The sequence below is a fragment of the Geotrypetes seraphini genome, chromosome 1 (genome assembly GCF_902459505.1).
Source record: "Geotrypetes seraphini chromosome 1, aGeoSer1.1, whole genome shotgun sequence".
NCBI lineage: Eukaryota > Metazoa > Chordata > Amphibia > Gymnophiona > Dermophiidae > Geotrypetes > Geotrypetes seraphini.
Window position 1 is genome coordinate 336,225,793 of NC_047084.1, and position 227,371 is coordinate 336,453,163.

At 44.1% G+C, this 227,371-nt stretch overlaps 3 protein-coding genes across 4 annotated transcripts; 2 read left to right on the forward strand and 1 right to left on the reverse strand.

Moving 5' to 3' along the window:
• Window positions 1-22,665: 22,665 nt before the first annotated feature.
• LOC117367053 (E3 ISG15--protein ligase HERC5-like) lies at window positions 22,666-217,218 on the reverse strand. Of its 2 annotated transcripts, XM_033959279.1 has the most exons (24): window positions 216,820-217,218; window positions 214,585-214,714; window positions 191,723-191,799; window positions 190,949-191,170; window positions 188,412-188,503; window positions 185,929-186,059; window positions 183,612-183,736; window positions 179,647-179,738; window positions 170,794-170,885; window positions 169,249-169,308; window positions 163,666-163,771; window positions 157,480-157,669; window positions 156,168-156,331; window positions 140,367-140,486; window positions 135,759-135,851; window positions 135,550-135,657; window positions 98,335-98,478; window positions 77,510-77,676; window positions 50,175-50,241; window positions 44,652-44,728; window positions 41,180-41,363; window positions 30,985-31,084; window positions 29,805-29,923; window positions 23,625-23,767 (listed from the first exon to the last, which is right to left on the reverse strand). In XM_033959279.1, the coding sequence occupies exons 1-24, from the start codon at window positions 217,058-217,060 to the stop codon at window positions 23,759-23,761; spliced, it is 2,910 nt and encodes a 969-aa protein (XP_033815170.1). In that variant the 5' UTR covers window positions 217,061-217,218; the 3' UTR covers window positions 23,625-23,758. The 2 variants fall into 2 exon arrangements, with proteins under 2 accessions (XP_033815162.1, XP_033815170.1); XM_033959271.1 differs by lacking the exon at window positions 29,805-29,923 and having other exon boundaries at window positions 22,666-23,767; window positions 216,820-217,216.
• PYURF (PIGY upstream reading frame) lies at window positions 105,442-118,008 on the forward strand. The gene is made up of 2 exons (XM_033959302.1): window positions 105,442-105,651; window positions 117,738-118,008. The coding sequence occupies exons 1-2, from the start codon at window positions 105,482-105,484 to the stop codon at window positions 117,883-117,885; spliced, it is 318 nt and encodes a 105-aa protein (XP_033815193.1). The 5' UTR covers window positions 105,442-105,481; the 3' UTR covers window positions 117,886-118,008.
• Window positions 117,839-118,248, forward strand: PIGY (phosphatidylinositol glycan anchor biosynthesis class Y). Its single transcript, XM_033959315.1, has one exon. The coding sequence runs from the start codon at window positions 117,911-117,913 to the stop codon at window positions 118,130-118,132; it is 222 nt and encodes a 73-aa protein (XP_033815206.1). The 5' UTR covers window positions 117,839-117,910; the 3' UTR covers window positions 118,133-118,248.
• Window positions 217,219-227,371: the final 10,153 nt, after the last annotated feature.

Below are 227,371 nucleotides of genomic sequence, written 5' to 3' on the forward strand. Positions count from 1 at the left end.
CCTACTGAGAACAAGCCAGCATGGATTCTGCAAGGGAAGATCATGCCTAACGAACCTTCTGTACTTCTTTGAGGGAATAAGCAGTCGGGTGGACAATGGGGAGCCCATAGACATCATTTACCTCGATTTTCAAAAGGCTTTCGACAAGGTGCCACATGAAAGGCTACTTAAGAAGCTGTGGAGCCACGGGGTGGGAGGGGATGTGCACAGATGGATCAAGCACTGGTTGTCAGGTAGACTGCAGAGGGTCGGAGTAAAGGGTCAATATTCTGACTGGCGGGGAGTCACGAGCGGTGTGCCACAGGGATCGGTGCTGGGGCCGTTACTCTTTAATATATTCATCAATGACCTGGAAAGGGAGGTAAAGTGTGAGGTTATAAAATTCGCAGACGATACCAAACTGTGCGGCAGGACCAGGGAGGAGTGTGAGGACCTGCAAAGGGACCTGGACAAGCTGGAAGACTGGGCAAACAAATGGCAAATGCGCTTCAACGTGGACAAATGCAAGGTCATGCATATAGGGAAAAAGAACCCGCTGTTCAGCTATAAATTGGGGGGGGGGGGGTATTTTTGGGAGACAGCAGACTCGAGAGAGACTTGGGTGTGCTGGTGGATGCATCACTGAAGCCATCTGCACAGTGCGCGGCAGCCTCGAAAAAAGCCAACAGGATGCTGGGCATCATAAAGAAGGGCATAACAACCAGAACACAGGAAGTCATCATGCCACTGTATCGAGCGATGGTGCGCCCACATCTGGAATACTGCGTTCAGTATTGGTCGCCGCACCTCAAGAAGGACATGGCGGTACTTGAAAGAGTCCAAAGGAGAGCAACGAGAATGGTAAGAGGGCTGGAACACTGCCCATACGCCGAGAGGCTGGATAGGCTGGGGCTCTTCTCTCTGGAGAAAAGGAGGCTCAGGGGAGATATGATAGAAACCTTCAAGATCATGAGGGGCATAGAGAGGGTGGATAGGGACAGATTCTTCAGACTGAAGGGGACAGCTAATACGAGGGGACATTCTGAGAAACTGAAGGGAGATAGGTTCAAAACAAACGCAAGGAAGTTTTTTTTCACCCAGAGGGTCGTGGACACTTGGAATGCATTACCGGAGGAAGTGATCAGGCAGAGTACGGTCCAGGGATTCAAACAGGGATTGGACGGATTCCTGAGGGATAAAGGGATCATGGGATACTGAAGGAGGAGCTGGGATGTAACACAAGTATAGAAAGTTAACCAGGTAATGAGTAAAAACCAACCAGGTCGTGCATGTGAAAGACCGGAGGGCTAGGGCTTCGATAGGAAGGCAGGACTTAAATGGGAAGCCAAGGTGGCAAGGGAGCCCCTTCTGATGATTCTGACAGGTCGTGACCTGTTTGGGCCGCCGCGGGAGCGGACTGCTGGGCAGGATGGACCTGTGGTCTGACCCGGCGGAGGCACTGCTTATGTTCTTATGTTCTTATATTACACTATAAAAGCATCTCTTGTGTTCAACTTCTCTCCCTTTCTGTTCCTTCCCTCCCTAAATCCCATTGTCCATTTCTCTCCCTCCTGGTTTTGTTTTGTTTTTTAAATGTATTTATTGAATTTTCCAATAATAGAAAACAAAACACAATGCAAAATACATGTAATAAAAACAAAGCAATTGCATAAGCAAATACAACCCCCCCAAGCCTCAGACATAGGAGAAAGTGTTTCCCAAACTGGGATTACTTCAAGAGAGAAGTACATTACTCTCTTGCCTCCAGTGGCATACCAAGGAGGGGATGTGTAGGGGGGGGGGAGATCCGCCCTGGGTGCAGCCTTAGGGGGGTGCACAGCCAGACCAGTCCCTATCGCGCTCCCACCCTCCCAGCGAGAGCAGCAAACCTCCCTCCAGTAGCGTCGGCTGCTTCGCGGCTTTCTCCTCCCTCTGCAGCATCACTGATGATGTCATCAGTGACGCTTCACCGGCAGGAGAAAGTCGCGAAGCAGCCGACGCTACTGAAAGGAGGTTTGCTGCTCTCGCTGGGAGGGTCGTAAAGGTTCACTGGGTGGGGGGGGAGAGATAGGAGGGTCAGCAGGGGTTTGGCTGGGGAGGGGGGGGAGAAGCGGTCTGCCTCGGTGCTCCATTACCTCCTTCGGGCAGCAGCAGCTTTTACAATTCCCTGCTGTTGCCGGCTTTAGGCCTTCCTCTCTGCTGGGTCCTGCCTACTTCCTGTTTTAATGAAGACAGGACCCTGACAGAGAGGAAGGCCTGAAGCAGGCAACAGCAGTGAATTGTAAATGCTGCTGCTGCTGCTCGATGAAGTTCAGGACATCAGGCTTTGGGTGACAAAAGGAGGAAAGGGAGCAGAGGTGGAGAGAATTGGGGAGAGTGTGGCTGTACCCAACTAGAGGGAATGAAAGGAGACGCCAGGGCATGGAGGGAAGGAGGAAGGTATGCCAGATCAAGGGAAAGGAAGGAGGAGATGTCAGAACATGGAGGGGGAGGGAGAGATGGAAGAAAAGGAAAGGAGAGAGATACCGGGAATCAGGGAAGGGATGATGCCAGACCGTGAGATGGGAAGGAAAGAAAGGAGAAGAGAGAGATGCCAGAGCATAGGGGAGGGGGTGGTGACAGAGAGAGAAAAACGGAGAGGTGACAGAGTTGAAATCAATCATGTACAAAGGAGAGTAGGGGCACGGGATAGTTTATGGAAGGAGCATAGAAAGAGGGAAGATACCATATGGAAGAGAGAGAGGGTGCACACTGGATAGAAAGAGCACAGAGGGCAGTGAATGGAAGGGGCGAGATCGAGGGTGAACAGTAGATGGAAGGGGTAGAGAGAGGGAAACAGACACTGAATGGAAGTGTGGGGAGAGGACAGACAGCTGCTGAATGGAAGTGTGAGGGAAAGAGGGAGCAGATGCTGGAAGGAAGTGGGGAGGAGAAAGAAAAAAAGGGTACATGCAGGATTGAGGGAAGAGGATAGAGTTAGTTACTGGAAGGGGTGAGGAAAAGAGGTGGCAAGCTATAGGTAGACACAGTGAAAGAGGGAAATTGAGGACTGAATAGTAAAAAAGAATTTAGACAGAGGCAGAAAATAAATTGAGAAGGAAGACCAGGGAAGAACAGGAGGAAGGGAGCGGAGAGAGAGATGCCAGAGCAGGGAGGAAGGAGAGGAGACAGATACCAGACCAATGGGGGTGAAAGGAGAGATGAAAGGGGGAGGCATACTGTTTCTGGAAGGGGCATAGAAGGAGAGAAGATGCCACATAGGGGCAGAGAGATGGCAGACAGTGGATGGAAGGAAGAGAGTAACAAGAAGACGAGGAAAGCAGAAACCAGAGAAGACAAAGGTAGAACAAAAATTTTCTATTTATTGTCACTGTTTCTGTGGTATTGCATTGTATGCAGAGTCCAGCTTCTTGCTGGTTCAATTTAACCTTTATGTATTTCTATTTTATCCCCCCTTTTACAAAACTGTGGAGCGTTTTTTAGCACCAGCTGTGGTGGTAGCAACTCTGATGCTCAGAATTCTATGAACATCAGAGCTGTTACCACCGTGGCTAAAATCCACACTAGAGTTTTGTAAAAGGGGAGGGGTAAGTTTGTGATGACATTCCATACTAGGCGAAGGTGTTTTCTGTGTGTTCGAAAGACATGGTTTTTTGTTAGGATTGATTACAGGATTGATCTGTACTAGTCTGGCTTGTTTAGTTTTACAGTGGGTGTATTGATGTTGTACTTCTCACTTCAGTATGTAAGATGCTGCCTTTTCCTGTGTGACGTGTGGCTTGTTACTAAAAATCATGTTTTTCGTACAGATGGGGAGGGGGGTGTTCCAAAAAATGATGGGCCCCGGGTGTCACACAAGCCAGGTACGCCACTGCTTGCCTCCTTATAACATCGCCAGGTATTACCCCACCTCCCTACCCAATATAGATAAATTAAGTCAATATTTAATTATGTTTTTTTAAACTACATTACATTTTTATGAATAAATATTTATGAACACTATGCCTCCTTTTTTATTGATTAAATCCTTAAAAACTTACAAATTACTATTTTGGTACGGGGTACATACTATTTAAAATGGATCAGCATACCATTTTTGAAACTCAGAACAAACTCATGCCTGACCATATATATTCATCTGATAATATTCAATCAAAATTAACTCATCAAAAATTCTTTTTCAATTTCATTCCAATTCTTTTACTCCTATGTTTGGTTGCAGCTTCATTGTTTTTCATCAATTCATATACCTTATATAATCCTCTATTTACAAAAAAATATTAATAGTGCTATTAATACTTAAAGTGCATAATATAAAGTGCTCTATGAAAGTGCTTCCGTATTATAAATACAATAAAATGAACTAAATACTTCAAACTTATAATAATCCCCCTTGCAGTTCAAAAAGACCATATATTTTGAGGCAATCTTGAATTCATTAAACCAATGGCTTTCCAATCAATGTTTCATACACTTCTTCAGTAATTCATTGAAAAAGTTTGTTTGCAAAATATAAGTTCATTTGCAAAAAGTAAGTTTATTTAAAAATTAAATAACGAGTTCATTTGAAAGATAAATTCGAATAGCCCACAGTCAAATCAGCATCATTGCTTCTAACTGTTATCTGACCAGGCCTTAGTTTCGCGGGGCAAACTTAAAACACCCGCTGCTTCAGGGAAATGGCTTGAACAACACTTATTATATCTTCATCGCCGCATTGGCCCCGAGCAAACAAAAACCACTTTATATTATGCACTTTAAGTATTAATAGCACTATTAATATTTTGTTGTAAATAGAGAATTATATAAGGTATATGAATTGATGAAAAGCAATGGAATGAATGGAATGAAATTGTAACCATAGGAGGAAATGAATTAAAATGAAATTGAAAAATAATTTTTGATGAGTTAATTTTGATTGAATATTATCAGATGAATATATATGGTCAGGCATGAGTTGGTTCTGAGTTTCAAAAATGGTATGCTGATCCATTTTAAATAGTATGTACCCCATACCAAAATAGTAATTTGTAGTTTAAATTTAATAAGTTTTTAAGGATTTAATCAATAAAAAAGGAGGCGTGGAGGGGCATAATCAAAAAAAACATCTTTGGCCTAAGGCCTTAAACATTGAAAGTAGAAGCAGGGAAAATGTCCATTATGGACATTTTTTTTGATAATGGCCTGCCTCTACGTTCAGCTGTTTAAACGCCCAGACCACCACTACGTCTAAACTTATACCCTATAATCAACGAAAAAAAGCCTAAGCCCCAAACGTCCAAAACAAGAGCTTTTAGGCGAAGGAGCCAGTCCTTCGCCTAAAAGCTGGATTCTGTAACCAGTGTCTCAAAAACAACACCGGTTACAGAATCCACCCCCCCTCCTCGACATCGGGGCAAGAGGGAGTCCAAGCCCGGGTTGGGACCATGTGCCTAAGGCCCTGCCCACAGGAGGAGCCTAAGGCTCTCCGACCGGCCAACGTTGACAAGGTATGGAGGATGGGATTGGGGGTCTTGGGGTTGGCGAGGGGGGGGGGGGGCGATTCAAGGGCAGGAGAGCCTGGGATTCCTCCTGCCCATATTTTAGTAGGGGTGGGCTCCCTCCTGCCCGATCTTGTAGGATGTGGGGGTCACGTGGCCAGGAGGGCTTGGGCTCCCTCCTGGCCCCATCGGACTCGGGGGGGGGGGGGGATTGGAGATTGCGGGGCAGGAGGGCTTGGGCTCCCTCTTGCCCCGATAGTGTGTGTATGTGTGGGGTGATGTATCGCGGCAGGAGAGATTGGCCATCTCCCCTGCCGCGATGCGATCACTCCTCTACCCGAACTGCCACAACCCGCGGTAAGAGAGATTGGCCATCTCTTCTGCCACGGGTCGCAGCAGTTCGGGTAGAGGGGTGATCGCATCGTGGTAGGGAAGATGAGGCATCTCTCCTGCCGCGATGGTTGCTGTGGGGGTGGGTGGGTAGGTTGCCGGGCTGCTGAACTGATCGCGCCAGCCACGATCAGCTCAGCAGTCCCTTATAGGCACTTATACCTGTTTTGACTTGGTCTAAGTCAAAACATATAAATGCCAACTAGGTAACCTGCCTAAAGTTTTGGTTATACCTGCTGCACGCCTAGGTGTAGGTCAGCCCACCTCCCGCCCGCCCTTTCCCGTCCTCTAAAAACACCTCTTTTCTCTCTGTGCGTTTAGAGGCAGGGGAAAGGCCTAAGCTGGTTTTAGATACGTCTAAAACCAATTTGATTATGGGTACTTGGACGATCAGGCTTTTTGATCGTCCAAATAGCCATTTAGGCTACTTTTTATTTATTTATTTTTTTTTATTATATTTTTATTATTTTCAACTTAAATTTCAAGTATTACACTTGTACAGAAAGCAAGAATAGAATGGATATCAAATACAATAGTAATATAATTCCTAAGTTAACAAATATATTATTTATGCTCAAGTCCACAAATTAAGATCCAAGAATTAAAGAAACTTGGCGAATAAAAAAAAAAAAAGAACAGTAATAATAACAGAAAACTGAGAGCTATAGCATTGAGATAAGGGTCACAATATCTAAATTATAGGGCTCAAAGATTGTTAACATTCAGACGAGACATAGCCACGAAGTTGGTCAGTTGTGATGGTTCAAAAAACACATATTTAAACGTACGATAATATACAATACACTTACACGGATGTCTCAAATAAAAAGTTGCCCCCAAAGATAAAACCCCAGGTTTCAAAAGAAGAAATTCACGGCGGTGCCTTTGTGTCTCCCGTGCCAGATCTGGGAACATTAATATTTTATAACCAAGAAAGCTTTTTTGTCTATTTTTAAAGTAAAGTTTTAACAACCATGTTTTGTCAATTGGCAAAGCTAAAGTGATAATCATAGTGGCTGGTGATGCTAAATCCTTCTCAGATGTTTCTAAAACCTGTGAAATATTTAAAGGTTCTTGATCTGAAGATTTTACTTTTGGTTGTTGATTTTGTTCTTTATCAGGCAAATAATAAACCCTTGAAAATGGTGGTAATGAATCCTCGGATTTCTCTAAATTTTCCATTAGATATCTCTTAAGCATATCTCTAGGTGTTACTAACTCGAGTCTTGGAAAATTAATTAACCTTAAATTATTGCTACGTGAGTTATTCTCAAGCATTTCAATCTTCTTCCTTAGGTTAATATTGTCTTTAACTAAGATCTCTTGAATTTGTTTCGATGATTCAATTTCTTTTTCTATTTTTTGAATTGATGAATTAGAAGTATTTGTTTCTTCTCTTAAGTTCTTCAGTTCCTTATCATGTTCCTTAATTTTCTCTTCAATTTGTTGAAATGTAGGAGTAATATTTTTAACAAAACCAGCCATTAAGTCCCAAATAGAGTCTAAAGTCACTACTGCAGGTTTAATCAGTACAATTGGAGTTTGTGTAAGTGTAAATTGCTCACCGTCCTGAAGTCCTTCGAGGGGAGTCTTCTGTCCTTCCCCCTCAGATTGAGATGGTGTTCCCCCAGACATCTCCATGGGGGCCCTGGAAAGATGGGCCCCAACCTCCAAGCTCTCCAGTAAATCCTTCCTTGCCTCAGGAGAGGAGAAAACCAGTGAATCCGGGGTTTCCCCGCCCCTGGGAGAGCTGGTCGTCTGGGGCTGCGGGGGCGGTGCCCTAACGTCAGGGCTCAGCGTGGTATCGTGCCCAGGAGTATCCACAACGGGTTCGCCTCCCTGTGTCCTCTGCGGGCCGCCATCCGACGTCGCTGTGGCCTCTTGCATGCGCCTCAGGAGTTCTTATATGTTTCCGAGACCCGGGGCTCCAGGACGCCGCGAGGCAGAAGCGGCACTCCGGCCCCGTCTCTTCGGCATCGCGGTAAGTGAAAACCGCTAGGAAAAATTCAAACGAATGCAATCCTGGGACACGCAGCTCAGCACGTCCTGCTCTCAGATCGCCATCTTGGATCTCTTAGGCCACTTTTTAGACCTATTTTTCTTTTGATTAGGAGCCCCATAGTGTTCAAAAAAAAAAAAAAAAAAAAGGAGGCATAGTGTTCATAAATATTTATTCATAAAAATGTAATGTAATGTAGTTTTAAAAAAGATAATTAAACATTGACTTAATTTATTTATATTGGTAGGGAGGTGGGGTAATAGCTGGTGATGTTATAAGGAGGCAAGAGAGTAATGTACTTCTCTCTTGAAGTAATCCCAGTTTGGGAAACACTTTCTCCTATGTCTGAGGCTTGTCCCCATTATAATTTAACCAGCTTAAGGTGATTAAAAGCTAAAAGTTCAATTAATAGATTCAATAGTTTAAGTAATAAATTCAATGAAAAGTTGGAATTCAGAAGCAGCATCCATTTTTGATATTTTGCAAATGGTTTTCAATATTTGTATATTTTGTGAATAGAATACCATTTGAAGTTTGTTTCATTAAACAGTGTGTCATCATCCCCACACTGGCCTTCACCCAGTCTTGCTCTCGCACACATGTACTCTCCTTGGCATTCACACAGTCTCTCTCTCACAATCACCTCAGTCTTCCACTCTCTCTCATGTACCCTGCACCCAGTCTTTCTCTCTAGCTCTCTCATAGCCCCCTAACCTGTCTTCACCCAGACTATTTCACTTTCTCTCAAGTACCTCCCCAGCCTTCATCCAGTTTCTCCCACCCTCCCCCTGTCTTCTTTTTATTTGGCTTTAGCTGAAGAAAAAATAAAACCTGTGTGATTCCTGCTGCCCCACCTTGACTTGGCTCTCTGCAATCTTGAGCTCTGTGGTGACAGAAATTTGGGTTGGGCTCATGGTTTCAAGAATTGCCAAACTTTCAAGGGCCAGAAAAAAGCACTTGACAGGCCAGGTTCGGGCCTGCAGACCATAGGTTGGACAAGCATGCTGCACAGCATCAACCCTTCTCACAACTGTATCAGCATGGGAAGTTACCGCCTCTTTCTCAGTTGAACTAAGAACATAAGAGTTGCCATACTGGGAAAGACCAAACATCCATCAAACCCAGGATCCTGTTTCTAACAGTGATCAACCCAGGTCACAAGCACCTGGCAAGATCCCAAGTAGTAAATGCTGCTTATCCTAGGAATAAGCAGTGGCTTTTCCCAAGTTTGTCTTAATGGCTTATGCACTTTTCTTTTAGGAAATTATCAAAACCTTGTTAACTGCTTTCATCACATTCTCTGCAACAAATTCCAGTTTAATGTTGAATGAAGAAATATTTTCTCCAGTTTATTTTTAAATCTACTACTTAGTAGTTTCATTGCATTCTCCCTAGTTCTAGTATTTTTGGAACAAGTAAACAAGATATTCCACTCCACTCGATACCTTATTGCATTTTGATCTCGGAGCAGTTTGACTTTCTGGAGGGTGCTCTAAAAATTGCTAGAGCTATGTCAGGCTTGTATCCCCTGGCACAGGAATGGCAGCAGCTTTTGGATCAGCCCAGGGTGGATTCTTTGGTAGCGCAGGTGACTAAGCGCACCTCTCTCCCCAGTGAGGGTGGTGTAGTGTTAAAGGATATGCAGAACCACCGTGCTGATGTGGTCCTCAAGAAACTTTGACGCAGCTGCTTTAGACATTAAAGCTGCTTTAGCGACGTCTTTCGTCACATGTGCCTGTTCTCTCTCGACTGTGCACACTGGAGAGTGAGGCAGTGGACCCCTGTCCTCAACTTCTTTTGGCTGGGACAGATTATATGGCTGATGCATTATATGACCTTATATGAGTTTTGGCAAATGTATCAGCATACTCCATCTCTACTCACAGAAGGCTTTGGATCAGACAGTGTGCTGGTGATTCCACTTCCAAGGCTACTTTGGCTAGTCTGCCTTTTAAGGGGCAGTTATTGTTTGACAAAGGTCTGGATGACCTTATGGATTCTGTGATGGACCGTTGCCCTAAGATTCTGCCTAATAGCAGACCTGAACCTCCAGGGGTTCTGGTTGTTCTAATTTTTGTGGCTTCCTGCAATCCTATCCATATGCAGATGCCACATCGCAGAGATTATCACAGGGCTCCAGATGACTGTATACTGGCTACAGACCCAGCCTTCCACCTCCTGTTCTGTGCCCCCTGCCAAAAAGACATGATGCCAAGCTGAGGGATGCCCCTCCTCAGATAGGGGGTTGTCTTTCAGCATTTCTTCCCACCTGGATGCAGATTACATCCGACCACTTGGACATTATTCGGTCAGGCTACAAGTTGAATTTGCCCGGCCTTTGACAGATTGGTTTGTGGACTCGTACATGTCGCCAGAACAAAGTGCTCAAAAGTTCAAGCCACCATTCCAGTGCTTGCTGGATATTGAAGCTATAGAGTCAGTGCCACCCGAACACTCAGGCAGATTTTCTATATATTTTATCATGCCAAAGAAAGGCTGAAAAGATTGGAGGCCTATTCTGGATCTTCAGCACGTGAATGTGGCTCTCAAGGTTCCATGCTTTTGAATGGAGACTGTATGTTCGGTCATCGCAGCATTGGCTCCGGGAGAGTTTCTTGCCTCTCTGGATCTCATGGAGGTGTGGTATTTGCACATTCCCATTTTTACAGCCCACTGCAAATTTTTGCAGTTTCCTTATGGTTTTTTAATTATTGTTTTTTTTTTAATTTAGTTCGATACAAATGTTTCATCTTAACTGTTTTTTTGCAGATGTTTATAACAATGTTTCTTATGTATGCTATTTTATTGTCAATATATTCTGAATGTACATTATTGTTTTATTCATTTTGCTATGTTTCATTCAAACTATAGTTGTCCCCTGAGGAAGGCAACTTTGTTTGCTGAAACCTGGATCCTGGTTGAGACTTTCCTAGGATTCCACTGTTTGGGACTTCAAATGGTCTTTTTAAAGATCTAGGACTTTGTTGCTATTATTGTTGCCTAAATAAATGTAACTGTTGGTTGGTTGAGACATCTCTCTTGCCTCTTTGTTCTTGTCATTTTATCGAGGCTAGCCCCCTTCTTTCTGTTCTGTAACAGCATTACCAATTATCGGCTCTGCCTTTTGAGCTGGCGACAGCACCTCAGACCTTCATGTAGAGATGGGACACAACAAACACACACAGGCTAAGAGTCAGGCGGAGGTGCTGCCGTGGCACGCTCTGAGCTCCTTTTATTATGCTTCTATGCTAATGACATCATAGTAACTCCCTCGATTACATGTCTAATGCTTGGTGGATACAAAGGTACATGCTTTTACATCGTGATCACCCTCCAACTCAGCACTTAGACAATACCTATGTTTTTGCACGTACTCAGTGCCTGTCAGCTGATGTCCTTTCCAAATAAGGACTGCTTGATTAAGATAAGGGTTAATTTGTGACAGGTAAGGGGGAGAGAGGGAAAGATTCACCATTCTTTCACAGGGGCTGAGAAATCAGTGTGCTGACCTCGTCCTGTTTCAGAATGGCGTCCCTTCACCAAGGTGATGGCTGTTGTGGCAACTTACCTCCAGATTCAATCTTATTTAGACGACTGGCTGATCAGAGCTACCCTGTTGGCCATTTAAATCCACTCTCTGTTTTCTGTCTTTCAACCAGATCTTAATCCATAATAGGACATTACTTCCTATCCCATGACTTTTCTGATTTCTGCATAAGTCTTTCATGAGGTAATTTATCAAATGCCTTTTGAAAATCCAAATATACAATATCAACTGGTTCACCTTTATCCACATATTCATTCATCCCCTTCAAAGAAATGCAGTAGATTGTTAAGACAGGATTTCCCTTGACTGGCTTTCTCTCATTAATCAATGCTTATGTATATGTTTTGTCATTTTGTTCTTTATAATAGTCTCTTCCATTTTGCCTGGCACTGACATCAGATTCACCTGTCTAATTTTCCAGATCCCTTTTTATAAATTGGCACCACGTTGGCCACCCTTCAGTCTTCCGATACTACCCATCATAGATTAATTTATTTTTCTATTTATGGTGGGAGAAAGGGGAGTTAGAGAGAAATATTATTGAACACCTTGGAATAGACAGATGGTGGGGGGGGAGTTAAATGTGGGCTAAGGTTAAGAATTGCACAGGTTCCATTTTATGCTGTGAGACCTACCCCTTCTTTTACTAACGCCATAATGCGAGTTTTTGCACCGGCAGCAGCAGCGGTAACTGCTCCAACGCTCATAAAATTCCAATGGGCATTAGAGCAGTTACCGCCGCTGCCAGCGCTAAAATCTGCGCCACGCATTAGTAAAGGAGGGAGCTAGTTACTAATTACCAGTGTTAATAACAATCCATCAACAGTAGTCCCATGTTGATAACTAACTTCTCTCTAAATCAGATCTGAACTAATGTAGAAAATTAGAGAAGCATCTATCTACTATATTTACATAAAAAGTATAGCAACCCAGAGTTAGCAAAAATAGTGATTTATTTCATATTAATTTTAGCAGCATTGTTTATGTAGAAATGATAAACAATTACAGTTTTTGTCAAGAATTCCGATTCACATGGAAACAAAATAGTTTACAGATGGCAAAACATTTATCGTTTTTAAACAGACATAGCAGAGGCTGAGTGGAAATTAATAAAACATTTTCAGAATAAAAAAAAACAAAACATCTTTAGAACTTCCCAGTCAAATACCAATGTAAATACTTCTTTATGTAAAGTGCACGTCAACTGATGCTACAAATTTGTTAAAAAAAACAAACAAAACCAGTCTCTTCACATAGGCAGGGTTATTTTCTAAAGCACTTTCATGGGTAAAACAGTACTTCCCCTGCTGCCTTGGGCTTTTATAGACCTCACTCAAAATGCAGTTCTATAAGTGGACACCCAGATTCTAGTGCCAATGAGTTAGGACAGTGTTCCCGCTAAGCTGCGCTGGCGTGCGCTGGCGCACAAAATGTTACATCGCAGCGCACAAGTTTCACGTCACAGCGCACACTCGAGCGGAGGTGAGAGGAAGCGGCGGCGGTCTGCCCTGATCGCCTAAGATGCAGCAGCGGCGGCTCCTTTCATGATCCCCGTAAATTACGGGGATGCCGCCGCTGCTGCATCTTAGGCGATCAGGGCAGACCGCCGCCGCTTCCTCTCACCTCCGCTCGAGTGTGCGCTGTGACGTGAAACTTGTGCGCTGCGATGTAACATTTTGTGCGCCAGCGCACGCCAGCGCAGCTTAGCGGGAACACAACCACCGTAGATCTGTCTAAATGTGACAAGAATATGCACAACGCGAGGCTCACCTATATCATATTTGTGCTCCTACCATGTGACACCCCCCCCCCCTCCTTGCATTTATGTGCTTATGACACTTGTTTACATCATTAGAGAATAGTGTTTAAGTGCTCTCTGGGCACTTTTCATGGCTAAGTGTTCTTGTATGTCTGATAGCTTCTGCTGCAAGGCTATTAAAACATATTCCCTCCCCTTTGGGCTACCTGCCCGGGAGCTTCCTGTCATGCTCAGTTAGTAGAAAAGCCAGGTAGATCTATGACAACAGAAAACAGAAGAAAAGAGAGGGCACGGGAACTCCCGCTACCAGTCAATTCTGTTCAAGAAATTACTACATCAAACACAAGAATGCAAACATTATAAAACTGCAAAACATAGGCAATTTTATGGAACGCAGACACAGCCTGAAGATCAGAAGGGGCACCCTTCCGGGAACCCCACCAAACCTTAAACCTTACAAAGGGAAATACGCATGTAATTCTTAGTGAGGCTGGTCAAAGACAGAAATCCAACTTACCAGTTACTGAAGAGGCGACCTGCGAATCGGACAAAACAGATGGGCGGGAGTTCAGCCTCAAGAGGAGATTTACAAGAAGTAAGATTAGCAGAGGTAAGAAACCTAATCTTTCATTCTTGTATAATCCCTCTGGAGGCTGAACTTGAGGGATGTATCAAAGCAGTCTCACTAATTTGAAGCTGCGCACGCCTATGTGCGCTCCTATAAAGAACCACATTTGATACGCAACCAAACAGAGTGTATGGGCAGGGGCATTCCCATCAATTGGGTGCACTGTTACAAAATACTGCCATTTACGCACCTAAGCTGGGCATCAGAATTATACGTTTTCAACTGGCATATGTCTGGTGCCCAAAACTATGTGCGACAATCAGCGCTACACACTATTTATTCTCTGTACTTTGGAAACTTCGCACCATAAAAAAATACTTCAATGACACTTCTTTCCGCCTTCTTGTACAATCCTCCATCCTCAGCATTCTAGATTACTGCAACATTATATACCTTAACGCCACGAAGAAAACAACCAGGAGACTAAAAATAATCCAAAATACCACCGTGCGCCTCATCTTTGGCCTAAAGAAATGGGAACACGTCACCCCTTTCTACCACCAACTTCACTGGCTGCCATTCGAGTCTAGAGTCCTTTTTAAATTCGCATGCTTCTGCTACAAGGCTGTAAATGGTTCTTCACCAAGCTACATCAACCCCCACTTCAACCTCTATCGCACCAACAAGAAATCCCGTCGTATTCAGCTGTTCGCCTTCCCTTCACTCAAACTTTGTCACCTCAAAAGATTCCTGGACAAAACTTTCGCCTTCCAAGCAGCTAAGCTGAACCCATGGCTAGCCCAAATGATACTCGAGGCCCCCACTTACCTCGGCTTTAGAAAACTACTTAAAACCTACCTATTCAGCAAACAAGACCCGAATTGTCCCCTCCCCCCCTGACAATAACTCCCCGCCTCCCCACTTCGCCTCCCTCATGAGGCCTCCCTTTTTCCCTGCTTTCCACATCCTCTTTCTAGTTTGTTTAAAGCTGTAATTTCTGATAAATAATTGTAAATCTGCCGTCTAGGCAGATCCTAATCTAATTGATGTAAACCGCCTAGAACTCGCTGGGTATGGCGGTATATAAGAATAAAAAAAATTATTATTATTATTATATTTAATGAAGAGCATGCAGCCTTTACTGAATAGTGCTTAGTGCCAGTTTTTTCTGGTGCTTAACTTTGGGAATAATTTACTGAATTTGGCCCGTAGTGTGTAAATACAAGGGGGTATTCACATAGATAAGGCTCCTGGAATGCACATAATTTATGGAATACTAAAAGTTATGTGCGTCTCTGCCACATTTATGTGCCTGAAATTACACCACATCTAGGGCTGATTAACTGTCGGCTTGTATATGTACAGTGCATCGTTCTATAATGAAATCCAGGTGCCCCACAATCATAGAATAGGCTCCCACCATATGTTCTTGGGGTAGCTAAATAGAGGCAATATTTTTTTTTTTTTAATAAAAAAGAAGAAAATCTTATGTGGTAATCTTTTGCCCTCAAGCAATATTGGGGTAAAACATCAATAAAGAATGTATGTGCTTGATATTTAAAACAATAATGCTATCAGAAGACCATAATTCTACCTCCCAAAAAACCAAACCTAACTTCTGGTACAGAGGATCACTCAAGTAGCATTCAGCGCTACCATTTCTCATCACATACACAGCATTTTTTTTTTTGTGGTGTCAAACACATCTGATTGACTGAGTGTCCAAAGAATGGGATCAGGGGCATGTGCCAGATGTGGTATATTTTAATTTCAACAAAACTTTTTGACACAGTTCCTCACAGGAGGCTTGTGAATAAATTAAACAGGAAGAAGTTAGGACCCAAAGTGGTAAACTGGATTAGAACTGGTTGACTGACATGATAAAGGGGTTGTGGCCAAAGGAATTCACTCAGAGGAAAAAAAAGGTGGATACTGAAGACCCTCAAGGATGGGTTTGTGGCCAAATCTATTTAATATGTTTGTGAGTGACATTGCTGAAAGGTAAGAAAGAAAAATTTGCCTTTTTGCAGACATGAAGATCTGCAACAAAGCTGACACCCTAGAGTGAGTGGACAACATGAGATGTTATCTAAAAAAGATTAGAAGAATGCATTAAATTATATTTGCCAAAATTTAGACCAAAGAAGTGTAGAGTGAGGCACATGGGTATAGAAACCCAAAAGAGTTATATTTGCTAGGGAATGAGAGGCTGATGAGCGTACCAGGAGAAGGACCTTGGGATAATTGATTTGTTGCTTTAAGATCCTCCAACACTGAAGCTAGGATGGTAGGCTGCATAGAGAGAGGCATACCTGGTAGAAGAAAAGCTGTTTAAATGCCCCTGTAAAAGTCATTCCCCCCTTTCTCTCCCCCCTTCTACACATAAGTTCATGTAATCCTTTTTCTTCTTCTCTGCCCACTATTTTAAGTTCTTGTAAACCGTGTCAAGCTCCATACTCATGGAGATGATGCGGTATATAAACTTAAGGTTTAGATTAGATTAGATTAGCCCCCATTTGGAGTATTGTGTTCAGTTTTGGAGGCTGTATCTTGCTAAGGATATCAAGACTTGAGGCAGTTCTGAAGGTGGCAACAAAAATGATATGGAGCTTGTGTCAGAAGACGTATGAGAAGAGACATTAAGACCTGAATATGTATACCCTAGAGCAGGGGTTCTCAACCCAGTCCATGGGACACACCTAGCCAGTTGGGTTTTCAGGATACCCACAGTAAGTATGCATGAAATAGATTTGCACACCCTTCAACCATGATATGCATATTCATTGTGGGTATCCTGATAACCTGATTAGTTTGCTGTGTTCTGTAGAATGGGTTGAGAACCTTCAGAGGTGGAGAAATAGGCAGATTTCTACAGTCTGGGTTCCATAAATGGCAGAGACAGATCAGGATCAAGGCTGGAGTAGGCTTCAATGGCAACTCCTGTAGTTGGGAAGTAGGACTGGTGCCAGACTTTTATGATCTGTAGCCCAGAATTGATAGAGGTGCAGGTCATTATTTTCTGACATTTATGAGTACTATGCTATTCCTTATGCAGACTGAGGGTGAAACATAACCACCCATGATGGGTATTGCTTTGGTATATCCTATCCGTTCTGTGCTGGTCTGGAGGGATGCTAAAGAAAGAGAAATTAGGTTTTTACCTGTTAATTTTCTTTTTTTAGTCCCTCCAGACCGGCACAGAACCCGCTTTCTCGGTTTATTCGGTGATTTTTGCAAATAATGCATTTTTTTCTGGTGGTATTGTTTGGTTTTGTTTGTTGGGGAGTATAATAAGAGCAGCAGCATTTGGTTCATCTGTTTTAGCTGGCAAACTGTGGGGACATTTTTGGAGGTTCTTGTTTCTAATCAGTATCCAACAGTATTACCAGGTCCGATTTGTTCAGCTTAGTTAGTTTCTGCATGGCTATTCGACAGACTGATTGTAGATGTGACTGCACAGCCCACTTGTACTATTGTCAAACGTCATTATGTCTCAGTCTCCACCTACTGGCAGAAGAGCGCCTGAACGTTCACCTGGAAGAGGTGAACAAAAGAAAGAAGACCAAAACCATCCATTCTATCCCACCTGGACCCAAACCCAACTGCCAATCCTGACCACCTCCCCCCCCCACACACACACACACACTCTCTAGGCACACTTCATCTTTCCAAAATCAATTTTCAGCCAAGCAGCCATCGGCAGCCCTATTGAAGGGATGCCTCCTTCTAACAACTTCCTGTTTTGAGAAGGGGGTGGACTGGGTCACAGAAAAGGCCCAGTGCAGGCTGCCTTTCAATAGGGCTGCCACTGGCTGCAGGTTTTGGAAAAGTAAAGACTACCAGTGCAGTTGAATCCAGGAAGGAGAGATGCCAGACTGTGCTGGGAGAAGCGGGGGAGAAAGGCAGAAGTCAGGAAGAAGGTCTGCATGTGAATAATAATTAACACATTAATAGCAAATAATGCGCAACCCCCAACTAGAATCTAATTTTAAAAAAATGGGTGTTCCCATCAGGCATGTTAAGGTCAATGGTAAGAGGATTTAGCTTATGCCTTTTTCAAGGTGAGTCACAATCAGGTACAGTAATTTTCCTTGCTCCAAAGGACTTAAAATCTAAATTTGAATCTGAGACAATAGAAGGTTAAGTGATTTGCCTAAGATCAGAAGGAGCCTCAGTGAAATTTGTACCCTGGCTTAAAAAACTGCCTACCAGGTTCCGGGGGGGGGGGGGGGGGTTGATGGGGCCGCAAACAGGGCAGTTGCCCTGGGCCCCATAGCTACAAGGGGCCCAACAGCCTGGAGAGGTCAGCTTCCTTCCATTGCTGCTCTTTCTCCTGCTGCCACCGCAGCAGCATACAAACAAATCTAACCCATGCCACGGTCCTAACGCTGTGTGTGCTGCTGCCGGCTTCCCTCTTCCCTTCACAAATAGGAAGTTACGTCATGAGGAGGAGGAAATTAGTTGTCCACCCGGTCGTGAAGCAGATGACAAAAAGCTTTCAGAGCGATGAAAATCGCTCGAAACTCCAAAAGATTGATGTGACAAAGACGGTCGGCACGGGACCAAAGACCATGGGTGCGCAGACCGTCCAGATGAGCCCCCCAAGCATAGGTCAATGAGTCCATCATGAGGACCTTCTGCGGAGGAGGAGCATGGAACAGAAAACCTCTGGAAAGATTGGAATAGAGCATCCACCAAAGGAGAGACTTCTTCAACAAAGGAGACACGACAATGCATCGAGAGAGAGGATCCCGAACCTAGTTCCACTGGGATGCCAGAGTCCATTGAGGAATACGAAGGTGAAGTCTGGCAAAAGGAGTCATGTGAACCATGGAGGCCATATGACCTAGGAGGATCATCATGAGCCGAGCGGCGCCGAGTGCAGACAGGTCACCATGCGGCACAACCGGATAAGGGCTTCTTGATGAGGCCAAGGCAAAAAGAAGCGGAGGCGCACCATGTCCAGGACCGCCCCGATGAACTCGAGAGAGGTGGGACTTGGGAAAGTTCACCTCGAAGCCGAGACTCTGAAGGAGCAAGTCTGTTCCGCCGCTCGCAGGACTTCGTTGCGAGAGGACGCTTTGATTAACCAGTCGTCGAGGTAGAGAAACACCTTCAGGCCACGGAGGCGCAGGGCCGCAGCTACCACAACCAGACACTTCGTGAAGACCCTCGGAGAGGCCACCAGGCCGAAGGGAAGAACACGATACTGAAGATGGAGATCCCCCACCCGGAATCTCAAATACCAACAAGAGGCCGGATGCATCGGAATATGCGTGTATGCCTCCTTGAGGTCCAGTGAGCACAGCCAGTCCCCCTCGTCCAAGAGGGGATACAACGTGGGAAGGGTGAGCATTCTGAATCGTTCCCGTACTAGAAACTTGTTCAGAGCACGGAGATCCAGAATCAGACGCAGATCCCCCGCCTTCTTGGGCACCAGAAAGTACCGGGAATAAAGTTCCACTGTTCCTTGGGAACCTCCTCGACTGCCCTCTGGCGAGGAAGGGCCTGAGTTTCCTGCAGAAGGAGAGGAAGCTGAGACTGAGCAGAAGGAAACTCTCTTGGAGGAAGGTCTGGGGGTACGCGACTGAGGTGGAGGGAGTTCCCCTCATTGATGATAGACAGTACCCAGCTGTCGGTGGTAATATTTGCCCATTGGGCAAAGAAATGATGGAGACGACCCCTGATGGGAAATGGGGAAGGCTCCATGAGGAAGGGAGCCTGAAGGCTCATACTGGAATTGTCAAAAGGACAGCCCAGATTTGGCCGGGGCCGGTGGCTGAGTTTTAGGTTGACGTTGTTGCTGCTGTGGAGGCCGTTTCGAAGGAGGCCTAGAGAAAGCAGGAGTGGATTTCTGTGGATACCTCCGGAGAGGAATTTTATATTGGCGAGCCGGAGGGGCCTTAAGTTTAAGTTTCACTAGAGACGCAAAGGACTGCTTGTGGTCTGAGAGGCGCATCGTGGCTGCCTCGATGGAATCATCAAAGAGCTCATGACCACATATGGGAGATTGGCAAGACGATCCTGTAGATTCGGATCCATATCCACAAGGCAGAGCCAAACGAGGCGACGCATAGCGATCGCAAAGGCTGTGACTCTCGAGGACAATTCAAAGGCGTTGTAAGAGGCCTGAAACATATACAGGCGGAGCTGGGAGAGGGTCTCCACAAGAAGACGAAACTCCTGGTGCCGAGGTTCTGGCAGGGCCTCCCGGAACGAGCGGAGAGCATCAATACAGAACCGAAGGTAGGACATGAAGAAGAAACAGTAATTAAGGTCACGGTTCACCATCGAATTCTGATAAAGACTGCAACCAAATCTGTCCATCGTACGGCCCTCCCTGCCAGGGGGGATGGCAGCATAGACCCTCGAAGGGTTAGACTTTTTCAAAGAAGACTCAACCACAAAGGATTGGTGGGAAAGCTGAGCACCCTCAAACCCTTAACGGGAGTAGTCCGGTAACGGGACTCCGACTTGGAGGGAATAGCTGTGACAGCATAAGGTGTCTCCAGGTTCCGGAGAAACGTCTGCCGAAGAGCTGGATGCAATGGAAGGCGAAGTGCCTCATGATGCAAATTGTCAACTCCCAGTTCTGTCAGGTATTCCTGCATAAAGCGGGAGTCAGACTGAAGATCTAAGTTCAGAGCTCTGCCCATGTCAGAGATGAAACGAGAAAAGGAGGAGGCCCGAGAAGAGGATTCATCCTCCAGAGGAGACTCCGACTGAGATCGGGGCGCAGACAAGAAAGAGGGAGAAACCTCCCTGGAATAGTAAGCCGGAGCCTCAGAGTCCCGTGAATGTGAGAGGTTCGACTAAGGCGTGTAGGGAGCGTCGAAGAACGGCCCCGTGCCAAATGGACCGGGGAAGACCCCGGAGTCTGAGGAATTTGTTGAGAGAGCTTTGGAGAAGACAAGGTATAGGAAAAATCCCCAACAGGCTTCGAAGCAGGCCAGCTTCTCGAAGGGGAACGAACACTAGAGTCCAATTCGAGGACAAGTGTGTGTGTAGATGGTCTCGAGGTCGGAGACCTGCCCCCACAGGGCGGGGAAGACCAGGGCTTTTTAAAAGAGGCAAGCTTCGCCCCAGTAGTGGGGGAAACACGACCCCCCAGCTGGGACCCCTGAAAGGTCCTCGGCGCCTCAGGGGAGGAAAAATCGCTCGAGGGAACCTGATGAGTCTTGTGGGTGATGCCTCGAGAAACGAGGGGACGCTCAGGCTGGTCAGACTGCAACTGGGTCGAGACCGAGGCCACAGGCATCGAGGTCGGGACGAGTTGGCTTACCACTGAGGAAAGCTGCGTGGTAATAATAGCCTTTTTTTTCCTTCTCTTCCTATATTTTAAGTTCTTGTAAACCATGCCGAGCTCCACATCCGTGGAGATGATGCGTTATATAAACTTAAGGTTTAGTTTAGTTTAAGCATGTCCTCGAACATAGGCACCGAGACCAAAGGAAGGTGGGTCGAGGGTGCAGCAGTGCACTCCTTCGGGGGCGACCTAGAGGATGAATATTCCCTATGTGAGGAGGCACGCTTAGAATGATGTCTCGAAGACGCTGATGATGTGGTGCTGACATGAGACTCAGAGGAAGGCTTCTTTGCCGGCACACCTGAGGAGGAAAGAGGAGACTTACTCGAGGCCGGAGTAGCAGAAGGGGCAGAGGCCGGAGCCTTTGAGGCCGACGGGGACTTCGAGGCCGAAGCACCCAACGAGGTAGCTGAGGCCGAGGACTTCAAGGCCGAGGTGCCCAACGAGGGTGCCGAGACCGAGCTTGAGGCCTGCCCCGCAGGATCCATAGGGCCAAAGAGTTGAAGAATCTTGACTACCCGTCGACAAAGAGCCTGCAGTTGAAAGAGTCGCACAACGGGGACACGACTCAGGGCAGTGTTCTGCACCCAGGCACTAAACACACCAACGATGGGGATCGGTGATAGAGATAACTCGGTTACACTGAGTGCAGTTTTTAAATCCAGAACGAAGCCGGGACATAAGAAAAAAACACGGCCAGGCAGCCAGGTAAGGACTGGGAACCCGGTCAAAAATATACGAACTGAAAAATAAAAAAAGACGAGAGTACAGCGACCTAAAGAAAATAATAAAGAAAGCCGTGGTGCAAGAGGGACAACGAGATTGCGCAGCAAGAGAGCAGTGCTTCTGGCTCCGTGGAAAACATTGAACTGAGGTCACACTGAGGAGACGCATGCCCTAAGCAGGGCGGGAGGGGCACGCGCGGGCCAATCGCAAGCCTGAAGGTCTTCGAGCTTGTGAAAACGTCCACTAGGGGGCTCCATTGGTGACGTCACCCACATGTAGAGAATATGCTGCCTGCTTGTCCTGGGATAATGAATGGCAAGTTAGATAGGGACAAAAATAGAGAAGATGTTGTATTGTGGTGACGTAAGAGAGATAAAGGAGATCCTTGATGGCTGTAGTGGAGAAGGGGGAAGGGAGAAAAGATTCTGGATTGAAGGAGGGGAGGGGCAAAATTGAATGGAAGTGGAGAGAGAGAGAGAGAGAGGGAAAGAGAGAAGGGAAGGGGAAATGCTGGTTGGTTAGAAGGAAGGGAGAGAGGGAGGAGACTCTGGATGGAATAAGAGGAGAGAGAAAAGATGGAAGGAGGAGAGGACATAGTAAATGAAAATATGAGGAAGGGGAATGGGAGAGCCAGGGTGAGGGAAAATAATGGAGATCTTTAGGTAGATGTAGTAAAAAGAAGGAAATTGAAGACTGGGTAGCAATAATGAAATCTGGACAGAGAGGCAGGAAAATAAATAGAAGAAATAGAAAGGAAAAGATCAATGCTGGAGGTGGATGTAATGGAGGAAGTGAAAAAAATGGCAAATGGACAGGAAACCCTGGCAAGACAGAGCTAAGAGAAGACAGAGGAAAGCAGAAACCAGAGACTGGAATCAACAATATTAGAAAAATCAAATGACCAGACTACATAAGTATAAAACATTTTATTTTAAATTTAGGATAAAGTAGTGTCATAGCTGTGTTATTCCACTCTAAAGGTTAATAGATAAAAATATAACATATGTAGAAAAAAATTAGAGGGAACCCTTAAGAAGCCAGACACTGTACACAATGCAAAACCACAGAAAAAAACCCAGTTACTTGTGTCCTCTTTTCAGTGGAAAATATAAAAATAGCAATAGAAGGCAGGAGGACAAGGAGAGGGGATCAGGGGGCTCTCTTCTTAAATTTCTGCCCTGGGCCCCAATGTCTAAAACCAGTCTTGACTAGGTTCATGAATACAAAACTACCCGAGGACAAAGCTTCCAAAATTTCTCTATATAACATTAAAGTCATAAATTGTATGAAAACGTGATAGATTAATACTGCAACTTGGTATGTATTAATAACAATTGAATATGTTAACTTAAAAATCATTTATAATTTCAACCTATACAGAAACCATAAAAAATAAATGTCCATAGAGCTTTGCACCTCATTATCAAAATGAAATATAACAACAGCCCCAGGAAATGGAGAATCCTTGAAAACAGTGAAGCCGTTTCAAAGATGAGGGACAAGTTTAAACTACTACAAAAAGGTTTCGACATAATTTTAAAATAAAGTTTGAATTATTTTTATGCAGCTGAGGACTGAAAAATCAAATATATAATTTTAAAGCCTTCAGTCATCTCATATTGCTTCCTCCTTCTCTCTGACAATCTTGTTGTTCTCAGTGACCTACTTACAGTCTTCTCTAATGTCACCAAATTCCTTTTTGGCAAAGACTCATTTAAAGGAAACAGAGACTGGTACCTAAGCCACAAGAGTTTGTAGCTGCTGGTGCATTTAAAAGATAAAAGCAGAGTGCACAGCTTCATGCCAGACCAAATTTTTCACAGGAATTTATAGCACGCAGGAACCTCTCCTTCAGAGTCTGGATATTGCTGTATCTGGGGAGCATCAGGATGCGGGAACAAGTATTGGCCACAGGATAGTATAGATCTGGCTCTTCTGTCTGTAAGTCACAAATAGTGATGACAAAATTTTCCATCCCTCCCACTGGTATTCTGTCACTTCCTGTCAAAAACACTAAAAACAATATATGGTGTAAATAATAATAATAATAACTTTATTTTTGTATACCGCCATACCCCGAAGAGTTCTAGGCGGTTCACATTAGTTAGACAGAGATTACAAGTGGTTACATATCAAATTGAACATAGACAAGGTGTGCGCTGAGAAAACCTCTAAGATAATACATTCTACCATAGTATGACAGAATGAGCATATTAGAAAACAACTTTTATAAGTGTTTCTTACCAACAGGTTCCCAAAAATCAGTTGAATAATTCAGGGCTAGTCAATGGACCCTAACATAGGTCAAGAAATTAACACTGAGGTTGTCAGTACAGCGGTACTGACAAAAATCATCCAGAGCAAGAATCTCAAACTGACATTCAAAGGCTACAAACCAGTCAGGCTTTCAGGATACCCCTCATGAATATTCACAATATAGATTTGCATACCATGGAGATACAATACATCCTCAACACAATGGACACTAGCATAACAGGTATTACTTCTAATAATAGTTCTCCCCCCCTCCCCGTGTCAGGATCAAAGAACCCCTAAATGTCATCTTAAAAGCAAAATTTAGATTCCTCCAATAATAGTCCACCCCCCTCCTAGAATTTGCAATAACTGCCACTGCTTTCCTTTACTGTAATGACCAGATCTCTCTTCTTATATTTTCTCAAGATCTGATGCTGGGTTAGTGTAGGACCCTAAGTATGCACAGATACTCAAGGCTTTAAGCATGGGCAGAAGGTCCCACACTGTCCCAGCGCCACATCTTGAGAAAAGGTAAGAAAGATCCAGTCATTGCGGAGGGGGAGGGGAAGGGGGTGGAGAAGAGCAAAGCTAGTTACTGAAGGGGGCAGGGTGGAGGAGAGAAATGGTCATCTCAGGGAGTTGGAATGGAGGAAAAAAAAATGGCGCTTTCTTTAATAGCTCACCCTAGACTTCAGAAAGCCCAGTGTTTCTAATAATAGCCCAGGCAATTAGTAGAAAGAATATGTTAAGCATATTGGAAACATTCAGTGAGTTTCCCCTTCCTCCTATCCCTCCCAAATAAAAAAATCTCTTGAAGGCTCCCCAAAGAGCAACCATCCTATTCCCAGGCCTACTTTAACAATGCCTTACAGGTCTAGGGTAGGTCATGCAGAAGAGATTTCCATTTGCTCCTGCCCATGCCCGCTCCAGCTTCAAGACAACAGTTGCAACTTCTAGCAGTAGGGTCAGAACCCTAGCAACAGTACTAAAAGACCATCATTAGAAGTCATAGCTGCTAAACCTCGAGTGGCTTTTCGTTCATTGTTAGGGTCTTGGTCCTATGGGGGGATGGGAGTTACAGATATGCAGAAATATAATTACGCCTGCCTTCTTCAGTATTTGGGAGACTGGGTTTTGGAGCAGGGGGTGTATACATGTTTTGATTATGAATTGGCCTTCTATCGTCCGTAGAACTTATCTTCTCTACTCCATGTTTCGAGGGCGGTGCTCCCTGTCTCTTTGCGTTCCAGTTTTTTATTAGATTCCCTTAGGGATACTTGGAAATATTTGTTCCTTTTGTTGGGTAGGCAGCCTGGGACTTTGGACCAATTATCGATTCAGGGGAATCTTCAGTTTGCCCCAGGATGGGATAGTTCCTCCTTTCAGCGGTGGCAGTGGGCTGGTGTAACCTTGTTGGAACATGTACTTCAGCCAGATAGTTCTTTAGTGCCCTGACGGGAGTTACAGCAAAAGGAGGGTATCTTGGCCAGAGATCACTTTGCGCATTTACAGTTACAGCATTATGTACATTCTCTGGTGGAGGAGGGTCTTTGCTGCGGCCTAGGGGGTAAGCTTCAGGGTTTTTTTGCCCAGTTTCTGGATACGGGCCTTACAGTCACGCTATTGCATAGAGCTCTTTATCAGCTTTCTCCTGTTAGATCTTGGGATTCTATGTGCCACCTTGGCACCTGAGTTGGGGCTCTACTCTCGGGATTTGGACATTGGTAGATATATCCACCGTATTCCTACTCTTTCGAACTCCACTGAATTATGAGAGTGTCAGTTTCGAGTTATTACCCAAGCTTATTTTATGCGGGTTCAATTATTTAGGGCAGATTGCGTGGATTCTCCCCAATGTGAAAAATACACTTTGGCGTTGCCCGGTGGTTAAGGCTTTTTGGCGGCAGGTGGTCTGTTATTTGGAATCGCTGTTGGGTCGTTCGATACCGGTATCTCCTGCGGGGTTTCTTCTTGATAAATTTTAGGCTTTTCGTTTGACAGCCAAATCGGGGCAGTTATTTGTTCGTAAAGCAGGTCTCTTGGTTAAGAAGACCATTTTGAGGGAGTAGACCTCGGCTCACCCGCCATCTTATTGGGCGTGGCGTAATTGCTTACATGCCCTTATGATTTTTTTTTTATATATAATTATTGATTTTCCAAACTTCAATAGTGCACTACACAAATATATCACATAAGTCAATATAAGCACAATTAACTTACAAATATACATAACCATTTTCTCCCCCCTACCCCCCATGATTATTTAATAAAACACAAAAGCGTAGATTTCCCCAATAACCTTACCCTATTCAAATTAGTCATATCCTTCCATCCTCCCACCCATCCCAAGTATAAATATTCAGAGATCAAATTATGACAGAAATAACCCCCTCCCCCTTCCCTGGATGTATATGAAAATAAACAAAAACTGACTCGCAATCAAGGACCTACTATAGAGAGGTAATATAAGATGTCAACGAGCCCCAAAACAATTTAAATATATTACCATGCCCCAAACTATTGGCATTCATCCTTTCATATCTATAGCTAGAGCAAAAATTTTCCCACCAGAAATGAAAATTTAAACGGTCGTAATTCTTCCAATTTTGGGTAATCATCTGCATGGCTATCCCGATCATGATAAAGAAAAGACAGCATTTATATTGATCCATAGGGGGATTAACATGTAAAAATGTTCCATACGTCAGTGGAATTGATGATTCCAATATATTGTTAATCTTACCCCAATCTTACTCCAAAAGTTAAGTATCAAAGGACAATAGAACAACAGATGATCCAGCGTCCCAATGTCTAGATGACAGTGCCAATCTCCAAGTCCAAATGTGTGGCCATCGAGACGCAGAAATATACTGCTTTATCTCAATGCTTCAAGTGTCTCTGAGACTAGATTTTGGTTTTTTATTCAAAAATTCAGATATTACTTTATACCACCTAGCAGCCTGATGTCCTAAAAAATCCATCTGGAAGGAAAAGACCTGCAAACTATAATGATTTTAAAAATTTTGCCACTCAGGGAACCCCTTCTGAATGGCTTGCTTCAACTGCAACCACTTATAATTTTGAGAGTTAGCAATACCAAATATTTGTTGCAGTCGTGAAAACTCAAGCATTTTTCCATTTGACATATCATCTAATGTACGTATACCTGCCTGCATCCATTGCTTCCAGAAGATCCCAGACTTGCCAATTTGAATCTTGGAGTTTAGCCATATAGATTGATAAGTTGATCTCTCTACTGAAATATCTGTTAATTTGTTAATAAATTTCAAAGTTTTCCAGGGTTCAAATAAAATACTATTGTCCTTTACATAACTGGGTAATCTGATACTCAATATATGAAATAGTCATAATGGGGACATCAATTGCCACTCTAATATAACCAATCAGGGAGAGTTTCCATGAGCTCAGGAAGGAACCAATACATACCCTGACGCAGTATATAGACTTTTATGATACCTATAAAAATTGGGAAAATTTACCCCACCTGATGCAATTGGTTTTTGTAAAGATACTAAAGCAATTCGAACAGTTTTACCCAGCCAAATAAATTTAGTAAGAATACTATTTAATTTCTTATAAAAGGACCCCTGAAAATAAACTGGCAACATACCCATTTGGTAACAAACTACAGGCAAGATCATCATTTTAACCATCTGGTCTCTCCCCCACCAAGACAGATGTAAGGGGTTCCATTGCTCGCACATTTCTGAGACCTTTAGCAATAAGGATCTTTCATTTACTTTCATCGTTTCTTCCTACGTTTTCTGAAACCAAATGGCTAAATATTTTATACCCTCTTCCTTCCAAAGAAAAGGGAATGTGTCAAATAATCCTTTTGGACAGTGTACATTTAGTGGAAGAACTTCTGATTTACTCGTTTATTTTATATCCAGAAAATTTTCCAAATCTATCAATCAAATCTAGTAAATGTGGAATGGTAGATTCAGGATTCCTCAAATGAAGCAAAATATCATCTGCATATGCAGAGACCTTATATTCCTGACCTGCATAAGGAACACCCTGTATCTCTTCTGCCTGTTGAATAACCTATAACAAGGATTCTAGTACAATATTAAAAAGCAAAGGAGATAATGGACATCCTTGTCTAACTCCCCTCTCCAGACGAAAGCATTCTGGAAAAAGTATTATTAATATATAGTCTAGCAAAAGGGGAACTATACAAGGTTTGAATCGTTGGTATGAATCCAGATCCAATACCAAACCAATCCATTACTTGATACATGAATGTCCACTCCACACGATCAAAGGTCTTCTCTGCATCTAAAGATACAGAGAAGGCCGGATCTTCCATGGCTTTTGTTAAATTTAACATGTGAAAAGTCAACCTGGTGTTGTTTGAAGAATGTCTCTGAGCCACAAACTCCGTTTAGTGCTAAGGGAGAGCCTTGGCCAAGCGCAACGCCAATAACTTAGCCAACAATTTCCCATCTACATTAATCAAAGAAATAGGCCTGTAATTTGAAACCAACATGGTATCTTTATTTGGCTTTGGCAAAACAATAGTTAGAGATTCTGCCATAGTACCTGAGATGCAACCGTTAGTCAGTTGAGCCTGATATAAATTTAAAAGATGAGGCAAAATGGTAATTTGAATTTGAAATGATTTATAAAACTATATAGTGAAACCATCACCACCTGGAGCAGATCCAGCTCTAAGGGACTTCAACGCTGCTTGTAATTTTTTTAGTCATATAGGTGCCTCAAGACTTCCTTTTATATGCTCGGGAATTTTTGGTCCCTTGATCAACTTTAAAAACTCTAAACCTTCAAGTTCTTTATTTGAATAAGTCTCAGAAGAGTATAAAGCTTTATAAAAGTTAAGAAATTGTTTTAAAATGTTTCCAATTTGAGAATGAGTTTCACCTTTCATCTTTAATCGCAACAATTTTTACTTTTCTTATGATTCTTGAGAAAGGTAAGGTGCAGGGTTCCTTTCGCCAATCTAAGTTTTTCCATTAAACTTGGTGCTTCTATATTGATTCTTTGTTTCACTGGGCTTGTAAGCTTGATACTTTACACTTTGAAGATCTAACTTCCCCATGTTTGGGGGGGAGGTGTTCTTCTTGGTGAGCTGGGAGGATTTCCTAGACGGTTGGGTTGCTTCCCCCCTGAGCTAACATAAACCCCCTTTTTTTTCTCTCTATCTATTCTCTTTTTCTTCTCTGTTCTTTTCTTCTTCTTCCAAGTCTTCTAGGGTTTGGGGCTGGGTGGTCAGATGAGGTTTTAATTTTTTTTTTTTTTAGCTGCAGTTTGCTTGTTCAGTTGACAGCAGGAGGATCCTAAGTGGTTGTGCCTTTGTTCCTTTTTCTTTTCAGGCCTATCAGACACAAAGACCTTGGGATATTGGTTGGTTCCTTTCCGCTGATACTATTTGGGGTTGCTGGGGAGAAGGGGGGGGTTTCATGTACTTTTGAAGATGATACCAATTTTCTGTGTTCACAGCATTGTCCAATTTCTTTGTTTACTTGTTGCTTGTTATTTCTGGTTATATTCATTTTCATCAATAAAAAAGATTTACACTAAAAGTCACAGCTGCTGTTTTGAAGCTGGAGCTAGCACAGGCAGGAGCAAGTGGGGATCTCTTCTGCATGTCCTACCCTAGACCAGCACAGCATCATTAAGGTAGGTCCAAGGGGGCCTACAGCAGTTGTGGGGCATTTTCAGGACAGGATAGATGCTGCTTGTGAGTTCTTCCAGAAGGGCCTTCACAAGGAGCAACAAATACCACTACTCTTATTGTATTTTCACTTACCCGCTGAGGCGGGGTAGGGGGAGCTCCAAGGGGCTTTCGTCTCTGGCTCCAAGCACCCCGATGGGCATGACCCACTCCAGGGACAGTGGCAGGTGGAGAGTCTGACCAAAGTAGTACACCTGTCAAACCATAATGCAGATGTACTAAGGCAAGCTCAGGGAGGACAGAAACCTCCCCTGGAGCAGAAGGGCAAAAGCTCGCTTGATCTTGATTTTCAGTATGAATACAAACCGTGAAAGCAGGGCCGCACGATCCTTCTGACTTTTTGGGTTTTAAGCAGAAGGTGTCAGACATTGCTTCCTCTCATATAGTCCATTGCTCTGAGAATACACTGTAGTGGACACCCCACTGCTGCCCTGTAGCAGCAGCACAGAATTAAAGTAAAAACCCAGTGCAGGGCCTGTACAAGTTAGAGGGCGTGGCCCCACAGAGCAGAGTGCTAGGACAGGCAGGCCCCATGCTGGATTTTTACTTTGAACTATTAATATGGGATAGTAGTAAGAAAAGCAAAGGCAGGCCCAGAAGGAGGCATAGTAGCACCACTCTGATGCCTACCAAAATTTGGTGCCAGGTGCAATTGCCTATGTCTAAATCTGGCTCTGGAGCCATCCCCTCCCATCTAAAATATTTTTTCACTCAGAGAATAGTTAAACGCTGGAACACATTGCCAGAGGTTGCGGTAAGAGCGGATAGCGTAGCTGGTTTTAAGAAAGGTCTGGACAATTTCCTGGAGGAAAAGTTCATAGTCTGTTATTGAGAAAGACATGGGGGAAGCCACTGCTTGCCCTGGATCAGTAGCATGGAATGTTACTACTCTTTGGATTTTGGCCAGGTACTAGGAACCTGGATTGGCCACTGTGAGAACGGGCTACTGGGCTTGATGGCTGACCCAGTAAAGCCATTCTTATGTTTTTAACCTCCCATCTCAGCCAGTGCCATCTCAGCTTTCTCTAAAACCTGGCACACCTACACAGTCTGACCAGTACATGCCACCACTGCATGGTGGTCGAGTTCCCTCTCCCTGGGGGATAAAAATGCCATCCCTGCAGTATCCTCAGCTGACCAAGGGAATGGAAGCTGGGATAGGAAATGAAACTTGCTGGACGTTTACAGCACTGCCTCTGAGTCATCAAACTGATCCTAATGGCGCTTTATAAATAATAACAGGAAACATTATTACCAAGAAATGTCTTCTTCTTTTCTTCTGGGAGTTGATGGAACACTGTCCAAAAGTTCTTGATCACTTCATCTGTTTGTTCATAGTTCATGTATTGCACTTTCTATTAGGAAACAGGCATAAGTCACTTTTTAAATGTACAGATATTTTATACTGTGCCATAAACAACTGTCTACTGAGCATTCGAAGGAAACTTTCTTAAAGGGCATTTAGGTGAAGAGGCCAAGTAGGGCCTATTTTAGAAAGACACAGCACAAAAGTTGCCAAAACCATGGCTACAATGCACCTCCAGCTTGGGAGGTAATTTTATGAGAAGCAAATAAGCATGAGAAACCTTTATGAAATTACTCTTTAAATAGAAAATAGAAATGACTAGAAATAAGTATTTGTCCCAGTGTAGGCTCTGTAATGCCCTGAGCCAACTTTTGTTTTGTGGTACCCCCAACCAACTGCATTAGCCCTTTAGACAACAGACAAGAAGAGCATTTTTGTTCTTGCTGCTATGCTCTCCTTCCTGCAAAACAGCCAGCACTGCCTCAGATTTAAATCTGAGAACAGGAAGTACCTGTTGCTGCATTTAATAATAATAATAATAATAATAATAGTTTATTTTTATATACCGCCATACCCATGTGAGTTCAAGGCGGTTTACATTGAGTTACATTAGGATCTGCATAGACAGGCAGATTTACAATTATTTGTCAGAATTACAGAGTTGTTATTAGAATTACAGATTTGTTATTAGAATTACAGATTTGTTATTAGAATTACAGAGTAACATAGTTTCAATTATTTATCAGCTTAATTTGAACTAGACAGAGGATGCGGAAAGAGGGGAAGAAAAAGGGGCAGGCCTCATGAGGGGGCCAGATTGGGGAGGGGGGGAGGTATTGTCAGGGGGGGGGGAACCTTTCGGGTCTTGTTTGTGGAATAGGTAAGTTTTAAGTGATTTTCTGAACCCGAGGTAATTGGGGGCCTCTAGTATCATTTGTGCTAGCCATGGGTTCAGCTTGGCTGCTTGGAAGGCGAAAGTTCTGTCAAGGAATCTTTTGAAGAGACAATGTTTGGGTGAGGGGAAGGCGATTTAAACCTGAAGCGATGCCAATGGCTGTGTGAAAAAAAGAACCCAGCAGCAAGAACAACACACATTCTTGCCAATGTGAATGTGTTCATGCCTTTGGCTAGCTACTGGATTAAACTAAGAAGTATCCCTGGCAAGAAGCCACGTTTTGTTCTACCATGCTGGCATTTTAATATTAGTAAAACTGGATGCACCAGTTTTATCTCCAATGTACAAGGCCTGAATGGAATTTTGGGAATAGCTTATTTTATGTTCACATGTACCGTATTTTCACGCATATAACGCGTGCGTTATACACAATTTTTACAAACCGTGCATAACCTTGCACGTAATACGCGTGAGCGCGTTGTACAAAATTTTTTTTACATAGTTCCCCCCCCCCCCGATTCACCCCCCCTCAGGACCGCTCGCACCCCCACCCCGAAGGACTGCTCGCACGCACCCGCACCCCTACCCCGAAGAACCGCTCGCACGCACTCCCACCCGCACCCCCATCCTGAAGGACCGCTCGCACCCCCACAGCCTCCCGACCCCCCACCCCCCATCATGTAGAAGCTCCTACCGGTGTCCTGCTGCTTCCTCTTGGCGGTCCCGGCCCTTCTGTGAGCCCTGCGCCTGCGCTGCTTTCCTCTTCCGGCGGTCCCGCCCTTTCTCTGACGTCAAGCCCTCTTGCCCCGCCGACTCCCCAACACGATCGGGGCAAGAGGGAGCTCAAGCCCTCTTGCCCCAGCCAACCGCGGCACCCCCGACACGATCAGGGCAAGAGGGAGCTCAAGCCCTCTTGCCCCCCCGACTCGATCGGGGCAAAAGGGAGCCCAAGCCCTCTTGCCCCGCCGACTCCCCAACTCCCCGACAATATCGGGCCAGGAGGGAGCCCAAACCCTCCTGGCCACGGCGACCCCCTACCCCCACCCCGCACTACATTACAAGCAGGAGGGATCCCAGGCCCTCCTGCCCTTGACGCAAACCCCCCTCCCCCCAACGACCCCCCCCCAAGAACCTCCGACCGCCCCCCCCCAGCCGACCCGCGACCCCCTGGCCGACCCCCCACCCCCCTTCCCCGTACCTTTGTGTAGTTGGCCGGACAGACGGTAGCCAAACCCGCCTGTCTGGCAGGCAGCCAACGACGGAATGAGGCCGGATTGGCCCATCCGTCCCAAAGCTCCGCCTACTGGTGGGGCATAAAGCACCTGGGCCAATCAGAATAGGCCCAGGAGCCTTAGGTCAACTACACAAAGGTATGGGGAAGGGGGGTGGGGGTGTCGTGGGGGTCGGCCAGGGGGGGGCGGTCGGAGGTTCTTGGTGGGGGGACGGTCGTTGGGGGAGGGGGGTTTGCGTCGAGGGCATGAGGGCCTGGGATCCCTCCTGCCCGTAATGTAGTGCGGGGTGGGGGTAGGGGGTCGCCATGGCCAGGAGGGTTTGGGCTCCCTCCTGGCCCGAACAACTAGCGGGAAGGGGGGGGGGTTGCCAGGGCCAGGAGGACTTGGGCTCCCTCCTGGCCCGAACAACTGGGGGGGGGAGGGGTCGCCAGGGCCAGGAGCACTTGGGCTCCCTCCTGGCCCGATATTGTCGGGGAGTTGGGGAGTCGGGGGGGCAAGAGGGCTTGAGCTCCCTCTTGCCCCGATCGTGTCGGGGGTGCCTCGGTTGGCTGGGGCAAGAAGGCTTGAGCTCCCTCTTGCCCCGATCGTGTCGGGGAGTCGGCGGGGCAAGAGGGCTTGACGTCAGAGAAAGGGTGGGTCCGCCGGAAGAGGAAGCAGCGCAGGCGCAGGGCTCACATAAGGGCCGGGACCGCCAAGAGGAAGCAGCAGGACACCGGTAGGAGCTTCTACATGATTGGGAGGGGGTCGGGAGGCTGTGGGGGTGCGAGCGGTCCTTCAGGGTGGGGGTGCGGGTGCGTGCGAGCGGTCCTTCGGGGTGGGGGTGCGAGCGGTCCTGCAGGGGGGGGGGTGAATCGGATGGCGGGGGGGGGGCATCAGGCTTTCAGGGTGGGGACAGGACTTCAAGGGGGAGAGGAGAGTTGGGGCGGCGACGGGAGAGTCGGGTAGCATGTTCGGTATACGGGTGTGCGCGGTATACAAAATTTTTTTTAACATATATTTCGGTTTCCCGCGCGCTATACCCGTGAGCGCGTTTTACATGGGTGCGCGTTATCTACGTGAAAATACGGTAAATAAATCCAAAGCCCCAAATATCTTCAGGAAGCAGCAGGAAAACAGCAGCTGCAGCACATAGAGAAGCACGTTCAGGGTGTTAGATGGGGGGAAGGGGTTCTCTCAAAATTCCCCTCTTTGAAAACCCTGGAAGGCTGGAGGAAAACTCCCAGTGCTGCTTCACTGGAAGGAGTCTTCCTTTTATCACAGAACTAGAGGAACACCACACCTAAGCAATTCTAACCCTGTCACAAAGGCTGAACAAGAGTCTGCAGGATCATACTACGATGGCTGCATAACAGTGCTAGTTATAATAAACCATTTTTAAATATTCAAATTAGCTCTCACGAGTGAAGTAAGAGACCCTACACAGTACGCTTGACTTGATGAAATACCATATGCTACAATAGGAATGGGACAACTATGGTCTGTGGGCCACACGTGGCCTACCAGATCATTTTTCCTGGTGTGCTCACCTAAGTAAATTTGTACTCTCTCTAGCCTGCCAATCTTGTATCTCTGTAGCCACCATGGCATAGTAATTGTCTGAGGACCACAATGTCCGTCCCTGATGATGTACTGAAAATTGCGCATCAAAAATGTCTATTTCAGGCCTTTTATGAGAAAGTTGCCAAGGCAGTATTGAGTTACCGAGTCGACAGGTACTAGCTTTAAGTTGCTTGGGCTGGAAGGAGATAGTGGTGTTCAGCTACAACGGCCCAGAAGAAAGCACTGTTTTTGCCCACATGGGCCATGGCAGGAAAATAATGCTTTTGGCTGATCAGGCAGAAATTCTGTGACTATCAGCAGAAGAGGGTCCTAGCTGGATAAAGGGAGGGTAAGAGAAACTGGACAAAAAGAGATGCTTCAAGAGTGACTATTGGGGATTTGGGGGGGGGGAGGTTGTTGAGAGAGAGTGAGAATGACTGCTGGGTACGAGGAGAGGTGAAGGAAATTTATATGAATGTGCCAATTTACAAATGGAGGGGATAGTTATTAAAGTGTGTTATGGCTATAAAGCATGTTGTTTTTTCCTTAACACGTTAAAGGCAATAACTCATTACTGTAATACTGTATATGTTAATTTAAGGAACTACTACTATTATTTTTATAGGATTACAAGATGTATGCAGCACTGTACAGTGTCACAAAGAAGACAGTTCCTGCTCGAAAGAACTTACAATCTAAACAGACAAGACAGACAAACAGGATGTCATGAATACAGTTAAGGGGAACGGTTAATTTGCTGACTGGGTTGATGGGCAGTAGGGAGTAGGGATATGGTTCGAAGGTTATATCAAAAAGGTGGGTTTTCATTCTGCTTTTAAACAAGGGAAGAGGCATGGCAGACAAACTCAGGTAATTTATTCCAGACATAGGGGGCAGCTAGATGAAAGGAATGAAGTCTGGAATTGGCAGTGGAAAAGCATACAGCTAAGAGAAGCTTATCTGAGGAACGGAGTTCTCTGGAAAGTGTATAAGAAGAGAGAAGAAAGGAGAGATACTGAGGGGTAGCAGAATTAACACACTTGTAGGTCAGCAATAGGAGCTTGAAGGTATGCTTAGGTGGATAGGAAGCCAGTGAAGTGATTTAAGGAGAGGGGTGACAGTGTAGCGAGGCTGGTATAAGATGAGTTGTGCAGCAGAGTTCTGCACTGATTGCAAGGGGGAGAGGCACCATGAGGTACATATTAATGAGATCCAAAGCATGCAAATGCATTTAACACACCTCATTACTATGTAAACTGAATAACATTGGGTTTGCCATCTTGCCTTTAGGAAAGAAAAACAAGGAACATGAGTACAGGATGTTGGGAGTGAAGTTAGCAAAATGCGAACAGGAAAGGGACTTAGAGGTACTGATTGACAGTACCTTAAAACCTTCGGCACAATGTGCGGCGGCGGCGAAGAAAGCGAGCAGGATGTTGGGCATAATTAAAAAGGGGATTACGAGTAGATTGGAAAATGTCATAATGCCACTTTATAGAACAATGGTCAGACCGCACTTGGAGTACTGTGTCCAATACTGGTCTCCATACCTTATAAAGGATATAACTCTGCTGGAGAGAGTGCAGAGGCGAGCCACGAAACTTATCAAAGGAATGGAACATTTGACCTACAAAGATAGACTCAGGAGGCTGGGACTGTTTACCCTTGAGAAGAGAAGACTGAGAGGGGATTTGATAGAGACCTTTAAAATATTAAAAGGATTTGATAAAATAGACCAGGAGGCACCATTGCTGAAATATTCAGTGGTGACACGGACAAGAGGTCATAGCCTGAAACTGAGTGGCAGCAGGTTTAGGACAAACGTCAGGAAATTCTGTTTCACACAGCGCGTGGTGGGTGCTTGGAATGCTCTCCCGGAGGAGGTTGTGGAGGAGACTACTGTACTGGGATTCAAGAGAAAGTTGGATACACACCTTCTTGCATATCATATAGAGGGATACGGTAAATCCGGGTCTCCAAAAAGGAGTACCTAAATGGGCCACCGCGTGTGCGGATCACCGGACAGGATGGACCTCGGTCTGATCCGGTGAGGGCGTTTCTTATGTTCTTATCTCTTTGAAAGGTTGAATAAATATGTGGATAAAGGTGAGCCGATTGATATTGTGCATCTGGATTTTCAAAAGACATTTGACAAAGTACCTTATGAAAGACTCCTAAGGAAATTAGAAAGTTATTCTGATGTGAATTAAAACTTGGTTAAAGACAGAAAACAGATTGTAGGGTGAAATGGTCAGTATTTTCAATAGAGAAGGGGTAGATAGTTGGATCTCCCTCTGATGTCACTTCCTAGGCATGGGACCCGGAAGTGACATCTGAGGGAGAGCAGACACTGGCGCAAGCAGCAGATTGGAGTTGCTGCTTGAGCCAGTAAAAAGATAGAGGTACAGGGGTGGTGGGGGGAAAGGAGTGAAGTCACGTGCGTGGTTCTGCTGCACAGGAGGAGGGGGAGGGAGGGATAGAAAAATGCTGCAGAGGGAAGGCACAAGGGGATGGGTGAGAGGGGAGGAAAGATGCTGCACATGTGGGGGAGAGAAAGAAAAGAGGAAGAATTGGGGTGAAGGAGAGGAAGGGAGAGATGATAATGTACATGAAAAAAATAAGCCCTACCCTGAAAATAAGACCTAGTGCGGTTTTTGGACCCAAAATTAATATAAGACACTGTCTTATTTTGGGGGCAACATGGAAGTAGGAGGTGGCACTTCAATATTGTGCTTTCAGTCACTAGAGACAGACAGATTCCCTGGCGTCCTGCAAAGCACGTCTGTCCCTCACTATTGAAAATGTGATAGTGAAACAGCACCCCTTGCTGGCAGGACTGTGGGTGGAAGACTTTTGCTCAGCTTAGAGAGAACAGTAATACCACCTGAAAATTGGTGTAAATCCGACCTCGACCCATGGTATTCAGTAATACTGCATACATCTTTAGTGAGCACCCCTAACTCACCCTTTTCAGTTGTGTGCTATAAGATTTTTGAACAAATCTTTATAGAATAGCGCTTGGCAAGATGTGTGTGCAAATCCAAATTGTTGCCAATTAACACCAATAATTGATTGTTAGCACCCAATTACTTGCACTAATTAGCTTGACAGCCAGTTAAGTTACGTGCGCATCTCAGGATACCATGCAATTTTGCACATGGAAATATGCACGCTATTTATAGAATTTGGAGGATACTGTGGAAGTGACTATCCTGCAACACTGAGATACCTCAGGCTAGTCACTTTTATGGGAAATTAAGGTGTGGTAGAAGCTTGACTTTACTGCTCCTTAATATATACTGTACCTCGTAAGTCTTTTTAATGTTGTTGTTTTTTTAAACCCTAGTAACAACGGGGTCTATAAGAAAGGAAGACCTTGGGTGAGATTTCTGGAATAAGGGAGGGAGGGGGATCAACTGGGTTTTCTTTCTAAGGAATGGAGAGGGGGGGCTTGGTTGTTATTATTGGGTGGAAAAATTTGATGATATATTCACTTTGTATTGTTGTTAGTATTTTTGAAGCTTGTGCCATTTATCTTGGTAAAATCATTTCCATCACTGTTTGTGATCTTTTAACATCAATTAAAAAAAAAAATTTTACACCTAAAACCCTAGTAACAAATTAAAAAAAACATACATGTCCAGGGTGGGTGGGAAGATACTTTTAATTTGAGTGTAATTTTTGGATATGTAGAAAGGGGGGATGATATATGTATTTGACATAGAATATAATTTTGATTGAATTTAAGTGCTGTTAAAATGTAAAATGTCTGTATAATATGTTGCACTTATTTTTGGCTTTAAAATGAATAAAGATTAAAAAAAAGAATCCTACATTTCTCCTTTCCCTTCTACAACTTTTTTAAAAAATTTGCACAAAACCTGTCTTGAGTCTGTTTGTTTTATGGAAGAACATTTTTTGTTGTCGTCTGGATTTATTTTTTTAACTTTTTATATGGAAAAACCTATTTTTAATATATGCAGTTTTCTTTTTTTCAGACCAGTGTTTTCTCCTTGTACAGGGGTACTTTCTCTCACTCTTTGATCTCCAACAGGTACACCCAAGAGGCTCTTCCTCTCTCACTACCTGCTAGTCAACTGAATCACTGAAAAGACCCTGGTCCCCAGTTCATGTCCTATGCAAAAAAAGTGTTCCCACCCCTGCACTAAAGCTTGTTTTTTTTTCCAGGTTCACATATGCACCATTTTTTCTTTTGCTATTGCTTCTTTTAATAAAACCTAATGGGTCACTCCATTTCCATGTGAAGTAACATTCATAATATAGGATGTGTATCATAGGATTTTAAAGCACTTTACAGATGTCTTGAAACAAGAACAAGATTTCCTAATCTTATCAAGTTTATGAGATATGCACAACTACACGAGAAATCTGCATTAGAGAATGACACGGTGACAAAATTCATCACCGTCCCCGCGGATAACTGCGGGAAATAATCCCATGTCATTTTCTAGTGTCTATTTCAACCTCATTCCTTCTACACCAGCATTCTTCAAAGCAAAGCTTGTGGCTCAGTGGTTGTGGCCATTCATACTCTGATTCTTCCCTCTCTCCTTAAAGAATGACATGAAGATGGTTTCCCACGGTTATCCATGGGGATGGGAACGATGATGAATTATGTCATCGTGTCATTCTCTAATCTTCATAAACTGGAGGCCCAGCATATACAAATTGATTGCATGCATATTCATTATAATTATCCTGAAACACAAAAGACTGAGGTCCTCAGAACAAGTTTGGGGAACCTTAGTCAAAAGCCTTACAATGCATCAAGGACATGATTGAAATGTAATACAGTTTACAACATATTGACCTGATAACCTTTCATAACAAAATTGTTTGGGGTGGGGAGGGCCGCTGACTGCCACCAGGGTTATACCCAGAAATTCAATGCCAGGCCATGTCCGTGCTCTGACACTGAATTTCCAGGTCTACAGATTTGCTAAAGCATATCTGGTTAAGTGCAATATTCACCACATAAAAGATAGGAATGACTATGCAGTTAAGTGCTGGATGTTAGGTGCCATCGACTTGTGTTCGAATCCTAGCGACTTGATATCATTAAGTTTTCGTGGCAGAACACAGATGAAGATTGCCGGTTTTTTTTTCTGCACAGTATAAATTTGATGTTGGCGCCGTGTCACATCAAACGCGATCCTCCGCCTCCAAGACTGCCCATCTGCTGCTGCCCAGATGGGTGGTACATCGTTAGTCTGACATCTCCGCTGAAATCTGTCTGCCTTGGGAGGCCCTGCTGGTAGTGAAATTACTGACGGCATAGCTTTCAGCTTCACAGATGCACGCAAGCCCCATTGGCACGACAAGCCCATGTACCAAGACTGAAAATAGGTAATTAACCAGTCAAGTGCTTACTCTACCCCCAGAATGCCCTCAAAATAGCCGGTTTTGAGTTAGGCGCTAACTGGACATTTTCAGTGGCACTAGCCAGTTAAGTGCCACTGAAAATAAGCGCTTAGCTCCAAACAAACAATTTAACCAGCCAGAAACTATTTCTGGCTGGTTAAATCATTTTGAATATTGACCCTTAAGTGGTTTACAAAATTAAACCATTGAAAACAAAGTCACACTATTAATGACAGTTTGCTGGTAGAAGGAACCAGAGACAATTGGAAAAAAATAATAATAGTAAAGTAAACAAAATAAATAAATAAAATTATTGATTATCAGCTATTTAGGAGGGTGTGACGTGAGATGACTCAACATAATAGTAACAACCAACTGAACCATAGTCAAAGAGAGTTAAGTGGCCAAGAATGGCTGCTGACTGGTTAACTCACTTGTATGCAGCTACCTGGTCATTTTCATTGGCACTTAATGTAACTAGTTGGTGCCAAAGTGGAAGCCGGCTACGTTGGGAGCCTTCCAGGGGCGGGGTCCAGTTAGCTCCCACCATTCAGAGCTAACTGGCCTTGTTTAACGCATACATAGGACCACAGAAATAACTGTCCTATCTTTGTGTGCTAGTCCATGATGGATTAAGTCTGAATATTGTCTTAACAGGCATGTGCTAGCTGGCCTTTAAACAATGGAAATTCAATGCTGAAGCCTGCAAAGAACCTGGAATTGAATTTCCAGTTTTAGTGCCAGCAGGAGACACCCCCCCCCCTGTCTGTGTTGGCTGAATATTGACCAGTATATATCTATCTATGCTGCCCAACCTGAAAATTTTAAATAAATAAAATAATACAGATTCTCTATATTATTTTTTAATAGAGAATAAGTATTCTTGAGAAAAGCAATGAAGTACCCTATTACAATTATAGGCTGATCTGTCCTAACTAGCTTAAGCTATTGGCCCCTATACTATGAAACATCACTAGTATTAATCCGCCTCTTATTCCTGAACATCTGGAAATTTCACAGTCTTTTGATTCTTGGCTTAGGAACTAGCGTTAAGAAGAGAGGATTAAAGAAACCGTTGAATGCCACCCGATCATACCTTTTCCAGTGTTTCCCAGTCATACACTGAACTTCCACAGATAACTGCCTTGAGTTCCTCAGGATGAAATGTTCTCCATATATTGCTCTGGCACCCTCTTGAGAACCCTCTGAAAAAATCCTTAAACTGGTTCTTCACTGATAAGTTGAACATATAATTCACATATGCATCCACATACTGTTTTCTGCAGAAATACAAAATCAAACATTTCCAATGGCTTAAATAGTAAAGAAAGAGTGAGCACCTTTCCGCAGAAAGGGAGTTCTACAACAGTCCACCACATGAAATTCAGGCGCAAAACTCAGCAGTAACATAAGCAATGTTTCTTCTTGAAGAAGGTGGTGGATGCATGGATCAGCCTATGCAGTGGAGTAGAAAATGACAGAAGGGGGTGGCATCGCACAGAGTAACAGATTTATTACAGCATGAGTTCTCAAGAACAAGTCTACTTGTTCCTCACAAAACGCAATTCACACAGGGCTCGGACGTGTCGTCATAGTACAATTACATTGCATTAGTGATTTTTATTCTGCCGTTACCTTGCGGTTCAAGGCGGATTACACAATGGCAAGGAAAGGATAACATGCAAATATTTCTCCAGTTTGCTGCTGGATTCTGTATAGATTGCCCGAAGCTGGGCGTGGTTCACAGATCCACATGCAAACTAATTAGCCAATTAGGCAATAACCATCAGTTATTGGTATTAAAAAAGCACATAATTGGAAGTGATTAGAAGTTATGTAGGTATCTCCCCTAGATCCTATTTTACTTTATAAGTACTGAAGAATGAGGATATGGAATTCCCTTCATTATAATGTCATTGTGGTGTGTTGCCCTGTTGAACCGTTGTGAATGTTTATTCTGTTAACTGCTTAGTTATAGGCAGACAAGAAATTTTAGAAATAAAAAGAAAAATAAATAATAACATGTGCGCCCAAATTTCATAGAGAAAAACTCCAAAGTGTGCATGATCATGGGGATTCCCAGAATTTAGGCACAGGGTCATAGACTACCTGCATTTTGTGATATGATGCCTATGCCTGCTAGCAGTGTCCCTGAAGCAGAGTATGCAGTTGAGTCTGACACAATCAGTACACCACAGGTTAAACCACATTTCAGGAATCTAAGGTTGAACCAGTCAAAACCTCTAGAGGGAGCAAGGGCCCACATCTTCCTGTATTCCAGAGCACATACCACACTAAAGGTTTTCCCTTCAGTCACCAGGGAGGGGAATGGTAGAACTCCTAAAGCTACTCCTGCACCTGGAGGTTTGAGGTGTGGCTGTACCTTTTTAAATAGGAAGGCAGAGCTGCTAGAGAAGAGGAATGCCAGACACTAGATGGCAGTGCGCAGCCAGTGGCCATAAATCTGGAGGAGGCTGGACAAGTGCTAACAGAGCCAGATAGCCAGGTCATCCGTCTATGGAAGAGAAGCCATACAAAGAACTGCCAAGCCAGGAGCAACAGATGGAGGTGTGCTGCAATTTAAAGGCAAGTGAGAAATAATGCCTTACTTTGAAGCTGCAAACTTTGACTTGTTGGTTTTTTTTTTTTTTTTTGAGGAATTGAAAAGACTTTCTTTTCTGGTGGAAATCCTAGCAAAAGACGTTTGCAAGCCTTTTTTGGAGGAACTGTGAAAGTTTGTTTTACTGTTTGTTTTTCCCTACTGGAGTTGGGGTTGGGTTATCCGAGTCCAAGAGAGTAGGGAGCTCTATGCTTACATGTGGTGGGTAATGAGAGTTTATTATTGATTGATATTCCAACACACAGAGCACACACTCCTGCCAGCATAAGATACACTGGGTCAGGCAGTGTAGTACGACACAAGCCCAGAGTGGAAATTTTAAAGAACTGTTTGCTTTACTTGTGCTGATAAACTGACAGTGAAAAGATTAGAGGCTTAGTAAAGCCTGGACTGTTTGATGAAAACTTACCTATTTGGAAAGGTGATTGAATTTGTGTTTTTGTTTCCTGCATTTTGCTATGGACTGAAGCCATGCAGGTTACTGAACGAACTATTAAAACCTATAGACTCTTGCTGTTTTGTCTGTGTTTGCTGAAGGACCAGTTATTTTTGGTGAGCATTCTGACACCTATGGCTTTCTTTTTGACTTTTATTTTCATGAACTTTTCATAGCTGCAAGAAAGCTGAGTATTTTTATTTTGAAACCAATAAAAGTGTGGTCCTTACCAAACTGAACAAAGACTCTTGGTGTTGGGTGTTTTGAAAGCATAGCTCAATCTCCCAGAAATCCTGTGTGGTCCAGGAGCGGCCCATAGGGAAAAATCCTGTCACAGGATCTCAGGAACCACTGCCCTGAAAGTACTTGTGACAATTTGCAGGCCTAGCTACCATTAGTAGGGAACAAGCATTTATATCAAGATTAAGCACAAAGGCCCCGATTCTAAAAATGATGCCTACTGATAAGCACCTAACTTAATTTTAAAAATTGGTTATTTGGTGTCTACACGGAGGTACCTACTGATGCTTACCCAAAAAGTAGGCGTGGTTAGGGACAGAATTTGGGCATGGATTGAGTTAGGTGCTGGAATGTTAGGCCAAAAAAACCCTGGCCTAATATACTGGTGTCTAATTTAATTTAGGTATGATTCTATAAATGACACCTAATTTTGAATATAGAATAAAAGAGCATAAGACACTCTTACTACCCAGTAGTCAAACAACAAAATTGAGTGTCACATTTAGGCCCTCTTTTACTAAGGTGCGCTAACCTATTAGTGCGCGCTACTCGAATTAGCGTGGCTAAATGCTAACGCATGCATGTTAGTCTATAGATTAGAGTTTAGCGTGCGCTAATCGGTTAGCGCACCTTAATAAAAGAGGGGGTTAATGTCATGAGTACCAGAGCCAAAAATTTTATCAATATTTATTAAATGGACCTAAAAATCCATAGGCTATTGTTCCCAAAAGTACCAAGACTTAAAGGGAGACTTACAGATTATAACTGGTCCGTTGCGGATAAGCAATGATAAAATTTTTGGCTCTGGTACTCATGACATTAAGTGTGACACTCAATTTTGTTGTTTGACTACCTAATTTTGAATTACATGCAGTAGGCGCTGTTTTTATAGGCAGCGTTTATAGAAATCAGGACCAAAATGTTTGTTAAGCTTGTGCTCTGTGAAGGCTGTTCCATGCTGAGCATCCTTTACAGAATACGAGCTTAGGGTGGATCATCCTAGTACCTAAACTAGTGTACCAATGGCTGAATTCCCCACAAAGTGCCCTGGCTTTCAGTGTATTTGGCTCTGCAAATTGCCTGCCAGTCCCAGTGCTTTAACTGCCTTTCCAGCATGAGACCTTCTAAGCTTTTTTTCTCTCCAAGAACTGACATGGATTTTTGGTGGTAGACTCAGCTAAGACATGTACCTGGAAACTGAGTGTTCTTACTGCATATTGAGTATGAGGGAAACAGAGGGAAGAGAAACACACTGCCGCTTAAATAACTTGCCTGTTATACTTCAAAACTGGAATGTTTGACCCATTTTCCACAAGATCCACAACAGATTCTTCCTGATCAGTTATTACCTAAAAATATTCAAAGACAAAATAATTTCCTCTCAGAAACACAGCATATTTTATATTGTGGGAAGACCTTATTCTAGTGCAAAAGGCATATGAGTCTTGACCAGTGGGTTATGCACCCCTACTTACGAATTGTGTAGAAGGCATCATCTATATTTTTCTGCTTCACCTCCTCTGACACTGCTCTGTGATCCTCAGTTTCTTCTTCAACATGTGAGTTGAAGGTATCATATTGATCTGAACTGTATTTAGGTTTAATATTTTCAGGGGGGGTTGTCCACTTTCAGGGGCTTTTTGGTGCTTTAGAGGTACCCAGGTCTCCTGGGTCAGCTCTGCATTGGTGGAGACACAGACCTTTGGTGTAAGAGGTCTGTAGCTGGGAGGGCCACCCTGGTTCAAGGCACCTACCTAGCCAGCCTGCACTAACACATTTGTGGCTCGGGAACAGTTTCCTTTGTAACAGAGCTTGCTCCCGGTTGTTACCAGACCTTGAGCATAGGTTGTTTGGCGTCTGTGTCGGTCTATGTGTCTTTAACTGGTGCCGGCTGCTTCCCCCAATGAAGAGGTGGGAGGAGCTGTGGGAGCCAGGGTTTTCAGGTTTCAACACAGTCTGGGTGGCAGCCAAAAGATACAAGCATTTATGTAGGCAGCGGGGGTGGGTGGGGGTTGTCATACTTGGCTAAAACAGTAAGTCTCCACCATTTCCAGCCTTTCTGTGAGCTGAAGCAGGCACAGCACTAGCAACACAGTGAGTACTGCCCATTAGATGGGTGTCATTAAATTGAAGTTTTGGGGGGTTTTGGTTCTCTACCTCCAAAAAACCCTTAACCAAATTTTTTGAGCTACTGCTGCTTTAATTTGGGCCATTTTGTGCTGCCCTCGTGCAGCTGTGGTGGCTATCTTGGATTTCCAATCTTGTTTTTAAAAGCCTCTATTTGCCTTGGAAACACCTTGATTTTGCTCAAAATCAATAAATATGGACCTGTCGGGCAGTTTTACCCTTGATTCATGCCAGATTTGTGCTGGATGGACAACTGAGGAGCATCCTTGTTCCATGTGGTGCAAAGCACATGGAGGGGGTGGGGGCGGATTTGCTGAACTTAGCCTCCTCTGGTTCTTCTAGGGTGGTAGAGTCGCAGGTGAATTGGGTTTTGGGCAAAGCTCCTTCCCTAGAGCCCTCAGATAGCAACTTGGCATAGTCTGTGAAGTTTTGGGGCCCATGATGGGATATGGGGAGTCTCTGGAATTTAATGCAGGTTCTCCTGTTCTGGGTTTTACTCCTGATTTCAGTTTTATCCCTGATCTCATCCAACTTATGCTTGAAGCATATATGGACTATCAGGGCTCCTCCATCCCCTCTGGGGTTCTGCTGGCTGTCCCGTACAGGAGTTTTCCCTTGCAGAGTGTGGCTACTCCCCGATGGCTCAAACTCACAAGCCAGATGCCCATCCCCTCGTTTTTGGAGGATGCAGGTTTCTAGGTGGAGGCTCAGATTCAGTAGTGTCTGATACCACTGGACCAGGGGGAGGACCCTGCGGTGTGCTGGAGATCATCACTGAGTCTTTGTGGGTTTTGAAGCTGGACCCCGCAGACCTCCAATGCTCAGCATTCAGTTATGAGTAGTGCCAAGCCCCAGACAATTTTCCTTTGCATCCAGATATCATCATGATGCTTATGGAACACTGGGAGGCTCTCGAAAGGCCCCTGCAGGTTGCCAAGACCATGACAAACCTATATCCGATGGCTTTGGATTTTCAGGAGCTGTTTATACTGCCTAAGGTGGATTCCTTAGTTGGGCAGGTTATCAATTATTATTATTAATTATTATTATCAAGTGCACCTCTCTGCCTAGTAAAGGAGGGGTAGTTCTGAAGGATGCGCAGAACTGCAGGGTGGATTTGGTCCTCAAACAGCAGTTTGAGGCATTGGCGTTGGGGCTGAAGGCAGTGGCAGTGGTTTCCTTTGTAACATGTGCCTGCCGTACTATCTTGTGTCAGACTCTGACTACAGAGGATAATACCTACCCCCACCAGTTGCTAGTTTTGGAGATGGATTATGTGGCCCTGGGGATCCATACTTTCATGAAATTCTACAGGGTGGACATGGCATCATGAAAGGACACCGATTTTGGGTCCTTGATACTAGCAGCAGGCTCATCTGTCCCGCCGTAGGATTGGTACAAGACTCATATGCCTTTTGCATTAGAAGGGAAGATTATAATCTAACCTTGATAATCTTCTTTCTAGTAGAAAGGCATATGAGTCTTGATGGCCTGCCCTGTCAGATTTGCTTTTCACCTGCTTACTGTCTCAAACATGTATTTTCCTAATGCTTGACTTTTGGCTGTCAAAGGATTTGAAGAATGATGAATACCCGGAAGGTCTCTGCAGTGTTCAAAGTTGAGCCTCCTCGAAAGAAGGAGTAATATAAATAAATTGATTTATTTATTTAATTTTCTATACCATTCTCCCATGAGAGTTCAGAATGGTTTACATGAGTTTATTCAGGTACTCAAGAATTTTTCCCTGTCTATCCTAGTGGGCTCACAATCTATCTAATGTACCTGGGGCAATAGGGGGATTAAGTGACTTGCCCAGGATCACAAGGAGCAGTGTGGGTTTGAACCCACAATGGAAAAACCAACAGAAACTGCAGGCAATGTACAAGATGTAGGCAGCATTTATTGTACCAAATTAAAATGCAGTAATATAAAAACCTTTTTACCAACCAAGGGTTTGAACCCACAACCCCAGGGTGCTGAGGCTGTAGCTTTAACCACTGTGCCACCCACTCCCCTAGAAGATCCCTTCCATAGAAAAACAAGAGTATAAACAAATAGGAGAGTACAAAAGTCACATCAGTATTAGTGCCAGTGGTACTCAGGTGGGTTGCTGCTTGGATTCCACCCTGTTTTCTATTCCTATTTGCCATGTTTTTCTATAATTATGTTTCATTTAAGGCCAGAGCAGACTTGGGCTGGTTGGAGAGTTCCCCGTACCCCTCCTCTTACATTCTCTTTTTATAGCGATTCCCAATTACTTTGGTACAAACTGAGGAGTGTCAGAGGAGGTGGAGCTGAAAAATGTAGATGATGCCTTTTACACAACTTGTGAATGGGGTGAATAACTCACTTGTCAAGACTCATGCCTTTTTACAAGAAAGAAGATTGTTGAGGTAAGAACCTAATCTTCCCTTATCCCCTACACCAGTAAGAAAACCATTGTGATCAAAGGGCTTAATATTTTATAACCTACTTTTCCAGGGCTCTTCTTCCATTCAAAAGACAGTGACCAATTATAATTTGTTTTTTTCTTGATTTTATTCTATTTCATAATAGGTAACAATTGGTTATATGCCAAAAACATAGCAAGATAAAAATACAATATTCAATGTAAAATATAAACAAATCATCTTCATAAATTAGAAAATAAAATACAAAATCCCACACTGTGTTATAATGGGTAGGAATGGTGCTTAGATGGGAACTCAGGCCAGTCCTATTGCCTGTGTCCCATAGATGGCAAGACAGAGCAGTGGCACTGCCATGGGTGGGCCCAGGCCCATCCACTGTGAGCTCAAATACAATCTGGCAGCATATCTATGAGGTGGGGATTCCAAAGCAAGGCTATTCCACAGGGAAGGGGCTACATTAGAGAACACTCTAATGGGAGTAAGTGGCAGGTACATATTCTTAACTGTAGGCAAACTAAACGAATGTCCCGACGATGTAAAAGCAGGGAAGAGAAATACTTCACAGCCTGCTCAGTTAAGTATGAGGGAGCTAACCCCTTCATACAAGACTGAACCTTGGAACTTGATGTCACTGAATGTAACTTAGGCTGGTAATGACACAGCAGGTAGGTGGCCTCTGTGAAAAGTGATAGCAGTTGCTTTCTCTGGAGGACAGATTTCTAATCTCAGAAATCATCACCACAGTTTATAGTCCCAAAACTGTCCTAAAGGTAGGGTTCACTGAGGAGACTGCCTTGAGGCCTGCACTTTGGGAATTACCATGCAAAAAAGTTTGACAATGTTTCACCACTTCTCAAAAAATCTCATTGGCTTTCAGTATCACATAGAATAATTTACAAAATGTGTTTGTTATCACTTAAGGCTCAGCTCTATAAGGCTCCAGCTTTCAATAGGATTCTAATTCCCTATGCTTTCACTAAAATACTTGGGTCTAATGACCAACATTTGCTAACTGTTCCATCACTTAAAATTATTAATGCACGAAGACAATACATTTTTTCAGTCGTGGCCCCCCAATTGTGGAACTCCATGCCAATCTACTTAAGGGAAGAAAGAAATATTGATAGATTTAAGAGTCAGTTGAAATGCTTTCTTTTTAAAGATGCTTTTTGACTGCTAGACATTGTAAAAACAAAAAACAAAACCCAAAAACCCCTCCTTTTGTAATTTTCCTTGATTATCTCATTTGCCTCCAATTATTGTATTTCTATCCCACTTCCCGTACTGGTCCTGTCTGTCTTGAAAGTCATGTATTTGCTATACAAACTTTTGTTTCCCTGTATACCAGTGGTCTCAAACTCAAACCCTACGCAGGGCCACATTTTGGATTTGTAGGTACTTGGAGGGCCTCAGAAAAAATAGTTAATGTCTTATTAAAGAAATACAATTTTGCATGAGGTAAAACGCTTTATAGTTTATAAATCTTTCCTTTTGGCTAAGTCTTAATAATAATATTGTCATTTATAGCTAAAGAGACATGATCAAGAAACTTTTATTTTACTTTTGTGATTATGATAAGACATACTGAGGACCTCAAAATAGTACCTGGCGGGCCGCATGTGGCCCCCGGGCCGCGTGTTTGAGACCACTGCTGTATACTGTTATAAACTGTTTTTAGAATTGTGCATCGCCTTGAATATATGATTAGGTGATCAATCAAATTTTAAATAAACTTGAAACTCTGACATTGCATCAGCAATGCCTCCTTCTGGCATTAATTCTCCCTTTACCACTGTTCTCTGCAGTCTGGTGCACACCTCTCCCTCCCTCCTACCAGCAGCAGCTCCTCCTCCGCCAGTTTTGGTAAGGAATCTAATGGCATGGTACACAGCATGCAGTAGTCTGATGGCCTGTTAGGTCTACTACACAGCATGTAAGTGCAGACTTTAGGTGGAACAGGAGACAATTGAAATGGGAGAGGAAGCACTGCTCTCCTGCTTGCAGGTGAAGCAGAGGACTGCCTCTGCGGGTAGGAAAGAAGAAAAAAATACAGAAGTGTATGTGGGAGGGGGGACAGTGAAGGGAAAATGTCCAACATCTCTCCTCTCCCGCAGGATTGGCTCTTTCAGAACAAGCAGAATCTCCGATATGGAGCTGGGGTGATATGAAGGCTTCACTTTTCAATTCTGACAATTTTTCATTTTAAAAAAAGGTGTCTAAAAATTACGAGAAACTGTATCTGAAAACAAGTTCTTACATTGAAATAGAGATTCCATTCCTCGATATCGGCATCATCTTCTTCATTAAGGAGAAGCTGGAGATTCCTAATATGCACACACAACAAAAAAAAAAAGCAGAAAATCTATTTACCAAACAGCTTTATATAAATAACATCTGGGTCATGCAGAACAGGCTATTTTATTTTAGTTCCTCTCTCCATCTGCCCAACCATTGGAGTGTTGGTCCTCAGGCAGGAGGCCACAAATCACAACTCCTTGTGTGTGTGTACCCTGCTCCATTACACCAGATATCGCTACTAAAGGGCGAGAGACTCCCTTATCTTCCCTGGATGCTGTGACTGCAGTCTCCAAAGCACCCTAGTCCTAGCTGTTCTTAAAAGCAGAAGCCTGTCCTGGGAATAGAAATCAGGTCCTCTGCAGAGTCACCATGCCAACCATTAATATTTTAAAAAAATATGTAAGTACTGTATTTTTATTTCCAAGTCAATGACTCACTTTCTGCCAGAATATGTTTCTAAGCCCTGAATTCTGTGAATTGAGCTCTTCAGTCAGTCAGTATTCTAGAGTGCACCAATAGCTTTGTCAATGAAAACTGTGGCTTAATAAAGACAATACCCTAAATAAAGGCTAACTGTAGAAAGAAAGGAACAGCTTGCTCACTCTCAGAGACGAAGACTATTTATCTCAAGTGCCCAAAGTCTACAACCAGAGCATATCGTAGTTGTTCAACTTATAACTGGGCTTATCATTGATGTTTGTCTTATTTTCTCTGTGAGCTGTGATTTAAATTATCTTATCTTGTTTAACTGTGAACTATCATTTAAAATATGACTCAATCACACAATGGTGCTGCTACTGTTTGCTGAATGTTACTTAGCTCGGGTTAAGTATTATGCCCGGCTTTCATCGTCTCTGAGAGTGAGCAAGCTGTTCCTTTCTTTCTACAGTTGGCCTTTATTTAGGGTTTTGAGTATTTATACTATTTATTGAATTATAGACTGTTAATAAAGACAATCCCTTACACTGAGTCAACTCGATTATTGTAACATCGCCTACTTGGCACTCCCCCAGAAGAATAAGCGGCAATTGCAACTGGTACAAAATGCAGCGGTTAGACTTCTTTGTGGACTGAAGAAGTTTGATCACGTAACATCTTCCTACCGACTTCTACATTGGCTGCCGATGGAGGAACGTGTGAAATTCAAGTTTGGTTGTTTTTGCTTCAAGGTACTTTATGGCTTAACTCCTAAATATATAACAGACCTTTTCTCTTTCACAGCCAACAGACACAAGCGAAGCTCTCACCCGAACTTTGTTCCCCCACCGGTTAGAGGTTGTAAATTTAAAAGTCATCATCAATATATTTTCTCACATCAAGCAGCACTATGGGGTAAAGATCTAGAACAATTACTCATGCCTACTACCTATAGGGAATTCAGGAAACGCCTAAAAACACATCTGTTCCTGAAATACTTAGGAAACCAACCTATACAATCTTAGTTCTCAACCAACAATCTCTTGAACTATCGATCACTAAGTCTGTACTTTGTTTATTCCATTCAATCTGTAACATTTCTAATCATTGTAAACTGCATAGAACTTCACGGTCCTGCGGTATATAAATTGTTATTATTATTAATGCAAAGTCCTGACATTTTCAATAGAAAATGTAACAAATTTGGCAGAATTAAAACTATTGTGAGACAGTATATGTCCCATCTCTTCTACAGCACTTAGGAGAGGGCTAAGCATCCTTCTGTGGCCAGTTGAAATGTTGGTGAATTATGTATTGATCTACAAAAAAATTTTGGATTAGAGAAAAGTTATTATGGTACATATATACAGAATATTGGAGAATCTGTAGGCTAAGGACAGAGCAACTGAAGGAACAGAGTCCAAGGACAGGGCTTGCTTGAAGAAATGGGATTTTAGTTCTAATTAGAAATTTAACAAGGATCCCTCTAGGCTAGTGTGTCGCAAACTTTTTAAGCTGCTGGCACACTAATCTCAGGGCTGCGGCTGGAGGTCACCCAGAAATGCGCAGACATCAATGCGATGACATCACGCACATGTGCGACATCATTACATCAACATCCGCGCATGCACTGATATCCTACAGCCGCGGCCCTCAGTCTCCTATTAACGCTGTGGGGAGAGTGTGGCACAGTGGTTAAAACTACAGCCTCAGCACCCGGGAGTTGTGGGTTCAAACCCACGCTGCTCCTTGTGACCCTGAGCAAGTCACTTAATCCCCCCCATTGCACCAGGTACATTAGACAGATTGTGAGCCCGCCGGGACGGACAGGGAAAAATGCTTGAGTACCTGAATAAACTCATGTAAACCGTTCTGAGCTCTCCCGGGAGAACGGTATAGGAAATTGAATGAATAAATCAATAAGGAGAGGTGAGAAGGAGCACAGGTGCCGGGGAGGAGAGAGGCGCAGGTGCCTGTTGACTGACTACAGGACGGGCTTCTTGCCATCAGTCAAATTAATTCACAATGCAAAGAAATTTGACCATGTTACCCCTTTATTAATCAAATCACATTGGCTTCCCATAACTCATCGAATTACCTTTAAAATTTTATTTTTGGTTTACAAAACGTTGAGCTTCAACGAACCCCAATATATTGCAAAAATGATTGTCCCATACAAATCCTCTCGTTCTTTAAGATCCTCTTCATTACAATTGCTCTCAATCCCTTCGCTAAGAATCATAGGCACAAGACGAAATGATATGTTTTCTGTGAAAGCCCCTACATTGTGGAACTCCCTACCTAATTATATTAAAAACGAAACAGACCTCGTCACATTTAAGAAAATTTTAAAAACATATCTATTTCAAGACGCATTCGATTTATAAAACATAACATTTTAGGTTCTCACATTCTTCTTATATAAACTTAACCCATTACTACCCAATGTGCTTTCCTTTTGATGTCAATTTCTAACATAAAACAAAATTGTAACTTTTCCCCTTCCTTCCCACCCCTTCCTGTTAGTCCAACATTGTCTGTCTTTTAATTGACTTTTGTAAACTAAATGTATTACCACATTCTGATGGTTTTTATACTGTACATCGCTTAGATATTGTTATAAGCGATTCATCAAATAAAGATTAAACTTGAAACTTGAGGTATATCCTGTAAGCAGTAAGCCGGCGTCTCTCCTCCTCAGCGGCATCTCGGAGTACACTAATGTACTTTATTTCAGTTAAAGGTACTAACAAGGAGATGGTCTGAAAAGGAAAGGTGGCCTGTTTGGAAACTGGATTCTGATCATCATACATGACTTAAAATGGAGAAACTAAAGCAGAATATAGTAAATAGGTACTGTGGTGCAAGATTATGGACATGCCTGAAAGTGAAAACAATATGCTTAACTATTAATCAAATCTTAATTCGGAGACAAACAGAGAAATGGTGAAACAAGAGTGAGAGAGCCAGAACAGAGTACTTGCAATGAAATTGGGGAGAAGCATCGAAATATGGATGAGATGAAAACCAACAAAGAGGCAGTTACATAACATAACACCAGATTTCTAGACCACATGACCATAAGTTTGATTTACCAATAAAGAAATTACAGATGTCACAATGATATCTATTCAGTCAGGTGTTTAGAAAAGAGAAATGTTTTCAACTGATTTCTAAAATGTTCATAAGAGCAAGATATAAACAATATCAATCTAAATTCTTTGTAATGAATGGCTGCTGGGTATGAAAATGTATGATCAAGAAATTTCTTACTTTTACAACCCTGCACCGACGGAAAGACGAAAAGGACATGTGATCTCCTACTATTCTTATTAGCGGCTACAAGAAATCTATTGGCTAAATAAAGTGGAGCTGTGTTACACATGCAGAATTTCCCTGACATAACCCAGTGGCTCTTTCAGTCCTCAGACTTAGTTCAAAGAGTTGTAAACCTAGGGTCTATTCTTTTTTTTTTTTTTTTTTTTTTAAAGTCTTAGTATCTTTATTGCGATCATAAATGTAAGATAAGATTACAATGCAAATGTAATAATGCAAAAATGTAAACATAGAACAATAAACTTATGACAATGCAGATGAGCCAGATGTGCAGCTAACATGAGATGATAGCTTTGACTTTAGAAGAATGTTTAAATTTTGTTTATTTAATTGGTTTTCTAACCCGTTCTCCTCGAAGAACTCAGAACAGGTTACAGGTTGACATAATATACAGTTAACAGGATACAGGCTCTTTCTTGTCGAGAGCCCTTCCTGCGGATCTCAGATATCAGGATTTCCTTGCGCACTGTCCCCTCCTTTCTGCCGAAGGTAGTTTTGGCTTTCCATGTTAATTAGTAGGTGTGTTTACCTGTTTTTCAGCCTTCTGGCTCAAAGATGCAGGATCGCATCTTGAGATAATTAGATCTGCACAGGGATATTTTGTGCAATCTGGAGGTTACTAATGAGTTTTATCTCTCTGATCATCTGTTTGTGCTGACTTGTTCTTCTAAGCGAGGCGCTTCCACTTCCAAGGCCACTATTTTCAGATGGATCCGAAAGGCCATTTTGTCAGCCTACATTCTTTCTGGGAAACAGTCTCACATCTCTGGAAAGTTTCAAGTTTATTTACAATTTGATATACCGACCAAACAAATCTGGACGGTTTACAATTCCTAAAATTAGAGTTTAAAAAAATGCAATAATAGAAATAAAGGCGCATTCTACCAGAAGTGTGGCTTCTTCGTGGGCCAAAGCTAGAGTGGTCTCTTCAGAACAGATCTGCAGGACAGTGATGTGTTCCACTTTGTACATGTTTGCTAAATTTAACCGAGTGGATGTGGCGGCAAGATAGGACTCTTGTCTTTGGGTGCTCGGTCTTGAGGGCCAGTGCAGTCAGCCCACGCTAGCTCGACTGCTTTTGTATATCCTACTTGTCTAGAATGTTTCACTTATTGCACTGGAAAAAGCAATTACCTTGATAATATCTTTTCCAGTAGATAGGTGAGACATTCTAGATTCCTGCCCTGTCCTTCCTGTGCCTGCCTATTGTCTCATTTTGTTTATGCTTCTCCAAGTTGTTCTTGGATGCCAGTTAGCCCTTCGGGGTTTTGAAGAATTCTGTATATATGTTTATGTGCATGGAGGGGTCTTTCCTGAGCTCCTTTGAAGCCTTTGGAAGCTGCTTTGGAATTGATGTAGTCATGTTCCTTCGTTGAGCATAACAGTTGATTTTTGGGAATGTTCCCATTGGGATCCCTACTTCATGTACTTTCCTTGGAGCTCTTTGTGCTTGGGCACTAACCACAGGTGGTGCTAGAGCTCCCAGTGGAGAAGAGTCAGATAAAATCCGGAGTAGATGCCTTCTGCATTTAGCACGCAGCCATTGGGAGATACAATCATTAAATGACTACCGTCTGGTAGACAAGTGGGCTAAGACAATTTTCTAGGAACTATTCTTAATACTGTAGAATCTCAAGTTATCCGGCAGCACTCATGGGGATTGGTGGATGCTGGATAACTGTAGTTTCTGGTTATTTGAGAATTAATGTAAAAATAGTTGTTTCCCTTCCCACCTCACTCTATCATCCCCCCACCCCTATAGCACCTTCTTCCCTTCTTTCTTGGTCACTTTCTCTTCCCCCTTCTCCTGCCATTCCCTCCTTCCCTTACTAGAAGCAGTGGAGCTGATCCTGACAACCCCCTCCCTCCCTCACCAGACACTGTAGTGGCAGCCAGTGAGCAGAGGAGGTGCCAGTAAACAGGCAGATTCTAGGCAGCCCCGGCAGGGCCTTTCCTCTGCTGCGTCGAAGTGACGCAGCAGAGGAAAGGCCCTGCTGGGGCTGGCCAGATGCTGTCTGTTTACTGGCACTTCCTCTGTTCGCTGGCTGCCACTACAACGTCTGGTGAGGGAGGGAGGGGGTTGTCAGGATCAGCACTGCTGCTTTGGAAACGGAGGGAAGGAGCTGTCAGGACTGGCTCTTCTGCTTTGGGAACGGAGGGAGAGTGGGGGGGGGGGTGTTGTCAGGACTGGCTACCTGCTGCTTCAGAAACAGAGGGAGGGAGATTTGTGGCTGCTGTTGATGCCTCTGGGGCTGGAGGGTGGGGAGGTTATTGGGTCAGAAGCCCCAGTTTGGACATTGTTTTAGGAGCGTAGGAAACTTTTTTTTTTTCTTGCAAGACAATTTTTTGGCTGGTTGGTTGAGTGTATATAGATATTTAGAATGTGACTCCAGGTATGTTTGCACAGTAAGAAAAGGTCAGGGCAGCCACTGTCCTTAAGAAATTTAAGTAGCTGGGTGGCTGATGAACAATGAGGAACACAAAGTAATTTTACCTCCCTGGTGTGAAAGTAGCTGATCTCATGCATCAAATTGTAAATTTGTTTTTTTGAGCACTGTTTATTTTGCTCACTTTGTATCTGTGACTTAACTTTGCTCAATAAAAATCATTTAAACATATAATACTGGGCAGACATAAATCACTTGTTACTCTCAAAACATACAAAAACAAGGGGGTGGGGGACACACTGAAGCTACTAAGTAGAGAATGAGACGGGGACCGTTTACCGCGGGTCACTGCAGTAAATCCACAGGAATGGAGACATTTGCAACTGGTTTACCGCAGGAATGAGGACAAGACCTTTCACCGCCCCAAGGGAATGGTGACAATATCTTTCACTGTCCCTTGGGAGCGATGAAAAGTCTTGCTCCTATGGTAAAAAAAAAATTGCGCCCGTGTCAGACTCGGCATCTTCTCCCCAGCTCCTCGTGCCTATTTTACCTTCAGGAGCCAGCCATGCCACGATGAAGACAGACGGAATCCAAAACCAAAGACTGAGACCAATGTGAGTTGAAGAATAAAATAACCAGACAACAAAAATAAAAAAATAAAAAATTATTTTATATTTTGTGATTAGAATATTTCAGATTTGAAATATGTATCCTGCTAGAGCTGGTATTAGACATAACTGGGGACCGCAAAGTCCAGGCTGTGCTTCTTTAGCTTCAAGCTGGCTTAGGACTCACTCTCTCTGACCAGGGGGCAATTGCCCTAGTTGCTCTCCCCCAACACTATTCCTGCCATGTGTGACTGAAGTATTCTGTTAGCTTGATTTTTCCGTGTAGCATTCTGTAGTAATTTGGTTTGTTCAGTTTTCACAATAGTGAAGGGGGATATTTATGAAAGGGAGGGGAGATGGGTTTTGTTGAACCTTGCTCTGTTTTATTTGTGTTTATAAAATGACAATTGTCAGAGGAGAAGCTTCCGCCCACACACACACGACTGCAGGGCAGCACAGGCAGGCTTCGCCGACATCAGTTTCTTTTCTAAAGTGCCGTGATGGTAAGGGGGAGGGAGATAGATTTGGACGGAGGGAGGGAAGGAAGGGGCTGCGCGCGATCGGTGACCGCAGGCCTTCCCTTCCTTAAGTTTTTTTACACCGCGAAGGTAAGGGGGAGGGAGGGAGATTCTCGGGCCGCTAAAGGGCGGTGAGGTGGCGAGAGGGAAGGGTGGATGCTGCTGAGACGGGACGGTGGGGATGGGGGGTTCGGGGATGGGGCAGTGACGGAGACAGTTTTTTTCCCATGTCATTCTCTGCTACTAAGTAGTAAATTTAAAACAAATCAGAGAAAATATTTTGCTCAATAGGGTTTAAAAAAAGAGATGGACAATTTCCTAAATAGAAAAGTCCACAAGCCAAATCCATTGTTTATATCTGCAATAAACAGCATAAAATCTGTTTTACTCTTTTGGGATCTTGCCAGGTACTTGTAACCTAGATTGGCCACTGTTGAAAACAATACTGGGCCTGATGGACCTTCAATCAATCCCAGTATGGTGATGTTTATGTTCTTATGGGTGTCATGGTACACTTTGGTATTTATCAAGTTTTCAAGTTTCAAGTTTATTAAAATATTTGTTTGACAGCTTAATCTAATTTCTAAGCGGTTAACATAATAAAATTTCATAAAAACAAGTTAAACAGTTACATTGAGACGTATATTAAAACAAAGAAAACAAGTGACTTGCACAGACATACGGCAACAAAGGGATGGATGGGGGAAGAACTACAATTGATATAGGATAGGGGATATAGGAAATGGCTAAAACAATAGGTTAGGTAAAAAATTATTAATAAAAATTAAGATTTAATTATAAACTTGGCCCTTAAAAGGGCATTTTAACCAAAAGCGTCTCGGAATAAAAATGTTTTTAATCCTGTTTTAAATTGTTTTATATCTGATTTGGTACGAAGATATATAGGCAATAAATTCCAGAGAGGAGCAGTAACAGCAAAATTGTTGGTGCGTAAAGTATTAAATGATTTTAAAGAAGGTATAACTAAAAGATTTTGAGAAGTTGAGCGGAGGGATTTTGACGTAACATACGGGATTAAAAGGCTATTAATAAAATCAGGTTGGTTATTCAGTCTGGTTGTAAATGTTAAAAGTGAAATTTTATAGTTAATCCTATGTTCGATTGGCAACCAATAGGCGTTGATTAAGAGAGGGGAGATGTGATCATATTTCTTTGCCCCGCTAATGATCTTAATAGTGGTATTTTGGACGATCTGTAGTCGTCTGATCTCCTTTTTTGTAATGGGACATGTGGGAGGAAGGATTTGGAAGCACAACGTAGGAATTTAGTTAGAAAAATGAAATCCAAACCTCCAGAACAGCATTTTCAGAAATGCTCCAAGTTCAACACACAGGAACTCAGAGGCAGGCAGAGCTCCAAAATCTCATTAGACGGATGAACTAGTGCAGAGGAGAGGGTTTCAGATTTGTTAGGAACTGATCAACTTTTGAGGGAAGAGAGAGATTATTCCAAAAAGTTACGCTCCACTTTAGCCAAATAAAATTGAGATCACAGGAGACTGGCATTTGAGGCAAATCAATTGGATTACCCATGGGGATTGGTGAGAAATGACTCGGAAGCAATAAGAAAATTTTTATTAAAGATTTATAAGTAACTGTCTGGTCTCTCCCTTCCAAATTAGATAAAACATCTTTAGATATCCCTTGCTTCAATTCCCTTACCACCAATCGAAACTTTGAACTTAAAAAAAAATAAAAATAAAAATCAGAAAACATATTAAAGGTAGGGGGTGTCAAGGGTCATGGATCTAATATACTGCCTTTCTGTGGGTACAACCAAAGCGGCTTACATTGTGATAAGCAGACTATGCCTGCTAGGAGTGTCCCTAGTACAGATCCTAGTGCAAATCCAGACTCTGCCCATTATCTGTCTTATTCCCCATTTTCTGCCTCTCAGACCAAATTTCCTTCTAGGGCCTGTAGAGGGAGTAAGAGAGCAGGAGTGCTAGGTTCCCAACCCCCTCTGGATCACAAGGTGAATCACTGGAAATCCTGTCCACCTGAGGGTTGGGGGTGGGGCTGCAAGCTGCTCTCCCTGAAGACTAGGCTCCTAGAAAATCAGAACAGAGAGGAACAGCAGCAGGGAAGGTCACAAGGCTCAGGGCTGAGAGCTCCTAATAGCAGTCAAGCTCCAGAGGACATGGAGTTTACAGAGGCTGGAGGAGAATCACCTTCCAGTCTGAATGAGGAACCATTGGCCATGGAGATGGAAACAAGTCCTGAAGCCAGTGTTGGGCTGATGCCTGTAAATATTCCTATGGAGGTTTGCCTCACAAAAGCAAGTATTTGAATGTTGCTGAAGTTTATGGCAAGTTTGTTTTGGACTTTTATTTTGAAGTTTTGTTTTTCCTTTTTTTGAAAGCTTAATTGTGCTTTCCCTTTTTGGAATTAAGCATACTTGAGGTGCTAAGACAGTGGGGTTAGCCCCGTGTTACGTGGTGGGATAGTGGGCCTAATTTCTGGCGATTCAAGACCACACGGTGCACACTTTCTTTCCAGCCTTCAGTCACTGAAGAAGCCAGTATTTTTACACTATCTTGTAGTTTGGTTTTGGTGGAAAAGTTTTCCTTTCCTTTGGTAATGAACTCCACCTGGACTATGATTTAAATGAGAGTTTTGTTTGAGTTGGACTCTTTTTGGTTTCTCAACCAGAGACTGTTTTTTTTGTATTTTGTGCTTTCCTGGTATGAGAGACTTGCTATTTCAAACCTGACAAGCAAGTTACTGTGTTTTTTTGGTTTTGAACAATTAAAAGCAATTCTTTATTTATCATTGAACTTATTGTTTGGATGGTGTCCCTTTCACTAAGTACTAAAGAACTTATCCTTGTGAGGCACGCAGCGACTCACAAGAGTTTAATTGTGGCCAGTATTCCCAGGCCCTCTGCCTGGAGCGTGCCGGCTACATACGTGGTATCAGTTTTGGGATTTATTTTTACTGCCTTCATGAGAGACAGTATTTGTTGTTTCAATTTTGGAGCCCTTTGATGGACTGTGCTGTGAAGAGTGAAGCAGCAAGTTAAAGACCTCTGAGGAGATTGTAGCAGCTGAAATCTGTGGAAGTGGAACCAGGACCGGAACCGAGGGAGCCCAGCTGTGTACCTGAAGGCCGTGCCTGTTATCAACCCAAACGCTCAGACTCGTCAGTCTGTCCGGTAAGGGTACCTTGGGGACAGCTGATTGAGGATTCTGGGTTGGTAGCGTGGGCGGGAGCAGGGACACTCTCTCAAGTGTGGGGGGAAAAAAAAAAAAATCCGCACTTGGGTTTCCTTGTCTGTGTTTGCTTCACAGGTAGCACCATGGATCTACAGCAGCTGTTTACCTTGTTGGCGTCGGAACGTCAGAAACAGACCGAGGACTTGAAGGTCGTGCTCCAAGCGAACCAGGATCTCTGGCGGGCGAGCCAGGCGGAGTCTGGTCGGAAACATGAGGAGCTGGTGAACGCCATGGGCGAACAGACCAGGACATTCACTCAAGTCCTGCAAGGAACTATAACCAGTGGTACAGGAGCAGGAGGATTGCCAACAACCGGGGCTACGGTAGGACCAAACTTTCTAAACTCCATGCAGCTGTGTAAGATGGGACCTACCGATGCACCCGATGATTTTCTAATGGCCTTTGAAAGGATGGCAGTCGCGGCCGGCTGGCCGGAGCAACAATGGGCCATGAGGCTAATACCGTGTCTTACTGGAGCAGCACTGGCGGCGTATCAGTCTCTCAGCCCTGAGCTTGCTAACAACTATAGAGCCATTAAGAACCACATCTTGGACTACCTGGGTTACACAAGGGAACATTATAGACAGGAGTTCAGGAGTGCCCAGTTAGGGGATAAAGAAAGGCCCAAAGCTTTGTTGTACAGGCTGAGGAAGTTAGTGGAGCGATGGCTACAACCCTGTCTTTCAGATCCTCCAGCCATGCTTACTAAAATCTTGTTGGAGCAATTTTTAGAGGCTCTGCCAAAAAGCCTCAAGGCATGGATCCAGAGACAGGGAAGTCGCCCATTAGGGCAAGTTATCGAGTTGGCTGAGACATACATTGACTAACACTTCCTCAGGGTCTGGAGGGGGCACACAAGGGGGTACTTCCATCCGTAGGGGGCCCATGACTCAAGCGGGAGGAGGATATCCTAAGCTCCAGGGAAATAGTCAGGAGACCTCAAAGAAAGCCCAGGAGGTAGGAGGCCCCAGTAAAAAACCTATGACCTGTTTCAGGTGTGGCAAGCCTGGACATCTCCAAAAACAGTGTAGGGTGAAACTGGCACTGACTACTTCTCGGGGGGGGGGGGGGGAGACAAGACCTTTCCTAAACCCTATCAGGTATTTGTTTATATAAAGTGCTATAAAGTAAAGGCCTTGTTAGATACGGGAGCAGAACAGTCAGTGATGTCCCGACTGTGTTGGGATAGAATTAAGCAAACTGGCTCCTTTATTAGACACCCCACAAAGGTCTCTATTGTTTGTGTCCATGGGGGCAAGAACTCTTATCCACAATATAAGATTCCAGTGAGGTTCAAGGGAGATGTAAGATCCCTGAATGTGGCAGTGATTCCCAATGTCCCGGCTCTCCTGGTCTTGGGACGGGATTGGGCAGGCCTCGAGGAGGGCATTCAGGGGGAAGGATCCCTTAGACCTCAGGGTAAGGAAGGAAGAGTGGGGCAGGTGCTTATGGCAAAGGAAGGATCGCAGCGGAGGCCCTGGAGAAATAGGCCTAACAGTTACTTTCCTCAGCGAGGAGGAAAGACCTATTCTCGTTGGAGGCCTACGATCCGGTGGGCTCCTCTGTCCGAACATGCTTGTGCTCCTACTCAGGCTTATGATAAGGCAGCAGGTTGTGACATCTATGCGGCCAAGGAGGTAGTGGTGCTGGGTGGGGAAAGAATCTTAGTTCCCACCGACATACAGGTATCTCCTCCGCCAGGGTCTTATCTTAGGGTGGCTCCGCGCTCAGGTCTAGCTTTAAAGCATTCGCTAGACGTAGGTGCTGGGGTGATTGACCCGGATTACAGGGGCAATGTTTCTGTTCTACTAATAAATGGTGCCGATACAGAATTCCACGTTAAAGAAGGGAATTGCATAGCACAGTTGATCTGTGAACGTATTTGGCATCCTAAATTGGAAAAATGGAAACATTTGCTACCGACACGTAGAGGAGGAAAAGGTTTCGGTTCCTCTGATGAGCCTGGTGTCAGAGACATGGGTTTGGTAGATCCTGAGAGCTCTCAATCTGATCTAGATTCCCGGATGAGTATGGAAAGAGCAGTCGAACAACAATTTGGGAAACTGCAGCGGGAATTAGATCAGGGTCAGGAGGAGCAGAAGCGGCTATGGCAGCAAGCATTTCAGGAGGTTGAAGGGAGTCTGAGTGACAAGTTACGAAAGGCTCTTTTATACCAAGACCGGTTATTAAGGTCTACCCTGGAAGAGAACTTCCAGCGTTGCCAAGAGGATCTGCAATCTCTAAAAGAAAACACTCAGGGATTGAAAGAGCAGATTGGGCATATGGAAGGCCAGGTAGCAGAACATCAGGATTCTACACCAGTTGTACATGACATTGCCTGTGCTGTAGGCCAGGTATGTGAGGAGGTTAAAAAGGTACAGTTACAGGTTAAGCAGATAGGCAATGAGGAGCTTAAAAAAATTTGTGATCTTGTTTCAGGCTTTGGATCTAGGGTGGGTTCCTTAGAAGAAGGTTTCCTACTTCTTATGGATCCAGAAGCGGTGGCTCAGGCCCACGAGTTACAACAGCGGGGTTTCGATCCCTCAGTGCCCAGTTCTTACTCAGGAAAGAAGGGCAACCGTAATAGAAATTAGTAAACCAATGCAGATGTTTATCCAGGGTTGGGGAAAAAGATTTGGGTAGAACCAGGTCCACCCCTAGCAGACAGTTAAGGGGGGAGGTATGTGATAAGCAGACTATGCCTGCTAGGAGTGTCCCTAGTACAGATCCCAGTGCAAATCCAGACACTGCCCATAATCTGTCTTATTCCCCATTTTCTGCCTCTCAGACCGAATTTCCTTCTAGGGCCTCTAGAGGGAGTAAGAGAGCAGGAGTGCTAGGTTCCCATCCCCCTCTGGATCACAAGGTGAATCACCGGAAATCCTGTCCACCTGAGGGTTGGGGGCGGGGCTGCAAGCTGCTCTCCCTGAAGACTAGGCTCCTAGAAAAATCAGAACAGAGAGGAACAGCAGCAGGGAAGGTCACAAGGCTCAGGGCTGAGAGCTCCTGATAGCAGTCAAGCTCCAGAGGACATGGTGTTTACAGAGGCTGGAAGAGAATCACCTTCCAGTCTGAGTGAGGAACCATTGGCCATGGAGATGGAAACAAGTCCTGAAGCCAGTGTTGGGCTGATGCCTGTAAATATTCCTATGGAGGTTTGCCTCACAAAAGCAAGTATTTGAATGTTGCTGAAGTTTATGGCAAGTTTGTTTTGGACTTTTATTTTGAAGTTTTGTTTTTCCTTTTTTTGAAAGCTTAATTGTGCTTTCCCTTTTTGGAATTAAGCATACTTGAGGTGCTAAGACAGTGGGGTTAGCCCCGTGTTACGTGGTGGGATAGTGGGCCTAATTTCTGGCGATTCAAGGCCACACGGTGCACACTGTCTTTCCAGCCTTCAGTCACTGAAGAAGCCAGTATTTTTACACTGTCTTGTAGTTTGGTTTTGGTGGAAAAGTTTTCCTTTCCTTTGGTAATGAACTCCTCCTGGACTATGATTTAAATGAGAGTTTTGTTTGAGTTGGACTCTTTTTGGTTTCTCAACCAGAGACTGTTTTTTTTTTGTATTTTGTGCTTTCCTGGTACGAGAGCCTTGCTATTTCAATCCTGACAAGCAAGTTACTGTGTTTTTTTGGTTTTGAACAATTAAAAGCAATTCTTTATTTATCATTGAACTTATTGTTTGGATGGTGTCCCTTTCACTAAGTACTAAAAGAACTTATCCGTGTGAGGCACGCAGCGACTCACAAGAGTTTAATTGTGGCCAGTATTCCCAGGCCCTCTGCCTGGAGCATGCCGGCTACAACATATATTATATGGAGATACATTTTCTATCCCTAATGGACCCACAATCTAAGTCTTGTACCTGGGGCAATGGAGGGTTAGGTGACTTGCCCAGTACATGTATATAGATATTAGCCATTAAAGGATAATCGTTAATACTTTGCTTCTTTTCCTTACCTAAAAACTGAACTGTATTACGTCGGAGGGTCCACCCCCTCCGACGTAACTTACTTCTTCTGGAGCAGAGTCAGCAGACCTTCCAACATACGGCTGTTGAGTCCGCTCTAGAGCTCCGGAGTGGGGTGGACTGGCAGCCGGAAGCAACAATCATCGTGGGTCCTTGCTGCATGAAGGAAGAGAAAGGAGCAGGATTGCTGGAATGGAAGAGTGGTGGAGGGAAAGAAAGGGGGCAGGGTGGTATGGAAGGGTGGTGCTGATAGAATTGATGTACAGAGAAAGGGGAGAGACATAAGGGGGAAGGATATTGGAGAGAGAGAAAGGGGGCAGATGCTGATTGAAGAGGGGTAGATGGCGAAAGAAAGGGCAGACATTGGATGGTAGTGGGGAGCCTATGCTGGATGGAAGTGCAGATGGGAGAGATAAGGGAGCAAATGCAGGAAGGAAATGGGAGGAGAGAAAGAGGGGAGCAGACACTGGATGGAAGTGGACAGAGAGAGGAGAAGTTACTAGATGGAAGGGTTGGAGAAAGAGGGTACATGATGTCAGAGAGAAGGCTTCCACAGTTCCTCTGGTCTATTAAGAGCTTCATTTATTTTAGTTTTAAAATGCTCATTCCTAACAATATCACATATCCCCAGGTATTCCTGTATGTGAAGTCTATATGAATCAATCATTTGCATATTTTGATTTCCTGCACTCTCTTTCTGCCTAGCTAAATGGAATTCCTTAGTAATCTTGTTCCTCCAAATTACAGAGAACATCTCCATTACTTTTGACGACTTTTCAAGAAGGAATTACATCAAAAGATTCTAAAATACAAATATTCCAAACTCAACCTATATTATCAGTGATAACAATCATCCTTTTTCAACCAAGGTGATCAAACCTCCCAAAGTATAGACAGCTCACACAGGTTTGTGCAGTTATTTGTTGTATGGAACTAATTTGAGAATTGTTACTATTCCCCTTAAACAAAAAGTAATTGCAAATTATCTGTCCACATAAGCTCCACTAGGGCTCTTCAACTTGGAGAAGAGACAGCTCAGGGGTGATATGATAGAGGTCTATAAAATACCGAGTGGAGTGGAAAGGCTAGATATGAAATGTTTGTTCACTCTTTTCCAAAATATTAGGGAGCATGAAATGAAGCTACTAAGTAGTAGATTTAAAACAAACCAGAGAAAATTTTTCTTCATACAACGTGTAATAAAAAACTCTGGAATTTGTTGCCGGAGAATGAAGTGAAATCAGTTAACTTAGCAGGATTTTAAAAAGGCTTGGCTAATTTCCTAACAGACGTCCATAGGCCATTATTGAGATGGCTTGGGGAAATCCACTGCTCATTCCTAGGATAAGAAGCATAAAATCTGTTTTACTACTTGGGATCTAGCTAGGTACGTGGGCCACTGTTGGAACAGGATACTGGGCTTGATGGACTTTCGGTCTGTCCCAGTATGGGAAAATGTTCTTAAATAATACAACCATTTAAAACTTGGAGCTCCTTTTACTAAGCTGCAATAGAGTTTTTAGAGCGCGCTAAATCCGCGCTACATGGCTAGAACTAACGCCAGCTCAATACTGGCGGTAAGGTCTAGCGCTCGCTAAAACCGCTATTGCAGTTTAGTAAAAGGAGCCCTTAATGCACAGATATTAAATCTAGTACATGTCCTACTTATGTTGTCTTACCAGTTGTACAAAGGTCACATGCCAAACCATATCAAACAGTAAATGGCTATTATAAAAACAAAATCGAATCTGGTTCAAAAGGGCAAATTAAAATCTCCTAACACATATAATGATTCTAATTTCACAGGTAAAACTGAAATAAAACCAAACAATGAGCTATCAGAGACCAATACCAAATAAAAAAAGATATCATCCTATTGGTCACAAATAAAATATATCAGCTCTTAAACTATGTGATAAATAGTAGTAGTAATAGTTCTGTCTGAATCTTAATAAAATGTAATCTCTCAGAATAAATAAAAGGAATGCCTCCTTCCTTTTAAACTTCCTGAATGACATTCCCAAGCACTTTTTGGTGGACAACATTACTTAATCACCAAATTAATCTGCAACAACCAAGATTCAGAAACGCTTAAAACATCTCATTCATGTTCTATAATCTCATCGACAATAGAATCTGCATTGTTATGAACAGACCTAGTGTTAATCAAACCTACCTTTAACAAATTATTAAGCCCATGTTTCTTATTTATTAAAGATGTAGTGACGCCATTCTGAAGCAGGATAATGTTCAGCACACTGACATTTCTAGCTCCTGTGAAAGAATGCTGAATCATTCCCTCTCCCCCTTCCTTGTCACTAATTAACCCTTATCTTAATTAAGTAGTCCTTATATGGAAAGATACTTCAGCAAACAGGCATTGACTACGTGCTGAATTGAGGGTGATCACGATGTAAAAGCATGTAACTTTGTATCCACCAATCATTAGATATGTAATCAAGGGAGGTACTTTGATGTCATTAGCATAGAAGCATAATAAAAGGGCTCGGAGCTAGCCTCAGGCAACACCTCCTCCTGATCCATATCCTGTGTATGCTGTGTTTCATCCCTACAAGTGGCGCCTCAAACAGGGACCCTCGCCCTGCTTGCTCCGTCTGACAATAAGACTTGGTGCACCTCATCCTACGGGATTCTATCGAGTAAGTATCGATTTACAGCATGCTCATGTGAAAGAATTGAAGTATATTCTGAGACATACAGATAAAGAGGTATCTGATTTGCAGTTACAATGTTTAGTACAAGAAATAGAAGAGCACTGCCCCTGGTATCCAGAAGAGGGATCCCTAAAATTAGAAGATTGGATAAGAGTTGGGAACATTTTGTATGCTGAGCCTAGGGCGTCGGCAGCCATATTAATGGTATGGCAGAAGTGTAAACGTGCCTTGGAGAAGGGAGGAACTGAGGCCTCATCCAAGGTGTCAACGGTCTTGTTAACCGTTCCCCCCCTTCCCCCGACTTTTCCAGTCAGACCATATATCCAAAAATCATACCTCCTGCAGTTACCTCCAGCTCCTTTAAGTGCTAAAAGAGAAGAAACATTAGTGCACCCTTTAAGTGCGTTTCAAGCAATGATAAAAAAGGCCAGAGAGGAAGGACAATTGGAAGCAGAGGATATGAAAGATTTAATTCAAGCCTACCCAGTTACATATGCCCGAGATCCTAATGGTCCAGGACAGATAGGTACTTATCAACCGTTATCCTTTGCAATGTTGTGAGAAATTCGTAAATTCATTTCAGAGACAGGTCTACGAAGTAATTTCATAGCCGGGTTATTTGAAACCCTGGCTGGGGCACATACTTTAATACCACAAGATTGGAAAGACATTATGCACATGGTATTGACTACTGGTCAATATGTTATGTGGGATAGTGAATATCAAAGGGAAGCTCAACGGTCTGGAGGGCTTTATATACCAGATCAGTTATATGGAACCGGAAATTTTTCCACTATTCCCCAACAAAGTGTACTTCCAACAGAAACACTGATGATAGGAAGTCAGTGTGCATTCTGAGCATATCATAAAGTACCAGCATTAGGAAAAACCAGTTAAAAGTTATGCGAGCATCGAACAGGGAGCCACCGAGCCTTATATAGATTTTATAAATAAGTTATAGGAAGCAATACAAAGACAAGTAGATAATGAGGCTCAAAGTGATTTAATAATGAAATTAGCCAAAGACAATTCTAATTTAGATTGTCATAAAGCATTACAAGGTTTAGGAAACAGGGCCGATATTACACTAGCAGATATGCTGCGAGCCCGTGCTGATATTAGCACTCAAACATCAAATGAGCCTTTTGGCAGCTGCAGTAACATAATCCCGATAAAATGGGAGGTTTTGGTAATAGATCTTAAAGATTGTTTTTTTACCATTCCTCTACATCCGGATGATAAAGAAAAATTTGCGTTTACTGTGCCTGTTCTTAATCATAGTCAACCAACTCAGAGGTATCAGTGGACAGTATTGCCACAAGGATCTAACGCAGCTGGAAAAGTGGGCCGAAAAATGGCAAATGAGCTTCAACGTAGGGAAATGCAAGGTCATGCATGTGGGGAAAAAGAACCCGATGTTCACTTACAAAATGGGGGGAACACCACTAGGGGTCAGTAACCTGGAGAGAGACCTGGGAGTGATGGTAGACGCAACACTGAAGGCATCGGCGCAGTGCGCCACGGCCTCAAGGAAAGCTAACAGAATGTTGGGTATCATTAAGAAGGGTATCACGACCAGGACGAGGGAAGTCATCATGCCGCTGTATCGTGCAATGGTGCGGCCGCATCTGGAGTACTGTGTCCAGTACTGGTCGCCGCACCTCAAAAAGGACATGGCGGTACTAGAGGGAGTACAGAGAAGAGCGACTAAACTGATAAAGGGAATGGAAAATCTCCCATATACCGACAGATTAAAGCAGCTAGGACTTTTCTCCCTGGAAAAGCGGAGACTTAGAGGGGACATGATAGAAACCTTCAAGATCCTGAAAGGCATAGAAAAAGTAGACAGGGACAGATTTTTCAAATTAAGGGGCACCACAAGTACAAGGGGGCACTCAGAGAAACTGAAAGGGGACAGGTTTAGAACAAACGCTAGGAAGTTCTTCTTCACTCAGAGGGTGGTGGATACATGGAACGCGCTTCCAGAGGCTGTGGTAGACAGGAACACATTAAATGGTTTCAAAGAAGGTTTGGATAGATTCCTAGAAGAAAAAGGGATTGAAGGGTATAGATAGATATAGACCACTGCTCAGGCAATGGGCTTGATTGGCCACCGCGGGAGCGGACCGCTGAGCAGGATGGACCTCTGGTCTGCCTCAGCGGAGGCAACTTCTTATGTTCTTAAGGGATGTTAAACAGTCCCACTCTGTGTCAGATGTTTCTCAAACATATACGTTTCTCAAGCTTTAATATACCATTATATGGATGACATCTTAATAGCAGCACCAAAAATAAAAACAGAATGGATTTCTGAGTTGACCACACATTTAAAACATTATGGAATGTGCATTGCACCTGAAAAAATTCAGAAGCAGTATCCTTATATCTATTTGGGTCACAAATTACTACAATCGTATGCAGCTCCTACCATTATTACTTTAAAACTTCATTCTACAATCACATATGTTGAACTTCAACAAATCCTGGGCACTCTTAATTGAGTATGCCCCTATTATCCCAGGACAAGCAGGCAGCATATTCTTAACGTATGGGTGACGTCACCGACGGAGCCCCGGTACGGACACTTAACTAGAAAGTTCTAGTTGACCGTACCGCGCATGCGCAGGTGCCTTCCCGCTCGACGGAGGAGAGCGTGGTCCCCAGTTTCTTCGTTTCCGCGGAGCGAAGACGCATGTGCTTTCAACAGCTGTTGAAATTTTCTACTTTGCCTTCCCGCTCGCGTAATTTTCTTCCTTTTTTGCTTTTTTCCCTTCGGGTTTCTTTTTCGTCTAAAAAAAAAAAAAAAATTCTTTGTCTTTTCCTTTATTTTTCTGGCCGGCCCCGGCGGGGCCTGTTGCCAACATACAGGTCTCCGGGTTTGATTTTGCGGAGGCCGTGTTTCCATTCATGCCCCCTCAGCCGGGTTTTAAGAAGTGCCAGCGGTGTGCACGCCCGATCTCTCTCACTGACCCGCACAATTGGTGCTTACAGTGCCTGGGTCCAGAGCATCGGGCTGACACCTGCACCCGCTGTGCTACTCTTAAAAAACGTACGTTAAAGAATAGGCAGATCCAGCAGAACATCCTTTTTGGCACCGGATCTGCCATGGAGTCAGCCACACCATCGACGGCGCCGCTAAAGTCGGCACCGACTACCTCCACACCGCCTGATCCTTCCTCGGGGTCGATGGCGTCAGGTAAGCCGGCTAAGAAGCTTTCCACTTCCCTTGAGCGCCCTCCTGCCACGGCGGCGACACCGGTCCTCCCGGCATCCAGCCGACCCCGTAAACGCTCCGCCCCGATTTCGGTGAGTGCCTCGTCATCGGCCTCCTCATCGCCGGGGCGTAGAGCAGCACCTATGGTACCGAAAAAGAAAAAAGCGGTACTGGTGCCTCCTCTAGACGACCGCATTGCGGCCATACTCCAAACTCAATTACAGGAGCAGCAACAGCTACAGCACCTGTTGCCAACAATATTGGCCCCGCTCCTTCCGGTACCGGACCGGCCCGAGCCTCGCACCATACCACCGGAGTCGACTCCATCGGTACCATTAAACACGTCCATGCCGGTGCTCGCGGCGGAACCCATCAACCCTCTCGTGCAACTACACTCTGATGCCGATCCTCTCCGACATCGGGACCGTTGCCAAGCCGACCGAGACCGGCACCGCTCCTCTTCCCCCGGTACCGTCTCCATGCGTTCTGGAAAATCTCTCTCTAAGACTCGCCACGCAGAACCATCCACACCACCGTCCCGTCCTATACACACCGACGTCAGGGACCCGGACCTCTGGGAAGAATCCCAACCCGGTACCGACGATGAGGCTTCTTCAACCGACGAGGAGCCCTCCACAATCGATACTGGTTCCAAGCCTGAATAATCCTCGTTCACCAAATTTCTTCGGGAAATGTCGGCGGCTCTCTCTATCCCATTAGAATCTGACTCTAAGAAGTCACAGGCTTTCCTAGATGCCCTAGACTTCGAGCAACCCCCTAAAGAATTCCTAAAGTTACCTGTCCACGACATCTTACGGGAAACTTTCTACAAGAATTGGGAGAACCCTCTCTCGGTACCGGGGGCCCCTAAAAAACTGGATAGTCTCTACAGGGTCATCCCTATCCCGGGGTTTGACAAACCCCAACTACCCCATGAATCTCTTCTTGTCGAATCCACCTTGAAGAAAACCCAGGGATCCAGTATTTATGCTTCTACCCCTCCTGGCAGAGAGGGCAAAACGATGGATAAATTTGGCAAGCGCCTTTATCAAAATTCAATGCTTGCAAACAGAGCCAATAATTACACCTTTCACTTCTCCTTCTACATGAAGCATCTGGTTCAACAACTCTCTTCATTACAAAAGTATCTTCCTGAACGTAAGGTCCCTCTTTTCCAACAACACATTTCCAGTCTGCTCCAACTCCGCAAATTCATGGTGCGCTCTATTTATGATTCTTTCAAGTTCACCTCTCGAGCTTCGGCCATGGCGGTTGCCATGAGACGTCTGGCCTGGCTGAGAGTTTCCGACCTCGACGTTAACCACCAAGACCGCCTGGCTAACGCACCTTGTCTTGGTGATGAACTTTTCGGAGAGTCCCTAGACTCCACCACCCAGAAACTCTCTGCTCACGAGACCAGGTGGGATACTCTCATCAAACCAAAGAAGAAGACTCCGCCTGCTCGCCCCTATAGACAGCAGTCTTCATACCAACGCAGATTCTCAGCCAGACCTCTTCATCCACCTCCGCAACAACCTCGCCGACCTCGTCAGCAACAGCAAACTCAGGCTCGCTCCCAATCTCATCAACTTGCCAAGCCTCTCCCTCAGTCAAAACCTTCTCAGCCCTTTTGACTCCTTTCTCCAGGGCATAGCCAGTCTCTCACCAGCGTTACCTCTTCCTCAACCTATCGGAGGACACCTGCAACTTTTTCTCAGCCGTTGGGAGGTCATCACGTCAGACCAGTGGGTCCTTACCATCGTTCGCCATGGCTACTCTCTCAACTTCCAGACTCTTCCACCAGACAATCCTCCCGTAGAGTCTACTTCTCACTCCTCTCAAACCCTCCTCCTTCTCAAGGAGGTTCAATCCCTCCTTCTTCTCAATGCCATCGAAGAAGTCCCCCAAGACCAAAGGGGTCAGGGATTCTACTCCCGCTACTTCCTGGTTCCCAAGAAGACAGGAGACCTACGTCCCATCCTCGATCTCAGGGACCTCAACAAGTGTCTGGTCAAGGAAAAGTTCAGAATACTCTCCCTGGCCACGCTTTACCCTCTTCTCTCTCAACACGACTGGCTATGTTCCCTAGACCTCAAGGAGGCCTACACTCACATTCCAATCAATCAGACTACACGTCGCTACCTCCGGTTTCAGATACAGCACCATCACTACCAGTACAAAGTGCTACCCTTTGGCCTCGCATCATCGCCCAGGGTGTTCACCAAGTGCCTTATTGTGGTGGCGGCCTTCCTCAGGTCTCACAACCTCCAGGTGTTCCCCTACTTGGACGATTGGTTGGTGAAATCACCTACGTCTCTGCTTGTGCTACAAGCCACTCAACACACCATCTCTTTCCTCCATCTTCTGGGGTTCGAGATCAACTACCCCAAGTCGCATCTGCTTCCCACACAGCGACTTCAGTTCATTGGAGCAGTTCGACACCACTCTGATGAGGGCGTTTCTCCCCTCCGACCGTCAACAGACCCTGCTCCATCTTTGCCGCCAGGTGCTCCTTCATCACTCCATACCTGCTCGGCAGATGATGGTCCTCCTGGGCCACATGGCTTCCACGGTCCATGTGCTCTCTCTGGCACGACTCCACCTCAGAACACCTCAGTGGGCTCTAGCCAACCAATGGTCTCAGACCACGGACCTTCTTTCTCATCCCATCTGTGTGACATCGTCTCTTCAGCGATCTCTTCAATGGTGGTTGAACTCCTCCAATCTTTCCAGGGGTCTGCTTTTTCATCTACCCCCTCAGTCCATGGTCCTCACCACGGATGCCTCACCCTGCGCATGGGGAGCCCACCTGGGAGAACTTCGCACACAGGGTCTCTGGACCCCTCAGGAACGTCAACATCATATCAACTTCCTGGAACTCAGGGCCATGTTCTATGCACTCAAAGCTTTCCAATACCTTCTCTACCCTCAGGTTCTTCTCCTGTGCACAGACAACCAAGTCGCCATGTATTACATAAACAAGCAAGGCGGCACCGGTTCTCCCCTCCTCTGTCAGGAGGCCATCCGCATCTGGACCTGGGCCACGGCCCGCAATCTCTTCCTCAAGGCTGTCTACATCCAGGGCGAACAGAACTCCCTGGCCGACAATCTCAGCCGCATCCTTCAACCTCACGAGTGGACTCTGGATCCGACCACACTCCGCTTCATCTTCGATCGGTGGGGCACTCCTCAGGTGGACCTCTTTGCAGCTCCTCACAACCATCAACTGCCCCTTTTCTGTTCCAGACTCTACTCTCCTCATCGTCTGGCCCCGGATGCGTTCCTGCTCAACTGGACGGGTCGGTTTCTCTATGCCTTCCCTCCACTTCCTCTGATGTTGCGGACGTTGTTCAAACTCCGCAGAGACAATGCCACCATGATTCTCATCGCTCCTCGGTGGCCTCGCCAACACTGGTTCTCTCTCCTGCTCCAGCTCAGCTCCATGGAGCCCATTCCTCTTCCTGTGTTTCCTACTCTACTTACGCAGCAGCATCAGTCTCTACTACATCCCAATCTGTCCTCGCTCCACCTGACAGCTTGGTTTCTCTCGGGCTGACCTCTCCACAGAATCTGTCTCAGCCTGTCCGTCGCATTTTGGATGCCTCCAGGAAACCGGCCACCCTCCAATGTTACCATCAGAAGTGGACCAGGTTCTCCTCTTGGTATCTACTGCATCACCACGATCCCACCTCATTGGCGGTGGAAACTGTACTGGACTATTTGCTCTCTCTGTCCGACGCTGGCCTCAAGTCTACCTCCATCAGAGTCCACCTCAGTGCCATCACTGCGTTCCATGAGCCTATCTTCGGAAAACCTCTTACGGCTCATCCCCTGGTTTCCCGGTTCATGAGAGACCTCTTCAATGTCAAACCACCTCTGAAGCCTCCTCCAGTCGTCTGGGACCTGAATGTGGTTTTGTCAGCCCTCATGAAACCTCCGTTTGAGCCTCTTGCCACTACTTCACTCAAATTTCTGACATGGAAGGTGCTTTTCCTCATTGCCATCACCTCTGCCAGGAGGGTTAGTGAGCTGCATGCACTGGTTGCCGACCCACCTTTCACTGTTTTTCACCATGACAAGGTGGTTCTGCGTACCCATCCTAAGTTCCTTCCCAAGGTGGTCTCAGACTTTCACCTCAACCAGTCCATTGTTTTGCCTGTCTTTTTTCCCAAACCCCACTCTCATCCTGGGGAACAGGCGCTGCATACGCTGGACTGTAAGCGTGCCCTTGCTTACTATCTTGATCGCACCAGGGCTCACCGCTCATCCCCTCAGCTCTTTCTATCTTTCGACCCTAACCGTTTAGGTCGCCCTGTCTCTAAACGGACGCTTTCTAACTGGCTTGCTGCCTGCATTGCCTTCTGTTATGCTCGGGCCGGTCTCTCACTGGAAGGTGCTGTCACGGCCCACAGACTCAGAGCTATGGCTGCTTCCATGGCTTTCCTCCGTTCCACGCCCATTGAGGAAATCTGCAAGGCTGCCACTTGGTCCTCAGTTCACACGTTCACTACTCACTACTGTCTGGATGCCTTCTTCAGACGGGATGGACTCTTCGGTCAATCTGTGTTACAAAATTTATTTTCCTAATGGCCAACCATCCCTCCTCCCCCTCTGTTAGCTTGGAGGTCACCCATATGTTAAGAATATGCTGCCTGCTTGTCCTGGGATAAAGCACAGTTACTTACCGTAACAGGTGTTATCCAGGGACAGCAGGCAGATATTCTTAGGACCCGCCCTCCTCCCCAGGTTGGCTTCTTAGCTGGCTTATCTTAACTGGGGACCACGCTCTCCTCCGTCGAGCGGGAAGGCACCCGCGCATGCGCGGTGCGGTCAACTAGAACTTTCTAGTTAAAAGTGTCCTTACCGGGGCTCCGTCGGTGACGTCACCCATACGTTAAGAATATCTGCCTGCTGTCCCTGGATAACACCTGTTACGGTAAGTAACTGTGCTTTTTAATATACCTACTGATCTTCTCAGCCCCTTATTTCATCTTTTGACTAAAGGCAACGCCTCCTCCCGACCCATATTCTGTGTGTGCTGTTTCATCCCTACCAGTGGCTTACCAAGGGGGGGGGTGTCCGCCCTGGGTGCACGGCTTGGGGGGGTGCACAGCCGGCCAGGTCCAGGTCTTCCTGCCCTTCCTTTCCCCTGGCCACGCCGCTACGATCCTACCTCCCCCCACCGACAAGAAGTTTTTCCGACATCAATTCTGACGTCGGAGAAGACATTCCGGGCCAGCCAGGCAGTGATTAGCTGGCCCGGAACGTCCTCTCCGACGTCAGAATTGACGTCGGAAAGACTTCTTGTCGGCGGGGGTGGGGTGGGGGATGTAGGATCGTAGCGGCGCGGGGTGGGGGAAAGGAAAGGGAGAGGTGCTTTTTTTTCCGCGGCAGGGAGGGCAGGATGTAGGCAGACAAGCTGGCTGGCTTTAGCGTGGCAGGGAGGGAGGGAGATAGGTAGACAGGCAGGCTGGCTTTGGGGTGGCCAAAATCTGGAAGGTAGTGGGGGGGACATAAGGAGGCACTGTGGGCACCATGGACACGGGACGGAGGCACTGAGGGCACCATGGACACGGGACGGAGGCACTATGGACATGGGAAGAAGGCACTGGGGGCACTATGAATACGGGACAAAAGGCACTGGGGGCACTAAGGACACAGGACGGAGGCATTAAGGACATGGGAGGGAAGGAAGGAGGGAGGGAATAGAAAAGGGACAATTATTGGGCCCGAGTGCAGAAAGAAAGAAATGAAAGAAAGGATACACAGTCAATTAATAGATGTCACCTTTTGATGAAAAAAATAAATGGTCATGTTACCTCTGACTTACTTTCGCTGCAGCAGAGTCGGCAGCCGTGCTGAGGTGCAGGAAGGTCCTGTGCTGATTCGTCTGCCAGCTCTGCTCCAGAAGAAGTAAGTTACATCGGAGGGGGTGGACCCGGCAGACACAGTCATTGCAGGACTTTGCCACAACTCCCTGCGTCTGCCGGGTCCACCCCCTCCGACGTAACTTACTTCTTCTGGAGCAGAGTCAGCAGACCTTCCAACATATGGCTGTTGAGTCCGCTCTAGAGCTCCGGAGTGGGGTGGACTGGCAGCCGGAAGCTACAATCATCGTGGGTCCTTGCTGCATGAAGGAAGAGAAAGGAGCAGGATTGCTGGAATGGAAGAGTGGTGGAGGGAAAGAAAGGGGGCAGGGTGGTATGGAAGGGTGGTGCTGATAGAATTGATGTACAGAGAAAGGGGAGAGACATAAGGGGGAAGGATATTGGAGAGAGAGAAAGGGGGGCAGATGCTGATTGAAGAGGGGTAGATGGCGAAAGAAAGGGCAGACATTGGATGGTAGTAGGGAGCCTATGCTGGATGGAAGTGCAGATGGGAGAGATAAGGGAGCAAATGCAGGAAGGAAATGGGAGGAGAGAAAGAGGGGAGCAGACACTGGATTGGAGTGGACAGAGAGAGGAGAAGTTACTAGATGGAAGGGTTGGAGAAAGAGGGTACATGATGTCAGAGAGAAGGCTTCCGGTTCAGGCGCAGGGCGCATGTAGGAGTCTTTTCCCACAGCTTTGTGCACCGACGCACTCAGAGAGCCAGCCCAAAGACGCCACGTTGATCGCACCATGGACCGACAGCTGAAGAACACTGTCTTGGGTCCGATGGACGTGCTGGCCCTGTAGACCAGAAGAAAATTTCTGCGGACTGGCACCATTCATGGACCGGCGGTTGAAGAACACTGATGTAAAAAGGTCTAATTGATGACCTCTTTCATATGATTTTTTTTTTCCACAGCTGGTAAATAAAAGCCAAGAGACCGCAAATTAAAATCAGAGACACCTGTATCCTGGCAATTTTCTAAATTAATATTCAAGTCTCAGTAGAATGCAATGTTTAAATAAAATATGCTTTAAGAAAAACACAGGTCCATTACTGGTACCTTCCTACTGTTGGGGACAATTCTTTTAGGTCTTCCAGTGTCGGTGGCACGTTGAGAAGTTTTTTATAGAGAGCCAGTGGGAAGTGGAAGTCAGCCATGCAGTTATTAAACATAGCCATGCCCATGAGAATCCCAATTATGAAAAAGTTGTTGCTACCTGCTGACACCTACAAAAAAAATTGAAACAGGATTTGTGAATTTCAGTCCTCTGTTACCGTGTTCCAATAATGTAAACAAATATACCCCAATATTCAGCTATACTTTGCCGACCAGGAATGGTTCCAAACTGCTAAATAACACTTAAGTAAACTATCCATCAATATTCAGCAGGAGATAGCTAGCTGTGTTGTCCAGTGACTGGTTTTGTTGAGTGACACAGCTAATCACTGCCAATATTTTATTTTTAATAATGTAATTAACAACTCTCCCTTCCCCCTTTACCCTCAAGTTCACGTTCGTACTTGTAATTTGTCTATTTAATGTTCACATTTCCCCTCCCCTTATAATAAACTTAATTTTAACCTTTTATTTTTAGCATTGTAAACCGGATAGATGTCCTTCGATGGTTGGTATATTAAAATTAATGAACTTGAACTAAATCCACAATGGCAAACTTTAAACTGGTTAGCCCCGGGTCAGTATCGCTGCAGCCCCTCAAGAGGTAGCTGGGCTGCTTCCCATAAGCTTTGTTATTTTCAAAACTTACATAAGTGTAACAATAAAATACAACATTTTCTTCAATACCACACTTAATACTCTATTAATATCTATTTTAGAATTAATTCCCTCCTCCCTCCTAAAAAATCAGAATGTTCAACATATAAAATTTATATACTGACCCTCAAACTAATATATCCAAATTTATTATCCTATCAGACCCCCAACCTCCCCCTCCCGGATGTGCATGTTTATAGGGGAAAACAATGATTAGATGTTACAATATTTTGCTAATGGCTCCCAAGTCTCCTGAAGTTTTTTAAAATTCCCTTTCTGAATGGATAATGTTCTTTCCATTTTATAGATATGACACAATGAATTCCACCAAAAACTATAGTTAAGCCTCTTCCAATTCTTCCAATTGCTCGTAATTTGTTGTATGGCGACTCCTGTCATTATTAATAAAAGCCTGTTGTTCTTAGCTCTCATTGATACACCAAATAGCACAGTATCGTAGGATAATGCCACAGGATTTTCCAATAAACAATTTATTTGGTCCCATATTGATTTCCAAAAAGCTAAAATAAGTAGACAATAGAACAATAAATGATCTAAAGTCCCTACTTCAAGATGACAATGGCAACATTTATTTGACTTAGAGCTATCTAACTTTCGTAACCGAACAGGGGTCCATAATGCTGTATGTAACAGAAAAAAACAAGTTTGTCTCATAGATGCTGACATTGTACATCTCAACCTCCAAATCCAGATTTGTGGCCATTGAGATGCAGAAATTTGGTGCTTAATCTCAATACTCCAAATGTCCCTAAGCCCAGTTTTTGGTTTCTTATTTATAAATCCAGCTAACAATTTATACCATTGTGCGGCCTGGTGTCCCAGGAAGTCTACCTGAAAACATAAGAATTCTAAACTATATTGATTATTTAAATTTTTCCATTCAGGGAACCCCACCTGAATGGCCTGCTTCAGTTGCAACCATCTAAAACTTTGTGATTTATTAAATCCAAAATTATGTTGCAACTGTAAAAAGCCAAGCAGCTTACCATTAGATATAACATCCTCTAAAGTACGTATTCCTGCTATCATCTAATGCTCAAAAAACAGCAAGGGAATATATTTATCCAAGGTGATACTTATAAATCACTGTTGTACTAATCACCTTTGTTTTACTTCAAGCACTAATTTCAACACAAAGCTGATGTGGTTAAGTGAACACTTAGACCCACAGCTGAGGTCCGGTGAAACAAGTTCACAGGGCAGCTGTTAAGGAGACCATCATAGTTGTTCATAGTCTCCTCCACCAAACAAAGACTAAATAACAAAAAATAAAACTTAAATGGAAATAAAATCATAAATTTCACAACAACTTAACTTTGAATGGTGTAGATGGTACACATAACTGCTCCGGGCTCCTCCGTTTATTCACAATACCGACCCCCCAACCTAGGTTTCACCCACTGGCTTCTTCAGGAGGGGTACTACAATTACAAGATGACTCAAATCAACACTGCACCACACAGCTTACTAACTAACACTACATTTTGAAATACTCAATGTACACACTCTCTCTGCAACTTACCGGCACAAACACTCCATACTGCTCACACACGCACTGCTGACAAGAGGAACTTCCCAGCAGGCCACGCTTTAAATACACTCCCCTTTTGCTACCTATTACATCATCACTCCTGACATCATGAATGATTATAATTGAAACCATTCAATATCATTGTTTAATCCTGCAGGGGCCAGGGTATGCCATTGGAATATAAACTTATGCTCCAAATAAAGAAGATGTTGAGTAATGTTTCCAGATTCTTTATAAGCACTCATAAGAACAGTGTATTGTAATTCCTCAATAGAGTGCTGTTGCTCAATCCAATGGCTCACACCAGGGGGGCAGTTACACATTTGCATCTTATATTGCTCAAGTGTTCGGCAATGCGGATTTTAATAGCACGCCGGGTATGTCCTATATAATATAGCCTATAAGGGCAAATAATGCAATATATTACTGCAGATGACAAACAATTGGTGCCTGTTCTTAAATAGAATTTCTTGCCCGATCACGATGTTTCAAAATCTGACCTAAATTCCGGCCCCTGGTATGGGCAAATAAAGGGCTGTCGTTCAAGCTCTCATGTACCTGCAGCACTGGCCAGTGTTTCAAAATGGGGGAAAATTTTTAAGGTTGCGGAGGATCTGCTCTGACGAGTGGGATTTTCAGCAGCAGGCCACGCTTTTATACACAAAGTTTATGGAGAGAGGTTATCCTCCCCGGGTAGTTAAACGGGCATGGAAGAGAGCCCGTAACTGTCATCGGGAGTGGCTATTTCATCCCCAACAAAGGGAGAATAGTGGGGCCGTGGTATGTGTATTGCCTTATTCCAATCGAAGTCAACAAATTAGAAAAATCATTTTGAAACACTGGCCAGTGCTGCAGGTACATGAGAGCTTGAACGACAGCCCTTTATTTGCCCATACCAGGGGCCGGAATTTAGGTCAGATTTTGAAACATCGTGACCCTGTCCAACAGAATAGAGAGGATCCTCACGTACGTTGTCATCAGTGTGTGTATTGCTCTCATGTCCTCAACACTGACCAAGTGGTAATTCCTCAAACAGGGGGCAAGAAATTCTATTTAAGAACAGGCACCAATTGTTTGTCATCTGCAGTAATATATTGCATTATTTGCCCTTGTAGGCTATATTATATAGGACATACCCGGCGTGCTATTAAAATCCGCATTGCCGAACACTTGAGCAATATAAGATGCAAACGTGTAACTGCCCCCCTGGTGAGCCATTGGATTGAGCAACAGCACTCTATTGAGGAATTACAATACACTGTTCTTATGTGTGCTTATAAAGAATCTGGAAACATTACTCAACATCTTCTTTATTTGGAGCATAAGTTTATATTCCAATGGCATACCCTGGCCCCTGCAGGTTTAAACAATGATATTGAATGGTTTCAATTATAATCATTCATGATGTCAGGAGTGATGATGTAATAGGTAGCAAAAGGGGAGTGTATTTAAAGCGTGGCCTGCTGGGAAGTTCCTCTTGTCAGCAGTGCGTGTGTGAGCAGTATGGAGTGTTTGTGCCGGTAAGTTGCAGAGAGTGTGTGTACATTGAGTATTTCAAAATGTAGTGTTTATTTAGTTAGTAAGCTGTGTGGTGCAGTGTTGATTTGAGTCATCTTGTAATTGTAGTACCCCTCCTGAAGAAGCCAGCGGGTGAAACCTAGGTTGGGGGGTCGGTATTGTGAATAAACGGAGGAGCCCGGAGCAGTTATGTGTACCATCTACACCAGTGTTTTTCAACCGCTGTTCCGCGGCACACTAGTGTGCCGCGAGATGTTGCCTGGTGTGCCGTACGGTCAGGGCCGCCATCAGGGCAGTACCACCAGTCCTGCATTCAGGGGCCCGGAGCTGACAGGGGGCCCGGGCTCCCCCAGGGTCCTAGGCCACAGTCTAGGGAGAGGGGCGATCCGCCCCACGTGGACAGGAGAGAGCTGGACGGGGGACCCGCGGAGTTCAATACATCTCGAGCCGCGAGGCTCGTCTTCTGTTCCTGCCTGCCCTGCAGCTAACATATAGCTGATCACAAGCGTTCCCCGATGTCAGCGCTGACGTCGGAGGGAAGGCTTAAGCAAAGCCTGCCCTCCGACGTCAGCGCTGATGTCGGAGAATACTTTCATTCGGCTATTTGTGCGCGGCAGGGCAGGCAGGAAGCAGAAGACAAGCCTCACGGCTTGAGCTTCGTTTTGCTGAGAAAGTTGCAAAGATGGGCTGGGAGGCAAACACGGAACACAAAAGGGGGGAGGGAGTGCATTTTTGGACACAGAAGGCATGGACTTGGGAGAGAGGAAGGGAGGGAAAGAGATGCTGAGGTGGGGGAGGGAATGCGTTTTTGGACACAGAAGAAATGGACTTGGGAGAGAGGAAGGGAGGGAAAGAGATGCTGAGGTGGGGGAGGGAATGCGTTTTTGGACACAGAAGAAATGGACTTGGGAGAGAGGAAGGGAGGGAAAGAGATGCTGAGGTGGGGGAGGGAATGAGTGTTTGGACACAGAAGGCATGGACTTTGGAGAGAGGAAGGGAGGGAAAGAGATGGTTGTGTACACGGGGAATAGAAGAAAGGAGAATTTTTGGTCATAGGGAGGGAGTGAGGTATAGATAGTGGCATACCAGGGTGGGAGGGGGGCGGTCTGCCCCACCCCGGGTTTACGTCCCAAGGGGTGCACAGCTGGCCACCCTCCAGTGTTGTCCCTAGGCCGGCAAACTGCGGCTCTTTAGCCACTTGAGTGCCACCGCCGCCATCGGGAACAGGCCGGCGCCAAGTTCTCCCTGCTTTTCCCTGTGGGGCCGGCCAACTCTCGCCACTCGCGTCAATTTTGACGTCGGAGAGGACGTTCTGGGCCAGCCAATCGCTGTCTGGCTGGCCTAGAACGTCCTCTCCGACGTTAGAATTGACGACGGGTGGCGAGAGTTGGTCGGCCCCGCGGGGAAGAGAAGCAGGGAGAACTTGGCGCCGGCCTGTTCCCGATGGCGGCGGTGGCACTCAAGTGAATTACTTTATATATAGTCAATATAGGCACAGAGTTAAATTTTTTAACATTTTCTAATGGTGGTGTGCCTCGTGATTTTTTTCATGAAACAAGTGTGCCTTTGCCCAAAAAAGGTTGAAAAACACTGATCTACACCATTCAAAGTTAAGTTGTTGTGAAATTTATGATTTTATTTCCATTTAAGTTTTATTTTTTGTTATTTAGTCTTTGTTTGGTGGAGGAGACTGTGAACAACTATGATGGTCTCCTTAACAGCTGCCCCGTGAACTTGTTTCACTGGACCTCAGCTGTGGGTCTGAGTGTTCACTTAACCACATCAGCTTTGTGTTGAAATTAGTGCTTGAAGTAAAACAAAGGTGATTATCATCTAATGCTTCCAGATGACCTTAAATCCGCCAATTTGAATCTTGGAGTTTAGTCATATGGTTTGATTTGTTGATTTGTGAATTGGAATAGGTGTTAAATTATTAACATATTGTACTGTTTTCCATGTATCTACTAGTATTCTGTTTTCTTTATATAATCTAGGCATTTTGATACTGAGAACATGGCATAATCACAGAGGAAAAATGAGTCGCCATTCCAACCATAACCAATCTGGGATATTTTCAATGGGCTCTGGGAGGATCCAGTACATACCTTGGCGCAAAATATAGGCTTGATGATACCTATAAAAATTGGGAAAAAATTTACCCCTCCCTCCGTAATTGGTTTTTGTAAAGATACTAAGGCAACTCTAGGAGTTTTACCCAGCCGAATAAATTTTGTGAGAATACTATGAGAATACTATTTAACTTTTTATAAAAGGACACCTGAAAAAAAAACTGGTAACATTCCCATTTGATAACAAACCACAGGCAATATCATCATTTTAATAATTTGAACTCTCCCCCACCAGGAAAGATGTAAAGGATTCCATTGCCCACACATTTCTGTTACCTTCTGTAATAAAAATTTTTCATTCACTTTCATTGTTTCATCCAGTGTGTTCTTTATCCAAATGCCTAAATATTTTATTCCATCCTCTTTCCATAGAAAGGAGAATTTTTCAAATAATCCTTTTGTGCAATGAACATTAATAGAAAGAACTTCTGATTTGCTCCAATTTATTTTGTATGCTAAAATTTTTCCAAAATTTCTCTATTACATCAAGTAAGCATGGAATGGTTGTTTCAGAATTCCTCAAATGAAGCAGTATATCATCTGCATAAGCAGAGACCTTATATCCTCGATCTGAATAAGGAATACTCTGTATCTCCTTCACCTGCTGAATAGCTAATAACAAGGGTTCTAATACAATATCAAAAAGCAAAGTAGACAGGGGACATCCCTGTCTATCTCCCCTCCGCAAACTAAAACTTTCAGAGAGATTATTATTAATATACCATCTAGCTGAAGGGGAACTATACAAGGACTGAATCATTTGTATGAATCCTGAATCTATTCCAAACCAATCCATTGCTTGATACATATACTCACATATACATATACTCACTCAGCAAATACGACCACATTACCAATGCATACCTAGAATCCCACTGGCTACCAATAAAAGCAAGAACACAATTCAAACTCTACTGTCTCATTTTCAAAGTAACCCATGGCACGGCACCCAGTTACCTAAATAACCGTTTTCACTACTACCACCCACCAAGAAAAAGGAGAACACAGAACCTCTTCACCTATCCACCACTCAACGGTACCTGTCGTAAGAAACTCTATGACAACCTCCTGGGGACACAGGCAGCCAAAATAGACTCTGACATCTCTAAATTACTGACCAAAACAACAGACATAAAAGAGTTCCGCAAAGAAATAAAAACACTACTGTTCAAAAAATATCTCCCATCACTCTAACCACCGCCCAACGAGTTCCCATTCAACGACTTCGGAATCACTCATCCATATTATCTCTTTGTCTGTGATCAAGAATGTACAGAAACTCTTCTACATTACACCCGACTTAACTGATCGAGTTGACATGTATTACCTCTGCAAAATGCATTATCTTCTGCTATATGTATTATCTTCTGTCATAAGTAATATCTTCTGTGAAATTGTAATATCATAACTCTTCACTGTTCCTGTAACTTACTCCTATCCTGAAATGTAATTCTACTGGAATGTCCCAGATATTTTCTATATTGTAATCCGCCTAGAACCGCAAGGCACAGGCGGAATAGAAATCCGTAATGTAATGTAATGTAATACATGAAGGTCCCCCACCCTATCAAAAGCTTTTCCTTCATCTAAAAATACAGAGAAGGGGATCTTTCATGACTTTTGTTAAATTTAACATATGAAAAGCCAATCTGGTGTTGTTGGAGGAATGTCTCTGAGCAACAAATCCTGTTTGATGCATACCAATAATAAAAGGGAGAGCCTTAACCAAGTGCAAGGCCAATGTCTTAGCTAGAAGTTTACCATCTACATTGATTAAAGAAATAGGCCTGTAATTTGAAACCAATGTGGGATCTTTATTTGGCTTCGGCAAGACTATAGTAACAGATTCTGCCATAGTACTTGTAATACAACCATTATTTAGTTGGAACTGATATAAATTTAATAAATGAATTAAAAGGGTATTTTGAAATGTTTTATAAAACTCTACCGTGAAACCATCTCCACCTGGAGCGGATCCCAGCTCTAAGGGACTTCAACGCTGATTGCAATTCTTTTAATGATATAGGTGCCTCTAAGCTTCTTTTTATATGATCTGGAATTTTTGGACCACTAATTAATTTTTAAAACTCTGAACCATCTTTTTCTTTATCTAAATAAGGCTTGGAAGAATACAAAGCTTTATAAAAACTTAAGAATTGCTTTAAAATAAGTCCAATTTGAGAATGGGAATCACCCTTTTCATCTTTTATTGCAATAATTTTTGTCCTTCTTTTCTTTAAGATAATTTGCCAATAATCTTCCCGTCTTATTCAAGCTTCCATAATACATGGTCTGTTGAGAAAACAAATCTTTCCTTGCAAATTGTGAAGAAATCTCATTATATTTACATTTTATTTGTAAAAGAGCCTGTAGAGTAGTTTGTTCCCATTTTTCAACCAATTTTGACTCTAAAATCTTAATTTCCTGTTCCAAATTATAAAATCATATTTTTAAGCTGTTTCCTAGCATATACTGAATATGATATAATTTGATCTCTCATAGTGGCCTTAAACGCATCCCATAAAGTTACCACTGAGATTTCTTGTGACTCGTTAATTTGGAAAAATTCATTCATTTTTAATTGGAATTCTTCAAGAAAATTTGAATCCTCTAACAATGCATTATCGAATCTCCATAATGATCTACCATTTTCCTGTTCAGCAAGATTAAATTCAATTAACACTCCTCCATGATCAGACAAAATAATTGGATCTATGGAGGCTTGTGTTACTTGCTGTGTTAACTGACTTGAAACGAAAATATAATCTATTCTTGAAAAGGATTTGTGGACCTGAGAACAAAAAGAAAATTCCCATTCATTAAAATGAAGTATCCGCCATATATCTTTTAAATCACAAGATTGTACCAAATTATCTAAACCTAATGACTTCATAATACCATGACTCGCATTGGCTTCCAATAGAAGCAAGAGTGAACTTCAAATTCTACTGCTTACTTTACAAGGCTATCAACGGAGAAAGCCCAACTTACTGGAATAACAGACTAAATCAATCCTCCTCAATCAGACACAGAAGAACCCATTCACTATTCTATTGCCCACCATCCAAAAATGTCAAACGAAAAAAACTCTATGACAACTTAATAGCCTCCAAAGCAGCTAAGTTGGACAAACAACTCACCTCTATTTGTTATCTTCATCCACAGATTACAAAACCTTCAAGAAAGAAATTAAAACCATACTCTTCAAAAAACACGTTAAACCTATCCAGCACAACAATCCTAACCCAACATTCTATAAACCCTTAGTACCCTCTAATTTTTTTCTAATTACCAAACATTATCTAAAACCCATAATTATCCCTTAAAATTTTATCTCATCATTTATTCTATTACTTCAAAGTTGAAATGTAATTCTTGTTTTTAGTTTGGATGTAATCCGCCTTGAACCGCAAGGTAATGGCGGAATAGAAATCACTAATGTAATGTAATAATTTTGCTAGGTTTTTTGTCCATCAATGGATCCATAACAGCGTTAAAATCCCCCGCCACTACTAAATTAGAAGTGGCCAGTGGTAGTATCAACTGTTGCAGAGTTTTAAAAAATTTACTTTGCTTTGAATTTGGGGCATATACATTAAGTAGCGCCAACATAGTATTTCCCAGGCTCATTTCTACATGTACCCATCTTCCTAAAGGATCTGAATCTATTATTTTAAAAGTAGCTGAGCATTTTTTATTCACCAAAATGGCTACTCCTGCCTTTTTCCCTATTGCCGGGGCAAAAAAAAGCAATGCTTTACCCAACCATCTTCCAGTTTCTTAGCTTCTATGGCCGCCGAGTGTGTCTCCTGAATATAGTATATATCTACATTTTGTTGTTTCAGAAAGGTAAGTATTTTCTTTTTCTTTATTGGATGGTTGAGGCCATTAACATTCATCAAAAAATTTTCAACTTCATTATAATATTGTAATAAAAAGGGACTGTAAGAGATACCACAAACCATCAAATATTCTTTTTTTTTTTTTTAATTTATTTATCAAATTTTTACATGTTATAAATCAAGTATCCACTTGTACAGAAAGTTGAAGAAAAGCAAGAAAATAATACTCAAAGGTAAAATACATAATCAAATAAAATAAAATAAATATTTAGCTTAAATTCAGCTCAAGTCCTCAACATTAGATCCAAGAAGGATAATGCGGACATATTAACAAATGCTAACAACTGCTAACAACTATCAATTCAAATATTAGGAAAACAAGATCCCCTGGCTAAGAAAGGATATCATTATTCAAATGCACTTCACTTTGATTTTGATTTTCCTTCATCCAGCCGAGTTCCTGCCAAAAAGGCTGTCAACTGGAATGGTTCAAAGAATACATATTTCTTCATATGGTATTGTATTACACATTTACAAGGGTGTCGAAGGAAAAAAGTCCCACCAAGAGATGTAACCCCTGGCTTCATCAAAAGAAACTCTCGCCTTCTCCTCTGGGTTTCCCATGCCAAGTCTGGAAACATTAATATTTTTTGTCCAATAAATTCTTTCATTTTATTTCTAAAGAACAATCTAAGCAACCAGTTTTTATCTGGAGCAAGAGCCACAGTAAGAAGCAATGTTGCCGGAGATACTAGCTCTCTATCCGAAAGTTCCAAGATTGCTGAAACATTAAGTAGTTGATTATTCTCCTGTTGTTTAGATGGTGATTTAATAGCTTTCATTGGTAGGTAATATACTTGAGTAAGTGGTGGTAATGTATCCTCTTGGATACCCAAAATCTCCAACATATAACGTTTCAACATATCCCTAGGTGTCACCGAGGCTATCCTAGGAAAGTTAATCAGTCGGAGATTATTATTACGAGAAAAATTCTCCAAAGATTCCAGTTTTCTACGCATATTTGTATTATCTTTTATTATTGCTTCATTAAGCTGTTTTGATACTTTTAACTCCTGTTGTATATTCTCAATAGAATTCTTAGATTCACCAATTTCAACTTTTATGTTTTTTATCTCAGTTTCTTGAAGAGTAATTTTATTTTCCAGCTGCAAAAGCTGGGGCTTGACAGACTTGGCGAGGTCAGCCACTAAATCCCAAATTGAATCCAGTGTTACTTCTCTGGGTTTTTCAATAACATATGAAGGATTAAAAGTTTGAATAGTCTCACCAGTTTTCAGCTGTTCCTGGCAATCCTTCTGCTGGCCTGAAGTAATCCCTGATGTTTCCAAGTCCTCGGTGTTTCTTGGACTCACCTGAAAACTCAGGGAGTCCATCTCCACTCTCCCCTCTCTGTTCTCTCTGGCCTCCGAGGGTAGATGCCTGCCTTCTCCTGGCAGCTCCTCCACTCGTGGGGAGCTGGTAACCTGAGGAGGTGGGGGAGGTGCCCTAGCGTCGGGGCTCAACGTTGTCTCTAGCCCCAAGGAGATCACCTCATTTCCGCCCCTCTGAGGCGTCTCCAGCGGGGGTGCCGACACTGCCAGGATATCCTGCATCCGACGCAGGAGTTCTTCTATGTTGCCGAACGAGGGGACCGCCGAACGCCGCGAGGCTCCAGCGGCGCTGCGACCTCTCCTCTTCGGCATTCTAGGTAGGTAAATCTGTTCAGCAGAAAATTTTCAGAAAGTCTCCTCCAGCGTGCTGGTCAGTGTCCGGGACCGTCGGCCATCTTGGATCGTCCCCAAATATTCTATATAGATCATATTTCCCATGCATCTCAATATCTTTCATTACATCCGTGAAATTGTTTTCCCCTAGCACATCCAAACCCATATTTAAGAAAAACCCTTCCCTCTCCTTCCCCCCAAATAAAATGACTGCCTTGGAACACACATCAGATTAGCAATCACAATACCCCTCCCCCAGGCAACTTATATCTTTTCCTTCCCCTATCAGGATTCTGAATTAATAAGTTTGTAAATTAATATCTTAATATGATTTCCTCATTATTAATTCATATTACATTAAAATCTTTACTATTCATTTTTAAGAAACTTTTCAGAAAAATCTTAACCATATTTCTTCATATTAAATATATTGTTAAAAACCATTTAATACGCACTAAATTTATGTAAATATATAAAATACATCAAAAAATAAGTTTATAGAATATTCTTTTTCCCATTAATTGTCCCCTTTTCACTCTATCTATATCCTCCCATGCTCACCCACCCATTTAAAATAATTTCAACTCAACATATCCCCAAATTTATAATTTATCATTTAACTTTCATCAAGGATATTTGTTTAAATAATACATATTAAGTTCAATCTAACTTAAATTAGAAAATAGGTCCTAACTCCATATTGTGAGCCTGCCGGTGCCGGGTTTTGCAAATGGCTACCGACCAGGACTCAGAAAACACCGAACTTGTCGTGCCTTCAAAGGAAGTTGAAGGTCCTGCTGGTTCTTACAAATATAATAAAAAAAAACAAATGTCAGGAACAATAAAGCTTTTCCAAAAGAACTGGTGTCCAACTTTATTGCTTATCACAGTTCTCCAAATAGCAAAAGTATCACAGTTCAAGTTTTGAACTCAAAAATCAAATATAAACAGAAAATTGGGACTTGTAAAAAATCCAGCCCACACCTTTCTTGCAGGTAAGTTCAAATGGTTCTAGTGTAGCCTTGCCCTGTCAGTCCCACGGTCACAAGGGCAAACTAAGGCTACAGGAATTACCCAGCCTTTACACTGGTCATTCGCCGTGTTTTAAACACTCTCAGAACGTGCTGCCTAGGCCTGGTTTTTAGCAGGCCTACCCCAGCCAACTTAACAGGTAGTTGGTGGGGGAGGGGAATAGCTGAATCCACTTTATTTAAAGATTGCCAAAGAATTGGCACCACAATCCCACCCTGAGGATCTTATGTGGATTCTCCCCACGCTACTACCCCTTTCACACAGTCATTCACAAAGTCCTCTCAAAATAGAAAAAGGCAAGTGTCAAAATGTTCAAAATAAGCACTTTCTTCTCTGTCTCAGGCAATAAGGCACACCTGCAGCCGTGAGCCTAGCACTGCTCATGCTGTCTGCACTTGCCTTGTGCTTCCAGGCAGCCCCAAAAGGAAAAAACCAGAAATTCAAAAGCAAACAAACAGCAAGGAAATCCAACTTAGCTTTGATCCATGTGTATTTCCTCTGGTTCCAGGGCGGTATCCATAAGCTCTATGGTGTCCTGGCTGGCTGGCTGGTTTGCCTCAGGGACAGTGGTTACATCTGCTATTTCAATGTCCTGATTCTGTGATGATTCAGGAGCCCAGTCCCTCGAGCCTCCTTCCTGGGCTGACCCAGGGCAGACTGAATTGTTTCTCCTGAGCTGAGCCTCTAAAGCTCTGAGCTGGACATGCCCTAATTGGGCCCAGCAGTGGTGCCTTAGCTGAGCTGTGAGCTTGCCTCTTAGGCTGTTCTTTTTTGTAAGGCACCTCCTGCTGCTCCAGGCTATTCTCACCCTCATCTTCCCCTCCCCAGGATTCTGTAACCTGGTGGTTCAATGGTAACTCAGACCCTATCTGTTTGTCTGAGCTTAGCCTGTCACACTGATTGGCCCTTTTCCAGATAAGGGCTGGATTTGGAGGAGATTTGCCTGGCACAAGCTTAGCCTTAAGGCTAGGGTTGTGACAATATTCAATAAATAAAAATTATCTTCCATATAAAATTACATATCAATCTATATATTTTCTTCTTTGAATTTCATCACATTTTCTTTTTTTTCCTTTTCTTTAATTCTCTCTATTTAATGAGCAATACATCTAAAGTAAATTCATCTTTATAACTATGGATGAATTAAAAACGCATATGACCATTATTGTTAACACTATGTTCTCAATCAAACCTTAACCACTAACTAAAAATTAGTCCATGTATTGTATAGCATTCAATTCATAACATTGACCTTGAATCAATTCATATTTTCCTGTATACATTAAAATCCTTCTCAATATAATCATCTTCATAAAAAACTTTAGAAACCTAAGAGAAAGTTCCCTTCTCCAGTAAACAATTAATATTTCCTAAATTTAGAAGATAAGAAATTTTCTCTAACATCTTATATAGTAAAAATTTTATTAATCTTCTCCATAAACTACATGCTGTCAGTATTTAATTTCCTTGACGATTTTAACTAAGTCATACTGTCACATCAATTCTGGACTTCCTTTTATGTTATGGCCATTCCAAAATGAAGAAACCTTGTCTCTCTTCTTTTAGCAATTTAACCGTTATAATGTCAAATTCAATATTTGTTGAGTTCAATATGCTGATGCATCCTGGAAGAATGGGCACATTTTGTACACAGGGTGTAGACTCCAACAGATCTTTCCTGTCATCCTGAAATCCAATTATTTCCTTTTTTTCTTTATCATTAGGCATTTTGTCTGATGCATTTAAGATATCCTTTTCCTACTAAAGTTGATAATTTCAGAACATGAATATCTTTTCATTAAGGAACGGACTAGAGAGTTTGCTGGTTAGATCTCTCTTTTTTCCTCTTTCCATATTCAGATTGTTAAATATTATTGTTTTCATCCATTTTCTTTTTCCGTCCTTTTGTTAGATGTTGGGTTTTTTTTTTTCTTTTTCCTTCTTTAAAGTCCATCCTCTTCTTTAAGTTAACTTGTCCAAAAACCACATAAATATCGTAAAGTCTAGGTTGTTAAATTAAATCCATTTAAATAGACACTGGCTCAGAATTTGACAAGAAGTCCTTTAACTTTTCCGGATCTTCAAAATATAAGGACTTGTTTCCACTTGTCACTCTCACTTTTGCAGGGTAGTACAAGCCATATGTGAACCCCTTTTCTTTCATTTGAGACCTTAACATGAGGAACTGTTTTCGTGTGTTCGCCGTTTTTTAGCGAAATCTGGCACGAACAGCAACTTGGATCCCTTATAATTTAAGTTTCTTTCAGCTTTTGCCAAGTTTAATATCTCTAAGGCCTGATGGAATCAATAGCTTGAAGATCAAAGGCCTTGGTCTCACTTGGCTTGCTGACCGTTTTAATGGAATCCTGTGTATTCGTTCTATTTCTAGGGGATGTTTTGAATTTAACTGCAATAATTTTGGCAAAAGGTTTTCTAAAAATTGGATAGCATTTCCCCCTTCCAAACCTTCAGCTAATCCAATATTTTCACATTCTTTCTTCTTCCTCTATTTTCGTAGTCCTCAAGTTGTTTCTTCAATTCCTTAACAGTTAGACTGTCATTTTTACATCGCATCTCGTTGAGTTCCATCTGCTCCATTTTGTTTTCTAAGATCGTCATTCTCTGATTAGCTATTTCCTTTTGCTGGTTTAAATTCGTATTTCTTCCTTCACTTCAATTATACTGTTTGCGTTGTCTTGAAGCATTTGTTTTATGCACCGCAATTCAGCCATTATTTCATTTTTGTCTAACACGTCCGTTACTTCTCCCGGAAGAGGCACTTTCGACAGCGATATCTGATCATGTTTTACACGCTTCACCGTCCCTCCTGCCGCGAAAACCATTTCAATCTTAGCTTGCCGCGTATTAGCCATGATACTCAAATTGTTTCTGGAACTTCGGGGAAGAAAAAGCTGAAAGATACTATTTAAATTTCCTGTCTGTTGCCCGGGTTAGAGGAGCACCGAAATTACACCTCCATCTTGTGCGCCGCCAAGCCACTCCCCCCTATTTATTAAATTTTCAAGTAAACACTTGTACAGAAAATAAATATGTGGAGGGGCATAATCAAAAGGTATGTCTAAGTCCGTTTTGGGCCTAAGTAGTGAGTCGCCCAATGTCGGACATGGAAAAAGTGCATTTTCAAAAAATATGTCCAAAATTTTTTCCCCCCACGAAAATCATCTAACTGTACATTCAGCCGTCTGATCGTCTAGACCGCTAAGTCATCCATCTTTATATCCCATTTTGGTCCAAAAATTTGTTCAAGTCAAAAACGCCTAGAAAAAGACCTTTTGGATGTGGGCAGGATCAGGAAAGTGATGAACTGGACATCCAAACATTGCACCAGAGTAGTGGGGTACCTTAAAGGGCACTGCTGTGAACTTCAGAAAAAGGGTGCTACATACACATCTCGCCACAACTTAATAGGTCATGGTGAGTCCCCCAAAACACCTCCCAGAACCTACTAGACCCACCTGTCTACCACCCCAATAGCCCTTATGGCTGCAGGAGCCACTTATATGGCAGTACATAAGGGTTTTGGGGGGTGTACATGTTTTATCATGCATTCAGAGGTTAGAGTGGCTTATGGGCCTGGGTCCTCCTCTCCATGGTTCACTAGCCCACCCCCCAGACCACTTAAGCCATCTCTGTGCAGCTCTAATAGGCTTTCCTATACCAGGCTGCCAGGTGCTGATGTTCTGGAGGCAGATATGTGACATTTTTATTACGAATTATATGGCGGTTGGGGGGGGGTAGTGATCACTGGGGGAATATGTAGAGGTCTGTACTTTGTTCCTGCAGTGGTTATCTGGTCACTTTGGATACCTTCTTGTGACTTAGACCTGCAATCAGTTCTCGTGGGACTCTTTGAGAACTAGCAGCATTTATATGTTACACTGGCTAAAATAAATGAGCACTGACATTTTCTATAATTTGTCTAAAATGGATGAGCACTGACATGTTCTATAATTTGTCTAAAATGGATGAGCACTGACATGTTCTATAATTTGTCTAAAATGGATATTTAAGGCTGCCTGCATTCAGCACATAAAGATATATTTCTCCTGTATTTTAAAACAGTCTCTGTCAGCAGATTCTGTTCTAAAATATGGCAAACTGGGACATTTTGACTGATTTCTACATCCTTGCTATTTTGCTAATTCTCTGTTTTCATAATTTAACTGTTGTGTAAATCACTCTCTCTTTTATACTAAGCTGTGGTAGAGGGTTCTACTGTGACCCAGGGTACTGAATGCTCCAATGCTGCTCTAATGCTCATAGGAGTTCAGATGATCGGGGATTTCTCTGCCACGATCAGCTGACGGGAAGCCGTTCTGACAGGGTAGGACAATTGGTAGATGTAGGACAATCGGGTATGACAATTGATAAGAAGATCCTACCAACTGTCATATCCTATGAATTGTATTCCTACCCACTGTCGTCCTACTAACTGTCTTCCTACGAGAACTTGAGGCCTGGCTTTGCCTAGATCCTGTAAATCTGTCTTGATCCTCGATAGGATTTCTGAGATGAGGCTCCTCCTGAGAACTGTCAAAAGCACCTAGAACTATGAAAATTAGACCGCTTAGAACCTCTAGAGCAGGGGTGTCCAATGTCGGTCCTCGAGGGCCACAGTCCAGTCGGGTTTTCAGGATTTCCCCAATGAATATGCATTGAAAGCAGTGCATGCAAATAGATCTCATGCATATTCATTGGGGAAATCCTGAAAACCCGACTGGACTGCGGCCCTCGAGGACCGACATTGGACACCCCTGCTCTAGAGGTTTTTGGCTGGTGATCTGCAGCACTGGACATCAGATCATCCAGACCATTTCTGAACAACATCTGTCCTTTAAAAGGGAGTCTACTGAGAGAGTAGCCTTGGAGGTGGAATCTGCCGCCCACTGCCTGATCTAGAGCATTCTGCAGGCTGAAATGGAATAAGAAGACTTTGCTCATGACTCTGATGATGTCGCAGAGAGCATAGACTACATAATCCATCCCTGCTAGCATAAGTTGGGGCAAAGGCTCATACTCTGCCAGGAAGAGCCTACGCATTTTGGCAGGATGAGGATGAGCCACACAAGAGGCTGCTGCAACTGCTTTGATCCCAAAGGCCAAAGCTTTGAACTGCCTTTTCAATACCACATCCACTCTGTGATCCTACATATCCTTTAATACTATGCATCCCTTACTTGGCAGGGACATGTGCTTGGTTACCTGAGCAACCAAGGAATCCACCTTATGTTGAGCCACTCCTGTGCCATAGGATACAGCCTAGTCATTGCCTTGGCTACCTTTAAAGAGCCCTCGGGAGCATCCCGTGCTCCGTAACTAAAACACTCATGATGCCAGGGAAAAGACGTGGGCTGCGTTCTCGCTCTGCTCAAGATAGAACACTGAGTGGAAGGGACCTGCTGGAAGTCTAATGTAACTCCAGCAGGGAGTCAATAATAAGCTCTAATAGCACAGAAGGCTTGAACAGCTGGCATTCTGTGTGGGATCTTTCCCTTGGTCAAGGCCACCAATGCTTCCTACGTACTTCCTACTGAAGTGCCACTTGTTCTGCATTATGAAGTACATTAGCTGAATTGGGGGAGGTGGCAGAGCTACTTTCATAATGTGACTAATGTTGCAAGCTTCTGTAAAGAAAGACTGATGTTTAGATAATATCATCGCTATGTTTTCTTTTTATGATTGTGCAGAGTTTTTAAAATATTATTATGATGCTTGTAATGTTGGTTATTAATTTTCTTGTGTATGTTATGTTATACTCCGCTTTGTAAAAAGCAGATTATAAATAAACAAACAAATTTGCTCCTGTTTGCAACCTTATATCTCCCAGCAGGGAAGACTCGCTCTGTTAGAGCAAGGGTAAACAGACTAATCTCTCATCCTCTGAGTTCCTGTCAGAAAGGTCCACAGGATCCTGGTCAGCCACTGCCTATGACCCTGATTCGCCCTGGGAGAATAAGCCCCCTTGCGTGACCTGTGGCTCACTGCTAGACCTCACATGAGGCTAGCCAAATAAGTTCTCCACTCAAATTAACAACTTCAGGAGAAAAGACATACTAGGCATCACTGTGTCCCCTTTAGGTAATTCTCCCTTATGTCTCTCGGGCTCCTCAGCTTCCACGCTCTTACGCTTAGGTACGACACTGTTCCAGGTTTCCAGGAGGGATTTTCTCTCAGTAGACAGGCACCCCCTAGAAGTTCCTCAGCCCTAGAGAACAAAAGGAAGGCTAATCCCAACACTCCTGCCTCCCCTTCACATGCTGCGTGGAATGAGGGTGCTCTTCCGGCATCCATCCAGCTCAAAACTGGCATGAAATAGGGGTAAAAGAGCCTGAGGTCTTCATCCTTGCCAGTTCTGAGGTGATTTGAAGGAACTGAAGAACTTTGGGGAAAAAATTTAAAAAATCAGGAAATCCAAGATGACGACCGCAGCAGCATTTTAGCATCAAAAAAGGCTCAAAAATGCCTTAACTAAAAGTAAAAAAAAACAACAGAAAACAGGATTTTAGAGGTGGTGACCCTAGAGGATGTGGCAGAAATCTTCAAAAATAGATTTTTCAGACCCCCCCCCCTTGATTTTACTCAATATTTGGATCTTTGGGCTACCTGTTGGATCGAAGTCAGACTGATTTCTTAACTCCTGCAAAACCATGCACGCGAAGGGGGGCAAAATCGCAGCTGGCACCCTGAAGAGCCCCATTGAGCCTCCGGCAGATGCCTAACAGTTTGTACTCAAGCCCCTGAAATTCAGTAGGCAAACTAAGCTACTAGGGATATGGACCCTGAGCTCCACAAAGTTTTCTGCAGGCTGCCTAAACAGGTCCCCAAGGGATTAACCTGCTGGCTCTGTAGACACAAATCTGCTTCTTCTCCATGCAGGCAGAGCTTACCTCTACAAAAGATACTGAAAATAATAAAGAAATATATAGAGCAGATAAGAAAGACACTTTCAGGCTTGCATGCACAAGGACAAACTGAAGGGGGCAAGAGAGCCCTCTGGAGTGTGTGGCGCGGTGGATGAAGCTACAGCCTCAGCACCCTGAGGTTGTGGGTTCAAATCCCGCGCTGTTCCTTGTGACCCTGGGCAAGTCACTTAATCCTCCATAGCCCCAGGTACGTTAGATAGATTGTGAGCCCGCCGGGACAGATAGGGAAAATGCTTGAGTACCTGATTGTAAAACCGCTTAGATAACCTTGATAGGCGGTATATAAAATCCTAATAAACTTGAAACTTGGAGGAGGAGGAGGAGCTGAAAACCTGGAATGGATTCCTTCTGTACTCCTTGCGAGCATGAGGAGAATACCCTACTGTCCAGAATGACATACCTATTGCACTAGTGTTTATGGGCAGCAAAGGCTTCCTAAGGCTTTTAAAAGATGATAAAAACCAGCAGTTTAAGTGAGAAATTCTGAAGAAATCCTCTCTTCTATACCTTCAATACCACCTCTGAGCTAGCAGTAGGTTTCCAGCATTAAGGGCAGCATTTATATGTGCACTGTTCTCTAAGCATTGGAAGGGATTACCAAATGATCTAATTAACATCCAACTGAGTACATTTACAATTTGCAGTCATTTTGATGTGCACATTGTTTCCCATACTAGAGCCCATGAATATTCTGTGCACACCAACATGTGCACTCTTGTCCAGTGCTAATCGCCTCTAATGCTGGTATGTTAGGTTTTGAGCATCAGGGGCCGCAGTCAGCAGCTTCTTATCCAGGTGGAGGCAAGGCCTAGTGGTCAGAACTGCTGCCTCAGCACCCTGAGGTTGTGCATTTTGATTCCAGCCTGCTCCTTGTGACTCTGTGGCCCCTAACCCTGTCCTAGAGGACTACCAGACCAATCAGGTTTTCAGGCTAGCCCCAAAGAATATGCACGAGAGAGATTTGCATATAATGGAGTTGACAGGCATGCAAATCTGCTTCATGTATATTCATTAGGGCTAGCCTGAAAACCCGAGTGGCCTGGTGGTTCTCCAGGACAGGGTTATGGACCACTGACTTAATCCCTCCATAGCCTCAGGTATCTCAGCTAGGATTGTGAGCCTGCTGGGACAGATCGGAAAAATACTTAAGAGTACCTGATTATTATTCAGTATTTTGTAAACTTATTTTGGTGAATCTTCATGAAAAAGGCGGTTAATAAATCCCAATAATTAACTGCTTGGTTGATGCTAATACTTGAAGGCAGTCTGATACATCTATATGCAATGAAAGCATCACTGAAATTTCCATACAAAGTCACAAATGGAATTATTATAGAAAAGAAAGGCAATCCTAATGTTTTAGTACTTACATGGCTTGGGAACCAAACCCGGCCTGAGTCCACAAACTGCCTGAATATATTTGCCTTTGGATGACAGAGCTCTCTTGTAAGGACCGTGAAGAATTCTCTGGATAGTCCCCGTTGATCGATTCCTGCCTCTCCCACAAATATCACCTGCAAAGACCAAACTGTTAAGCATCGCTGGTTCAGTGGCAAAGCTGAAGTGTGGTTAGGCATACATCTGACCACTATCACTTGTAGACACAATGACCAAGCCTCCTGAAATAAAAAGGTAATTATCGCATGCAACTAATAAAACTATTAGTAGCAGTTTACTATACAGTTACAGCAACAACTTATTTGGGGAGAGTGAGAGATCATTCATTTAAGAAAGTGACAGCAAAAACAACTGCCCTTTGGTTTGGAAAACCCTATTCTGCTTTCATTCCACATTAAAAAAAAAAAAAATCCTATGCTTCCAGAGGACGTGATTGGGCAGAGTACGATACTGGGCTTCAAGAAAGGATTAGACAAATTCCTACTGGAAAAGAAGATAGAGGGGTATAGATAGAAGATTACTGCACAGGTCCTGGACCTGCTGGGCCACCGCGTGAGCGGACTGCTGGGCACGATGGACCTCGGGTCTGACCCAGCAGAGGCATTTCTTATGTTCTTATGCTGTCAAGGCACTAATGAAATGTCCTGCATGAAACTCTGGAAATGCCATAGCAAGATGGGCCACAACAAGATAGTGAAGAGACCCAGTGGCCACAGTGGTCTTGATAGGATGTAATACTCTTATTGGTCAATGTACCGAACTTTCCAGTAATGGTGGATATGTGCAATGCAACTGATGGTTTGATGTTCTTTACTGGTATAGAAACACATCTCTCCTCTGAACTGGGTCTCCCACTTCCCCATTTTTTGGTTGTCCCCAAAATGTTTTGCATCGCTCCAGATGAAATAATCAACACATTAATAACATCTAAGAAAATCAGTGTCCCTATAATAAACTAAGGTAAACACACAGGTGGTCAGTGATTCAGCTGTTTGGGGAGGCTAAAGTGGCTGGGGCTATGATCAAGGTATTGGACAGAATGGAAAAGAATAGAGCAAGTTAAAATCCTTGGTGTGGGAGAAGGGCAACACCCATGTGAGCAGTAAAAAGATAGTGGAGCACTTTTAAACACTGTAAAGCAGTCCTTCACTGTGTGGCTCTGATACAGCTGTATCTGCTGTCTCCCCAGTACCTCTGTAATATGCACACTGGAATACACTCCAGGAATTATGTGCCTAAAAATCGAAAAAGAAAATGGTGCACCAAAATATCATCAACCCAATAAACAAAATAATATTTCCAGTACACTTCCCCCTCCGTATTCACGGTCCACGTTTTTTTTGATCGAAGGCCCTGCCCCCAAATTTACATCACAGGAAATCACTGATCCCAGCGTTTCATAGAGAAAAATTGATCCTCACAGCTGCACTTTCTTCACTGGAACAGGTCAGGTTATTTGTGGTTTTGTGTCTTTTTTTTTTTTTTTTAACAGAAAAACCATGAATAACATTTGAAAAGTTATTCGCGGTTTTTCTATTTTCACTGCCTTGCTGTTCCCCTATCATCGCGGAAGGGGACGTATACTCTGGAAATATATACTAGTACTTTAACACAGATTTGTAAGCCAGATTTCCGGAGACAAGAAAATTCCTTTAGTATTGTATCTTAATATAACTCAATAAGCTACAATTGAAAAAGGCACAATCTACGAGAATCCAACGCAAAATCCAGTACCATGCATATAGTGAAGTAATATCTTTCCGATCATATTTATTAATTTTTCAAGAAAATACAATCGAGTACAATAATACAGCACAGAAGCCAAGCTGTTTTATACAACAAAACCAACCATGCAAAAAAAATTACCAAGGTCAACAATTTAATTAAAATTCCATCCCCACCTCTTTCCCCTCCACCCCAACCCACGAATGTGAGAAAAAAAGGACTACAGAAAATTTAAATCGGGGGAAACCAAGCAAGACACGTACAGTGAAGTAATATAAAAACCTTGCAAAATCACTCAGGACCTAAAAGAGCAATTCTATCATGCCATAACACTAACTTCCAGGGGTCACATAAGGTCCTTCCTAGAAAACACCAACCCTGTGAACAAAGGAGCAGGCAGAAGAACACCAATATACCTATTAGAAAACTAAGCAAGTTGGATTAGTACAGATCAAGTTCTACAAAGCCAATCAGCACTAACAGAATACTTCTTTGAAGCTGCTTTCAGTTCCAAACTCCAATCCACCTGCTAAACAACAATATCTGTCTCATCATTTCCTCTGTAATTCTTCCACCTGAGCACTGTGTATAGATAGGAAGCAGGGTTGGTGTGCTGATGCATCCCTGGGTGAGCTTGGATAGCGAGGTGAAAAGTTAGTCCTTTGTTGGGGGTAGGTAGAACCACGTGTTGCAGATGGAGGAAGGACAGCGACTGTCTCTCTAGACAGAGTTCCCACAAGGCTAAGGGAAGGGAAGAGCCAATAGAAGAAAAATCTAGCCCCAGGTAGCCCCAGGAAGTAAGTGAACAAGAAGCGAGACAAAATTCAAGTTCAGGTGAGAGGAAAAAAAAGGGGGTGGTCTTAGGACATTGTCTTGCAAACTTCTGGAAGCCACGGCACACTAAACCCTGTGCCACGGCTGGAGGGCATCTGGAAATGCACAGATGATGCAATTACATCATGCACATGCGTGACATCATGTCAAAATCTGCGTATGCACAAAGGCCCTCCAAAAGATACCATGAGCCGCCAGTGTGTGTGTGTGTGTGTGGGGGGGGGGGGGTGGAGGAAGGGTGTGCTGCAAGAGAAGAGGCAAATTAAGGAGGTAGTGCCAGAACAGGCTGACTGCCTACAGAATGTACCTCTTACCATGAGAGACATGGCCTGTAGGCAGTCAGCCGGTGCCTCTCCTCCTTACCGGCATTTCGTGGCACACCCAGATTCTCGCCACGGCACAGAGTTTGTAATACACTGTCTTAGGGGAATACCAATGGCGGAGAAGGGCTTGAGGAGTTGCCGTACAGAGAGAGATTGGAAAAACTGGGCCTCTTCTCCCTTTTAAAGAGGAGACTGAGAGGGGACATGATTGAAACATTCAAGATACTGAAGGGAATAGACATAGTAGATAAAGACAGATTGTTCACCCTCTCCAAGGTAGGGAGAACGAGAGGACACTCCCTAAAGCTGAAAGGGGATAGATTCCGTACAAACGTAAGGAAGTTCTTCACCCAGAGAGTGGTAGACAACTGGAACGCTCTTCCGGAGTCTGTTATAGGGGAAAACACCCTCCAGGGATTCAAGACAAAGTTGGACAAGTTCCTGCTAAACTGGAACGTACACAGGTGAGGCTGGACTTATTTAGAGCAATGGTCTATAACCTAAGGGCCGCTGCGTGAGTGGACTGCTGGGCAAGATGGACCACTGGTCTGACCCAGCAGCGGCAATTGTTATGTTCTTATGAGTGACTGCAGCACGTGTAAGACTACGTTGCCCACAATGCCTAGGTCACATATCCATTTGGAATTAAATTTTAATTCTTTTAAGAGTCTTTTGAAAACATATTTGTTTAATCTAGCATTTGGACAAGATATCCTACAGAATGATCATATTTACTGAAGTACCAGGAGACACTTAGGGATTGGCTTAGAAAAAAACAGTAACACATTGATTATTTAGATAGATCTGTTTCTATATATTGATGGAGTTCTTTTCTATGCTATATTATATTGTAAACTGCTATGAACAGTTGTATGCTACGGCGGTATATCAAATTTTGATAAACAAACATATCCTGGCAAGTAACTGCTAAAGCAATGAAGTTCTGTGAAATTATGTACATAAAGCATATCTTGGAGCTCTGTGACAAATCAGGGTAAGGTTGCCGGGAGCATAACAGATACCACAAAAAATGTGGAGAGCTGGATTATTTGTATCAAGTAAGTGCTGGCACTGTGATATATATCCAGGAACTTTAATTCATATGATTTATGAATGTCCTCAGATACATTCCTTTTGGTCTTCAATTTGGAAAGAAAGCCAAAAAATCTTTGAAAAAGGACTTAAAATTATTTTCATCTTTTGATTCCTGAAAATAGATAAAGCCTTCTTTGAGGAACAGTGCTGCCCAAATTGATTCGAAGTCTGAGAAAATCAGACTCACCGATTCAGCGACCCCCCCACCCTGGTGACAAACCTTCGATGCCTCCTAAAACAGCAGCAGGGGCGCTCTGAATTGCCTGCTTTGCAGCCTTCCCTGCCACTTTATGAGGCCTCAGTGTTATGTCAGTCTCACGGTGGCGGTAGTGGGGGGGGGGGATTGGTGGTGTGCTGCTGCACCTGGGAATGGGAGGAGATAGAAAGCTGCTGCACAAGGGGATAGGTGGGAGGGGAGGAAATATGCTGCACATGGAGGGCAAAAGGAGAGGAAAAATTGGGGTGGAGGAGAAGGGAGAGATGAAACAAAGAGAAAGGGGTGAGAAGGTGGTGCAAGGGAGGGAGACAAGCATGGAGAAGAGAGAGGGAGAAATGTTGTACAAAAGGTGGAGAGGCAGGGAGAGATGGTGAATGGGGAGAAAGAAATGTTGCACATGATAATGGAGGGGATGAAAGGAGAGATGCTGTATGGAGGGAATTAACCCAGAGCACAAGGCAGGGGGGGGAGAGAGAGAAAGATAGTAGGCAGTGGGAAAGAAACATGTTGGACATGGCAGTGGGCGGTAGAAAAAAAAATGTATTTTCTATTTTGTGAATACAATATATCAGATTTGAAATGTGTATCCTGTCAGAGCTGGTATTAAGACAATGAGTGTGAGCTAGGACCCAACAGACACCCCCTTTTACAAAAGCGTAGCATTGTTTTTAGTGCCAGCTGCAGCAGTAACATCTCCGATGCTCATAGGATTCTATGAGCTTCGGAGCTGTTACTGCTGCAGCTGGTGCTAAAAACCACGTTACGCTTTTGTAAAAGGGGTCGGGGGAGAGAAGTATTTTTTATTTTATTTATACTTAAGTACTGGCATGGAGTTGGAGAGGGCAAAGGGGGGGGGGTGAGGTGGGTGGAAAGACTATAAAATAAATCTGCCAGGACGTTTGAAGAAAAATGCCCAATGGGTTGGAAAATCAAATAAAAAAAAAAAAAAAAAAAAAAGATTCATTAGGCTGAATCGAATTATTTTTCCCTGAATCGGGCAGCACTATTGAGGAACAGAAACATCTCTTTATTTATTGCTATGGCCATAAAATATGTGCTAATTGGAAATCAGCTTATTATCCAATCAATTTTGGTGGAACACTATCAAATTTATTAATATGAAAAATATCTTCTTGGCAGTATTTTCCCTCTAACATTAAAAATCAGATGGTGGTCAGGCTTAGAAAGTTACCAAGCTAAATAGCTGCCCACAAAACTTAATCATATTTTATAACAATATTTTTGCCTTTGTGACCCTCTTGTTTGTTGTTATTTTTATTGTTGCAATTCTAAAAAATACATCAACAAATTTGAAAAGACAACTGATAATAATTCTGCAATTCCTTTTACTTCAGTACTTTCCATTCATTTGTGTAACTCCTTTCTTTGCCTAAAGTTGTCATGCTTTTGTTATAGCTGCTCCAGTATCTGTCTGCCCCATTTTCCATAAATGTATAAAATTAAAACCTTATACAGTATATCTTCCTCTTTCATATTTAACTCCCCTTAAAAACAAAAGGAAGAAATGCAGGCAATTCCATGGGCTCCAATCTTCCTCATGACCTTTGTTCCCTTTTCATATTTCCTGGTCTGCATTTGATTTTCTTTTTTCTTTCTTTGTCTCTTGGTGGTACATGTGAAGGCATCCTGGGCTTCACTCTTCCTCTGTGTCCTTCCATTCCTTTTGATGAAGTTCTACCCATCTAGAAATTTACCAACTCCACTCTCTCACACTTTATTTTAATGAACAGAAAAAAAAAAAAAAAAATCAACGGTAAATGCAAAGTGCAGACCAATTTCTAGCTCCCCCTCACAACAAAGAAATTCTACTTTTGCAGTTGCTCAATTTCCTGGTAGCAAAAGATTTTTAAAGGAGCCATGCACACCCCATGGAGTGTGGGTCTGTTCTCTGTCACAAGGGTACGTTTGCTTTAAGAGATCTGTCAGTGCCTGGTTGGAGGCTGAGCCAAAGCTTCTCCAGCATTTTACCACTTCGTAGCTGTCAAGACCGGTGTCTCCAGCCAGGTAAAATAATTCTTTTCGGCTCATCTATTCATATTTTCGAGGAGTCCCCACCCACCTCCCAATTGCATCTTTCCGAAAGAGACTAGACTGCTGCTACCGCCGACTGGTCGGGTGCCACTAATACCATTACGGCAGACGAGCAAGAACGAATCCGCCCTAGGTCTCAAAGAGAGAGAGAGAGAGAGAGAGAGAGAGAGAGAGAGAGAGTCTCCGAGATCAGCTGACCTACTCCTGCCTGCAAAAAGTCAGCGCCTAATTGGGCGAGGACCCCTGTGCAGCAGCGGATTTCTCTCCGGCTTGCCCAGTTTAGGGGGGGGGGAGAGGAGAATGCGAAGCCCCAGCTCCCTGCTGTAATCGAGTGCAAGCCACCCTCTCGCCTGCCCCCCCTCCCCCACTCCTGTTTTACAAGTTGTGAAATGAAGCACTGAATTGAAAAGCCCAAGAGATAACTTTATAGACATACTGGTCATCCTTATTTATTGTGCGGTTGTTGTTTTTTTTTTTTTTTTTGGGGGGGGGGGGTTAAATTGTGATTCTTTATGAACTGAAGGTAAGGCTAGCGCAAGTTGACAGGAAATGCTCTATTAGTGTTTTCATCTTAAGAAAACTTAAGCACAGTCTACTTTGAACTTAATAGCCCAAGATAAAAAAAATATATGAGAAAATCCCAGTTAACTTTAGTGCTCAAATGACATATTGACATTTACTAGAGGTAGATAAAATAACGATCTGTGGGGGGTTTTAAAATATATATATATATAACATAAAAAAGGAAGGAGAGGCTGAGGATAAAGCGGAGCTCGCCCGCAGACTGGGAACCACAGTGACAGGCAGGGGGAGGTGGAGGGCTGCCGAAGTGCTTGCACCGGGGACGAGAGGGCATCCGGGGCGTGTTGCACTATGCTGGGGCTCGCTGCCTGCAGGATAGGAGCCGCTGCCACGCGGGGTTTGCTGCACACCGCGCCCCGCAGAGCCGCCGCTGATCCCCCAGACCCTGCCAACAGCAAGAAACGCTTTAATCCCGAGCTGCTGCAATTTCTTGTCTGCCCGCTCTCCCACAAACCTCTCAGGTACTTTACTTTTCCTAAGCCATTTCTGGCGTGTCACTTTTTTTTTTTTTTTTTTGGGGGGGGGGGGAGCGTCGCCATTGCTCTCCTGTATCTGAGAGTTCGGGGGGGGGGGGGGAAGAAGAGCGCTGCTCCAAGCATAGCCTCAGCCCCTTACTACTACTGTACTACATATTTATATAGCGTTGCTAGACATACTCAGCCTTCCCTTCCCGGTAATGAAAGGAGCACCTCATGTCCCTCTGAGGCGCGAGAGGGTGAAGCTGCAACAGGCTCAGGCTACTCTTGTTCAGGATTTTTTTTCCAGTCTGTCCAGTTGTTGGGGCCCTACTGGTAGGAGTTGCGGCTGGAGGTTGGGACTCCCTCCTACAATAACAAGCCTGCCCCTTTCTCTCTCTTCCTGAAAATGTAGAACTGGAGGGAAGTGACTAGTGGGAAAAACTGAATTCCAACTCTGGGTTATAGGAATTGCTTTCACAATCTATATAATAAAATGCTAAGCACGCATGCGCACTCTTACCCCGCTGTTCCCTGATCTGTCAGGCTGTGGTCAGCAGAGTGCGCATGCGTGCTAAGGTGCATGAAAGGCGGTGTGGAGTGGCAGCTGCCATGAGGAGGGCTTCACGGAGCGGTGCTGGCGGCAGCTGCCGGGAGGAGAGCTTCGAGGCGAGGCGGCTTTCAGCGCCTGCAGGCCATGGCGGCTGAGGGCAGACGTGAGAGGAGGTAAGGGGTGCTGCTGGACAGGGGAAGAGGTGCCAACGACAGGAGGTGGGCAGAAAAAGGAAGGGAGGCGTACTGCTGGACAGGGGGAGCAGGGATGGACAGAGGAGGGAAGAAAAAGGAAGGGAGGCGTACTGCTGGACAGGAAGAGCAGGAAAGAGGTGCTGCTGGATAGGGGAAGAGGTGCTGCTGGACGGGGGGGAGGAAGGGAGGCCTACTGCTGGACAGGGGGAGCAGGAAAGAGGTGATGATGGACAGGGGGGAGGTAAAACAAAGGGAGAAGGGCTGCTGCTGGATAAGGGGAGCAGTGAAGGGGTGGTGGTGGACACAGGGGAGGTAAAAGGAAGGGAGAATGGTCAGGGGGAGCAGGCAAGGGGTGGTGGTGGACAGCCAAGGAAAAAGAAAGACAAACACAGAAAGCGGCTAAGGAGAGAGAGAGAAAGAAATAAAGACAGACACACACATATATTCTACCACCCGTTAATGTAACGGGCTATAAGACTAGTCTAGAAATAAATGGCCCAGTAGACTCTAACCCCATTCAACAATATTGGGTGCCCTAGCCTTTTGCAAGCCCACTCCCAAAACTGTAATAATTAAACTCAACATTAATGAGCATACCCATTCATAGTGTAGCTAGGAATGAATGGTCCCCAGGTGGAAAAAACTGAGATGTGCTAATCTAATCTAATCTAATCCTTAGGTTTGTATACCGCATCATCTCCACGTTCATAGAGCTCTAAGCGGTTTACAGTAGAAGAAATAGGAAGGAACTACAAACAGGTTAGAGGTAGAAGTGTGAAGAAAATTTAGAGGACTTGGGATGCCAAGATGAAAGAGTTTCCTTGATTCCTAATTTGGAGGGAGAGTTACATTTTTTGAGAAAAGCCAGGTTTTCAGATGCTTGCGGAAAACTTGGAGAGAGCTCAAGTTCCGAAGAGGGGAGGTAAGGTTGTTCCAGAGCTCAGTGATTTTGAAGTGGAGGGAGGTCCCTAGCTTTCCTTTGTGGGAAATGCCTTTTAGCGAGGGAAAGGATAGTTTTAATTTGTGGGAGGATCTTGTGGTATTAGGGTTTGAGGAATTCCAAGAAAGAGGGATAAAGGGAGGGAGGATACCATGTAGGATTTTGAAAGCTAAACAGGCGCTGCCCCCAAGGGGAGAGTGGTGCAGTAGTTAAAGCTACAGCCTCAGCCCCCTGCTGCTCTTTGTGACCCTGGGCAAGTCAGTGAGGCCCCAATTCACTAAACTTCACAACTGGATCGTTGCTGGGTGATTCTTGGCTGAGCAACAAATTCACAAACGATTTTACAAACAAATGATCTGATTGGAAGCAAGCCCTATAACGATCCCATGGATCGCTGTAAGAGCGATCAAAACGCATGCGCAGAGTATCCTTATTGGTTATTGATGCAATTTACACATGTGCTTGTTCTTCGCCCTTTACTACGTAGTTAGTGGGCAGGGTTTATTCCCGCACATCATTGGCGGATGTCGAATGCACCGCCCACAAAGAATTGTCGTAAAAATGCAATATAAACAACACCAGAAGAGAGAGATCCGTTCTCTTCGGAGGTTTTGGTGCAAGCTGTTGAAGCTGTGGCCAGAGCTGGTGGAGGAGTTCTTCAAAGTTGTGCGGCTTCTTGGGCTGTGAAGTACGAAGCAAACAGTGCCACCCCGTGACGTCATAGACACGCGACAAGCGAGCTCAAAAGACAGAGGGAGGGGTGGCTGCAGTTTTCTTTTGCTGGCCCTACTAGTTGGACATTTTTAAAAAGGAATGATTTGTGACCGACATAGTGAATTATATTTTTGTGTAGCCAGACTATTGACATTTATCGAACAGAACATGCTTTAAACCAGTGTTTTTCAACCTTTTTACACCTATGGACTGGCAGAAATAAAATAATTATTCTGTGGACCGGCATCGGTCCGTGGACCGGCGGTTGAAGAACACTGGGCTAAGTCATGGGCCAGACCCCGCCCATCTCTACCTAATCTCCACCCCAGACCCCGCCCCCATAATAGTACTAATTGCACCTTGCACGTCCCCCATGCCTCATCTGGAAGCCTTCCCTCTGACATTGCAACTTCAGAGAGAAGGCTTCTGGTTCAGACGCAGGATGCCCGTAGGAGCCACTGCCCGTGGCTTTGTGCACTGAATCAGTTAGGAAGAGAGAGCTGGCTCAAAGATAACGCCGCATTGATCGCACCGTGGACCGGCAGGAAATTTCTGTGGACCGGTGGTTGAAGAACACTGCTTTAAACCCACGGGCTAAAACCCGGGCTCGCAATGCGCATTTTACAGAATATAAAACAGGAATAAATTCTTACGCGTATGTAAAGTTATTTTACAGTTTTATTTTTAATGGTTGTTTTAGATGGGGTTGTAACCTCGATACTGAAATTTTAGGGTAGAAGAGTCGGCAGTCGCTTCTTTTCGGATCGGCAAACCCAATCGGTGTTTCTTATGCCGTTTCCCCTCATTTGCATGGGTGGATCGGATCAGGTAGGAGATTCATCAGACAGCAGTTTAATCAATCAGGTCGGGGAACTCGTTTTGCTACTATCGACACAGGATCGGTAAGTTTAGTGAATTTAGGCCTTAATCCCCTCATTGCCCCAGGTACATTAGACAGATTGTGACAGATTGTGCCAGGACAGACAGGGACTGAATAAATTCATGTAAACCGTTCTGAGCTTCCTTGGGAGAACGGTATAGAAATTTGAATGAATAAATAAAACATCATTGTTCCTAAGATAGTGGAGGGTGGGAGAGAGAATTGTCACATTTACTAAAGGTGACATATTACAACTAATAAATTCAGGGGGAAAAAATGGGTGCCTTAGCATTTAGTGTGTGCTAAATTGGTTAGCGCACCTTAAGAAATACTGGGGGTCCGTTTACTAAGGCTCTTTTTGCTGGTTGCTTGAGGAGTTCTGGTTAACAGAGTCTACTGTAACAGGTTTTAGAAGTGCACTAAGAAATACCCACTGAACCTAACAACTGCTTGTCTTGTCTTATATAGACCTAAGCATTACACTCTGCTTGTTACATATAATCTAGATAGAATAACACAATGTAGGCACCATATAAATGTAGAAGTTCAAGATATTTGGCTGTTTTATAAGTGATCCTTCATTATTTGGGGTCTACAGTATAATATGTAATACTGAAAAGAGAGGATCTAAACCTTCACTGTTTAAAATTTGCTATTCTATATAACATTTATAGACAGATTCTAGGCGGATAACAATATTTAAAAAAAGATAATCAAAGTTCTTAGCAAATTTACAATAAATCAATTAAAATGAGTTTAAAAAAAATTTCTAGAGATATAATATGAAGAAATTTTCCTTAATTCAGTAAGAAGATCATTCCAATGTTTGGTTCCTACATATTCAAAAGATTTACTCAAAGACTTCAAAACAAATATTTACTTGTTGAATAACTGAGCTTCAAAGAATGCTGGAAACAAGAAGCAATCCTATTCACTGGAAAAGCACAGTTACTTACCGTAACAGGTGTTATCCAGGGACAGCAGGCAGATATTCTTAACGTATGGGTGACGTCACTGACGGAGCCCCGGTATGGACACTTTTAACTAGAAAATTCTAGTTGACCGCACCGCGCATGCGCGGGTGCCTTCCCGCTCGACGGAGGAGAGCGTGGTCCCCAGTTAAGATAAGCCAGCTAAGAAGCCAACCCGGGGAGGAGGGTGGGTCCTAAGAATATCTGCCTGCTGTCCCTGGATAACACCTGTTACGGTAAGTAACTGTGCTTTATCCCAGGACAAGCAGGCAGCATATTCTTAACGTATGGGTGACCTCCAAGCTAACAGAGGGGGAGGAGGGATGGTTGGCCATTAGGAAAATAAATTTTGTAACACAGATTGGCCGAAGAGTCCATCCCGTCTGGAGAAGGCATCCAGACAGTAGTAAGTAGTGAACGTGTGAACTGAGGACCAAGTGGCAGCCTTGCAGATTTCCTCAATGGGCGTGGAACGGAGGAAAGCCACGGAAGCAGCCATAGCTCTGACTCTGTGGGCCGTGACAGCACCTTCCAGTGAGAGACCGACCCGAGCATAACAGAAGGCAATGCAGGCAGCAAGCCAGTTAGAAAGCGTCCGTTTAGAGACAGGGCGACCTAAACGGTTAGGGTCGAAAGATAGAAAGAGCTGAGGGGATGAGCGGTGAGCCCTGGTGCGATCAAGATAGTAAGCAAGGGCACGCTTACAGTCCAGCGTATGCAGCGCCTGTTCCCCAGGATGAGAGTGGGGTTTGGGAAAAAAGACAGGCAAAACAATAGACTGGTTGAGGTGAAAATCCGAGACCACCTTGAGAAGGAACTTAGAATGGGTACGCAGAACCACCTTATCATGGTGAAAAACAGTGAAAGGTCGGTCGGCAACCAGTGTATGCAGCTCACTAACCCTCCTGGCAGAGGTGATGGCAATGAGGAAAAGCACCTTCCATGTCAGGAATTTGAGTGAAGTAGTGGCAAGAGGCTCAAACAGAGGTTTCATGAGGGTTGACAAAACCACATTCAGGTCCCAGATGACTGGAGGAGGCTTCAGAGGTGGTTTGACATTGAAGGGGCCTCTCATGAACTGGGAAACCAGGGGATGAGCCGTAAGAGGTTTTCCGAGGATAGGCTCATGGAACGCGGTGATGGCACTGAGGTGGACTCTGATGGAGGTAGACTTGAGGCCAGCGTCGGACAGAGAGAGCAAATAGTCCAGTACAGTTTCCACCGCCAATGAGGTGGGATCGTGGTGATGCAGTAGGCACCAAGAGGAGAACCTGGTCCACTTCTGATTGTAACATTGGAGGGTGGCCGGTTTCCTGGAAGCATCCAAAATGCGATGGACAGGCTGAGACAAATTCTGTGGAGAGGTCAGCCCGAGAGAAACCAAGCTGTCAGGTGGAGCGAGGACAGATTGGGATGTAGTAGAGACTGATGCTGCTGCATAAGTAGAGTAGGAAACACAGGAAGAGGAATGGGCTCCCTGGAGCAGGAGAGAGAACCAGTGTTGGCGAGGCCACCGAGGAGCGATGAGAATCATGGTGGCATTGTCTCTGCGGAGTTTGAACAACGTCCGCAACATCAGAGGAAGTGGAGGGAAGGCATAGAGAAACCGACCCGTCCAGTTGAGCAGGAACGCATCCGGGGCCAGACGATGAGGAGAGTAGAGTCTGGAACAGAAAAGGGGCAGTTGATGGTTGTGAGGAGCTGCAAAGAGGTCCACCTGAGGACTGCCCCAGGGGGTTGCTCGAAGTCTAGGGCATCTAAGAAAGCCTGTGACTTCTTAGAGTCAGATTCTAATGGGATAGAGAGAGCCGCTGACATTTCCCGAAGAAATTTGGTGAACGAGGATTGTTCAGGCTTGGAACCGGTATCGATTGTGGAAGGCTCCTTGTCAGTTGAAGAAGCCTCATCGTCGGTACCGGGTTGAGATTCTTCCCAGAGGTCCGGGTCCCTGACGTCGGTGTGTATAGGACGGGACGGTGGTGTGGATGGTTCTGCGTGGTGAGTCTTAGAGAGAGATTTGCCAGAACGCATGGAGACGGTACCGGGGGAAGAGGAGCAGTGCCGGTCTCGGTCGGCTTGGCGACGGTCCCGATGTCGGAGAGGATTGGCATCAGAGTGCAGTTGCACGAAAGGGTTGATGGGTTCCGCCGCGAGCACCGGCATGGACGTGTTTAATGGTACCGATGGAGTCGACTCCGGTGGTATGGTGCGAGGCTCGGGCCGGTCCGGTACCGGAAGGAGCGGGGCCAATATTGTTGGCAACAGGTGCTGTAGTTGTTGCTGTAGCTGCTCCTGTAATTGAGTTTGGAGTATGGCCGCAATGCGGTCGTCCAGAGGAGGCACCGGTACCGCATTTTTCTTTTTCGGTACCATAGGTGCTGCTCTACGCCCCGGCGATGAGGAGGCCGATGACGAGGCACTCACCGAAATCGGGGCGGAGCGTTTATGGGGTCAGCTGGATGCCGGGAGGACCGGTGTCGCCGCCGTGGCAGGAGGGCGCTCAAGGGAAGTGGAAGGCTTCTTAGCCAGCTTACCTGACGCCATCGACCCCGAGGAAGGATCAGGCGGTGTGGAGGTAGTCGGTGCCGACTTTAGCGGCGCCGTCGATGGTGTGGCCGACTCCATGGCAGATCCGGTGCCAAAAAGGATGTTCTGCTGGATCTGCCTATTCTTTAACGTACGTTTTTTAAGAGTAGCACAGCGGGTGCAGGTGTCAGCCCGATGCTCTGGACCCAGGCACTGTAAGCACCAATTGTGCGGGTCAGTGAGAGAGATCGGGCGTGCACACCGCTGGCACTTCTTAAAACCCGGCTGAGGGGGCATGAATGGAAACACGGCCTCCGCAAAATCAAACCCGGAGGCCTGTATGATGGCAACAGGCCCCGCCGGGGCCGGCCAGAAAAATAAAGGAAAAGACAAATTAAATAATTTTTTTTTTTTTTAGACAAAAAAGAAACCCGAAGGGAAAAAAGCAAAAAAGGAAGAAAATTACATGAGCGGGAAGGCAAAGTAGAAAATTTCAACAGCCGTTGAAAGCACATGCGTCTTCTTCGCTCCGCGGAAACGAAGAAACTGGGGACCACGCTCTCCTCCGTCGAGCGGGAAGGCACCCGCGCATGCGCGGTGCGGTCAACTAGAACTTTCTAGTTAAAAGTGTCCGTACCGGGGCTCCGTCGGTGACGTCACCCATACGTTAAGAATATGCTGCCTGCTTGTCCTGGGATAAGGATAAATATGTTAATAAACCTTCAGGTCCCATACCATATAACATTTTATATTTCAGTATAGCCACTTTAAATTTTAGTATCTTCTCAACCATCAACCAATGCAATTGACTTAAAAATGAGAGTCACCCAATCATATTTCTTAGCTTTGAACATCAGACACGCCCCTGTGTTCTGAAGCAAATGAACCCTATATTTCAACTTCAATGTAATACCACAGAACAATGAATTACAATATAACTGGGGTAAAATAATTGTCCTAACTATTGTTTGAAAAATATTAGAAAGGACAGAATGTATTGTACCTAGTTGACATAATTAAAAACAAAAAACACACCACTTACTCAGTTCATTAACTTTGTTCTCAAAAGTCAAACCACAATCCAGTATATTACCCACAACACTAGATTTCTCCTTAACTATAAGTATCTCACCAGTAAACAATACTATTTTTTTACCATAAAACCTTCTGGATTACCAAAACAAACCAATTTGGTTTTCTGTTTATTCAATCTTAAAAAATTAATAATGTCCAATCATCAACTAATGTTATTGTATTCTGAATAAAGCTAGAAAGTTTTGAGGAGGCTTTTAAAGCAGGATTCAAAAATATCATCCGCATGAGATAAGACAAATATTCCTAAACTAATCAGCCTGGAACCCCACAATCTGCCACCCAAAAATCAGAATTTGAATTAGCTCCTTTTACACAATATCTTCTTTTAGTCAAAAAACCCAACTCAACACCTTACCATCCACTTCCATAGCACTCAATCTATTCAACATTACATTATGATCTATTGAATCAAACACTGCAGATATATCAAATTGAAGCAGAAATGTTCATTTACCAAAACTCAAGTTTTCTAATTTAAGAGACCAAAATTAACAATATGGTTTCTATGCTGGGGTGTATGTAAACAACTTTTGGAAAAGTATATAATCAGAAAATTGTTGATATACCACAAATTCTAACAGTTTGGCCTGCCGTGGAATACCAGTCACTGGGTAATAGAATTCAACTTTACTTAAATCAATATTTGATGCTTTTGGTATTGGTGTAAGTATAATATCAGTAAGCTGGACAGGGTTAAAACACTTTATTAACAAACCCCCTCTTTTACAAAGCCTCACTAGTGGCTGCTGCTGTGGTAAGTGCCTGGAAGCCCATAAGGGATTTAAAGGGCTTCGGGGCTTTTGCCGCGTGGCTTTGTAAAAGGGGGGAAAAGTTAATCAACCAATATAAAATCTCAAATGGAATTGATGGCAGTAAAACTGCAGGATAAATATTTAAAACACACAATTTATATGATAATCACAACAAAACCTTTAAAACTTGTTCTAAGTCTCTGGAAAACACATCCCAATACAAATCTCCCCAAATTCCTTTTTCCATGATTAAAAAATTTTAATCTGGTACTTCATATGGAACCACATTTTAAAAGACAATTGAATATTTCCCACTTTAGATTGAAAAAACAAAACGGGCCAACTTATCCGCTGAAGGTATATAGATTCTTTTGTCATTGATTTAACAGGGTCAAGACTAGTCAACTCAGTAAAAATTTGGAACATGGTTTTAATTTCATTATTTGACAGATTTAGGGCTCCTTTTATGAAGCTGCAATAGGGAATTAATGCGCGGAAAAGCACGCTACACTGCTGCGTGTGCTAGACGCTAACGCCAGCATTGAGCTGGCGTTAGTTCTAGCCGCATAGCGTGCGGTAATATCCTGCGTGCGCTAAAAATGCTAGCGCACCTTAGTAAAAGGAGCCCTTAATTCTATCATCGTTGATCCTGCTTTACCGTATATCAAGTTGAGTTAGATGAATCTGAAGTGTATTTAGAAAAATGTGGGTGCCAGGGCATTTTTTTTGCTTCATCTAGTTTGACAAAATTTTTTCTTTTACTATTGTAAGATACTCTATTTAAGGAATGTGTATAGCTTTCAAATTTTCGCTTTCTCTTCAAGTCTTTTCCCTTTCGGCTTTTTATCTTTACAAGAACACTGTCGTTTTTCCTGGGCCTAAATTTGGATGGAAAATTTCTGTGCAACTAAACCTTAATTCTTGGTGCCTACAACAAGGGCATGAAATTATATGGAGAAAGGTTTAGAGAAGGTAGAAAGGGACAGATTCTTCAGCCTACTGGGAACCACAAGAACAAGAGGGCACTCAGAGAAATTGAAAGGGACAGGTTTAGAGCCAATGCTAGGAAATTCTTTTTCACTCAGAGGGTGGTGGACACCTGGAATGCGCTTCCAGAGGTTGTGATAGGACAGAGTACCCTACCGGGCTTCAAGGAAGGATTGGATAAATACCTGAAGGACACGGGGATTGAGAGATACAGATAGAGGTAGAGATAGGTTATGAAAGGGCTTAGGAAGAAGGATAAGGGGGATTAAAGGGTTTAGACAACGATCACCTTACAGGTCATGGACCTGATGGGCCGCCGCAGGAGCGGACTGCTGGCACGATGGACCTCTGGTCTGATCCAGCGGAGACAACTTCTTATGTTCATCCTAAAGTTACTTTATCAAAAGGGATATAAAACAGGGTTCCCCAACTTTTTTTTAAGCTCCAGGTACACCAACAGCATGAACATAAAAACCTAAGGAAATCACTAAAGCTCCTTAAGATAGTAGAATATTAGGAGGGTTAAATGTGATCATTTTTGCTCAGAAAGCAACTCATGTATGTTAAGAGCCACTGCTGCATCTAATAAATAAACGGAATGCCCTTGGTATAGGCCCCGAAATGGAGGACTGGATCAGAATCCAACTCTGGGTTACAGAAATTGCTTTCACAATCTAGAAATAAATGACCCAGCAGACTCTTGACAGGATACCCCAGCCTTTTGCATGCCCACTCCCCAAAACTAATAATTAAACAACATTCATAAGCATCCCTACTCATTCAATAGTGTAGTCAGGACTGAATGGTCCCCAGGTGGAAAAATCGAGATGTACTCCCCCATGGTGCAGTGATATAAAGCTACAACCTCAGCACTTTGAGCCTTTGGGTTCAAATCCACACTGCTCCTTGTGACCCTGGGCAAGTCACTTAAGCCCCTCATTGCCCCAGGTACATTAGATAGATTGTGAGCCCACTAGGACAGATAGGGAAAAAAGCTTGAGTACCTGAATAAATTAATGTAAACCGTTCTGAGCTCCCTTGGGAGAACGGTCTAGAAATTTGAATGAATGAAAAGAACTGGTTGAGTGGAAGGCAACAGAGGATAATGGTCAATGTGCCAAGGTTCAGTTCTTGGGCCTCTTCTTTTTAACATTGATGCAAGTGATATTGCTGGACAATCTAATCTAATCTTTAATTTTTTATACCAATTCATCCCAACAGGAGGGCTCGACTCGGTTAACAAAATATTAATAAAATTATACAGGAGATTAGAACAGAAACTATGGGCTCCTTTTACTAAGGTGCGCTAGCGTTTTTAGCGCACGCAGCTAGAACTAACGCCAGCTCAATGCTGGCATTAGCGTCTAGCGCACAGGGCATTGTAGCACGCGCTATTCCGTGCGTTAAACCCCTAACACAGCTTAGTAAAAGGAGCCCTATATCTTTTAGGCCAGAATTTTATCTTTTATGATTGATTATTTGAAAATGAAGGATCATTAGTAAGTTTCTGAAATAAATATGTCTTCAGTACTTTATGAAAAGTGGGTAGATGAGAGAGAACTCTAATTATAGAAGGAAGGTCATTCCAAACTTTTATGAATAAAATTTAAGAAAATGATGTGCAAGACCGGAGGGCTAGGACTTCGATAGGAAGGCAGGACTTAAATGGGAAACCAAGGTGGCAAGGGAGCCCCTTCTGATGATTCAGACAAGTCTTGACCTGTTTGGGCCGCCGCGGGAGCGGACTGCTGGGCAGGATGGACCTGTGGTCTGACCCGGCAGAGGCACTGCTTATGTTCTTATGTTCTTATGATCGACAAAAATTGGCCATAAGTTTTTATTCCTTTAACAATGGGAAAGCCAAGTTTATATTTCTGAGAGCTCCTAGAATTAGAGATTTCTTGTGAATTAAATGAGACAGGAACCAAAGGAGAAAAAATACCATATAGGATTTTGATAATTACAGTTGCACATTAAAATTGGATCCTCCAGTAAACGGGAAGCCAATGTGGCTTTCTTCCCTGCCCTACTCCCATGTCATGCTTTTTAGTTTTTACCTTGCTCTGTCTACTTCTGTTTTGGGTATCTTAAGAAAATTTCCATTAAAAAAAAGAAAGAAAGCAAAGCAAGAAAACCCACCTTTTGTGGTTGTAGGCACTGTCTAAGACAGTAGATCCCCAGCCTGTCCTGGAGGCTCCCCAGCCAGTCAAATAGTCAGGCTATCCAGAATGAATGTTCATGAGAGAAATTTGCATAAAATGGAAGCAGTGCATGCAAATCTCTCTCATGAACATTCATTTTGGATATCCTGAAAACCTAACTGGTTTGGAAACCACTGGTCTAGGAGAATCATTTCTCAGAACTGGCACCAACACCCAAACCACTGAATTTATTCATTTGCTGTAGCCAGCTGTCAATAGCTGTTCTGTTTTACCCCTTCTGAGAATACACTCTTAAACTGCTCTCTATTTCTGGGTTAGGTATGAAGAGTCCACCAATGAGCTAATTAACGAAGAGCTGGGAATAGCGTACCCCATCATTGACGGGATGCCTAACATGATACCGCAGGATGCACGAATGATCCAGAAAGAGAAGAAGCAAGAGGAGTCAGAGGAGAACCAGCATTAAGTGGAGCGTCACCTAGGGGAAGGTGATGGGCACGTTTCTGTCTCTACCTACATTAACTGTGCTTGTCCCATTGCTGTCATTGACGGGTTTATTCTATTCGGCATCCATGGATGAAGATTTCCCCCATGGCTGCACCAGCACAGCAAGCTTGTGCTTCTATAGCCTCCTCCTCCCCGTCACCATCCCCGTTTATGTCTTTTTCCACCTATGGACCTGGATGGGGATTAAACTCTTCAGGCATAATTAGCCTCTTCCTCACCCTATGAGTTATTTTGCAGTGCTCATGAAAAGCGTTTATCAGGATCTATCATGTTAAAAGAAAAATAAAGTGTAAAATTGGAAAGGTGCATTGTGACTTTCTAACTTTAGTTGAATGCACAGTGTTTTTTCAATGCATGAAGTTAAAAGCAACTATCATGAAAGCAAAGCATGAAGTTAAAAGAAACTATTTTGCAGTTTCCCTATGTGTGCTGGGTGCTAGGCTGGCTGTTTAGCCTGGGCGTTGGCACTCTTGTGTTGTGATTTGGGGCAAAGACATGGGGACAAATTTTTCCCCGTTGCCGCGGGAACTATTTTCCCATCCTGTCCCCGTGAGTTCTTTTCCTGCCCCTGCCCCATTCCTGCAAGCTCTGTCCTCAGCTGCACAAGCCTCAAATACTTTAAAATCATAAGTGTTTGAGGTTCGTGTGGTTAAGGCAGAGCTTGCAGGAATGGGACAGAACAGGGAAATTGAGTTCCTGTGGGGACGGGGAAAAAAATTTGTCCCTGTATCGTTCTCTAGTTTGGGGTTCAGAGTTTAAATTTGCCCAAATCCTGTGGCTGTTGAGGGAGTGCTGGTGTTGCTATGGCAACAGTCTCTACTTACCAAAACAGCAATGCAGAGGATATTTGTAATGTGCTGGTGCCTCATTGCTCCAGGAAGAATTCCTCATCATTAAGGTAATCCCTGGGGTTAGCTGTGTAATGAAGGGGGGGTGGGGGAAGAAGGCCAAAAAAGTTAAAGATTTTTACATTTTTTGGCCTGCCTCCCCACCCCACTTCATCACACAGCTAGCCCCAGGGATTACCTAAATGATGAGGGATTCTTCCTGGAGCCACATATGTACACACACAAACATTGTATGCTTCTTGGGATTTTTTTTTTTGTTTCAGGTAACACTGGTCCCTGTTAACAGGTTTTTGGGCTTGATTCACTAATCTGCCCGAATCGCAACAATCCATTTCAGATTTGGGCAGGTCCGACTGATTCACAAATCAGTCATTCAATGGGGGTGATCAGAGGAACACCCTCATTTGCAAGCAGAGATTGCAAATGTGCAATACCTGCTCATGTGCAGACCCTGACAGTGACAGGAGAAGCAGCCTCCTGTCACTGCTGTCAGGGCTTGTAATTTTTTTTTTTTTTTTAAGTAAATCGGGCAGATATTTTGCGTGTTTTACACACGCAAAATATCGGCTTGGTTAAATAAAAATAAAATCCCCCTTCCCTTAACTGCTTCCTCCCTCCCCAAACCCCTACAAAATGCCCCCCTCCAAATGCGGCCCTGCCGATGCCCCACAAAAGGTAGGAGGAGTGCCAGCTCCCTCCTGCCATGTGAAACCCCATCCTGATCTGGCCGGCCCACCTCCCTCCCTCCCTGTAGCTCTACCTAGGTCCGGCCCACCCGCTCCACCCTACTTTTAAGAATTGTTGGGAGCAGGAGAGGTTCTCATTCCCTCCTGCTCCAGGCCTCCTCCGAAGCCGGCAAGATGACTGGGCAAGGCCCACCCCCTCCCCGTACCTTAATATTGTTAGGAGCAGGAGGGGTGCTTAGTCCCTCCTGCTCCACACCTCCTCCGTCGACGAGTGCGCAGGGAGGGGCCTAAGGCCCTGATTGGCCGCACTCGTCGGCGGAGGAGGCGTGGAGCAGGAGGGACTGAGCACCCCTCCTACGCCCAACAATATTAAGGTACGGGGAGAGGGTGGGCCTTGCCCCATCATCCTGATGGTCTCGAAGGAGGCCTGGAGAAGGAGGGAATGAGCACCCCTCCTGCTCCTAATGATTCTTAAAGGTAGGGGGGAGCAGGTGGGCCCGGCCCAGTAGGCCTAGGTAGAGCTGCAGGCAGGGAGGAGGGAGGTGGGCCGGGATGGGGTTTCACATGGTAGGAGGGAGTTGGCATCCCTCCTGCCTTTTGTGGGGCATCGGCACGGGGGAGGGGGGAAATGGGTCTAGGCCGTGACTTAAAAAAAAAAAAAAAAAAACAACTTGTGTAGGCAAGGGAGCCCGTGATTTTAACCTGCGGGTTAAAACCACGGGCTCGCAGTGTGAGGAAGGGCAGGAGAGATTCGGAGTAGCAGGCAGGAGAAATCCAGGGACGAGCAGGGTGGCGATTCGGGGCAGAGCAGGCAGGAGAGATCGGGGAAGAACATCAGGGTGGCAGGCAGGAGAGAGTCAGGGCAGCAGAGAGCAGGGCTGTGAGCTGGGCTTCTATGGAGCAGGATAGTAGGAAAGACATTTGCGACTGGTCCCCAGTAGTCACTTTTTCCGAGCCCAGTTGGATTTGAAAAAATGGTTAGTGAATCGAGTCCCTGCCTATTTTGCATGCAGTTCCCCTCATTTACATGCGCGGATTGGAAGAGGGTCGCTACACAGGTTAGTGAATCGTGTTGGGGAGAAATTGAGTCGCAAACCGATAGGTACACTAGCTTTCACCAGATGGATCTGAATGCAGACTCTCTTTTATGTGATTTAAGTTTGTTCTTAATATGTGGCTCTTTAATCAAGCTTATTTGCCTATCTCCTAAAGATACAGGTTCTTTTCTTTCTGTTGTTTCTTGATTTGTTGACTAAGCTCATTTACATACTATTGTCTTCAAGAGAAATCTGTTGTGCTATACATTCCTTCCTATTGTTTCAAGGTTGTCTTGTTTGGCCAATTGTGACTCATATGTACACCACCGTGATTATTAGGATAACATGGATTCAGATTTTACTAAAGACATAAAACAGATGTTAGATTTCATTGTAATAAAGTTGAGCTCAAGCATTATAATAAGTGACCGCTGCTAGGACAATCTTTGAATGTGTACAGTAATAGGGAGTTTGTAAAATTCTTCTCTGTAAATTGATATTTTACACAACGAATGAATTGCGTTTCTGTGCTAGTTTATTTTCAACAACTCCTATTTTTTCTCCCTTCTGAAAACTCGGGAAGCCCCTGCACTGCTGCAAAGTTATAGGTGCCTTTTTTTTTCTTAGTTTCATGGTTAACCACTGGGGAAAAGCTTTTGACAGAGGGGTTTGTTTTCAAACTTCATTCCAGAAGTAAGAGATGTGGCCATGCACTTGCTTTGTAGATGGATGCAAGGTGAAAGGGCTTCCATGGCCCATCTGAGCAATAGTAAATAAATGGGAAAGACATGTGAAGCATGGCTCATGTAACTGTGTAGCCACAGAACAGGGTAGTCACCCCCAGAAAGGAATACAGTACAGAAAAACAATGGAGATGTTCAACCAACTGGTGCTCTTAATAATTTAACAACTTGACGGCAGCCATTCAGGGAGCGGCGCGGGCCCAGGCTGGAGCACGTAAAGCTCACTCCTGCCTTGTGCACCGCTGGCCTCGAGATAATGAGGTAGCCATCCAGCGAGAGAGGGGCAAGAACGTGGAAAGCTCGCTCCAGCCGATACACTACCAGGCTTTAAGGGTGGATTTAAAAAGATACTCGGGGGGGGGGGAGGGGAGGGAAGTGCGTCTTATGGAAGAAAAATTCAGTAACTATATGTGTCATGTTAAAAATAAAATGAAGGCTTCTAATATAACACACTAAAAACATCTAAAAACCTATATTATATTAATAAACATATAACTATACTATATATATATATATATATATATATATATATATATATATATATATACACACACACATACAAACATACACACCATAAACATATATAGTGCAATCCCACACTAAAGAATACATTTACTGTTTATGATATACCTCACAATATCCCTCACATGATAATACCTGAGAAAATGGGATAGGTAGCAATGTTCAGTTGTGGATTAGGAATTGGTTATCGGATAGAAAACAGAGGGTTGGATTAAATGGTCATTTTTCTCAATGGAGGAGAGTAAACAGTGGAGTGCCGTAGGGATCTGTACTGGGACCAGTGCTATTTAACTTATTTATAGATGATCTGGAAAATGGAACGACGAGTGAGGTGATTAAATTTGCAGATGACAAACTGTTCAAAGTTGTTAAAACACATGCGGATTTGAAAAATTGCAGGCGGACCTTAGGAAATTGGAAGACTGGGCATCCAAATGGCAGATGAAATTTAATGTGGATAAATGCAAAGTGATGCACATTGGGAAGAATAACCTGAATCACAGTTACCGGATGCTAGGGTCCACCTTGGGGATTAGCGTGCAAGAAAAGGATCTGGGTGTCATCGTAGACAATATGATGAAATCTTCCGCCCAAAATGTGGCGGCGGCCAAAAAGCACAGTTACTTACCGTAACAGGTGTTATCCAGGGACAGCAGGCAGATATTCTTAACGTATGGGTGACGTCACCGACGGAGCCCCGGTACGGACCTTTTTAACTAGAAAGTTCTAGTTGGCCGCACCGCGCATGCGCGAGTGCCTTCCCGCCCGACGGAGGAGTGCGTGGTCTCCAGTTAAGATAAGCCAGCTAAGAAGCCAACCGGGGAGGTGGGTGGGTCGTAAGAATATCTGCCTGCTGTCCCTGGATAACACCTGTTACGGTAAGTAACTGTGCTTTATCCCAGGACAAGCAGGCAGCATATTCTTAACGTATGGGTGACCTCCAAGCTAACAGAGAGGGAGGAGGGATGGTTGGCCATTAGGAAAATAAATTCTGTAACACAGATTGACCAAAGTGTCCATCCCGTCTGGAGAAGGTATCCAGACAATAGTGAGTAGTGAATGTGTGAACTGAAGACCAAGTGGCCGCCTTGCAGATTTCCTCAATAGGCGTGGAACGGAGGAAAGCCACAGAAGCAGCCATAGCTCTGACCCTATGGGCCGTGACAGCTCCTTCCAGTGATAGGCCGGCCCGAGCATAACAGAACGCAATACAGGCAGCAAGCCAATTGGACAGCGTTCGTTTAGAGACAGGATGACCCAAACGGTTAGGATCGAAGGTCAGAAAAAGCTGAGGAGAGGAGCGGTGAGCCCTGGTACGGTCAAGGTAGTAAGCAAGGGCACGCTTACAATCCAGCGTGTGTAGCGCCTGTTCCCCAGGATGAGAATGGGGTTTTGGGAAGAAGACAGGCAGCACAATGGACTGGTTGAGGTGAAAGGCTGAAACCACCTTGGGGAGGAATTTAGGATGGGTGCGCATAACCACCTTGTCATGGTGAAAAACGGTGAACGGTGGATCGGCGACCAGTGCATGCAGCTCACTGACCCTCCTGGCAGAGGTGATGGCAATGAGGAAAAGCACCTTCCATGTGAGAAGTTTGAGCGAAGTAGTAGCAAGAGGCTCAAAGGGAGGTTTCATGAGGGCTGACAAAACCACATTGAGGTCCCAGACGACCGGAGGAGGCTGTAGAGGTGGTTTGATATTGAAGAGGCCTCTCATGAACCTGGAAACCAGAGGATGAGCCGTGAGAGGTTTTCCGAGGATAGGCTCATGAAAAGCAGTGATGGCACTGAGGTGGACTCTGATTGAGGTGGACTTGAGGCCAGCATTAGATAGAGAGAGCAAATAGTCCAGTACGGTCTCCACCGCCAATGAGGTGGGATTGTGATGATGCAGGAGGCACCAAGAGGAAAACCGGGTCCACTTCTGTTGGTAACATTGGAGTGTGGTAGGTTTCCTGGAGGCATCCAAATTGCGACGGACAGGCTGAGACAGGTTCTCTGGAGAGGTCAGCCCGAGAGAAACCAAGCTGTCAGGTGGAGGGAAGACAGATTGGGATGCAGTAGAGACTGATGCTGCTGAGTAAGCAGAGTAGGAAATACAGGAAGAGGAATGGGCTCCCTGGAGCTGAGCTGGAGCAGGAGGGAGAACCAGTGCTGTCTGGGCCACCGAGGGGCGATGAGAATCATGGTGGCCCTGTCCTTGCGAAGTTTGAACAAGGTCCGCAACATCAGAGGAAGTGGAGGGAAGGCATAGAGGAACCGATCCGTCCAGTCGAGCAGGAATGCATCCGGGGCCAGACGATGTGGAGAGAAGAGTCTGGAACAGAACTGGGGCAGCTGATGGTTGTGAGGAGCTGCAAACAGGTCCACCTGCGGGGTGCCCCAGCGAGCAAAGATGGAGAGGAGTGTGGGAGGATCCAGAGTCCACTCGTGAGGTTGAAGGATGCGGCTGAGATTGTCGGCCAGGGAGTTCTGTTCGCCCTGGATATAGACAGCTTTGAGGTAAAGATTGTGGGCCGTGGCCCAGGTCCAGATCCGGAGAGCCTCCTGACAAAGGGGGCGAGATCCGGTGCCACCCTGCTTGTTGATGTAGTACATGGCGACTTGATTGTCCGTGCACAGGAGAAGAACCTGGGGGTAGAGGAGATGCTGGAAAGCTTTGAGAGCATAAAACATGGCTCTGAGCTCCAGGAAGTTGATGTGATGTTGACGCTCCTGAGGGGTCCAGAGTCCCTGGGTGCGGAGATCGCCCAAGTGAGCCCCCCATGCATAGGGGGAAGCATCCGTGGTTATGACCATGGAATGGGGGGGTAGATGCAAGAGAAGTCCCCTGGAAAGATTTGAGGAGTTCAACCACCATTGAAGAGATTGCTGAAGAGACGATGTCACAGAGATGGGATGAGAAAGAAGATTCGTGGTCTGTGATCATTGGTTGGCAAGGGTCCATTGAGGTATCCTGAGGTGGAGTCACGCCAGAGGAATCACATGGACTGTCGAGGCCATGTGGCCCAGAAGGACCATCATCTGCCGAGCAGGGATGGATGGATGGAGGAGCACCTGTCGACAAAGGTGAAGAAGGGTGCAGAGCCGGTCGGCTGGAAGGAACGCCCTCATTTGATTGGTATCGAGAACTGCTCCGATGAACTGAAGGCGTTGTGTGGGAAGCAGATGCGACTTGGGATAATTGATCTCGAATCCCAAGAGATGGAGGAAAGAGATGGTGTGATGAGTGGCTTGGAGCACAAGTGGAGATGTAGTCGCCTTCACCAACCAATCGTCCAAGTAGGGGAACACCTGTAGGTGGTGTGACCTGAGAAAAGCCGCTACCACAATCAGGCATTTGGTGAACACCCTGGGTGATGATGCGAGACCAAAAGGCAGCACCTTGTACTGATAGTGGTGATTCTGTATCTGGAATCGAAGGTAGCGACGTGAAGCCTGATGGATTGGAATGTGAGTGTAGGCCTCCTTGAGGTCCAGGGAACATAGCCAGTCGTGTTGAGATAGAAGAGGGTAAAGTGTGGCAAGGGAGAGCATTTTGAACTTTTCCTTGACCAGACACTTGTTGAGGTTCCTGAGGTCTAGGATGGGACGAAGATCTCCCGTCTTCTTGGGTACCAGGAAGTAGCGGGAGTAAAATCCCTGACCTCTTTGGTCTGGAGGAACTTCTTCGATGGCATTGAGGAGGAGGAGGGATTGGACCTCCCGGAGGAGGAGTGGAGTTTGGGAGGAGTGAGAAGCAGACTCTACGGGAGGATGGTCTACAGGAAGAGTCTGGAACCTTAGTGAGTATCCGTGACGGATGATGTTGAGAACCCACAGGTCTGATGTGATGGCCTCCCAGCGTTGTAGAAAGATGGTGAGGCGGCCTCCGATAGGTTGAGGAAGAGGCATCGACGGTTGGAGACTGGCTATGCCCTGGAGAAAGGAGTCAAAAGGGCTGCGGGGGTTTAGTCTGAGGGAGAGGCTTGGTCACCTGGTGAGACTGAGATCGAGCCTGAGTGTGCTGTTGTTGGCGAGGCCGACGAGATTGCTGTTGAGGAGGATTAAGCGGCCTAGCAGAAAAACGACGTTGGTAAGAGGACTGAGGTCTGTATGGTCGTGCAGGTGGAGTCTTCTTTTTAGGCTTAATGAGGGTGTCCCATCTTGTCTCATGAGCCGAAAGTTTTTGTGTTGTGGTATCCAGAGACTCCCCAAAAAGTTCATCACCAAGGCAGGGCGCGTTGGCGAGGCGGTCTTGGTGATTCACATCAAGATCAGACACCCTCAGCCAGGCAAGGCTTCGCATGGCTACTGCCAGTGCAGAAGCTCGGGAAGTGAGCTCGAAGGAATCATAAATCGAGCGCACCATGAACTTTCTGAGCTGAAGGAGGGTGGAAATTTGCTGTTGAAATAGTGGGACCTTGCGTTCAGGTATATATTTTTGTAAAGCAGAAAGTTGTTGTACCAGGTGTTTCATATAAAACGAAAAATGAAAGGTGTAGTTGTTGGCTCTGTTAGCCAGCATGGCATTCTGGTACAGGCGCTTTCCAAATTTGTCCATTGTTTTTCCCTCTCTGCCAGGAGGGGTGGAGGCATAAACACTGGAGCCTTGAGATTTTTTGAGAGTGGATTCTACGAGGAGGCTCTCATGGGGCAATTGGGGTTTATCAAATCCCGGAATAGGGATGACCCGGTATAAACTGTCCAGTTTCTTAGGGGCACCTGGAACAGTAAGGGGATTCTCCAAATTTTTATAAAAAGTTTCCCGTAGGATATCATGTACGGGCAGTTTAAGAAATTCCTTGGGAGGTTGGTCGAAGTCCAAGGCTTCTAAAAAGGCCTGGGACTTCTTGGAGTCGGACTCAAGTGGTATGGAGAGAGCCGCAGACATCTCCCGAAGGAATTTAGTGAAGGAGGATTGCTCGGGCTTGGAGGTGGATTCAGCCATGGAGGGTTCCTCATCTGTAGAAGAGGCATCCTCCTCGGTACCGAGTGGGGATTGCTCCCATAAGTCTGGGTCCCTGATGGCCGGCTCAGTATGGAGGGTTTTAGAAAGGGACTTGCCAGATCGCATGGATACGGTGCCGGGAGATGAAGACCGGCGTCGATCCCTGTCCTGGGAGGAGTGGTGCCGATCCCGGTCCTGAGACGACCGGTGTCGATCTTGGGGCTGGGAGGGGTCCTCTGCAGCGCAAGTCTGAAGTGCAGGCTGGGCAGATAAGACCGGCATGGAAGTGTCCATCGGTACCGAGGGGGTGGACACCGGTGGAGTGGTGCGAGGCTCGGGCCGGACCGGTACCGGAAGGAGCGGTGCCAGCAGGGTCGGAAGGAGCTGTTGGAGTTGCTGTTGAAGCTGCTCCTGGAGTTTGTCCTGGAGGATGGCCGAGATGCGGTCCTCCAATGGGGGCACCGGTACCGCTTTAGTTTTCTTCGGTACCACAGGTGCTGCTCGACGCTCCGGCGATGAGGAGGCCGATGACGAGGCACTCACCGAGATCGGAGCGGAGCGTTTACGGGGTCGGCGGGACGCCGGAAGGACCGGGGTCACTGCGGTAACTGGAGGGCGCTCAAGGGAAGTGGGAGGCTTCTTAGCCGGCTTACCTTGCGATGTCGACCCCGAAGGAAGATCAGGCGTCGTCGATGTGGTCGGTGCCGATTTAGGCGGTGCCGTCGATGTCGGGGCCTGATCCATGGTAGAACCGGTACCGAAAAGAATATTTTGTTGTATTTGCCGGTTCTTGAGAGTGCGTTTCTTATGGGTAGCACAGCAGGTGCAGGTGTCAGCCCGATGCTCTGGACCCAAACACTGAAGGCACCAGTTGTGTGGGTCAGTTAGAGAGATCGGGCGTGCACACCGCTGGCACTTCTTGAAGCCCGGTTGAGGGGGCATGAAGGGAAACACGGCCTCCGCGAAATCAAACCCGGAGGCTTGGATGATTACAACAGGCCCCGCCGGGGCCGGCTGCAAAAACAAAGAAAAAAGACACGAGGTTTTTTTTTTTTTTTTTTTAAGAAATTTAGTCGAAAGACAAGAAAAATTAAAACAAAAAGGAATCAAAAATCGCGAGCGGGAAGGCAAAAATAGAGTTTTCAACGGCCGTTGAAAGCACATGCGTCTTCTTCGCTCCGCGGAAACGAAGAAACTGGAGACCACGCACTCCTCCGTCGGGCGGGAAGGCACTCGCGCATGCGCGGTGCGGCCAACTAGAACTTTCTAGTTAAAAAGGTCCGTACCGGGGCTCCGTCGGTGACGTCACCCATACGTTAAGAATATGCTGCCTGCTTGTCCTGGGATAAAAAGCAAATAGGATGCTAGGAATTATTAAAAAAGGGATGGTTAACAAAACTAAGACTATTATAATGCCCTTGTATTGCTCTATGGTGCGACCTCATCTGGAGTATTGCATTCAATTCTGGTCTCCTTATCTCAAGAAAGATATAGTGGCACTAGAAAAGGTTCAAAAAGAGCGACCAAGATGGTAAAGGGATTGGAATTCCTCTCATATGAGGAAACACAAATGGTTAGGGCTCTTCAGCTTGGAAAAGAGACGGCTGAGGGGAGATATGATTGAAGTCTACAAAATCCTGAGAGGAGTAGAATGAGAACAAGTGTATTGATTTTTCACTCTATCAAAAATTACAAAGACTAGGGAACACTCAATGAAGTTACAGGGAAATACTTTTAAAACCAATTGGAGGAAATTTTTTTTCACTCGGAGAATAGTTAAGCTCTGGAACACGTTGCCAAAGGATGTGGTAAGAGTGGATAGCGTAGCTGGTTTTAAGAAAGGTTTGGACAAGTTTCTGGAGGAAAAGTCCATAGTCTGTTATTGAAAGAGACATGGGGGAAGCCACTGCTTGCCCTGTATCAGTAGCATGGAATATTGCTACACCTTGGATTGGCCACCCTGAGAACGGGCTACTGGGCTGGATGGACTATTGGTCTGATCCAGTAAGGCTATTCTTATTGTTCTAATACAAAATGTAATATCTCCAGCTAGAAAAAGAGTAGACAGAGAAACAGCAGGAAATAGAACAACCGTTAGTTCTAAAATTTTGGTGAATAACCTCATTTAAACCTCTCATCTAATTAAAAATATATATCAATAACATACCTTAAACAATTTCTAGCCAATGTTAGTTTTATACAGTGTCTCTGGATCATATCATAATAAAACAAAAAACAACTGCAAAAACTAAGTGCTCCTTTTACAAAGGTCCGCTAGCGGTTTTATCGCGCGCTAAAATGCCCCGCACGCTGGCCGCTACCGCCTCCTTTTAAGCAGGCAGTAGTTGTTCAGCTAGTGCGCGCTATAGTGTGTGCTAATCATGTGCGTGCACTAAAAACGCTAGTGCACCTTCGTAAAAGGAGCCCTAAATAGATCGCAAATGTCACACCTGGCAACCAGGTCAGCATGAACACTATGGCATTATTTCAATCTATAATTGTATTACCAATTGAGATCCAGCATATACATTATAGCAGTCAACACAATATTAAATTATTTATCTTAGAAAAATATCAAATTAATTAAAACTGCACATGGGCCATCCTATAAATGTAAAGTCATTTTACCACATATACTCCGGAAGTAACATAGTTAACCAAAGAAGCATTAACTAAAAAATAGCAGCATTAAGTCACTCTTCTAAAACAACGGTTCTAGGCCAGCGACAAATGCTTACCGCATATACCCACCTTTTACAAAACTGCGGAAGCAGTTTTTAGCACAGACTGGTGGCGCTGAAAGCAGGAACTCTACGAGTGTTGGTAGCAGAGGTCTGCACGGGAATCGCAGGAATCCCGCGGGGGTCCCATGGGAATCCCCCCTAACCCACGGGACTCCCACGGAGACCCCCCTCTGGCCCACGGGACTCCCAAAGGGACCCCCACGGGGATGGAAGGCTTTGGAAGCAGGGTTCATCCATATAATATAATGGACACGTCAGCCTTAGTAAAAGAGGGGGTTTATAAGTTAATTACCTGAACAGAAAACAAAAAAAGGGTTCCACCAAAGAGATTCCACAAGGAAAACAGCAGCGCAAACACAAAAGAAAACTGCGGAATTGATGATCCTGCCAGAAGTAATTGCTGCTTTTTATGGGGACAGGTGGGGATGGAGGTAATGCCTTGCGGGGATGGGTGGGGACGGAGAGGATACGGGCGGGGATGGGTGGGATTTCTGTCCCCGTCAACTCTAGTCGGTAGCAGCACAAAGCATTCAGGACGCTGGCCTGCGCTTAAATCCACTTTCACGGTCTTGTAAAAAAGGGGGGGGAATAATAAAACAATATAAATAAGGTATATCAGATGTGTGATGCCAACACAAATAGGTGCCTATGTTAAAAAAAATTACCAATGAAATATCATTAAAAAGCGAACACTCATGCTATATTGTATGAATGTGAAAAAAACCACCACTGATGTAATGCATCATAAAGCTTATCATACACAAGTTATGACTACAATCACAATAAAACATGTAAAAAGGTGCCAAGATCGCCATAAGCTTAATCCTCATGCACTGAAATTTAAAAAAAAAACATACCTGTTGTATATCTTGATTAAAAACGTCACTGCTCACAGTGGTATTCTACCAAGCAAAAAGCTCATCCATACAATACTTGCTGCTTACGAGACCATATTGATATTAACAATGTGACTGTGTACACGCTGCTTCAAAACATACTCAAAATGGGTTTTTATCAAATTCAAATAGATGATGATAATAAAACATATAGAAAGGCGCTATTACTACCATAAGCTTAATTATCGTACACTGACAGTTATAAACATACCCGTTTATCATTAAAAAAAAACTAAACATTCGCAGCTGGTATTCTACCAAACAAACCTCATCTTGGTATTAAAACATCTTACATCATATGGTCATCCAACATGAATGTGCCAACGCTGCTATAATACGCATTCAAGAGAAGCTTTGTCAAATTCATGGATAAATGAAATGATGACATAACAGCATATTGGACTCAGTTAACATAAGAACATAAGAAATGCCTCCACCGAATCAGACCATTGGTCCATCCAGTTCGGTGACCCGCACACGCGGAGGCCAATCCAGGTGTTCCCTGTTTACATCCTAGGTGTTCCCTGATGAAGACCCTGTTTTCCCGTATCCCTCAAATAAAACTCACATACTTCTCAAAATTGCACTAAAGGTATATAAAACATGAAAAAAATAAATAAAAATGCATACAAATAAGGGAGTCCATGATATTAAAGAATGTGACTTATAAAATATACTTGAAATAGGACACTAGTGTTAAGTGAATAGCAATTAAAATAAATTAATAAAAATGTGTAAACAGTATAAGTATATTTTACAAGCTCAGCCACACAATATAGGTATGTGCGACACACAAATGGAAGAAATAAAATAAAAATAAATATTATGGATAATAGTGTGTGAACAAAATTAATTTTTATATAAAAATATATATGTAAAAATTAATTTTTATATGAAACTATATATGTAAAACAAATATATATATATATAAGTTTCATATAAAAGTTTCATATAAAAATTAATTTACATATATATTTTTATATAAAAGTTAATTTATAATTTAAGTTATTTTTATTTTATTTCTTCCATTTGTGTGTCGCACATACCTATATTGTGTGGCTGAGCTTGTAAAATATACTTATACTGTTTACACATTTTTATTAATTTATTTTAATTGCTGTTCACTTAACACTAGTGTCCTATTTCACGTATATTTTATAAGTCAAGTATATTTTATATATATAGCTGTTCCATTCACCAACCCAGATGCTAACTCGACACATATAAACTGTACCACATATGGAGTATAATCTTTTACATATACAGTGGAACCTTGGTTTGCGAGCATAATTCATTCCAGAAGCATGCTCATAAACCAAAGTGCTCGTACATTAAAGCGAGATTCCCCATAGAAAGTAAGGGAAGCTCGTTTGATTTGTTCCACAGACCCCCCATGCGGCCACAGGCACTGCTAGCTTCCACCCCACCACATCACAATCCAAAAAGAACCCCTGACCCCCGAGGCCACTGGTGTGCTTCCACCCCACTCCCGGGAAATGGCATTCCCCCCCCCCCCCCCCCCGAGAACTGGCATCGCCCGCCCAAACCCTTACCACAATCTGGCACCGGCATGCAGTACCAACCCACAGGACGTGCCAGTGCCAGAAGATCCTGTATCTTGCCGCTGATCTCTGCTGGGCTTTGAGCATCTGTGCATGCTCAAGGCCTTCTGGCTCCTGCTCTCTCCGAGCCTTGAGCATTCACAGATGCTCAGGCCCAGCCCAGCAGAGATCAGTGGCTAGAGGCAGGATCTTCCGGCATCGGCAGGTCCTGTGGGTTGGTGCTGCGTGCAGGTGCCAGATCGTGGTAAGGATTTGGGTTGGTGGGTGATGCCGGTTGTCAGGGATGGGGGCTCGCAAATCGAGTCAACACTTGGTTTACGAGGCATGATTTGCTCAAAGGTTTTGCTTGTCTTTCAAAATACTCGCAAACCGCGTTACTCGCAAACCAAGGTTTGACTGTACTTGAAACACATGATTGCTTCCGAGGGGTATCACCAGTCATTGCATATTCAAGATCAAAGAATCTTAGAGATATTGGTACCCTCCACCTTACCAGAGACCAGAAGCAAAGATGTGTTTACTGGACATATATTTTGCAGTTCATGCATGGTTTGCAAAAATAGTATGTCTGTCAAGTTATAAATATCCAGCAACACAAAGGAATATTGTGTTACGTGATTATACTGACTGCAACACAAGTTCTGTTATTTATGCCATTATTTGCCCATGTGGAAAGTGGTATATAGGGAAGATCAAGAGAATGGTGAAAACCAGGATAATAGAACACAGAAGTTGTGCTAGTAGAAACGTTCAATCAGCTCTAATAGTTGATCATTGGCATAAATTTAACCACACTATATTGAAGAGACCCAATTTTTTGTTCTCAAAGTGATAAAGGTCAGATGGAGGGGAGGAGACATTGAAGATATCTTACTCGGGGGGGGGGGGAAGCAACAATTTATACTTGATTTTAATACTGTGACACCCTTTCTGAAAAGTTCTGCGGGAAAATACTGATGCAGTCTATTTACAGAACCTGCTCCAACAAGCATGAATACAGTGGGAAGGAATGTGGCAGGGTCAAAAGTCTCCTGCGAGTGTATGGCTGCAAGACCTACATAATGTCTTGACCATAAAGCACTCCAAATTGGTACACACAACCACAAATGGCATGCAGTTGGGATACAACAAACTGTTATGGCTCTACAAAAGTTGTTTAACAGTAGACCACTTATCTGAAAAGGTCAGTTCATGGCTCCAACACAGTCTGTGTTTCGCTACGCTACATCAGGAAGCCGGAAGGATGAGCTTTTTATATTGATTTTATTTGCAGTGTGCAGTGCCCGAGTCCTTTGGTCTACACACTTTTTCAACATCAAGTGTGTAGACCTTCCGGCTTCCTGATGTAGCGTAGCGAAACACAGACTGTGTTGGAGCCGTGAACTGACCTTTTCAGATAAGTGGTCTACTGTTAAACAACTTTTGTAGAGCTATAACATTTGCCACTCCAGTAGAAGCAAGTATTCTTGCTCCATGCAATGTGTCATGATTAAAATTCAAGCACCTTTCCAGCGACATTGTACCGCTGTTGTGGCACCTTGCTGAAGAGCTTATAAGCACATTTAAATATTTAAAAGCCTTTAAATGTTATATAGTTATATGTTAAATAGTAGATAAACTTGCCCAGTATTGATGAGAGGGTTTGTTTTGTGTTTTGTTCTATACATCCATCTTTAGCATTAAATTTTAACATTCAACTATCTTCCATTTTTCTGCTTTCTTCTCAAAATCTAGCTACTTTTCCATGTCTTCCCTTCCCATCTATCCATGTGTACCATCTCCTCCTTCTTTCTTCTCCCCTATTCCCTTCTATCCATAAGAAGCATTTCGTCTTATCTCTTCCCTGCCGCACCCATTGCTGTGCACCTTCTCCTCCCTCTGTTTTCCCTTCATCCCTGTGCACTCTCTCATTCCTCTCCCATGGTCGGACAACTCTGTCTTCCCCCTTCCCCCCTCATATGGTCTGGCATCTTTCTCCTCTCCTTCCCATAGCCTGGAATCTCTCTCTTCTCTCCCATGGTCTGGCATCTCTCTCTCCTTCCCTCCCTCCCTCTTTCCGAGGTCTAACATCTCTCTCCTCCTCTCTGCAGTCTGGCATCTCTCTCCCCCCTCCTTCCAGGAAGGCTCATTCTATTAGAGGCATTTCCTCTTCTTGGGCATAATCATCTGCAAACTCTTTGAAGGCGATTAGTAGGGCTGCTAAACGGTCCAAGTTTTTTACAGGATCAATCTGGCAGCCAAACAGGATGCTACTTTTTGGTTCCTCCGCTTTGGCAGCAGGCTCATCAGTCCCACCTTGACTAAGGGACTGCTCTGATACGTCCCACTTGTCCAGGAACAGAGTGAGATTGTACAAGGATGAAAAAAATAGGTTCTTATCTCTGCTAATCTTCTTTCTTGTAAATCCACGCTCTATTCCTGGAACCTGCCCTGGGAGTTGCTGATTCGATTGTCTGCCTTGATCAGTACAGGTAAGCTGAATTTCAGGTTTCCTATCCAGCTTTTCCAAGAATTCCATCCAAATATGTTTTGCACTTTACCTTGGGGGTCCCTAGTTGTAGTGCCCCCTCCTGTTAGTGCAGGCTGTGTCTCTCTATGGCACAGTTTTTCAGGTTTGTACTGTTTTATAACCTGTTCGTTTCCATTGCTTACGATTATTGTGATATTTCATGTTATGAGCTGATTAAACTGATTTTGCGGGTAGTTTCCCTGTGCCCTTCCCTTTTGTCTGTGTCCTTTATAGGTGACTATCTGCTTTTCTACAAAATGAATGTCTGTAGGCAGTCCTGAGGTAAGAGAGGAGGGTCTAAAAAGTTGTGTAAATGCGGCTTCCTATAAGCTGTCTAGTGACTGGAGATGCATAATCACTTGTCCAGGAATAGAGCGGGATTGTACAAGAACAATGGTTTAAGACAGGATTTCCCAAACCTGTCTTGGGGATAACACATTCTGCCAGGTTTTCAGGCCGCGTCGGGACCCTGATAAGTACTTTTGATTATCAACCAAATGAATATAGAGTTTCCAGTGTTAACCTGAATGCAAAAACTTTATTTGTTTTGAAAGTTTTAACTGCACATTGCAGCTGATTAAGAGACTCACACAGTTATTGAACATTTATGAAGCAATGATTGGAAGATAAACTCTTTCCCTAAGAGGGGGTTACCTCTCCCTCTTCAGAGTTTTATTTCTCTGAGCTAAATTTTTGCACAGCGGGTCCTCCTCCTGGGTAGTGTTAATTTACAGAGTCAGTTTGTCTTTTTTCACAGTCTAGAGGTTTTCAGGATAGCCATATTGAATATGCAGGAGATCAAATTTGCATATGTTGGAGACTAGAAGTGTGTGCATATTCTGGTCTCCATCCTCAACCATCCTGGTCAATTACTTTCCATCCACACCCCATCCCTGACATATTTGTACCGTCCCCACACCATCCCCATATTTACATATCCTGAAAGCTTAAATTGGCTTTCAGGTCTGCAGGATAAGATTAGGAAGTTCTGGTTTAAGAGATTATCATTACCATACAGAAAAGTAAGAGAAATAACCAGGAAGAAGACAGACAGATCTCTATGGTGTAGAACATATTTCTTAAAAACCTCCCCATTAATTTTGGCACCGACATTAGCAAAATAGGAAAACACCAATGTTTTATTACCTTCAGCCTTCTCTGATAAACATGGGCTTCTGTCAGCTTCAGGTGACACCATGTGTCAGCTACCAGCTGTGCCCGTCTCACCTGCAGGGAGTGTGGCAGAGCTGCTTCCTGTCCCAACCAAAGAAAGAAACGTAACAACTAAATGACATGCAGTGTAAAGCTTTCTAACAGTTTTCAACCAAACTGCCATCACATTCAGCTGTACTTACAGAGGATATCCAAAAGCATTCTGCATAGTGCAGAATATATTTAGTCTCCTGTGTAAAAATACAAGGGTACGGACTCAACTTTTGTAGAGTGACCTGCAAAAAAGGAAAAGACCAAATGTAACAATTATAGCATCAGTCATCACTAACAGAAAAATAGCAAGCCTAGAAGCTTGCATCTTGTTCTTGGTCTTGTAAGGGCATCATCTACCAAACTCCTGTTATCAGTTGTCATATAATTAAATAGAGAAAAATCAAAATATTAAGTGAAAATGGGAGGGGCCTTAAGCAACCTGGGTCAATCAGAGCCTCAGGATGTACCGGGAAGGGAAAGGACAGCCATTTTGTAAGAGGCGGTTCTGCTAGACGGAGCAAGCAGGCGCCCTCCGGCCGGACTTCCTAAATAAGGTAGGGTGAGGTGGGGGGGGGGTCGGGCAACAACAGGAGAGAGTGGGCATCTCTCCCGCTGCGGGGTATGTGTGTGTTCAGTCAGGAGCATGGGGGGTTTGTCGGGAGGGGAGGGGAGTAAGGCGACGGCGGGAGAGAGTGGGCATCTCTCCCGCTGTGTGTGTGAGGGGGGTGTGTTAGCAGTGTTAGGTGATTGTACGACACGGCAGGAGAGAGTGGGCATTTCTCCTGACTATCTTCAATTTGTGGTTTGTTCTTTTTATTTTAATTTGCATGGGAGGGAGGAGGGTCTGAGTGTCAAATTTTACTTTCCTATCAGCGCCTGAGCCAATCAGCCAATCATGGGGGGTGGAGGGGGAGGGAGGTGTTTCTCTCCTGTCTCTAGCACACCCTGCTGGACCACCAGGAAAAAGCTGAAAATCTGATCCAGATATTGTACCTCATTTGCCATACTTTCCTAAACTGGCAGATACCCTCACTACCTATTCTGCCTCACAGTTTGGGCCCTAAATGAAATGCTACAGTATTTCTCTATCTTGATCCACCAAATTCTTGAGCCCAGACAATTCAGGTTGAGAAAAATACTAACCAGTCTTCCCATTGAGGTGAGCAGAAGGATTGTTCAGCTATCTGGGGATCCTCCTTTCTCCCTCTGTCTCACACCTATATACTCTTAATATCTCCTGGTTGATGACTTCTTCTAGGGAATGGTTGCAGAATTAGTCTTCATTGCCTATCTCTCTCTTGGGGCACGTTCAACTGGTTAAAATGACCCTTTTCCCTCAATGGTTGTATGTTCTGAAAATACTCTCTTTTCTTAAGAAAATGGGATTTTCTTCAATTTCAAAGAATGATTTCCTCTTTCTGTTGGCAGGGGAAGAAAGCGAGAATGAAGTCAGAGTGGCTTTAGGGGGGTAAAGAGACGAAAGTTTGGGGCTGCTGAACCTTTGAACCTTCAATTATATAACTTGGCATGTCTTATTCGTCATATTCATGACTGGTTGGAAGAGACTTTGGTCTATGGTTGGCATGAGTATGAGTGAGCTCTTTTTGCACCTTGGCATTCTCGATATTTGTTACATGCCACTTCTAAGCAACTTCCCTCTGAGTGTTGCTCTAGTTTGATTCTGAGCCCGTTGAGAGTGGGGTGGCGGGTGTTGCTGAAATATTGGGGTGCTAATTCGATGGTGTCTGATCAGTTGCCTATACTGGGGAATGGGGAGTTTTTGTCAGGTAGGGAAAATAGGGTGTTTCATCATTGGGCTTTATGTGGCTATAGTATTCTGGCGGATTTTCTGGATCAGGATCATGCATTATTGCCTTGTAATGTGATTCAGAAACTTACTGCCCCAGAGTGGGGAGATCAATTTGCCTATTATCAACTCAAGCACTATGTTGGCTCTCTAGCACCAAACAGCTTGGGTTCGGGACTGGGGAAGCGACTTTCTACATTTTTTCAGGCTTTTCAGGGAGAGGTTATCACGATCTCAGAAGCGCCCCAACGGCTTCGTGAGCTGCTGCTAATTGGGAGCTGGATTTGGTAGTGGACCTAGATTAATGGGACATGGGTGATCTCAGGGGCTAATTTCTAAGAATGTCAGTATAGAGTGATACATAGAGCTTATTTTGCCCAATCTCAGCTGTTCCAGGTGGTTCATTTTGATACAGCACAATGTGTAAAGTGGGTCATAATAATTTCTCCAAATATATATGGGAATTCAATCGTATATATCAAACTAAATGTAAGAACGTATTGAAAAAACTGTTTAGATAATGTAGGATCATTCATACCACATTAACACAAAACACTTATTAACATCACACCATCAAAATAAGAAATTATAAAACAACGGAGAAAAATAAACCTCAAGTGTGAGAGGCCGGGACTACACAAGTACCCGAGTCTACTCACATCATCACTGGTTTATAAAAAAACTCCGTGTACATTTAAATCAATACTTTTCATTCATACTCAATAATTTCTTAAGAGTTTTCAAAGATTTTTTTCAAAAGTGTTTCAGAGTAGTATATAAAGACATATTCATGGCATGAACCAGATCCCAAACTAATAACAAACAGCACGAGGGCTACAGCTCAACTAAACAGGTGTATGCAATTGTTGAGGCATGGAAATTTGGAACACAAGAATGAGAACAAACAACAACTCATCTGAAAAAACGGAGTGTCCCAATCGATTCTCAGTCTTTTATCCCGACAGAAAAGTCTTTCTGTTTCGCCTGAAAGGCTACTTCAGGGGAGAAATCCAATGTCCAAAAATCTCCTGCTTCTTCCAACGCCACAATTGTAAAGCTGGCTCCTCTCAAGATAGTACTGAGTTGACATTACTGCAGTACTATCTTGAGAGGAGCCAGCTTTACAATTGTGGCGTTGGAAGAAGCAGGAGATTTTTGGACATTGGATTTCTCCCCTGAAGTAGCCTTTCAGGCGAAACAGAAAGACTTTTCTGTCGGGATAAAAGACTGAGAATCGATTGGGACACTCCGTTTTTTCAGATGAGTTGTTGTTTGTTCTCATTCTTGTGTTCCAAATTTCCATGCCTCAACAATTGCATACACCTGTTTAGTTGAGCTGTAGCCCTCGTGCTGTTTGTTATTAGTTTGGGATCTGGTTCATGCCATGAATATGTCTTTATATACTACTCTGAAACACTTTTGAAAAAAATCTTTGAAAACTCTTAAGAAATTATTGAGTATGAATGAAAAGTATTGATTTAAATGTACACGGAGTTTTTTTATAAACCAGTGATGATGTGAGTAGACTCGGGTACTTGTGTAGTCCCGGCCTCTCACACTTGAGGTTTATTTTTCTCCGTTGTTTTATAATTTCTTATTTTGATGGTGTGATGTTAATAAGTGTTTTGTGTTAATGTGGTATGAATGATCCTACATTATCTAAACAGTTTTTTCAATACGTTCTTACATTTAGTTTCATAATAATTTCTACCATTCATTCTGCAGGTGCTCTCTTATTAGAAGTTTTTGGGGTAGGGTGGCAAAATTCTTATCCGCCCTGCTTCATCAGCCCCTTGGGTTGCAACCTCAGTTATTTTTGTTGGATAAGATACACTATTTAGTGCACTTCAGCAGTGGAAATAATTTATTTGCAAGGCTCTCTTAGTGGGTCAGAGAAAACAAACCAAAACTGCAGACTTGTACACGGTGCAGGCAAATTTTATTTTGACAAATAAATCTTAACTAAAAACCTTTTACCAGACAGGGGACCCAACACGGTCCGTGTTTCGGACAACCTTCATCAGGGGTCCATGGACCGTGTTGGGTCCCCTGTCTGGTAAAAGGTTTTTAGTTAAGATTTATTTGTCAAAATAAAATTTGCCTGCACCGTGTACAAGTCTGCAGTTTTGGTTTGTTTTCTCTGGTCTGTTTTTTCACTGCAGACGAAGTTGGACCTTTGGTTCTTTTGTTGTTTTGTCTCTTAGCGGGTCGCCATTGCATAATGCAACATTTGGTCTCCCCTGATTCACCCACTTATTGGGAATGAAGTAAACTACACAAATTGTTCCTATAGGAGATCCGAGGGGTCCACGCCACTTTTCATCATTGGAAAAAGTTTCAGATGATTTGGGGTCTATATCTTGATTCATTGTCTCCCAAAGCCCACAGCCTGGCTTTAGCTCTTCGTTAGGAGACTGCTACTCTTTGTTCCATCCCAGGGGGGAGGGGGGGTGCTTAGAGGATGCTGTGGGGGGCAGAGAAAGGGCGGGACCGCCGGAAGAGGAAGCAGAGCAGACACAGGGCTCACAGAAGGGCCGGGACCGCCGGAAGAGGAAGCAGCAGGGCAACGGTAGGAGCTTCTACATGATGGGGGGGGGTCGGGAGGCTGTGGGGGTGCGAGCAGTCCTTCGGGGTGGGGGTGCAGGTGCATGCGAGCGGTCCTTCGGGGTGGGGGTGCGAGTGGTCCTGCGGTGTGAATCGGACGTCGGGGGGGGGGGGGGGGGGAACCATGTAAAAAAAAAAAATGTTGTAAAACGCGCTCACGCGTATAACGCACATGGTTATGCACGGTTTGTAAAATCGTGTATAACGCGCGCGTTATATGCGTGAAAATACAATAACCAGAAAAACAGTTATCCTATATCCACCAATCTCCATGGGTGCTGGATAACAGATTCTACTGTATTTAAAAACAATGTAAAAATTCCCAATAAATTTAACAGAGACATACCACCATTTGTCTGTAGCACAGAAATGTCAGCATGCCGAAAGGCCATGAAGATAAAACTGCTTCCAGTTCATCGAGGCAGAAGTTTCTGTCTTCTATCTTGAATTCTGCATTGGAATTTACCTACATTGTATTTATTTAAAAAAAAAAAAAAAAGACAAAAAAATATATATACACTCAGTTTCATTTGCTCTTGCAGTAATTAGTACAAGAGAAATTGTGGATTCAGCAACATCAGCACAGAAAGGGAATAAGTCAGCACTAATTTCACCCATGTTTTCTGATTTTACACTTCAGTTCAGCCTTGGAAACATTCTGGTTTTGCCCAGTTCTGCAAGAAACAAATATTTATTTGCCACAGAAGTTGATCTAAACACATTTAATTAACAACAGTTGCAGGAAGGGTAAAACACAAAGCCCGACTTAGCTATGTTTTGCCCTAATTGGGCTGCTTCAGGAACTATAAAACCAAACTGGTGTTAGCAAGAATGCATTAGGTATGGTCTAAATCAGGTTCCCAACCCTGTCCTGGAGGACCACCCAGGCCAATCGGGTTTTCAGGTTAACCCTAATGAATACGCATGAGAGAAATTTGCATATAGTGGAAGTGACAGCATGCAAATCTGCTCCATGCATATTCATTAGGGCTACCCTGAAAACCCGATTGGCCTGGTGGTCCTCCAGGACAGGGTTGGGAACCACTGGTCTAAATCAGGGGTCTCCAAAGTCCCTCCTTGAGGGCCAAATCCAGTCGGGTTTTCAGGATTTCCCTAATGAAAATGCATGAGATCTATGTGCATGCACTGCTTTCAATACATATTCATTGGGGAAATCCTGAAAACCCGACTGGATTCGGCCCTCAAGGATAGACTTTGGAGAGCCCTGGTCTAAATCCTCTCTCTCCCTCACACTACATATACACTGCTGCTATTTACGAGGGGCCGCTGAAAAGTTCTCAGTCCAACCAAGTAGAGAATGATGTGGAGCCATGAAACTTACAGGCTATTCCACACGTTTTGACACTTTTCATTTCATATCATTGAAAGAAAAAGTGTCAAGAAAAGTGTGGAATAGCCTATAAGTTTCTTTCTTTCTTTTTTTCTTGTTACATAGAGCATTTTGAACTCCGGTTAGATTATAGAAAATTAGATAGTTCCAAGCCTAGGTGTTGGCATTGTCATCTTGAACCTGGGACATTAGATCATTTATTATTTTGTTGTCCCTTGATACTTCAATTTTGGAGAGCCATTTGGGATCAGGTGAACAAAATACTGGAATATCGAGTAGCACTAACATATGACACTGTGCTATTTGGCACTTTTATGAGAGCTAAAAGTCAAATATCATATCACAATTACAAACTTCTCTTTATTATGACAGGGGTTGCCATACAGCTTATTTTAAGGAATTGAAAAAACTGGGATTGATTAAACTATACCTTTTGGTGGGAGTCTCTGTGTCATGTCTTTAAAATGGAACGTATAATTGCTATACAAGAGGGACATTATAAGAAATTTCTGGATATTTGGGAGCCATTGACAAAATATTGCAGCGTGATTATTGGGTTTGCCCCTTGATTATGCTCGTCCAGGGTAAGTGGATGGGAGGGGGGGGAGCTGGAAAGTATTTTTAATCTTTAATTTGAGTGCAATTTTTGAATATGAAGATGGGGGGGTGAAATATTTTTTTGTCATAGATTACAATTTTTATTGAATTTAGGTGCTATTATAGTGTAATATGATTGTATAATATGTTTGCACTTGTTTTTGGTTTCAAAAATGAATAAAGATATATATATATATATATATTTTTTTTTATTTTATTTTATTTTTTTAAAGGAATAACCTGTAAGTTTTAAGCTCCACATCATTCTCTACTTGGTTGGACTGAGAACTTTTCAACGACGTCTCATATACTGTACACAGTTGCTACTATGAAGGCAAAACTTAGCTCTGGAACTTGTGGACCGACTGCCTACTTGTTTCCTTGGCTAGTTTTTGTTAGTTTCTCCTGACCCCGACTCTCAGCTTCAGAGCTGCTAGCCAACTACACAGACACAAACTTAAGCATTTCCTTCTTGATCTTATAAGTGAAGGAGTAGCCTAGGGGATAGAGAAGCAGCCTGAGTGGACCCATAGCTTATCTGAATACTGGTGATATGCAGCTTTTGTTGTCCTAAGCTGCTCCGAGACCTACCCATATACTGGCACTGAATATCGCTGATATCTAGATGTCACCAGTCTTTTCTATACCCAGTGCATCTTGGGATGCACTGGGAGAGACCTTAAGACTCCGATTGGCCAGATACCTAAGGGGCTAGCAGTTTTAGTAGACTGGTCACACAGACATCCCAGAAGAATAGTGAGGCACCTTAGGACAATGCAGTAAATTTTACATAAAAAGGCGCAGATATACATCTCTTCATAACCCCTTAATAGTATAAGGTGAGCCCTGCAAAACCTACCCAAAATCTAGTAAACCCAACTGTTCACTCCAACAATACCCTTATGCCTGCAGGTATCACCTATATGTAGGTATAGTGGGATTAGGGCAGATTTTAGAAGACTCACAAATTCACTATGTGTAGTAGTTAGAATGTGATATGGGCCTGAGTCCCCCATCTCTATGGTTGACTACACTGCCCAGTAGGCTACTCCAGGAACCTGCTTTCTCCTCTAGTAGGACTGACCATAACATCTGAAGCTGTCATACAGGCAGGAATATACCGTTACATTCATATCTTGGAGGGTGAAAGGGGATCAGTGACCACTAGAGGGTGGGGTTCTGCCTTCATTCCTCCAGTAGTCATCTGGTCAAATTTGGGCACCTTTTAGGCACTTATTTTTTTGTTAAAACAGGTCTAGCTCCAGATATCTTAATTGTGCCCTGGATGGCTTCTAAATTATTAAATGAAATTACATAGCATAACATTGTGCTTATAGACTACATAACCAGAAGTTCAACATGGTTAACAAAAAATTAATAATAAAACAACATAAAAGACACCTAGAACTATTTGGCCAAATACTTTGAGAAAAGAGTTCTAAAGTGTTTGTAAGAACAAGCTCTACGTAACACGGTTGAAATTCTTTGTCGTAGGAAGCTCCCTGAAATGCTAATGTATGATCCAAGAATTTCTTACTTTTACAACCTTGAAACGAAAACGAACAGGGCATGAGATCTTCTACTGTATTTGTAAGATGCTATAAGAAATCTATTAGTCATATAGATAGGAGCAGTGCCATTCATAACCTTACAGCAAAGACAACCCAACTTAAATACACAAGCCTCCATCGGGAGCCAATGTAACTCGCGATAAAATGGTGTCACATGATCATACTTCTTCAAATTATAGATCAATCTTGCACCATATTCTGAATTAATCTAAATCTAGTCATCTCTTTCTTAGTACATGTTAACAGGTCAGGATTAATTCGTCGAGGGCCCCTAGGCACATAAGTACACTGGGCCCCCCTGCCAGTGTTCTACACAGGTGTCTTAATAAATAAATTGGGCGTCCTCGAGATGGGCCCCAAAGTGACAGACAGGGTCAGGAACTGGTTGAGTGGAAGGCAACAGAGGGTAGTGATCAACGGAGATCTTTTTGAGGAAAGGGATGTTACCAGTGGTGTACCTCAAGATTCAATTCTTGAGCCTGTTTTTTTAACATTTTTGTAAGCGATGTTGCTGAACTGCTGGCAGGTAAGATTTGCTTCTTTGCGGAATTAAATTTGAGAGTTATTTATTTAAAGTTCTTTATGTTGTGTATGGGTAATTGAAACAACAGTGGAACTAAAGTAAATAGAAAAGAATTGCTAATCAATGCAACTGATGCGCTTGTTTTTGAGCATAATTAACTCAAAATGTGTCTCAATAGTCAACAATTCTAAGTCTTTTTTGGATCTTTTTTACAGTGATCTCCTATCATGGATCACCATACAGTCTTGTATATCCTTATTTGTGTGGACCTTCTGACTGCAGAAAGCGTTAGCCATTAAGGAACAACAATGGATTTTTAGACTTAAATCCCTGGTACCTGCGGGGTTAAATGAAGAAATAGAATGGTTATCCATATTGTGAGAACTTTTTTAGTGTACCAGCTCCCTGGGCTTCTTTCTTGAAGAAAAAAATGTGCTTGCTTTTCTTTTGAAGCTGAGCCCCGCATGACACGCCTAATGACGTCACACGTGCGCGGTGGTGTGCGTCGGGCCAGCTGCATTTAATGACACTTGTTCAACCCGCGGCTAAGGAATTAGACTGAATTGCTCCTTCAAACGGTAAGCACTGGCGTTCATGCCGAGTTATTTTATCTTCTTAATTTAGTTTGAGATCAAATTTTGTTGAGGTGTTGCTGTTAAGAGTCCTTAAGGATCAGAAGGTTAATATCTTAGCTTAATGTTTGCTTGTTTTTCTAGTTGCCTCGACCCTGAAGAAAAGTTTCTAACATTGAAACATGCATGTCGGGAGAGGTTAAAGATAACTGATCACTCTTAAGATAAGTGAGGTTCCTCTTTTCAATAGGATTAATAAGATTAATATAATATGATGATTAAAAAGCAATGAAGATTTTATACATATAAATAAAAAGTTAAAAAACAATGAATAAAAAATTAATAAAGTTTGGACTGACGGAGAGTTTAGCAACTGTGGCGGCGTGGTGCCCGGTTGCAGTCAGAAGGTCCACACAAATAAGGATATACAAGACTGTATGGTGATCCATGATAGGAGATCACTGTAAAAAAGATCCAAAAAAGACTTAGAATTGAACAATTGTTTGAATAAACAGCAAGTGACTAATTTTAGGTGCTTAGTGAATTGTCAATAGTCAACAAACATGCATTTCATCTTCCACCATTTGCAGTTCTCTTTTTTTTCCCCGATTTAATTTCTGTCAGAGCTGAAAATCAAAGTTCGCAAAAATAGGAAGATCCAAAAGGTAACAAAGCCTTGATTGCTTTGCTGCTCAAGTTAGGATAATTACTGCATAAAAAATAAAAATAAAACTAATTACTGCATAAAAAATAAAACTAAAATTACTTGCTGTTAAGTTTTCAAGGACCAATCACGTCAAAGAATGATGCTTTCCTGGGCAGTTGTATCCTTACATATGCAGATGCTCATAACATTGACAGGACTCTTGTATATGCGACTTACATGTCATCTAGTCTAGTGCATACTTATAAAGGGAATTTTTTAAAAATAAAGTAAAATTCTGCAATTTCTCATGGCACACCACTGTGCCATGGCACACAGTTTGAGAGACACTGTATAAAGTATAAGTTCAATAGAGTTGATGGGGTTTTGCTGTTTTCGGATTTATAATATTTTCTCCGGCAACATAGGGTGATGTTTTTTTCCCCCCATATTTTTGTTTTGGGCATTTCCAATGGCTGACATTTTTCATTTAAAAAAATTCATAATAAAATTATTTTTTCTATTTTTATTGTCTGAATATTTTATTTTCCATTCCAGTGTCTTGCTTCAGCTTTGTTCTTGGGGGAGGGGGGGGGGATCCTGTCTTTGAAAGGTCTCCTGTCCAGTTGACATTTTTTCTATCTCCATGTCCACCCCAATCAAGCTTGTCTGGCTGTAAGACAGTTGCACATCAATTTACCTCTCAAGAGATAAAATCTTACCAATTAATGTACCATCAGAGCAAGGTCTCATAGCAAGGACGTGTCCATAGTTCAACAGTGACTATGCAGGGAATATCTGAACTTAGCCTAAAGGAAGATGAAAAATTATAACTTAAAGAGAAAACTGAGCAGGCTGGCTCCCTGGTTCGCATGATTGTCCGAGTATTGTTGCTGAAGCCATCCTTTGCCATTAGATGGCCACTACCACTGAGGCCTCCGAAACAACACAGATGAAACTTTTTTTTTTTTTTTTTTTTTACAGAGAACAGAAGGTTATTCAGATTCCAAGCCTCATCTTTAGGATCTAATACAATGTACTTTCCCCTCTTTATAAAGAGTTAAAGCAAAGGGGAGTTGCCACTTGTACTGGATCCCAACCTCCCGCAAAAGCAGCATAAGAGGTTTAAGCTCTGAATGTCCCCAATTTTGGACTTTACAATGACGCCTGCTTGCTGCGCCACCTGAAGGACTTGCTCCAGGAAGAGGATCAATATTCCCCTTTACCATTTGAATTAGCTTTCTACGCCCCTCACTCTTCTTAGTCTTTTACATTTGCCTACTAAGGACATTCCACATGTGTTCCGGTCAAGTGTTCTTCTTAAAATCTATGAGGGCAGTGTGGGGGAGTTTCATCTGTAAGTTAGGTGGGGACCCCAGGATGACTAATCAGATATCTCTGAGAGGGAATTTGGCTTTTCTCCCGGGGAGAGATAATCCTGCTTTCTTAGATTGGGCTCGACATGGGATCCACACCGTGGAACATCTGCTGACTCCAGAGGGCCGTCTCAGACCTCTTCATGACTTTGGTGATCAGCGTGGCCACTGCTGGGGGGATACTTTTGCCTATTGTCCGACTAAGAATTACATTTCTTCTCTTCCCGGAGTTGATTGTGCAACCTGTTGGGAAGAGTCTTTTGGGTTTTGTTTTTGTTTTTTACAGAGGTGGCGGGCTCTCACATATCAGTATCAGCGCTGCATATGGCCCTAAGTCAGTTTGCATGTCCTAAAGACTTTGAGGCTGCAGGCTAGGTGGGGACAGGAGCTTCATAGAGACCTTAGTCGGTGGAATATTCTGGGTGCCGTGAGTGGGTTACCTCGGTTGATCACAGGAGCGGTATTTTGGGAGTGTTATTATACCCAAGTGCAGTTACATAAAATTGGGGGTGTTCCCTCCCCTTTTTGAAGTGCGGACAGGAACCTAATACTTTTGCTCATTCTTTTTGAGATTGTTGGACTAAATGCTCCTTTTGGAGGACTATAATTACTTTTACCCAACGCCTTTTCCTTTGTACCCTCTCGGGCACGGTGGAGCAATTGTACTTGGATTTCCAGGGAGCTTTCAGAGGTTTGCCTAAGGGGGGGTCCCCTGTGGTGTCATAAGGTGTGTCTCCTTGCTTGTAAATGTATCCTGCAATCTTGGACTGTACCTGAACCGCTGTCCTTTTGGGAATGGCGATCTTTGGTGCATACTTTGGCTTTTTGGGAGGCCCGTGAGATGGTGGTCCTCCCACGCAGACAAGGTCACTTTTTGATCATTTGGGATGCTTATCTGAATTCTCTCTCCCTGCGAGGGCGTAGTCTCATTTTGAATTCTATTCCTTAGGAAGTCCGTGAGATATTGCACTTTAGCTCAGCACCAGATACTGCAATCTTTTTTTTTTAGGATCCCCCTTTTTTTGAGGATAATCCAGGGGCCACAAGTGTCCAGACCCCTTGAGTGTTAACAGACCTCTGGGTCGCCTTCTCTACTGTTCTCATGTATGTGTGTTAGGGGGGGAAGGGGCTCTGCTTTGTTGGGGCGGGATTGGGTGGGTTGTGTTTCTTTGCACTGTTATGCCTTGTTGACTGTATATTTTGGATTCTGATGGTTCTCTTTTTGTGTTAATAAAACAGATTTGAACATAAGCTCTGAATGTCAGCACAATGGGGTAGACACCAAATCCAGATAAATTTCTATTGTGTACGTATACCATTGAATCTTCTCAGGCCCTCTCCTTCAATTTGAAATCACAGAAACATGCAATGATATACTTGGTTAGATTATCTTGGGGTCTACCCAATACCAGATGGGAATGTTCCAACTGAATATGGAGTTCATCTCAGAGTCCGGCTCTTTTAAAATACATGGTCAAGTCACATTATTATGACCACCTGCTAATATCCAGAATAATTGCCTCTGGCAGCATGGATGGCAGCCATACACCGTGTGAGTGACTCAATAAGATGCTGGATGATTATTAGAGGTATCTGGAGTACATCCAACAGTTGCTGATATGTGCATGGTGGTGAATCCAGTAGTCAAACATGCTGATCGAGGTGATTCCAAATGTGCTCGACTGGGTTAAGGTCTAGGGAAGTAGTTGGAAGTCTTGGACATGCTCTGCAAACCACTTGCAAACAATTCTGGCAGTATGACATCGAATTGTCTTACTGAAAGATCCCATCGGCCATTGGAAAGATCGTCAACATGTTCGGGTGTACTTGATCAGCAAGGATGGAGAGATACCCATATCGGTTGAGAGTATCTTCCAGAAATATCAAGGGACCCATACCATACCAAGAAAACATTCCCCAGACCATAACGCTGCTGCTACCAGCTTGAGTATGTCCAACAATGGCTGCTGGGTGTCTATTCTCAGCGGTTTGGAGCTCAAAAACGTGACTCATTGGAGAAGGCAACCCTCTATCAATCAGTCAGTGCATGTCCAATGTAGGTAGTCTTGTGAAAATTGCAGCAATTTTTTGTGATGAACCCTCTTGAGCATTGGTGCAGTCACCATCCGTCTGCTCCGTAGCCCCATTCGCAACACGGCTCACTACAGTCATTTTAGACACACATCTTGAAGCCCCCTGGTTCATTTGGATGGCGAGTTGCTCCACAGTAGCATGCCAATCGACCTGCATTCACCTCTCACATCAATAGGCTCTTAGAATGCACGTAGCCAAAAAACTGTGCAAGTCCTACTACACATGAAAAAACTAATAGCATGTAGATTTTGAGGGTGCTGAGAGCTAGGGAGTCATGCTACCGCCATAAGCGCCAACATCAGTTCCTCCCCAGTATTTGATAACAATTAAAAAGGTGAAAATGCAAAGTGATGCCACTCTTTCTGCATGAATACGCTTCTAAAGTTGCTGCTCCCACATGACATCCCTATTAATATTTTACAAAAGGCTCCACATTTGGTAAAGCTGCCCCCACAGTTACCACATTGGGTCATCAAAAAGGTTCCATTTATCCACTCAAGCTACATTTTAACCACAGCAGCCCGTGAACAGTTCACAAACTCCATCGTTTCCGAAATGCTGCCACCCTTGACCCAGAAGACGACGATCATGCCTTTTTCAATGTGATAAATCGCACTTTTCCTCATGACAGCCACAGTTGCTATACTAGTAACTTGCTGACATTCCATCTTATATACCCACAAAGTCTGCATTGGCTTTGCATCCCTGATGTCAGAAGTAGGTGGTGGTCATAATAATGTGACTGGACCGTGTAATACGCACAGTTATTTGTAAATGCCTTTTTCTAGATAAATGATTCTTTACGATTGCTGCTTGTTGAAGAATTTTCATACGATTCTTTGTATAAGCCTTTTAGGCTTTCATTTTTTCAGAGTTGATTTTCTGAGGATTATTTGTTCATGTTTTGTCTGATCTTATTTGTTTTATAGAATTATGTATGTAAATTATTAAACTGTTTAGATTTAAACGGTATAGAATTTTTTAAATAAACAAATTAGTGTAACCTAGGCAGTTTCCAGTTACTCAGGAAATAGCCAAAACTGCATAAAAAATTTCTTTCACTCAAATATTTCAAATAAATTTAATATGCATTTAAAATTAACAATATATTACAGTTACCACAACTGTAGCTCAGGATAAATTTTTTTTTTCTAATGTCCAATCACACACCGGTCCAGGACAGATGACTTCAGGCAAACAGGTGTTTATTTTTCTCTTCTTCTTTCTTTCTTGCGTTTGATTGCAGTTCTTGTTGATCCCTACTACTCTATCTATTAACAAATCATATATATATAGGAAAACCCTAACTATTCTCCAAGATTCCACTTTAAACTAACTATATAAAAGAATAGATAATTGAGATAGCCCTAAACTATACCCACCCACAATTAACTAATATTTCAATAAACCTCTTATAACCCCAAAACACAAGGTGCATGTCACCAATGTTAAAACTTGGGGAAAAAACCCCCAAACATTGAATAAATGTTTCAGAAATACTATTATTACAACACAAATTACTCCAAACAGGATACTGTCTTCTAACCAAATCTAAATTATTACTGTTCTTCAATAAATTCAAAATTTACCTTTAAAAACACAGACAACTTCCAACACACAGCTGTCTACAGAGAAAACCTACCCAAACTCAACTGCTCTCCTTGGCAGTTTAGAATACTAGCCACTTAAAGCTACAGAAATATTTTTTATAACCTTGGTTACATTAGCATGTGGGCCCTTACCACCTATAAAATAGGTGTCAGTGAAGGCTTATGCAGTAGCAACATAGTAGATGACGGCAGATAAAGACCCGAATGGTCCATCCAGTCTACCCAACCTGATTCAATTTAAATTTTTTTAATTTTTCTTCTTAGCTATTTCTAGGCAAGAATCCAAAGCTTTACCCTGTACTGTGCTTGGGTTCCAACTGCCGAAATCTCTGTTAAGACTTACTCTAGCCCATCTACACCCTCCCAGCCATTGAAGCCCTCCCCAGCCCATCCTCCACCAAACGGCCATATACAGACACAGACCATGCAAGTCTGCCCAGTACTGGCCTTAGTTCAATAATTAATCTTATTTTCTGATTCTAGATCCTTTGTGTTCATCCCACGCTTCTTTGAACTCAGTCACAGTTTTACTCTCCACCACCTCTCTCCGGAGCGCCTTCCTGGCATCCACCACCCTCTCCGTAAAGTAGAATTTCCTAACATTGCCTTTGAATCTACCACCCCTCAACCTCAAATTATGTCCTCTGGTTTTACCATTTTCCTTTCTCTGAAAAAGATTTTGTTCTACGTTAATACCCTTCAAGTATTTGAACGTCTGAATCATATCTCTCCTGTCTCTCCTTTCCTCTGGGGTATACATATTCAGGGCTTCCAGTCTCTCCTCATACGTCTTCTGGTGCAAGCCTCCTATCATTTTCGTCGCCCTCCTCTGGACCGCCTCAAGTCTTCTTACGTCCTTCGCCAGATACGGTCTCCAAAATTGAACACAATACTCCAAGTGGGGCCTTACCAAAGACCTGTACAGGGTCATCAACACCTTCTTCCTTCTACTGACTACGCCTCTCTTTATACAGCCCAGCATCCTTCTGGCAGCAGCCACTGCCTTGTCACACTGTTTTTTCACCTTTAGATCTTCGGACACTATCACCCCAAGGTCCCTCTCCCCGTCCGTGCATATCAGCTTCTCTCCTCCCAGCATATACGGTTCCTTCCTATTATTAATCCCCAAATGCATTACTCTGCATTTCTTTGCATTGAATTTTAGTTGCCAGGCATTAGACCATTCCTCTAACTTTTGCAGATCCTTTTTCATATTTTCCACTCCCTCTTCGGTGTCTACTCTGTTACAAATCTTGGTATCATCTGCAAAAAGGCACACTTTTCCTTCTAACCCTTCAGCAATGTCACTCACAAACATATTGAACAGGATTGGCCCCAGCACTGATCCCTGAGGGACTCCACTACTCACCTTTCCTTCCTTCGAGCGACTTCCATTAACCACCACCCTCTGGCGTCTGTTTAACAGCCAGTTTCTGACCCAGTTCACCACTTTGGGTCCTAACTTCAGCCCTTCAAGTTTGTTCAACAGCCTCCTATGAGGAACTGTATCAAAGGCTTTGCTGAAATCTAAGTAAATTACATCTAGCATATGTCCTCGATCCAGCTCTCTGGTCACCCAATCAAAAAATTCAATCAGGTTCGTTTGGCACGATTTACCTTTTGTAAAGCCATGTTGCCTCGGATCCTGTAACCCATTAGATTCAAGGAAGTACACTATCCTTTCTTTCAGCAAAACTTCCATTATTTTTCCAACAACTGAAGTGAGGCTCACCGGCCTGTAGTTTCCTGCTTTATCCCTGTGACCACTTTTATGAATAGGGACCACATCCGCTCTCCTCCAATCCCCAGGAATCACTCCCGTCTCCAGAGATTTGTTGAACAAGTCTTTAATAGGACTCGCCAGAACCTCTCTGAGCTCCCTTAGTATCCTGGGATGGATCCCGTCTGGTCCCATCGCTTAGTCCACCTTCAGTTTTTCAAGTTGCTCATCAACACCCTCCTCCGTGAACGGCGCAGAATCTACTCCATTTTCTCGTGTAACTTTGCTAGACAATCTCGGTCCTTCTCCAGGATTTTCTTCTGTGAACACAGAATAGAGAATGACACGGTGAAAAAATTGGTCCCCGTCACCGCCCCGTCCCCGTCTCACCATCCTCTGCACCGCCCCGTCACCGCCATTCCCTTCACCGCCCCGTCACCGCCACTGCCACCCCATTCACCGCCCCGTCACCGCCACTGCAACCCCATTCACCGCCCCGTCACCGTCACCGCTGCATATATAAAAGCCTCAAACGGGTACGATTTTAAATACTTTTCTTTATTTACGTATAAAGGAAACATTCTTTAAAACTTTAAAACTTAGTTAAATATTAGTTAATAACTATACAAAAACAAACACGACATGTACTTTTAATGCTTACAATGTTAGCCTACATGGTAAGTAGACGCGGCCGCTGTACCTAATCGCGGCAAATCGTGTACCTAATCGCGGTCACTATGCTAATCGTGATTAGCATAGTGACCGCGGCTACGGCTGCAAGTCTCCCCTCCCCCCAGCGATCACGGCAGGAGGGCACCCAACCCCTCTTGTAGACCCCCCCCAACGGCCCTCCCGACAATCGCAGCAGAAGGGTACCCAACCCCTCCTGCCGGTCCTCCCAATGGCCTCCCCTAAGATCGCCGGCAGGAGGGTACCCAACCCCTCCTGCTGGACCCCCCCCCCCCCCCAACGAACCCTCCCACCCCGGAACCCCCTTAGTCTTACTTTCCAAGTTGGACCGGACGGCTCCTCACACGTATGGCCAGCAGGCTTGCCTCCGTCCAAATGAGGCGGGCCCGCCCCTACCCTGCCCAACCCACAGGATCCTAGGGCCTGATTGGTCTAGGCACCTAAAGCCACTCCCGCTATAGGAGGGGCCTTAGGTGCTTGGGCCAATCAGGCCCTAGGATCCTGTGGGTTAGGCAGGGGAGGGGAGGGGCGGGCCCGCCTCATTTGGACGGAGGCAGGCCTGCTGGCCAGACGAGCGAGGAGCTGTCCGGTCCAACTTGGAAAGTAAGACTAAGGGTGGTGTTTCGGGATGGCGGGGTTTGTTGGGGGAGGGTCCGGCAGGAGGGGTTGGGCACCCTCCTATTGGCGATATAGGGGGCCGTTGGGGGGGCCGGCAGGAGGGGTTGGGCACCCTCCTACCAGTGATCATAGGGGGGCTATTGGGGAGCTGGCAGGAGGGGTTGGATATCCTCCTGCTGCGATCGTCGGGAGGGCCGTTGGGGGGGGGTTGGGGTAGGCAGGAGGGGATGGGTACCCTCCTGCCGCGATCGTTGGGGAGGGCTGGTTCTGTCGGCATGAAGGGCTGAGCACCTTCCTGCCGGCGATCGTCGGGGGGGGCGGGTTCTATTGGCAGGAAGGGTTGATCTGACAAATGAGGAGCCAGTATATTGGGGGGCGGAGTCAATGCGGCAACGTGCAGGTGAAACACAGGTAAATAGCGGTTCCTAGAAGGGGGGACATTGGCCTGCGGGGACAAATCTATTCACCGTTTTTGCGGGCGGTGAAAGGATTTGTCCCCGCGTCTGCGGCGATTTGCTAATGAGGTCACCATAACCCGCAGCCAAACCGCAGCCACGCAGCGGTTCGCTGCGGGGATCGCTCCCCGTGTCATTCTCTAACACAGAACAGAAGTATTTGTTTAGCACATTCGCTTTCTCCTCATCACTTTCCACATATTGGTTCCCAGCATCTTTTAGCCTAGCAATTCCATTTTTCATCTTCCTCCTTTCACTAATATATCTGAAAAAAATTTTGTCTCCCTTTTTTTACATTTTTAGCCATTTGTTCTTCCGCCTGTGCTTTCGCCAGACGTATCTCTCTCTTGGCTTCTTTCAGTTTCACCCTGTAGTCCTTTCTGCTCTCCTCTTCTTGTTTTTTTTTTATATTTCACGAACGCCAACTCTTTCGCCTTTATTTTCTCAGCCACTAGGTTGGAGAACCATATCGGCTTCCTTTTTCTCTTGTTTTTATTGATTTTCTTCACATAAAGGTCCGTAGCCATTTTTATCGCTCCTTTCAGCTTAGACCACTGTCTTTCCACTTCTCTTATGTCCTCCCATCCTAACAGCTCTTTCTTCAGGTACTCTCCCATAGCATTAAAGTCCGTACGTTTGAAATCTAGGACTTTAAGTATCGTGCGGCCGCTCTCCACTTTAGCCGTTATATCAAACCAAACCGTTTGATGATCGCTACTTCCCAGGTGAGCACCCACTCGAACATTAGAGATACTCTCTCCATTTGTGAGGACCAGATCCAATATCGCTTTTTCCCTTGTGATTGCTGCACTTCAATGGTAAGATTACTGCGTGGCCATTAATTAGGAAAATGGGAAAGTTGGCCATTTTCTAGGCTTTGCGCACTGGAAAAACACATGTACATGTAAAAAGACCCTCATATTTTATCTCCTAGCAAAATAGCATCTGAACGCAGGGACCTCAGCTAATGAAAACTGAAACTAAAAGCCTTAGTGCTTTTATGATGGCTAAGATTGCGCCACATTTGGCGTGACAACTGATGTCATCTCCACAGAGGCTAATTCCTAGAATGTTGATCATCTCAAATGTACAGACAAATTCCTGCTAAACATTTGTTATCAAAAGCATTTGGAGCACTCTATAAACCATTATGCAAGATCACAACTGCATTACTTGCAATCACATTAAGCACATACAAAATGGAATGCAATGGGTAGCCCCCCTCCCCCAAAACCACCTTATAGTTCCTAGTGATCGCCAGTTGGTCTTGCTCATGTTGGCTCTACTCTCAAAATGTCTGCTGTGAATTCTTGTCATTCTGGTTCTTCTGGTCACTCTGGCTTATGGGGGGGGGGGGTTTAGGCTATGCCCTAACCGAGTCCCTAGCATAGGGAGTCTTGATTCCCAACCCCCTTTATAGTTATGGTGAGACCCTGGATCAGCTGAACTATTCCCCTTTTCTGGGCTTAAAGGGACTTCCCAGCCACCTTTTGTAGGTCCTGTCCCCCTCCCCCTTTTCTAGGACTAAACAATAGGGTTGTTTCCTTATAACAGTGTCTCGCAAACTTTCTAACTGGCGGCACACTAAAGCCAATGCCCCGGCCGGAAGGCACCCAGGAGTGCGTGGACATTGGCATGATGATGTTATGTGCATGTGTGATGTCATTACATCAACGTCCGCGCATGCACGGAGGCCCATCTGTCCGCAACCCGCTTCGGTGGAGGGATCCGAGGGGTGCAGGGAGAGGAGGAGAGACACCGGCTAGAGGGGAGTCATCTGCACTGGCTGACTGCCTACAGGATGTGCCTCTCGCCACAAGAGGCACGTCCTGTAGGCAGTCAACCGGCGTGGACGACTCTCTTCCTCACCAGTGTGCCATGGCACTCCTGAAATCTCAGGAGGCGCACTGGTGTGCCACGGCACAGTTTGCGATAATCTGCCTTATACGACGAACAAATTGTTATGTTGTTATGCTCCCATGGCTAAAAGATGATCTCTCCTTAAGCACCCTCTTTTCCTTTCCACGGGCTCGGGCTACCTGTGATGGGATGTACCCAGTCACAAGGACAAAGCATAAATTGCACAGGAACCAGGAAGTGACTTGAGAGGGTGATCCGAGGCCAGCGCGAGTAGCAAGTTAGAGATGTTGCACATAGCAGCAAAGAACCAAAGAGGTTGGGAGGGAGGGCTGAGAGGAGGAGAGGCGCCAGCACCCTTTTATACTGTAAGCACTGAATTGTTTTGACAGTGGGATCATTTAAAGACAATACACATCATCAATATCTAGAACATCTTTTGTTGAGAAAAACCCCCCAAGCATTTGCACCTGGTAAAGAATTTGGAGAACTGCCGCAGTCCTCTGGATCTGAGCATCTATTCTTTGCCAGTATCGAGGTTCTATCAGCTGGTACAGGTATCTGTTAGCTGCCTGCTGGTGTATTCTCACAAGGGTCTGGAAAAATGACTTTGGAAGACTGACCCAAAGGGATTCTGTAAAGGAACAAAGGTTTAGATCTGTAGATATTGCGTTCACACATTTCTGGGCATAACCGAGGTACTTTTACAGTTCTTAACCATTCTGCCTTCCTTAGCTAAGGTTTGGGTAGCTCAGCAAGAAACAAAGACAATAGAGGAAGCCTTGGTTGAGCATTACCGGGAAACTAAAGGAACTGGGGGAAGCCACTGCCAGGCCTTTCTCCAAACAGACTTGCAGAAAGGCTAGGACCATCAAAATAGGAGACCGTAAGAGTCCACCTGGTCCCTTGAAATCTTTGGACTGCCAGTCAGACTGACCCCAACCAAGACCTCCACTGAACCTCGAAGCACAATGGGGCTGGAAATACACAGCTGGCACTCTAGATACCACAAGGGGGGCAGGGTTACTTATGGTGCCATCAGCCTGTGCTTTAAAAAAATTCAGAAGGCAAGCTGGCTCCCAGGGGGAACAGACCCCAAGCTCTGAATTGGCACAGAGAAGGCTGGTTCCACAGGTCCACCCGAAGGTTTGTTCTGAGAAGCTGCAGTTCAGCTCCGCGGAACCTGCATCAATCCCCAGGCAGAGATCTCCTGAATAAGGGGGCTCAAGGCACCAAAGCCACGGAAAAAAAATGAACTTTCGATGCAAAAGAGGAAAAAAAAAGCAAAGCAGATCAGAAACACCTCTGCACGGTTCGCTTGCAAAAGGAAAAAAACTGAAGGAGGCATTATACTCTACTGCAATGTGGGAGGTGCTGAAAGCTGCGAGCATAACTTCTACAAAACCTGGTTCACTGGTTGAGATTGAACACCATATGAAAGAAATCTGGAGTAGATGTAACAGAACACCTACTACAAGCGAGTAACTTCATTATATTGGCACAAGATTGTAAATATCTACTATATGCTCCAGGAATATGATTAGTTCTTTCTCTTGGCTACCTCCCATTGCTCAGTCCTCTTTTACATATCCCTCCTCTCTTAAATCACCCCTTTCCATCCAGTCTAGATCTACCCTCTCAAATTTTGTAGCAGGAGACATACTGTCCCACCAAGGGAAGGTGTGTTCTGTAAATGTCATGTGATTCTGTCAACAGGAGACGTGTCCCATAACTGCACCTTGAAGGCAAGAGACCCTCTGTCTAGCTCTCTAGAAACCTCACCTAGTATTTGTTGAGCTTCTGGCCTTAGTCTCAGGATAGCTTCTACCAGCAGGTTTATGAGTGTGTCACAGTCACCAGCCTGACCTTGCACCCGGATAAGCTCAGGGATGATCAGATACACTCGAAGAGCTTCTGCAGAAACAGGACAGGGAGGCAGCAAGGGCAGCAGCGTCATGACAGCAACCGTCACCTAAAAAAACACACATTAATGTTTACTTCCACAGAGGAAGGCATTTACCACAGCAAGATTATATATATTCTAAGAAAAATACATATAAGCAGCTAGCAGGGTAGGCTAGTGGTTAGAGAACTGAACTGGGAACTCAGGAAAGCCTCTTCAATTTCTGCTTCTATTGACGCACACTATGGACCTTCAGGAAATCATTTTGCCTTATTTTAGAAGCATTCCTATGTGCAAATAGCAGCTTTTACATGTGTAGATTGGCATACAGGAGTAAAAGCCATTTTATAAAAGGGGCTATATACACATGAGCAGTGGTTTTCAACATTTTTTCAGTCAGGTCACACCTGATGGGCAATGCTCACATATGTGACACACTTTGGTCTGACACCAGTGTCTCTCAAACTTATTTATTAGAATGTTTTACGAGGTACATTTTAATTGAAATTATAAAATTGCAAACCCAACAAAGAATTAAATTTGAGGGTTATTTATTTAAAGTTCTTTAAGCTACATATGGGTAATTGTAACAACGGTGAAACAAAAGTAGATAGAATAGAATTGCTAATCAATGCGATGGATGTGCTTGTTTCTGAGTGCAAATGAACTCAAAACGTAGCTTGATAGTCAACAAGCACACATGCATTTCATCATTCACCATCTGCAGTCGTCTTTTTTTTTCCCAATATAATTTGCTGTTAATCATCTATTCTGCAGGAGCTCTTCCCTGATGCAGCATAGTTAAAACATAGTATTGTCAGCTGACAGCTTTCTGCTAGTGAAGTTGTCTGCTTGTTATATACTGAATTAATATAAAACTGAATCGAAATTTGTAAGATTGGACTAATGAGGAGCTTTGCATTTAACTTGTCAGTGCTTATGTTATTTCCTGTTTTCTTCATTTGGATCATTCTCATTTTCTAAAAAGACAGTCTTTTGGCTCTAGTAGTCTCTTTCATCTCAGTTTTTAACTAACATTGCCAGAGGTTGTGGTAAGAGCAGATAGTATAGCTGGTTTTCAGAAAGGTCTAGACAATTTCCTGGCTGAAAACTCCGTAGTCTGTTATTGAGACAAACATGGGGGAAGCCACTGCTTGCCCTGGATCGGTAGCATGGAATGTTGCTGCTCTTTGGGTTTTTGCCAGGTGCTAATGACCTAGATTGACCACCATGAGGACGGGCTACTAGGCTAGATGGACCATTGGTCTGACCCAGTAAGGCTGTTCTTAAGTTTTTTTTAATGTATGGACTACATTTGGTCTGGTTTTCCAAGATGGTATTTTTTCTTATGTTTATTAGACAAGAGGTATATAATACTTCAACCAAATCATATAAAGGATCCAAAATATCAACAGGACAAAGTAGCAATAATATAGAGACATATTTTTCACCCCACTCCCTTCCCACAATCAACCCGTTCCTCCTTCCCAGAAATAACAAGATGCTTAAGTTGTTGGATATATGACATAAATAAATACATTTAAAGCAAATATTAATGGCCACTTGTAAAATTCAGTCTTTATCCAGCCGAAAGGGATCACGATCAATCAACTACTCTTATGAATCGACTGAATATCACCTTAATTTATAAATTTAAGCATTAAGGTGATATTCAGTCGATTCATAAGAGTAGTTGATAAATAAATACATAACATGGATTACAAACTCAACAGTCAACTATAAACAGTAGGTGTCAATGAATTTTGAAAAGGTTCCCAGGTAGATTGTAAGACTTTCCCACCAGGAGAATCTATATGCCTCTCCACCTGAAGAAGCTGAATCATTAGTGCTCTCCACTGCTCCAAGGAAGGAGAATCAGCATCCAGCAAACTTTTTTTTTTTTTTTAATTTTTTAATTTAAAAAATTTAAAATCAAATATACAAAAATCCACTTGTTACAGCAATACGGAATATCATTTTTAAACAGCCAAGGAAAACAGTTAATTGAAACCATAAAGTATTAAATAACTATATAGGAAAAACTGAAAAAGGGAGAACCCTTATTCATTTTCAAAATAATTATTAAAACTCCTTCTTAGACCTCTATTATAACTAGCGGGGAACAAGAAATAAATGAGACAAGGAGGTCTCCATTAATTTAAACAAATCATAACATAAATCTGAAGCAATGGCATACAGCCTAAATTTTCTGCAACACTTTCATATTAATTAATAACTTTCTTTGTGTCCAAGAAGTGTCGAAGCTGTTCTGGTACAAAAAAGACATACTTAGTCCCAGCATATCTTAAGAGGCATTTACAGGGATAACCAAGTGGAAATGTGGCTCCCATTTTTAATACTTCATCCCGCATAGCTAAAAACAACTTTCTGCAGTCTTGAGTAGCCTTTGTAACATCTGGGTATATCCAAACTTTTTGACCCATAAAGAAACTCTGTGAAGAATGAAAGAAAGCCTTCATAATTGCATTCAAGTCCTGCTCAAACACTAAGGAAATTATCAACGTTCCACGGTATTCAATTTCTTCCTGGGAGCTTTCTAATATACCTGTTATATTATTGAAGTCCATTGATTGAGGGTTATCAAGTTGATTAGGAGGCAACTTTTCTAAATTCCTAGGCAAGTAATACATTTTATTTACTGGTGGCAAAAGTTCAGAGGAGAATTTCAAATCCTCTCTCAAATAGTTTTTAAAAGTTTCAATCGGTGTAGCGAAAGCAACTTTAGGAAAATTCAATATACGCAAGTTAAGACGCCTGTTATAGTTCTCCAGTTCGATTTTCCTTTGATGAAAAAGTCTATCTTTTACCACAATTGAAGAAACATTTTGCAATGAAGAAATCTTTCATTTTTTTCAAATTTTATATTAGTTTCTGTCTTAATATTTTGAATCGTAGTCAAATCATCCAGTTTACTCACAACATTCAGCATGTCTGCTGCAGATTTTGTAAAAGCAGCTTCCAACTTCTGGAGGACTTTCCATATGCTTTGAAGTGCCACCGTCTGTGAGGAGTCGGCAAATTCCGCTCCTCGATAGGTAGTTAATTCAGCATCTTGGGTTTGCCTGGTGCCCTCCTCCGTGTGAGCTCATCGGCTTTTCGGGACTCACACCGCCCACGCCTTCCACTGCCGGGTTCGGTAGCGATCGTGCTGCTGGGGGGGAAGCGATGTCTCGAACCCCATGGCTCCGGTGTCTCCTTCCACCAGAGCTACAGCAGGGATTCCCCCACCTAATACGGATGGTGAGCATGTCAGGAAGTGGTCCATCTGCGTTCGTCTGGCTGTGAAAAGGTCCAGCCAGATAACGCCCTTACGTTTGCTGTGAGGCATGGTCCCGAAACGCTGGTGCAGTTGGGACCCAGGAAAAAGAAGTAAAGGCAAAAGGTAAGACGGAGCACTTGCACTGACTGCTAACACGCCGCCGCCATCTTGTTCCCCAGCATCCAGCAATCTTAATGATATTTATTTTTTAATATAATATTTTTTGAGAATCAAGAAGGTACAGAACTCTGAAACACATTCTATAGAACACTAGACCAAACAGTAACATTTATCAGTACACAACAGAGAACTGACATGAATAAAAGTTAGGATCAAAGGGCAATAACAGATTTTCATTTCATTTCATTCCCTCCCACCCCAACAGGTGTACTTGTTCTGCCTAGCCTTCCCCGAGTAAGTTTTATGGGGTAGAAACGTTGCTCATACAATTGAGGCTGGAATCATTTACATAAGTTGTAGTACAAGTTCTTTAATGATGCTAGTTACTCAGTGTGATGCTCTAAGCTCCCAGGGGTGTCCAACCTGCGGCCCGAGGGTTGCATGCGGCTCCGTGAAGGATATTGTGTGGCCCCGGTCGAGGGCGATGCAGTGTTTTCCTCTGCTGCCCCTGGGTGTTTACCATCTTGCCAGCTCCCTCCTCTGTCTTGCTGCAGCGTTTGTGCGGCCCCAGAAACATTTTTATTGGCCAATGCGGCCCAGGGAAGCCAAAAGGTTGGACACCCCTGCATTAGAGCAACCTCAAGTAATGCTCTTTCCTACATTCTGGGTTGAGGCGATTCTGTAGAGGTCCATAACATCAATAGAAAACTTTCTGTACAAGCATATTTGCTACCCGCAAATTTTTTCTTATGCTCAAGGAGCCTCTCCAATGTTGTGTGTTCTGTATCCCTCCCCCCCCCCATAATAGTAACACCTTGCAAGTCCACTCAATTTGAAACAGAACAGTCTGCCAATGGAGGTGGATGAAGACGATAACTGTATCTGAATTCAAGAAAGCATGGGATGATCTGATGGAGAGGAAGTCACTGTAGGACTTAACAGGATTTTCACATTCATTTTTTCAAACTGAAACCAGGTTGAAGTTTACCTGATGGAAGTGTGAAATGAATTGTTTTATATAATATCTCTGTTCAATTCTCCTTGTCCACATCACTTTGGGCATGATATACTAAAAGGTTTTTCCATCTACTGGAAAAAAAGCAGCCCAAATCTCTCCAAGCCTCTTGAGTGTTTTAGTGTCTAATTTATAAGCTTGTTTTTCATACACACAAAATGGTTTATAGTCATAAGCGCGAGACAAACGCGTGTCGACATTTGAGAGCGGACAACTGAGCGCAAGACTTCAGCGCGCCGCTCTAAAAGCTTCTTTTAAAGGACTCTGATGGGATGTGGGGATACCCCCCAGTTTACTTAATAGTGTTGGCGCTGCCGTTGGGGGTGGTTTTGGGGGGTTGTAACCCCCCCATTATACAGAAAATGTAACTTTTCCAAAAAAATAGGTAAAAAGTTAAGTTTTCTGTATAATGGGGGGTTACACCCCCACGCCCCTCCAACACGGCAGTGCGAACACTAATAAGTAAAGTGGGGGGGATTCCCCTCCCCGCATCCTCCGTCGGAGCCCTTTAAAATAAGCTTTTAGAGTGGCGCGCTGAAGTCTTGCTCTCAGTTGTCTGCTCGCATTTGTCTTGCGCGCTTTTGTCCCGTCACCCACAAAATGCTAAAATAGGTTAAGTAATCAGATCCTTTCCAACTTAGTCAAATCTTTCTGATGACGCTTCTTTCCTCCTGCACTTACCTGCTTTATGTTTAAATCATTTTTATTTCAATTTCAATAATACAAACGTAACACAACACAAAAACAGCTTATAGCAACAACCACAAAAATTCCCCCCCCCCTCCTGTCCCTCCCACCCATCCTGGGAACAGCCACCCTACCAACTCCAAAAATGGAGTGATGTGTATCAGTTCAACAGTCTACTTCTGGCACTTGGGTTCAATGTAGCAGAGAACGGTAACCAACACTGGAGAAACAAAGTGCCCCGATTAGAGCGTAAAGTGGGAAGAGCTTGACGTTCAAACCCAGCTAACTGTATCATCAGAGTCCACCAGTGCATCAGGGTTGGAGTCTGGGGCGACAACCAACATTGTAGTATGGTTTTAATGTCCATAAGTCGCGCTACCCCTTCGCACAGGGAACAAGGACAGTTTCAAAGTAAAGAGGAAAGCATCAACAGGCCTTCAGGAACAGTTCCACATCAAGGCAATCTGATTGCCCAATCTTTGCCAAAAGGCCTTTATGCCTGGACAGGACCAGAACATGTGTCCCAAAGTAGCTCGGGGTGCCCCACATCGAGGGCAACAATTCGAATAACAGAGGCGTGCCCGATACACTCGAGTCGGGGCAAAGAAGGCCCGCAACAAAAACTTGTAGTAATGCTCCAATTCTGCTGAAGATTGTAGTGCTCGAGGGCCCAGTTTCACACTACGTTTTATAACCTCCGCTGATATAGGAACCTGGAAATCCATAGTCCAACGAGCTGCCACCGCTGCACAGTCTAGGTCTCCTGCCAATTCCTGCAAAAACTGATGATGAAACTGGCGTGGAATAGGAACCTGGGCAGTCAAACAGAGATTCCGATAGTTTTTCCTGTGTTTCTTCCAGCAAAGCAGTGCGAGGCAGAGAAAAGATATAGTGATGTAATTGTTTATAATTATACCAGTCCCGGAGTGCTAAATGAAAGGACTCCCGCAGCTGTTGACTTACCTGCTTTAATACTCGAAGCTTCTGTTGAAGCTTCGTAAAGAAGAGAGAAATTGCAGCCATATCCAGCCCAGATATCCCCTTGGAAGTTCTGAAGTGTTCATCATTACTGGGGAGGAGAGAAGGCGAGAGAAATAAATCAGTCTCTTTGCTCATTAACACAAGAGATGAAGAACAAACCCCCCCTTCACCTTGTAGCATATACAGCATCAAGGCTAAACCAAGCTGGCCTTAAAGGAGAACACTAGTTTCAAACTCTAAGGCATGAGGAAAGATCTGTGGTACTAACTACTTATTATAGAACTCCCCTTTTGTATTATCAGGATAGCTTTATTGTTTTTCCAAAGATTCTTGTCCCCTTTTCTTTCCACCATTTTCCTCCTGTCCCCTTCTTTTCTTTCATCTTTTCTCCTTTCTAGATGCTCCAGGTAGCATTACTAAAGACATCCAAATATCTAACTTCTGAACAGATAGGAAAAAAGTGCTTTAAAAATCCACAATACAAAGAGGAAACATTCTAAAACAAAGAAACAAATCTTGCAAATGTGAAACAAGAAAATGGAAATTGGAACCAGCCAAGAGAGTTAAGAGTAGGATCACAACATAACCATGTTTCAGCAGAAGGTGCCTGTATTAAGTGGGTCCAATATCTATTGAAATTAACAGTATACTCTTGCCCTCTTCCTTATGTTAAAAGAACAGATATTCCTGATCAATCTTCTAGAAGATCCAAAATCATTAATAACAATTCTTTGGTATAAAAAGTATGACTTAACATTCTATTTAAAACCTTTGTAAAGTTTCTCTAGACTTACTGGCCAATCGATGAGGAATCTCTCTTATGATATAAGAATGTGGACACGAATATATCAGATTGGACTATTGTAGCTCTATCTACTTAAGCCTAACTAAGAAAAACCTCCACAGACTCCAACGGATTCAGAATGCCGCGGCCAAGCTCATCTTCGCTAAAAGTAAATTTGACCATGTCTCCCCGCTCCTGGCCAAGCTCCACTGGCTTCCGATAATCGCCAGGGTCCACTATAAATGCGCCTGTTTAACTTTCAAAATCCTATATGGTATCCTCCCTCCCTTTATCCCTCTTTCTTGGAATTCCTCAAACCCTAATACCACCAGATCCTCCCACAAATTAAAACTATCCTTCCCCTCGCTAAAAGGCATTTCCCATACAGGAAAGCTAGGGACCTCCCTCCACTTCAAATTCACTGAGCTCTGGAACAACCTTACCTCCCCTCTTCGGAACTTGAGCTCTCTCCAAGTTTTCCGCAAACATCTGAAAACCTGGCTTTTCTCAAAAAATGTAAGTCTCCCTCCAACTTAGGAATCAAGGAAACTCTTATATCTTGCCATCCCAAGTCCTGTAAATTTTCTTCTCACTTCTACCTCTAACCCTCTGTTGTAGTTCCTTCCTATTTCTCCTACTGTAAACCGCGTCGAGCTCTACGAACGTGGAGATGATGCGGTATACAAACCTAAGGATTAGATTAGATTTCAGCAAACATTGCACTCCTGACACAAGCACATTCCAGGAGAAATGTTCTAGTTATGAGAAATTATCAACTAATTTTTTTTTCCATATTTAGATGCAATCCATTTGCCCCCAGTCATTCAGCAATAGATGAAATAGAAAAGACCAACAAAGAGTGAAAGTGAAACCACAAGGAGGAAATGTCATCGGATCTAATGGCAGCTTAAAAGCACAGCTCCGGGCAAACTTTGTGATCATGTAAGAATCACAGCAATCTGAGTAGTTAGATCAATATCTATTAAAGCCCTTACTTCTTATAGTAAGCCTAGGTGACTTGTAAACAAAAAAGCGATCTGTGGATTTAGCGGAATTTGCTTACTCAGGATGCCCGACGCCTAAGCCCATTGCAGAGCTCTGATCCAACAATGGCCTAGCTTCATTAAACTCACCTTTCTGATCCAATCCGTGGCTGAGTCTTGCTGGGTGACCGATTCACTAAAATGTTCCCATTCAAATGATCTGATTGGACACATGCCCACAAGCAATCTCACGGATCGTTGTAGAGCAGGGATCTGAAAGTCCCTCCTTGAGGGCCATAATCCAGTCAGGTTTTCTTGATTTCCCCAATGAATATGCATGAGATCTATGTGCATGCACTGCTTTCAATGCATATTCATTGGGAAAATTCTGACTGGATTGCGGCCCTCAAGGAGGTGACATGCATACCCTGGACATACAGATGATTCAACTGGACACTACAGACCTATATTCTCACTTGTATATGCTGGACACTACAGACCTATATTTTCCCATAGCCAGGCCCAGCCTGTACCTTGCTGTCTGTAAACATCTGCAGCCTTTGCAATGCTAACAATGATGTTCTTGTTTCCATTCCCTGCTGGGAGGATATTCCTTCAAGGTTCTGCTGAACTGTTATCAGTGCTGTATGACTTCATATGCCAGGCACCCTAGAAAGCCATAAAACTTTTATAATGAGCAAGGAGCCCTGCTCATGTGGGTGTAGCGAGATGAGAGAACTTGGAACCAAAACATTTGCTCCCTTTCTCTGAACCAAGTTACGGGAACCAAACAGCTGGATTGTTGAAAGGTCACCTTTGCCAACTTTCATCATACAAGGACGCCATCCCGAATATGCACAGAATTGTAAAACCACTAATTAGCATCTACATGTCTCAGTGCTGAAAGAAGAAAGTTCACCAAGAGTTCTCTGTTTCTGCAAAGCCCCCCCTTTTACTGGGGAGGGGGATGGAGGTGAGAGAGGCGTGGACGGAGAGGAAGAGTTAGCTATACATTATTTTATGTACCAATAGGGAATTACATAACCAGAATTCGGGGATGGACTTTCTTGGAACATAGGAAGAATTTCTCTGTATAAAAATCACGTGTATTTTAGGTAGAGCCAGAGAGATTCACTTACTTATGCTACGGGGAACTGCTAGCCCCCTGCTAAGCATATGGATGCAAATTCTTCTCTCCATTGCATATTCTGAACTGACAATACATTTTTCTATTATGCCTTTGCTGCTGTAATACTTATAGTTTTTATACTAACAATAAACAAATATTGTCTGTTTTGGAAGATACAATGCCGTCTTGTAGTTATTCCAATGAGGTAAACATAGCAGCGTTTACTTCAGAGGGACTTTGAGATCCCTGTTGTAGAGTTATTGAGACGCATGTGCAGGAAGCATTTCAACTTCATGAGCCCTGCTCCCGCTCTGCGTTTAGGCAGGGACCCTGGGAAGCCCCACCCACTATCTAAAATGTCTACCCTATCAGCGCTACAGGGGAAAGGTTGCAAAGTGGAATGCACTTCATTATATGCTAGCAGTTATTTGATTGACATCTTCAAGGCTTTGCTAGTTAAAAATTGCTTGCCCAACAACTCAAATTATTGTTTTAGGACTTCGCTTTGCAGCCAGACTACAGAACAGAACACGCTTCAAACCCACGGGTTAAAATCGCAATTTAAAACCATGGGCTGGCAGAGAGGCAGTGCGGCAGAAAGCAGGGCGCTTTTTTGCACAAGGGAGATGTTTTATTTTGATGGTTTCAGGGCTGGGATTTCAGGGCAGCACAGAGCAGGACAGTTGGCAAGGATGTGAGTGACTGGTCCTCAGCAGTCGCTTCTTTTTTGATCGGCCAGCCCAATCGGTGTTCCTTCCTACTTTGCATGCCATTTCTCCTCATTTGCATGGACGGATTGGATCGGGTGGGAGGTTGATCGGCCAGGAGGTTAGTAAATCAGGTCAGGGTTGGAGAAGGCTCGCAAACTGGTCAGAGAAGGCTCGCAAAGCTTGGAATCTATCCCAATAAGCGATACTCAGACAGACCTACTCAGTCAGTTGGCTCCTGTGGCACAAGCTTAAGATCCACTATCCGAGATTTGTTCCTGGATGCAGGATATTAAATCAGACTTAAAGGCGAACAGAACTGATGGACTTTGGCACTGACCTCCGAGGATAAATCCAGAAGCCGAGCCACAGGCTCGAAGAGGCTGAGACTCAATAGGCTCACTTGATGAATGGCTTACTGAAATTCAGGTTGCCTCCCAGGCTGCTTCTTCTGTCACTACTTACTGTCAGGGCTCACTTGCATGCAAAAGAGATAGTGAATCAATCACTGTTTTAAAATCAGCCAGGAATCGGTCAACAGCGATTGAATCGCTATCTTTAGTGAATCTGGGCCTTAGTCTCTTCGAGGGGTAACACCATTGCTTATTATGCTTTAAAGGTGAAACGTTCTCTGCTCTCACACCATTCAACAGGGCTTACGATGTACTCTTCTTATAGACCTTTTGAATATGTTTACACACCAGATAGCTAATTTTCAGCCTGTTAAAAATAGTCAAAAACAGTTTAAACCTATACAAGACCAATGGTGAACACTTCACCCCAATAAGGACATGAAGACAAATTATAGCAGTGTCTTGGGTGTTTGAGGTCTTGGGAAAAATACTTGAACTTACCCACTCTTCTATGAAACCACACTAGCGGTTTAGCTCAAAGAGGGCACAGAGAGCCGCACGGAATGGTCCGCTTTGCTCCCGATGCTCATTGAGTTCCTATAAGCATTAGGAGCAGCGTGGGCCATTCAGCGCGGATCCCCGCGCTAGAAAATGCTAGCGCAGTTTCGTAAAAGAGGGGGGTTAGCATCAGTTCGTCCTCTGAACTTGTTGGCATTAAAGCATTAATTTATCTAAGTAACTTTGTGCTTTCTAAATATTATTTGGATTCACCCGTATGTCTCGATGTTTATTTTGACACAGTTACCATTCATATGACTAATTCATCTCATCAAACTTGGTAACTATTCAAATTAGAGTTAACTAAAGCTGTGAACCGATTTTTACCAAAACATTTTCTTCTATCCAGCTCTAGGACAACATTATGGTTCCGATTCTATAAAGGTGCCTATATTGGCACCTACTTTAATTGAGCGATAGGCTTAATTAGTGCTGATATTGGCACTCAACATCTCACAATCAGCCTTACATAATTGGACTTAATTGAAAGTTAGGTGCCTAACTCAATAAAAACGCGATTCTATAAAAAGTAGGCGCCTAGTCCAACATGCCTATAGTAAAAGTAGGCGTGGTGAGGGGGCAGATCATGGGCCTGTTTTTTTTTTTATTAGGCAACCCTTTGTGAATTAGTTGCTGTCAAGACTCAGATATCACCACCTAACTTTAGGAATAGAAAATCCTGGCATAAACTGGGGGACACCTAAGTGTTGGGATGCTGAGCGCCACCTAAGCATGCTTAGACAACACTTTCTTCTACGAAACTGTGCAAGAAGTTTCTAGTGCAGAGAGCCGCACTGAATGGCCCACGCTGCTCCTGACGCTCATAGGAACCCTATGAGCGTCGGGAGCAGCGCGGGTCAACCAGCATGGCTCCCCGCGCTAGAAACTGCTAGCGCAGTTTTGTAGAAGAGGGGATAAGTTTGATTCAATAATGAGCACCTAAGTTTTATAGAATCGGTGCAGATATTGGTGCCTAACTTTAGGTGGACTTTATAGAATCAGGGCCTACATGCCTTCAACAACTTAACTCAAAAAGGGAGGAAAACCTTACCTTTGTTTCAAAAAACTTCCATTGATACAAGCCGCAGATGAGAAAATCAAGTCAATTTGGCTAGAATTTAAAAATATAAAACAAAACAAAATCAGATATTAATTATCAACTTGTCAATCTATACAGCTCAGAGCAGAGATGTGAACGCTCATAGGAACAAAATAAGATTTGAAAAATCCAAGTAAAAAAACACAAAAAGCTCCAGGCATCACAGTATAAAATACCTTGGTGGGAGTGATTTTTTTTTTTAACTAGCGATGCTCAGCACATTAGCATACAATCTTATTTGCAAGAAAACCTTTTGTGCATTGGGGCCTTAATAAGAGTTATTGTTTCTTATCAGACCACATTCAGGCTACAGATGAAGTATACTGGAAAAAGAATTAAATAAGACTAGAAAAGAGCAAAAAAAAAAAAATAATGCAACTGTAATGTTCTGGATGAATCACTTTCTAGAATGTATATTGTTTCATAAATGTTATCTCCTCAGAGAATCATCCTGAATCCTTGTATCTGAATATAAAAAGACTGATACTCAAAGCACTTTGTCTGAAGAACTTTAGGGTTTACCCAGGAAAAAAAAGCATTAGGTGCTGCTTATATCAAATTTTTGACCACATATCTGAAATGTCTGGTTGTGAACTTGAGTCTGGGAGGAGAAATGGGAGTGTGCTAGGTGTGTGGACTACACAGATCCAGACATTGCCAATAGCCAGTGCTATCTGGTTTAAATTTATGCACATAAATAAAAATAAAATAAAAATAATCTATTATCCAGTTAACTTTATGATGATACTGTAGCACTTAGTAAAACCCCTGAGGAGGGCAATTCCAACATTGTCTGCATTGCTAAGATTTATATAGTTCTTTTTTTTTCCATGAAATTTTATTGAAAATTTTATCAAAATACAAAAAGACCAAATCAAAATCAACATTACATTAATACAATAATTCCAGTAGAGAAATTTCCATAATAATATAAAGAGATCAAATATGAAAAGAAAAATAATTTTTCTTAATTTGTGTCACAACCGAGTATAACAGGAGGAAAGATCATAAAAGGGGGAGGAGAGAAAAGAAAGGAGTATTTCTCTGAGAACAGCAGGATGGCAAATCTGGTTAAAAAACTACAAGCCAACCGATGACCTTCTCACTTATCAAATCTCTACTGCAATACTTCTAACCATATTTCCCATACTTGGCTCTTCTACAGTTTGCTTGTTTAGTTTTTACTGTGTTATACAAGAGGTCATTGTCTTTCATTGGCTTCCATATTCTCGTAGGAATACTGGCTCATAGCTGGAGAGGAATATCCCTAGAAAGCAACAGTAGTTATGGGAGGCCTCCTTCTCCACCATCACTGCAGTCCACAGAAATGCATGATGCTGATTTGAACAGAAGACTCTGTATATTGCCCCCTCCAGTCTCCTTCATGGAAATTATACTTTCCACCACAGTATTTTGAAATGCCCTGAAGCTTCCCGGAGAAATATATAAAAATGTATATTATATTCAAATAGTAAAAATACAACTGCAGGAACTTACCCTCTTGTTTTATGCAACTTTTTAGAATTCCCATTAGCAATCCATTTATCCACCATATTCTCTTCCACAGTTGCAATCCTTCTATTTGGGTTCTGCAAAGAAACAGAAAAGTCAAAAAAATTAAGTTACATGCAGGTCTCCATGGCTTAGTGTAAATACAGACCACCACTGCAACAGGGGACTGGGGGATGAAAGAGATTGATTTAAATTGAAATCAATATGGTCTTTCTTAAAACTTTAAAAGAGAGAAAGTTTCATAAAAACAGATGGAGTCTCTACTAACTCACTTCCTATGGAATGATAAACCCCACAGAATTTCCATTCAAAAACTGAAAGCCCCGTATCATTTGGGCGGTGTTAATTTTCCTGACCTCGCATTTTATCATAAAGCATTCCTTCTCCGCCAAGGGGCCGAATGGATCTCTTCCTCTTCCTCTTCTCTAGACAGTCCTAACTGGTTGCGATTGGAGTCTTCCATTGCATCCCCCTTCCCTCTTTCCAGATTGATGGGTACAGCTAACCCTCCCCATATATCCAAAAATCCCATCATGAGGGCTTCATTTAAAGTCCTTACTGATTTGGACCAACAATTAGAAGTACCTTGGAGCGGATCTGCCTATTGTCCCATTTGGTTTAATAAACTCATCACAATCGATGGCAGATCTGTTTCATGGCCTTTTTGGTATAATCAGGGCATCTGGGATATAGGAGACATTTGCCACAAGAATGGGACGTTTCTCACTTTTAGTGAACTAATGTCTGACTTTGCAATTAATGAGAAAAATTTTTTCCGCTGGTTGCAACTGAAATCTTCTGTGAAAAAAGCTGGCCTCAGTTCAGTGGTGTTCACACCTATCCCTACATTAGCTACCCTTGCTAATCAATATTTAGCACTGGGTCATACAGCCTCTCAATTTTATAAATTCCTAAAATCCATTACGTCATATCCACTGTCCTCCCTGAGATCCTCCTGGGAATCGGACCTGCACACTACTATATCTGATGAGGCATGGACAAGCATATGTAAATCTATCTTCCACACTTCTCGCTCTGCATCCATCATACAACAATCATTCTTCTTACTACATAGAGCCACTTGGACGCCCATGAAATCTCACCGCATTAACCCCTCCTTTTCTAAGACTTGTTGGTCCTGCAATCTATCAGATGGCACTCTAAATCATCTTCTCTTCTCCTGTCCCTGTATTAGCTCTTTTTGGTCCTCAGTTTGGAGCACAATTTGCTCCATATTCCACATAGATATTGACTTGACATATCAAATGCTTCTACTGAAATCTTTCTCACTTAATGATATGATACCTGACTCTGATCATTTCTTACTAGATCTTTTATTTACTCTAGCTATCAGAGCTCTCCTATCTTCATGGAAAGACTTAGCTAAAGTCTCATATACCCACTGGTGGAACTTGGTTTGTTCTACCTATCGAACCGAAGCATACTTAGCTAAAGCTTCCAATAGGTTTCTCCGCTTCGACATCAAATGGAATGCATTAAAATTATACTTGCACTCAAATTAATTTTGATATTCCTGCTTCCGTTTTTTGTTTTGTCATGATACCAGAATATTTTTCAAGGATTGCATTTCCTCTTTGTTTAGCTTTATTTATTTATTTTTTCACTTATTTATTTATTCATTTGGATTATATTGTTTTATGCATTTATTCCTGTTGTGTTTTGATTCATACTTACTCTCACTCCCGGATGTTAAGAATACCTATTAGGCACATGTTTATCTTATCTCATATGAAGTTATTGAAATGGATGTTCTCCCATCTCATAGATATGCAATCACTTAAAAATTTCTTTTTGGATGTTTGTACCTTGTATACATCTTGTTGGCGTATTCATCCGTTCTTTGTATTTTGTAAAACTTTAATAAACAAACCTTGACTAAAAAAAAAAAAAAAAGAGAAGCGGTGCTAGTTATATAAGGTAGTTTTTTTGGGCACTTGCTTCAGTGATGTAATTTCCTCTGGAGTGTAATAGACACAGTAGTAATGAGCCCGACAGTTTTTAGCATTGTTGCAGATTTACATACTGCTATGCGTGTTTGTTCAGCTTTTAATTTACAAACGGTAAGGTCTGTTTCATTCTAAAGTGCTTTTATGCTGGGTTTGGTTAATGTAAAATATTTGTGTGGCTGCTAAGTATATTATTATACTTCTGGTTTCTGAAGTAACATTTTATTTCTGTTTACCTAAGTAACACTCTCTTATCTGATATTCAGTATTCTGAGTAAGGCTAATTGGCAGTTTTATGTTTATACGTAATTTTCCCCCTCTTTTACCAATGCGCAACATGGTTTTAGCACTGGCAGCGGTGGTAACTGCTCCGGCGCTTATTGAATTCCAATGAGCATCAGAGGAGTTACCGCCACTGCCAGCGCTAAAACCTATGCTACGTGTTAGTAAGAGGGGAGTTTATTTGAAATTACACTGGTGCATCAACGGGACCTCTGTTGTGTTTTTTAGATCCTTTCAGTTGTTCCTCCTTTTTAAGTGTTGCTGCTAAATATGTGTGTCCAGTCTTTGGATATGTTTTAAGTTTCAGGCATGTTTTAAGTTTCAGGCACCTAATTAATTTTTTTTTTTTTTAAGATTATAGGATATGGTACTCTTGTAACATATCTGCTTTTATATTTAACGTGGTGCAGCACAGGATATATGGTATGTTACACTTTCTTATTCCTATTTTTACTTAGGGTTCCTTTTATCAAGGTGCGGTAGGCGGTTAACGAGCGGAATACCGCGCGTTCAACCGCCTGCCGCACTAGTCGCTAACGCCTCCATTGACGAGGCATTAGTTTTTTGGCTTGCCACATGGGTTAGCGCGTGATGAAATGTCCGACACGCTAACCCCCGTAGTGCACCTTGATAAAAAGGAGCTCTTACTCTCTGGTTTTTATAATCTCACTTCATCATGGTTCAGTTGATTCTTGGCTTCAACTTGTAACATATAAAAATTTTTTTATCTCAATTAAAAAAAAAAACCAACTTTAATTCTAGTTAGAAATTCAATTTATACCCCTATTATAATTTTAGATTTCCACTTCACAACTTAAATAATTGGTCACCATGTTTCATGCCTTTACACACAACGCACTATTTATTTGCACATATATTAATATCTCACCTCATTATGTACATATATTTTAGCTTTAATATTAAATTATGTTATACAACCTTTGTGTTTTTATTTTCTTAAGGACTCCTGAGGAAGGTATATGCTACCGAAACATGGACTGTGTTTAATCCCTAGTATATACATTCTCTCTGGATTTTGTTGCCTCATTCTTTTTAATAAAGTGGCTTGATTTTGTATCCTATTTGTATCACTTCCACATTTTGTATTTTAGGTTGTTTCTTTTTGGCCACCAGGCCTGGGATTTCTTTGTTGCAGTGTTTGCATTTTGCATGCACACCTGCAATACCCATAGGTAGAGGAACATCATTAAAATATTCCCAAACTGGGTCTCTTTTGTGGCCTGTTGCCAATATAAGTTTTCTCCTCCAAGGAGAAAATAATATGATAAATCACACAAAGATCCTAAGATTTGTGGAGTATTCTGCTCAAAAGGTTTCACTTTCATTTTTACTGCCTGCCCTTCAACTCTGTATATTTTAAACATTTTTGCTTTGAAGCAGAAGTATGTTATCTCCGCAGATACAAATTCACAGTTTTGAGAAATTGAGCATATGTGATAATATCTTCTAGATAGAAAAATTGCTATAGTTACTGTGGCTAGGTTGCTGTTAGCAGAAGCATGGAAACAACCTGAGGTCCCAACCCGCTTACAAATTTTGTGCAAGACTGAATATGTCTAAATCAGGGGTGTCAAGCCTGCAGCCCAGCTCGAGAGATATGCGGCATTTTCCTCACTGCCGCCCCCGGGTGTTTACCTTCGGGCCGGCTCCCTCCTCCTTCTTACTGCAGTGTTTTTGTGATCAAAGCCAAGGGCAACGGCTGACCCGGAAGTATTCCCTCCGACATCGCAATGTCAGAGAGAAGGCTTCCAGATCAGCTGGTGGATGCGCATAGGAGCCGTCACCCGCAGCTTTGAGCAGAAAAACGACTGTAGCAGTGAGGAGGGAGCCAGCTTGAAGGTAAACACCCTCAGGAGGGTGGCATAAAAGGGAGGAAAGGAGAAGGGTGTGTTGGGACTCGAGAGGGAGGGAGGGGGCATGAACTTAGGGCACAGAATGAAGGGAAGGAGGGAGGGGAGCATGAGCCATAGGATGGAAGAATGGAGGGAGTGAGGGAAAGAGATGCTGAAGTGAGGGAGGGAATTGAAGGGGAGAATTGGGTGTCAGAGAGGAAAAGAGAGATGGTGCACATGGGGAGATGAAGAAAGAGAACTGTTGGGTATAGAGAAAGGGAGGGAGAAAGAATTATTGGGCAGGGAGAGGGAGGGAGAGAATTATTGGACATGGTGGTGGGAGAGGAGTGAGGTACAGATGCATGGGTGCGGAGAGAAAGGGAGAACATGCTGGGCCGAGGAAGCCTCCTGCACTGGGTTGTTTTTTGGGGTTTTTTTTGTACAAAGGGGGAGGATATTAAAAGATGTGCCAGATTGGGCGTGGGGGGGAGCTTATGGGGCCAGAAACAGAGGACAGAGAGAGAGAGAGATGGTGGGCAATGGTCTGAAGAGAGAGATGTTGGACCTGGGGTGGTGTGGAGGAAGAGGGAAAAAAATACTTGAAGGGAGAACTATTGGAAAGAGAAAGGGAGAAATGGTGGATCTGGGGGGAGGCAGGCAGGCAGGGAGAGAGATGGGATGGGGGGCAGTTGGGAAAAGAAAGGGAAAGAAGTTGGATCTGGGTATGAAAAGGATGGAGGGAGAAATGTTAGGCCTGTGGATGGAAGGCAGAGAAATGATGGAAGGCAGAGAAATGCAGCGTCTCTTTTTTTCCTTCATTTCATTGTTCAGAATCAAGGGGGAGGGAAGAAGAAAACCAGAAAGAGAGGGAGCAAAATGTTGTACCATAGGGATAGAGGAGAGATGTACCCATGGGAGGGCAGGAGGGAAGAGAGCTGGGATAAGAAGATGCTAGGGGATGGAAAGAAAGGGACAGAGAGGTATAGAGAGGGATGGGGATTCTGAAAGCGGTGAGCCAAATGGATGAGGTCAAAAGGGAGATGGACAAGATGAGTGAGAGAGCAGTGAGTACAGTGGTAGAAATGTGGAAATAGGGAGTAGATAGAAAGAAACAGGAGGCTGGGAAAGGAGTGAGATGGGAAATGGGAGAACTAGGCACTGAGAGAAGATGGAGAATTGAGAGTTAGCTGATCATTTAAAAAGAAGAAGGATGAGAAAGGCAAAATTTGAGTGGACAGAGGCAAAAAAAGAAAAGGAAAAGTTAAGAAAGGGAAAAATTAATATGTTGGAGACAGACATAAGGAGGAAATGGAACAAGAGAGAAGAGGAGAAAAAAATGTACAGCAGACACTGGAAAGAGAATTAGTTAAAGATAGATAAAAAGCAGAAAGAAGAAACTGGGACCAAGATGATGGAAAATCAAAATATCCAGACAAGAAGGTAGAAAAAAATTGTTGCATTTTGAATTTATTAATTGGAATATGTTAGCTTTGGGATATGTGCATCACAATTATTTTTGTATTCAGTGGCGTAGTCATATACAACTGATTTGGGGGAGGGACTGGAGCCCCAAATTAGTGGATGGGCACCAAAGTTTCTCCCCGCCTGAGTGCAATTTATAGTGGGGATTCCCAAGCCCTGCTAACTGAAGACATCTTCCTCCAGTCTGGCAACCTGAAATCTCCAAGCTTTGCAGCTAATGGCAATATCCTCAAGCTGCCACTGCTTTCATGCATGCATGAAAGCCATGGGGGGCAGGGAGGAGGGAAGGCAGCAGCTCTGCAATATTGCTGCCAGCTGCAGAACTTGGGAAGTTGGAGGGGAGGAGGTGGCCATCAGTTGGTGAGGCTTGGGGATCCCTACTAGCTACAACAGGGGAAATGTTAATTTTGAGGGAGCCTAAGTCAAAGTGGGAGGCCAAAAAAGCAGTAATATCTACCCTGACTGAACAACCCTCTACGTGTGCAACTGACAGCTGATTCAGCATCCCCGCTCTGATGAGGCTCACATCTGAAGAGGCTCACCGTAGTTATATTAGAAATGAATGGGAGAACCAGGAGTGCGCATCCCTGCTTATCAGAGTGGGGATGTGGAAGCCTGTGGCTGCTCTCACTGTCAGCGGTGCACGTAGTGGATCACTCAATCAGGGTAAGTATTATTGCTTTTTTGGGTTCCTCTCCAGAGTATCCCGTTAATGAAGGTTTATTATTAGATACATACATCTTCTATATTAGTGATTGCAAATTTGGGACCTACTCAACTTTTTTTTTTTTTTTTTTTGCTCATCAGCTAGTTTGTGCAGCCCTAGAAAAAAATTTTTCTTCCAATGCAACCCAGGGAAGCCAAAAGGTTGGACACCCCTGGTCTAAATTAGCTGCTTTAAAACATCATAGACTGAGACCTTTCTTGAATTCTTATGTTCAATGATCTGAGACAGGACTCAATCTTTGAATATAAATGCTACCCCATTCTTCCATCATAAGGGTTTATAAGGGGATAGTAGGGGGGGTGTGGATGGGAAAGGGGAGGGTTTGTTCATGCTGATGATGCAAGTAAAATGTTAAGCATTGTATCAAAGGAAAAAAAGGATAAGACAAAAGTGAATTTTGTTATATTAAAAATTTATTTCAATTTAAAAAAAATTGAAAAGCCAAAACAAAAGAAGCATTTTATTAAAAAGAAAAATAATGATCAGATTTAAATGAAAATAAATCTGACTTTAAAAAAAAAAAACCAAACAAACATTGATTTTTATCTACCCTTCCATAAGCAAAATAAAATAAAAAAATCAATCAAAATAATACAAGACTAGTAATCATAGACCAGGGGTGCCCAACACGTCGATCGCGATCGACAGGTCGCTCGCTCAGGTGACCCCAGTCGATCGCAGAGCGGGTTCCCTTCTTCCCTTCTCTTTTTTTCCCTCCTGACTGGCCTGCTCCTGAATTCTGCTGCTGCCTCCGCTGCTCAACAAAAAAAAAACCGGCTTGGAGAATTTATGCTCCGGGGGCTAACGTGTGCTTGTACCGGCTTCCCTTCTCTTCCCTCTGAAACCGGAAGTTATGTCCGGGGGGGGAGGGGGGAGAGAGAAGGGAAGCCGACACGCACATGTTAGAGCCCCATTCGCGGGCTAAAGCGGGAAACAGGTCAGTGAAGCTTGCGATTTGCTCTTCTTGCTGCCAGGTCCTGCCTACTTTCTGTTTCCTCAAAGGCAGGACCCGGCAGCATTTCTCCCAATAGGTCGATCTTGGGCCGATCAGCCTTCCTCTCCCCGACGTCAATTCTGCCGTCGGAGAGGAAGTTCTGGCCAGCGGAACTTCCTCTGACGGCAAAATTGACGTCGGGGAGAGGAATGCTGGTGGGCCCGAAGCAAGGAGAGCTTGGCCGGCGGCGGGCGGCTTTGGGGGCCTGTTATCCGATGGCAGTGGCTTGGGGGAGGGCAGGGAGGGAGAAAGAGGGCGGGCAGGGAGACAGAAGGAAAGAAGAGAAACAAAAAAAAAAGAAAGGGGGCATGAAGAGAGAAAGAAAGAGAGGGCAGGGAGAGAAGAAGAAAATGTTGGGGGTGGGGGGGAATGAGGTCAGGAGGAGAGGAAGCATACAGGCTAAAAGAAGGGAAGAAAGATTGGATGCACAGTCAGAAGAAGAAAGTGCAACCAGAGACTCATGAAATCACCAGACAAGGTAGGAAAAATGATTTTATTTTAAATTTAGTGATCAAAATGTGTCTGAATTTATATCTGCTCTCTATATTTTACAATATGGTCCCCTTTTACTAAACCGCAATAGAGGTTTTTAGCGCAGGGAGCCTATGAGCGTCGAGAGCAGCGCTGGGCATTCAGCGCAGCTCCCTGTGCTAAAAACTGCTATCGTGGTTTAGTAAAAAGGGAGGGGGGTGGGTATTTGTCTATTTTTGTATGGTTGTTACAGTGCATAGAGTCATCTGCTTTGAACTCTGAAAAAACCCCGGAATAGGAATGATAATTAACAATTCTATGCGTACAGTGTGCGTTGTGTTTTTTTTAAATTTTATTGTTGGTAGATCATTTGGACTTGGTCATTTTAAAAGTAGCTCGCAAGCCCAAAAAGTGTCGGCACCCCTGTCATAGACAATACAGATTTGTATGCATAGTAATCTAAAGACAGCATCAGCCGTAGCATATCTAGAGCTAAATTTAAGTTTCATGTTTCAAGTTTATTCATATATTTGATTAAACGCTTATCCTAGGATACTAAGCGTTGTACAATGATAATAAAAACTTTTATAGACAAACAAATAAGTCAGACAGTTTTCTTACTTAACTATTAAGACCTTAGTGGTACAGTGGGAGGGGAGAAGTACAATATTTATCAAGGAAAGATACATAAAAGGAAAGTATATTAAGGTAGGGAAAAGTTAACAAATTTGCTGGACTAAATCAAATAGTCAATTATAGGCATCTTTAAAAAGAAAACATTTTAGATTGCTTTTGAACTTCTGTATATTTTGTTTGGATCTTATATATATAGGAAGAGAATTCCAAATCATAGGCACAGTTACTGAGAAGATTGTGGTACGGCGAGTACCTATTATCCTTAGAGATGGGACACTGCCATGCTCTTTGAGAAACTGAAGTTCGCTCTTCCACAATAGCATTATACTGTAGATCTCGTTTATGCTCTACATTAAGCCTTGGGATAGATTGGCATCAGTGTTAATACATCACCATCCTAGAATCCTAGACTGGTCTGTTAAATACCTTATCTTGCTCCTTTGCTCGGCAGAACACGATACTCTGGTCTCCACCAGCAACAATAGTATATAAATCTTCGGAGGTACATGCAATACTACCTATTGAATATAACACACACATCAGTGAAGATTAGCAGGGACACCGTGCCCAACAAAAAGGAATATTTGCAGACTTCTGTGCAGTCCTGTGAATGTTTCCACATTTCCGCTTCTTAAATACTTAAAATGTTGTTGCAATTGTCTTTATTAGGAAGTTTTCAGAGATCCAGTCGTGGAGTGTGCTTTGTGGACACTCTGCAGAGTCTCCCCTTTGAAAATGTCCCAGCAATGTGCGTCATGAGGACTTTTTTTCAAATAAGATGTAGAAGATGATGTAGTGAGGTAAACTGGGAACATCCACAATGGCAAAACATCCCACTTCTGAGTGTCAAATGTGGAGAGAGGTCAAAAGGGTCTCCAACATCCACTTGATTGCACACAAATTGTATATCACCAATATTCCAGTGGGTAATACTCATCCTTGACCCTTATTTTCACCTCCTCCTTGATGTCTGTCTCAGTACATACTGTTTCATAATTAAACCAAATTCAAAAAACATCACAACAGAAAGTATTTTCACTTATCTTTTAATAAGCAGAATCGCTAGTCTGCCCCGACGGGACCCGTTTTGCCACCTAAAGGCTTTTTCAAGGTTTCTTAAGGAGCGCACTCTAGCGTTCTTTCATGCTTGGGGCGCTCCTTAAGAACCCTTGAAAAAGCCTTTATGTGGCAAAACGGGTCCCGTCGGGGCAGACTAGCGATTCTGCTTATTAAAAGATAAGTGAAAATACTTTCTGTTGTGATGTTTTTTGAATTTGGTTTAATTATGAAACAGTATGTACTGAGACAGACATCAAGGAGGAGGTGAAAATAAGAGTCAAGGATGAGTATTACCCACTGGAATATTGGTGATATACAATTTGTGTGCAATCAAGTGGATGTTGGAGACCCTTTTGACCTCTCTCCACATTTGACACTCAGAAGTGGGGTGTTTTGCCATTGTGGACTTTTTTTTCATACCCCAAGTGCTTTGCAAAGGTCTGGTACAGTGGTGCCTCACACAACGAACTTAATTCGTTCCAGGAGCAAGTTTGTTATGCGAAAAGTTCGTTATGTGAAACGCGTTTTCCCATAACAATACATGTTAAAAAAAATAATTTGTTCTGTAGCATAAAATATGCTAAGATGACATAAAAAAAGATAAATTTTTGGTTATTATTTTTATTTAGATACATCTAAAAACATAATTGTTTTTTAAAACAACACACATTTTTTAAATTTAAAGACAGACTAAGTAGAGTCTAATTTTACAGTGAGAGAGGGCAGAGTCTCAGCGGCAAAAACTGGGACTTAACTGTTCATTTTTTTTTTTTTTCTACCGTGTTTCCCCGATGATAAGGCAGGGCCATCAAATAAGACAGCCCCCCCTTTTTAGAAAAAAATGTAAAATAAGGCACCCCACCGCAAATAAGCCACCCACCGATACCTGCGCTTACCCGAATCGGGTGGTACGGTGGGTGACTCTGTGTGGTCCCTGGCACCCCCGACACGATCGGGGCAAGAGGGAGCTCAAGCCCTCTTGCCCCCCCGACTCCCCGACACGATCGGGGCAAGAGGGAGCTCAAGCCCTCTTGCCCCCCCGACTCCCCGACACGATCGGGGCAAGAGGGAGCTCAAGCCCTCTTGCCCCCCCGACTCCCCGACACGATCGGGGCAAAAGGGAGCTCAAGCCCTCTTGCCCCCCCCGACTCCCCGACACGATCGGGGCAAAAGGGAGCCCAAGCCCTCTTGCCCCGCCGATTCCCCAACTCCCCGACAATATCGGGCCAGGAGGGAGCCCAAGTCCTCCTGGCCACGGCGACCCCCTACCCCCACCCTGCACTACATTCCGGGCAGGAGGGATCCCAGGCCCCCCTGCCCTCGACGCAAACCCCCCCCCCCCCCCACGCCCGCCCCCCCCCCCAAGAACCTCCGACCACCCCCCCAGCCGACCCGCGACCCCCCTGGCCGACCCCCACGACACCCCCAACCCCCTTCCCCGTACCTTTCTGTAGTTGGCCGGACAGACGGGAGCCAAACCCGCCTGTCCGGCAGGCAGCCAACGACGGAATGAGGCCGGATTGGCCCATCCGTCCCAAAGCTCCGCCTACTGGTGGGGCCTAAGGCGCCTGGGCCAATCAGAATAGGCCCGGGAGCCTTAGGTCCCTCCTGGGGGCAGGGCCTGAGGCACATGGTCGGGTTGGGCCCATGTGCCTCAGGCCCCGCCCCCAGGAGGGACCTAAGGCTCCCGGGCCTATTCTGATTGGCCCAGGCGCCTTAGGCCCCACCAGTAGGCGGAGCTTTGGGACGGATGGGCCAATCCGGCCTCATTCCGTCGTTGGCTGCCTGCCGGACAGGCGGGTTTGGCTCCCGTCTGTCCGGCCAACTACAGAAAGGTACGGGGAAGGGGGTTGTGGGGGTCGGCCAGGGGGGTCGCGGGTCGGCTGGGGGGGCGGTCGGAGGTTCTTGGGGGGGGTCGGTCGTTGGGGGGAGGGGGGGTTTGCGTCGAGGGCAGGAGGGCCTGGGATCCCTCCTGCCCGTAATGTAGTGCAGGGTGGGGTTAGGGGGTCGCCGTGGCCAGGAGGACTTGGGCTCCCTCCTGGCCCGATATTGTCGGGGAGTTGGGGAATCGGCGGGGCAAGAGGGCTTGGGCTCCTTTTTGCCCCGATCGTGTCGGGGAGTCGGGGGGGCAAGAGGGAGCCAGGCGGAGAGAGGGCAGTTAAGCGCAGTGCCTGCGCGGAAGGATGCAGCTCGGGCGACTTCGTTGTGTGAAACGAAGTTCGTTGTACGAATCAAGACATAAAGTTCGTTGTGCGCAGCGTGCGCTGTGCGAGGCGTCCGTTGTGTGAGGCACCACTGTATATAGAATTAAGAAACACGTGGAAATTTCAGCCAACATGCCCTAACCCTGGCCTCTGTTCTAAGTACCGTATTTTCACATAGATAACGCGCACCCGTGTAAAACGCGCACACGGGTATAGCGCGCAAAAAACACATATTTATGTACATAAATTTTTATATACCGCGCACACCTATATACCGCGCATGCTGCCCGACTCTCCTTTTGCCCGCCCCGACTCTCCTCTGGAGACCCCGAGTCTGTTTTCGCCCGCCCCGACTCTCCTTTCCTCCTTGAAGTACTGTCCCTACCCTGAAAGCCTGATGCCCCCCCCGACGTCCGATTCACCCCCCCGCAGGACCGCTCGCACGCACCCGCACCCCCACCCGAAGAACCGCTCGCACCCCCACAGCCTCCCCCTCCCTCCCCCATGGAGAAGCTGTCTACCTTGTTTCCGGATGCCAGCGAGCCCAGCTGTTTTCTCTGCCGGCAGTCCCGCCCCTTCTCTGAGCCCTGCTGCGCTGCTTTTTCTTCCGGCGGTCCCACCCTTTCTCTGACATCAGAGAAAGGGCGGGACCGCCTGAAGAGGAAGCAGCGCAGCACAGGGCTCTGAGAAGGGGCAGGACCACCGGCAGAGGAAGCAGCTGGGCTGGCATCCGGAAACAAGGTAGACAGCTTCTCCATGGGGGAGGGGGGGAGGCTGTGGGGGTGCGAGCGGTCCTTCGGGGTGGGAGTGCGAGCGCTTCTTCCGGGTGATGAATCGTGCGTCGGGGGGGGGGGGGCAACTATGTAAAAAAATTTTTGTACAACGCGCTCACGCGTATAACGCGCAAGGGTATGCGCGGTTTGTAAAAACCATGTATAACGCGCGCGTTATATGTGAGAAAATACGGTATATTCCCAGGGGACAGCCTGAAAACCTGATTAACCGTGCAAACAGGACAGGTTTGGAAAGACCTGGTCGAGATTCGACCAGTACAAGTCAAAAACCTGCTGTGCCCCAGTGAAGTAGCTGAATTTTAGTGCGTTTACTACAGCATGGATGCTAACGTACTAGGTATCTCCATAGGAAGTGGAATCAGCTGTTTATGGTTCGATCCATTTCCTAGCTGCCCCAGCTCTCCGGCACCAAAAGAATATACTTTCGCTAAAGAAGGAACATAGGCAAGCGTGTGAGACCTGTAAAGAGAAATCTAGTTTAGATTTGGCAAACTCAAGTATCTCATAGTATAAATACAGATGTCTTCTGGAATGCAGGTTGGAAAAAAGGTTCTTCATAATCCTTCAAAGCATCAGGAACTAAAGTTGAATGTAGGAATAAGACAAATTCACCTAGATATCTGTATCTCTATATCTAATACACACACACACATATATATATATATATGTTTATATAATACATAGCTGCCACCTGCCACAGGAGTGAAGGCGGCCTTAGGAAATCAGAGCACCATGTAGGCCCCTAAAAATGTCTCTAACATACTTTGCAAAGGTTATATGAGGAAATAAGGCTGGAGAGATGACTTAGCACTTTCCTCCTGCACCTTTGGACCTTCAGCTCAAATCAGGCCAAACCTTGTTTGGGCTATGACACCATGCACCTTCATTCACAACCACATAGGGTTTTATCCCTGATCTACAGATCTATCTAGCCCTGTTGTTTCCATGATGGTCTTTGGCAGAGGGCAACGGACCCCCTGCTCTTTTTAAAACCCTCAATACCTGAACCCTAATTCAGTCACTAGGTGTCACTACAGAAGAATGGGTTAACCCTTCTGTGTCTCCTTGAACATGGCATTAAAGTTTCTGCATTGTGCTCAGCGTTAATGTTTCTCACATACTTCTCTGCATTGGGATCAAATAGCTACTGTAATAGCTGTATTACCATTGATTTTAATATGCTGTGCACAATAGGGTCATTGTGCAAAATCCTGAATCCTGTGCCCACAAAACTGTGCAGATGTCACACTAACCTTGTGTTCATGTCTGTGCAAGCTTTCTGCAACAGCCACTCAGCTTTCTCACAATTCTGCCAATCAATTCTCCTACTCTTTCATTGAAATACAACACATATCCGTAGCTTTAATCTAATGAAGGGAAGGTTAATCTCAAAAGCTAGACACGTGGAGGGGCATATCGAAAGGGATGTCTAAGTTCGTTTACGTCCATCTTGCAAGTTGTCCAAAGTTAAAAAGAGCCTAAGACACATTTTCGAAAGATACGTCCAACTTTTTTTTACTTTTGAAAATCGTCTAATTATACGTCCTGCTGATCTGATCGTCCAAGCCGCTAAATTGTCCATCTTTATACCACATTTCCGTCCAAGTCCAAAACACCTAGAACAAGCCCTGTGGGACGTGGGAGGGGTCTGCAAAGTGATGGACTGCACACCCAGACATGGCACCTAAATAGTGGGGTACCTTACAGGGCACTGCTGTGAACTTCACAAAAAGGGTGCCATGGCTTCTCCTCACTACAGCTCCCTTATAGGTGACGGTGAGCCCCTCAAACCACCTCCAGAATCCCCTAGACCCACTTATCTACCACCCCAATAGTCCTTATGGCTGCAGGAGCCACTTATATTCCAGTTCAAAAGGGTTGTGGGGGTGTATAGGGCAGTGCACATGTTTCAGTATCAATGCAGTGATTACAGGGGTTTATGGGCATGGGTCCTCCCTTTATGGGTCCCTAACCCACCTCCAAGACGACTTAAGCTGCCTCTGGGCTGGACGACTAGGCTTTCCTATTCCAGGCGGCCAGGTGATGAAGGTCTGGAGGCTGAAATTTAAAGTTGTTAATAACATTTTTATGGGGGTGGGGGGTTGGTGATCACTGGGGTAGTGTGTGGGGGTCTGTGTTATGCGTTTGCAGTGCTTATCTGGTGAGTTTAGGTGGGTTTTTGTGACTTAGACCATGTTTTACATGGTCTTAAGTCACAAATTCCAAGTTCCATCTAGGCACTATTGTTAAACTTTCGGTTTTACATGCTGTATGACTAAGTCTAAGCCGGCCCACGTCCCGCCCAACTTCCGCCCTCCTGAAACGCCCCATTTAGCTTTGGATGTTGAGTGGCACTATGAAGGCCTAGGTCGTTTATAAAAATGTCCAAAACCCGGTTTTATTATCAGCGGTTGGACGTTTTTGAGAAATGTTCATCCAAGTGCCAACTTAGGCCAGTTTTGGGACGTTTTTCTCTTAATTATGAGCCCCATAGGCACTAAATTAGTTCAATAAAAAATTAGTTGTGTAAAGAACATTTGCCAGTAGTTAGCCACTTCAACTCTATTAACCTTGGAAAACAAACTCTCCCTACTTACTATCCAGAAGCCCTGCTCACAATGGCAAACCTGGCATGTGTTGGGATAGCTCACCTTCCGCAGGCCACCTGAGAGACATGGACACCAAACAGCTCAGCCACCAAACGAGGCCACAGCTCATTCTTTGTTGAATTGTGGCCCAGCTGCCCACAGCCTCCAGCGCCAAAGGTCATCACTTGCCCATCCTGGGTGAAAGGGAAGAAGTTCAAAAAATAAAAAAACAAACTCAGTGCCATTCTTTTAACTTTATTTTCATCAATTCCACTTTTCAGTGTATCTTCAGTCATAGGATTGAATCTATCAACCAGTGGAGAGACTGTGAAGACTGAGTCAAAAAAAAAAAAAAAAAGTCTTCTAGGACTTAGGACTAATCTCATAGAACTTAGACCCTGGTCACCGCTCTTCTCTTTCTTTAAGAAACTTTAAACATTTTAACTATTTTTTTTTTTTTCGTCTTGGATTTTCTCCTCATCCACTGATCTATTGGGTGCTTGGATTAATGTTTATCTCATTTTCGATTCTCAGGCTTTTTATTTAAAATTGTATTTATATTTTGATTCCTTTTATCTTCAAGAGATATTTAACCTCATACGTGATTTCTTAGAGTCATTCAAACTAACTACTTATTGAAAACATCAAGAGGTGAGAATGACCGATGCTTCCATAAACACCTGGCCTTCAACATGAATAATAAAATGATGTAACATCAGGCTGCTCACAAACTAGAGACCATTATTTTTGAATTTTAGCGTAACGTTAAGACACCCACAGAAATATAATGGGCATCTTAATGTTTAGCGTGTGCTAAATTGGTTAGCGCCCATTGATGACTTCCCCTCTTCGTAGTTAATTTGTTTTGTTTTGTTTTTTGTAACTTTATGTATGCTTTTATTATGTAAACCAGCTAGAGGTAGGCAGAGTATACATTTTTAAAATAAACAACCTCTAGGCTAAGAAAACTAATGATTTAAGGGGTTGATATTCAGTCTGTTAGTAAGCTGCTTCTGGCCATGGGCTGAACTAACCCTGGATATGCAAAATCTGGGACATGTGCAGCTCCTGGCACTGACCATCAGCGTACGACTAGATAACTGGGTGCCAACTGATATTCAGACTGGTGTCCAGTAAACTTGCCGCTTAAGACAGCTGTTTTGCTGTTCTGAGTTTATGTGGCTAATTAGCTCGTTGCTGGACTGAAAATCACTGATAACTAGCTAAGTCAGTATTTTTCAACCTTTTTACACCTGTGGACCAGCAAACTACTAGGACTAAAATTTAAAAACCCTGTTTCCGCCCCATCTCCGTGAGCTTGGTCACTTTAGTAACTATAGAAAAATAGACAAATATAGTACAAAATATAGACAGCAGATATAAATTCTCAAAACTGACACATTTTGATCACTAAATTGAAAATAAAATCATTTTTCCTACCAGGCTGTCTGGTGATTGATTTCATGAGTCTCTAGTTGCATTTCCTTCTGTCTGTGTATCCTTTCTTTCATTTCTTTCTTTCTGTACTCAGGCCCAAGAATTGTCCCTTTCTATTCCCTCCCTCTTTCCTTCCTATGTCCTTAGTGCCCCCAGTGCCTCCTTCCCATATCCTTAGTGCCCCTTCCTGTCTTTAGTGCCCCCAGTGCCTCCTTCCCATGTCCCTCTCATTGCCTTCCACACTTTGTCCCACCCCCCACCCCCGAAGCCAGCCTGCCTGCCTGTCTACCTTTCTCCCTCCCTCCCTGGCCAAAGCCAGCCTGCTTGCCTGCCTACCTCCTTCCCGCCCTGTCGTGCAAAAAAAAAAAAAAAAAGCCTCCCTCCTTCCTTTCCCCAGGTCGGCTGCTATCTTACCGCCCTGCTGCTGCTACTGCTAAACTGACAATTCTGATGTCAATTTTGACATCGGAGAAGACGTTCTGGGCCAGCCAGGCAAGTGATTGGTTGGCCCAGAACGTCCTCTCCGACGTCAGAATTGACGTTGGAAAGAAGACTTCCTGTCGGCTTTAGCAGCAGCAGGGCGGTAAGATAGCAGCCGACCCAGGGAAAGGAAGTTGGGAGGCTTTTTCTTTTTTTTTGCACGACAGGGAGGGACAGGAAATGATCGCCTGTCCCATTGTCTGAAAACGGGACCTATGGTTACCTTAATCTTGCCAGCCCTGCGCAGACTGGCAAAAAATTTCCTGCGGACCGGCGTTTGAAGAACAGCGAGCTAAACTTCCGCTTCACCTTAACTCTGCTTCAGATCACCCACAAACTAGCCAGTTTTGGCATAGGTAGTTAGAGGGGATGTTCACTAGCTCTTTACTAGCACACAACCTAGCCCTAAATGTCAAAAAGTTGGTTACTAAGATAGCGGAGTACAATGTACCCAGCAAGACTAGAAATTGCATCTATAACAACTATGGTCCCTACAGGTGCGTATCTGAATTATGATGCTTTGTTTTTGAATCAGAAGTTCTGTCTAATGCTGTCTCCATTTACTGCAGTCTCTGAAGACACATATATCAATCCCCAACATATTAGACTCCTCACAAACATATGCCAACCTTTGTAAGAACCGCAGTGTGTGATTCACCACAAGAGACAAACACTGTTTTCTTATGTTGCAAGGATGCAACAAGAGTTGGGTGACAATGACCTAGAAAGGGGGGAAATAATCAGAACATATATTGGTAAGCAACAGCTGAACTCAAGAGCACATAAAGCACAAATGACATGTGTGAATGTATGAACAGAGAACTGCAGATCATAGAATCATGAAAATCATCATTCTGGAACATAGCAATGTCACACCAATGCATTTTTAGTTTAAATTTCTTTGTTACCCACAAAAAAGAATATCAACAACCAAACACAATCACTATCCTCCCTCATCTCATCCTACACTTTCCTTTCCAATAATCCCCTTAGTCAATTTCAGTGCTAATATGAAGCCCCCTCCCAGTTTAACAGAAAACCTCAACAAGATGCCTCTGTGGTCTGTGATCTTATAGCCATATCAGCACCAAGCTCAGAGGTAGCTGAATACAACTTCAGTGAAATATCCTTACCCATAAATCTTGTCCCCCTATCCTCCCTACACATAGGTGTCAATAACCATTTAACAGATCACATTTGATTTCCTGTCTTTCTTTCACAACCAAAGATCCTCTTGCTTATTATTAGCCTCCTTGAAATCTATTATTGTCTGTACCCCTCCTATCTTCACCAGATGGCTCTGCATTCACCACCCCTTCCACAAGCAAATTATGCAAGAGAAAACTTAGATGATAACGATCCATCAGACGGAGTTGGTACAGGGAAAAATATCCACAACCCCTTCAATACTTTTAGATTCTTTTAGGCAAGAAATTCTGATTTGCACTAGTCCTAATAAGAAGGTTCCTGGTTATACAGGAAGTTTTAGGATCTGACATACCAGGCAGGTTTGCATGGAATTTGAGTTAACTCTATAAACTGCTAGACTAAGAAAAAGAGTAAGAGAGAACCTTCACTTTGAGTACTAGTCAGTGGCTTGTGCTTAGGGAGTCCAGGCAGGGACCTCCAATTTTTGGAGGGATGACAAAAGAAACAGTCGCATTGGGAAAAATCATCTTGCCCCTCTGTACCACAGACATGCCCACAGGGAAGCATGACCAGAGGGATGCCCCTTTAGGGCTTTAATGACTATTTTCATTATAAGAAAGGAGGTAAAGTGAAGGCTGAATCAGGTCCTTTGACCTCATGGACTGCAACTGTGGCAGATGGTCTTATGGACAGGTATCTTGTTTAGGTGGAACAAGAGCAGCATTCTCTCAGTGTTAAGCATTCAAAAATATCAGATTCATTCTCTGTTTAAGTCATCATTGAGATCCATTTCAAGGACCCCACCTCCACTTCCTGGAACTAGTAGAATTCTGTTTTGGAGAACTGAGGCACCCTGAGGAGACTCTAAGGAATGCTTTACAGCCTTCTTCAATTGCCAATTCCAAGTTTACCAAGTTTCCAAGTTTATTAAATGATTTGATTAATCGCCTACTCTACATTCAAGGCGATGTACAAAATAAAACAAATAATTATAAACATAAGTAAAAAATTATATAAACATAGGTAAAATATTATATAAATGGACAAGATTACAAAAAGACAAACACAATTTAAAAATTAAGTTGGTACTAATTATATCGAGACAATGGGAAAATTCATTCATGGTTACATTCTATATTAAATTCAAGATACAAAGGTAAAAACATAGGGGGGGGGGAGAAAAAAAAAAAAGAAAAAAGAAAAAGTAGAGTATGCCCTGTATGCTGTACCCTGTATGAACTTGTATCAGAATTTGTATGCTGTACCCTGTCCCAAGGCATTTCTTTGTCCTTGGGCTTAAGTACGGGTCAAGTTGTGTTGGATGCCTCAACCTTTGTTGATATGTCTCTACTGAACGTCTGGAAAATTGTTATCAGGATAGCGTTGTAAGTGACATTGGAGCAAATGGTCCAGAATCTGTAGCCAAAATTTCAAGATCCTGAAAATTTAGTTTTGGTCAGTTTGAAGACAACCTTTTTAAACTGGAACTCCAAATTGCAACTTTAGACAGCTGGAGAGACAATTAAAGATAAACTATTTGCATTTTTGGGCTGACTTATTGGAAAATTTGTTGAGAACAAATTTTAAGATTTTAAAAATTTTCCAAAAGCTCATCTTTAACTACTTTGCTTATAAAGTATCTTCATCCTCTGGAACGGAGTACACACATCTTTCCAGGGCATACTCTACTTTGTCTAAAATGGATTACTTATTGATATTGGGGATCATAATGGGAGGGGCAGAGATAGGCCACTGAAGTCTATTATATTCTATCATTTGTGTTAGTTGTTCTTTTGTTTTTGATTGGTTGTAATTGTTTTGAATAATATGGGGATGGAAGCAGGTAGGGGAGAAGGGGGAAGACTTGATATTGTAAGAGACTGAACATTCAGAGTGCTATTTCTAGAATATTTTTATTGGTTGTGTTCAATAAAAAATGTCTAACAATTATCTCTACAAATAAAACCATGGCAAGAAAACTCTTGGTATATCTGCAGTTAGTTGTCTTTTCACTTACTGTTAGTGTGGCCAAGTCCCAGCTGTCCCATACTGTTCCGGCCCCAGGAGTAAACTGCTCCTGAAATGGACAGAGCAATATTGTGTTCCCCTCCTGCAGTAATTTGCGCCAGAGGGCTGCTTTGGAGATCCCTCACCAGCTTTGGTTTGAGCTGTGGGGAAAACCAGTCACCCAGCCCCAACTGGCCATGTGTGTTCTCCCCCCAAGCAAAGAGCTGTCCATCTGAAAGCACAGAGTAAAAAAAAAAAAAAAAGGATTTAAGACATTTGGTCATGTGGACTTAAAACAGCTTTAACTGTATCAAAATGTTTTGTTTAAGACTACTTAAAATAAACAATTTTTTAATCTTGAAACTTTTGCTCAGCTTTATGATCCGATACCTCTATCAAAGGCAGAGTGGGAAGGGGCCCCTAGTTGAGTTTTTTCAGTCATAGTGCTTTATGCTGAAATGATTTGCCAAGAGATTAATACTTTCTAATCCTGAACCAAAAGACCTTTCCCTTAAGAAACATCTACTGAGCTTTTACACATCAGTTTTCAGTAGGCAAGTTTTCTGACCAAAAATTATTTCCGAGTAATTTCGAAAATATAAATGTGCCTGTGGCATATTTCTCTCATACATATTCGCCGTGGATATCCTGAAAGCCTGACTAGCTAGGTGTGCTTCAAGCTACTCTTCTGATGTCCTTTTATTGTTATACGTTTTTACTTTATAGAAAACTTCTAACAGTTCTCAATTAACAGAGCTATAAACAATTAAGCTGAGGTGCTTACCTTTTGACAGTGCCAAAGAATGACGTTCTCCACAGGATACTTGGATTATGCATTTATCATATAAGCTGTTCTGTAGGCTGCAGGAATACAATTGCAAACATAATTTATAGCAGTGGTTTTCAATCCAGTCCTTAGGACAAACCTAGCCAGTCAGGTTTTCAGATACCTATAATGAACACACATGATGTAAATCTGCATATACAAGATCTGTTCAAAATATTCAAGGACAGTATGAATTGCGTACCAACGGGAAATTCTTTTGAGACACGCAAGGCGGCGTTGAGTAGCTTGAAACCTCACAAGTAACCTTCTTTTTTCCCCCCATTTGTTGATATCTATTTTTGTCTTCGAGCTACAGGGATTCAAGACAAAGTTGGAACGTACGCAGGTAAGATTGGACTCATTTAGAGCACTGGTCTTTGACCTGGGGGCCGCCGCATGAGCGGACTGCTGGGCACGATGGACCACTGGTCTGACCCAGCAGCAGCAGTTCTTATGTTCTTATGGCTATTTTTCATCATGTGCAACCTCAATAAGCAGCGCTACAGCATGAAGTTCTGTTTTAAATTGGGTAAGACCAGTACAGAAACTTATGAAATGCTGAAAGTGGCTTATGGGAGAACATGTCATGAGTCGTGGAAGGTGTTCTGAATGGTATAGTCACACTTCAAAAGTGGTTGCGACTCAGTGGAAGATGCTCTGTGAACCATCAACGCCAACTGATGAACATGTTGATCGAGTGAGGGTTTGTGTGCACGCTAATTGACGATTAGCTATTCGAGAATTGGCAAAGGAATGCAACATCTCAATTGGTTCATGCTGTTATTAAAAATTATTCTCCATGGACAAGCAGTCTCAGTCAGCCACACATTGGTGACGTCATCTGACGAGGCCAAAATTCGGATTTGCTCTCCCAGAGCTCAGAGGGAGGCTTTTGGAGCCTCCACCTGGACACGGGCTAGCCCCCCCTTGCATGTCTCCCTGCAGGAGCCCCTTGCCTCAGGATTACTTTATCCGCCCAGCCCAACGGTCAGATAATACAAAGAAAACCTTAAAGAAAAGAAAAGAAAACCTAAAGAAACTCATCATGGCAGAACCCTCAAAACCGGGTTTTAAAAAGTGCCAAAGCTGCAGCAGGAGAATGTCCTCCACGGACGCACACGAGGTCTGCATCCGGTGCCTAGGAGAGGCACACCTCATGGCCGCCTGCCCATCCTGCCCCCATATATCCCCAAGGGCCAGGAAGCACCGCCTACATGCCCTGAAGGACTTCATGGCTGAGGAGCAGCCCAAAAAGAAATCAAAGAAAGCGGCGGCAAAATCTATGACCCTGCTTTCCAACGGGCAGCCCACCCCACTAACAGTGGAGGTAGGAGCCTGCCCCACCATGGAGAAGCCCCCGCTTGCGGACCCAGCCCACCTGGAGGCTTGTGCGGCTCCCATGGCGCTCCAAAGGCTCCTCCTGCGCCTGCCAGCCATGGTCGCTGCCTCTCCCTTGACGAAGCAGAGCAAGGAGACTCCAGCGCCATTGCCGACATCAGCCCCAACTTCCTCAGAGCCGCACGGGAAGCGCCGGAGGCAGCCCCGAGTCCAACACTGCAGCGAGCCGGTCAGTGGCTCTGGAGAATAGGCCTGCACGGGGGATCACCGGCGCCAACGCGGAAGCAGCAGCCACCAGAGCAGGGACTGTAAGCCCCACCTCCGCAAGTGCAATGATGCTAAGCTCCGCCCCGCTGATTTAGTGACGCTAAGCCATGCCGCCTTAAAGGGCCAGCACATCCCACAGCATTTCCCTCTAGCAGAGGGAAGAAAACAGGTGCACAAGAGGTGCAGAGCTCCCTCCTCTTCCTCCTCAGACTATTCCTACTCATCCTCCTCACCAACACATAGAGAACGGCACAGGCGGACACAGGAGGAGAGATGCACAGAGACGGAGGTGGCAACAGAGCACCGAAGCCCCAGCCCAGACAAACCAACAGATTCTGAATCTCTTCGGCCAGCTCCTGACCCAGCTTGCAACACCGGGCATGACAGCTCCGCCCTTCCGCAGGTCTCCAGCAGTCATCAACTTGTGGAGTCAACCCCCTCGCAGTATCCAGCTCTGGATGGCTACCCCTCAGAGCATGAAAGCGAGGCCCCGATGGACATCTCAACCACATAGACTGAAGACCCGACAGTGCAACCTCTAGCTGAGACGGGAACAACCCAGCCACCATCTCCTGAAGACCTGTCGTATATAAAATTCCTCCAGAAAGTATCCACAGCTCTAGCCCTATCACCAGCAGAAACACCAGTCCAAAGCAATGGGGATTGGGGCATCATCAAGTAACTTGATGCACCCAAACTTGCCGCAGCGCTACCAGTTCACGACAGGCTGTTAGAGTGCCGTGACAAGATCTGGCAGACACCGCTCTCTGGGGTGGCAGTCTCCAAACGACTTGACTCAAAATACCAGGTCCTACAGACTCCAGGCTTTGACAAAAGCTCAGCTCCCCCACAACTCTATAGTTGTGGAATCCACATTAAAAAAAGCCAGAAGTTCTTGCTCCCATGCTAATGAACCCCCGGGGAAGGAACAAAAGACCCTGGACGCAGTGGGGAAAAAGGTCTACCATGAAGCGATGCTCAATGACAGGATAGACGCTCACCTGTTCCACCTGATCCTCTACAATGACTCACTAGCAAGAAGGTGGAAGAAACCTTAAGACACCCTTCCTCCAAATGCCAAGGCCCTCCTAAATTCCATCCTCAGGAATATCGAATAAGGGGGAAAGCACCTGATCAAGGCAGCCTTGGATGCCTTTGAATCCTCTGCCTGCACAGCAGCGGTAGCCATCGCAGCCCGACAAATGGCATGGTTAAGAACCTCAGGACTCCGCAAAGACACCTACAAACACTTGGCAGATGCCCCCTGCCCCGGGGAGAACCTGTTCAGCAACAAGATAAAGGAAACAGTGAACACCTTGAAAGACAACTGCATCATCCTTCAAACTTTGTCTTCGGAGGGGATGATGTGACCAAACATATCAAGAAAACAACCACCCAACCAATATCAGAGACCACTCCCCAGGAGATATGAAGGGGCACTGAGGGGGCCACCAATCTGTCAGAGGCAACAGGCCTACTCATCTTCGTACCAATAGAAGCAGAGACCCAGGGAACGCCAGCAACAAAAACCCATCTTCTGTGACTGCACTCTCTGGGAACCATCCTACCCGTAATACAAAAGAACGACTGGTTGGCCTCCCTGGACCTCCATGACGCACCTGCCAAGACCGGACTCAGTTTTTGACTCCGGACTACTTGTGTGTGGGGGGGGAGGGGGGGACATCTCCTTCTTCACCAAGACCTGGCAGGGAATAACGTCATACAGCTGGGTCCTCAAGATCGTGCACCAGGGTTACCACCTCAGATTTCTCACCGAACCCCAGCACCAACCGCCCTCCAAACACAGGTCTCCAGTAGAACTGGTACCATTAATCCAAGGGGAAATCCAGTTGCTCCTACGGGCAAGGATCGTAGAACCAGCCCCGCCAGAGGAGCTCAACAAAGGGTTCTACTCCCACTACTTCTTCATCCCCAAAAAGTCAGGGGGACTAAGGCCAATCCTAGACCTGCAAAATCTCAACAAGTGCCTTCTAAAAGAAAAATTCCGAATGCACTCTCTGGGAACCATCCTAGCCGTAATACAAAAGAACGACTGGTTGGCCTCCCTGGACCTCCATGACGCCTACACCCACATCAACTGCAGTCACAGAAAGTTCCTGCACTTCTTGGCTCTCGACCAGCACTACCAGTACCGAGTCTTCCCATTCAGCCTGGTCTTGGCCACAAGAGTCTTCACCAAGTGTATAGCGGTCGCGGCAGCCCATCTCCACCAGAAAGGGATTGGAGTCTTCCCATACCTGGGCGATTGGCTAATAGTAGGGTCCTCAGCCCAACAGACAGCAATGGCGGTCAAGGCCACTGTGTCCACCCTGCAATCGCTGGGCTTTCTGATCAATGTGAAAAAATCCCAGATGAAGTCTTCACAGTCCTTAGAGTTCATCGGACAAGGATCTGCACAATCAGCGGCACGGCCTTCCTGCCACAGGTGCGAGGGCAAGCCATATCACACCTAGTGGCGCAGGTCACCTCATCCAACAAGACCACAGCGAGAGTACTCCTGCGCCTCCTAGGCCACCTTGCGGCATCAGTACATGTGATACCACTAGCAAAGCTACACATGCGCCCTCTGCAGTGGTACCTCAAGAGAAGGTGGAACCAGCATACCCAACAGCTGTCTCACAAGGTGGATGTCGACCAGTCAGCACACGACGCCCTGCAGTGGTGGCAGTCATCACAACCTATTCCAAGGAAAGTCTCTTCAACAGTCACAACACCAACTGGTGCTCACCACGGACACCTCCAAAGTCGGATGGGGAGCGCATCTTCTCCACCTGCGCACAAAAGGCACCTGGTCCCACTCCGAGAGGAGGCGCCACATCAACTTCCTGGAATTCAGGGCTATATGCAACGCTCTCCAGACCTTCGCCACCTGGGTGACCAACAGAACCATCCTGATCCAAACAGGCAACCAGGTAACCAGCAAGGCGGCACAGGGTCACTTCCCCTCTACAGAGCAGATCACAGAATCTGGCAATTTGCCTTTTCCATCAACTGCTGGCTACAAGTGACCTACAAAACACCCTGGCGGACAGCCTTAGCCAAAAAATGGACCCCAACGAATGGTGTCTACATTCAGAAGTAGCCCAGAACCTGTTCAATATGTGGGGCACTGCAACCCTGGACCTCTTTGCCAGCGACCAAAACACGAAGTGCACGCAATTCTGTTCCAAACAGCCCTTACAACACAGTCCGAGTGCCGACACCTTCTCTCTGCACTGGGGCCAAAGCTTACTCTATGCATACCCGCCTATCCCTCTGATCCAGAGGACTCTCCTGAAGGCCAAGCTGGACCAAGCCAATCTAATCTTCGTCGCACCCTAATGACTGAGGCAAGCATGGTTCCCTTTCTTGCAACGACTGGCAGTGCAGCCCCTGATGAGTCTTCCAGACCGCCCAGACCTCATCACCCAGGACTAGGGATCCACGCTGCACCCCAACCTTCGGACCCTGGTGCTCACGGCATGAAGACTGAGCGGCTGATCCTGGCCCCCTTCAACTTGTCGGCTGAAATCACTGACGTCCTACTGGAGGCCAGGAGACCAGCAATCAGGAAGGCATATGCACTTAAATGGAAAAGATTCCGGTTGTGGTGCCTCTCCACAGACCTGAACCCTTTTTCTTGCCCTGTACCAGCCGTCCTCCAATACCTGCTCAGCCTTCAAAGGGCCTTCATCAGGGTCCATGTAAGCGCCCTCTCTGCCTTCCACGACAAGGTCGACAGCGGGTCACTATCGACCCACTCTCTGGTCTCCCAATTTATGAGGGGTCTCAAGAACCTTCACCCCACAATACAGCGGCCCGCACCATTCTGGGACCTCAACATCGTCTTGCAACAGCTCATGGTGCATCCCTTTGAACCTATGGGAGCAGCCTCCCATTAAGCTAATCACCTGGAAGACTGTTTTCCTCATTGCCATCATGTCCGCCAGACTGGTCAGCAAGCTGCAAGCCCTCGTGACCTACCCGCCTTACACCCAGATTTGGCATGACCATGCATCACTCCGAACACACCCGAGATTCCTACCAAAGGTGGCCTTCCCCCTTGCACATTAATCAAACCATTGTACTTCCTTCCTTTTACCCAGAGCCACACTCTAACCAAAGAGAACTCCTCCACACCCTAGACTGCACTCGCGCCCTGCACCTCTACTTGCAGGGCACTCAAGCCCAAAGGAAGTCATCACAGCTCTTTGTGGCCTTTGACCCAAACAGGCTAGGCACTCCAGTCACCAAGCGTATAATCTCAACATGGATCACAGACTGCATCACCTTCTGCTACAAGGCGGCAGAACTCAATCTCACGGACAAAGCCACAGTACATCAGTTGATGGCCATGGCATCCACGCTGGCCAGCCTACAGTCCACTTCATTGGAGGACATTTGCAAAGCAGCCACTTGGTCCTCTATCCACATCTTCACTAGACACTACTGCCTCGACCGCCCGCTACGGACCACAAGTGAATTTGACTGGTCAGTCCTCCAGTCAGCAGGACCACTGCCAGATTGCCAGCTCGAGCTGGCCGAACCAGGCCACCCCGGAGACTTGGTCATACAGGACCAACACATAGCCAGTGGGAGGTGAACTGATGTTACATAGCCAAGGGAAAGTAAAATGTTGTTGCAATGTGTACTCAGGTTGACATATGTGTACAGGCTGTGTTGTGTACTGCAGAAAATCCTGTCAGCTGTGCTATGAAGTTAAGTTATTCAGTTATGTCATGGTCTATTAGGCTATGTCTGTTAAGTTATTTCTTATGCCATTCTCTGTTATGCGATGACAGTTAAGTTATTGTTTATGCTAGAAGCGATGTAATGCATGTTAAATTATAAGAATAATCAACTCCCATGCTCACAAGGGGCCATTAAAGCGCTTTGCCCTTTTGCACAAAACGGGGTCCTTAGTCTTTATTCCTCATCACGTAGCCCTCATCCGCGGGGTGTAGAAAGGGCCCGAGGGGAGGGACTCAATGATCATTCTCGGTCCCTCCCACACCCCTCAGCTTGGGAATCACCAATGTGTAGCTGACTGAGACTGCTTGTCCATGGAGAAAGTAAAATTACTTACCTGTAACGTGGGTTCTCCGTGGACAGTAGGATCAGTCAGCCACACATACCCTCCCACCTCCCCTGAGAATGAGGCCACAACTCTTAACCGGGGAAAACCTCTGAGGCAAAGGGCTCCTGCAGGGGTACATGCAAGGGGGGCTAGCCCACACCCAGGGAGAAGCTCCAAAAGCCTTCCTCTGAGCTCTGGGAGAGCAAATCCAAATTTTGGGCTTGTCAGATGACGTCACCAATGGGCGGCTGACTGATCCTGCTGTCCACGGAGAACCCATGTTACAGGTAAGTAACTTTACTTTATTAATTGGATGGAACTTAACCAATAATACACATTCCTCTCTGGCTTAGAGAAATATGTATTATAAAGAACTATTAATTTGGGGAAGTTAGCTTGCTTGATTAACACTCAGCTCTGTAACCATAATTAAATATATATTCAATGACCAAGACCCAGAACATTTACAAGAAAACTGAAAGTTTATTTTCTTTTTAGAGCAAATATAAAATTACAATCAAACCGGTAGAAGTAGTAAGATCATCAAGCAAAGAATAGAAATACACAGACAAAATTTCTCTAAGAATAAAGGTTCAAAGTTACTCACACTACTGGTTGAAAAGTCCTTAGAAGGCTGCAGGATAGGGCCCTGCGCATGTTAAGAAGCGCATGTTGCAGAGGGAGAAAAGAGAGTGTCCAGCTTTGGTGATCCAGGAAAAAAAATGAACCCCACATGGTATCAATGCTTTATAGATGGGGGGAGGCTCCCAGGATGCATCAAAACTCAGGGGCAGTCTATCTCACATCCAATCATATAGCAGTATATCACAGAGCAGGGCAGTCTTTATCTCAGTGATGTCATGATGATATTTTTTTGCAGACCGTAACTGGCACATCATGCCATGCTTTTGTGTATTCTGCATCTGCCCTGTCTTTGTCATAAGAAGCGCCTTCTCCGGATCGGACCTTCGGTCCATCTAGTCTGGCAATCCGCACACGCGGAGGCCCTGCCAGGTGTACACCTAGCGTAATTTTTTAGTCACCCATATCCTTCTATGCCTCTCGTAAGGAGATGTGCATCTAGTTTGCTTTTGAATCCTAGGACGGTCGATTCCGCAATAACTTCCTCTGGGAGAGCATTCCAGGTGTCAACCACTCTCTGAGTGAAGTATAACTTCCTGATATTAGTCCTAAACTTGTCCCCCCTTAGCTTCATTCCGTGACCTCTTGTCCGTGTCAAATTGGACAATGTAAATAGTTTTTTCTGCTCTATTTTGTCGATTCCTTTCAGCATTTTGAACATCTCGATCATATCCCCTCGCAGTCTCCTTTTCTCAAGGGAGAACAATCCCAGTCTCTTAAGTCGATCCTCATATTCCAGTTTCTCCATACCTTCTACTAGTTTTGTTGCTCATCTCTACACCCTCTCCAGCAGTTTTATATCCTTCTTTAGGTTGGGAGACCAATGTTGGACACAGTATTCCAAGTGGGATCTGACCATTGCTCTATAAAAGCGGCATTATGATCCTCTCTGATCTACTCGTAATTCCCTTCTTTATTATGCCCAACACTCTATTTGCTTTCTTTGCCGCCGCCGCACATTGTGCTGCTGGTTTCAGGGTCCTATCTATCGGTACACCCAAGTCCTTGTCTGTACTTAACAGTGTCTGCAGGTCCCAGTCCTTTTACTGGCACACCCAGTCATGCTTTTGGAATAGGTGTTTTCAGCACAGCACCTGGACAAGATGGCTGGGGCAGGGCTGGACTCCAAACTTTTCAGAATCCCAGTTAGAAATCATTTTTACTTTAAGTCCATAATTTCAAGCAACTTAAATATAATAATTGGGAAGATAAAAGCACACATTCTATTAAGGATAACCACCATCTTTACCCCCTAATCAATAGGAGCCTAAAATAACTTTTATTCCCCATTCAACAGGGACCTAAAAGCTTCTTTATTCCTCACACAGGGACTCCATTACATACCAATTACTGCCACCCAATGGGTGGTCTTTCAAGTCCCTGTTTGGGCACCAATTAAACAGGAAATTCTATACTATTCCTGTTTAAACAATGCCCCCATTGGTTTTAGTAAGAGCACAGACACATAAGCCAATTAATATTAATTTATTCATAGACATTTAATAATATAAGTTTACATTACGGGCTCATACATATGTGATTGTATCTGTACAATGGGAATCCTCTCTCTTCAACAGTGTCTTGCTGAAGGGAAAAATTCTAATATGCCGCATAAATTCTATCTTTATATACCTTTGTTCCTACCTTCATGTGATTGGCTAAAATATTCCTCCTACCATATAAGGCATCTCACACATGGTAGGGGAGCGTAAACTCCGGATAATTGCAATTCTGATAAACACACAATCTGCTTATGTGCACTGATGTCATAGGTCCCACCTCTATTTGTTCACATTACGTTCACTCTGGTTAAAAGCAATCATGTTCTCACATGGATGAGCCACGTGTTTCGGATAAGCAGTCTAGGCCTGGCCAGGTGTTCAAACTTTCGGAACTGCACCACGGCATCGCGTGGACAAAAATCTTTGTCTTTGGCTGAACGTGTCCACCTTGCTAGACAAAATTCATTGTCTTTGGCTGAACGTGTCAATATCTTAAAGAGACTTGACCAACAGGAGAGTCAGGTCTCTATTGCAAAACATTAGAGTGTTCATCCTAGCCAGATTTCTCGAATTTACAAAAAAAAAAAAAAAAAAGCAAGCCATATGGAAAAACTGGCAAAACAGCAGTAATCCTACCAAAAAATGAAAAAGAATTGGGAAGGTTGGAAACGTTGAACAGGCATAGCTGCGATCATTTGCTGAAGCTAAAAGGCGTTGTCAGGTTTGTTAGTGGCCCCCACAATATATGGTTGGTGGGGTCACTTGAGAGGCACCCTGACAAACGCCCGGTCCCAGGTTCAGTTCCCTCACTGAAGACTCACCAGGAAGTAGAATCAAAGAGGCACAGCCAGAGGTGATTGCATAAAGAATATATTGTAGAAATAGTCTTACAGAAAAGCAATATTCTGAAGCATTACAACAATTAAGCATTACAATTAAGTAGAGAGCAAAGCAGTTTCCCTGCCTTACAGAGTCCAGAAGGAAGTGTGAAGTTCCAGGGAAAGGCAGAGAGAGAAAAGGGGGATGGGGTGATGCTTCGTGTTCCATAGATAAAGAGAAAGATAGACAGAGAAAGAGAGAGCTCAAGAGATAGAAGAGAGGACCAGAGTGCCAAGAGCCAAGAGATAGATAGATAGATTTAGAGAGGAGGCTTTTATAGCTTGGAATCTTATTCTGTGTATAGAAACTATTGTATGTCCCAGTATCTTTCTGTTTAGAATTTGTAAACTGTTTGAAACAATGGTTAATTTAATTGATAAAGGGGGTGTGATACTTGCAGGCATGGAAGATGGGATTAGTCTCTGGCTTCTTTGTCCCATTCAAGTAGCCTATCTGCTTGATCTGTGCACCTGGACCCATTGTCCTAAGCACCCTCTTAATCAGACATTAACACCTTTTAGCTAATCATGATTCAATCAGGGCTACTTGAAACATATCAATCAGGGCTACTTAAAACCGTCTCCCTGCCCTCAGGGTCTATCTGCATTCCTATGCCAGAGTCAGATTGATATAATTTCCCATAGGCCTTCGCTGACATAACTAATGCCAACTAAAAATGCTGAATGGTAGCGATAGCTATGCTGACATCTGTCAACTGCCAATCAGTGGGCCTCTGCTGATAGAGAAAGCAGCACAGCTATCCGAAGAACTGGGCATAGAAGACTTCAAAGCAACAAACGGATAGCTAGAGAGGTGGAAAGTTTGTGACAGCATAAAATTTAAGCAGCAGCATGGCGAAAAATAAGACGCAGATGAGTCATGGAAGTGTTGCCATCAGTCACTGGTGGATATGAACCATGCAACGTTTTCAATGCATGCCATCCCTGATGGAACATTGGCTTTCAAACGCAGCAAAACTGTTGGCTTCAAGGTGCCAAAGGAACGATTGACATTGCTGCTCAATTGCAATATGGACTGTAGTGAAAAGAATATGGACTGTAGTGGGAAGAATCTAAATTGAATCAAGATCATCGGTGCTTCAAAAACATTAAACGCCTGCCTGTTGAATATAACAGCAACAGAAACGCATGGATGATGGCGACACTGTGGATTGAATGGTTGCAGAAGTTTGACAATCTGATGAGAAGGCATAGGAGGCACATTGTAATGCTGTGTGGTAACTGTGCAGCACACAGCAATGATGTAAGACTAACCAATATCAAACTTGTGTTTCTTCCACCAAACACGACCTCTTTGATCCAACCGATGGACCAAGGGATAATCGCCAACTTCAAATGTCATTACAGGTTGCTCATCTTAAGATACGTGATGGCAGTGGTTGATGCAAGCATGGAATCCAGCCCCTAAGCTACTGAACTCGCAAGAAAAATGACGATGCTTGACTTTCTTCAAATGGTACGGGAGGCGTGGAGTCGAGTCTCTTCAAGGAGTTCAAATTACTATCGACGGGCGAGCTTAATTCACGCATCTGATGAGACAACTGCAACTGACACTTCGTCCATTGAACTCCCAATTGGACTCTCACCACAAGAGATTGAGCTGTATGTCGCCGTTGACAACGATATGCCCACATCATCTGACAGCACTAATTCCTATATCTGTACAGTCATAAAGGACACTGCAGACAGCCGAGAGTCTGATTATGATGGAGATACTGCTGCAGTCATCAAGACTAATGAAACACCTGCAGACGCGCTGAAGTCCCTTTATTATGCTGCGTTGGTTATCTGGAGATAAATGGATGTCACGACTATGGACAGTTTTATAGCATCAGTAGTCAGATACACAGCCTGAAATGTGCAATCTGTGTGCAGAAAACAATGACTGATTACAGTGGTGCCTCGCATAACGGCCGCCTCGCACAGCGAACGCTGCGCACAACGAACTTTATGTCTTGATTCGTACAACGGACTTCGTTTCACACAACGAAGTCGCCCGAGCTGCATCCTTCCGGGGTTCCTGCGGGGTTGGATCGCAGCGGGGTTGGTCGAGCCGCGAGGGTAGTCTCCTTCTCCTTACCTGCCCTGTCGCAGCACATAACCGAACGGAAATCTTCCCGATGTCAGCGCTGACGTCGGAGGGAGGGCTTAAGCAAAGCCCTCCCTTCCTCCGACGTCAGCGCTGACATCAGGAAGACTTCCGGTCGGCTGTGTGCGGCTGCGGCAGGGCAGGTAGGAAGAAGGCAATGGCGAACGAAAGAGGGGGGAGGGGGCGGTCCGCCCCGAAGAATGTGCACAGCTGGTCAGGTCCCCCGATCGACCGACAACAGGCCCGGCCGACAAACCTCCCTGCCCTGTAGCCGCGAATCTAAATTACCTCTTACAGCAGCTTCAATAATCCAGCTGCTGTAAGAAGGTAATTTAGATTCGCGGCTACAGGACAGGGAGATTTGTCCGACCGGGCCTGTTCTGTTGTCGGTCGGGTGCAAAAGCGCCACAAAGGTGGAGGCAGGGAGGGAGGAAAGGTGGAGTGGAGAAGAAAAGACGCTTAAGGGGGGAGAAGGCCGCTGAAAGCACATGTTGGAGCAGGGGATGAGAGGGAGGGAGAGAAGGGGAAATATTGGACAAGGGCAGAAGGGTTGCTAAATCATAGGGTGACAGGCAGAGAGAACAACAGGAAAAAGAGTGGAAGCAATCTTGAACCCTGAGGGTGAGGGCAGAGAGAGGTGGTGAGATGATTGATCATGGGGAGAGGGACAAAAGGGAATAGAGATGGGATAGGAAGATAGTGGAAGTAAAAGGACAGGGAGATGTATGTTTTTAGATGTATCTAAATAAAAATAATAACAAAAAATTTATCTTTTTTTATGTCATCTTAGCATATTTTATGCTACAGAACGAATTATTTTTTTTAACATGTATTGTTATGGGAAAACGCGTTTCACATAACGAACTTTTCGCATAACAAACTTGCTCCTGGAACCAATTAAGTTCGTTGTGTGAGGCACCACTGTATTTCAGTACAATGTTGGTTTAAAAAAAGGTTTACAGTGTATTGCATTAGACGGAACAGTGTTCTCGGAGGGGTGGGTGTTTGTTTTTTTGCTGAATAAAAGTTTTATTGCATTTGACTACAGCATACCGTGATTTTTCATGACTAAAAAGTGGTACTCCGATTAAGCGCACACTCCAGTTAAGCGCATGTGGCAGTCTAGTCTGGAGGCCTTGCACTTAAGCCGAGTCGACTGTACATGAATGTTCTCATTTATTTCCCACTTCCATAAACTAACTTATTGTAAACACTGGCGTAAATTTCCACTGAAGCAAACTCTAGCACACCTATGTCAAACACAAGACCTGCAGGCAGAATCTGGCCCGCCTGGCCATTTTATGTGGCCCGCAGTGAGTGTGCCATAGCACAGGGCCGGCGTTAGGGGATAGCAAACAGGGCAGCTGTCCTAAGCCCTGAGGCTCTGGGGGGCACCTAGTGTGTCAGCAGGTCCACCCTCCTCTCTATACGTGCCAATCTGATGTCTTCCTCTCCTGGTCTTAAAAACACATCCTTTTTTTTTTTAAGTTCAAAATTTTTATTGAGAATTTTGTAATACAGACATAACAAAAACATATAAGGTACAATGGAAGGAAATTATCAGACTACACATATCTTGGACCTTAGCTTCATATACCAAGAAAGTATATACATGTAGAAGTATAAATTAAATTGAAACAAAGAGAAAGCAAGAGAAGAAGAGAGAGAAGAGAAAACAAAGTGTAAGGAACAATAGTGAAGAGTCAGAAAAAAATCAGAAAAAAGTCTGAATGGTTAGCTACGTACATCGTACAAATATGTCAAGAAATTTCCATGGCGATGCAAAAGTAGAAGTATTCGAAGTTATTGTGGAGATGCGACGTTTTTCAACAGCATATTGTTCATGTTTGTTGTAGAGACATAATGAGTTCCACCAGAAAGTGTGATCTAAAAGAGAGGCTGATTTCCAGTTCTTGAGGATGTGCATGATAGCAGTTGCAAACATAGGGCTAGATTCACTAAAGTCTACAAACCTATCCTATTCATGTTCTATCCGTTTCCGAGTCATTCTGGCCGATCGATTCAGTAAAGCTTGTCCATGCAAATGATCAAATCATAAACACGCCCCCCACGTCTCGCTGCAACATCAATTGACGCACGTGCGCACTGTCTCCTTGTTGGTTTTGAAGCACATAATGCATGCATGTAGAAATGGGGCGGGGTTTAATCGCGGACATCATTGGCGGGCTCCAAATGCGCCTATCACAAAGCATTGTTGTCATAAAAAATTCAACATAAGAACTATAGTTTTTACCAACCTCTCTCTTTCTTAAGTGCTGTTGCAAGCTGTATGAGCTGTGACCGTAGCTTTATTGCGCACTTCCAAACAGCTTAACATTTCTCTCAGGAAAAGAACTGTTAAGTTGCTAAAAGGCACAACAGTTAATAGCAGTTGAATGCACTGGGATCACGCACTATTATATACAGAACTACGAATCCCAGGAGGCTGTGCGGCTCTTTCTGCCGTGAAGCACGAAGCAACCAAAGGTGACCCCGTGAAGTCAGATGCAAGCGACAATCTAGCTGGAAGGAAGGGGGGGAGGGATAGCTTGCCCTAAAAGTTATTTTTGATTTTTTTAAAAATTTGGCATTGATATATTTTGCTGTGCTGTTTTTCTCTTGTCATAAATAAACAGTTACAAAAAAAAAAAAAAAAAAAAATATTTCTAATGCTTATGTACATGAAAGTTTACATATATTTAAAGTTTAGATATATTTTGGATTTTTTGCGGGGTAGATATATATTTTTAATGGGGTTCTTAACATGCACGCGGCAGTTGCTAGGCAGGAATAGTCGGCGAGGATGTAAAGCGACTGGTCCTCAGCAGTCGAAACTTTTTGGAATAGAAAGGCCAATCGGTTTGGACAAAATGGTTTCATGAATCGAGGCCTTAAGAAATTTACATGCCTTTTTACTCATTTGCATGCGCATATCGGATAGGGTGCAGATGGGATCTGGAGGAAGGTTAGTGAATCGACCATAGTAGGAAAATGAGCGCAAACCGAGCGGTACACGATCGGTTTGCTTAGTGAATCTAGCCCATAGTATCAATCAGTTTGAAAGGGCAATCTGAGTTGGCAAAACAAGGGTGTTGCGAACGAAGGACAAACCTATCCATTTTTGTTACAGGGAGCTGCTGTCCCTGGCATCAATTCTCAATCGCTATTTGCATACCCTCTCTGTGCTTTCCTTTTAACCATGGCAGAAGGAAAGCACAGAAAGGAGCTGCATGCGGTGCTTGAGAATTGCTGCTGAGGCTGGCTATCCCCTGCAACAAAAAATGGATGTGTCTGCAAGACTGAAGGTGAGGATGGCATTGGACTGGCGCAAACAGAAGGGGGGAGGAAATGTCAGGCCAGGAAGCCACCTGGACCAGCTTCTTAAGAGGCTGGGATAGGAGAGAGGGGAAGGGGAACAACTTATGACACTGGACACAGAAAGGAGAGAGAGAAAGATAGTGGGCAACATTGCACCGCAGGGATGAAAGGGGAGGGGGGAGATTGAGATATGATAGAGTGTAAGGAGAGAGAGATAGCAAACCACAGGAAGGGGGAGAGGAGGGAAATGAACGACAGGAATGGGGAGAGAAATAGGGAAGGGAAGAAGGTGAGAGATATGCCAGAATGTGGGAAGGAGAAGAGTGATACCAGATCAGGGGCAGGGGATGGAAGGAGAGAGATGCCAGACCACAGTAGGGTGAAGAAGGAGATGGAAGGGATAGAGATGACAACCTGTGGAAAGGAGAGAAAAAATACGCCAGACCACAGGAAGAAGGAATACAGAGATGTCAGAACACAGGAGGGGAGAGAGAGGGATAAGATGGTGTATAGGGATGGGAGGAGTGGGGAAGGGAAAAGAGATAGAAGAAATACTGTTTAGGATTGATGAGAATAGGGGAAAAGGAGGGAGGAGATGGTTCACATGTGTGGAGAGGAAGGAAATATATGGAAAAATAGATTGAGAAAGAGGCAGAAAAAGGGAAGAAAGTTGAATATTAAAGGTTAATGCCAAAGATGGATGTAGGACAGAAAGTGAAGGAAAGAAAATCAGCAAATGGATAGATAAGGTCTTGGAAACAGAGTTAAGAGCACAGACAAAAGGAAGTGCAACCATAGACTGGGAAAAGATAGTTGCAAAATAAAATCACCAGACAACAAAGGCAGGAAAATGATTTTATTTTCAATTCAGTGATTGAGATATGTTAATTTTCAAAATTTATATCTGATGTCTATTGAAGGGACACGTATCAGAACTTTAGTAAGTGTCCTTAGGCATATGTTGTTTAAAGATGCAAAGGTAGGCCCTGTTTATCTTTCCCTTCTTTGAAGATGGTATAAGGACATCTATGTTTGTCTTTCTTTCTTTGACATGAATGTTTAAACAGAGTTGTAGTGAAGTGAATTCAATTGTTTTGTTAAGCCGTATTTACAGACAGCTTTAGTTAAGAAGCTCTGCTGGTCAAGGCTTTTTCTTACCTTTTGGACTTCAATCTCTAGATAGGAAAAATGCTGATGTGTTTAAAGTTTCATGTGACCTTACGTCACATGCTGACACATGCTGGCAAACCTGATTCGTATAAAAGATGTGAAACTCATAGTAAAAGACGGACATATTTGAAAGATGGTTTCTGGTCTTTAAGATGTGTCCCCAGGTACCTGACTTACATATGACAGAGACAGAGAAAGTATGGGGCAGGAATTGGGACCTGAATCCTTTTCAGTTGGGGGCTTGTCCGCGATGGGCAGATGATATCACCGGTATTTTGTGAGTATTTCTGAATTTTTTCTGTTCTTTAATACTCACTGGGTAGTGGTGACCTGTACCCACCCCTTATTTTAAGTTCAAGCTTTGGGTTCTATTATGGAGTTTTTTTGGGAAAAATCTTGGGGTACTTTTGGTAAGCACCCCTCATATATATAAGCAGCTGCCATTCTTTCGGGAAGAATGAAATTATTTATAGAACCCCCCTGCCCACTCTGTCATTTGTAAGGTTAACACTTTTATAGAGTATAAGATTTTATTGTCTCTTATTACTGTACCTCGCTTATAAGGTAAGATAAGCGAATATTTTTGCATTGTTATATGGGTTTTGTAATGAGTCATAAAGGCACTTACTCCTAGACAAATGAGACTTGTACGGCTGTGTGTGTGTATGACATTTTTCCTTCAGCTCCCATCTTTCTGTGTCACCAATGTTTACTACTGAGGTAGGACATGCTGTTATGTGGAATGAATTGAATGCGCTGTTTGAATCAGTCTAAGATCTTTCCTTTGTAGTTAAAAAAAGAAACAAGAAAAAGAAAAAATTCCGTTTTAGAGGTTTTCTTTCTTGTGCAGAGCAAAGCTAATCTGTTCTTTGCTTTCATTATCAGGGTCTGTGCATGAATGTTTTTGTCCCTTCCCCCAGACTTCTCTGTTTGGGCTTCCACTGACCCCCTATAGTGCTTCTTTGAAGTTACTCATTCTTGGTTTTATAAAGCAGTAAGGTGAGATTCCACTGCTCGTCTCTTGACTTTTCTCCGGCATTATCAAAACCACCATCTCTTCTTATAATACGCCCATCGCTCTTGTTGCCAAAGCTGATGGCATTCCCTGTTTCGTCCTAGATTTTCGGGCTGTTAATGTTTTGGTAATTCTCATTGCCCTTATGTTTCTTCCACCATTCCACCGGCAGCCAATGATTTTTTTCTGTCATTTTCCTAAAGAATGCTTTATTTTTAGTCCCTTTGGTGAGGCTGCCTTCACCTTTAAGCAACAGTATACCTAGTGTGGAATGTCCTTCGGGCTATTCTACAAGTCATGCACTGCCCTTCATGGTCATATTCTCATTTTGTACAACTTTTTGTGTTCCATAATTCAGGAGACCTGTCCGATTGATAGTTTGTACCTTTTATAATGATTGTCTGTGTGTGGTCACAAGGTGTCATGAAATAAACTGCACTGGTGTACATCTGAAGTGAAATACCTGGGTTTTGTCCTGTCTCATGGTCAGAGGAAAATCTGCACTTTCTGCATTGCTGCTGTTCTGCCCCGCCCAGCTAACAAGAAAGACATGCTTACTTTTCTTGCTATGATTGGTCACTGCCGCCAATGGATCTCTGCTTGTTCCTTCTATGACCAGATTTTGAGACAGACCCTGGTTTCTGAAATGACTGCTCTTATCAGATGGACTTATGAAATGTTGGACATTTAAGATGTGCTTTGGTTTCTAGCTCAAGTCTGGGTTTTCCTGCTTATGCCCACATGTTTTATCTCTTTGTTTGGGACTATTGTAACACCATGAAGGGAGAACATGGCGGTAAATTACGCTCTGTTGCCTTTTTTTATAGTCACTCCTGTTCAAGAAAGCCCTGGCTGCTTGTGCTATTGTGGTAGAGATGGTTACTTCTTTGATCCTAGGTCACCCCATTACCCTTCATACTTTTCACGATGTCCAAGCCCTTCTTTTAAATAGGCTTCTGGGTCTCAAGGGTGAACAGGATTCTCTTCCTCTCTTTTTTCACAGCTTCAGTCCTTTGTTACCACCCCCTCCTCTGAATTTGATGCCTGGCGTTTGGCAGGTGCCCAAAGCCGCCCTTTTGGACGGACTTTGGTGCAAAGAGGGGAAACCCTGGATACCAGCTGCTAGCTCTCCCTTATTCATTGCCCAATATCATGGTATTGGTTATCGTAGTGCTCGCTCGACATTTTAACTTCTTGCTAGTGATATTTTCATTCTTGACCTTTTGCTCCTTGATACAGATATATATAGCTCAATAATTACAGCTGGCACGTTGTGAATTGAAAATAAATTGGAAAATACAATTCCTTTCTATTGTTTTAGCTGAAATTAGGATGTTGCTAATTTAAAAAGGTTTTTTCCGGATTTATACATAGCCATCCCAGATCCATTTTGGCACAGATATTTCTAATGTTTTCCACGGGTCCTCTTTATCACTGCAGAGATAGAGACGCTCCAAAGAGACATTAGCTTTATGCCTTTTTCCAAATATGAGATGGTTATGATATACATTATTTGTTGTTTTGGTTTTTTTATATCAATGTGTTTATTTGCAGAGTTAAATTCAGCCCTGCACACTTGACAGATGAAGAAATAGCTCCACGCTTAAAAACTTTATGTTTTGTCTGTGTCATGTCTACTTGTTTTAGTTTAGTGGGTACCCCAGGATACATAATATTGGCCATTTCTAGAGCTCTTTTTCCACTTCTTACTAGCCTAACTGCGCAATGTTCTTTTACTTATAGCTTTTATATTCTGAATATAGTTTAGTTAGGGGTTATAAGAAAAAGTTTTACTTTATACAGCATTTATTTCGTGGTGTTCCCTACATATGATCCATTCAATATACATTTCTGAATACATCCAGTACATCAGTATGGTCTCTCTGAAGTGCATAATAGTTATATGAAGCACGAAAAAACATATCCTTTTGGCTTGTTCAATTAAGAACCTTAAGTAACTGAGTATTGTCTCTCTTTTGCCATAGCTATGTCAAGTACATGAATTGGTATTGTTGCATGTTGCCACATTCAGTACAGGCAACATGGTTTCTCTTGTTTTCTATCTCTTATTTGGATCACATTGGAGTACAGCTGCTGAATGATATTTGGAATGCTTTCCAAGCATTTCTTTTCAAGTATCTCTTTCTGTATGCACAGACATCTGGCTGTTCTCCCTTTGAGATTCTCACGGGATGACCTTTCCTCGCCCCATGGGTAGATTTTCCCTTGATACAGGAGGAATACGTCTAAAAGCTAATTGAAATATTAGGGCTTGTTCAAAGAAACGTGTCTTGCACTTCTCCTTTCTCTCCACAGATTCCTACCCATTTTTTCCAGCCTGGTGATTGTCCAGCAGCTTTCCAAGGATCGGAAGCAGACGGATTTCCCCTTTGGCCTTCCCACTACTGTGATCGCTGCGACCAGGCCCGCTGCACTCACTGAGGAGTTTCCTGTTTGGATCCACGCAAGTCGCTTGAAGAGGGTTAACCTAAAACCCCAGAAGCAAGTCTTCCCTGCGCAGATTTCACCTCCTCCAGTGGAACAACATGATGATCTCATTGCAGCATTCTACCAACTTTATCATTCTCTTACTGGCACTGCTGCTGCTAGTTTTTCTCCCTGTATGGATCATTTCTAACTGGGTCTACAGGGATGATGTGTTCTGGGTTCACGACACTTTCTGCCCATACCCATCTGTAAATGACACTCCTGCTGTAAACAGCACCCCCGACACCTCTTTGCGAACACGACGTCAAGCTGGACTACTCCCTCGCAAAGGCTGTCCTTCAATTGGAATCCAGAAAAGACCGATAGTATGCTACCCTTTGGTATAATTCCAGCAGTGTGCAAGTTGCCACCTTCTCCTTTGAGTATTGTGACATTGTGGACTGTTCATCAATTGATATCCCAAAGCTGTGCCATTGGTCCTCAGAGATTCCTAAAACTAAGGACATATATGTATATGTTACTGACTCACATTGGGGGGATAAGTGTGCATTCTGGGGAGTGGTAGGGTGGAATATTGATACTGACTGGGCTTATAAACTAGAAAATACCCTGAAAAACAGTGGACCAAAATGGTAAATCACTGCTTACTTGTATGACCCTTCATAAGGTTGGACACTGTTATAGGAAAAGTGTTCCTGCACAAATTATTAAGCTTTCTCTTACTATTGACAACCCTAGACCTACTGATGAAGGTATGTACATTATGGACATGTGGTTTAAGGGTGGGTCTAGCTATCATCAGTTTTCTTACGGGATCTATCTACCTCCACTCATCTTCTCCCGCCATTTTGTGGGGGCCCCAAAAAATACTAACCCACTGGCCCCTACATTCAATAAACTTACTGACATGATGGCTATTGCCAATCCCACTTTTGAAGATATTGTGGCTGTTGAGGTAGGGTTTTCAGAACGTAACCTTTGGTTAGAATGGATGAAATTCACTGCTGATCAACATAATAAGAGTAATTGTTACATATGTGCTCAAGCTAGACCCCATCTAGGAACCGTACATCTGGACCTCCCTCCTGGTATCCAACCATGCCTTTTTGGGTTATTTACCTATCCTCTTTGTGCACTGCAGTGTTCTAAATACCCTTTGTTGCCAGGACAGCAAAAGCTTGATATTGCCGTTATCATCTATAAGGGCAATTACATATGTCATGTTTCTAATCTGACACAGAGTAGTTTTGTAGGTAATTTACCCCCAGGTTATTGTTCTGTCTTGGCTCATAGGTATGCCCTATTGTTGCTGCATCAGATTTGATATTTACTGGCTTTATGGAGACTTTTGGCTCCCTGTTAAGCTACCCAGCCAGTGGATAGGCCAGTGCACTTTAGTTAAGGTTACTATGCTCCTGCATATTTTTTCTGAAAGGCATCCTTCCTATTCACATGGTTTTTCCTTTTATTTGTCTTGATATAAATCTGATCACATGTATACATAGATGCTATAGGGGTCCCAAGAGGGGTCCCAGATGAATTTAAGGCCCGAGCTCAGGTTAAGGCTGGGTTTGAGTTCCTTATTCCCTTTATTACTATTAATAAGAATGTTGATCGGATTAGTTAAAATTATTATAATCAGCAACGCTTTGTGAACTATTCTAGGAACGCCTTGCAAAGTATTACTGATTAATTAGGCTCCACTTCTCAGATGGTTCTCAAAATCATATGGCCCTAGATATGATTCTAGCTGAGAATTCTGTTAAATTCTTCTCAGTATTTTATGCTGTTGTACTTTTCTTTCTGACAATATAGGTCCTACTATGGACATTCAGAAATTAGCAGACCTCTTTGCTGAGTTCAAATGTAACTCTGATTTATCTAATTTTTGGGATCAGCACTTTAGTTGAATGCATAATCTCTTATTATTTGCACTCTTGTCTTGACTGCTCATGTACTGTGTTATTCGTATTACAGCTCCTAAAAAAACCCCTCCTTGAGAGACATACCTAGGGTATCACTCCCTTCCAGCTCATGCTGTGTATTTGTGACGTCATTTACATGACGTAAGAGGGGATTTGAAGGGACACGTATCAGAACTTTAGTAAGTGTCCTTAGGCATATGTTGTTTAAAGATGCAAAGGTAGGCCCTGTTTATCTTTCCCTTCTTTGAAGATGGTATAAGGACATCTATGTTTGTCTTTCTTTCTTTGACATGAATGTTTAAACAGAGTTGTAGTGAAGTGAATTCAATTGTTTTGTTAAGCCGTATTTACAGACAGCTTTAGTTAAGAAGCTCTGCTGGTCAAGGCTTTTTCTTACCTTTTGGACTTCAATCTCTAGATAGGAAAAATGCTGATGTGTTTAAAGTTTCATGTGACCTTACGTCACATGCTGACACATGCTGGCAAACCTGATTCGTATAAAAGATGTGAAACTCATAGTAAAAGACGGACATATTTGAAAGATGGTTTCTGGTCTTTAAGATGTGTCCCCAGGTACCTGACTTACATATGACAGAGACAGAGAAAGTATGGGGCAGGAATTGGGACCTGAATCCTTTTCATCTATATTTTGCACTGTTCAGGAAGAAATTAATTTGTTTCTATTTCTCTGGTGTTGCTAGATGTTATGTACACTTCTCCCTCCGAATCCACAGTTTCAGTATCTGCGGATTCGGTTATTCGCAATTTTTTTTTTTTAATCTATTTTTAGCCTGTCCGAGCCTCACCCCAAAGTGACAGACTGAGTTAGGAACTGGTTCAGTGGAAGATGGCAGAGGGTAGTAGTCAATGGAGACTATTCTGAGGAACATGAGAACGTAAGAAAAGCCATACTGGGTTAGACCAATGGTCCATCTAACCCAGAATCTTTCTACTAAGATCTTAATTAAAAATTCAGCCCATGACTTAGCCTATGTTTTAAATTTTGGCCTCTTATTATGATTGAGTTTGACACCTGCTCTAGCAGGTGGGTGATTAATTTTGGCAGGTTGCTCATGTGTAATGTAACATCATCATAACAGATACATTTATAATGAATGAAATAGGTTTACCTTGGCGTTAAGCTGTGAGGCCCTGCTAAATAGTTTTGTTCATAAAGCTTTCCTTCTGAAGAAAGGAAGAGCATACGAGAGGCTCCACAGTCTAAGGAACACACCTGCACATTTCCTAACAAAACTTTTCCTGCAGGAAAAAGAAATCCAAACAGAGAGCATGAAAATATTGAGTTACCTGGCATAGTTCTAACTGCATACAAAAATCCCAATTGTTCCAAAAAGGAAAAGTCAAGCTCAGAGTCAAAGTTTAATGATGTTTGGCGTTTTTAATAAGCGAAGACGCCAAGAATACATCTACTGCAGGGGTAGGGAACTCCGGTCCTCGAGAGCCGTATTCCAGTCGGGTTTTCAGGATTTCCCCAATTAATATGTATTGAAAGCAGTGCATGCAAATAGATCTCATGCATATTCATTGGGGAAATCCTAAAAACCTGACTGGAATACGGCTCTCGAGGACCGGAGTTCCCTACCCCTGATCTACTGTATGAGAATTCAGTTTATGGCTTGTACACACATTTGATCTTCAGTAGTCAACAGCATTTTGGCATCTTCCCAGGTTAGAAAACCAATAGCAGGACCCCTAAAGGGCTGCTTTTTTGGATTTTTTTTTTTTCTGTGGTCCCCCCCCCCCTGATTGTTGGCTAGTGAGCACTTGAAAACCTGCAACCTACTCTCAGGTTGGAGATAATTTTAGAATAGCCCCCCCCCAAAAAAAAACAACAACAACCCTACCTTACCATTGCTAGTGGTGTATTCAGGAAAGAAGTGAGCCCCAGTTGTCCTTGCACACATCAGCTTTGCTTTCAAAATGGTTCCTGTGACCTCTTGCAGAAGTCTCATGAGATTGCCACTAGAGGTCATGGCAGCCATTTTGAGAGCAGAGCCAGCATGCCCTGACCACCCCCCCTAGAACACCAGAGATTGTAAGATAGGCCCAAAAGAGGCACCTACAGAATCAGGGAACAGAGGCAACTTCTATTTGGAAAGGAGGGAGATGGACACTCCAGTGATTTGGAACATGAGGACCGTGCTGGGCAGACTTTATGGGCTGTATCTTGCGAACAGCAAGACAGTTAGGATAGGCTGGAGTGAAATTCAACAGCAACTCCAGTAGTGGGAACCTAAAGACAGTACAGGCAGAATTATATGATCTATTATCCAGAAATATTATAGAAAAAAAAGACAATTTAACCATATGAATGTATTATAATGTGTGTGACTATTGAGGTTTTTTATCTGCTATCTTTTACTATGTACCTGATTGACTATGTAAGATTTAGAACCTACTCTAATCTAGAAAAGCTTTTGGATTTACTCTTTTTTTACCTTTGCATTAACCAGTTTGAAATCTGGTTGTTCCTGTGTGCTTATCATCCACAGATTTGTCAGTTTGGGCTAAATTTTTAAAAAGGTGTTTCTGCACCCTAACACATATTAACTTGCATTATTTCCTGGGGGCCCATTTTATGCAGTGGAATCTATTTACTAATACGTGAACTCTTAATTAAAGAAACCCTAAAATCCATTGAATCAACAGCTAAGTGACTTCAAAGACTTCTCTGCGTGCAGGTTGAAGGAGGACACTTTGAACACAAATTATGAATTAACTAAGAAAAAAAATCCATTCGACTAATACATTTTCCAAGGTTATACTAAATGTTTTAATTGCAGAGTACTTTGGAAACTATGGCAAGGAGTCTAGTTTTTGCTGGACACCCTGTTATTTGGAAAAGAGCTGACCGCATTGTGGGGGTGATTACTTCCAGAAATTCAAGCGCACTAGTACTACAGTGGAGGCGGGGCTCCGAAAGAGAAAGTGAAACCACGGGATGCGCCGGGAAACGAAACTTTTTAAAATCTGGGTGATGGGGGAGTTGGCCTCTAACAACATAACCTGCTAGATTAAGGACGGAAAGGAGGAGCAAATGCAGTGCATAAAGCAAGAAACACTTGCCAGACAACTGAGAGTTTACCTCCAGGACTACATTTGACGCAGTCGCGGGAATCTCTTTGATCGAGATGAAATTAAAATCAAATTGTTAGGGCAGGCTCCGGATTTCAGGCGCTAACAGGGAAAAATGCTCGAGCGTCTGAATAAATTCATGTAAACCGTTCTGAGCTCTCATAGGAGAACGGTATAGAAAAGTGAATATATAAAAATACGCAATAAGTGCTTATTTGAACTAGGCGAGCAATTAACTGCAAATGGATTAAAAAAAAAAAAATACTTACTGGGTTCACTGGTGCAACTCCCAGCCCCGTGTTCTCTCCTCGTATCCAAAATGACAACCTGGCCATTGCTCAGCAGTAGCGCCAGGTACCCCCGGGGGCAAAGCACCTGCCGGGTCTGTCCCAGATAGCGCTCGTAAGAGCTGCGCTGGCAGATCTGGGCTGGAAATAGCCACCCCGCTGACGGCGCCGAAGATTCAGGCGCGCACTCCGGCCGCTTGCCTCTCTGCCAGTTTTTGCCCATCTCCCTCCCCTCTCCAACCCCTCAACTGAATAAAAACCAGATGCAGTATTACGAAGAGTCGTTTTCAACCACTGGGCCGCCAGCGTCAAGTGAGAACGGGATAGATAATAAGCCCTTTATCCAACGAGAGAGGAAAAATAAACTTGCTCTCTGAGATACCAGCAAATGCTACCCGGCGCCCAGGGGCAGCAGCTAGATCTAGCGTGGGGGGTGTGACTTTGTCTCTGATTGGCTCCGAATCACCGAAGGGCGGAGCTACGGTGCAGGACTTGGCTAATGGAAGAGGCCGGAGAATTGGAAAGTGGAACTGCGCTCTCCCACGTAGGGACTAGGGAAGCAGGCTGTAGGGCGGTACAAGACTAACGGGTTCCTGACCCTGGCCGGTGGTCTCCAAACTTTTTCTTGTAAACGGCCACAATGTGAATACCAGAAAGTTCTGAGAGCGGCCAAAAGATTTCAAGCTTACACATCTGAAGCTCATACTAAATACATCACTGAAAATTCTGGTTTTCTTCATACACTCTCTGAGATGCCAAGGGTGGCCCATCCCACTGCTGGAGACCATGGCCAACCTGGCAGTTTAAATCACTTGTCCTGGGCTAGTCAGGGATATTCAGTGGCGCTTAAATCGACAGTGCCACTGAATATCCCTTCTAACCAGGGGTCTCAAAGTCCCTCCTTGAAGGCCACAATCCAGTTGGGTTTTCAGGATTTCCCCAATGAATATGCATTGAAAGCAGTGCATGCACATAGATCTCATGCATATTCAGTGGGGAAATCCTGAAAACCAGACTAGATTGTAGCCCTCAAGGAGGGTCTTTGAGATCCCTGCTTCTAACCAACTATGCTGAAATTGGCTAGTTTGTGGGCAATCTGGTCCCAGAATTAGGTCTGTGTAGAAACCTAGCCAGTTAGCTGAGATTTTCAGTTGGTTAATTGGCTGAGAAACTGCATAACCTTAGGACAGAAAAAGACTGGCCTAATAACTTTATGTGGCAAAGTCAACCACATGCTGATCTGGTTAACTTCCAGATCTTAGCCTGTTCTGACATCCCCCTCCTACTCCTGCCCAGAGGCATAGCAAGATCCAGCTCCCTCATTTCCAAATGTTTTTAAGGCCCTAGGACTCCCTTCCAATGGCCATTCTCTACCCCCTTCCCCCCCCCCCCCCCCCACACACACACCTTTGCTGGATCCCATCACACAAATGCAAGCTGCTTCCACTAGTAGTGGACTTACCTTTCTAGTTCCCTGGTGGGAAGTGAGAAAATGGGCAGGGGTGATGCCTACTTGCACCTACCCATTGAGGTAGCCTCCCTAAAAGTGTGTGTGGGGGTGGGGGTGGGAGAAGAGCAGGAAGGGTGGTTTCTTTTGATTCTGGAGGGATGGGAGAGAGCACATATATTTACACGAGTCCTGACATATTCGGCCAGGACCTGTGTTAGCCATTTGTGTTCCCCCACTATCAGTAGGAACCCTAAGCTCTTGTAACTAAGACCTGAGGAATTTCCCTGGATATTCAAAGATGGGGGCTGGACCTGGCCCCAGCATAGATTTAGGTTAATTCTGCTTATGCCTATCAACATTTAAAAAATAAATGCAGACTGCTACAGGCTTAATATTAACAGTATCTCTTCAAAGCCCAAATTTAGGAACAGCAGGCCTGTCAAGGCCCCATATTTCAAGGCTATTGTCTGCTTCAGATTCAGCCTTCATATTATTCCAAGTTCATCATACAGTAGCCGCATAGAGGAGAGGGGGGTGGGAAGGGGGCAGGCAGTGTTCAGCCTGCTATAGTCTTTGCTCTCTGCCTCTGAAGCCCTCTAATCAGCTTGCCTGTATTCCTGGAATTTGCTACTGCCAGAAGCCTTGTGGCTCAGCTTGACTCTGCATTCCAGAGAATATGGTAAAAGCAGTTAGCTTAGTAGGGTTGTAAAAAGATTGGGATATTTTCCTAAAAGTCCATTGCTTATTCCTAGGATAAGCAGCATAAAAAGCACAGTTACTTACTGTAACAGGTGTTACCCAGGGACAGCAGGCAGATATTCTCTACATGTGGGCGACATCACTGACAGAGCCCCCTAGCGGATGTTTTCGCAAGCAGACTTGCTTGAAAACCTTCAAGCTTGCAACTGGCCCACGCATGCACACGTGCCCCTCCCGCCCGACCTAGAGCATGCGTCTCCTCAGTTCAGATAGCTAGCAAAGAAGCCAACCATGGGGACGGGGGTGGGTTGCAAGAATATCTGCCTGCTATCCCTGGATAATACCTGTTACAGTAAGTAACTGTGCTTTATCCCAGGACAAGCAGGCAGCATATTCTCTACATGTAGGTGACCTCCAAGCTAACCAGAAAGGGATGGAGGGAGAGTTGGCAATTCAGGAGAATAGCTTTTGCAAAACTGACTGGCCAAAGTGGCTATCACACCTGGAGAAAGCATCCAGACCAGGGGTGTCCAACCCTTGGCCCCGCAAGGAGTTTCCTACAGCCCATGCTTCTTCCTCCCTCCCTTATGTGCCTCCTTCCAGCAGGTACTTAGTTTTCTGCCCAGATCCTCGCGATCGATTCACAGTTGCTTTAAAAAGCCTTCTCACATTCCCTTACCTCTCCCTTACTTCTTTGTCTCCCGGTGAGTGCTTATTTTAAGGTTGGCTCCCTTGTTGCAATACTCTGCGTGCAGTGTTGACTCCTCGTGCACGATCTAAGGCTGTAGGCAGAAGCGTTCCTCTAATGTCACGACATCAGAGAGAAGGCTTTGGAAGCAGCCATGAATCGCACGCAAAGAGCCAACACCACATGCAGAGGACTGCATTAAGGGGGTACAGAGAACCACCTTATCATGATGGAAGACAGTGAAAAGTGTGTCCGCAACCAAGGCTTGAAGCTCACTGACCCGACAGGCAGAAGTGAGAGCAATAAGACACAACCTTCCAAGTAAGATACTTCATGAGCCCGTGCTAGAGGCTCGAACGGGGGTTTCATCAAACACAAAAGGACCACGTTAAGATCCCAAACCACAGGGGTTAGTTTAAGGGGCGGGTGAACATGGAAAAGGCCTTTCATGAAGTGGGAAATCACAGGATGGACAGAGATAGGCTTCCCATCAATCAGCTGATGAAAAGTAGTAATGGCACTAAGGTGGACTCGAACCGAAGAGAACTTCAGTCCAGCGCCAGACAAGTGCAACAGATAATCCAGGACAGCAGATAGTGAGGCAGAGACCGGCTCCAGCTGTCGAGTAGCACACCAGGAAGAAAAGCAAGTCCACTTCTAATGGTAACATTGGCGAGTGGACTCTTTCCGAGACGCCTCAAGGACATCCAGAACAGGCTGGGAGAAAAGGAACGAGGGCATTAAGTTTTGAGGAACCAAACCGTCAAGTGCCAGTGAAGCAGCGAACTCCGACTCTACGTAAGCAGAGAAGGAAAAACAGGTAGAAGAGGCTCCCTGGAACTGAGTTGCAACAGAAGGGAGAACCACAGCTGTCGAGGCCACCAAGGAGCTATCAGAATCATGGTGGCGTGCGTGGCCTTGAGTTTTCAGAATCAGAGGAAATGGAGGGAACGCATACAGAAACAGGTCCTTCCAATCCAGCAGAAAAGCATCCGCTTCGAATCTGAGAGGGGTGTAAACCCTGGAGCAGAAGCGAGGCAACTTGTGATTGAGGGGGGGATGCGAACAGATCGACATCCAGTCCCCCAACAAGCAAACACCCGACACAGAGTCACGGAATGGATGGACCACTCGTGAGAATGCATTAGACGACTCAACCTGTCCGCCAGACAATTGTACTGACCCTGAATGTAGATCGCACAAAGGAATATGTTGCGGCGGATGGCCCATTCCCAGAGCCTTAACGCCTCCTGGCACAGGGACAGGGACCCCGTGCCACCTTGTTTGTTGATATAATACATGGCGATCTGATTGTCTGTGCGGATCAGCACCACTCGGTCGCAAGGCAGATGACAAAAAGCTTTCAGGGCGAGGAAAATTGCTCGATGCTCCAGCAGATTGATGTGACAAAGGCGGTCGGCACTGGACCAAAGACCCTGAGTGCGAAGACCGTCCAGATGAGCCCCCCAAGCATAGGTCGACGAGTCCGTCGTGAGGACCTTTTGCAGAGGAGCATAAAACAGAAAACCTCTGGAAAGATTGGAAGAGAGCATCCACCAACGGAGAGACCTCTTTAACAAAGGAGTCATGACAATGCATTGAGAGAGAGGATCTCGATCCTGGTTCCATTGGGACGCTAAAGTCCACTGAGGATAACGAAGGTGAAGTCTGGCAAAAGGAGTCACATGAACCGTAGAGGCCATGTGACCGAGAAGGACCATCAGGAGCCGAGCCGAATCCGAGGACAGATGGGCCACCCTCTGGCATAAATGAACAAGGGCCTCCTGCTGAGGCCAAGGTAAGAAGGAGCAGAGACGAACCGTGTCCAAGACCGCTCCAATGAATTCTAGAGACTGGGACGGACAAAGGTGAGACTTGGGGAAGTTCACCTCAAAGCCGAGACTCTGAAGAAACTAGATGGTTTGATTCGTTGCTCGCAGAACTTCTTGGCGAGAGGACGCTTTGACCAATCAATCGTTGAGGTAGGGAAACACCTGTAGACCTCAGAGACGCAGGGCCGCAGCTACCACAACCAGGCATTTCATGAAAACCCTCGGAGAGGCCGCTACGCCGAAAGGAAGATCACGATACTGGAGATGGAGATCCCCCACCCAGAATCTCAGAAACCGGCAGAAGGCTGGGTATATCGGAATGTGCGTGTATGCCTCTTTGAGGTCCAGTGAGCACAGCCAGTCCCCCTCGTCCAAGAGGGAGGGTGAGCATTCTGAACCGTTCCCTGATCCGACGCAGATCCCCCGTCTTCCTCGGTACCAGAAAGTACCGGGAGTAGAATCCGGTATTCCACTGTCCAGAGGAACCTCCTCGACCGCCCGGAGGCAAAGAAGGGCCCGAGCTTCTTGTAGAAGGAGGGGCAGCTGACACCGGCCCAAAGGAAACTCTCTTGGTGGAAGGTCCGAGGGTATGTGACTGAAGTGAAGGGAGTACCCTCCCTGATGATGGAAAGCACACAACTGTCGGTAAGAGATTCCCACTGGGTGTAGTAATGATGGAGAAGTCTCCAGAAGGAAGGGAGCCCGAAGGCTCATACTGGAATTGTCAAAAAGATGGCCCAGGCTTCGCCAGAGCCGGTGGCAGGGACTGAGCTTGGCGCTGCTGTTTCAGTTGCAGCCGCTTCGAAGGAGGCCGAGAGAATACAGTAGTAGTTTTCTACGGGTACTTCCAGAGAGGGATTTTGTACTACAGAGCCGAAAGGGTCTTCGGCTTAAGTCGCACCAGAGAGGCGAAGGACAGTTCGTGTTCCGAGAGGCGCTTAGTAGCTGCCTCAATGGAATCATCAAAGAGCTCATTACCCACGCAAGGGAGATTGGCTAGACAATCCTGGAGATTCGTATCCATGTCCACAATTCTGAGCCAAGCGAGGCGATGCATGGCGATCGCAACGTCATAGGCCACCTGAAACATATGTAGGCGGAGTTGGGAGAGAGTCTCCTCGAGGAGACGAAACTCCTGACGATGAGAATCCGGCACTTCCGCCCGGAACGAGTGGAGGGCTTTCACACAGAACCGGAGATAGGACGTGAATATAAAGTTATAGTTGAGGACACGGTTCGCCATCATTGAGTTTTGATAAAGACAGCGACCAAACTTGTCCATCGTATGGCCCTCCCTTCCCGGAGGAACAGCTGCGTACACTTTTGAGGGGTTGGATTTCTTCAAGGAATATTCAACCACCAAGGATTGTGAGAAAGCTGAGAACTTTCGAGCCCCTTGACCGGGATCGTACGGTAACGGAACTCCAATTTGGAGGGAATAGCCGGGACCACATAAGGGGTCTCCAAGTTCCGGAGAAAGGTTTGCCTGAGAACCTGATGCAAAGGCAAGCGGAGCGTTTCACGGGGTGGATGAGTAACTCCCATCTCCGCCAGGAATTCCTGGGTGTAACGGGACTCCAACTGGAGGTCCAGGTTCAAGGCCTTGCCCATGTCAGCAATGAAACAAGCGAAGGAAGAGTTTCGAGAAGAAGACTCATCATCAGGAGGGGATCCCAAACGAGATCTCAGGGCAGTGGAGAAAGAGGGAGAAATCTCCCTCAAATAGAACGCCGGAGCCTCGGAGTCCCAAGAATGGGAAATCGAGGAGGCTCGGCTAAAGTGCCTCGGGGGCGACGAGGAATGACCCCACATAAGATGGGTCGGAGAGGACCCCAGAGTCAGAGGAACCCACACAAGGGGCCTCGGGGAAGACGGTGCAAAATATAAGTCCTCCACCGGCTTCGAAGACCTGTGGGAGGCAGACCGGTGCCCCTAGGGGGAATTCACCGTTAGGGGATTGGTGATGGAGCTAACCCAGTTGCACATAGTGTAGTTTTTGAACCCGGAACCAGGCTGAGGCATAAGCAAAAGACGGCCGCAGCCCTGCGAGGCCAAGCGGCCAGAGCAAGACCGGAGACCTGGTCAAAAAGATACGAAACAAATAAAGAACCCCCCCCCCCCAAAGACAAGAGCACAGCGACTCAAATGAAAATAACAAAGAAAGCCGCAGTGCAAGAGGGACGAGATCGCACGCAGCGAGGGAGCAGTGCTTCTGGCTCCGTGGAAAACACTGAACTGAGGCCACGCATGCCCTAGGTAGGGTGGGAGGGGTACGCGCGCATGCACGGGCCAATCGCAAGCTTGAAGGTCTTCAAGCAAATCTGCTTGCAAAAACGTCCGCTAGGGGGCTCCGTCGGTGACGTCACCTACATGTAGAGAATATGCTGCCTGCTTGTTCTGGGATAATCCGTTTTAGTCCTTGGGATCTTGCAAGGTACTTGTAACCTAGGTTGGCCACTATTGGAAATGGGATGCTGGATCTTTGATCTGGCACAGTATGGCAACTCTTATGTTCTTATTCATACATGAAACATATGGGTGCAAAAACTGGACAGTTTTGCTGTAGTGAGCTGTCTGCCTACTGTAATTTTGGGGCCTATTTATATTTTAATTTGATCAGCTGCTTGTTTCTTTACTACGTCATACTCATTTTATTCACTTAAAATATCAAGTTTCTCAAGCTGAATGGGTGCTCAGATGTACAACTGACCTTGGTAGACAATGAAAGTACTCATCGTGATTATATAATTCAAGGTTCAGACAGTAGGTATAAACAGCTCTCTCCCCCTCCCCCTTTTGTGATGTCAGTATTTTAGCTATGGCTGTTCTTCTAGATAGCTGATGCATGTCTAACACATCTGACAAAAGGTTGGCTACTGTTGGTCTTTTTTTTGGGCTCTATTAGAGCCGTTAAGATGAATTTTCAGCTGAAAATTGGGCACAAATTTAGAGCATGGTTCTTTTCGAATATCAGGCCACACTCACCAGACATTTACACTTCCTCTCCTAGACCTTGTAAATGTCCATGGAAAGCATAAGTTGAATTACCTTCGAGTCTCTTCCAATCTTACACATCATCTCTAGATAAGTCAAGAGGACAAAGCCTGAGAAACAAGATGTGAATGGAAGTGTCTAATGGAACTAACACACAATACAGTACCGGTGCAGTATTCTCCCTCTTGTCTGTAATCTGTGTTGTATCTGGTTAATGTTAATCAGATAGTCAGCTGTGCTGAATATAGCAGATTAACCTTTTATTTGGCATTGTTGCTCAGAAGCAACATGCGTTTTCTATGGTTCTCATGGAAGATTTGCATCTCCAAATGCCTATTACTTGGCACTGTTGCTCTCCTGCTTCCCCCAAAAAATTTTCCTACAACTTTTCACCATCTACCAATTAAAGGGTTAAAGATTTCTGAATATCTTTATCTGGATAGCTAAAGCTTGCAATTTAGCACAGTTACTTACCGTAACAGGTGTTATCCAGGGACAGCAGGCAGATATTCTCTACATGTGGGTGATGTCACCGACGGAGCCCCCTAGAGGACGTTTTCACAAGCAGACTTGCTTGAAGACCTTCAAGCTTGCAATTGGCCCGCGCATGCATGCGTGCCCCTCCCGCCCGGTCTACGGCATGCGTCTCCTCAGCGTGGCCTCAGTTCAGATAACAAGCAAAGAAGCCAACCACGGGAAGGTGGGTGGGCTGCGAGAATATCTTCCTGCTATCCCTGGATAACACCCGTTACGGTAAGTAACTGTGCTTTATCCCAGGACAAGCAGGCAGCATATTCTCTACATGTGGGTGACCTCCAAGCTAACTAAAATGGGATGGAGGGAGAGTTGGCAATTTAGGAGAATAGATTTCGCAAAACTGACTGGCCAAAATGGCCATCACGCCTGGAGAAAGCATTCAGACAGTAGTGAGAGGTGAAAGTGTGAACCGAGGACCAAGTGGCAGCCTTACAAATTTCCTCAATGGGAGTTGAGCGGAGGAAAGCAACAGATGCCGTCATCGCTCGGACATTGTGGCCTGTGACTCGACCCGACAGGGAGAGGCCAGCCTGAGCATAACAGAAAGAGATACAAGCGGCCAACCAGTTAGAAATGGTCCGCTTAGAAACAGAGCGACCCAGGAGATTAGAATCGAAAGAAACAGCTGGGGAGCAGAACGATGAGGAGCGGTGCGCTTCAAGTAGAAAGCCAGCACACGCTTACAATCAAGAGCATGCAGAGCCACTTCTCCAGGGTGAGAATGGGGCTTCGGGAAGAATACAGGAAGAACAATGGATTGGTTGATGTGAAACTCGGAAACAACCTTAGGCAAGAATTTAGGATGGGTATGGAGAACCACCTTATCATGATGGAAGACAGTGAAAAGTGGGTCCGCTACCAAGGCCTGAAGCTCACTGACCCGAAGGGCAGAAGTGAGAGCAATAAGAAACACAACCTTCCAAGTAAGATATTTCAAGTGAGCCCGCGCTAGCGGCTCGAATGGAGGTTTCATTAAACAAGCAAGGACCACGTTAAGATCCCAAACCATGGGGGGGTGGTTTAAGGGGCTGATGAATGTGAAAAAGGCCTTTCATGAAGCGGGAAACCAAAGGAACAGAGAGAGAGGCTTCCCGTCAATCAGCTGATGAAAAGCAGTAATAGCACTAAGGTGGACTCGAACCGAAGAGGACTTGAGTCTAGCGTCAGACAAGTGCAACAGATAATCCAGGATAGCAGATAGGGAGGCAGAGATCGGCTCCAGCTGTCGAGCAGCACACCAGGAAGAAAAGCAGGTCCACTTCTGGATGGTAATATTGGCGAGTGGACTCCTTCCGAGACGCCTCTAGGACGTCAAGCACAGGCTGGGAGAACTGGAACGAGGGCATTAAGTCTCGAGGAACCATGCCGTCAAGTGCAGAGACGGAAGGTTGGGATGAAGCAGTGAACCCTGACTCTGCGTAAGCAGAGAAGGAAAAACAGGAAGAAGAAGAGGCTCCCTGGAGCTGAGTTGCAACAGAAGGGAGAACCACGGCTGTCGGGGCCACCGAGGAGCTATCAGAATCATGGTGGCGTGCGTGGACTTGAGCCTGACGAGAATCTTCACAAGCAGAGGAAATGGAGGGAACGCATACAGAAACAGGTCCGTCCAATCCAGCAGAAAAGCATCCGCCTGAAGTCTGAGTGGGGTGCAAACTCTGGACCAGAAGCGGGGCAACTTGTGATTGAGGGGGGACGCGAACAGATTGACATCCGCAGTCCCCCAACGAGCAAAAACCTGACGTAGAGTCACGGAATGGATGGACCACTCGTGAGGCTGCAGAAGACGACTCAACCTGTCCACCAGACAATTGTGCTGGCCCTGGATGTAGATTGCATGAAGGAACATGTTGCGGTGGATGGCCCATTCCCAGAGCCGCATCGCCTCTTGGCATAGGGACATAGACCCCTTGCCCCCCTGTTTCTTGATATAATACATGGCGACCCGGTTATCCGTGCAGACAATCACCACCCGGTCGTGAAGCAGGTGACAAAGCGCCTTCAGGGCGAGGAAAATTGCCCAAAACTCTAGCAGAGTGATGCTACAAAGGCGGTCGGCACTGGACCAAAGACCCTGAGTGCGAAGACCGTCCAGATGAGCCCCACAAGCATAAGCCGATGAGTCTATTGTGAGGACTTTTGTGGAGGAGCATGAAACAGAAAACCTCTGGAAAGATTGGAAAAGAGCATCCACCAACAGAGAGACTTCTTCAGCAAAGGAGTCACGACAATGCATCGAGAGAGATAATCCCAATCCTGATTCCATTGAGATGCAAGAGTCCACTGAGGAATAAGGAGGTGAAGTCTGGTAAAAGGAGTCACATGAACCGTAGCGGC

Coding starts and splice junctions, on each gene's coding strand:
- LOC117367053 (XM_033959271.1), bottom strand. CDS start 217,060: ATGGGCAAAAACTGGCAGAGAGGCAAGCGGCCGGAGTGCGCGCCTGAA. Junction 140,487..156,167: donor TTCTCCAAATTCTTTACCAG/GTGCAAATGCTT, acceptor AATACAATGTAG/GTAAATTCCAATGCAGAATT. Junction 50,242..77,509: donor TTGTCCCCAACAGTAGGAAG/GTACCAGTAATG, acceptor TGTGCATATTAG/GAATCTCCAGCTTCTCCTTA.
- PIGY (XM_033959315.1), top strand. CDS start 117,911: ATGGGCACGTTTCTGTCTCTACCTACATTAACTGTGCTTGTCCCATTG.
- PYURF (XM_033959302.1), top strand. CDS start 105,482: ATGCTGGGGCTCGCTGCCTGCAGGATAGGAGCCGCTGCCACGCGGGGT. Junction 105,652..117,737: donor CTCTCCCACAAACCTCTCAG/GTACTTTACTTT, acceptor TTTCTGGGTTAG/GTATGAAGAGTCCACCAATG.